This window comes from Papio anubis, chromosome 6 (assembly GCF_008728515.1).
Source record: "Papio anubis isolate 15944 chromosome 6, Panubis1.0, whole genome shotgun sequence".
In the NCBI taxonomy this organism is placed as follows: domain Eukaryota; kingdom Metazoa; phylum Chordata; class Mammalia; order Primates; family Cercopithecidae; genus Papio; species Papio anubis.
In genome coordinates this window covers 124,434,112-124,722,469 of record NC_044981.1, presented here as the reverse complement: position 1 = coordinate 124,722,469, position 288,358 = coordinate 124,434,112, and the positions used below count along the sequence as shown (strand labels likewise).

The 288,358-nt window shown below is 40.6% G+C and overlaps 3 protein-coding genes across 5 annotated transcripts; 1 reads left to right on the top strand and 2 right to left on the bottom strand.

Annotated features, from left to right (window-relative positions):
• Window positions 1–12,273: 12,273 nt before the first annotated feature.
• Window positions 12,274–29,131, bottom strand: PERP (p53 apoptosis effector related to PMP22). Its single transcript, XM_003898114.4, has 3 exons — window positions 28,732–29,131; window positions 17,918–18,058; window positions 12,274–13,762 (listed from the first exon to the last, which is right to left on the bottom strand). The coding sequence occupies exons 1-3, from the start codon at window positions 28,943–28,945 to the stop codon at window positions 13,536–13,538; spliced, it is 582 nt and encodes a 193-aa protein (XP_003898163.1). The 5' UTR covers window positions 28,946–29,131; the 3' UTR covers window positions 12,274–13,535.
• A 58,033-nt stretch (window positions 29,132–87,164) lies between these two features.
• Window positions 87,165–272,655, top strand: ARFGEF3 (ARFGEF family member 3). Of its 3 annotated transcripts, none has more exons than XM_009205990.2 (35): window positions 95,285–95,336; window positions 109,897–109,983; window positions 110,511–110,663; window positions 132,133–132,214; window positions 135,011–135,142; window positions 154,843–154,911; window positions 166,404–166,526; window positions 170,829–170,871; window positions 173,356–173,434; window positions 181,766–181,870; window positions 183,334–183,667; window positions 189,634–189,746; window positions 190,805–191,715; window positions 206,088–206,254; window positions 207,644–207,809; window positions 213,358–213,465; window positions 214,098–214,313; window positions 214,472–214,582; window positions 217,225–217,375; window positions 219,152–219,472; window positions 221,392–221,525; window positions 224,446–224,591; window positions 226,240–226,419; window positions 234,660–234,804; window positions 236,114–236,236; window positions 238,768–238,871; window positions 241,157–241,301; window positions 244,275–244,403; window positions 246,741–246,917; window positions 248,146–248,260; window positions 250,700–250,802; window positions 251,053–251,184; window positions 255,477–255,598; window positions 266,700–267,921; window positions 269,032–271,531. In XM_009205990.2, the coding sequence occupies exons 4-35, from the start codon at window positions 132,209–132,211 to the stop codon at window positions 269,221–269,223; spliced, it is 6,324 nt and encodes a 2,107-aa protein (XP_009204254.1). In that variant the 5' UTR covers window positions 95,285–95,336; window positions 109,897–109,983; window positions 110,511–110,663; window positions 132,133–132,208; the 3' UTR covers window positions 269,224–271,531. The 3 variants fall into 3 exon arrangements, with proteins under 3 accessions (XP_003898162.2, XP_009204254.1, XP_017813775.1); XM_017958286.2 differs by having other exon boundaries at window positions 109,897–110,009; XM_003898113.5 differs by lacking the exons at window positions 109,897–109,983; window positions 110,511–110,663 and adding an exon at window positions 87,165–87,266 and having other exon boundaries at window positions 269,032–272,655.
• PBOV1 (prostate and breast cancer overexpressed 1) lies at window positions 142,808–143,212 on the bottom strand. Its single transcript, XM_031667396.1, is given in 3 exon segments — window positions 142,808–142,867; window positions 142,869–143,128; window positions 143,131–143,212. Coding segments are annotated over 3 exon segments (402 nt in total).
• Window positions 272,656–288,358: the final 15,703 nt, after the last annotated feature.

Here is a 288,358-nt window from a genome sequence, read left to right as displayed (position 1 = left end):
CCCAGAATCACATACCCAGCCAAACTAAGCTTCATAAGCAAAGGTGAAATAAGATCTTTTTCAGCAAGCAAATGTCGATGAAATTCATCACCACCAGGACTGCCTTGCCAGAGCTCCTGGAGGAAGTGCTAAATATGGAAAGGAAAAACCATTATAAGCCACTACAGAAACACAGAGGTACACAGACCAGTGACACTATGAAGCAGCCACATGAACAAGTCTGCAAAATAACCAGTTAGCATCATGATGATAGGATCAAACTCACACATAACAATACTAACCTGAAATGTAAATAAGCTAAATGCCCAAATTAAAAGACACAGAATGGCAAGCTGGATAAAGAGCCAAAACCATCCATATGCCATCTTTACGAGACTCATCTCACGTACAAAGATACACATAGGCTCAAAATAAATGGATGGAGGAAAATTTACCAAGCAAATGGAAAACAGAAAAAAACAGAGGTTGCAATCCTACTTTCTGACAAAACAGACTTTAAACCAACAAAAAATCAACATAAAGAAGGACATTACATAATGGTAATGGGTTCAATTCAACAAGGGAAGCTAACTATGCTAAATATATATGCACTCAATACTGGAGCACCCAGATTCATAAAGCAAGTTCTTAGAGACCTACAAAGAAACTTAGACTCCCACACAATAATAGTGGGAGACAGATCATTGATGCAGAACATTTACAAAGATATTCAGGACCTGAACTCAGCTCTGGGTCAAGTAGACCTGATAGATATCTACAGAACTCTCTATCCAAAAACAAGAGAATATACATTCTTCTCATCGCCATATGGCACTTACTCTAAAAGTGATGACATACTCAAAAGTAAAACTCCTCAGCAAATGCAAAGGAATTGAAATCGTAACAGTCTCTCAGACCACAGCGCAATCAAATTAGAACTCAAGATTAAGAAATGCACTCAAAACCACACAACTGCATAGAAATTGAACATCCTGCTCCTGAATGACTTTTGGGTAAACAATGAAATTAAGGCAGAAATCAAGAAATTATTTAGAACTAATGAGAACAAAGAGACAACATACCAGAATCTCTGGGATGCAGCTAACACAGTGTTTAAGAGGGAAACTTATAGCACTAAATGCTCACATCAAAAAGTTAAAAAGATCTCCAGTTAACAACCTAATATCTCAACTAAAATAACTAGAGAACTAAGAGAAAATGAACACCAAAGCTAGCAGAAGACAAGAAATAATTGAGATCAGAGCTGAAATGAAGGAGACAGAGACACGAAAAACCCTTTTAAAAAAATCAATGAATCCAGGAGCTGGCTTTTTGAAAAAAAATAATAAATGAGATAGACCACTAACTAGACTAATAAAGAAGAAAAGAGAGAAGAATCAAATAGACACAGTCAGAAATGATAATGATGGGGTATCACCACTGACCCCACAGAAATACAAATAACCATCAGAGAATACCATTAACACCTCTATGCACATAAACTAGAAAATCTAGAATAAATGGATAAAGTCCTGGACACATACACCCTCCCAAGACTGAATCAGGAAGCAAATGAATCCCTGAATAGAGCCATAATGAATTCTGAAATTGAGGCCATAATAAATAGCCTACAAATCAAAAAAAAAAAAAAAAGCCCAGGACCAGATGGATTTATGGCTGAATTCTACCAGAGGTACAAAGAAGAGCTGGTACCATTTCTACTGGAACTATTCCTAACAATGGAAGTGGAAGGACTCCTCCCTAACTTATTCTATGGGGCCAGTATCATCCTGATACTAAAACCTAGCAGAGATACAACAACAACAAAAATTCAGGCCAATATCCTTGATGAATATCTATGCAAAAATCCTTAGTAAAATACTAGCAAACTAAATCCAGCAGCACATCAAAAAGCTTCTCCACCAAAATCAAGTTGGCTTTACCCCAGGATGCAAGGTTGGTAAATGCACATCAATAAATGTGATTCATCACATAAACAGAACTAAAGACAAAAACCACATGATTATCTCAATAGATGGTAGAAAAGGCCTCTGATAAAATTCAACATTCCTTCATGTTAAAAACTCTCAATAAACTAGGTATTGAAGGAACATACCTCAAAATAGTAAGAGCCATCTATGAAAAACCCATAGCCAATATCACATTGAATGGGCAAAAGCTGGAAGCATTCCCTTTAAAAATAAGCACAAGGCAAAGATGCCCTCTCTCACCACTCCTATTCAACATAGCATTGGAAGTTCTGACCAGGGCAATCAGGAAAGAGAAAGAAATAAAGCATATTCAGATAGGAAAGGAGGAAGTCAAATTACCTTTATTTGCAGATGACATGATCCTATACCTAGAAAACCCTATAGTCTCAGCCCAAAAGCTTCTTAAGCTAATAAACAACATCAGCAAAGTCTCAGGATACAAAAATCAAGTGCAAAAATCACTAGCATTCCTATACACCAACAACAGGCAAGCAGAGAGCCAAATCATGAATGAACTCCCATTCACAATTGCTACAAAAAGAATAAAATACCTAGGAATAGAACTAACAAGGGAAGTGAAGGATCTCTTCAAAGAGAACTACAAGTCACTGCTTGAAGAAATCAGAGAAGATACAAACAAATGAAAAAACATTCCATGCTCATGGATAGGAAAAATCAATATTGTGAAAATGGCCATACTGCCCAAAGTAATTTATAGATTCAATGCTGTTCCTATTAAACTACCATTGACATTCTTCACAGAATTAGATGACACTATTTTAAAATTCATATGGATGCAAAAAAGAGCCTGAATAGCCAAAACAATCCTAAGCAAAAAGAACAAAGCTGGAGACATCACGTAATCCAGCTTCAAACTATACCACAAGGTTACAGTAACCAAAACAGCATGGTACTGGTATAATAGACACATAGACCAATGGAACAGAAGAGAGATCTCAGAAATAAGACCACACACCTAAAACCATCTGATCTTTGATAAACCTGACAAAAACAAACAATGGGGAAAGGGATCCCTGCTTAATAAACAGTGCTGGGAGAACCAGCTACTCAGGAGTCTGAGGCAGGAGAATTGCTTGAATCCCAGAAATGGAGGTTGCAGTGAGCCAAGATCATGCCACTGCACTCCAGCCTGGGTGGCAGAGTGAGACTCCATCTCAAAAAAAAAAAAAAAAAAAAAAAAAAAGACCCCTAAAGGTCTAGAGGCAGAAATACAATTTGACTCAGTAATCCCATTATTGGAGATATACCCAAAGGGATATAAATCGTTATAAAGATACAAGCAAGTATATATTCATTGCAGCACTATTCACAATAGCAAAGACATGGAATCAACTGAAATAACCGTCAATGATAAACTAGATAAAGAAAATGTGGTACATATACATGACATGGAATTCTATGCAGCCATAAAAAGGAATGAGATCATATCCTTTGGAGGGACATGGACAGAGTTGGAAGCCATTATCCTCAGCAAACTAATGCAGGAACAGAAAACCAAACACTGCATGATCTCATTTATAAGTGGGAGTTGAATGATGACAACACATGAACAAATGGCAGGGAGCAACACACACTGGGGCCTGTCAGGGTCAGGGGAAGTGGGGTGGGAGAGCATCAGGAAGAATAGCTAATGGATGCTGGGCTTAATACCTAGGTGATGGGATGATCTGTGCAGCAAACTACCATGACACACATTTACCTATATAACAAACCTGCACATCCTGCACATGTGCCCCTGGACTTAAAAGTTGGAAAAAAACCAAACAAACCTGTTTCTTATACCATCATGGGAAAAAAATTATATTTAAAGATACATATAGAAATACAAAATAATTCTGGTTTAAATATTATTTTATTTTTAATGTTAAATGATTTAATATCTTTATTGTGGTAAAATATAAATAAGCTAAAATTTACCATTTTAACCACTTTAAGTGGTTATCTTGGGAGGCTGAGGCATGAGAATCGCTTGAACCCAGGAGGCGGAGGTTGCAATGAGCCAAGATTGTGCCACTGCACTCCAGCCTGGGCGACAGAGGGAGACTCTGTCCCATAAAAAACAAACAAAAAACAACCCAGCAACCGTTGCATAAAAAATCCAGTTTCCTTGGTTCTGTTTATATGCTGGATTATGTTTATTGATTTGCGAATGTTGAACCAGCCTTGCATCCCAGGGATGAAGCCCACTTGATCATGGTGGATAAGTTTTTTGATGTGTTGCTGAATCCGGTTTGCCAGTATTTTATTGAGGATTTTTGCATCGATGTTCATCAGGGATATTGGTCTAAAATTCTCTTTTTTTGTTGTATCTCTGCCAGGCTTTGGTATCAGGATGATGTTGGCCTCATAAAATGAGTTAGGGAGGATTCCCTCTTTTTCTATTGATTGGAATAGTTTCAGAAGGAATGGTACCAACTCCTCCTTGTACCTCTGGTAGAATTCAGCTGTGAATCCATCTGGTCCTGGACTTTTTTTGGTTGGTAGGCTATTAATTGTTGCCTCAATTTCAGAGCCTGCTATTGGTCTATTCAGGGATTCAATTTCTTCCTGGTTTAGTCTTGGAAGAGTGTAAGTGTCCAGGAAATTATCCATTTCTTCTAGATTTTCCAGTTTATTTGCGTAGAGGTGTTTATAGTATTCTCTGATGGTAGTTTGTATTTCTGTGGGTTCGGTGGTGATATCCCCTTTATCATTTTTAATTGCGTCAATTTGATACTTCTCTCTTTTCTTCTTTATTAGTCTTGCTAGTGGTCTGTCAATTTTGTTGATCTTTTCAAAAAACCAACTCCTGGATTCATTGATTTACAAGAACCACATGATTATTTCAATAGATGCAGAAAAGGCTTTTGACAAAATTCAACAGCCCTTCATGCTAAAAACGCTCAATAAATTCGGTATTGATGGAACGTACCTCAAAATAATAAGAGCTATTTATGACAAACCCACAGCCAATATCATACTGAATGGGCAAAAACTGGAAAAATTCCCTTTGAAAACTGGCACAAGACAGGGATGGCCTCTCTCACCACTCCTATTCAACATAGTGTTGGAAGTTCTGGCTAGGGCAATCAGGCAAGAGAAAGAAATCAAGGGTATTCAGTTAGGAAAAGAAGAAATCAAATTGTCCCTGTTTGCAGATGACATGATTGTATATTTAGAAAACCCCATTGTCTCGGCCCAAAATCTCCTTAAGCTGATAAGCAACTTCAGCAAAGTCTCAGGATACAAAATTAATGTGCAAAAATCACAAGCATTCTTATACACCAGTAACAGACAAACAGAGAGCCAAATCATGAATGAACTTCCATTCACAATTGCTTCAAAGAGAATAAAATACCTAGGAATCCAACTTACAAGGGATGTAAAGGACCTCTTCAAGGAGAACTACAAACCACTGCTCAGTGAAATAAACAAATGGAAGAACATACCATGCTCATGGATAGGAAGAATCAATATTGTGAAAATGGCCATACTGCCCAAGGTAATTTATAGATTCAATGCCATCCCCATCAAGCTACCAATGAGTTTCTTCACAGAATTGGAAAAAACTGCTTTAAAGTTCATATGGAACCAAAAAAGAGCCCGCATCTCCAAGACAATCCTAAGTCAAAAGAACAAAGCTGGAGGCATCACGCTACCTGACTTCAAACTATACTACAAGGCTACAGTAACCAAAACAGCATGGTACTGGTACCAAAACAGAGATATAGACCAATGGAACAGAACAGAGTCCTCAGAAATAATACCACACATCTACAGCCATCTGATCTTTGACAAACCTGAGAGAAACAAGAAATGGGGAAAGGATTCCCTATTTAATAAATGGTGCTGGGAAAATTGGCTAGCCATAAGTAGAAAGCTGAAACTGGATCCTTTCCTTACTCCTTATACGAAAATTAATTCAAGATGGATTAGAGACTTAAATGTTAGACCTAATACCATAAAAATCCTAGAGGAAAACCTAGGTAGTACCATTCAGGACATAGGCATGGGCAAAGACTTCATGTCTAAAACACCAAAAGCAACGGCAGCAAAAGCTAAAATTGACAAATGGGATCTAATTAAACTAAAGAGCTTCTGCACAGCAAAAGAAACTACCATCAGAGTGAACAGGCAACCTACAGAATGGGAAAAAATTTTTGCAATCTACTCATCTGACAAAGGGCTAATATCCAGAACCTACAAAGAACTCAAACAAATTTACAAGAAAAAAACAAACAACCCCATCAAAAAGTGGGCAAAGGATATGAATAGACATTTCTCAAAAGAAGACATTCATACAGCCAACAAACACATGAAAAAATGCTCATCATCACTGGCCATCAGAGAAATGCAAATCAAAACCACAATGAGATACCATCTCACACCAGTTAGAATGGCGATCATTAAAAAGTCAGGAAACAACAGGTGCTGGAGAGGATGTGGAGAAATAGGAACACTTTTACACTGTTGGTGGGATTGTAAACTAGTTCAACCATTGTGGAAAACAGTATGGCGATTCCTCAAGGATCTAGAACTAGATGTACCATATGACCCAGCCATCCCATTACTGGGTATATACCCAAAGGATTATAAATTATGCTGCTATAAAGACACATGCACACGTATGTTTATTGCAGCACTATTCACAATAGCAAAGACTTGGAATCAACCCAAATGTCCATCAGTGACAGATTGGATTAAGAAAATGTGGCACATATACACCATGGAATACAATGCAGCCATAAAAAAGGATGAGTTTGTGTCCTTTGTAGGGACATGGATGCAGCTGGAATCCATCATTCTTAGCAAACTATCACAAGAACAGAAAACCAAACACCACATGTTCTCACTCATAGGTGGGAACTGAACAATGAGATCACTTGGACTCAGGAAGGGGAACATCACACACCAGGGCCTATCATGGGGAGGGGGGAGGGGGGAGGGATTGCATTGGGAGTTATACCTGATGTAAATGACGAGTTGATGGGTGCAGCACACCAACAAGGCACAAGTATACATATGTAACAAACCTGCACATTATGCACATGTACCCTACAACTTACAGTATAATAATAAATAAATTAAAAAAAAAAAATCCAGTTTCCCTGTCTTCAAGCAGAACTATTTTGAGACACATTTTACAGAGCTCTTTAGAAGTCCCCAGGAGCCCATGGCAGTGATCTGATTATAAACACACACATTTGATTCTTTTTTCCCTTAAACTACCCTACTCTCCTCATTCCTTCATTTGTACATCCTGGAATCACCTCCTGTATAAATCACCTACTCCCAAGTCCCTGTTCAGGAATCCAAATTAAAGCAATGTACCATTAAAAAACAGGAAGGATTCTGCTTGATGATTATAATCCATTTCAACATATTAATGGTTCTGCAATTTGTATAGTAATAAAAAACAAAAAGCAAAAATAAAACAGAAACCTTTAAATCATGTCTACCTCTGTATTTTCCAAATGTATTTGCGTAGTGGTTAAGAGGATGGACTTTGTATTTAAACCAACCTAGCTTCAAATTATAACTTCATTATTTACTTTGAAAGTCAGTAGCCTCTCCAAGGCTCAGTACCCCTAACTCTAAAATCGGAATCATAATATATCTACAAAAAAAATACAGGAAAAAAAGTTGGGTGTGGTGGTGCGCACCTGTAGTCTCAGCTACTTGGGAGGCTGAGGTGGGAAGACCACCTGAGCCTGGGAAGTCAAAGCTGCAGTGAGCCTGATCATGCCACTGCACTCCAGCCTGAGTGACAGAGTGAGACCTTGTCTCAAAAAAAAAAAAAAAAAGTATGTATATATATAGAACATGGATTTTTTTTTGAATTATTGATATGCATTTCTCTAGGGAAAATCTAGATTATGATTCTAACGTGGCTTTTTTTTTTTTTTTTTTTTTTTAACGGAGATCTTAAAGACATTTGTAGAATTGAGAAAAAGAGGGTTCCTATCAGTTAACTCCTGCAAATAAGAATCTAAGTTAAAATCTCAGCTGGCACTGAATATAAGCTCACAAAGCTTCTTCGAAGATAATTAGTTTGCCTGTTTTTGAAACTTCTTCATTCCATGCAAATGGTTTTTCAGGAGAATGTATCTGTGTTTTAGAATGTTGAAGTTGTTTATACTTTGTCTGCTAGTCCTAACCCATGCTGTGATGACTCACTCACCCCCAGGTTGAGAGGAAAGATTGGACTGCTCTGTTACCAAAGTAAACGCTAGGGCGGAAGTAGTGCTTTTTCCATTGATCACTTGCTAAAGGACAGACTATGCAAACAGGCTCCCTTGGTGAGAACATGTAGAGCTGCCTTTATTTCCAAATGCATCCCTTGGATTACAGAGCTACATATTATGAAAATTCTTCTAACGTCTTTTGGAACAAAAAAACTGTTGAGTGAAAGAACATGAACAACCAGGCATGTTTGATACATAAGCTCCTTAGTACCAAACAAGCTGAAACTGGGATGACTCAGACAATGGCTTAGAAGCAGGTTCTCTTCTTGACATGGCTTTTCTTTAACAGCTCAGCTTTGCTACAGTCCAAGGATAGTACCACTCTATGCGAGAGTGAAAGAGACAATTTACTCAGAGATTCCCAGAGAGCCCCTCTAGGGCAATTAGGCTAATAATTAGCCAGTTCCAACTAGAAGCTTCCTGTTAGTCTTGGCAATCAGTAAGCATGGAGGTTGCATTCTGAACTGAGAAACTTCAACATAGTATTTCTTTCTTTAAAAAAAAAAAAAATCATAGTTTCATTTAAGGCATTGTGTGTTTGCTGCAGAAAAAGACAAACATCATTTGACTTAGATGTTTGTGATGTTTCTGAATGTTGAATTTAGCCTTCAAAGTCATAAACTGGAGAATGCAGGGAGAGGTCTATTCACCCTTTTACTTAAATCCCTGACGCTGATGGAAAAAGATGCCTCTGTGTTTCTGAGCCCAATAAAAGACAATTTGGGAGGTAAATGTGGGGATATATGGAGTGGGGGAAGAGGAACAAGACTTGCCTGACTTCTTTAAACAGTCCTGGCAGTAATTTTCATCCCTCTTGGGGTTTGTCTTTGGATTCCAGACTGTTCCACCATGGTGTCTGGATGCCCTAATCCCATAGCCAGTGCTACCTGGTAGGGTTGTGCAGCCTTGCCCTTTTGCACAAGGGCACCCAGCCCAGGGTGCTCTTGGTGGGAGGAGGCTGTGTCAGCCCAGAGGAAGGGTCGCCTCTCCCTAAATTACAGAAGCTCTGTTAGGAAGATCACTCCAGAGTGAGGGCCCCTAGGTGTCCTGCATAGCTAATGTACTGTTCTGAGACAAAGGCGGTTGTCTCTGTTTGGGATCTGCCAGGAATTCATGTAATCAGGTTGATGTCTCCAGTGGTGATGTGTCTCACTTCTTATCACATACACATCTTCAGAAGAGGGTATTATTCCAATGATAATTCTATCAACATGAAATCAATCATGCAGACGCCAGTGTCTTTTGTGTCCATTTCTCACAGTGTTCCACTGAAGTCAGTTTTTCTTTAGTGTTGTTGTTTTTTCATTGAGAAAGGATTAAGCATTGAGGTGTTGCTTGACTTTAGAAATTGGGTGGGCTGGCATTTGGAAATGCAAATTTTCACTGAAGCATTTCAACTCGAGTATCTACTGACTAGCCAGTATAGAAAGGATAGAATAGGGAAACAGGGCATCCTCGTGGAACTTGCTTTCAAAGTCTCACTTGGCAATTTACTTTTATTTATGAAATTCAGAGTTTATGTTTCAAATCTAAGTATTTCCTCTTGAAAGTAACTTAATCAAAAGCAGTTGATAATAGCAGGTTAATTACCTTGAGTCTTTGCACTGGAAAAACTGGCTGGGTCACCCCCTTATACAACCATCTATTATGATTATATGATGACTCATTATCACGAAGACAAGCTTGTGCCATTTAAACCAGCAGGATTCCATTTCTTCACCAGAGAACTATCTCTAAATACACACACACACACAGGCTCACACACTTCTGAGTTTCCCTTTGTTTATTTTTGCAGCTAACAAAGTATGTTTTTGAGGTTAACAACAAAGCACTGGATAGTACAAGTGGAAGATCATTAATATGACTGGATAGGAACCTCTTTTAATTTCCCTTTCTTGGCTTTTTCCACACCCTAGGTGGATTATACTCAGCACTGCCACACCTAGAAAATACACTCAGATACCAGAATTGCAAAATTCAGGAAGAATGCACTGCACGCTGTATCCAGGCAAGCCAAGCTCACCCAAAAATGGTCTCAAAAAGCAAAGGGCTCTGACCATCGACTGAGGGGGTTGCAAGCCCAGCCCGTCTGCAGAAATTTTTAAACCTGAAACCACACTACAGAAATTATTTTATATATTACACTTATTTTTAAAACTCAACTGTAAAAATAAGTGTTGCAGGAAGAGTGAGGAAAAGAAGAGGGAATATAAAAGAGGAAGTTAGGACTGAATCCATTCGTTCCAACTTCCCTAAGCAATCCACTTATTGATCAGTGTTTCCAACTCAAGGAATATTTAAAATTTTTTAATTAAAGAAAAAATTCTATCAATCAGAGAATCTTGAAGGAAAGGGGATCATTTACAATCATTTTACAGGTGAGGATATTGAGACCAGCAGGAAGATGACCTGCCCAAGCCTGCACAGATAGCAAGGACCAAAGTTGGGGATGAGTCTCAAATATTCCCTTTCAGATATGCTTAGAAAAACAAGTCAGTGTTCACATTTACTGTATTAATAGGAATGTCTTTCAGGGGGAGTTTACAGAAAAAAAATTAAACCGAATTAATTTAGGATGACTATATTTTCCATTGTTTTCATTTCCTTAAAAAAGGAAAGGCTATTGAACTTGATTATCAGTTCTGCAGTCTATGGTTTTGAAGCTAAGTTATTACACCCCACAGCTACCTGTGTGAACATGGAAAGACCTTGACATATTACTTCTTTGTTACATTCAGCAGTAAGTGGCACTTAGCATGTCTGGCTACTTACAGAGTGAAATAATTGCTTAGGAACCTAGAACTGCTTATTTAAAGGGTGGGAACTCAATATTTAATTACCGAACCAAAAAGCACCTCAGCTTTACCGTGGGAAATCTCATGCAATGCACTGTTAGCCTTCAGGTGTTTCTCAGCCCAATTCTTCATTACTCTCCAGAATCCTCTGGAACTTCCCTTCTGTTCATGACATAAAGGTATCTGTCTTGGTGAATCTGGACCAATAAGGAATGGCAGATCTCTATACTAGAACAAGGCTGAAGGAAGCAAAACATTTCTGCAAAGTATCAGACTTAGTTTATCTTTGTCATAAATACTTGAGGTTGACCTGGTTCTATTATATCAGGCTTGTTGGTCCCAGGAGGTTGCATTTTTCCTAAATGTGCACCGTTAAGGTGTTGTGTGATTGAGGAGGGGAAGGAGGTTGGATGGGAAATAATGCAAAGACAAGTTCATGGTTAAAAAAGCTTATAAACGGAGTAATTTTCATGTATAACAGGAGACCACATTTCTTTATCTCTAGATATCCATTATCTTCTTGAAGGAGCTGTGGTATTATTTTAAATGATGGGATTTTTAACATTTTTAATGACCACTTCAAATTCTCCACCAGTCACGGCATAGTTGTGTGGGTTTTTCTTTTCAATTTTGGTATAACCACCCAGATTACATTTCTCTAACATTCACCTTGCATTTTGAAAAGCATAGAAAAATTCACTGCCAAGGACTAGCTGGCCAACAGTAGCCCTAGGGAGAAATATTTCCATTCTCCCACCCAGCCTCTCTGCACCCATCCTCACAATGACATACACCATAGCAGAAGTAACCTATAACCTATGGTGGGAAAAGGAGTAACAAATGATAAAATGGGAAGGTGGGCAAGGGGAAAATAAATCGAGACTGCTACCCCACCACCTGAATGGAAGGGGACCCCAGCACGAGGAGGGGGCTTCAGCTACACTCCACAGATGTCCCCCGGGTGTCTGAACCTGCCAGAAATCTCTTAGTCCATTTTCCTCTGGTTGGTAGGACTGTAGAGAAATTGTTTAATGTGTGTCTAGGGTATTGTTCATTGAGGAAAAAGTTCAGGGAGTAGATGACTAGAATTCATTAATCTCCACTCAAAAATTGGTTTTGGACACCTAAAATGAGCAAGGCCTTTAAAACTTCAAACAAACAAACAACAAAAACAACTTTTCATTATAGACCATGTTCTTATTACCCATTGTTTTTTAAATTCCCTTACCCAGATTTGAAAAACGGAAAAACTACAAACTGGAAACAAGTTTAGAATACCTGGTTTATTGGGAAAACTTCATAATGAAAACTACAATTGGCTTTTTCCACAACTTACAAAATAATAATCTGATATTTAAAATGAATTGGTTTTCATTATGTAAGTAGAAATGGTAAAAAAAAAAAATAGCAACCCATTTGATGCATCATATATATGCTACTCAGAGAAACTCAAATCCCCGAATTCTCCTGTGGCATGTTTTACATCAGACATTTTACATCTGTTTACCAAGAAAGACCAGGATTTTAACTATATGTAGGTTTCTGCTTACAGTTGCAAACTATCAGAAGCCTGTCTATATGATAGAGCCCAGAAAAACCTGAGATTTAGAAAAGCGAGTCATTTATTCTCCTGAGGCTGTTTTAGTGGCACTTTTGTGACAGGAATGACCCTCCTGATGCTTTACTACACAACTTAACCAGATCTATCAGTCATGATAAATTAGACCCAGTCCATCTTTCAATCCAGTCTACTCTGGTTCTGAACATATAAACACAAAACACTACAGATTTATTAATATAGCATTTTCCCATATCCTAACCCTATAAAGAACTTTAAAGAGAAAATTTCGTCTAAATATTTCACACTTAAAGTAAAGCCTTACTAACTATGGCAACAGGTTTGGACCACGAAACAGTACCTTCCTAGATGACATACCGAGTCAACATGAAGCCTTAGCAAAAATGAATGATTCAGGATATTAATGAGAAATTCTCACAAACGATATGCATTTAGGAAATGATTTTGCTTTCCTTAAATAGTCTGAAGGCTTAAAAATAAACTTTTTGTGTGTTTATTTTAGAATATTTGGTCATTAATAATTTGTAACATTATCTTCCTCTTATCCTTAGCCCTTAACAGACCCAGTGCATTCTATTTGGAAATAACAAGAACTTGATCAGATTATTAAGTCTTGGAAACCGCATTTTTACCTTATAAAGTGTTAAGTTTCATATTCATATTCTCTTCTAAATGTGCTATAAATGCTACAGATAGATATAAGGAAATATTGGCATAGTATAGGTAATTAGTGAAAAGACACAACTTTCACAAAACATATTAAAAGATAAACATGAAACTATAACACTACTTAAAAAATATTTTCACCCAAATTATTTTAGCATTTTTGACTAGTTTAATAATATGAACACTGCCAAAAAATGGGTTCAAAGTCGCCTGGAGAAACAGTTTCTTCTTCTGGAGTCCATCTCAGCAGCGGCGATTTTCTCCCATACTCATTCTCAAGTTAGGCAGATGTGTAGAAGTACCTGGGCTTGGCATTACCCAGAAGGTCATCTTCGTAGTTGGGGAGGCAGCAGAAGAAGAAGGCACAGCCAATCAGGATAATCGTGGCTGCCCACCCAAAGCCGTAGGCCCAGTTATAGATGTAAGTGACAGCGGGGTTGGCATGAAGGGCGAAGGTCTGGGTGTACTTCACGGGGTAAATTACCAGGGAGATGATCTGGAACACAGCTAAAGGGAAGAAAAAAATCCCAGGGTATGAATGCATACATGCATGAAGGAATAAATACACAGTAACGACAGATTAACTCCTTCCACCAAGTTTCTGCCTCGAAATAAGTATAAAATCTACCTGGAGGCAGGAGGAATCTGGTTAGGCAGAGGCCAAAAAAGATTCTTGACTACTGTGTGTAAGAGATGCCTGGCACTGAGCAGTATCACACACATATGCCAAATATGTGAAAAACACACACACACAAAAATAATTGGAGAGCCATTCTATATTACATAAGCATTATATATACTATAACAAAAAAGTACAAAACTGGCATACAATACAAAGCAGCACAGTAAAGAACAACCTATCTTTTTCATCTTTGTGTTTCCTATACCAAACACATACTTCATATGTTCAGTGTTAGCAAAAATTACATACATATATATATATATGTATATATACACACAGGCATGCACATATATACACACAGCCATGCACACATGACTCAACATTGATATTCAATAACAAATCACTGGAATATTCATTCAATAAGTAAATGACTAAATGAAGCAATGAACTGATATTGAGAATGATCAAGGGGAGAATCCGCAGAGAAGCCTGCAGAGGACGTGGGAATCTGAAGAGGAAACAGACGTGGAGGGAGGGCAGGGGGAAGGGCATCGGGAGGTGCGGTGGGGACAGGAAAAATAAAAGCAGCAAATGATCACAGTGCTTAGGGAGGTGTGAGTGAGGATGTGGAAAGAAACACATGAAGATTTCTAAACTCTCTGGGATAATAGTCACATTATTACAATTATTAACCATTGTAATAGTATTTAAGTAATTTCAAACAAATTATAAATTTCAAACGAAAGTAGACTCGATAATGAACATTATGTTCATTATCGAGTCTACTTCCGTGGTCTTTTTCAATGAACATGCATGATTTTATAAAGCTACAATGAGTATATACATGTGTGTTCTGCATCATTTTAACTTAATATTTATATGTACATTGCCATGTCAAAGGGTCTGATTTTAGCTCTTTCACCGTAAGACACTACTCTCCACAAGGAGGGACCAAGTAGCTGTGCCCGCCAGGAAGGTATCAGGAAATCTGTAGTCCTCACCACCATTTTTCTACCATCTTAATTCTTTTCTACAGCTCCACAGATGTACCTTGAAGTAGTTTTCTTTTTCTTCTTCATTTTTTTTTCCACTGCTAGAAAGGCTATAGATGTTTCTGTATCTTCATTTGTTGCCTCTAATTCTTAACTAAACTAAAACATTCCTCTTGTAATTTACAAAGGACAATCTTAGGGCAAATCTTAAATATTTATCTACTTCTGGTATACTTTAAATAGCAAACTCTTACTATTTAAGTTTGTCATTTGCTACCACATACTGTGTAAGATACAAAAGCAATGCTTTTCTACGTTGACTTCTAATTTTCTTGGTAATAAATATTAAATATTGCTATTTATCAATTCTGGCTCATCATATACAAAGTCCTTATAATAGTTTGGATTAATTTCTGCCTAATTTAAATAGTATCAGTGTTCAATTTTTCTGATGTTTAATGTAAGAATATATCTAAAATTTAAAACAACTGTTTCTATGAAACATACCTTAAAAGTCAAATAGGCCTTATTCAACATTACCACTAAAAGTGTGTTGAGATTTCTAGGGTTTTTATTCTTCTAAATACATTTTCTGTTCTATTTTTCATACTCTTTAAAGGAAAGGATGAGTATTAAATTACAAAATGAAAATTCTAAGTTAAGCCAACTGTTAAGCTATAAATCTGTTGAAGCTCACTGAACTAATTTTCTTTACAACAATAACTCTGCTACCCTGTCACTGTGGATGCCCACTGCTAGATCTTTTTGTTTTAATGCTACAAGAAAGCAATGGATAAGAGTTTTACTAGGATTTTTTTTTTATTCTGGTAAAATATACATAACATTTATCATTTGCACTTTCAACTGTTCACTATAAGTGTACAATTTAGTGGCATTAAATAAATTCACAACGTTGTGTAACCATTACCACTGTCTATACCCAAAACTTTTTCATCCATACATAAACTCAGTATCTCTTTAAAAATAACTCCCCATTCTTCCCTCCCCGCAGGGAGTAACTTTTATTCTGCTCCCTGTCTCTGTAAATTTGCCTATTCCAGGTAGCTCATGTAAATGAAATAATATATTTGTTCTCAGTCTGTGACTGGCTTATTTCGCTTGGCATGTTTTCAAGGTCCATCATGTTGTAGCATATATCAAAATTTCATTCCTTTTTATGGCTGAGTAATATTCCACTGTATGTATACACACACTCTGTTTGTCCGTGCATCTGCTGATGGACACTGGTTGTTTCCACCTTTTGGCTGTTGTGAATAGTGTTGCTATGAACATGGGTTACAAGTATCTTCAAGTTCTTGTTTTTAATTCTTTTGGATATATACTTAGGAGCGGAATGCTGGGTCATATAGTATTTACTAGGATTTTTTCAACTAACATTAATGTCTTAGTGTGATATTTATTTATTTATTTATTTTTTTTTTTTGAGATGGAGTCTCACTCTGTCACCCAGGCTGGAGTGCAGCGATGCATCTCGGCTCACTGCAAGCTCCACCTCCCAGGTTCAAGTGATTCTCCTGCCTCAGCCTCCCATGTAGCTGGGATTATAGGTGCGCACCACCAAGCCCAGATAATTTTTGTATTGTTAGTAGAGATGAGGTTTCACCATGTTGGCCAGGCTGGTCTCGAACTCCTGACCTCAAGTAATCTGCCTGCCTCGACTTCCCAAAGTGCTGGGATTATAGGCATGAGCCACCACGCCTGGTCTTAGTGTGTTATTTCTAATGGTGATTTAAACTGGCATCTATGGAGTTTTCTAAGACACATGAAAGGAAGATACATCAAGTGTGTTTCCTTCCTAGGGTCTCATAAATTTGAACTACAAAAATAACCAAGTAGAAATGAAAGTGGACACCAACCAGGTTCTTTATATGTTTTGTGATTCCAAGTCACTTCTGATTTTAAAATAATATTCAAAAAGCAAACTTTGAAAATATGAAGATCAAGAACTTTATTTTTAATGAAGAGAAACTGTCAGATGTGCCGTGAAGAGAGCAGGGCTGTGTATGGACCAGCCGGTTTTCTGAGGCACTCCTCCTACCTCACCTGTGCTGCCCACAGCTCTATGAACTTAACTCTCCTAAGCTCAGGGAACCAGCACAAAATGGCCTTCCTCCTGGTTCATGCATGATCATACAGACCCCTTCGAGTCATAAGGCTTCCGACCTGTTTCCAAGACCATCTGCTCACTTTGTATTTGTACCTCGGGTCTGTAGCTTGAATGTCTGCTTTGGTCCCGTAAGCCTAAACTGGTAAGAAATGACTTGTGGCCTCGCTTTGCCGCTATCAACACCTTCTCTTTCTTCCCTGCTCGGGAAGTCCAGTTTTACTTCTGAATCTAACTCTGTGGCTAGGGTCCTGCCCTTGACAGATTTCCTTAGTGCCACATACCTGACTACAATTTCCAATAATTCTTCTCCTAAAATCCTAGTTCTTGTACTCCATCAGTAAGTGTTCACGCTGGGCCCTGCATACCCGAATAACTAAATTTCCTCACATCACCTGTGTCTGGACCACTATCTCCCCACACAGGCACTATGCTGCAGATTCCCGTTCCGGCCCCTCCCAGGGTCTTCCCTCCCACGGCAGAGCACCATTTCATGACCCATATCATAAGATCATGAGACTCTTTCAACAAGGGAAATAGTTCAGGGGCGTTCAGGTCCCCTCGGCAGGGGGCTCACAGCAGGCCTGGGCTGGGGACCACAATGGAGAGCACTGCTTTTCCAAGGCTGACATAGCCTAGTTTCTTGGGAGTCAGTGGATAGGGCCCCCTAAGAGAGAGAGGGGCATGTAGAGTGACAACCCTTGTCACTTGGATGGGGAGTACAGCACACTGCATGAGCCACAGGAGGAAAGGGACACAGATCTTAAAACACTTCTCTCCTCTGTTACTTCTACCCTAGTGATACATTTTCCAAGAACAGACTAGACACTGTAACAGTCATGGGTCTTCTTTGTGGAATTGACCGTTACTAAGTTGATGCCCACTGAAGGCATAAACGAAGAATTGCTGACACACAATCTTACCAGCCAAGGCAAGGAGACCTCCAATCACTCTTAGGAAGACAAGCATCTGGGGTCCACAGAGGGCGAAGAAGGAGAGGATGAAACAGATCACCAGGATGATGAAGCCACAGAAGAGCATGGCAGCCGCTGCTCTACCCCATGCTGCAAGAAAAAAAGAAACAGCAATTAACAAGACAGACATACCAAGTTTAAAAATTACTTATCGTAGTATCAATATAGTTTTTGGCTTTTTTCCCCTACTAGTTGTATTTGGATGGAAGGACAGTTTTTCTTTTGACAATACTTAAGCATCTCCATATTTTAAGGGAAGAACAGGCAATTCATATGTAGGACGTTAATATACTGAGACTCAGAAATGTCTTTTCCCCCTCAGTTTTTGGCAAAAGTTTACATCTCTGAAATTAAAGTCAAACTTCATTAATCTGTTTCTCGTGTGATAAGTTTGCCACATAATGGGTACAAGGGTCACCCAAGTTCTAACACAACATGATCATAATAAACAACATTTTTGGTACTGAATAATCCAGATTATAAACTCCAGGAAATGTTTTTGAATATCTTTAAGGGATCTTTGTTTCATATTAATGTTTGGTTCCATACAAAAATAATCATGAAAAAATATATTTATGACTAGGCAGAGGTGTTAAATAAAACAATTTAAGTGTGGAGAAGTAGCTCTGATCTTATAACAAGCTTGTAACTAGCTTATAACAAGATCTTATAACAAGCTTGGGAGCAAACCACTTTCCTAAATTTCTGCCTAAATTTTAATTTCTTAAGTATTCAAAATGTATTTTACAATAGATTTTAATGATTTATCTTTGCCCTAAAAAAGAATCAGGATTTGATGGCAATCAAGTTCTAGGTTTGAAGACCTACATGGGCACCTCCAGCCCTGGGTCATTCTATTCTGCACTGAGGAAATACAGAGATCCATGCTATCCACACGAATGATTCTAGTCAACAACGCCTATTGTTCAACCCACCCTCATTGTTAAAACCTCTTCATACACAACCTTGCCTCTAGTGGTAACACCTTAACATTCAGGACATGCATGAGCTTACTGCATCCTCACAACAACTTTTTTTTCCGTTTTATTTTTATTTATATATATTTTTTAATTTCAGTAGTTTTTGGGGTACAAGTGGTTTTCGGTTACAGGGATGAATTGTATGATGGTGGAGATTTTAGTGCCCCCGTTACCTGAGTAGTATAAATCTCATAATAACTTCTTAAAGTGCACACTGCTATTGTTTCTATTTTAGAAATGAAGGATATACTTAGAGGTCAAATAGCCTGACCATAGCCACACAGCTAGTAAATGGTTTAGACAGAGTTTGATTTCAGCCTGTTTGAATCTAAAACATGACTTTTAAAAAATAATTTACACACTATAAAGTTCGCCCTTTTAAACTGTATAATCCAGTGGTTTTTACTGTATTCACAGTGTTATGCAACCATCTCCACTAACAATCCAGAACATTTTCATCGCCCCAGAAAGAAACCCCGTGCCCATTAGCAGTCACCCTCCATCCCCTCTTCCTCCAGCTTCTCGCAACCACAAATCTACTTTCTGTGTCTATACATTTGCCGATTTGGGACCTTTCATATAAATGGAATATCATATACTACGTGGCCTTTTGTGACTGGCTTCTTTCACTGAGTGTGGTATGATGCAGTTCGTCACGTTATAGCATCAATCAATACTTCATTCTTTTCAATGGCTGATTAATATTCTGTGGTATGAATATACCACTTTAGTCTATGCGTTCATTTGCTGGTGGAAGATTGTGCACTCTTAACCTATTAGCCTTCACTGCATTTGAAAAGGAGAGTCATGAGTCACATGTCCTCCGCCTTGACATTACTCTTACTCTGTAACACAGCACAGCTGACAGTATTCGTCCTCCCTTAATTCTACGTCATTTGACTGGTCAAGGTGAAATGAAGATGGAGGCTGGCAGAAAGAGCAAGGGTGTTGGAGCTGCTGGACCTCATTTGGACCCTGCCTCTGCCCCGTTGGCCATACTTCAGTCTCTGCATCTGTTAACCACGGCTACAAACGCTTGTTCCAAGATGATGGCGAGGAAGCACACTCCTGTAGTATCAGTGACTAACTCCCCAGCCCTCACTACTCCAAACATTCCTCCTGTGTCCCTGGGACTTTTCTCCAGTACCTCATGTCTTTATTTTCTTCTACATTTGCGAGCTTCTGCACCATCCCATAAAGATTGTTCCTCAGTCATCTTTTGCATTTTTCTCTCTTCATCTGTTAGAGACAAACCTGAGCTAAGGCTCCACATGCCCTTCTCCAACTCCCATGCACCTTCCAGGTCTTCCTCTAGATTCATGAATGACTGGGGCACAATAGATTATTAAGGAGATAAAACATTTTTCTGTCCTAGAAACACTGTTTTCACACAAATTAGGTCAGGATGGGGCTGAGACTGTACCTGATTTGGCCTAGTTTTATATGGACAATTTTTATTACTTTCCTCCAAATCTTCTAGCTCTTCCTGTCAGACCACTGAGAGATTTGAGAGATCAGGTTAAAATGGGAACATTTTATTTTAAAATAGAAAGGAATAAAGCCCAAATGTTAAACTTAGTAAGCCTCTTTTCTCACTTTTGCCTCATTCTTCAAGATAACTTTTAAGAGAAGAGGGACCATGCTTTGGAAAGAATATTAATTAATCAGACCTCTCTAAGTACAGCCCATAGACCACAAAGGCAAAATAAGCAGTAGTGCTCCTTAAAATGATACTCATTCCTGTGCCTCCCTCCAGACCTACGGAATCAGAGCTTGAGTGGTAGTACCCAAGAACCTGCATTTTATTAGTGTTTCTTATATCCATAAAGTTTGAGAACAACTTAGATGATTAAAGTCCTTATTAAAACACATGCAGCACTATCAAAAAGGTTCGTATAACTTTAAGTATGTGACCCACTGTCAATTATAGTTTCATTTCTTTAGATTTTTTTAAATGGCCACTGGTACTCATTAAGTTCAATGAAGCCCAATAGTTAAATCAAATAAGCAAAAACATTATTTTAATTTTATGAGTTCACAAGTTTGAAACTGCAATGAAAGGAAACATATCTATATATGCATGTGAAATAATGCAAACATAATAAAAATCATTGCATGGCAGAATTTTCAATAAAAACAGGCAAAACCTCCTAACAAGGAACGTATTTCAATAACTAAACTTTTACAATCACAGATAAAGGTTTGAAAAATCTAGCCAAATAAATTATGTATGATATTTCTGTAAAGAGTAATATTAACAATTTTACTTATTTGAGGAAAATTAACATAAAAAGATTATTACTATTATACTTCCTCTAACATTACAGCTGAAGTATAATTTATGCTTAGTTTCCAGTGCTTGGAAGGAATTAAACCAAAGAAATGGCAAGCCAATTCACCTAACCTAAAGCCAAGATGTGAATGTAAATATAGGAATATTTTAAGAACTTTTCCCATGCTATCTTAAAACAATTCAGTTAATGTCTTGCTTATTTAAAGTGCTGAGTCTAAAGAAAATCAAAATGGAAAATTAAACAACATTTTGTCTTGAGAAAGACTGCCTTGGAAATAGAACGTGTAAAACCTGCTCCTTGCATCACGGAAACACCCACATTGAATCACTTAACTATCATTTAAGACAGAAATCTTGGCACAGTTCTAAAGATCCTGACTGATGAATAACAGACGTCTTCAAGTAAAGTAATCTGCCTTCTCATGTCAATGACCATTTAGACCATACCAGGTCTGAGCAGGGTCCTTCCAGCCCACCGTTCTGTCTGAGAAGAGGCTTTTCAGATGCAGACACTTAGAACCTGGGTATTCTCCATGACCTACATTTTGAAAAGTTAATCACTTTATGCCCTAGGTAGCTATGGTCTCACTTAGTTACCCAGAATGAGCCTACTATCTACAAACTGACCAAACCCTTTAGGAGCTGTTTATATTTTTATATTATATCATGGTCTAAATTCTATCCTATTTACCAACCCCACTGGAAAACATCAATTTTTAGAACTTGTCCTAAAGCTACATCTTTCATGATTCAATAGATGGTCCTCAGTTTTTCAAAGAGAGACTGTCCATCTTTATCTAATATGAACATAAGTTTGTCTTTCATTACTATTTTATATACCAAATTTGTGTGTGTGTGTGTGTGTGTGTGTGTGTGTGTGTGTGTGTAAGTGTATGGGAGAGAGTAGAAAGGATTCTCATTGTCAACTGTCATGCTTTGGATTAAGACCACAAAAGCATTCAGTACTCCAGGTAAATAGATGCTGCATTTCTGTGTAGGAAGGTTTTGTTTGTTTGTTTTATTTTCTTAAGGGAAGAGCAATTTGGTGTCCTAACTTTATTTTCTAAGTGCTACTTGGAAAAGTTCATGTAATCAAAGAAACCAACAGCATTAAAATTTAAGTGATATTCATTAGATGAACAATAGCTTATCAAAGTTTCCTAGCCCTTGCAAAGATTCAACATCAAATCAAGAACATGGAAACCAACGTGTTCTAACGTCACCAACAAAACTGAGTTTTTCCTAGGAAGGGTTTTTAAGTTTTTTATATGAGAAAGCATGCTATATTGTTTTCCAGAAATTACATACAAAAAACCCAAAATGTTACAAGGCTAGTAAGATCAACTAATAAGAGCAAAAAAGTAAAAATAAATAAATACCTTAAATGTCAAGCTAGAAATAGGCCAGCCGTGGTGGCTCATGCCTGTAAGCCCAGCACTTTAGAGGGCCGAGACAGGTCACGTGAGGTCGGGAGTTCGAGACCAGCCTGGCCAACATGGTGAAACCCCCATCTCTACTAAAAATACAAAAATTAACTGGGTGTGGCTGTGGTCCCAGCTACTCAGGAGGCTGAGGCATGAGAATCGCTTGCACCTGGGAGGCGGAGGTTGCAGTGAGCCGAGATCGCGCCACTGCACTCCAGCCTGAGCAATAGAGGGAGACTCTGTCTCAAAAAAAAGGTCAAGCTAGAAATGATAAACTGAAGCTTGAGAAAATAAAATAAACTTTTATTTTGAGACAAGAAGAACGTCATTAATATTTTTTAAATTGTTGGTAATACTTTGGAGACGATCACTAATTTTCCCCCTAAAGGTAGTCCTCCTCTTCATGAATCTGCTGCATTCTTCAGTCGTTTTAAACGTGGCCTACCCTCTTACTCGATGTCCTTATGACACTAATGTGGCACCCAGCCAGAGTCCAGTCCCTTTCCAGAATACAGGATTCATCTGTCAATAATACCAAAGATTCTGTATTTTATGACACTAATGTGGCACCCAACCAGAGTCCAGTCCCTTTCCAGAATACAGGATTCATCTGTCAATAATACTAAAGATTCTGTATCATCCAAGATTTTGTCAGATTCTTCATACTGTTTCTATAACGCTCTTTAAGCCAAACATAGGCGGAACTGAAAACTGGATAAAACCACAGTTCAAGAAATAAAAAAGATCCTGCCTACAACTAAATGTAAGCATGGGAGAATGATGTATTCAAAAATATAGTTTTGCATATTCAATGAGGAGGTAATCTGCAGTGATTTGGCCAGTGCTTCTGAAACTTAAAAGTGCTTACCTCCTCCGGGATAGTTAAAATGCAGATTCCGATTCCTAGGCCAGCACAAGACACTGGACGTCCAACAACCACCCAGATAATTCTGCTGCACTGGTTTGCGACACTTTGAGCAGCAAAACCCTAGAGGACAACTCATAATAGGCCCCCCAAAAAATACATAAATAGACACCATTCTGCAGAAGTTCAGGAAGGCAGTTAAATGGCTCAACAGAGAGATGGCAGGGAGAATACATGGGAGAGCATTCCACAGCTGGTGTGAGATTCTTTACATGCTCTGCATGGTCTCATGAACCTGACTACTCCATTGCTCTCTGTTACTTTAACCCTTAATAACCTTCTTTCAGACGATTTATCTAATCAACAAGAGGAGAAGTCATTCTATACAGGATGGGGTGAAAACAGGAAAAGTCAATCTAAAGACAGGATAACTAGCAGTGAACCTGGGATCTACCCTCAAATATTTGAACATCTGTCAATGAAAGAAGACTGGAAAGTAGGAATTACACAGCTCTGTCAGTTTAAGAGAAGTACTTGGAAACAAACTATCATCCAGGGAACAGAACTAAGTTGTTGAATAAGGGATAAAGCTTAGTCACGGGTGCTATGGATGGGTGCGGGCTTTGGTGAAAGCTTGAATCTGGTGTACTTTAATTCCCTTCTAATTATAACATCCCAGTAGTCTGCATCCCTTTACAGGACAAACACAAGTTAGGGGACACTGAGAAAAACTGAGGCTGTCTACGGTGGCTACTGCTGAGAGAGGCACATGTGGAATGAATGGCCTGGACTAGATTACTGGGTCCTAAACATTCTAGATTTTATAAATCATACGTACTTTTAAAAATTATTAAATCAATAGAGTAGCCAACTTTTTATTTTTTGCTGTGTAAGGACTTGAATGCATACATGCTCATGCAAAGAGTAATCTGTCTGCTAATGCCTAATTTCATAAATTAGGAACAGTTTTTTGTTTTGTTTTGTTTTTGAGACAGAGTCTCGCTCTGTTGCCGAGGCTGGAGTGTAGTGGCATGATCTGGGCTTACTGCAGCCTCCGCCTCTCGGGTTCAAGCAATTCTCCTGCCTCAGCCTCCCAAGTAGCTGGAATTACAGGCGCCCGCCACCATGCCCGGCTGATTTTTTTGAATTTTTTTTGTATATATTTTTTTGAGACGGAGTCTCACTCTGTGCCCCAGGCTGGAGTGCAGTGGCGCAAACTGGGCTCACTCCAAACTCCGCCTCCCAGGTTCATGCCATTCTCCTGCCTCAGCCTCCTGAGTAGCTGGACTACAGGCGCCCGCCACCACGCCCGGCTAATTTTTTGTATTTCTAGTAGAGACAGGGTTTCACCATGTTGGCCAGGCTGGTTTCTAACTCCTGACCTTAAGTGATCTGCCCGCCTCGGCCTCCCTGAGTGCTAGGATTACAGGCGTGAGCCACCGCACCCAGCCAGGAACAGTTTAATACCTTTCACTACCCAGTTCCCACTGAAAAAACCACAAGGGCATGATCTCAAAATGAAGTCCTTTCAATCGCAGTCTCCAACCTTTTTGGCACCAGGGACCAGTTTTATGGAAGAAAATTTTTCCACAGACTGGGGTTGGGGTGTGGTTTTGGGATGATTCAAGGGTATTACCTTTATTATACACTTTATTTCTAGTATTATTACACTGTATTATATATAATGAAATAATTACACAACTCACCATAATGTAGAATCAGTGGAAGTAACGGTCTGTGGTCTCAGGGTTGGGGACCCCTGCTTTAAGAGGAATTTAGACTAATGTAAACTATTGACTTGTACTTACTTTTCTTATTTATTGTGCATTTGAGAGCCCCAGGGCTAACTGACCTAAAACTATTTCATGTAATACTGATTCTTTGACTTGTCCAACAGTGATTTCATGTTAAAAACAAACAAAATATCGATGCGTTTGCAGTATGCAAAGGGTGGCTTTGGTTAAAAAACAACAACAACAACAACAACGGAGGCTTTGTACTTCCCAGTTTGGATTCAAGGCAAATACTCGTCAATCCTCACTGACTCCCTGTTTCACTCTGGTGCACAAACTTATCGCCATTATTCTCCACTTGAACAAGCTGGAGCTTGCCTGCGATTTGAAATCTACACAGCTGAGGCCGAAAATATCCTCCTGATGTATTCTTTCTTAAAAACTGGAAAAGAAGGTGCCAGCGGTGCAAAACTAGTGTGAGTGAACATACATTTAAATTTCACATTTTATTTATACGTGAAATTTGAATGATTTCAATCATTAATCCATAGATTTTCTTTTCCTGTTTTGACAAATATAAATCATGATTTTTAAAAAAATCAAATAATGTTTTAAGCTGGGTGTTAATTTAGCTGGTACTATCATGTCAAAGAAAGTATTCAGCAAATAATTTGGCTCATTCATAAGGAAAAATGAGGTGATTTGGTCATCTGAAATTCTTAAACTGTAACAGTGAAAAATATAACATTCTGCTTTTTATATAGTTCTAAGGATTTATCTTTATAAAAACATCCATACTCATTAGGATTATTGTCAATATTTGCCAGGAATAACCTGTGTCTTTACTACCAAAATGAATATATTGTTATGAACATCATCTAATAAGAGAGGTGCTGAAACAGTTCGTAATAAAAAGACTTTCTTAATAGTTACAACGGTAAATCAAAATATTTATTGCCTAGTACATATGAAGTTTTTCAAAGTGGATGTACACACTCAGTTCTCTATATGGAGATCTCATTTTAATCAGAGCCATCAACCTTATTCCTTGTTGCACAAGATACTGTGTGTTTGTGCATATGTGGGAGTGTGTGTAAACTGCTTACTTCATTTTAGATAAAGTACAAGCTCATGTAAATATATGGTTTTCAGTAAGGCCTTACTGAGGCTATCTGAAAATCTAGAGTTCATAGACTCCTAGATAATCACCTTACAGTGTCGTTATACACAGCTTCTACAATTGTGAGGCCAAACTAGCCAATGTGCATGTGGCGATGAGCACAGAAGTATAACGAACACTTAAACTCATCTTTGACTAAAACAGCCAGGGGTAGCTCCGTATCTGCTGTCTTCTTCCCACAGTCACCTCATGACAGCAGATCCCAGATTCATGATTTGATTCTAGATCTTCAGCAAGAGCCGTGTGTGTGTGTGTGTGTGTGTGTGTGTGTGTGTGTAATGCATTACTGGCACTTAATTACCTTTGCAAAGGTAGCAGGAATAATTAAATTGAGTTGTTAAAGCTACTACCATTTACGAAAATCAGTCATGCTGCATTATAAAGAGATTTTTCAAGACCCACTTAGAAAATCGAGCTTTTCTAAGGACCAATTTCTATGTCAAACTGAATTATAAACTATACACTGGTTAGTGTTTTCTTTACAATGAAAAAAATTAACATTTAGACTTCTAATTAAAAATTCAACCAAACTAAGAAAAAAAGACCTGCTTACTGCCTTCCATATACAAAGCAATGTATCAGTCTAAGGTGGAACAGCCACACCCTAAAAAGGTGAGCTCATCCTGCAAGCCAAGAAAAATAAAAATGGCATTGTGCATGTTTCACAACAGGGCTGTGGTCACAGCCAGAGCTTTGCAGGTGAAATCATGTCCCGGCAGTAGCACTGATCATAGTTCTGCCAATATCCGCCCCCCCAGTCGAAGGCACACTAACCTTACTTTATATGTGGAGGATTACTGCGTATACTTTGGGTCTGCATTAGTCTTTGGAGTAGGGTATAATTATCAAAGTATGTTTAAAAACACAAACGCAGATCTGTTAGGTCCCCTACAAGACTGAGTTCAGATGCATTTTAACTAGAAGATAGAGGTACATTATTTCAAAAAACAATGAATTCCCTTAAAAAACCTAAAAGACTGGAGATGATACAGACCTGAACTGGCGCAGTGTTTGTATGGGTTTTCAGAGAAGAAAACACACAAACTGCAAGGAAAGCTGGAATTTTCTGCAGTGTTTACATTTTATTACCCGGCTAATGGGGACCATGCTTGCTTCTGTGGGGGAAGTTCATCATGAGGACGTCCAAAGGATTACACAAAAGAAAGGGCACTAGGCTGCTGATATAGTACCCCAGAAACACAAATAAACAGGATTGGGTTGGAAGCCCTGGGCCACTTCAAAGAAAGAATCAAGTAAATGATAATAGTAAGAATTGAAAACAGGCAGGGTAGATTGCTTTCTCTGTTTAAAACTATTAAACCCAGTAGGTAAAGCCCATTTGGCTTTAAGGTTTTATTAGGCTCTCACAGCCCCCCATCTCTCCCACACACATTGCTAATCACAGTAGACCCCAGCTGTGATTCCCGTCCACCCCTAGGCAAGGAGAGGGGGCTTCCCACTGTGAAAGAAAATGCCATTTCAAACAAGAACCACGCTCCAATCCTGACTATCAGCAAGGCAAGCAGGGAGCTTCCTCCATGCTGGGAAAATGGCACACCCCAGGTACATTAAATTTGCCAACTCTGCTTCACTTCGCGAGTGTAGGGAATGTGTTTGCTTTTTAGATTTCAAATCAGATTAAAATAATTAAGTTTTCTAAACAGCAATGCCATGCTTAAGCCAAAGGACACTCCCTAGAACAAGAGCTAACAAGAACTAGCCAGACCGGTAAAAAAGACTGAAGTAGCTATTGAAATCGTTAACTGCTAAAACTGCCTGAAGGGGTTTTTTTTTAATGGGAACGTTTTTTTCAGCTATATCAAGTTGAACGAATCCACTGATATTAGGGGAGGCACGTTATTTCAATATTTATATTTTAATCATAAGAAGAAACAGGAGGAAGAGAAATTTCAGGTCTCCAAGAAACTTTGTTCATTAGATTTACTCATCTAAACTTGCAATGCTTGAAATAATCTTTCGTACGTAACTGATAAAACCCAGGAAAAAAAAAAACTATACAGTTTGAACTAGGGCCATTTCTTTCTTTTCTTTTCTTTTTTTTTTTTTTTTTTTTCCTGTTTCTGAGCTTGGTGTTAGCCACCCAAAGCTACCGCTGCTGCATTTGGTTCAGGTCGGATGCATGAGCCCCAGCTCGCTCTAAACAGGCATTCTGAAAGGCACCGGCTCCCCCTGACCCTGTGAGGGCCCACCACGCGCTGCGGCTTTTGCAGGCCGCAGCCCCGAGGGCTTCCTGGAGGCGGCGGCGGCGGCGGCGGGCTGGCACTCACCGTACTCCATGAGGCTCTGACAGCCCTCCTCGTAGGACCCGCTGCCGCCACCCTCTTGGGAACATTTCCACCACAGCGAGGACGTCTGGATGTGGTCGCTCGACTGCAACCAGCCGCGGCCGGCCAGCGCGATGATGTCGAAGGCGATGGCGCTGAGTAGGAGCAGGGGCAGGATCCAGCGGCAGCGCTCGCAGGCCAGGCCGCAGCGGATCATGTTGACGGACGGCGCGGGGCCGAGCGGAGTGGAGCGAGCGGAGTGGAGCGGGCGGAGGAGCGCGCGGGACGGGCGGCAGCGGAGAGTGGCCTGAGAGCGCGGGCGCCGCCACAAAAGTGAAGAGGCCGCAGGGAGGCGGCTCCCGAGGACGCCGCTCCGGGCGGCCCCACCTAGATTCCGGTGACTCAGAGCGCGCCCGCCCCGACCTGCCGGCCCGGCCGGGGCGGGCGGGGCCGCTGGTAAACAGGCGGGGCTGGGGTGACACCGGGCGGCGGCGGAAGGCGGCCCGAGGGTCCCACGCGTCCCCCGAGCCTCCAGTCCCGCTCGCCTGGTCCTCTCCAGGCGCGTGTTTTGTCTTCCTGGCGCACCAACATATACACCTGTTTATCTGCACAGCGCCAGCCTAATATCTGACCCCTGATGTCGCGTCGTGGCGCGGTGGTCAGCAATGCCATATTTGAGTTTTCAGCAGTGTGAGATGGGTGTTCTAATTGCACCTGTGGATAAAGGCTGCACTCCTTTGGACGCGTGCACCCAAACCCAGAAGCCCGTCCCAAACCCAGGAGCCCGTCCCTGACCCCTGCTGACACAGGTGATCCCTTTCTCCTAGGCTCCACCTTTGCACCTTGGACCTTGGCTCCCCGGGTACTCTTACCTCTTTGCATGCTGTTCTTTCCTGCTGGGTTGCCAGCTTTTGGAAAGCGGAGGCTATGCTGAATTTATCTGTGTATCCCTAGTGTCCAGCACTGTGTCTGGATCTCAAGGGAAGCTCAGTGAATTTGATGAATGAACATGTAATTTAACAAATGCTCGCTTCCTTTTGGAAAGGCTTCATCTGGCTTCCCCAGATAATTTCATGTCGCCTCTGCTGCAGTCCACTTCCTATCACGAATCTCTACCTGTTTAAACTGCACTCTTTCTAATCTTCATTTACTATTTTGAGGTTTTTCCAAATAAAAATCATACGTCAGCATGCAACCTGCATTTAGAATCCCCCCCTTGGTGTCCTGGGCTGGCTCCCCTCAACGTCCTGACTCTTCAGGTGTGGCAGGGAGGGTGGGGTGGCAGCCAGGTGTGCCGCTGAGGACAAAGGAGTTCTCAGTGTCAGGCATCTCGGTGGCCTTGGGAAAATCACTGAAACATCTTATGGGGGTCATGTACCTCCAAAGATTTCTTCTGAATCCCCTACGTTTTCTGTTAATTTAATATAAAAGTGGGAACTACTTAAAAAATATTTAAAATTATATTCCAATTTGATATTCTCAATAGAAACAGAATACTATTTTGACTTATACCATTTTCTGGCAATTCTTGAGGATAAATAAAAGCACGGATAAAGTATCTGAAAACACATGAAATAATTTCTCCAGCCTTCATTTTACATAATTCAAGTTTTACATAAACCACATCCTATATTTTTATTACAGGTAAATATTTTCACTTTCAAAGAACACGAGAGGGTGTTCTGCCAAAAATTAACTTTGTATCGTGGAAGTTGTGTGAAGAAAATTGTGATATTTATGTTCTCAGGGTTTTCAAAAGTAATGAAGATATTTGTTTAATTAGCTATGTATAATATATTTGTGAGAAAAAATTTTCTTATAAGTCAAATACTGACCAGAAGCAAAGTGGCTTCAGACAAAATGAGAGTTTCGCAGGCGTCTTAATATCTCTGAATAATTTTGGACTTGATATATATAATTTCTTTCTGTTATTCAATGAAACAATTTCCAATGGGCTTGAGAAAAAGAGCTCATCAGTGCTGAGGTGAACACAAGGAGATTAGCTCTTCACAATTTCTGGAAGAGACCACATTGACCCTGGTGGGTTTCCAACAATAACTTACCCAGCATGTGGTGTGGACTGTAGAACCGGATGGTTCAGGTTTAAATGCTTTCTCATATTCGCTGTGTGACACTGGGCAGGTTACTTCAGTTTTTTGTGCCCCCGTTTCCTCATCTGTAAGACAGACACTGCTAACTTCAGTGTTTTAATGAGTGTTAAAAGAGCAAATACATCTAAAGTGCTCAAGATAGTGCCTGTATATGGTAAGGATTGATGATGATGATTTTTCATACAGGTTTTCCACTTTAGAAGATTGAAAGAGGGGAATTTCCATGTTTCTAAAGGGCAAATTCTATAGGTGAATACCAACTGTAAGTGACTAAGTTATTTTAGACAATGCAATCATTCATCCTAGCCATATTCATAAAATGATGGCTCATAGAAAACAGTAGGCAGTTGGATAGTTCCCCCTGCTGGATAATGTAGGGATTACGCCTGAGCACTGAGCACTTGGCGAAAATGTAAATTGTACCTAAAGAAAGCTTTTTTTAAATTGAGGCTTGACTGACATACAAAAAAGTGTATATATTTAATATATACAACTTGACAAATTTGAAGATAAGTACATACCCATGAAACTATCACCATAAAGAAAAAGGTTTTATTTTTCTAACTTGGGGTTATCTGTTACCAACAAAAATACATAAATATATAATTTTAAAAATAAAAATTGGTAGAAAGTAATAGTAGTAATACTAATAGCAGCTGACAAACATCTGCTGGAGTTTACTATGTCCCAGTGGGTATTTCACATCCACCTTATGAGGTATGTACCAGCATCTCCTTCATTTACACAAGGGATTGAGGCACAAATAAGTGACTTGCCCAAGACCATGCAGTCACGGAGTGGCAAAGCCAGGCTTCAACCTAGGCAGCCGGACAGCAGAGACAGTGCTATTCATCACAGTAAGCACTCGTAAGAGTTTATGTATGTATTCAAATGTCTCCTTCTTTCTTCCCTTCTTTTGGTCCTTGTAAACACCCAAACTGCTCCTAGTCATCTCCCAAGCTGCAGTGACACGATCCCCCTGCCACTGTTCTGGGCATCTCTGTAGGACCTTTAGGCCTTTGACATGGTTCTCTTGTGGCTGTCCAGTTGAGTCCATGGATGAAGTACCCTCCAGTGGATATGGAGTGACTGAGTCTCCTCAGGATGTGGCAGATACTCCCACTGTCAACCATTTGGCAAAGATGCCGGGCCTTATTTTGTCACATTGAACATTGATGAGATCATGGGATAGCTGTGGACCACTGAGAGTCCCTAACAATAGCGTAGCCTGAGTTAGAACCATAGCCACGATCCAGAAAACCAAGAGTATCCTATGTAAATTAACTGTGACTATGAAGACACAGTAAACGTCAACCCAAGATTCTTCTACCTCACCCACCCAGTCCTGCTCCTCTGACCTGATGAACACCTACTGACCCCTTGACCTCAGCAAAATGTCACTTCCACAGAAAGCCCCCAAGTAGATTACGTTCCCGTTACACATCCTCAAAGTCCTGTATGTCTTTCCTTCCAAACTTTTCTCACAATTTTAATTATATATTTATTCTGAATAATTTTTATCCACTCCCACTGCAATGTAAATTCGATGTTGACAAAAGTGTCATATGTTACCTCTCACCACTGTGTGCACAGCACCGAGTGCCTGGAACATAATCAGATTCCAAGAAACACTTGTCAAATGAACATGAGAATCTGTGTAGACTCAAAATAACTCACAGGGTCTCTGAGCACTCTTCCTTTTAGAAGGTCTTATTGTTAAAATTGTCATCCTTATTCTATCTCAGCATAATATCCTATGATTTTTTCCCCTTGAAATCATTGACAAATAGTAAGTCTTCTAACATTAAGTGGAGACTCACCCTTCTTTCATTCCTCCATCACTCATGTCTGGCATTTCTTCTCTTTGGCTGGCTGAACATCTCTTGTTATTTTAATTTTTTCTGTTTCTTTGTCAATGTCTTGGCTCTTCTCTGAACAACTCCTAGATTTTAATTTCACTCATAATATGTGGTGCCCAGAATTAAACCTAGCACTCAGGGTGTGATTTCAGCAGTGGTGAAGAAAGAGACCTTTTGTCTCCCTCAGAGCAGATACGACACCTCTAGTAATAGAGTCCAGGTATGCACTTTTTTTTTTGTTGGTCTACACAGATATCCATCATAGTAAACTTGTGCTTAACTAAAACCTCGCGGATGTGATTACTTGTGTAGTTCATATTGTAGATTAGTGCTTTTCTTATGATAAAATTGTTTTTATCCCTGTCATATGTCATCATTAGAATGACCATGATGCTGGCCTGCCAGATCTCCATCAATCTTTGTTCCTTTGGGACATTTGCTCCTTATTGCTGCTGCTTATTTTGTGGACATGTCTTCCATATATACTCATGCAAGTCACTGATACCATTGTATTGCAAAAAGGACCAGGACTTCATAGTTCATTACTTGACACTTCATTGCACACAGACAACTCTCGCTGTTGGACAACACTCCTATTTTTGGGACATAAACACCTGTGAAACCAGAGTGAGCCACAGAAGGCAGTAGAAAGCTTCTCTAGGGAGGTGGGACTTCAGTCTTGCACAAGACAGAAAGGAAGGGGACTACTTTCCAGATTAAGTGGCCACCTTGGGTGAAGGCATGGGTTTGGGAATGGCTGTATTTTTTTTTTTCTTTGAGACGGAGTCTCGCTCTGTCACCCAGGCTGGAGTGCAGTGGCGCAATCTCGGCTCACTGCAAGCTCCGCCTCCTGGATTCACGCCATTCTCCTGCCTCAGCCTCCCGAGTAGCTGGGACTACAGGCGCCTGCCACCATGCCCGGCTAATTTTTTGTATTTTTAGTGGAGACGGGGTTTCACCGTGTTAGCCAAGATGGTCTCGATCTCCTGACCTTGTGATCCGCTCGCCTCGGCCTCCCAAAGTGCTGGGATTACAGGCGTGAGCCACCGCGCCCGGCGGGAATGGCTGTATTTTTTAAGGTGTTTTATTTTTCTTTTCAGATAATGACTTTACCAGTGAACATAACTAGCCTGTAATTCAGCATTCTAAATTATGGAGACTTTTAGAAATGCAAATCTAAGGAGGGTAATACCTTTAGCCAAATTGCAAACTGCTGGCAAATCAATTCAGTGCTCTGTAACACAATATATTGTCATGTTTTTGTTACCATCATTTGTCAATTCAGTGATAACTTACAATGCAAAAATATCATTGGAATACCAAATAAAAGCATCGCTTTTTTTTTTTATGGTAGAGCCAGTTATTGTATACAAATTAATATGACTTTTGAAGTTACACAGTTCCCTTCTTTTAGAGTGAGTTAGATCCTACAAACTGCTGGAGTTCCTTGCTTCAGGGCAATTGTGTGTGTGTAAAAGGTAGCTCTCCTTTATTCTGGGGTTCCTCTAAAGCAAGATAAAGACCCATGGATAAAAAGACTTAAAATTCTGCCTTGAGGAAATTCAACATGCTAATACCAGTTTCAGGTTAAAATCATTTTTAAAATATTAAGTCTTTCCATAAATAATGGGACTGACAGCGGACATGGTGACTCATGCCTGTAGTCCCAGTACTTTGAGAGGATTAGGCAGATAGATTACTTGAGCCCAGAAGTTTGAGACCAGCCTGGGCAACATGGCAAAACCCCATCTCTACAAAAAACACAAAAACTAGCCAGGCATGGTGGTGTATACTACTTGGGAGGCTGAGGTGGGAGGGTCGCTTGACCCCAGGAGGTTAAGGTTGCAGTGAGCTGAGATTTCACCACTACACTCCAACCTGGGCAACAGAGTGAGACCCTGTCTAAAAAAAAAACAACGACAACAAAAAACAAAACTGTCAATGTAAACATTAATTCTGTACAAACTGTCCTAGTAAACAAAGCAGTAGCATTCTTTCCTAACAAGACTACTTTAACACAACTTACAGGCATTTTGGTTTAGTTGTGTTTCTAAAACAGCTAAAGACACTCTGCAGGAAAACAGTTCACTTGAAGGCTGATCGTTTAAAGGGTCAATGATTCAAACAGCTGATTTCACAATAAATGGTCATAGTATCGTCCCAAGGGTTTCATTTCTCCATCTACTGCTGTGAGAGGTGGTTCTATAAGATGGACTAGGCCCTACTTGTAGCCACTCCACTGTCTCTCTTTCAACCTCCCCTACACAAGGGTGTACCTGTGCACAGATGTGTGTACACGTGCACCCCTGCATACACACACAGAGTAACTGACTTCATTTGGTGTCTGTCATTAAGAAGACGCGGTTTCCCTCCTAGCAGTGCACGATGCAGAACAAGCCGTGAGCAGAACATCAGGCAACCTGAGTTCTAGTTCCTGCTGACCTGTGTCTCCCTGCTTTTCCTTACCTGATCTCTCTTCTCCCCTGCTCGTGCAAACTTTTGCTTATCTCCACTCCGTCACCTCCTGTTCCTTCCTCAGCCTTCGGTAATCTCTCTTCTCTTCAGTGGACAGATGGAGAAAGTTTAACCCTCAGGCTGGGTTCGGTGGCTCACACCTGTAATCCCAGCACTTTGGGAGGCAGAGACAGGGGCGGGGGGATCACCTCAGGTCAGGAGCTCGAGACCAGCCTGGCCAATATGATGAAAACCCGTCTCTACTAAAAATTAAAAAATTAGCCAGGCATAGTGGCAGGTGCTTGTAATCTTAGCTACTCGGGAGGCTGAGGCAGAAGAATTGCTGGAACCCGGGAGGTGGAGGTTGCAGTGAGCTGAGATCATGCCACTGCACTCCAGCCTGGGTAACAAAGAGAGACTCTATCTCGGGAAAAAAAAAAAAAAAAGTTAACAACTTCCTGAAGAAAAGAGAAAAGCATTGATTACCAATTTCCGTGGTATAAATATTGTCATTGTGGCTGATTGCAAGCTATTAGGTTGGTGCAAAAGTTATTGAGGTTTTTGCCATTTAATGATAAAACCCACAACTAATTTTGCACCAACCTAATACCAATTTGGTGTCACTGAACAGAATTAGGAAGAAATATGCATAATGAGCTCTCTAAGCTACTAGGAGCACAGTGCTGAGGGTGCCAGGGCCCCAGACACTGAGCACTGAAGGCTGTCTCTCAATAGGATATATGGCAAGTGGATGCTGGCTCCTACTACAGGCTGGCAGCTTTTACACTGACCCTGTTGGGTGATAGAGGATCTGTCGGAGAGACCTGTGCTCCCTGTATTCTACTGAACCTGCTATCACAAAGGTCACTGGTGAGTTCAGATTTGCAAAACTCAATAGATATCATTTTTCTCTTTGTTGTACTAGACACTCTGATATCTTCCTCCACAAAACTCTGCTCTCTTGGATCCTATAAAACATAAATCCCACGGATCAAAGACCACCCAGAACACACCAATAGTCAAATAAAATTCAACTTATTAACTTGCTGCAGCAAGGGATGTTGCACACCATGGGGAACTCTGGGGATGTCTTGGTTAGGATGTCTCCTCACACAGGAGGGGTGAGATTGAGGCTGATGTTAGGTGATCTTCATGAGGGCTCAAGAGGTGGATGTTTTATTCTGAGTCATCTCATGCCTGGAAGAGGGGTATCTTGTTTTGTGGGTCCCTGGTGTTTTGTTTTTCCCACGTTGAGATCTGATTAGGGAATGATCTTGTTTTGGTCTTGCTCTATCACAATTACAGAGTGACCCTGTCTAATGCTGCTATTGTGTGAAACTATTTATGTTCAGCAGAGGATTATTATAGCCCAGCTGTGGTTTTCCAAGCCAACTAGTGCTGTCAGGGATTTTTTCTTTTTCCTTTCTCACTGGTTCTCCATCCATCCCTTCCCTTTCTCCTTAACACGCTAGTCTCTCTCTGTCTCGCCACCTGCCAGTATTATATTCTCTAGAATTCCTTCTAAACATTTTCAACACTCTGCTTGTCCTTCTAAATATTTTCTTTGTGTTACATCATCCACTTTTGTGATTTCAACCCCTGCTTATGTACTCATGGCTTGCAAATATATACCTTTAGATCACACCTTTCCTTTATGCTTCAAAATTTTATAACCAACTTCCAGCCAGATGGCACCACCTGGGTCCTCACTCAGTACAGAGTTCAAATTGCTCTTTCTTCTCCTAAACCAGCATCTTCTTTCTGTAGCCTCTGCAGCACCTCCATCATCTTGATCACCAACATTAAAACTCCAAGACCATCCTTGATGCTTTCTTTATCTCTCACTCTATATTTAGTAATTTAGAAATGAGCTGCCTACTCTACCTCCTAAATATTTCTGCCATCCAGGCTCTCTGCTCCATCCCAATGCTCCTCCCCTGGCTCATTGTTTTATTACTGCAGCTGCCCCCTAACTGAGCCCTCCCCCTCTCCTAAGCCCACCTCCTACAAGATCACTAAAAGGATCAGCTAAACGTGAATCTGCCCCTGACACTCCATGCGTCACTCACTGGTTCTCCATCATGTCTTTGATTAAGTCTGAGCTTCCTGAAAGTGACGTATGAAACCCACCCCTTCCCCATGATCTGGTGTCTGTTCGCCTCTCCAGCTGCACCTGTCACTTCTGCGTGCCTTACACTTCCCACTGTTTTCACTTCTCAGATACACGATGCTATTCCTGCTTTTCTCTTGATGCTGCTTATGGAATACCTTTCCTCCCAGTCCCCTCCCTATTTACTTCCTATTGATCTCTTAAGATCAGCTTCAGACCACATCCCCCAAGAAATCGTCCCTAAATCCTGGCCTATGCCTCTGCCACCTCCTCCAAACTAATGTAACTACGTGCTCCTCCCCAGTGCTTCCAAACCCTGGAAGCATGTGGACTAATCACATTGTTCTGAGTCATCTCTTTTATGTCCCTATTGGGCCGTGGGCTCCTTGAGGAAAGGGACCTCATCTTATTCTTCTTTATACCCCCAGCACCTGTCATAATGCAGGTGTTACATAATTGCTTGATGAATGTGTGAATAAATGATTGGTTGTGTCAACAACCACTCGTGAAACTTGGCTTCTCTGAACTTCAGCATAGTATCTATCTGTTGAGATAGTTAAAAAATGAACCATAAGGAAATGAATCGCTCTAAAATGCTGTGGAAGTAGAGATCAATGAAAAACTTCTCAGAATCAAAATTGAAAAGGAAGTATTTCTTTGGAACAGTAGATGGCAGTAGCACATCATATTTCAGCATAGCATTCACTATGCATTCGGCTGTCCTAACGTGGGGCCGTGTCTGCGGATTATGAGAGCAGAGACAAAGGCACGTCACTTTTGCGCCTGGAGCAGTCAGCATATTTTTTTTTTTTTTTTTCTTTTTTGAGACAAGGGTCTCTCACTTTCTTACCCAGGCTGGAGTGCAGTGGTGCAATCACGGCTGACTGCAGTGACTGCAGCCTTGACCTCCCAGGGCTCAGGTGATCCTCCCTTCTCAGCCTCCTGAGTAGCTGGGACTACAGGTGTGCACCATCATGTCCTGCTAATTTTTGTATTTTTTTGTAGAGACAGGGTTTTTCCGTTGGCTGAGCTGTTTTTGAACTCCTGAGCTCAAGGGAGCTTAGCCTCAGTCTCCCTGGGATTACAGGCGTGAGCCTCCACAACTGGCCAAATCAGCGTAATTATTAAGAGCCAGAAGTTAAGGGTGGTTTCAGACGCATTTCTTCTCTGTGACTTAATTCTAACGAAATTCCGGTTCTAACCTCCTCCCTGGAACCAGTTTGGCAGCGTTCCGAAAGGAACTGTTGACAGCCTTTCAGTGGGTGGGAGCAAAGAGCATTTGTTTAGCAAGAAGCATTTGTTTAAAACCATGTTCTCAGAACACCCTAAGCTACTGTACAAATAATATATTTTTGAATTCTCATAACTGTGAGTTAGATGCTGTCAGGCCTATTTTACAGAAGAAAACACTGAGACTAAGTAAATTAGCTTAGTAAATAGGGGGATTCAAACTCCAACCTGCTTGCCACAATGTATGCAACCTATCACGCTGATGTTATATTCTCTTAATTGAGCTAAAAGCTGTGACTTAAGCATAGCATTTGGAACAAACAAGTAAACGGAGTTAATGAGTTGTCAGTATAGACATATACTATCTCCTGGTAATAGTTAAATATCAACACCAGTCCCAAGCTTGAAAGTCACTGGGGTAAGTGGAGAGTGAAACACTGAGCTCAAACAATGTCATCTGGAGCCCAGAAATATAGTTAGAAATAACAAAGGCTAACATTAATTGAATGCTTCAAGGCACGTGGCACTATTCTAAGATACGTATTAATTTCTTTAATTTCAGATCCACCTGGTGAGGTAGGTACAATGATTATACCTACTTTGCAGATGAGGATACAGAGCCACAGATCATTGAAATTACTTGTTTAAGGCTACTCAACAGGTCAGTGTTAGAGCCCACACCAACTCTCTGGCTCTAAGGCCTCAGCACCTAGCCACCACACAATCAGTTATCGTAATAATAATAATGGCAACCAGCCCTTATATAGTGTGATGTGTCAGTCTCTGTGTTAATCACACATTAATTTCTCTTATCCTTACGGCATCTCTATGAGGTTTGTACAATTATTGCTTCTATGTTACAGATGAGGAAACTGAGGCATGGGGAAGCTAAATGAGTTTTCCTAGATAGCACAGCTGGTAAGTGGCAGAACCGGGACACATGCCCAGATCTTTACAGAGCTGCACAATTAACTCCTAAAACTTTCCATTTCAATGTGCATTTTCTTAAATTTATTGGAACACATTTGAAATTTGTAGAGCGTACCCAGTTGTCAGTATATATTTTAAGATTCTACTTATCTCTCCAAACCAATTCCAGACTACTCATTCTTTCTCACACATATGCACTCTCTCTCTCTCATTACAGTATAAAAATTATTATTATGCTCCTGGGTCTATCACAAAAATGCTGGTTGTACATCCCAGGGTTGTTTCAGCCTGGAAAATTTCCAATAAATATTCAGCTCAGGCCTAAATGATTCATGCCCTTAAAATATACTTTTTACAAATATCCTCACCGACAGGGGGAAGGGAATGAGAAAACACAGGCCCACATTGAGCTGAGCGGTGTTTAAAATTACCTGGACTTCTTTCTTGAACAAGTTGAAGGAGCCATCAATGTTTGTGGGGCTTTTTGTATTTAAAAGTCACACATTTCAGTCTGTTTCTGATATTGACGTTTTGTTTCATTTGGAGCTTTAGAAACATGTTTGCATCTCTCAGTGAGTCCCTTCCTGCAAAGGAGACCACCTCAGCCCAGCCCATAATAACCTTTCAGAGACTACTTGGCCTTGTCTCCTGCCTGTACACAGGTCTTTGTCTTATCCCCAAACAGATCTAAAACACCTCAAAGTAGACGTTTCCACTCCTCTGTATTCCTACAGTGTCCACTTCAACTGCCAGGCTCAATATTCCTTCAAGAAATAGAACTGATCTTAGCACTTTGGGAGGCTGAGGTAGGTGGATCATGAGGTCAGGAGTTCGAAACCAGCCCCAACATGGTGAAATGCCATCTGTACTAAAAATAAAATAAATAAATAAATAAATAATTAGCCAGGTGTGGTGGCGTGCACCTCTAGTCCCAGCTACTTGGGAGGCGGAGGCAGGAGAATCGCTTGAACCTGGGAAGCGGGGGTTGTAGTGAGAGAAAATTGTACCACTGCACTCCAGCCTGGGTAACAGCAAGACTCTGTCTCAAAAATTTTTAAAAGAAAATAGGCCGGGCACGGTGGCTCACGCCTGTAATCCCAGCACTTTGGGAGGCCAAGGTGAGTGGATCACAAGGTCAGGAGATCGAGACCATCCTGGTTAACACGGTGAAACCCTGTCTCTACTAAAAAATACAAAAAACTAGCAAGGTGTGGTGTCAGGCACCTGTAGTCCCAGCTACTCCAGCCTGGGCAACAGAGCAAGACTCCATCTCCCAAAAAAAAGAAGAAAAAAAGAAAATAAAAAAAGAAATAGAACTGCCAAATAATAAATAAGTTTGCCATGTGGATAGAGATGAGAATCAGAAAAATGTTCTCTTTTTTTTCTGGTTTTCTTTTTTTTAAAACTTTTATATTCAAGTTCCAGATACATGTGCAGGTTTGTTACATAGTTAAACATATGTCATGGGGGTTTGTTATGCAGATTATTTCATCACCCAGGTATTAAGCCTAGTACCCATTGGTGGTTTTTCCTGATCCTCTTCCTCCTCCCATGCTCCACCCTCTGATAGACCCCAGTGTGTATTGCTTCCCTCTGTGTGTCCGTGTGTTCTCATCACTTAGCTCCCACTTATAAGTGAGAACATACGGTATTTGGTTTTCTGTTCCTGCATTAGTTTGCTAAGGAAAACAGCCTCCAATTCCATCTGTGTTCTTGTAAAGGACATGATCTTGTTCCTTTTTATGGCTGCACAGTATTCCATGGTCTATATGAGCCATACTTTCTTTATCCAGTCTACCATTGATGGACATTTAGCTTCATTCCATGTTTTTGCTAGTGTGAATAGTGTTTCAATGAACATATGTGTGCATGTGTCTTTATGACAGAATGATTTATATTCCTTTGGGTATATACCAGTGATATGGTTTGGCGGTGTCCCTACCAAATCTCTTCTTGAGTTCCCACATGTTGGGGGAGGGACCTGGTGGGAGGTAATTGAATCATGGGAGTGAGTCTTTTCTGTGCTGTTCTTGTGCTAGTGAATTAGTCTCAGGAGATCTGATGGTTTTTAAAATGTGAGTTTCCCTGCACAAGCTCTCTCTTTGCCTGCCATGTAAGACGTGATTTGCTCCTCCTTGCCTTCCACCATGACCATGAGGCCTAACCAGCCATGTGGAACTGCAAGTCCATTAAATCTCTTTCTTTTGTAAATTGGCCAGTCTTGGGTATGTCTTCATCAGCAGCATGAAAACAAACTAATACACCCAGCAATGGGATTGCTGAGTCAAATGGTATTTCTTTCTTTAGGTCTTTAGGAATCGTCACAGTCTTCCACAATGGTTGAACTAATTTACATTCTTCCTAACAGAGTAAAAGCGTTCCTTTTTCTCCACAACCTAGTCAGCATGTTATTTTTTGACTTTTTCATAATAGCCATTCTGTCTGGTGTGAGATGATATTTCATTGTGGTTTTAATTTGCATTGCTCTAATGATCAGTGGTGTTGAGCTACTTTTCATATACTTATTGGCCACATGCATGTCATATCCCTTTGCCCACTTTTTAATGGGGTTGTTTGTTTTTTCTTGTAAATTTTTTTAAGTTCCTTACAGATGCTAGATATTAGACCTTTGTCAGATGCATAGTTTTCAAAATGAGAAAGAGGAAAATATTCTAAAATATATACATATCCTATAATATCTAACACCTCTGTTTAAAAAAAAAAAAAGTGGTTCCTAAACTCATTCAGGAAATCTGCATCTGCCAGTGAGACCTATCCCTCCATCAGTTGGGAGTCAGCTGACATTTTCATGCAGAGAGACAAAGTGGAGCAGCAGCCAGGAGGCTTATTAATTTATTAATGTTCAATTAGAAAATGTTGAAAGAGCTATGCTGACTCTTAGAACTCACATAGACTATTAAGTAGGATGCAAGGATACCCTCAAGTCTTTTGACAAATATCCTGCTTCATTTCCCTGGAGATGAACTTAGCAGATTATAACATTTCTTGTCTGTTATTGTAGTGCTGTCACCATTTTCATTAATTGGACTCAGATGAAGAGTCCTGTAAATGAAGCAAAAGCTCTAAGTCTTTTTCTCATTCTAGTGTTCTGTATACATGCATATGCACTGTGCATATACACATTCAATATGTGAAACCAAATGCTTTTGTTTCGGAAAGCAGCAATAAATTTCTGATCTGAGAAATCTAATAAATACATGAATCTCATTTATTACATTTATAGAAATTTACATTTACTACATATGATCTTGGTGTATAGTTAGCACCAGCGGGCCTAAGAGATGTTTTTTAAAAGTTGAAATTTCAAATGGCAAAACACACAAATTAAATATGGTTATTCTATTACAAGAGAATCAGCTTTTTACACTTTGAAAGATTTAAAGGAGTGTTTCTTTTAAAATTACATGAGTTAATCAAGCCCTTTATCAGTGGGGTTTGTGGCAACTAGAAAGGAATACAGACCCTCCCACCTCTGTTTCTTTTGAGTTTTCAGTCTAATTTGGAGGACAGTTCATAATGGAATATATATGAAAACAAATAGCATTAAAAAGTATATATTAAGTGCCCAGTGGAGACATACTGAGTGAACATTCAGAGGAGAGCTGAAAAAAGAATTATGGGGTAGGCTGGTGCTATGAACTGTTTGTGTCTCCCCAAAATTCATATGTTAACTCTGAACCCCTAATGTGATGGTATTAGGAGGCGGGGCTTTTGGAATGTATGAAAGTGGAATCTTCATGAATGGGATTGGTGCACTGAGAAGAGACATGGAGACAGCTTGCAGTAGCTGCAAGAAAAGAATTTCCTTAGGCTGTCAAGATGCAACAACTTGTTCTGGCAGATTACGACTCTTCTTCAGCTTCAAAGAAATAAAGGTTTAGAGCAAATACACTTAGTGTTTGTTGCATACTTTCCCTGAGGAACTACAAAATACAAGGAATTGGATATTTATTGACAGCTACTATTTATTAAGTGTTCACATGGGGTCAGTAATTGTGGCAAGCAATTCTCATGCATTGTCTGCAGTCTTTCCAAAAACCATGAGAGACAAATACTGTATCTCCCCTATTGCAGATAAGAGAAACCTGAGGATCAGAGAAGTTAAACAATGTGTCCAAGGTCTTGGTAGCCTTGGACCAAGGCTTGGTATTTCTCATCCAAAGAGTTGGTTTCCAGGAATCTGTGCTGGGTCCATTCAGCAAAATCTGTGTTCTTTAAATTAAACATCACTGTCTCTTGAGATCATGCTTTAAAAAGGATGAAATTTTTATTCTAATTTTTCAGGATGTTTAAAAACTTATGAAATAGCACATGCTCTATGTTAGTTGCCTTGATGGCTTGGTTTGAGGTTAATTTATTAATCAGAGCATAATGTAAGTAACTTTGAGTGAGAAGGACAATTCCAACTGCAAAGAATGTCAGAGAGAATGACGCTGAAGAAATTCAGGGCTGAAGACTATACTGTGTCTTGAAAAACCAGGAGCCAAGTGTTGGATCACGTATGCAATCTGGGATATAGTCCAATTGGGTTTCAGGCGCACTGGTCATCAAACAGTCCCAGCCAGAATATTTGGGAAGGTCTGGGACCTCAGCAATAGTTACCCATGGTGCGTCAGAACTAGAATGAGTACAGGCTTAACAACTTCTGAGAAAACTGCTCAGTGCTCAGCTTGTGTAATCACTGACATTCCGGGGCATCTCTCTGCATAGGAAAGAACTGGAAACCAAGGAATGACAGGGAGAAGAAAGAGAGGGAGACTAGACAGCAGAGATAAGCCAAGAGGAGAGAAGTAGATAAAGGAATCTCTCTCAGTATGTCAGGTAAGCAATGACAGAGTGGATTCAATTGCCCCTCTGAGAATCTAATGACACCAGCTGCCTTAAATGCAGAGTATGCACCATATTTAGCCCTGTCCCAGAATCTCAGAGCAATATCCCAGGTTCTCAAGTTATTTCTGAACCAACATTATGGAAAGGGAATCAGACTGGGAAACACTAGAGTTTTGGTCTTGACTTTGCAACTAATTATACAACTTTGGAAGGTACTAAGTCTCTCTGGAATTAATTTTCCTCATCTGTAAAATGCAGAAGTTGAACTAGCTAACAGAGAGCTATAAAAATGAAAAATGGAGTATAAAGTGAAATAAATTATCTATGTAATCTTAGCCTGAAAAACAGCTTCCCTCTGAGATATCAAGAAAATCAGGGCAAATATGGTGGAGATGATTCCTAAGACTTTTCTAGATAAATGCATACATTCTCTCTGGAATTAATTTTCCTTATCTGCAAAATGCAGAAGTTGAACTAGCTAACAGCTGTAAAAATGAAAATTGGAATATAAAGTGAAATCAATTATCCATGTAATCTTAACCTGAAAAACAGCTTCCCCCCAAGGTATCAAGAAAATCAGAGCAAACATGGCGGAGATGATTCCTAAGACTTTTCTAGATAAATGCATACATTCACCTCTTTATCTTACATGTTTATATTACAATCAATATACAGTAAAAATTTCATTGATGAAGAAAATATATGACACTAGACAGACCTGTCCCTGAACATTTGTGGAGCCTGGTCTGAGAATAGGAATGGAGGCCAAGTACCATATGTCTAAGTATTTAAAAGTTATAAGTCAAGACAGCAAACACAGAAATGAAATATGTTGCATCCTCTTACCTTGACAAAGCTACCTCCTAACAACCTGGAAGGTCAGGTTTGAATTGAGAAACCATGGAGCTTGCTGGATATTAGACCTTTGTCAGATGCAGAGTTTGCAAATATTTTTTCCCATTCTGTAGGTTGTCTGTTTACTCTGTTGATAGTTTCTTTTGCTGTGCAGAAGCTCCCCAACTCATTGAGGCCAGCATCATCCTGATACGAAAACCTGTCAGAGATACAGCAACAACAACAAAAACACTCCAGTGTTTCCCTCCCCCCGCTCCTTTCTGCACTGCCAGGATGTCATACACCCCAGGTGTACACACCCCAGTTCACACGCCATGCTCTGTCCAAATTCCCTAAATAGCCATCCCTTAGCTACCATGGAGGACTTGGGGTGCACATACCAGCAGAGCATTTGGACCATGAGAGGATGGACCAAGGTTGGGGCTGGTTAGGTAGGGAATTTATGGGTACTCAGTGTGGTCATGAGAGGACCAATGAGGGCATTGGGTGGTCATGTCCCCTTGGCCTAAGAACTTCTTGCCCTGTGGGGAGGGCACAGTCAGAGGAGGGCCAGGATAGCTCCCACTAAAGCCAGGCCAGGCCAGGGGCCTCCTGTGTCCTGGGCATGCAAAACTTTGCAACAGACAGCTGGCAGCACTACTCCAGAAGATTGACATCAGAGCACCTATTTCTCTTGTGGACACAATGGGAATCTCCAGACATGCTCTTTTGAGCCCCACTGAACTGAAGAGAAATGTCATCTGAGAGGCTCATGGTGTGCCCTGCCTGCTTGTGCTGTCCCCACCCCTCTCCATCATCTCTGCTCAATTCTGTGGGGAGCAATATTAACTTACCTGCCCCTTCCCTTATTTCAGGAAATCTGTTCTGCCACCATTACCTAATTGTATCATTCAGTTTTGTCTGGGGAAGTTTTGGTGTTTTGTTTATTTTTAATTCAAAACAAAGCATATATCTTTAGATGCATGAGACAAGACTGGAAAGATATAGGATATATGTTAACATGGTTATTTATGGGAGGTAAATTACAGGTAATTTTTATTTCCACTTTTGAATTCAGCTGTATTTTCTAGATATTCTATGACGAATGTATCAATTTTTTAAAAAACTTTTATTTTAGGTTCTGGGGTACATGTGAAGGTTTGTAAACTCATATCATGGAAGTTTGTTGTATGGATTATTTTATCACCCAGGTACTACACCCAAGACCCATTAGTTACCTTTTCTGCCCCTCTCCCTCTTCCCACTCCCACCCTCAAGTAGACCCCAGGGTCAGTTGTTTCCTTCTTCGTGCTCATGAGTTCTCATCATTTAGCTCCCACATATAAGTGAGAACATGTGGTATTTAGTTTTCTGTTCCTGAATTAGTCTGTTAAAGATAATAGCCTCCAGCTCCATCTATGTTCCCACAAAGACATAATCTCGTTCTTTTTTATGGCTAATACTATTCCATGGTATATATGTGCCACATTTTCTTTATCCAGTCTTTCATTGATGGGCATTTAGGCTGATTCCATGTCTTTGCTATTGTAAATAGTGCTGCACTGAACATTTGCATGCATGTATCTTTATGGCAGAATGATTTATATTCATCTGGGTATGTACCCAGTAATGGGATTGCTGAGTCAAATGGTAATTCTGCTTTTAGCTCATTGAGGAGTTGCCATACTGCTTTCCACAGTGGTTGAACTAATTTACACTCCCACCAACAGTGTGTAAAATGTTCCCTTTTCTCCACAACCTCACCAGCATCTGTTATTTTTTGACTTTTTAATAATAGCCATCCTGACTGGTATGAGATGGTGTCTTATTGTGGTTTTGATTTGCATTTCTCTATTGATCAGTGATATTGAGCTTTTTCTCATATGCTTGTTGGCCATATGTATGTTTTCTTTTGAAAAGTATCTGTTCATATCCTTTGCCCACTTTTTAATGGGGTTGTTTGTTTTTCTCTTGTAAATTTGTTTAAGTACCTTAAAGATGCTGAATATTAGACCTTTGTCCGATGCATAGTTTGCAAGTATTTTCTCCCATTCTGTAGGTTGTCTGTTTACTCTGTTGATAGTTTCTTTTGCTGTGCAGAAGCTCCCCAACTCATTGAGGCCAGCATCATCCTGATACCAAAACCTGGCAGAGATACAACAACAACAAAAAACTTCAGGCCAATATCCTTGATGAACATTGATGCCTAAATCCTCAACACAATACTTGCAAGCTGAATCCAGCAGCACATCAAAAAGCTAATCCACCACAATCAAACAGGCTTAATCTCTGGGATGCAAGTTTGGTTCAACATATGCAAATCAATAAATGCAATTCATCCCATAAACAGAACTAAAGACAAAAACCCCATGATTATCTCAATAGATGCAGAAAAGTCTTTCAATAACATTCAAATCCCCTTCATGTTAAAAACTCTCAATAAACTAGATATTGAAGGAACATAACTCAAAATAATAAGAGCTATTTATGATAAACCCACAGCCAAAGTTATACTGAATGGGCAAAAGCTGGAAGCATTCCTTTTGCAAACCAGCACAAGACAAGGATGCCCTCCCTTACCATTCCTATTCAGCATAGTATTGGAAGTCCTAGCCAGAGCAATCAGGCAAGAGAAAGAAACAAAGGGCATCCAAATGGGAAGAGAGGAAGTCAAACTATCTCTATTTGCAGACAATATGATTCTGTATCTAGAAACCCCCCTAGTCTTGGCCCAAAGCTCCTTCAGCTGATAAACAACTTCAGCCAAGTTTCAGGATACAAAATCAGTGTACAAAAATCACTAGTATTCCTATACAACAACAACAGCCAAGCCGAGAGCCAAATCAGAAGAGCAATCCCATTCACAATTGTCACAAAAGAATAAAATACCTAGAAATACAGTTAACTAGGGAGGTAAAAGATCTCTACGATGAGAATTACAAAACACTACTCAAAGAAATCACAAGAGATAGACACAAATGGAAAAACATCCCATGTTTATGGATATCAAGAATCAATACCATTAAAATGGCCATACTAACAAAAGCAATTTACAGATTTAATGCTATTCCTGTCAAACTACTAATGATATTCTTCACAGAACTAGAAAAAACTATTTTAAATTCATATGGAACCATAAAAAAGCCTGAATAGCCCAGGCAATCATAAGCAAAAAGAACAAAGCTAGAGGCATCACATTATCCAACTTCAAACTATATTACAAGGCTACAGTAATGAAAACAGCATGGTACTGTACAAAAATAGGCACACAGACCAATGGAACAGAATGGAGAGCCCAGAAATAAGGCCACAAACCTACAGCCATATGAACTTTGATAAAGCTGACAAAAACAAGCAATGGGGAAAAGACTCCGTATTCAATAAATGGTGCTGGGACAACTGGCTAGCCATATGCTGAAGAGTGAAGCTGGACCCTTTCCTTACACCGTATACAAAAATCAACTCAAGATGGATTAAAGACTTAAATGTAAAACCCAAAACTATAAAATTCCTGGAAGACAGCTTTGACTAAGTATTTACAATGTTCCTTTTACCTCAGCTTTTACAGGAATTTTATCATGCACACCTTGAGAACTTAGAAGGAAGTTATAAGACATAACACTTTAATAGAGCAAAATAGTCCTCTAAAGTCAAGTCCTTATTAGTATACAATTCCACACATTTTTTTCAAGCAATTTTAAATTTCATAATTATTTGACTTGGCATGAAAATTCTATCTAAATATGTCAGAAGTGTGAAAAATAATGTTAGCATTGTAAAGAATCTCACTTTATTGCAGAGCCTGCCTTTCTCAAATTATAGTAATAATTTTACTGTAATGTTTCCTGACACATTCATGAATTCCTTTAACTTACATTTCAGTAGCATCTTAATCTTTTGAACTTCTTGATGTGGAAATATATTTTTATCTAATGTCATAATTTCTTGCAACATATTCCAGCAGGGGAAAAAAATCCTTCAATACATGAAATGTCTCCAATTCAAAGATTTCTGCTTTTTGGGGAGGAGGAGGTGTTTTATGATTATATTACCTAATGCCTAACTTTTTGCCATCTGCCCTGGTCACTAATTTTAAATGACAGGTGAATGGCTCACAAACATTTAAGAGATAAAAATGATTTAAAATCCCTGTATATGCTTCTTTTATTTAAAAAATGCTGCTAAGAATTCATTATTATTTATGGTTCCTGTACCAATTACGAGGTGAACTGGTCATACACAACAGAATAATTTGTTTCCTGGGCTAAATATTTCCTGAAGCTGATATGATACTAAGAGATGACTCCATTGAAAAGTGCATGGCATCTTCAGCATTAAGGCACAACAGAAAGTGAATTAAGGGGTGATGGTTATGGCAGCGTTCATGACACAAAGGTAAATAGTTTCAACTGCATTCACTTTTTGGGAATCTGGGTTTTGAGATAAAAGGAATTGTCAGAAAGAAAGGGATTTATATCGACTCTGCAGATTTGCATAATCGGAATAATAACATATCCCACTGTAGTAGAATAAATCCTACTGTGAACAATGAATTTAACGAAAGACATAGTTTCATCATATTCACTCTGTTCCTGCTTAGGCAAGTGAAAATGCCCTTCCTTTGGACAATCATTGCTCTATGCTGGTAAGTCAAATACTGGTATAGTAGATTCTGTGCTGACGCTTTACTTTGCTAATAAGAATCATCTGGGTGCTTATTAAAACCACAACTTTCTAGACTCTGCACCTGCAGTGTGTGATGTGCTGCTGGTGGATAAAATTTATCTTCCAAATGGTGTGCTGGCATGACAGGAAATGTCCTGGTTCAACTAGGCTGTATGGGTCTAGGTGTGTATCTTACCAAGAACTCCACATGACTCTTGTGGAGAGGGAATGAGAATCCTCCTGAGGGAGTTAAGCTCCCCACTCCCTACCCAGGACCTACAGCACATCTAGGAGGAGTTTCTACTTGAAAGGAGTCATCTGCTGTGTAATAAGGAAGGGCCTTTCAGGTGTGTGTCCAAACATCCAGGTTTGCCTGGAACTTCAAGAATTCCCAGGACACAGGACTTTTAGTGCTAAAACTGGGACGAGTTAGTTGCCCTATCATTGGGAACCAGGCAAAGTGGCTTTTCTGGAGACTTGGGAATGGGAGAAGTCAATGAGAAGTTAGAAAGAAAGCTGGGAATTCTCACAGGAGTGGAATCATTTCTATCCGATAACACATACAAATTCCTTTCTAAATGAATATATTTGTTCCCTAGGGCTGCCATAACAAACTTTCATGCACTGGGTGCCTTAAAATAACAGAAATGTATTCCTCACAGTACTGAAGGCTGAAAGTCTGAAATCAAGGTGTTGGCAGAGCCATCTGCGGGCTATGGGGAGAATACTTCTTTGCATATTTCTGGCTTCTGGTAACTGCCAGGAATTTTAGACATTCTTTGGCTAGTGGCTGCATCGCTCCAATCTCTGCTCCATCATCACATGGACTTCTGCCCTGTGTGTGTCTGTGTGTCTCCAAATCTCTCCTTCTTTCTCTTATAAAGATAGCAGTCATTGGATTTAGGGTGGGCCTAACTTCATATTACTTCAGCTTAGCTAATTAGTCTGCAAAGACACATTTCCAAATAAGATCATATTCTGAGGTTCTGGTGGACATAAATTTGGGGTCGGGACACTGGGTATATAAACTACGTTAATGGGGAGAAAACTATCCTAAAAGATGGTTCATATCGTCCCCTTTGTTTACAAATCCCACTACATAATGTTCCTGTGTAGGAGATTAGTAAATCTCTAATTTACCCTGTGGTCCACATTTATTAATAGCATTCCTGTCCCACAAGCTCAAAATTCTGGAAAGACAAACATCACCACCCTCACCCCCACCCCACCACCTCTCCCCAGTTGCACTCAAAGACATGGGTACCTGGGAAACAGTGTCACCATCAGAAATGTTAAGTTAGGATTCTCAGCAACATTGTGCACTTACAGAGTTGTGCCTTTCAGGACCTTTTGAGTAGGTCCTCAAACATGAACAAAGACATGTATACAGAAGAAAAAATGCAGTTGGACTATCCATGCATGTTTTTTGAGTTTGAGAGGTAAAAATAAAATGTGACATGGTTTGGATATTTGTCTTTCCAAATCTCACATTGAAATGTGACACCCGAGAGAGGAGGTGGAGCAAGATGGCCACATAGAAGCCTTCACCAATCGTCCTCCCTGCAGAAACAACAAATTGAACAACTATCCACACAAAAAGCACCTTCATAAGAACCAAAACTCAGGTGACTGATCATAGTACCTGGTTTTAACTTCATATCAAGGAAAGAGGCACTGAAGAGGGTAGGAAAGTCAGTCTTGAATTGCCAGCACCACCCCTGCCGCATTCCCTGGCAGTGGCTACGTGGGGTGGACAGAGAATCTGTGTGCTTAGAGGAGGGAAAGCTCAGTAGTTTTGGGGCTCTGCAGTGGAACTCAGCACTGCCCTGTCACCGTGGAGAGCAACATCAGGAAGAAGTCAGCTGGCACCGATGGAGGGTGCTATTTAGACCAGCCCTAGCCAGAGGGCAGTCACCCATCCAAGCCGCCAGAACCTGAGTTCCAGCAAGCCTTGTCACCACAGGCTAATATGCTTTGGAGTCATAAATAAACCTGAAAGGAAGTCTAGGCCAAAAGGACTGTAATTCCTGGTCAAGTCTAAGTGCTAAGCTGGGCTTAGAGCCAGAGGACTTGGAGGTCATGCAACCTAGTGAGACACGAGCAAGGATTATTGAGGCAGTGCTTACACCACCCCTCCCCAACTCCAGGCAGTGTAGCTTGTAGCTCCGGGAGAGACTCCTTCCTTCCATTTGAGGTGAGGAGAGGGGAAAGTAAAGAGGACTTTGTCTTGCAACTTGGATACTGGCTCAGCTGCAGTAGGATAGGGTGCCAGGCTGACTCGAGGCCCACATATGACAGTTCTAGACAAAGCCTGGAACCTGCTGCCTTGAATGGAAGGAGCTAGCGTGGCAGAATTTCTCACCTGCTGAGTAAAGAGCCCTTGGCCCCTGAATAAGCAGCAGGGGTAGCCAGGCAGTACTTGCCATGGGCCTTGGGTGAGACTCAGAGCCATGTTGATTTCAGATGTGACCCAGCGCGTTCCCCGCTGTGGTGGCTATAGGGAGAGACTCCTTCTGCCTGAGAAAAGGAGATGGAAGACTAAAGGGGAATTTCTCTTGCATCTTGGATACCAGCTTGGCCACAGTGGGGTAGAGCACCAAGCAGGCTCCTGGGGGTCCCCAATTCCAGGCCACTTTGCTGCTTAGACATCTCTTCCACCAGATACCCTAAGTCATCACTCTCAAGTTCAGACTTCCACAGATCCCTAGGGCGTGGACATACAGCAGCCAAGTTCTTTGCCAAGACAACAAAAGTGACCTTTACTCCAGTTCCCAGTAAGTTCCTTGTTTCCATCTAAGACTTGGCAGCCTGGACTTCACTGGCCACATCCCTATCGGCATTTGGGTCACAACCATTCAACCAGTCTCTAGGAAGTTGGAAACTTTCCCTCATCTTCCTGTCTTCTTCTGAGCCCTCCAAACTCTTCCAATGTCTGCCAGTTACTTATTTCCAAAGCTGCTTCCATGTGTTCAGGTATCTTTATAGCAGTGCCCCACTCAGGGGTACCAATTTTCTGTATTAAGCCATCCATGCATTGCTACAAAGAAATACTTGAGACCGGGTAATTTATAAGAAAAGAAGTTTAATTAGCTCACAGTTCTGCAGGCTATATAGGAAGCATAAGACTAGCTTCTGCTTCTAGGGAGGCCTCTGCAAAGTTACAATCATGGCAGAAGGTAAAGTGGGAGCTTGCACATCACATGGTGAAAGCAGGTGCAAGAGAGAGATTGGGGAGGTGCCAAACACTTTTAAATGACCAGATCTCATGAGAACTCACTCACTGTCATGAGAACAGCACCAAGAAGATGGTGATAAACCATTCATGAGAAATCCACCCCCATGACCCAATCACCTTTCACCAGGCCCCACCCCCAACACTGAGGATTATGATTCAACAAGAGATTTGGTGGGAACACAGATCCAAACCATATCAGTGGACGTCCTTTGTTGTGTTCCAGATCTTACAGGAAAGCCTTTTGATTTCCCCCATTCAGTACAATACCAGCTGTGTGTCTGTGGTACATGGCTTTTATTGTACTGAGGTATGTTCATTCTATATCCAGTATTTTGAGAGTTTTTATCATGAAGGAAGGTTGAATTTTATCAAATGATTCTTCGGCATCAATTGAAATGATTACATGGTCTTTGTCCTTCCTTCTATCAATATCATATTGATTGATTTGTGAATGTTTAATCATCCTTGCATTCCTGGGATAAATCCTACTTGATCATGGTGAATGATCTTTTTAATATGTTATTGAATTTGGTGTGCTAATATTTTGTTGAGGATTTTTGCATCCATGTTCATCAGGGATATTGACCTGTAGTTTTCTTTTTTTGATATGTCCGTGTCTGGTTTTGGTATCAGGGTAATTCTGGCCTCTTGGAATGAGTTTGGAAGTATTCCCTCCTCCCTCCTCCTCTTTTTTTTTTTTTTTTTTTTTTTGAGACGGAGTCTTGCTCTGTCTCCCATGCTGGAGTGCAGTGTCAAGATCTCGGCTCACTGCAACCTCTGCCTCTCGGGTTCAAGCAGTTCTCCTACCTCAACCTCCCGAGTAGCTGGGATTACAGGTGTGACCCACCATACCCAGCTAATTTTTGTATTTTTTGGCCAGGCTGGTCTCCAACTCCTGACCTCAGGTGATCCGCCCACCTCAGCCTCCCAAAGTGCTGGGATTACAGGCATGAGTTACCATGCCCAGCCCACCATGTCTGGTCCTCCTCTATTTTTTTTGAAATTATTTGAGTAGGATTGGTATTAGTTCTTTAAATGTTTGGTAAAATTCAGCAGTAAAGCCACCAGGTCCTGGGCTTTTCTTTGCTGGAGACATTTTTTATTATGACTTTGATCTTATTACTTCTTATTGATCTGTTCAGGTTTTGGATTTCTTCATGTTTCAGTCTTGACAGGATGTATGTGTCTAGGAATTTGTCCACTTCTAGGTTTTCCAATTTACTGACCTTTAATTGCTCATAGTAGCCTCTAATGATCCTTTAAATTTCTGTAATATTGGTTGTAATGTTTCCTTTTTCATCTCTGATTTTATTTACATGGATTCTCTCTCCTTTTTTCTTAGTCTGGTTAAAGTTTTGTTGATTTTATTTATCTTAAAAAAAAACCTTTTGTTTTGTTGACTTTCTGTATTGTTTTCATTTCTATTTCGTTTATTTGTACTCTGATCTTTATTATTTTCTTTATTTTTCTACTTTTGGGTTTGGTTTGCTTTTGCTTTTCTAGTTCTTTAAGATGTAGCATTAGTTTGTTTATTTGAAGTTTTTCTACTTTTTTGATGTAGGTGCATATAGTTATAAACTTCCGTCTTAGTACTGCTTTCACTGTATCCCATAGGTTTTGGTATATTGTGTTTCCACTGTCTTTGGTTTCAATAATTTTAAATTTCCTTCTTAATTTCTTCATTGGCCCCCTGGTCGTTCAGGAGCATATTGTTTAATTTCCATGTGTTCGTTTAATTTCCAAAATTCCTCGTTATTGATTTCTAGTTTTATTCCACTGTGATCAGAGAAGATAGTTGACATAATTTCAATTTTTGTGAATTGTTTTATGGCCTAACATATGGTCTGTTCTTCAGAATGATCCATATGCTGAGGAGAAGAATGTGTATTCTGCAGCCATTGAATGAAATATTCCGTAAATATCTATTAGGTCCATTTTGTCTACAGTCCAAATTAAGTCTGATGTTTCTTTGTTGATTTTCTGTCGGGGTGATCTGTCCAATGATGAAAGTAGGGTGTTGAAATCTGTGGTTATTTTTGTATTGGGGGGGTCTATTTTTCTCTTTAATAGTTGCTTTATATATGTGGGTGCTCCAGTGTTGGGTGCACATATATTTAGAATTGCTATATCCTCTTGCTGAATCAACCCCGTTATCATTATATAATGACCATCTTTTGTCTTTTTAAATAGTTTTTGTCTTGAAATCTATTTTGTCTGATGTAAGTATAGCTACTACTCCTCTCTTTTGGGTTTCACTGGCATGGGATATCTTTTTCCATTCCTTTATTTTCAGTCTGTGTATGTATTAATAGGCAAAATGTGTTTCTTGTAGGTAATAGATTGTTGAGTCTTGGTTTTTTAAATCCATTCAACTGCTCTCTGTCTTTCGATTGGAGAGTTTTGTACATAAACATTCAATGTTATTATTGATAAATAAGAACTTTTTCTTCCCATTTTGTTATTTGTTTTTTGGTTGTTTTGTGGTCTTCCTCCTTCCTTCCTTCCTTCCTTCCTTCCTTCCTGTCTTCCTTTTACGGAAGGTTATTTTCTCTGGTGATATTTTTTAATTTCTTGCTTTGTGTGTATGTGTGCATCTGTTGTAATTTTTTATTTGATGTTACCATGAGGCTGCCAAATAATAACTTATAACCCATTATTTTAAACTGATGACAACTTACCACTGATAGCACAAACAAACACAGAGAAATCTAATAAAAGCTCTATACTTTAACTTTATCCTATGCTTTTTAACTTTATAGTGTATCTATTTATATCTTATTGTGCTGTCTATGTCTTGAAATGTTGTTGTAGTTATTATTTTTGATTGGTTCATCTTTAACCTTTCTACTCAATATATGAATAGTTTGCATACCACAATTACACTATTGTAACATTCTGTGTTTTTCTGTGTACTTACTATTACCAGTGAGTTTTATACCACTAGATAGTAACTGACTTCAAATTATACAACAAAGCAATACCAAAACAGCATGATACTGGCATTAAAACAGAAACATAGACCAATGACTGAATAGAGAACCCAGAAACAAACCCACACATCTACAGTGAATTCATTTTCAACAAAGATGCCAAAAACATATGTCAGAAAAGGGAGAGTCTCTTCAGTAAATGGTGCTGGGAAAACTCTATATCCATATGCAGAAGAATGAAACTAGACCATATACAAAAATCAAATCCGAATGGATTAAAGACAAATCTAAGATATCAAGCTATGAAACTACTACAAGAAAACATTGAGAAAACTCTCCAGGACATTGGTCTGGGCAAAGATTTTTTGAGTTATACCCCATACACACAGGAGGCAATGAAAGCAAAAATAGACAAATAGAATCATATCAAGTTTAAAAACTTCTGTACAGCAAATGAAAATATCAACAAAGTGAAGAGATGACCCATAGAATGGGAGAAAATGTTTGCCAACTACCCATCTGACAAGGATTAATAACTAGCATATATAAAGAGCTCAAACAACTGTATAGAAAAAAACCCTAAAAATCCAGTTTAAAATGGGCAAAAGATCTGAATAGACATTTCTTAAAAGAAGACATACACATGGCAAATAGGTGGTCAATATCATTAATCATCAGAGAAGTGCAAATCAAAATTACAATAAGATATTATCTCACCCTAGTTAAAATTTTTATCCAAAAGACAGGCAATAACAAATGTTGGCGAAAATGTGGAGAAAAGGGATTCCTTGTACACTATTGATGAAAATATGAATTAGAACAGTCACTATGGAGAACAGTTTGGAGGTTCCTGAAAAAACTAAAATAGAGCTATCATATGGTCCAGCAATTCCACAGCTAGGTATATACCCAAAAGAAAGGAAATCAATATATCAAAGAGATATCTGTGTTCTTATGTTTATTATAGCACTCTTCACAACAGCCAAGATTTGGAAGCAATCTAAGTATCCATCAACAGATGTATGGATAAAGAAAATGTATTACATAAACACAATAAGTGTTATTCAGCCATAAAAAAGAATAAGATCTTGTCATTTGCAACAACATGGATGGAACTGGAGGTCATTATGTTAAGTGGAATAAACCAGATACAGAAAGACAAACTTCACATGTTCTCACTTACTTGTGGGAGCTAAAAATTAACACAATCAACCTCATGGATGATCTTCTGCATATGGATATAGAGTTTTCCCAGCAGAGAACAGAAGGCTGGAATGGGTATTGGGGGTAGGAGGATGTAGAGATGGTTAATAAGTGCAAAAATGTAGTTAGATAGAATGAATAAGATTTAGCATTTGACAGCATGGCAGGGTGAGTACAGTCAACAATAATTTATTGTATATTTAAAAATGACTCCAGCTGGGCGCAGTGGCTCACGCCTGTAATCCCAACACTTTGGGAGGACGAGGTGGGCGGATCACAAGGTCAAGAGATCGAGACCATCCTGGCCAACACAGTGAAACCCCATCTCTACTAAAAAAAAAAAAAAAAAAAAAATACAAAAAATTAGTGGGGTGTGGCAGCAGGCACCTGTACTCCCAGCTACTCAGGAGGCTGAGGCAGAAGAATGGCATGAACCCGGGAGGCAGAGCTTGCAGTGAGCCGAGATTGTGCCACTGCACTCCAGCCTGGGCAACAGAGCAAGACCCCATCTCAAAAAAATAAATAAATAAAATTTAAAAAAAATGATTCCAAGAGTATAATTGGAGTGTTTCTAACAGAAAGAAAGGATAAATGCCTGAAGAGATGGACACACTCATTTACCCTAATCTGATTATTATGCATTTTATGCCTATATCAAAATATCTTATGTACCTCATAAATATATACACCTATTATGTACCTACAAAATTTTAAAAATATAAAGAAGTGTGGTACCCAGTGTTGGAGGTGGGGCCTGGTGGGAGGTGTTTGGGTCGTTGAGGTGGATCCCTCGTGAATGTCTTGGTGCATGCCTCACAGGAGTGAGTCAGTTCTCACTCTATTAGTTCATGCAAGAGCTAGTTGTTTAAAAGAGCCTGGCACTTCCTCCCCTCTCTTTTGCTCCCCATCTCACCGTATGACATGCATATTCCCCCTTTGCCTTCCATCATGATTGGAAACTTCCTGAGGCCTCACCAGGAGCAGGTGCTGGTGCCATGCTTGCACAGCCTGCAAAACCATGGGCCAAGTAAACCTCTTTTCTTTATGAATTACTCAGCCTCAGGTATTCCTTTGTGGGAACACAAAATGGACCAATACAGAATGGAAGTAACATTTATTACGGATTTAACTCTACTAAGTACTTCCCATGCACTACTTCATTTAATCATCACAATAACTCTGTGAAATAAGCATTATTAGGTCCAGTTTCTTATTGATCTCTCTTCTCCAGATTGTTTTCGCAGAAGAAGGGTCTCAATTCTCACGAACGCATTTACTCCCAAGACTCTCTCAGAGAGCAGAGATTGGTTACTATTAGCTCAAGTGCTTTATCTTACTCAGGAAGGCAAAGGTTGGTAAAAGCATAGGAATGGAGGTATTTGTTGGACTTGTTTCCTTGGCAGGTAACGTAGTGGTCTGTCTTTCTTTGTTCAAACCACCACATTCTCAGCACAAGCCTCAGTGAGACTGTCCATTCTCCTCCCAACCTGAGTCACCAAGAGTCTTTAAACAAACCCCCCCACCCCACCACTCCAACCCCCTCCCACCCCACAGTGGATACCTGCTCTCCTTTCCCCAGCTCCCAACCGACTCAAGCATAAACTGTTGGCTAAGGCCTCCCCTACACAGCTTGATAACAAAGCCCTCGCTGCCTAATACAGAGTAGCAGAGGAAGGGAGCCCAAGGTTTGGGGAACCTCATAAACATGGGAGTCCTATATTTTGGGAGGCAGGAACAAATAGCCCTTAACAGGGAGCCCCTGGAGGACAAGATCCGGGAATTTGCTAGGGGCATCCCCAGGCCATCTATGGGAATTCAGACAGAAATCGGAGGCACAGAGCCTATGACCAGAGACATGAGAAGATGAGGTGTAAGGGCCAAAAAGGGGAGAGGTCAGTGGAGAAAGAAGTGAGAGGCAAGTGCAGGAAGACACCCCTGCAAGCTTAGAGAGAGGCGACGCTCATCTCAACAGCACTGGGTCTGTGCAGACGTTGCGCTTTATGGTTTACGGAATGACCTAGGATAGTTTCTTTTAACCTATCAATCAGTACGTCGGCACTTTATTCAAGACTGCAAAAGATACTTTCTTTGATGTGTGGAATGAAAATGTTCACTAAATCACAGTTGATTTAACTTTATATAAGGACATTACAATAGCTCATTTTGACATATTTTTATATGACTCATGGGATAAACAGATCAAGTTTGAGGACTTTCTAATCATTTTTTGTAGATGTGAACTAAGTCATGTTTTTCAGAATTGAATTTGTAAAGACTTATGTTAAAATAATTTCAAACATACATGAGAAATATACATGTAACTTCATAAAGGCTTTTCTGTCTTTTCTATGTGGCTGTAACATTCCTTCCCCAAATATTTTTTTAAAGGAAGGACAGACACACAAAGGAGAATTTGTGTAAACTTTGGGCCTGTGTGTATTCAACTTCGGAGAGATGACAATAATGAAACTTGCCTGGGTAAAAACACTGATTCAGAAAGTGAGGATACCTGGGTTCTCACCCCAACTCTCAAGTAACTAATCAGGTAAACATAAAAACTTTTCAAATATCTTTGTGCCTTATGAGCCTTTTCTGTGAAATAAGTATATTCCACACAGTTCATCATTTTCTTTCTTTCTTTCTTTTCTTTTTTTTTGAAACAGAGTCTCACTCTGTCACCAGGCTGGAGTGCAGTGGCACGATCTCGGCTCACTGCAACCTCTGCCTCCTGGGTTCAAGCGATTCTCCTGCCTCAGCCTCCCGAGTAGCTCGGACTATAGGCACACGCCACCACATTCAGTTAATTTTTGTATTTTTAGTAGAGAAAGGGTTTCACAATGTTGCCCAGGATGGTCTCAATCTCTTGACCTCATGATCCACCCGCCTCGCCCTCCCAAAGTACTGGGATTACAGGCGTGAGCCACCGCCCTCAGCCAGTTCATCATTTTCAAAGTATGCTTCCTTGCTCCCAAATTCCAGCTGAACTTCCCTGTGGACTTTTCTCACTCATTCTCACTGGAATCCCTTTCTGAGTTTGGAAATAATTGAGCAATGGATGCTGGGGTCTGACAGATAGAGAGTGAAATATGGGCTTGATTACTGATGGTGATGGAAGCTGAGTTGGTGAAGGTAGCTCACATGAGCTGCAGCAGTGGGCCCCCTTGATATCTATCACCAGCTGGACACCTTGGACCTTCTCACAAGTTCTTAACATATGAAGGGACAGAGAATGGATGTGTCCTGCAGAGGGACTGACTCCAAAAGAAACAGAAGCCCATAAAAGGATGAGCCAAAACACCTAGTCCCTTTTTCTACATATACTAACCACTTAGGTCCTCCTCTTGCCACAGGGAGGAGGAGGAAGTAGAGAAGATGGGCGGGTTCCGCCCATGTTTCTCCCTTCTAGAAAGTGGGGTAAAAATTTCCTCTCCTTTCTGATAACACAAGGAGGTGAGAATAGATGTTTTTTGTCTCCTACAATGTATTCATTCAACAAATATTTATAAGACACCTCCTTTGTGCCAGGTGCTGGGATAGACAGTAGAGATATAGGAAGGCAAAACAAATACAAGCTCTTCTTGCAAGGAGCTTGCAATCTGCTGAAAGGGAAATGTAATTATGAAAAGAAATACTTAATTGCAAACTGTAATCCATACTAGGAAGGAAAAGCACAAGGTGGTCTGAGAGAGAATAACACAAGAACATGATTCTAAGGGTGTGTCGGGTAAACTTCATTAGAAAGTGATAGTTAATCTCAAATGGGAAGAGTGTGGGGAGTGTATGTGTATGAAAATCTTTGAGGCTAGGAAAAACTAGAGGGGGATAGTGCAGCCTAAGTAGAGAGAGTGGGGCGATGAGTGACCCAAGATGCAAAGAATTAGGCAGGAGCCAAATCAGCAGGACTTGTAGGTTATGTTTGGGAGTGAGGACTTCACCCTAAGTATAATGGAAAGCAACAGAAGGGTTGCTTTCCATTATAAGCAAGATATCAAGGGATAAGTGATAGACTCTGTGCTAATGAGAAGATCCTACAATGTAGTATCCAAACTAGCTCTGTTCCTCTCCATCAGCCTCCATCTCTGCTCCAATTTTGTCATATAAATGGAGCTGAATCCACAGGTTGAACTTAGGGGATACCAAGAAGCAGGAAAAATCATGAAGCCGGACTCATTATTATAGGGCCTAGTTTTCATTAGTTGCTTGGCCATTGTTTGACGTCAATCTGGAGGAACATGTTTATGACATGCCACAAAGCTTTGCCTTGTTAATATTTTATTCAGTAAAATCTATGGTTGATACAGAGCTTAGAAAGAACAAGTGTGTCAAATGACGAAATTTATTCAAAATTATGTCAAAATAAAGAAACTCTCAGTTAAATCCACTGGATATAATGCCAGAGAGAAATTAAAATCCATCTATTTATGATCCAAATGAGTTATAACACCCAAGGAAGTGATAGACGACCCACAGAATGGAAGAAAATATTTGAAACTCATATTAGATAACATACTTTTATCTAAAATATAAAAAGAATTCTTACAACTCAATAATAAGCGGGTAAATGTCTCCAAAGAAGACATACAAATGGCCAATAAGCACATGAAGAAATGCTCAACATCTTTAGTTATTAGGAAAATCAAGTCAAAACCACAATATGATACCATTCTATACCACTAGGATTACTATAATAAAAAGACAGGTAACAAATGCTGATGAGGATGTAGAGAAATTGGATCCCTCATATACTGCTGGTAGAAATGTGAAATGATGCACCACTCAGGAAAACAGTTTGGTAGTTCCTTAAAAGGGTAAACATAGTTACCATATGACCCAGCAATTCCATATCTAGATATATACCTAAGATATATAAAAACAAAAACTTGTATGCTTAACGTTTGTAGCAACATTATCCAAAGTAGCCAAAAAGTGGAAATAACTCAAATGTCTATCAACTGATAATAGATAAATAAAATGTAGTATATCCTGACAATGGAATATTATTTTGTCATAAAAAGGAATGAAGTGCTGAGGCATACTACAACATGAATGGACCTTTAAAACATTCTGCTAGATAAAGAAGTCTGTCACAAAAGACTACATATTGTATGATTCTTTTAGGAGAAATTTCCAGAAAAGGCAAATCTCTAAGGACAGAAAGACTGGTGGACCTGGGGGTTTGGGGAAATGTATGGTGATTGCTAAAGCATATGGGAAACTCCTAAAAAATTTTCCTTTTGAGGTGCTGAAAATATTATATTAATTGATTGTAGTGATGACTGCATAACTCTGTGGATATACTAAAAAACAATAGATTTTACTCTCTCTCTCTTTCTTTCTTTCTTTCTTTTTCTTTTTTTGTTTTTTTTTTGAGACAGAGTCTCACTCTGTTGCTCAGGCTGGAGTGCAGTAGAGCAATTACGGCTCACTGCAGCCTCGACCTTCCAGGCTCACATGATCCTCCCACCTTAGCCTCCTGAGTAGCTGGGGCTACAGGTATGCACGACAATACCTGGCTAATTTTTGTATTTTTTGTAGAGTCGGGGTCTTGCTGTGTTGCCCAGGCTGGTCTTGAACATATTTTACACTTTCAATAGATATATTATCTAGTATGTGAATCATATCTCAATTAAGTTGTTATAAAAATCAATTATATGAAGTGCTATAGAGTGACTTAGATAACATTTATTCAAAGACATGTTACCAAAGCTCACTCAAGGAGAAATAATCTGAATAGCACTCTATTTATTAGTGAAATTATATTTATAGTTTAAAACCTTTCCACAAAGAGTAGGCCTAGATGAATTCAATGGTAAATTTAATCAAACATCTGACAAAGAAGTAATACCAATTCTACACAGACTTTTCTAGAAAAGAGAAGAGAAAGAAGCACTTTTTAACTCATTTTATGAAGCCATTATTACCCTGACACCAAATCCAAAGAAGACGTTATAAGGGGAAATTAGAGATCAACATCCTTTAAGTATATAGACACAAAAATTCTCAAATTATTAGCAGATTGACTTGGACAATACAGAAAAAGGATAATAAATCATGACAAAGTGGGGTTTATCCCAAGAATGCAAGATTGGTTTAACATTTGAAAGTCAATCAGTGTAATTCTCCACATTAAAAGGGCCAAAGAAAAGAAATACATAAACATTCTAATAGATGTAGAAAAAGCATTGGAAAATTTTTAATGCCAATTTATGAGAAAACCCTAAGAATATTAGAAACAGAACTCAATAAAGGCCATCTACAAAAAACTTTCATTAACATCATATTTAATGGTGAAAGACAAAACAATAATTCCTTTTAAGATGAGGAAAAAGTCAAGGATGTCTGTTCTTGCCATTTCTATTCAACATTGCACTGGACGCTCAGCTAGTTCAGTTATGTAAAATAGATGAATAAATGGCATATATTTGGAAAGGAAGAAGTATGTTGCAATCTTTCATTGTAGGTGACATAAACATCTATATAGAAAACCATAAAAATCTACAAAAAAAAACCCAGTACAATTAATAAGTGACTACCTTAAGTCTATAAGATGTACAAAAATCAATTGTATTTCTACATGCTAGCAACACACAATTGGAAATTGAAGTTAAGAAACAATACAGTTTATAATAGCATCGAAAAATGAAATATAAACATATTTAATATATCATGTACAAGACTGAAAATAACAAAACATTGCTGACAGAAATTAAAGAGGACCAAAATGAATAGTGATATTTACCATGTTAATGGATCAGATGACTGAATATTGTTGCAATACTAACTTTTCAAAAGGTTGTCTGTAGATTCAGGGCCGGGCGCAGTGACTCAGGCCTGTAATCCCAGCACTTTGGGAGGCCAAGACAGGTGGATCACCTGAGGTCAGGAGTTCGAGATCAGCCTGACCAACATGGAAACACCCTGTCTCTACTAAAAATACACAATTAGCCAGGCGTGGTGGCACATGTCTATAATCCCAGCTACTCGGGAGGCTGAGGTAGGAAAATCACTTGAACCAGGGAGGCGGAGGTTGCGGTGAACCAAGATCACACCATTGCACTCCAGCCTGGGCAACAAGAGTGAAACTCCATCTGAAAAAAAAAAAAAAAGAAAAACACAAAAAAAGAAAGATTGCCTATAGATTCAACGCAACTCCAAAAAAAAAAAAAACCCCGGATGACTTTTTAATTGAAATTGACAAACCGATTCTAGAATTTATATGGAAATGTAAAGGGCCTAGAATACCTAAAACAACTCTTATGAAAGGACAAAGTTAAAGGATTTACACTATTTACCTGATTTTAATAAGTACTACAAAGCTACAGTAACCAAGACAGTACAGTACTGACATAAGTATAACTATAGAGATCAGTAAAACAGATTACAGAATCCAGAAATAGATTATATTAGGGTTCTCTAGAGAAACAGAACCGATATAGTTTATCTCTATCAAATCTCACTATAGGGAGATTTTATTATAGGAATTGGTTGACATGTTTGCGGAGACCAAGAAGTCCGTAACATGCTGTATGCAAGCTGAAGAACTAGAAAATCTAGTGGTATAATTTGGTCCAATTCTGAAGGCCTGAGAACCAGCAGAGCTGATTGATTGTGTAACTCCCAGTCCAATCCCAAAGGCCTGAGAATTGGGGATATGGGGGCATTGGTCCCAAAGTTCAAAGGCCCAAGAACGAGGAGCTCTGATGTCCAAGGACATGAGAAGATGGCTGTCCCAGCTTACAAAGAGGGAGACAATTCCCCCTTTCTCTGCCTTTTTGTTCTATTGGGCCTTCAGCAGATTGAATGATGCCTGTACACATTGACGTGGGCAGATCTTCTCTACCCCATCTACTGATTCAGACACTAATCTCTTCCGGAAACATCTGCACAGACACCCAAAAATAATGTTTTACCAGCTATCTGGGCATTCCTTAAGCCAGTCAGGTTGACATAGACCAAAACAAATATACTTCATTGATATTTGACAAAGGTATCAAGGCCATTCAGTGGAGAAAAAAGGCAGTCTTTTTAACAATGATTCAGGAATAAAGGAAAGGAAAAAGGATTGACTGCCTAGGGGCATGAGAGAACTTTTTCAGCAATTGATCTATTCCATATTTTGATTGTGGTCATGACTACTGACTATATATACTTGCCAGAACTCAATGTACAATTAAATCAGTGAATTTTATTATATGCAAATTTTACCTCAATAAAGTCAATTTAAAATTTTAAAAAATTAATTATATCAGGTCACAGTGGAGGAGATTTTACTTGGGAATAGTTTCTGTGGAAGAAGATTTCTGAATGAGTGTTAATTTACCATACTTAATATGGGCTTACAATATAGCATGCTTATTTTAAAAGGTGATAAAACTTTAGGCAGTATTAATTTTACAAACAGTATAATAGCCTGTCTTTTCTCTTACTAATCAACCCATGTCTAGAGTGCTATGGGTCTTTTAAAAAGAAGGACATTCATGACTAAAGAACATCAGAGTAGGAGAAACTGGATGTGTTTTGATCTTGAACCCCCACTGAATTAAGACAATTTAGGGAGCTGAGGGGATTTGTTGAATCATGAAATAAATCTGTAGGGTAAAATTTTAATTATCTTAAAGAACTCATAACTCATTAAGTATTTAAGTCCCTGCCATCCTGCAGGCATTATACTAAGCATTAATCTTATGATGAATAAACAGAAGAAATTTTCACTGTTGTATGGAGACAGATTTTGGTTCAATAAGAAAAAGAACATTCTAACAATTAGAGTTGCAAAAAAAAAAAAAAATGAGTCCTTTGCAAAAGAAGTAGGGCATCTCCATCTGTGTGACTAAAGACTGCATTCCCAGTTGCCAGGGATAAGGGTGCTTTCTTCTGTGTTGGGAGGCAGGTTACCTCTGAATTTCCTTTCCAAATTAGGTTCAGATGGAGTTGTGTGAAACGAAAAATATTTAATATAGATTTGAGGCCGGTCACAGTGGTTCACGTCTCTAATCCCAGCACTTTGGGAGGCCGAGGTGGGTGGATCACCTGAGGTCAGGAGTTTGAGACCAACCTAGCCAAAATGGTGAAACCCCATCTCTACTAAAAATACAAAAATTAACTGGGTGTGGTGGCACGTGCCTGTAGTCCCAGTTACTCGAGAGGCTGAGGCACGAGAATCACTTGAACCTGGGAGGCAGAGGTTGCAGTGAGCCAAGATTGTACTGCTGCACTCCAGCCTGGGCAACAGAGAGAGATTCTGCCTCAAAAAAAAAAAAAAAAAAAAAAGATAGATAGATAGATAGATTTGATAAAAAGGAAAGATTTGACATTTTTAGTCTTACTTTTGTATTAAAAAAAAGGTGCTTTTCTGATTATGAATATAAAGCATATGCATTATATTTCAGATGGTTAAGTTGCATAGAAGGAAGTAAAAAATAATTCATAATCTCACAACCCAGAGATGAGCATCATTAACATTTTGTTACTCTCCTTCCAGATTTTTCCTATGTATCTATACACCATAGAAAGTGGAGCACACACATATTTTTCCCAAAATGTCATCGTATTGTACAGACTATTTTTACATGACTTTCTCTCTCTTAAAATGTATTATGGGGATCTTTCTATATCAACCGAGAGAGATTGACATTACTCACATCGAATAACATGTTGTGTGAAGGTACTATGATTTGTTTAGTCAGTTTTCTATTAATGAACATTGAACATTTTTGGATGTTTCCAAAATTATTTGGTTTGGCTATATTCCTAAGAGAGAGAGAGAACATGCAAACTGCCTTCCAGAAAGAAAGATTGTTATTAATTTTGTTAATCTTTGACAATCTCAAAGGGGGAAAATTTGTTATAATTTGTATTTTTTTGATTACTAGAAGCTTACACTCTAGTGAGGGAGACAGACATCAAAGGTCACAGATAAATATAAATATAAATTTACAACTGTAATAAGTGTTATGACAGTGAGTCAATACAATGAGTATATAAGCAAGAGATTGACATGATAACTTAGTTGGGATCTTAAGAAGTCAAGGAAAGCTTCCCTGAAAGAATGATGACTGAGTGATGTAGTCATCAGCTAATCAGGGGAGCATAGATGAGAGCTAGAGCAGGCATAGAGAGAATTTCAGAAAGAGGAAATAGCATATGCAAAGGCCCTGTGTATGTTCTAGGAACAGAAAGAAAGCCAACATGGATGGTATGTGACAAGCCAGGGCCAGTACAGTGCTGTGATGGAGCCGGAGAGGGAGGAGTCACCACATCACTCAGGACCTTGTCATTCATGGTAAGTTCATATTCATATATTCCACTGGCCATATCTGTTGAAGGATTCTGATCTTTATCTGGAGAACAATGGAAGTCATTAAAATATTTTAAGCAAGAAAGTCACATAATAAAATCTACATTTTGAAAAAAATCACCTGGTTTCAGGTTGGAAAATGTTTAAGTTGGGGGCAGGGTGGATGTGGGTAGCCTCCTTTCAAGGCTACCACAGCATCTAGGAGAAAGATGGTGCTGGCTTAGATCAAGGTGGTGTCAGCAAAGCTAAAAAGAGAATGGATTTGTGAGTCCTATGGAGACAAGACTTGGAGAAGCGTTGGGTACCAGGGGCAAGGAAGACTTCGAGATTCCTGGCTGTAGGGCTTGTGGTGATACAATCCCAGGGTATTCTGGAAGAGGACCACTTTTAGGAGAATAATGTGTTCAGTTTTGATCATGAAACTTAAACACTTTTCATTATTGGCCATTTGTATTTCTTATATGTACCTCCTATTGTGCAATTTCCTTTGACATTGCTCTTTTTCCTCTCATATAATACCCCATTACTAGGGATAATACACCTTTTTCATATATGTTGCAAATGTTTTTCTCAATTTGTCATTTCCTTTTTCAGTTATTTGCTTTTAATTGTATTATTTTCTGTAGAAGAGTTGATATTTTATAAAATCTAAACATTATAAAATTGTGTATTACCTTTTAATTTTTGAAATTAAGCTATGGACATCACAGAAAATTTAATTGTAATTACCAATCAATCAGAATTTTCATCCCAAGATTCATATTTTAATCATCCTCTTTGTATAGATAGAAAAAAAGAGCTCACCTAAATGAAGATATGAATAACTTTGTATAAGAATGTCTAGAAATTGAATTTTTATGACAAATGTCAACATTGTCATTTCTTCATGTGGTATTTAATATCTATGGATCACTTCAGAATAAAAAATTTAGAACTCTTTTAGTCTTCCAAATCAGGCACTTACTTAAGTCTTCCAAGTCTTAGCATCTGCTCTACAACCCCTGTCAAACACTGATATTTGAGAGAAGTGGTGTATATTCCACAGGTGATTCTGAAGGTCACATATGCCTTTTCATCTTTGTATCTGTAAGGCTTCACACGGTACCTGTTGAATGAATTAACAAAGCATTTTCAATTAAAATACTTAGACGGATAGGTGCACTGGCTCACATCTGTAATCCCAGCACTTTGGTGGGAGGCTGAGGAACAAGGATTGCTTGAGCCCAAGAGTTCAAGACCAGCTTGGGCAACATAGTGAGATCTCATCTCTATAAAAAATATATAAAATTAGCCAGGAATGATGGCATGTGCCTGTAGCTCCGACTGCTTGGGAGGCTGAGGTAGGAGGATCACTTGAGCCTAGGAGGTTGAGGCTGAGTGAGCCAAGATCAGGCTACTACACTCCATCCTAGGTGAAAAAGTGAGACCCTGTCTCAAAATAAAATAATAAAATACTTAGAATAAAATGTTTAGAAATGGTTATATGTACAAACATCCCCTGACTAATAAGCTCTTGGCTTAATAATACTTACAAATGAATGACCATTACCACTTGCCCACAAAGTCCTCCCATAGCTATCACTGATGTCCTGTTCTCCAGGAACCTTCCTCTGTCGTTGACACCTGGATCCATGGAGCCCTTCCCTACCATTGCTGGGAGATCACCAGGATCCTCTGGGCGCTCTCCACCTCCTTTCTTGCTTTGCTTTCAGACCTCTCAGGCCAGTGGCACCTATACCCCATTCTACCCTATTGCCAAAAGCATCAGAAATCTAAGAGCCTCAGGACTCAAGAGTCTCAGGGCTTAGGACTCAGCATATAAGGTGGTGATGCTCTGGTCTTTCTTTCTGGAAATGCTACAAACTACACTCAGGAATATTTTAGCCCCATGATAAATTAAATGAGATTTTGTGAGTTTGCTTGAGAATATAGCCACCATTTATAATGCTCCTAAGCACAGACTTAATAAAATACCTTCTGAAATTGGTGATTACTTGTAGAGTGAACATTAATATTTATGGCAAATTAATTTTTCTTTTTATTTGACAAAATATTAAATTGGATGCATATTTTTCCCTTTAATATTAAAGCCTGGTCCAATTGTAAGGATGAAAAGGGAACTGTTCCTTTCTGGGAATCCCTGCAGCTGACTCAAGGGACCTACCAGCAATGAAGGCAAGCAGCATTTCTTTCTCCTTCAAACACATGGTGATATGATTTGGCTGTGTCCCCACCCACATCTCATTTTAAATTGTAGCTCCCATATTCCCATGTGTTGTGGGAGGGACCTGGTGGAAGATAACTGAATCATGGGGGCAGTTTCCCCCATACTGTTCTCATGGTGGTGAATAAGTCTCATGAGACCTGATGGTTTTATAAGGGGTTTCCCCTTTTGCTTGGCTCTCATTGTCTCTTGCCTGCCGCCATGTAAGATGTGCCTTTCACCTTCCACCATGATTGTGAGGCTTCCCCAGCCATGTGGAACTGTGAGTCCATTAAACCTCTTTTTCTTTATAAATTCCCCAGTCTCAGGTGTGTCTTTATCAGCAGCGTGAAGATGGAAAATACACATGGTTTGTCCAATCACTTCTATTTTGTTTGTGCATTAAACTCTTAAGCTTCTAAGGGGCATGGTCTGTACTTATAAAACAATACACCTATTTGTCCTCCCCAAATTAAAAAAAAATAACTGATCACAGGAGGAGAAACTCAGTCTTCCTCATCCTGAAGTTCTTTAAAAATGTCTTTAGTGTTGGTTAAGACAGAACATTTTTGCAGAATAAATTTCTGTGTGTGACAAAAGTGGATCAGAGCAGTTGAGAAGATGCCCAGATAGCTTTACTGACCAAGAGGAAATTTTCATTTCCTTCTACTCTTATGACCAAAAGTTTCTTCTCCGAAAAGCAGGCCCAGGATTAGAGTTCTTGACTTTCAGCACCCATCCTACCCCGTAGCCAGAGGAGCTCAGCCCACCATTTAGAGTGCACAGGTTATTACACCATGTGCAGGGACCCTAGAGTCTAAGCCCCACACATCAGAGTTTTAATCAGAGGAGTAGACATTACTTGTTTCAGTTTCACCCAAGTTCCTACAGGTCAGGTATGTGTGTTGATTCCAGTTCTCTTTCCCACCTCCCTCTGACTTTTATACCCAGCCACTGGTCAGAGCCATTTGAGATTGAGAGAGGTGAAGTCCGGTTCTGTTTGGTTCTTGAATCCACTACTTAGTTCCAAGAGAAAATCACGTTTCTTCCAACCACTAAATTATTGAATCTGTGGGTCTATCGGAATTTACTGTCAAACTGCATGCAATTCATCTAAAAGTATACCTACTTCAAAAAGATTAGAAATAGCTTATTTTTTTCCATAGTAAATGGAAAGTAAAGGTTAAAATATAAGAGAGAACATCTAATAGGAATAAATTATTGGGTCCATGGGTCTACTGGAATTTGCCAACAAAACACAATTCTTTATCTAAAAGTATAACTGCTTCCAAAAGTTAGAAACAGCTTTTTTTCATAGCAAATGGAAACTTAAGGTTTAATATAAGACAGAAGATCTAATAAGAATATAAATAGATGTTTCTAGACACCTGGAGTAATGTATGTATAATTGTTCACTCAGTCATTCATGAATATTTTAATTGAGCAACCACTATGTACCAGGCACCATGTTAGGTATTGCATATGTAGCAAAACAGACATGGTTCCTTCCTTCTTGGCTTTGAAACTACTTGCACCTGGAAGAGATACCTGACCTGGATCATGATCAGCATAGTGATAGCCTCAAAGGCTCTGAGAGTGGATTTGATCACTTATGGGGTGTTGGGGCAGTGATGGGGAGACAGAAGAAGAGGGCAGAGAGAGGGAAAGAGAAAGAGAGAGACTGTGAGAAAGGCAAAAAAGAGGGCTAGGACTGACTGGTGAGACTAATCTAATCTTTCGAGTTTGAGCAAATAGAGAGAGCCAGAAATGAAGCCTAATAAAGTACCGGACAAATAAAAAGAAAACAAAGCAAATGTGGCTTTGCAGAATCTAATAAAGGAGCATGGTTTCAAGGAAAGAGTGGTCCATTATAGCAAATGCTGCTAAGAGATAAAATAAAATGGAGGGCTTGTCTTAGGTATTTAAAGAAAAGAGGTATTTAATGCAGAGAAAGGGCTGGGACCTGGTGTAACTAGAACCACGTGGCAGGGGAGGCACTGGGGAGCCTGGAACCCTCATGCTCTTCTTCCAACACTGAGCTCTCTTCCACTCTTCATTCAGGTCAGGGCTTGTATGTTGCTACTTGTGGGGAGCCTCCCAAGTCACAAGTCTGGGCTAGGTGCCCCTCCTGTATGCTTCTGTAAGTACTGTTTACTTCCCTCCATTGCAATTATATTTTTTCTAGATTGTAAACAGCAGCAACCATCTCTGATAAAGAAGCAGAAAAGACAATTTTTTGGAAGGCCGTTTGGGAGTTTGCAGAATTTTAATGTAAGAACTAGGCTTAGAAAACAGGCCAAATCCAAAGAAGATCAAGCAATGGAAACACAGACCAGGTTACATCTCCAGGTGTGCTGGTGAGTTAACCAGGCAGCCTCACACCCAGCTCACACCTGGCCCCATCACCACTATTGCCACCAGATGCTGGGTGCTGCTGCCATAACACCAAGAGAATGAGTTCCAAACTGTCCCCTTCTTCTTCAGTTTACTAAGTTGTGGCAACAACAACAAAAAATTTTACATATAAAGGAGGGATTTGGCCAGGTACAGCGGCTCACACCTGTAATCCCAGCACTTTGGGAGGCCAAGGCAGGTTGATTGCTTGAGCTTAGGAGTTTGAGACCAGTCTGGGCAACATGGTGAAACCCCGTCGCTACTAAAACTACAAAAATTAGCCAGGCGTCGTGGCAGGCCCCTGTAGTCCCAGCTACTCGGGAGGCTGGGACAGGAGATTTGCTTGAACCTCCGAGGCAGAGGTTGCAGTGAGCTGAGATCGTGTGCCATTCCACTCCAGTCTGGGTGACAGCGTGAGACTCTGTCTCAAAAAAAAAAAAAAAATTAGCTGGACTGGGTGGCACACGTCTGTAATCCCAGCTACTTACTGAGGCAGGAGAATCACTTGAACCAAGGAGGTGAAGGTTGCAGTAAGCTGAGATTGAGACACTGCACTCCAGCCTGGGCAATAGAGTAAGACCCTGTCTCAAAAAATAAAATAAAATAAAAATAAATAACGAGGGGATTTAACATTTAGGTACAGTTTAAAGCATAATAAGTGAGCACTTCTGTAGCTACTGCTAAGCTATTCTTTTGAAGTCCTTTAGTATTCTTCTCATTATTTTCCCCTCATTGCCCTCATCTCATGGGTAACTAAGTTTTCTGGATTTGCTTTATTTTGTGTGTGTGTGTGTGTATGTGTGACAAGGTCTTGTTCTTGTCACCCAGGCTGGAGTACAATGGTGTGATCACGGCTCACAGCAGCCTCGACCGCCTCTTGGGCTCAAGCGATCCTCCCACCTCAGCCTTCCAAGTAACTGGGACCACAGGTACCTGCTGCCATGTATGGCTAATTTTTTTTTTTCCAGTAGCAATGAGGTCTCCCTATGTTGCCCCGGTTGGTCTTGAACTCCTGGGCTCAAGTGATCCTCCCACCTCAACCTCCCAAAGTGCTGAGATCACGGTCATGAGTCACTGTGGCCAATCCCTGGATTTGCTTTTCTTTATAGTTTTATCATAGATTTGTGTCCCTATACGAGATCTAGCATTGTTACTTTTGCCTGTTTTTGTGCTTTATATAAATAAAATCACACTGTATGTATTCCTTTGTAACATGCTTTCTGCTCACTATATATTTTCAATGTTGGTGTGAAATAGCTATCGTTTGTTCACGTCCACTGCTTTATGGTGTTAATATACCAGAACTACTTTATCCTGTCTACTGTTAAAGAAGTAAGGATTTTTTTCCCCCAGTCAACAATGCTGCTAATTATATACACACACCTCCTGGTGTACATATTAAATAATTCATTGAGGTCTATAGTGAAAGAAGAATTTCTTTCTTTCTTTCTTTCTTTCCTTTTTGAGATGGAGTCTTGCTCTATTGCCAGGCTGGAGGGCAATGGTGCGATGTCAGCTCAGTGCAACCTCCACCTCCTGGGTTCAAGTGATTCTCCTGCCTCAGCCTCCCAAGTAGCTGGGACTACAGGTGTGCACCACCATGCTCAGCTAATTTGTATTTTTAGTAGAGATGGGGTTTTACCACGTTGGCCAGGCTGGTCTCAAACTCCTGACCTTGTGATCCACCCGCCTCGGCCTCCCAAAGTGCTGGCATTACAGGCGTGAGCCACTGCACCTGGCCGAAAGTAGAATTTCTAAGTAATAAGGAATGTGAATATTTAACTTTACTAGGTGACAGCAAATTATTTTCCAAAATAACTGTAATAATTTTATACCCACCAGCAGTGACGACTTTTTTTCACTTTCCCACACCTCCGTCAACATCAGGTAGAACCCAACTTTATTATTTTTGTCAAGCTAGTGGGTGCAACAGAGTAGCTCAGTATAGTCTTAAGTTAGGTTTCCGTGATTACTACCAAGTTTGGGTATTTTCCTATGTTTATAAGCCATACACATTTGCTCTTCTATGAGATAACTGTTCATGTCTTTTACCTGTTTCTCTATTGAGCTGCATGTGTCTCTCCATATACTTGGGCCTCCTTAAAGTTCTTTAATAAAAACTTCAGTAATTCTGTACCAAGGACCTACACATTTTTCTTACATTTATTCTTGGGTGGTTTATATTATTTCATACTATTAAAACACTTTCTACTGTTGAATAGAAATGCACTTTTCTTTTTATATTGATATTACGTCTAGAAATCTTGAACTCACGGAATCTGGTAATTTACCTGTAGATTCCATTTATCCGTAGATTATTTTGATTTTTCCATGTTGAAATTATATCATTTGTAAATGACTGATTCATTTATTCCTTTCCTAATTCTTGTACCTTTTTCTTGTTTCATTGTGCTGTCTAAGAATTTTAGCCAATACACTGTCGAATAGAAGTGGTGATTCTTCTATTCTGGGAGCATTCTTATCTGGGACTTATGTCTCTGTCTCCTTTTTTTTTTCTTTTGGCATTTGGTACAGAATCAGAGTCCCAAATGGGCACATTTGCTTGGCCAAGTTTGAGTCACAGGACTTTCTAACTGCCAAAAGAAGAAGAAGGAGGAGGAGAAGGAGAAGGAGAAGAAGAAGAAAAAGAAAAACAAAACCTATGCCATAGTATGATATAGGGCTCTTTCTTGAACTTTTCTAGGAATTTCTCCAAAATTAGAAGGACGTTCAAATGCCGGAGAATGGAAAGCAACTTGTAATTGCCGGTATACTTGTCTTTATGCACAGTAAGAGTCTATGTAAGCAACCTAATCTCCATGAATAATGTTCCTATAGGAGAATTTATTCTTCATTTCAAATTGGAACTCTAAGAATACATCTCCCTTTACTGTGTACATAATATCAGAACTGGAGATTCTCCCTGTTCCAAATTATTTATGGAAGTTCCTATGGCCTACTGTGGAGCCTTCAAGAAGGGAAGACCTGGGGAATGAATGGGGATGAAGTATGGAGCATTCTAAAGAATGAGAATTTCTTGCCAGTATAAAACCTCAGAGGTGACTTTTCCAAGTCATATTCTCAGTTATTCTCTCCCTCTTCTTTCACAGGTTTATGTACTTCTGTTTTCAATGTTATCATCTATAGCCATATCCATGTTTTCTTCTGCCGAAGTTACTGCTAAGTAGATCACAGTCTCCCAGCTCTTCCTTTATTTTCATGTCTGTGAAGAAGTTAATGTTCTTTTATGGTTTTCTAGAGAATTACTGCTAGTAATAATAGAAAGCAATTTAATAAAGAGCATTCTGCCACAAAATTGAGATACACACACACACACACACACAGAATTGAACATTTCTATGTAGACAGTCATAACAAAGTTTTTAAAAAATGACAAAAAATTGCAACATTTATATGACAAGAGTTACTATCCATAATATACATATAGTTCTTATAAACTGGTAAAAGAGTTACCTGATTTTTTAATGGGCCAAGGACATACACAAAAGTCAGAGAATAAACAATAAAAATAAGATGTTCAACTTCACCTTTTAGGTTTAGTTATGAACTAAAACAAAAATTAAATATATATTTTTCAACAAATAAATTGGCCAAGGGGAAAAGGATCTTCAGTACATGGTGATGCTGAAGACAGAATACAGGCTGTCTGTGCTCTGTTGGTAGACGCAAACATTGATGTTCCTTGAGTAGAGTCTGACAATATGTTGCCAAACCCTTTAACCATGTAAACATTTTTTCTTATTTCGTGAGAGTTTATTCTATCAAAAACAAAACAAAATAAGCTTTAAGAACGTAAGCAGTCTTTCTATATTCAATTTTTAATAATTGATACTTCAACAAACCCAACATAGCATTGATCATAAGATGTATCATTATTCTGTGTACTACTATGGAAGAAAAAAATGTCAAACTATAGCACAATCCTTTTTATCACTTAGAATTCTCTTAAAATTTTCTAACTGACATGTAATAATTATACATATTTATGGGGTACAGAGTGATATTTTGATACACATATGCAATGTGTAATGATCAAAATCATGGTAACTTGCATATTCATTACCTCAAACATTTATCATTTCTTTGTGTTGGGAACATTTAAAATCCTCTCTTCTAGCTATGTGAAAATATAAAATAAATGACTGCTAACTATAGTCAGTCACCCCACAGTGCTATAGAATGCTGGAACTTATTCCTTCTATCTAGCTGTAATTTTGTAACCCTTAACCACACATTCCCTATCCCCCTGCCCCCCTTCTCTAGTATCACAATTCTACTCTATACTCCTATGAGCTCAACTTTTTTAGCTCCCACATATGTGTGAGAACATGCCGTGTTTATCTTTCTGTGCCTAACTTATTTCACTTAACATAATGTCCTGTAGTCTCATTTGTGCTGCCAAGAATGATAGGATTTCATTCTTGTTTATGGGTGAATCATATTTTGTTTTGTACATATATCACATTTTCTTTATTCATTCATCCATTGATGAACACTTACATTGATTCCATATCTTAGCTACAATAGTGCTGTGATAATCCTTTCCTTTCGGTAAATATCCAGTATTGGGAATGCTGGATCATATGGTAGTTCTAATTTTAGTTTTCTGAGGAACCTCTATGCTGTTTTCCATGATGGCTGTACTAATTTACAATACCACCAACAGTAGATGAGTTTCCATTTCTCTGTGTCCTCACAAGCATCTTTTGTCTTTTTGATAATAGCTATTCTAACTAGGGCAATATGATATCATATTTCCCTAATGATTACTAATATTGGGCTTTTTTTTTTTTACAGACTTGGTGGCCATTGTGTGTCTTCTTTTGAAAAATGTCTATTCAGTTTGTTTGCCCATTTTTTAAATCAGATCTTTTTCTGCTGTTGAGTTTCTCATATATTCTGAATATCTCTTGTCAGATGAATAGTTTGCAAATATCTTCTCCCATTCTGCAGGTTGTCTCTTCACTGTTAGTTGTTTCCTTTGCCATGCAGAAGGTTTTCAGTTTGATATAATCCCATTTGTATATTTTTGCATTTCTTGACTATGCTTTTGAAGTCTTATCCATAAAATCTTTGCCCAAATCAAGTGTTTTCTCTATGTTATCTTCTAATAGTTTTACAGTTTTGAGTTTTACATTTAAGTCTTTAATCCATTTTGAGTTGATTTATGTATGTGGTGAGAAATAGGGATCTAATTGCTTCTCAGCCTTTTGGCTAAGATCAAGTGAAGAAGCAGGACATAGTTTCATTCTTCTTTATATGGATATTCTGTTTTCCCAGCACCATTCATTAAAGAGGATGTGCTTTCCTGGTGTGTGTTCTTGTCACCTTTGTCAAAAATCAGTTGGCTATAAATATCTGGATTTATTTCTGGGTTCTCTATTTTGTTCCATTGGTCTATGTGTGTATTTTTATACCAGTGCCATGCTGTTTTGGTTACTATAGCTTTATAATACGTTTTGAATCAGGTAGCATGATGCTTCCAGCTTTGTTCTTTTTGGTCAGCATTGTTTTTGCTATTGTGAGTCTTTTGTGGTTCCATACAAATTTCAGAATTTTCTTCTATTTCTTCAAAGAATATCATTTGTATTTTGATAGAGATTGCTTTAAATCTGTAGCTTGTTCTGGGTGAGTAATATGGTCACTTTGACAATATTCATTCTTCCAATCTATGAACATTTGTTTGTGTCTTTCCATTTGTTTGTGTCTTCATCATTTTCTTTAATCAGTGTTTTATAGATTTTATTGTAAAGATCTTATGCCTCCTTGGTTAAATTTATTCCTAGGTATTTTAATATTTTTGGCAGCTATTGTAAAGGGAGTTGCTTTCTTGATTTCTTTTTCGACTAGTTTATTATTAGTGTACAGAAGTGCTATTGATTATTGTATGTTTGTTTTGTATCCTGCAAATTTGTTGAATTCATTTATCAGTTCTGAAAGTTTTTTTGTGAAGTCTTTAGGTATTTTTATATATAAAATCATGTTATCTGCAAATAGGGATAATCTGACGTCTTTTTCAATGGATGCCATTTCTTTCTTTTTCTGGCCTACTTGCTCTACCTAGGATTTCTAGTACTGTGTTGAATAAAAGTGGTGAAAATGGGCATCCTTGTCTTGTTCCAGTTCTTGAAGGAAAAGCTTTCAAGTTTTCCCCCATTAAATGTGATGTTAGCTGTGGGTTTGTAATTTATGACCCTTATTGTATTGAGGTGTGTTTCTTCTATACCTAATTCGTTGAGAGTTTTTATCATGAAGGAATGTTGAATTTTATCAAATGTTTTTTCTGCATCTATTGAAGTGATCATATGGATTTTGTTCTTCATTCTGTTAATGTGGTGTATCACACAATGATTTGCATATGTTGAACCATCCTTGCATCACTGGGATAAATCCCACTTGATCATGATGTATAATCTTTTTGATATGCTGTTGGATTTGGTTTGCTAGTATTACATGAAGGGTTTTTGCACCTGTGTTCATCAAGGATATTGGCCTGTAGTTTTCTTTTTTTGTTTTGTCCTTGTCTGGTTTCGGTAATGCTGGCCTCATACTGTATATCCTTTTTGACTCAGCACTTCCCCCTTCTAGGAGTTTACTCTAGGAATATATTCTAATAGGTAGGTAATACAATAACCACAGCAATGTTCACTGAAGTCTTGTTTATAATAGTAAAAGCTGGAATCCAACAATATAGATGGATTAAATGGTTTGCTAGAGTCATACAATGGAATAATAAGCAGCCATTAAAAAGGAAAAATTGTCGGTGACAAACCATACAGTGAAAGGAAGCAGAATGTATAAGAGCATTTACATCATTTATATAAAAGTTACCATATGTACAAATACATATATGTCTACATATACAGCTATGGCTATCAAAACATTTAAATTTTATTAACAAGCAGGTGGCAGGCATTGTGAGGTTGTCGTTTATAATGTTATGTATAATTTTATATAGCCTTACTACTGTTATGATTTCCTTTTCCCCATCACCTTGGTTCCTCAATTCAAATTCTCTTACTCCAATTTTTGTATTCCCAGATATCTCTAGAACACCATATTTAGCTTGACTTCTGTGCACTATGAGGCGAACTAGCGAATGCTTCAAAGAAAGAAGCAAATAACATCAGGCTCACTTCTGTACATTCTCCTTCTCTCTAAGATCTTGTTCCTTCAAGTCCTGGCTGTCCTGGTTGTTTAGATGCCTTCAAACAGCTCCTCTTAATTTTTTAATCCAGATTTATAACTGCTTTCAACAGTAAGTGGTTCTGATACAAGCTGTATCACAGCCAGAAGCAAAAGTCCAATTGTCTCATATTTAAGGGCATATTAATTATTGCTAAAATGGGAAATTATTTTGTAAGTAAATAGATCATTTTTAATCATTTAATTTTGTAAGTAAAGAGATCATTTTAATTGTAAGTAAAGTGAATAATTTTTAATGTTACCCGTTTTGTGGGTATTTAAATTTTTTCCTTGAAGAAAGGTATACAATATTTTATAGAAGTTACTTAAAAGTATTAAATACCTTTTTTTAAATGCTGAAGATCATAAATAATTTTATAAACAATATTCAAATTGAATACTTTTCACTCATCTAAATTTAATTCAAAATGGAATGTAATCCAAAAATATGCTTATTTTACTTTCTGATTATACTGCTGCATATTTGGGTATAATTCTATATTGTAAACAAGTTTCTTTACTACTGTATTCTGTGAATCAAGCATTAGAGTAAGTGAAAAGATCGATGATTTAAGTATCAGGTAAAACAAGCATAACAAAGATTTGAGCTGGAAGTATAGATTTAGCATCATGAACCTAGGTGGTCAAGATCTGAAGCAATGGCAAATTCAGTAGATATTGTCAGATATGAAAATTCTGTGGGATTGGGACTGCTTCCCAAGCATTCACAAAGAGGGAACTACTTGGGTCCTCCACACTTCATGAAGCCTTCTACACATCCTTAGTCAGCTCTCTTTCTTATTGTCGAATTTTGGGTCCTCCATCTATTCATTTCTCCTCTTACATTCAGCATATGTCTTCTTGTTTCATGGGAAAACCAGAAGTCACCAGGTGTAGCTCCCACAAATTCCTGTCTCTACATCAACAACTAAACAATATTAAAAAATCAGCTTTCTATCTTCACCCCCCACTCAGATCTGTAAATTGGCCTTCATCCCCTAACTGGGCAATGACTCTGTCTATACTCTGGGTACCATCTTTCCCATCTTCTTAGCATACTTGTTTCCCCCATTAGGCTGGCATCCTTCTGCCTTTTTTCAACCCTGTTTTTATGTCTTTTTTTCTTTCATTGTATAAATATACTCCCTACCATTAGGCTGTTTAATCACAAATTTTCCTCTGGTCTGGTGTTTTTCAAATTTCATGCTTCTTCCCATGAGTGGGTTGTGAAATTAATGAGTCTGTTTCATAAAAATATATTAAGAAATGAATTAGTATGGAGCCTACGATATCAGAATGCAACACATATATTCCTAGCAAGAGCGGTCCACATTGCCACAAATCCTGCAAACAACTGTGTTGAGTGACAGCTGGAGAATGGGAGGTAATGAATATATGCATTGGCTGGGAACTGCCAGCCAGTCACTCTTCTGCTCATTGGTGTCTCAGCTGATTTTCTGGAATTGATCATAATTGTATCAGGAGAGTTCATATTTTATAGTTTCATTTTATGTCAATGTAATTTATAGCTAATTATAAAGTGAGGTTTAGAAGAACTTCATCTAGTCTTGGCAAAGGCAGCAAGACTTTCCACCAAGGTTTGGCTGAGCTAGAACCTTTCAATGTGCTTTTTGAATTAGGCATAATTGTCAGGCATTTTTCAACTTTGTGATAATTGTACATTTTAATCAAAGTTATACCAACTATCCTTAACACAGTTTATTTTATTATTAGAAGAAATAAAAACAATCTTGTGAAAAACGCAGAGGCATGTTCTGGCAGAACTGCCAGATTTGGACATGTATATAGTGACAACATTAAGAAAAATGTCTTTTTAAATTAATAAATTCTATTATTTGAACTATAAGCCAAAGAAGTGCAAATCATTTTAATAATGATAAAGTGTAGCTTGTCAATTACTCAAAACTCACTGAGAATGTACTCTTTGTAATCACATTCTTGTAAATAAAAGCTTAAGATCTTCCAAAAAAGTTATTTGAAATATAGCAAGCCAAATTTGTTCATAAAGCCTTCAAATATTTTCAAAGAAAGAAAAAAATATGTAAATTTGTCAACATTATTTCACATTGGTTTTCACGAAAAAGCATTACTATCATAATTAGTTACATATATCCAGCAAAAGGAAAAAAATTAAACAGCTTCTAAAAAAGTTATTCTCAGCATACATGGTTATAGTGAATATGATTCTTGATAAATCAGCAGATAAATTTAATTATACTTCTAAGTTATAACATATTATAGTTCTAAAGAATATACAGAATAGAATTTATACTTATTAGGCACATACAGGCAGACACAGGTTGTTTAATTCCACTTAATGAGAACACTAATATTTCACATTACTTAGACTTTCAGTTTATGCCAAATATGTATGAAAACAGGACTTTTATAAAGGATTTATTGTGTTGTTTCCATTTAACCTAACACAAGACTACTTGAGAAACATAAATTCAACTGGAAAATTGTAATGGAATTGTGAGTGATTCAGAAGTAAATATGACCAGGAAACATAGAAAGATAATTTAAAATATTGTTAGAAGCTACTCTGTACATTATTTAAAATCTATGTTCTATACATTACAAAGATTTTGCATCCTAACAATTGTACTGAATCTCTTGGACTTGAAAGCAAAACTAGTGATAGTTGTTTAATTTTATTAAGGGAAGCTTCACTTTTTGATATGTTTTGTTCAGAAATTGGATCTGTGTTTGAGACTAATGATTCCCCTCCCTATGCCATAGGAACAGAGCTGTCATTACTCAGGTATATCTCTGCAACTCTGTCTTCACCAATGCAATATATGAGATTTGTGTAACTTCTGCCTCTGAGGCATGGACTCCTCTGCTCTCTTTTCTTCTTTCTATGGGCTAGAACACAATGTGCCTGGGACATATCTCTGAGACAGACAAATGAGAACAACCCACTACGGGATGAGGAAACAGTAACATTTAAGGTACATGGTCACTTGATCTCCTGGGACCTGCTGCACCAACCTAGACTACTGACTCAGAGTTTAATTTAAGAGAGAAGTAAATGTCTATGCTTTGTAAACCACTGCATTGTTGGATCTTTGTTAAAACAACTTAGCCTTTCCATCAAATAACATGTATATGTTGCATCGTACTGAAGTTACTGATTGTTACAAGGAAAGTACTAATTAAATTATATGAACTCAGGAATGGGATTCGTATTTTTCTATTTGAAAAGCAATCTCATTTGGCATTTTGAAAATGATATTTCACCAAAAGAATTTGCATATAGAACTCATTTTTTTGACATTTTAAACTAACTGAATTTGGATCAACAGGGAAAAAGTAACAATATATTTCAAGATGTTTAATATATCCAACACTAACAAATAAATTTTAAGTAATCACTGTGGTTACTATGTGTCCACAGTTTTGTAACACATAAAGAGAAAATTAATGAAGACATTTTGAATAGAAAAATGATATTAATTATATTACAAGTCTCTATTATAAACTTTAATAATTTCAAAAAGAGAAATTTGAAATATTGAGGAAAAAATTGATAAAAGATCTGCTTTCCAAAATCCTGAATCCATATTAAAACTGATACTCAAAAAAGAAAGTTAATCACTAATACTTTATTTTAATATATTGAAGAATGATTATAAGTTTATAACCATTTTAGATTAAGATTAAAGAAGACTTTCCATTGCTAAACAGAGTTCACTGTTGTTATTAATAGCATTCACAGCAACTTATTTGTGTGAGCCAGAATTTTTAAGCAACAAAATTAAAAACATTGGGAAGAAATAGGCATCACAGTACAAACCACTGTGGTTGTACAGGTAGCATTGTCCTCATGCCCGCGACCTAGAATGAATTTAGGAACAGGCAAGTATGCCTGCTGCAGTGAATGAAATCATACTTAATAGTAACTATTATAGTTAACAGTAAGTACTGTTTTATACCTAAAACTGTTGTTTCAGTTTTTTAACATATCTATACATGTATGTGTATACTAGATGACAATGCAAAGCATATTTTCTACTGTGAGTTATAGAAAGACAGTAGAAAAGTGTTTACTTTCCTTCATAGCCATCGACTGGGTTGTTGATCCGTGTGATTTCACCGGCTCTTAATCCGCTGCAACCAGGCTGCAGTCATCATTTCTCCCGGGTCTGGCTTCCACGGCATCCTAACTCTCTCACGTCCATTATATCATTTTCTGTGTTTATCTTTGTCCTTTCTCTGGATGTTGACCTAGTTGCCTGGATACTACTTTTATTTCATTTTTGTGCCACTTTTTAAAAAAAATAACACTTCTGATTATAAAAGTAAAAATATTTAATGAAAAACTCACCCATAAGCCCATCAAAGATAATCACTTAATAATTTGTGTGTACTTTTCATAGATGTGTATGTATATATGTATGCATTTTTGAACTTATATATGTCTATATCAAATATTTAATAAAATTGGAATCATGTAGTATACAGAAGTACATGGCATTTTACAATTTGCTTACTTAAGTATATAGTAAAAGCCACCTATTTTTTTCTTTTTTCTTTTCTTTTTTTTTTTGAGATAACGTCTTGCTCTGTCACCCAGGCTGGAGTGCAGTGGCGCGATCTCAGCTCACTGCAACCTCCGCCTCACTGTTCAAGCGCTTCTTGCGCCTCAGCCTCTCGAGTAGCTGGGATTACAGGCACGTGCCACCACATCCAGCTAATTTTTGTATTTCTACTGTAGGCGGGGGTTTTCACATGTTGGTCAGGCTGGTCTTGAACTCCTGACCTCAGGCGATCCACCTGCCTTGGCATCTCAAAGTGCTGGAATTACAGGTGTGAGCCACTGTCCCTGACACCACTTTTTATATTATTCAATATTTCTCTCCTATTCTTTTAAAATTAGAAACAATTTTTTTTTTCTTTTAGTAGAGATGAGGTCTTGCCATGTTGCCCAGGCTCCTCTCGAACTCCTCAGCTCAACCAATCTGTCTGCCTCAGCCTCCAAAAGTGCTGGGATTACAGGCATAAGCCAACATGCCTAGTCCCCCACATTATTCTTAAAGACTATATAATATGATGCTTTATGAATATATCATGGGTTATTTATCTATATCCTTGTTGCATATTTAGTTTTCTCTTTTTTTAGAACTGAAAGACACACTGAAATCCTTGTAGAAAGATCCTTATCCATTTCCATAATCACTTCCTTAGGATGAATTCCCAAAAGTGGAATTGTTAGTCAAAGCTATACCTATGCTACATACACATCCAGGCTCCCTCCCTCCAGGAATGTAGTATCAAGTTACACTCTGACCAGCACCCAAGACATGAGAGGACCTTGTTGCTCAGCTCCTTCAGTAACATTTTAAAAATCTCTTAGTCAATTTGATTAATAGAAAATAGCATCTTATTTAAAAGTTTGTGCTCTTTATTAGGCACTAGAACATTTTTCACAAGTTTATGGGGTTATATGTATTCCCTCCTCTGTACACTGAGTTTATATTTATTGGCTTTTTTAAAAAAGAAGGAGCATCTGTTTTTTAATTCTTTGTTAAAGCTTTTTTTTTTAACAAAGCTATTCAAACTTTATATATCTGACATTATTATAAATATTTTCCTAGTTTGCAGCTGAAGCTAAATTGTTTTTAATTATAAAATAGTAAATACTGTAAAATAGACTAAAAATTATAAATCCACATATAATTAAGAGTTAGAGTTATCATCTTTTCTTCCTTCAATCCACCCCTCAGAGTGTCATTTGCTTTTCAATTTTGTATGGAACTTTTGACATAAAGGTCTTCAATATTCAGATAGTCAAATCTATTGACCTTTTTTCCTTCAGTTTCTGCGTTAGTTTGTTAGAAATAACCTTAATGTATTAAGGTAAGTATATTCAGTTATACTTTCTTCTAAACTTTTCATCATTTAATTCTTAAATTTAATTCTTTAATACATTTGTAATTTATTTTGCTACATGATATAAAGTTGTGATCTATGTATTTTTCCAAATAGTTAACAATTTTCTTTAACCCAAGTACGCTATCGGCTGCAGTGTTTTGACTTTTTTTAACCTTTCTGTAAATGATGGCTTCGTTAGGCGTGAGGGTAGTGGTAGAAAGATCCTTGGGGCTGGACTTTGTAGGTTTTGCCTCCTCAGTACCAAGAGCCCCGAAGGAGAAGTCTAACATCCACATGTGCTGGACACCCTCCGATGGCACTCCCTCCCCTGGCTGACCCCCCACACCTCGGATTTCGGACTGCTCCTCTCAGCCCCCTCCCTGGGCCCTTGCTCCTGTACCCATCATTTGAGAATTAGGGGGGTCCTCACTCCCTCTCTTGTGCAACCTCTGTCAAACTCGAGGCATCAACAACTCCCTATATTTACCACCCTTCAAATACTGGCATCCCTCCCAGAGCCCTATCCTGAGTTCCTGTCTAAACAAACAAACAAACAAACAAAAAACAAAAAACACCTACAAGTATCTCATCATCATTTCAATCTGAACGTATTCAAAACTGAACTCATATATCCCCCCTAATCCAAACCCTTTTTATCTCCTCTTCTTTAACTTAGAGAATAGGGCCACCATCCTCCCAATTTCCTAAACAAGAAACCTACTCAGGAGGCTGAGGCAGGAGAATGGCGTAAACCTGGGAGGTGGAGCTTGCAGTGAGCTGAGATCCGGCCACTGCACTCCAGCCTGGGCGGCAGAGCAAGACTCCGTCTCAAAAAAAAAAAAAAAAAAAAAAAAGAAACCTGGAAGCCATCCCATCTACGCCGTCTCTCCCCTATTCTGTCATTAAATCCTATTGCTTCCACCCTTCAATATCTCTTGACATACTTTCCTTTATTCCCCTCCTACCCACCCTTGGCCTACTTGGTTTCTAGATTCCTGCAGAACCTTTGTTCTCCCAGCTGCCAGTGTGCCTCTCTGCAGTCCATCATCCTCACTTCCACCACAGAACATTTTCAAAGAAAAAGGAAACACGGGGTGCCCTGTCACATTGCCTTCCCCACCGCCCGCGTGAGCCTCCTGGGGCTCCCCGTTTTCATCCCAATGAGCGGCCCTCTGCTGTGGCTGCCCTTGTGCACACCATTTTTCAGAGGGCAGCAATTCAGCACAGGAGAGGACGGGAAGAGGAGGGGAGAGAGGTTTTTGGAAGCGGCTTTGGATTCAGGACGTGTTTGGGGACCCATTCTTGGTCTGGGAAGTAACTCAGCCTCTTTGGGCCTGGTTTCCTGGGGCGTATCAAGTTCTACCCCAGCCCCACCTCAGCCCACCGCCCCGCCGCGTGTTGAAAGCTTGACTGGAGGTTCTCTGCAGGCAGGGGCACAGTGTATGCAACGCTGCACAGGGAGTGGCCCAAAAAAGCTGTTCGTGACTGAACGCAAGAATTTTCTGGTTAGCAGACGACGGGATGCAGCGGGCGCGGCGCCTGCACCACGCTGGGGGTCCGGGTGTCAGGGCTGGGCTGCTCCAACTCCGCCCGCGGCCACCGTCGGCGCAGGGGGTGCGAAGACCGCGGGGAGGCCCCTCCCCGCCTGCTTCCCGCCGCCCGCTGCCGAGCAGGCGCTCCCTCCCGGCGGCTGGCGCGCCAGCTCCGGACATCCGTCCCCACCTTTCCGCGAAGCACTGCGCCCGCGGGGCCTGCCTCGGCGGTCAGGTCAGCGGCCTCCAGCCTCGCTCTCCAGTCCCAGCCCGCAGCCGCCGCCGAGCGGAGCGCACCTGACCCAGGCGGGCGGGGCGGCGGGCGGGGCGCGGGGCTGACGTGGCCCGCGGCATGGAGCGGGCGTGATTCATCAGCAGCCGTGCCGGGGCGGCATGGGGGCGCGCGCGGCGGCCGCCTAGGCGCCCAGGGCCAGGCAGCGGCGGCGTCCCCGGCCCGGCTCGCCCGCGCTTCTCTCCCTGTGGGCGGCGGCCCGGCGCCTGGAAGGTCAAGATGGAAGAGATCCTGAGGAAGCTGCAGAAGGAGGCGTCCGGGAGCAAGTACAAAGCCATCAAGGAGAGCTGCACCTGGGCCCTGGGTAAGCGCCTGGTACCTGCTTGCCGCGGAGGGAGGGCCGCGCGGCCGGGGCTGAACCCGCGCCTCCGCGCGTGGGGCTTTCGCGGAGCGTCGGTCATGGGTGCCCTTCGCGCGATTGCGAGAGTCGCCTCGGGAAATTGATGTGGGATTTGAGAGTCTTGGCTCGGGCGTGGACATCAGCCGTCGCCTCTCCGGTCTCTTTCACTCTCCAAAACCTTCCCCGGGAACCGCTGTCTTCCCCTCCTGGTGGCCCCCTTCTCCCGGTACCGGCGCTGGGGACGATGCTTCCCCATCGCCGAGTTAGGCAGGACCCGGAGCCGGTGCGAAACCTGGGGCCTGATAGCGAAGCGCCTCTGGGGAAGAGGGAAGTTAAACCAACAACCCTGATGTCGAATCCTTGGCGAGTGGAACCAGGAAGGAAAGGCTTGTTTAGTTTGATTTTCCTGATAGAGGTCGGCTTGCTAAGTGTTAGCTTTCAGGGTTATTGCACTTGAAAAATAACATGCGGGCGGGGATCATGTTACCTCTGCAATTCTGTTGTGGTCTGCCGGTCAGACAGGTGGGATTTTAGGTTTGTGAGCTGTGCTAGCATTGAAATAAGTTCCAGGGAGCAAATTTGTGTTTCTCTTCAGACTCAGGTTGCAGAACTCAGCAGCGGAAAAAAACAGAAAGACATTTCAATTAGGCTGGGTTTGGGCAATCAAAATGGTCAGAATGGTAATGCAAATAGATCAGAAGCATACTTCGGGTGATGGTGCTGCTTTTTAGAAAGGAAAGGCCAAGAAGAAGCCAGCGCAGCTAGCTCTGCGGGCTCCTCGCTTTGCCTTGCCGGAGCCTGATGTGATGTCTCAGTTGCCACTCAATTGAAAAATGAAATTGACTCCTTTTCCCTTGCAACCAAGAACCATCACTGTCTGTCATGACACTGTGTGTGCGTTGATGCAGCCTGAGATAGAGAAGAGCCTTTAGCAGGCTTTCCACTAAATGTAAAATTTTGAGAGTGGTTTAGGTGACTCTTAATATGTAGATGGTCTTAATTCACATGTTTGGGTGTGTGTACAGACAATTATAGCAGCATCTTTTTTTTTTTAAACCTGTGCCTATCGTCACAAAATTGTCTAGAATATTGTCTAGGAAGTTTGTCTTGTAGGTAGAACCAGCACTTGACCATTTTAGCTTACTGTTAGAGAAAAATGGACCAGAAATCTGAGAGAGCATCAAGGCTCTTAAAGCCACAGTACTATTTTTGCGTTGCCATTGTCATTCAGCAGAGTGGTTCAAAGCTAGATTCCAAAATGCCTCTAATGAAGGGTCACAGATGGCTGGGTAACATGATAAAGCAGGGCCCAATTGTGCTTTAAACATGCCATTCCTAGTATTCGTTATTATTTTGCTGCAAATTAGGCAGAGTTAGGTAAACAGGGAGGAGGAGATTAATCTAGTATTTTAATAAGTTTGAATACTGACATCAACGTCTTATTAAGTTAAACCACAACGTTGCTGAGTTTAGGTCCTTTAAAGCCATTGGGGAGGCTGAGCATTGAGGCAGGTAGATTATTCGAGTCAAGTCTGAAAAAAACCAGCCTGAGTGGATGTGCTTCCTTTCCCAGTGATTGTTCTGTAATTAGCAAGACAAGACGGAAGTGCATGAAATAGTTAAATAATAGTGCAGGGCATTCATTATGCAGTTGGATTGAGCAAACCAGGAAAACAAGTCAAAGAAGGGAGGATAAATGTGGGGCCCATGGATTGGGGGAGAATTGGTGTGAGCTGGTGGGGCTTTTGAAGCAGATTTCACTTGAACAATGGGGAAGCTATGAGTTCCTTCTTTCCTTTGCTTCTTTATTTAGCAAACATTTATTAAGACCTCCCTGGTACTGAGCAGTGGGATATATGGATGAATAAAATGTCCCCTATAAGGAATTTGTTGGAAGAGCATGCTGGAGACATGAACAAAGGCATAGAGATAGGTTTTCCTGTTGTCTTTCCCACTCCAGTCCATTTCCACTACCCATCACTGTTTAGATTACAAAACACCTGTCACTCTTCAACCCCCATAATTTATTTCTAGATTAATGTGTAAATTCCTCAGAATGCTCTTCAGAATCTAGCCCCAGCCTCTGTTCTTGTCACTCCCCAACCAAGATTCAACGATCTAGTGGCAGTCAACTGCAGCACTTTGTTGAACATGCTGTGTGGCACACTTCTCTCTTTGCCTTTGCTCATGCTAGTCCTTCTGTCGGGATTCCCTTTTCAGAATCTGCAAGGTCCAACTTGTTTAGGAAACATTCCCTGAGCTCCTCAGTAGGATCAGTTGCTTGTCTGGGTTCAGATCCTTGCCTTCATGACTCTCTTAGGGTACCTACTATTTTGGATAATAGTTGATTGTGTGCACAGGTAGGCTCTTATGGGCAGTATAATTGGCAAATATGTTGGGTGCAAGAGATAAAAAAAACTAGTTTAAGCTGACTTACACGAAACAGGATTTATTTACTCCTTTAACTAAAATACCCCTTGCAAGAATAGCTGTGACTTGGGAATTAGACACTGTTTCAGGGATCTTGTCCTGCTCTTTGTGGGTTGACTGACATGCTCTGCATGGGTCTCCACGGTTTTGGGCTCATGAATCAACACACTTAGACCATCTCATAAAAAGAGGCAACAATAAACTTAGACCATCCCAGGAAAACAGGGCTCATCCCCCACTTAGACCATCATTAAAGGGGTCATCTCTCACTTAGACCCTCATGAGAGAGAGGGGTCATTCTCCACTGAGACCCTTGTGGAGAGAGGGGTCATCCCCCACTTAGACCTTCATAGGAGCAGAGGGGTCATCTCCCTACTGAGACCCTCATGGGAAAGAGATCATCCTTTACTTAGACCCTCATGGGAGAGAGGGAGTCATCTCCCTCTGAGACCCTCATGGGAGAGGGATTGTCCCTTACTTAGACCCTCAGGAGAGAGGGGGTCATTCCCCACTGAGACACTCATGAGAGAGAGGGGTCATCCCTCACTGAGACTGAGACCCCCATGGGAGAGAGGGATCATCCCACTCTGAGACCCTCAGGGGAGAGAGGTGTCATTCCTCACTGAGACCATTTTGAGATAGATGATCGTCACCATATTTAGATCATATCAAGAGAGCTAGACTTTTCCAGTCACTCCTGCTCGATCCTTGGTTTCCCTTGTTCTCTTTGTCCTGATGGTTCATGTGAGTATCCTTGAACCAGTCCTCTAGTCAAAGAATGGAAGGGAATAACTGCTTTAGGCCTAGGGTACAAGTTCCACTGAAATTCAGAGCTGGGGAAGATGGTTTCCTGGAAGTATAATTAGGATGCTTCTTCAGAAGCCAGGGGAACGGATACTGGTCAATCAAAACAATACGTGTCAACAGTGTAGTGAGCTCTTTAGTACAGGGACTGCCGTTTATGCTTCTTTGGTTGCTTCTGTACCTATAGTGGAAGGCAGACGTTCAATAAGTTAAATCAATACTTTAACTGCTTGCTTGAGTTTTAAATAATATTCATCTTTTTCTATTTATAAGAGTTATATATGTTCACTTTAGAATGTTGCAAATAATGGAACCACATAAAGAAAAAATTAAAATAATCTGCAGTCTCCCTATCCAGAGATAACACTGTTGACATTTTGGAGTCTTTCCCTTTGCAAAAGGTCATACCACATATGGCATATTGTCATGTGTTTTTTAACTTTAGCATCTTCTTCTACTTTGTCTACTTTGTCATGACATGTCTCTGAAAATCAGTGTTAATGGTTGTAGAATAACTAACAAGGCATATGTATGTATCTTCTCTTTATTTAGTGTTACCTGGTTGGTTGTTTTTTTTGGTGAGGAATGGCCTGGCCAGGGAGTAGAAAGGAATGAATTGGATAGAGGGTTGGCTTGGGGAAAGGCAGAAAGAACTTCAGGAACCGGCAGTCCTGGGGGCTTGTGAGCTAGGCTGTGATGGGATGAAATAGAATTGCAGAACAGGAAAGCTGGAAGCAACCAAGTCCTACTTTTAGTATTTTATGTCTATCAGGGGTCTTATGCAGACTAGATGTGGAAAATGGAGTAGCGAGGAAAGAAACTAGAGGCACGAAGGCCAAGTAGGAGAAGAGGGAACATCTATCCAACCAGCAGCCTTCTGTCTATCTACCCACTTGCTTTTTCTTCCAGCCACAGGTTATTACTTCACAACCAAACTCCCTAAAAAGTGTAGAAATTGTATCTGTGTTCTCACGTTCTACTCCGTCTTCATGTTGCTGTCATATGCCTTTCACCTCCATTATCCCACCAACTCACAGTTACTGAGGAACAGTAACATACAGCCATCCAGCTGGCAGACCATTCTCACTCCCATCTCACAGGTCCTCCTGGTGATACTAGACACACCTGGGCATCTGCTTTACCTTGACTTCTATGACCACATCCATCTTGGTTCTTGAGTCACTCTGTCTCCTTTGACAGCTCCAGATTCTCTCCCCAGCTGTAAATATTTGAGTTTCTCAAGGGATAACTTTGAGCCCTCATCTCTTACTCCCAGCTCTTCTGGAGTTGAACACACACATACCCATGGCTTCAGCTGTGTTTCTGTGAATGTGATGCCCACGTTTATATCACTAGTCGACACCAGTGCTCTGAAACCCACACCCTGCAACATAGCTACCTACTGAACATCTCCACTTGAATGGCTCACAGGCACTCAGCTCAACAAGGCTCGAAGTGACCATGTGCTCTTCCCCACCTCTACCTCACTGCCAAACCTCACTCACCTCTGGTGTTTCTAAATGATCAGTTGATGTCATCACCTGTCCAGTTGCATTAACCTGAAATCTAGAGTCATCCTTGATACATTTCTGTAATTTGCCCTTTTACCTAGTCCTTCACCCAAGCTCTACTCATTTTTACCTCCTAAGTATATGTTAAGGCTGTCCACTTCTTTCTACCTCTGTTGCCAGCTCTCCAGAATAAGCTGCCTTCTCTTTTGATCTGGACTTCTGCAACAGCCTCCTAACTGCTCCTTCCTTGTCTGCTCAAGTTCTTTTTCCCAATTAGTGTCACCTTGGAAAACCCCAATCTTTTCATGACATGCCATGTTAAAACACTGAATAGCATCCCATTAGGATAAAAACGAAAGTCCCTAGTGTGTTCTGTCCAGCCCTACATAGCCTGGCTCCTACCTGCCCCACAGCCTTGTCCTATACCACCCTCATGAAAGAGAGGAGCATCCCACATGGAGACCCTCATGAGAGAGAGGGGTCATCCCCCTCTGAGACCCTTATGGGAGAGAAGGGTCATTCCCCACTGAAACCCTCATGACAGAGAGGGGTCCTTGCTCTCTGAATTTCAGCCACACTGATCTTTCAGTTACTCAGCTACACTGTGCTCCCTCTTACTTCATTAATTCAGCAAATATTTAGTGAGTACCTACTGCATGCCTGGTACTGTTCCAAGTATTAGGGATAACATGGTGAGCAAAACAGGCAAAAAGATCCAAGAGTTTACAGACTCTTGGAGAGATGACAGCCAATAATCAAGATAAGTAAATAAAATACACATGACAGCAAAGAGAGTGATAAGAGCTAAGAAAGGGAAAACATAAAATGGTGAAGAAGATAGGAGGTGCTTGGAGTAAAGGGGGAATTGCCATTTAAATAGGGTATTCATGGAAAACTTTACTAAAAGGGAGGCTCCTAGTTGGGAAAACATCTATCTGATGGCTTCAGGAAAGAGCAAGGAGTCAGGGGGCTGGAGCAAGGGGAGAGAAGTAGGAATTGAGGACCAGATCATGAAAGTCCTTGTTGGGCTCTCTAAGGATGAGATGGGGAGTCATTTGGGGTGGAGGAAATGCTCTCATTTGGGTCCTGACAGGGTCTCTCAGGCTACTGTGTTAAGCAGAGACTGCATCTTCAGGGGCAAGCCCAAAAGCTGAAAGGTCAGGACAGAGGCTGGTACCGTCATCCAGGTGATAGAAGGTGGCAGCTTGGACTGAAGTGGCAGGACAGAGTCAGGGAAGATGTTGGGATTCTCCATGCATTTCAAACTTATTATTCACTCCACTCACCCCTCCTTATCTACTTTAAGTAAATCATTTGTGGTCTCATTACCCCCAGCAGGAAGCCCTGACGTCGCAGTCCAAAGTAGGACCTCCTTTTCTACTTTTGCCTGATTCCCTGTCTTTTCCTTCCTGGCATTTATCATGCTTTGAAATGAGAACGTGCACTCCATGAATTCACATATCATGTCTGTTCTCACCACTGGGTCCCTAGCCCAGGACCTGGTCCAGTATTTAGGGAGAGAATCAAAGAAGGGAGACAGGAATTGGCACTGGCAACTAAGAACTGTGTCAGGCCCTTTATGATCATGATCCTATCAGTTCCTCACAAGCATCCCAGAAGGAAGGTGTCATTGTCTTCTTTCTAAAGATGAGGGAACTAAAACTTACAGAGGATAAGTGACCTGTCCCGATCCCACAGCGTCACAAGCTGGAGCGGAGCTGGACTGGAACCTGGTTAACTTTGCTTTCGTTCTTGATGCTTCCATGGTGCCCTCTCCCCAGCTACCATTCTGTCATGGGTGCTTACTGCAAAGCTGCAGGCCATTTTCTCCTTGACCTTGACCTTGGATGCTCTTTGCCTTGGGTTCCACACTTATCCCATGTGCCTGGGAGTCTCACTGCACTTAGAGGTGTAGTTTCACAGTGGCTGCTGCGTGACTGCCTTTTCTCTTTTCCTTTTCTTCTAGCTTGCTCTTAGCCTTATAGAGCTGGGCACTGTTACCCAGCCTTAGTTGACTATATATCCCTCTGTCCTGTGGGAAAACCATGCTGATCTGGTTGTTCACTGTCACTGCCTCTCCTTGGGCAGCAGCATCAGCTTGTCCTGAGTGCCAGTCCCTGCTGTGCTAAGTGGTAAAGTGCGCTGGCCTGTGTGGCCTTTGAGCTGCTTCCTGTACCTGCATCTCAGGGCTTCCCTTTCTTGTCATCCTGTCTTATCTTAGGCATTGACTTCGGTCCTTCATTTTCCTCCATTGGCCTTGTCTTCATGATACCAAGAACCCTGCTGAACTCATCTTTCTGTTCTGCTGATTAATTGTCTTTCTGAAATCCACTCTTTTGCTCCACTGGCCACATCAAGCCCAGATCCTATCAGGCCTGTTCTTAGCCTTGAGTCTCTGATATATATATTTCATGTTTGTTATTCTCTCTGATCTCTGAGCAAGGTGGGAAGAGACGTTTCTCCTTCCCCAGTGAAAATAATTCAGATAGACAGGGCTTGCTGACTCTAAGGAGTGAAGAAAGGGGTTAACACAATTTGAGCTACAAGACTGGAGACAAGTTGGAAGGATTGAAATAGTACAGTTTTTTTGGGGAAGAGACTGGTGAGCTTTTCATTATCTCTAAAATTGGAGGCAGCAATAGTGTGAAAAATCCACAAACAGTGGTAAAGTATTGAACATCCAGGTTGGATTAACGAGATTTGGATGTGAGCCTTCCAATTGATATCCTAACTATACTGTAATTAAAAAAAAAAATTTAATCTAACATGTCACAAATGTGTGTGAGAATAATGAGATGTTATGTAAGTGCTTTGTGAATTTAAAAGTCTTTCACAAGTATGAATTATTGTGTAAGGATATTGAAACAGTATTTTCAAGGACACAGCTTTTCTTTCTCTATTTTTATTGCAAGAATATAGTATCTTAGTCAGTTGTAACTAGATTCAGTGGTTCAGATTAGGAATTTAACTATTTGTTCTTTATCTGTATGGGGAAATGTGCCCTAATTTTTAACTTTCCCCTCCCCAGTAGTTTGCAAGGTCCAGGGAAATCTCTGGGGCTCTCAAGGGAAAAGGATTTTAAAATATGAAAGACTTGCATGCAGATAATTGAAAATTGGCTAGTTTATAATTAGAAGAATTCCTGGGGAAAAGAGAAACTAACAGAGAAATTCATGTACAGTGTATATTCTCAGTGTTTAAATATTTATTTTTAACTTTGTAATTTTTCTTTTGCAGAAACTCTGGGTGGTTTGGATACCATTGTCAAGATCCCTCCACATGTACTGAGGTAGGAGATGGACATTGTATAATATTACAGAAGTCAATATTGCCCATTGAAGGCCCAGATAACCACATTGATTTACAGTGTGTCTTAGTTTGTTTTGTGCTGCTATAATGGAATACTACAGACTGGGTGATTTATAATGAACAGAAATTTATTGGTTCATGGTTCTGGAGGCTGAGAAGTCCAAGATCAAGGGGCCACATCTAGCGGGGGCCTTCTTGCTGCATCATCCCAAAGGTAGAAGGACAAAAAGAGGGTGGAACAGAGAAGAGAGAAGGGGACTGAATGCACCCTTTTCTAACAAAGCCCCACTCCTGTCATAACTGCATTCATCCATTCATGGGGCAGAGCCCTCATGGCCAGATTACCTCTCATTAAGCCTGATGTCCCAATACTGTTGCATTGGGGATTACGTTTCCAACACTTACTTTTGGTGGGGACACATTCAAACCATAGCATAGCATTTTACTTGCTGACTAAAGGCTTTCTTGCACCCATGAGCTGGGATATTTCATGAGGTTAGCATGATGTGAACCTAATTGCATTCACGCCACCTGTCTGTGGAGGGAATGAAATCAGTGACCTAAAGGAACCAGCCATGGAAGTCCATGGTAAAAGGATCAAATTGGTCAAGGAGAGACATGATCAAAACTTATGTGAAGGAGTAGAAAGAAAATTGCACTCCCTCTGATGGGGATGCACCCCTACACCAGGTAGTGTGGATTTAAACTCTGATTGGCAACCCTGGATGGACATCATCTTACTGGTTGTGAAGTCCACAGCCAGATGCAGCAGCCCAGAGATAGGGAGCCTATTTCCCCACCTTCTTCACCTCCCCCTATGCCTTCCCCCAACCCTCACTGGGAGAGAAATGCCTGCCCTCTGTAGAAAAATTGGAAACAACAATAGAATAAAAAAGAAAGTTGTTCATAACTTTATCACCTAAGGATGATCACTGAAAACAGTTTAATAGATTTTTCTTAAATGTCTTTTTCTATACACATATATTTTTATAAATTAATACAAAACTTTATTCACGACTTTGTTGCCTGCTTGGTTTTTTTTACTCAATACCATATAGAATATTTTCTAATGCCAGTACATGTTCTTCAAATTAAAATGTTACATATACATCCATTATATGGCTGTAGCATAATTCATTTAGCAGTTTTCCTGTTGTTTAATAACATTTGGGCTGTTTCCAGGGTTTTCTTTGAGATTATAAAATATATTGGACTATAACCCTTTGTTGAGTATGGTTTCTATGTTCTCAGGATACTGTGATTAGATATTTTCTCTCTTTTTAAGTAGATTGAACAAAATTTAGTTTCTATCTTTTTAAAATATTCATTACTTTTCCTCTAGTAGCTGCATAAACCTGTAGATTTACATATTGTAAGGGAATCCATGTGTTAAACTAAGTACATTTTTGTGTGTACAAAGCTTATACATGAACAGAATGTTTGGCAACAACATGTTTGTCTAGTGGAGAGGTGGTACAGCTGAAGTGTGCAGCGCATAGGAGGATGCGAGGACTTTCTATGAGCTGTGAAGGCATGGATAGTTTAAAGAAGGCAATTTCCTGGCTCCCAACTTCTATAAGTTCCCTTTCTTAAAACTGATTTGCTTCAAAACTGACGTTGCCATGTCTCCTTTTCCACCTCATCTTTTACGGTCACTCTGCTCTTGCTTGACAGAGAAAACCACACCTGTTACCCACCTGTGTCTTACAGTAGTGTGTCGCCCTGGGGTACAGAGATCTTGTCCCACCCACAAAGAACTATGAACATACTAGTGTCCATACAGGTAAAGGAAGTGATTATAAGGACCAGGAAACACATCATTTTTCAAGTTAGGTAGTTTTAACTTCTTGGCTTTCAGCAATGTTGAAGGAACTATAAGATGAAAGACGAAAAGATTTTTTTTTGATGATGTCTCCTTCATTCCCTTATTATTTCTGTAAACAAGGTTTCTTACTGCTTACAACTATAAAGGTAAAGAATTGATATGTAATTTGTGCTAAATTCTACCTTATTGTATAGCAATAGAAAATACTTCTCCATAGGCATATGAACTAGCTGGGGGAGATATAAACAAACTCCATTTCTTTAGCAATGTATTTTTAATAAAAGTATATTTTCTATGCTAACCATATTGACATTTGATAAATAATTATTAATGTTCTTTGGACCAATTTTGTGCATTAGTAGTGATTACTTATAATTGAACATTTTAAAGCCTTATGGTTACAGGAAATATTTTAAAAATTACTTTATACATACTTTTTCTTAAGAGAGAAGCACAGTATGGAGAGTAATAAAAGGCTTTCTAGCATTAAAATATATTGGAGAAAATTATTTGGGGAAAATGGAATGGAAATATAAGTTCAAGGAGAAAAATAACAATACAGCATTTTTTACTGTTAAAGAAGAGTTTGTTCACCTTTTTTGATGGAAGAAGGTGTTTTTCAAATTGCTGTCATATTCATGAGATAAATTTCAAGAGTGATATGTTTTAATTAAAAATTTTAATAATTCCAGTATTCCAGAATTACAGCCTTCACAATTAAAATTGTGATGAAAAAATTTGAATGCTAACTTAAAACACGTGAAAAACAGAATCTTAACCTTTTCTTAGTGACTGTTTGTAAAAGAGTTTCCTTTAGAAACAACCTTTTCTTTTAAACGATCCAAAGTGTTGTTTAACCCAGCGGTGAGGTTTTCTGTGGTTCCGGGTTTGTGATAAAAGGTCGGTCTTCAGTGTGAGGAGCAACAGAAGAGGCTTCTGCTCCACTGGCTGGGAATGTTTAATTGTTGGGCACATACATATATTTAGAATTGTTATAGTCTCTTGCTTAATTGATCCCTTTATCATTATATAATGACCTTCTTTGTCTAGTGTTCATGTGTATGTGTGTGGCCAGAAGAGCTGGAGAGAATATGGTTTCAGTGTCTCCAAGGACATATTTTTGGTTCTCCTTTTACTTATGTGGCTTTATTTTATTCAATGATCTTTTGCTTTACCCCAGAGCCAGCCACCTATCTTGTGCACCTACAGGAGCTGTTGACAAAATTGGTGGGAGGGGTGCCAGATGAGAGACTATGGATGAATATATGCATATGTACATTTCTTTACATATTTTCACCATTATCAGAAATTCAACTCAGAGTATTTCCCCTAATGATGAAGATTATCCTAATGTACAAAGATAGATCATCTTACTATTCAAAAGAATGGACATTATTATGTTTAGATGCACAATGAGATCATCAAGCATTCTTGTACAGAGAATTGAACCATATGAATGAGACACAGCAGATATGAGCCTTGCAAAGTTTTTTTGTTTGTTTGTTTGTTTGTTTTTGAGATGGAGTCTCGCTCTGTCTCCCAGGCTGGAGTGCAATGGCATGATCTTGGCTCACTGCAAGCTCCGCCTCCCAGGTTCACGCCATTCCCCTGCCTCAGCCTCCTGAGAAGCTGGGACTACAGGTGCCCGCCACCAGGCTCGGCTAATTTTTTGTATTTTTAGTGGAGACGGGGTTTCACTGTGTGAGCGAGGATGGTCTCGATCTCCTGACATCGTGATCCGCCCACCTTGGCCTCCCAAAGTGCTGGGATTACAGGCGTGAGCCACCGCGCCCGGCCTCAAAGCTGTTTTTTTAAAAACAAATTTGAAGGAGGAGAATGAAGATACACAAAATGGAAAACATTGTGATGTGGTAGCAAATGTAAATGTATTAGAGACTTTTATACATATAAGGAGGTTTCAGTTTGTGATTCACAATAGTGGGGAACCTCTCAAAGCCTCTTCTAAGATACAAGAAGAAGCCGTAATTAGAGCAGAAAAGAGACTGAATCAATACTAGTCTGATTTACTATTCCAGGTTATCATTAGGGAAATGATATAAAGAGGAGACATATAGTAATGGGCTTTTCTGCCTGTGTTGTAAATCAGTCCTTCTTTAATCCTTTGATTCCTCTTAGAGACACTTTAAACCAAGAGAGCATTTACTCTGTTAAATCATTATGTGTAACATGGCATCCTTCTATTTGAGCATCTGCTAAAAAAAAAAAAAAAAATCCAGGCACTGTAAATATTTGCTCATTGAGGAGAATTTGGATATGTTATTTTTTCTTTCATTATGCTTACATCTAATATATGGGAAAGAAGCCAAGTTTATAAAGTATGTCTTACATTTTTCTGATTTTCAATTCAGATTTAGTTTTCATTTCTGTTACATAATCACCTTGAGGTGATTATTTGCAGATTTTAAAAATTGTTTGTTTTGGAAAGGGCTAAGGGATCATTCATAATCTTGAATACCTTTGCTATGCTTTTTCCTATTTTTTTCCTTTTGATTTGTTTATTTCATGTTCAGTGTAGTCCCATTCTCATAATTACTAATATTGTTTTTGGTCAGTTGTGTGTGTTAGTAGTGGTAGCTTAAATCAGAAGAACCCTTGAAGAGCCTGTGTTGAAATTGAATCCTTGAAAGACCTATGTTGTGTTATCTTTCCTTTTGCCATTGATTGCTCTAATGACTTTTGAATGATTTAAGTGACTGGTGACTGGATTCAGTTATGCATAGAGCATTCTAAGGGAGATATTGATGATAAAACATTTTAGATGTAATTAGGAGGTCAAGAGACACTGCTTATTTATGCCCAAGGCTCTGTCACTGATCAAATGCTCACTCTCATTGTTGATGTGGTGAGCAACAAGGGTAGGAATTAATGCAGAGCCCATTGATATTCAGTGTCATGGAGGGAGGAAGGTCCAGGGAATATGTGTTATGGAATATTTCCTGACTGTATTAGTGGCTAGTCATGTGAAAATCTTTCCACCTTGCTACCCTTAGTCTTGCTTTTGATTTGGGGGTGGGTTTTAAGGGTCCTTATCTTTCTCCATGAGGAGACTGCACCCTTGCTATCTTTGCTTCTCTTTTCCCTTTTCTTAAACTTCAAGGTCTTCTTACATGCATCTATGCAGGGTTGAATAAATCTATGAATTAGTGGGCTACTGTGGTATCCCTACACTGAAGAAGCCATCGACAGCTCAGGCTACGTCTTAGATTAGAATCATCCTCCCCATGTCCTTTTTGTTTCATAAGCAAAAGCCAACTCAGGATGCTCCCTAATAGTGATGGATTTGGTGAAAAATATGACCAAGTACAGTTGCCACTGGTAGTCACTGATTCCATCATGACTATCCACTGATTTTTCAACCAAGTAATAACATAAGACTTGGAGGCTACCGATCGAGAACAATTAGAATATTCTGCAGTTGTTGAGTAGAATATTCTGTAAATGTCTGTTAGGTCCATTTGGCTTAAAGTCTAACTTAAGTCCAATGTGTCTTTGTTGATTTTCTGTCCCGACAACCTCTCTAATGCTGTGAGTGGGATGTTGAAGTCCCCTACTATTATTGTATTGGTGTTTAGCTCTTTCTTTAGGTCTTGTAATATTTGTTTTATGAATCTAGGTTCTCCAGTGTTGGGTACATATATATTAAAATTGTTATAGTCTCTTGTTGAGTTGATCCCTTTATCATTATATAATGACTTTGTCTTTACTGTTTTTGATTTAAAGTCTGTTTTATCTGATAGAAGTATAGTGATTCCTGCTCACTTTTGATTTCCATTTGTATGGAATATCTTTTCCAACCTCTGTACTTTCAGTCTACACATGTCTCTACAAGTAAAGTGAGTTTCTTATAAGCAGTGTATAGTTGGATTTTTTTTTTTTTTTTTTTTTTTTTTTTTTGAGATGGAGTCTCACTGTGTCACTCAGGCTGGAATACAGTGGTACAATCTCAACTCACTGTAACCTCCACCTCCAGGGTTCAAGTGATTCTCCTGCCTCAGCCTCCCAAGTAGCTGAGACTACAGGCACGTGCCACCACGGCTGGCCAATTTTTGTATTTTTAGTAGAGATGGAGTTTCACCATATTGGCCAGGCTGGTCTCAAACTCCTGACCTTGTGATCCACCCACCTCAGCCTCCCAAAGTGCTGGGATTACAGGTGTGAGCCTCTGCACCCGGCCTAGTTGGATCTTTTTTAAATCCTTTATGACAATCGATATATTTTAAGTGGAGCATTTAATGCATTTACATTCAAGATTAATATTGGTATGTGAAGTTTTGTTCCTGTCATGTTGTCATTTTCTAGATTCTTTGTTTTTTTCTTTTTCTCTGTCTTTGTGGTTTGATGGAATTCTCTCTTGTTGCCATTCATTCCTTTCTCTTCTCTTAATCCTTTGTTTGATTGCTTTATAAGACCTGTGAGTTTTATACTTTTGTGTTTTCATAATGGTGAATATCAGCCTTTTATTTCCATGTTTAAGACTCCTTTGAGCATTGCTAGTAGGGCCAGACTAGGGATGATAAATTCTCTCAGCATTTGCTTGTCTGGGAAAAATTTATTTCTCATTCATTTATGAAGCTTATTCTTGCTGGATATAAAAATCTTCGTCAACATTTTCTTTTCTTTGTGATTCAGCACTTTGAAAATGTCATTCAATTATCTTCTGTCTAAGAGCTTTCTGCTGAGAAATCCACTGTTAGTCTGATGGAGTTTTCTTTATAGGTGACTAGATGCTTTTCTGTTGCTGATTTTAAAATTCTTTCTCTTTTATTTTATTTATTTATTTATTTATTTATTTATTTATTTATTTATTTATTTATTTTTGAGACAGGGTCATGCTCTGTCACCCAGCCTGGAGTGCAGTGGAGCGATCTCAGCTCACTGCAACCTCTGCCTCCCAGATTCAAGCAATCCTCTCACCTCAGCCTCCCTGTAGCTAGGACTACAGGCATGTGTCACCACACTCAGCTAATTTTCTGTATTGTTTGTTTGTTTGTTTGTTTTGGTAGAGACTGGGTTTCATCATGTTGCCCAGGCTGGTCTCAAACTCCTTGACTCAAGTGATTCCCCTGCCTCAGCTTCCCAAAGTGCTGGGATTACAGGCATGAGCTACCGCACCTGGCTCACTTTTACTTTAGACAGTCTAATTATAATATGCTGCAGTGAAGTCCTCTTTGCAATGCATTTTTCTGGAAATTGTTGGGCCTCCTGTATCTGGAGGATCTGTCCAAATTTCTTGCCCGACTTGGGAAATTTTCATCAATTATTTCCTTAAAGAGATCTTTGGTCTTTCTTTTCCCTCAGGAATACTGATAATTTGTAAGTTTGATTGCTTTATATAGTCCCAAATATCTCAAAGGCTTTGTTCATTCTTTTTTCCTTATATTTTGCCTGACTGTATTGTTTCAAAAGACCTGCCTTCAAGTTCTGAGATTCCTTCTTCTGCTTAGTCTAGTCTATTACTGAAGCTTTTGAATATATTTTGTAATTCCTTCAATGAATTTTTCAGTTCCAGAATTTTTTTAAGATGTCTACCTCCTTGGTAAATTTTTCATTCATATCATGAATTGATTTTCTGATTTCCTTATATTCATTTTCAGATTTGTCTTGCATCTCATTGAGCATGTTTAAAATCAATATTTTGAATTTTTATCTGACATTTCAAGGATTTCTTTTTGGTTAGAATTTATTGGTGAAGAATTATTGTGTTCTTTTGAGGGTGTCACATTACCTTACTTTTTTATGCTTCCTGTATCTTTGTGTTGATTTAAATGCATTTGGAACAAGGGTAGCTTCCTATTTTTGAATTTGTTTTTGTTGGACAGGGGGACTTTTTCTATAGAATATGTGACTATGATGTTGGTTGGCTAGGGTTTTACTGAAGGTATTCCCTAATCCTCACCATTCTTATGTCTTAGGCCATCTCATAAGATGAAATATAGCATACTTGTCATGGCTTCTCTTCCTTCCACATGCCAAAGCCAAGATCAAAACCACAGGTCTGGAGATGTTTGAATAAGTAGCCCAATAGCTCCCCTGCATATTAAGCACTAAAATGTTAGGGGGACATGTTCTGAGCTGCTGTCTTCATCAAAATTGCCCAGTGTGTGTCTTATAACATGCAACCTTTCTCAATTCCTTATCCTACTTATCCTTGAAGACTGTGCTGAGGTGTCCTGAAGTCCTTCCTCTATTTCCTAGGTAAAAATGATATTCCTCTCCTTTGTGCCCTCACCATTCTCCTTACATAATCCTGTTGTGAAGCTCATAAACCACGTTGGCAGTTGTTTGCAGGTTCTGTTATCAGACCCTAGCCTCAAGGAGCTCATCTAGATAAATTACTCATCTTTGTATCTCTTAGCTCAGTGCCTTGTAAATGTCACACGTCCCAGAAAGCCACTGCCTTCATCTCCTAGATTCTTAGAAAATGCAGTATTCGAAAGAATCTGTGCCAAAATGGAATCTCAGCTTTGGCAGTAGGACTTCTAATATCTTACTCACCGAGAGGGTTGGTCTTAAAGAGTATACTCAGAAACCCAACAATTATTGACCTCAGTTAGTATAGACTTAAATCCTGTGCCCTCTACTCGACTAAAACCCTAATGTGTATTAGATAAGGGGTGGAGGATGGTGGTGGTCAGGACTCTGACCAATATTCTATGCCGAAGGATGCTAAAGATACAGAGGTTTCAGTTCTCAGTAGATTTCCATGAAAAGTCCTTGGCCATCCTGGAAGAGGCATGCTGCCTGTCCTACCCCCACTTCCAACATGAATTTGACTTGGAGTATTTCTGTTCTAAAGGACTAAAGAACCTCCACTCCCATCCTGCCCCAATCCAGGATTGTCTCTTTCTTCCTTCCAGGTCACTTGCAACAGTTCTTGTCCAGATGAGATAAAACTGTCAAGGGAATCCTGGAGCTATTTTGTCAAAAGGCAGCCATTGGCAGCAAACCTCTTGTTGGCATTACTCAGTGCCCCTTTGGGAACAATCCCAGTGATTACCCTAGCCATAACCCAGCCATTTTGCTTACCTGCTTCATGATTTTTCAGAGCCAACCTCAGCCTAATTGCTTTCTCTTGCCAGGTGTACTTTCCAGAAAGACTCTAACAGCTTTTTTTCCCATTTGTCTGTGTATGTGTCCCACCACCTCTCCTCCCTGGCTGACCCTCTGCCTGGCCCTTTGCTTCATTTTGCCTGCCTGGTCCAGACACTTCATTCAGTCCAGATAATGACATATTCCTCCTCGTCTTGATGTGGGGACCTACTGATTTTTCATGCAGGGTGTGAGCACATTCATCAGTGTTTATACTTGGAGAGAACCATCCATAACAGCTTCCCATTCCTCATGTGGTTTTAATTGCCTTTATGCCGCATTGATCTATTTTAGTGCTTTAGTTCTGTGTTATGAACCCTGGAGCGACTTCTGCAAGATATGCAAGTTTTTTTTTGTTACTTTGTTTTCTTTTTAGAGACAGAGTCTCACTCTGTTGCTCAGGCTGGAGTGCAGGGGCACAATCATAGCTCACTGCAAACTCGAACTCCTGAATTCAAGCAACCCTCCTGCCTCAACCTTCCAAGTAGCTAGGACTACAGATGTATGGCACCAGGCCCAGTTAATTTAAAAAAAAAAAATTTGTAAAGATGGAGTTTTGCTACGTTGCCCATGCTGATCTCAAATTACTGGCTTCAAGCAATCCTCCCACCTTAGCCTCCCAAAGTGCTGGAGTTACAAGTGTGAACCACCATGCCTATCAGTTTTTTGGTTTTAATTTGAAGAAAGAAACATACCTGCATCAACTAGGAAGAACTTTGTATGATTTAAAATGATGAGGACAGCAAATACCCTAATAGCTGTTTTTGGCACACAGTTTGATTCTCATCAGTATTGTACCTGCCTTTCTTATGTCATGGAGAAGTGTTGGACTCACCTTGCTACCTCCCACTGTCATGGAGGAAACAAAGGATGCTGGTGTAGAATTTGTAATTCATGTTTTCAGCTTGTGCTAATGAATGGAGGGTCTGAGCATACATGCTGGACAGGTGCTTCACATTATTCTAGATGGATTATAAACATGTGTGCTTCTCTTGGATGTAAACTCATCTTAAGTACCCTTTTCTTGCCTTCTTCCTTTTCTCCCTACTATAGCTGACTTCTTTTTGCAGAGTCACACAAATGTAAATGAGTCTTGGCTGTGTTGAGTCAAACTCTGTTGAGTTTTGCTGGTTCTGGACCATAAAAAAAGGGGTAGGGGAGCTTTAAGACACTTTGGTTAGTCCATGCCTGGCTCATTTTCAGATTTAGCGAATTCTTTATCTCAGCAAGTTGTGAAAGGCAATGTGAGGACATTGTCAGCCTTTCTGGGCTCAGTGGGAACCTCGTAAGTGAGCAAGGGCTCGTTCTAGAGGAGACCTGAACTTTTCTAGCTTCCCGAGATCAGGCTTGCCATAAACAGGTGACCAGAAAAATGTATTTGCAAGGAGAAAGTGGCACATGGACTAGCATTTAGCAGTGGAGGTTGCTGAAATCTGTGTTAGAAATCAAGGTGCTCTGAAGATCTAGTTTCTCTTTTTCCTTTCCCTGCTGCTGTGGAAGACAAAGAATATTCTTTTCTCCTTTTAACATAGTGTAAGTGATAATACCATTCTATTTCCTAGCTTACAGACAGCTGTTTCTGTGGGGCTATCTGCCCGTTGTAAGCCAGTCCTAATGGTTTCCACATTCTACTCACGTTGATAAGGAAGACCGACAATTAGCTCTCCATTACAAAGCCTCTCCTTGTTAATAGCTCTGACCTAAAAGCACTTTTTAAGTGATGCAGTCATCACTTAAAGAAGTCACCACTTAAAAAATGAGTGCATAAGTCACCCAAGTTAGTATGTAGGGGATATTGGCTTGAGTAGTATTTTAGGATGTGCACAAATTATTAATGTTCAGAAACAAGCTGTGACCACTCATCCTTTCTTTATGACCAATAGTTGATGACTTTATAACACTTGACTTTAAACATAAAATAAATCCGCTGAAAAAAATATAACAATCCAATCATGAATTTTTGTTTTTTAGGCCTCTTCATTCCTTTTTTTTGGTTTTGTTTTGTTTTGTTTTGTTTTTGAGATGGAGTCTCTCTTACTCTGTCACAAAGTTTGGAGTACAGTGGCGTGATTTGGGCTCACTGCAACCTCCGTCTCCTGGGTTCAAGCAATTCTCCTGCCTCAGCCTCCAGAGTAACTGGAATTACAGGCCTCTACTGCCATGCCCAGCTAATTTTTTTTGTGTTTTTAATAGAGACAGAGTTTTGCCATGTTGGCCAGGCTGGTTTCGAACTCCTGGCCTCAAGTGATCCTCCCGTCTCGGCCTCCCAAAGTGCTGGGATTATAGGTGTGAGCCACTGCATCCAGCCTCTTCATCCCTTTTGAATAGAATGAAGGCAGGATTTTTGCAGTGTGCATTAGTCTATGAATTGTTTTCACCATTAAACTGTGCCTTTAAGGCAATTTAGTCCCAAATTTTCTGCTTTCATTTCAAACTGTGCCTCTGAGAAATTGTTTATATTGATGGATTATAAAAATGGATCCCAAGAGATGGATAGGGACCTGAGCCCATCAATTTAGTGATGTCAGTAGCTCCACAGAGGTATTTACATCTTTCTTTTTCACCCTCTAGGACTTTTCTTCTGAGAGAAGGGTGGGTGCAGACTAGAATCATATTTTGTTTTCTTGGAAACCTTTATTATTAAGTATTTTATATTTTTGTATATTTTTAATTTTACTGTGTATTTATGTATAGTTGAATTGTATATAAATCAATAGGATTATGTAATTACATAATTCCCTGCTGTATCTTTTTCAACTTAAGTCTGATACATTTGATACAGGAGATCTCCCTTTACCTATTTTATAGTCCACTACTCCGTTAATACAATGCTTCTTAATATGTTTAATAGCCTTATAATTCACATTTCCCATCTAAATTTGGGACACATGAGAATACAAGTTAACATTTTCAAACCTTTACCAAGTGCCAGAGACTTTCCTGGGTACTATATGTATGCTGTTCCCATTTAATCTTGACAGCACTCCTGTGTGAGACAGTGGACACACTCTGATTGGAGGGGCTATGTAGCTGGCTGAGCTCCTTGAGCCAGTCCAGAGCAGAACCAGGGCTGCTGGACTCCAAAAATCACCTTCCTAACTCACTATGGGGTATTAGCTCTCCAATTATTTGACTTAATACAGAAGATTTTTTTTTTCTTTTTTCTTTTTTTTTTTTTGCGATTTGTGGGAAGAGCTGAGATATATACAATTACATTTCATGCAGTAAATCACTTGATGAAGCACCATTGTTGAAAAAACCTCCTAGAAAACCTGCTATATTGCCCACTCACAAGTGCAACTTACCAATAAAGGATTATGGATTAGACCACCTTGTATTGAAACAGCTTCAAATGCAATTTCCAAGGAGCCAGTGCTTTTATAAGAGGGTTGTCCTATATTCAGACTGAGGGGAGTGTCACGAATTATTAGAGCTATTAAGATTAGTGTGTATACCCAGCTTTGCCAGGAAATGACTTAAATTGACTTTACCTCTCTGTAAGGAAGAAGGAAACTTTAAGACAAAAGAGACTGTAGTCTGAACTGATGTGAATACCCACTGGGGAGACCTGAGTAATTATGCAATTAAATAACTAACTCTTACCTCTCCACCTTCTGCTAACTTGACCAAAGGAAGAGGCCAGGTAACAATTAATATGGTTTTTTTAATGAGGGTTAAGGTGAGCAAAACTGAAGAATTACTGAGAGAAGATTTAGGATAGGGCTCATTTTTAGGCCTAAAGGAATCCTTCTAGAATATTTTAAGTGAGAGCAGACCTACACTAATTTTCAATTTAATGAAGTCCAGAGAGAATTGTTCTATGTAAAATAATGGTTTTTATTTTCCTGAAACTATAACTGCCTATGGTGTGCTTTATTTTATAAATCCTATTTTGTTTTTCTGTATTTACCAGCTGGGAGAAAAACCTTCAAAAACAAAAGGGGTTTTGTATGCTTATTTCAGAGGCTGTTGGTAGGACAGAAGCCAGTAAACTGGGCCCAGCCGTGCTTGGGGGTTGGGAGAAGGAGGGATCCCATGACTGGGAAGGGCAGAGGGAGAGGGCTGAACACAGAGGACACCCAGGACTGAGCAGGTGGGAGGGCTGCTGGGTTTACCCCTAACTCTGAAATAAAGCTGAGTGTGGAAGACAAGGTCAGCAACACGACCTTTGCTGAAAATGGGGAGGGTAGCATTCATGCATTTCAGAGGTAGTAAAAATAAAGATGTAATTTAAAGTCAACAGGAGGGTTTGATTAAGAAAGAAAACAATTGTTAAAGGTGTGCATGCCCAGGCATTCAGTACAGAGGATGTTTTTACGAATGTTTGCTCTAGATGATTGCCTCACTGAGCTCAGTTCTGCGTGTTGGCGTCTCTATCGGAGGGGTCTGGAGAGAGTGATGCAGAGTGGGAAGACAGGGTGGGGACTGGGCTCATGTGGATCAGGCAGTTGGCAAGGGGGAGCAGGTGGCCTTGGTTTGGAGTCAGCCAAACACACAGCATGGTTTATGCCAGAAATGCAGTGAGGAACAGGAGGCATGCTCTCTTCTCTCAAAGAGCTCGTCATTTGCTGAAGGGAAAGCAAATAGGTCATCATAATACATGTGCAAGTCCTAGTTCAACATATGCCTGTTGGGACCTCGAGCTGATCATTTTGCCCGTCAGTTTCCATAAATGGAGATGGAAATGGGAAGGTGGGGAGGTGCCTCTGTTTCCCCAGTGTGACAGGTCTGAAGAGATCCCATTGCAGGCCACAGAGGTGGCCTCACCCTCCCCTGTGAGTGCTCAGCATGTGTCCATGCTGGGTCTGTCCAAAGGAGGGCCTTGCCCCTTTGTATCTCCCCTGTGTCGGGGCAGGAGGGCAGCTTCCACCCACAGGGCGCTCTCTCAGAACCCTCTGTATGTTACTGATGTGGACTGAGGCAGCACTTCTCAAACTCTTTGGTGTTAAGACCTTGTACGTTTTTAAAAATTATTTATCTCACATAGCTTCTATTTAAAATTTGGATTATATCTATTTACCATATTGGAAACTAAAACAAAATGTTTAAAATCATTAAAAATAATAGCAAACCCATTCCATGTTAATATAAATGACATACTTTTAATGAAAAATAACTACTTTTATCATACTTCTACCATCCTCATAGCTATGGAATTAATATCCCCCCAAACAGTGTAGTCCTTACTGGGTTCTTATGAAGATTACATAAGATATAAAGGAAGACGGCAGTTTGCAGAATGTACAAAAAATCGTGAATGAAATATCACTCTAGTAAACAGGCTTGCAGTTTTCTGGAAGTTTTCGGTGTAATTAAGGTTTCCCCCCTCCTGTGCTGGGTTTCAAAGTGTGATTTTAGATAGGAAAACAAGGGTACCAGGAAGAAAGGGCAGATTCAACTATGGATTTAAGAAGCATTATTTCCTCATCCTGTGAATATAAAGGGGCCCAACTGGTCCTTGGGAATTATAAACAAATCTGCCTGAACAGGCAAGACTTGGAAAACTTGACTATGGCAGTCTTAAGTGTTCTTTAACATAAATTCTGGTGTCTGAAATAAAAGAATTGGAATCTCATGTTGCTTTATCATTGTGTTCTCTTTCCAGTTTTACTTGTAGACTCAAAGACATTTCTTTGAGCTGGCCTCTCTCCTGGCAGTCCGTGGATGAGGATGGCTGTTGATGGAGCTATGGGTAGGACGGAGGACATCACATTTCCAGTAGGAACACATACCTTCCTGAAGATGATGCTTTGGTTTTGGTTTTAGCCAGAAAATACACAGGGGCGTTCTTAGTTTAGGGAGTAATTATTTGCATTTGTAAATTCTCTAGGCCTTCCATTATTTTCCAATGGAGAAACCATTGTTTGCCCACCCACCATCCAACTGCTCCCTACCCCCAATGAACCTGACTAGGTATAGGATCTGTCCTCTTTATCAGCCCTGTGCTTCCAAGGAGGCTGGCCACAGGCTTGCCCTGCATCAGAATATGAGAGGGGTACCCTCTCAGTCTTGTGAAAGTGAAGTTCTTTCTTCCTCCGAAATGTCTCACGTTCAAATGATGCTTGGAGCAGCTATAGCTGTTTGCAGCTAGTGAGAGGAGCCAACCAGGGAATGAAGCTGACATATGGTGGATCCGAAGAAAGATAGAAAGGGCCTCCTAGCTGTGTTAAGGGGCCACTGAATCACCTGAACCTGGAACTAATCTGCCTCCTTGTTTAGGCCACCGAGGGAATTGGACTTTCTGTTGCTTGCAGCTGAACACACCCTAACTGATCACCCTCCCTAAAGGAATGATCGTGACCCGTAGGGATCCAGAGAAGGGAGGATAGCCCAGGCATGTGCAACTGCCATAGCCAGTCTGAAGATCTGCTGGTAGGATTCGTTTCTTTATGTCTGGCTGTCTTTTGACCATTTTGTTGTCCTGTTGTTTTGTGTATGAGATAAAGAGTTGAAGTTTTAAATTAAATGGTTGGTAACTTTGATAAAATATGGAGGAGAGCTGAGATATCTGTGGTGTTTACAAGATATGGGACCTTGGAGGTGGGGCTTTGGGTTTCTTTCCACCCCTTGAGCATGCAGATGCATATTAGAGCCTCAATCTTTCTCCATAAATTACTGATTTACTTGTAGGATCTCCCATCCAGATCTTGAACTCCATCATCCTTATACCCACGGCCTCTGGTGCAACATGAGTGACCCCCCAGTAATGAGAGTTACCAAGGAGTATTGATCTATGCCAGGAATTATACCAATGGCTTGGCATGCATTGTCTTATTGTTTACAACAAGTACAATAGGTAGTAACATAATCTGCATTTTCATGATAAGGGCATTGAGGCTTGAGTGATAAAATCACTTGCTTGGGGTCCCACAGCTAACAGATGATAGAGGTTCAAATATAGATGTGACCCGAAAATTGTTCTTTTAACTATTCTGTTTCTTCAGTGTATATTGGTTGAATATCTGTCATTTAGATGTGTTAGAATCGGAATTGTCGTTCCTGTTGATTTCACCTTTCACCCTTCGGAAATGTACTGGGACAGAAGGCACATATGCCACTACCTGAATATTGGCTCTTCTCTGGAAACAGGCCTTAGTGAAGTTATGTGACTTACAAATACATTCAGTGGTAAGGGAAAGCCTAACTAGCAGTGGTTTAAATGAGATGGGGCTATTTTCCTCACGTAACAGGCTGTCTGGAGGTCGGCTTTCAGCACTGGTATCTCCAGGATTCTCTTGGCCTTCCATTCTATCTGACTCTTCATGCACAAAATGGCTGTTGCAGCTTCAGATATCACATCCCCATCTAGAAAGAAGTCAAAAAGACAAAAGGCAGAAGGGCAGAGCCGACTAAGCAGGTCTGGTCCTTTTTGTTGGTAAAGCAAAAGTTTTCCAGGGTTACAAGGGAGGCAGGAAAAGTGGAAAACAGGATTTTTGGGAAAGGCTCACACCAATACTGATCTACCACTTGGAGCTGACCATGCTGTTGGGCAAAATAAAGTTGGACTCTTGTCACTGAGGAGAAGGCTGCTAACACTGTCAGCCGCACTTCTGAAAGTGGAGGCTGTTAGAATTTGAAGAGGCAGTGGAGATATCCCCATCCTGCAAGCAAAACAACTGAGACTTGTAGGGAACACAAGTGTCTGAGCCAGGATAAAAGAAAAGGGCCTGTTTCCTTAGACTCTGCTGCTCTTCTCACTGCAGTGTCCCTTTCAAAGCTTTTACATATCTCCTCCGCGAGTTATTCCTCTCATCCCTTTCATTTATTTGTTTGTTTGTTTGTTTATTTATTTATTTGAGACAGACTTTCACTCTTGTTGCCCAGGCTGGAGTGCAATGGTGCAACGTCAGCTCACTGCAACCTCCACCTCCTGAGTTCAAGAGATTCTCCTGCCTCAGCCTCCCGAGTAGCTGGGATTACAGGCGTGCACCACCACACCTGGCTAATTTTGTATTTTTCGTAGAGATAGGGTTTCTCCATGTTGATCAGGCTGGTCTCGAATTCCTGACCTCAGGTGATCTGCTCGCCTCGGCCTCCCAAAGTGCTGGGATTACAGGCATGACCCACAGCAGCTGGCCCTCTCATCCTTTTGAAGGAGGCCGGGAAAGTCAGAAACTTCCTAGAGCATTTTGGGTAGAAACAAAGCTTTGGAGAGAGCCAAGTAGCATGCCCAGGATTATCCCCTCTGTTCAGAGCTAAATAATGGGAGGGAGTTGGACCAGAGTCCTTTTCACAGACCCCATTGTCCTTCATGATACTGTGACCTCCGTTTATGGTCTTTCTCCTTAGCCTGGAGTAGTGAGGCTCCTTGCTCAGGCACCTGGGCTTTCAGGTGGGTAGTCACAGCTGCCTTGACACCCCAGCGAGGAAGGCTCTGGCTCTCAGGGGACGATTGGGTATCACCCAGCCTGTGTAAGAATATTGGGCCCCTGTGTGTGCCTGGGGAGGGGAGAATGCCACCTGGTATGGCCATGAAGAGTGGTGATGCCCCATAAACTTGAGTCCGAATGTTTCTCTCCCAGGTTGGTCTGACCCTGTCTTTCAGTGCAGTTCCTGGATCAGTCCTCTGTGGCGTGTTTCCGCCTCCTCAGGCTGGGACAGAGAGTGTCTTGGTGCTTTCCGACATACTGGGAGAAACACTGTAGCCCACCTCAGCATCCACCTGATGTGAACGGTGTGTCAAGTCACCCTACCAAAAAGGCATCGAGTGGAGCCAGCAGTATGTGTAGGTGGGGAGTCAGGTACTCCTAGTTTTCCTCAACTTAGGAACCTCTCCCAGTTCTACTAGGATGGGAAATGAGTGTGTGTGGGGATTTAATCTAGGGAAAGGAAAAACACCTGAGCTAAAGGCAACTACATAATAGGATTTTGCTATAAAATAATGGAGTAGAACAATTATAGTGTTTGTAATACTTAAGTATTTGTTTATTGACAGATTCCTTTTTCCTCCATATGAACATCTTTATCAGCCTCCAGGATCTTAGCTGGCTTTTGCTGATTTTTGTGGGCACCCATATGTGTACTTTCGCAAGCTTACTAAGTCTCTGTTTGGATGCAGGACATTTACAACCACTCCTGCTGCAAATGATGGTGCTGCATTTGCTGTTTGTGGTCTCTGATAGATATGAATGGCGAGAATAATAATGTCAGGCAGACTTAGGATTCCCCCTCCCACCGCCTGGTAAGGAGGATCTGTCCTGTCCTCCACAGTCACTTTGTCATGCCCTCAGCTGGGATAGTTCTCAGGCAGCTTTTACTGTCTTAGTTTGACTGTCTTTTGCTCTTGAATCATTGCACTAAGAGAACAATCTGCTACTGTTTTCTGTCTTCTGTGCGTTAAAAAAAAAAAAAAAAGATACTGGGCATATTTGTTTTTCTTCCAGCACATGTCTCGTTTGGAAAGGTCATGCATTTATATAGTAGACTTGCTATTACCCTGAGTGCAGTAAAGCAGCCCATTGCCAACGTATTGCTATACATACAGCTGCCTTCAGGGTGACTAGGCTATAAGGCAGTTACAGGCTGAAGGGCACCTGTTGTGCCCACACAGAAACCCAACCTTTAACACGACATTTATCCTGAGAAACAGTCTTGTCCTCACATCACATAGTGCCAGACCTGAGGCTACTTGTTGGACAGGTTAATGTAGATCTTAGTCAGCTGACCTGCAGGCTGGTAGAGGGAGGTATAGGGTCTGTGATATGTTTAAAGCAGGTGGCTAGTAAGGAACCCACCCGACCTTTTTGGCTTCTGCCCAAGGCCTATTTTTAAAGAGTGCTTGCAGTACAGGATCGATGGGGATGTTCAGTAGTTGAAATACCACAAACGTATTACTGCTGGGAGAAGTTGCTGTTTATGGGAAAATAAAATTTTACCTCATTGTTCTCTGCCTGATGCTTGCTGCCAAAATGAATTACTTAAGGGGAGTTATCTCATACATGGATGCATGAAAGTGATGTTCGATGCCTATGGAGAAGGTACTGCAAAGCTTTTAGCAGAGGACAGGAGCTATAACTTCCGCAGGTAAAAAGGTTTCAGGCTGACCTATGGAAACACCTGTTTTAAATGATTTAGAAAGTAAGAGAATACACAGTTGACACACTTGTAAAAAAAGGTCATGTCAGGGTGTGAACTGAGTAGGTTCTCAGTGTAGAAAATTCAAAAGCCTAGGAAACATAAGTATTGACACATCATGTCACTGGAACCATGCAGAAGGTTTTATGACATCCCTACTTTATAGAGAGGAGATTCAGGCTTTGTGAGGATAACTTGCCCAGGATTACCCAGTAACATCTGTTAAAATCTAAACTCTAACCTGTGACTGCTGGGTGCAAAAGTCATATGACCTAAAGATGAATCTTAATATTTGGTTTATTTTCTTCTGAGAGTATACAATGAAATTAGGATATATGGTATGTAATATTTTGAAGCTTGCTATTTTCACTTAATATATCAAACACGTTTTTCCAATGTCATTAAGTGTTCTTTAAAAACATTTTAAGGCCATTAAAATTCCATCAAATTGATGTGCCATGGCAGGAAGGAAGGTCATTTTACTGTCTCCTTTATTATAGGAATGATTTTAACAATTAGTTGAAAATTAACATAAAATACTAGAAATCTTCTTTTTGAAGCTATGGTCTCAGTTTTTAAAATGTATGTGGCCGGGAATGGTGACTCATGCCTGTAATCTCAGCACTTCAGGAGGCCGAGGAGGGAAGATCACTTGAGCCCAGGGGTTCGAGACCAGCGGGCAACATGGCAAAAATCTTGTCTCTTGTAACAACTTTTTAAAAAATTAGCCAGCCATGGTGGCACATCCCTCTAGTCTCAGGTACCTGGGAGACTGAGGTGGGAGGATCACTTGAGCCTGGGAGGTTGAAGCTGCAGTGAACCATGTTTGAGTCACTGCACTCTAGCCTGGGCAACAGGACAATCCTGTCTCAAAACAAACAAACAAACAAACAAAGTAAAAAGTGTAGTATGCCATCATGATACTAGAAAGGCAGTTTGCTTGCTTGGTAGAGGATTTCGCAAGGATGTTCGTTGCTGGTTGATTGTGACCAAGCAGGATAAACGTGTTCCCCCACAGTTATTTAATGATATTAATAAAACCACCTATATGTAACCAGCTACCATATCCTGTGTCATGGGGGTGGAGGAAGCACTAACCTTGCCAGGAGGGGCTCTGGGAATGCTCAGAGGGCAAGCAGAAGTGTGGAGCAGGGTGGCATTTGGAAGGATGGATGGATGTGTCAAGTGGACATGAGGCTTAACAGTGCCAAGCGTGTGTTTGATGAGCGTGTGATTCTGAGCCTTCAATGGTACGGTTGATCTCGGCACCAGAGATGAAGCTTTGAGGTAATGTCCTTGGCCTTTCCATGTATTTAAACTAGTCTGATGCTTAGCTTTTACTATATCTGAGGCTAAATTTAATGGTGTAATGCTGAAAGTTTTATCACTGTAGATAAAGTGTCAATAAAAGAGTAAAGGGTACAGATTTTTCTATCTTCTGGAGCCCACGTGCCTGCCCATTTTATAGCTGAGTATGCGATTTGAACAGAAACAGTTCTCAGTGCTGTGTTTCCTGGGAGAAGTGGGGATTATTGCGTTGGTGTCACGTGCTGGGTGGTTTGTGGGAAGAACATAGGAAAACTGGAAGATTAAACCTTTTCAATACTTTCGTTAATCTGCAGGGATGCTGGTGCTTGTTTCCATGTTGTGGGGTCCTTTCTTTTTCCCCTTTAGCCTTTGCTCCCTGTGGTGGAGAGAGAACACATTGCTGTGGAAATGGTGTAGGCTTTTGTGTCCTATAATCCTTATATTTGAGTCTGGACTCATCCATTTACCAACGCTGTCCATGGATCCATGACTCCAGGAGCTTCGTGTCTTGGACTGTGAAATGGACAGGATAATGGCCACTGCCCCAATTCCTGTGAGGATTAAATGAGCTAAGTCACTGAGAAAGTTCCCAGCTCACATCACTTCTCATCCTTTCCACGCCACCTCCTCTTGAGCCGTGACCAAAGTGTGCCTAGTTTTTTCTAACTTTCACAGTAGAGTTAGGTTTCTAGTGGGAACTGATAATTCACAGTAGTTAGGTGACATGGGACAAGTTACTTACCATCTCTGAGCCTATCTGCTCATTGATAACATGGAAATAAGTATATATCACATAGTGTGTTAATGATCAGATTAAATGAGATAATGTACACCAAGTCAGAATGCCTGGCACAGAGTGGGCAGTCAATGACTAGAGGGTACTGGTACTAAATGGGCATATCTTAGAAGGACAACCTTCCTTCTGGCATCTTTCTGAGCATCACAGCCTCTTCTGACTACTACTTCTTTGCCAGCATCATTAATTCTCTCTACTCACTGGCTGGGGGGATTTCTCAGAGCTCTATCCTTCTGTTCTGCACCTTGTACATTTCCTTGGAAGTTTCATCCACTTCCAAGTTTTCAGCTACTACTTATAGATCGATAACTTCTAAATTTTTCCTTAGCTCCAGGCTAGTACATCCAATTTGCTATATATTGGCATTTAGATGCCCAAAGGCACTTTGAACTCTAAATATACAAAAATATAGCTGCTATCTTTCCCACTTACTTCCTCAAAACTGTTCTTTCAGGCAGGCTTCTCTACTTCATTTCCATGCTGTCTGTAGGTTCTTTTTCCTTTTTTCCGTTCCTGAGTGCAGACACCTAAATGCACTTTCAGCGCGAGTCCTTCTATTAGAGTGGAGCCCTTCCTCCAGGCTCTCCTGCCTCTGGTTAATAATAATGACAACAATGAAGTTATCATAAGGCAACTGTGATAATCAGAAAGAGCACCATAATCACAAGCATGTGTTGAGCGTGTACAATGTGCTAGATACTGTCAGTGCTACCCTGAGACCTAGGTGAGGCGGGACCCTGCCTTGGACCTATGTTGTACAGGCTTTATTTTCAGTCTCCTCAGGACAATGGAATTGTTCCCACCCAAAGCCTGCCCTTTTCTCTCTGTTACTGAAGACTTCAGAATTTCCCTGCTCCATCTGTGTTGAGCTTCCTTACAGAAATCAGCTGTCGGGGCCAGGCAAGGTGGTTCACGTCTGTAATTCTAGCACTTTGGGAGGCCAAGGCAGGTGGATCACCTGAAGTCAGGAGTTCAAGACCAGCCTGGCTAACATGACAAAACCTCGTCTCTACTAAAAATGCAAAAATTTGCCAAGTGTGGTGGCAGGCGCCTGTAATCCCAGCTACTTGGGAGGCTGAGGCAGGAGAATAGCTTGAACCCGGGAGGTGGAGGTTGCAGTGAGCCCAGATCACACCATTGCACTCCAGCCTGGGCAACAAAGCAAAAACTCCGTCTCAAAAAAAAAAAAAAAAAAAAAAAACCAGACAAACAAAAACTCAGCTATGAGGTCTGTTCCCTGGCTCTATCTTTCAGGAGGCAAATGGTGCTACAAGTTTGTGCATCCCTAGGCCTAAGGACTGGCCATGAAGCAGTTACCTGCAGTGATTGTGGGTTGGGATTGGTCTGCAGGTTGAGGTGTCTGTGTTGCTGTCTGCGACTACTTGTGGGACAAGACAGAGCTGGGGCCCTCCAGAGCACTATAAATGTTAGGCTAGCCCTGGGCAGTCAGGACTTTGACTAACATAGCTTCTTATCAGATCATTCTAACACTGCTTGAGGTAGGTAATATTAGTTACATGTTTTTAGATTAAGAAAGTAAGGGTTGAAGAGGTGAAATGCTTAGCACACAGGTTGCCATTGTCAGGGCCTGAATTTGACCAAGAGTACTTTGACTCCAAACTTTTTTTTTTTTTAATGATAGTCTGTTTTCTATTCATTTTCTACATTGTAACCAGAGTTCCATTTGGTAGAAAATGTCTGAGATTACATTATTCCTTTGATTAAAAATCTTTCATTAGCTCCTCATTTTCAACTGGCTGAAGGTCAGTTTCTCCGAATGGTATTCAAGACCCTTCAAAGCTGACTCAAAGCTCCCTTGTGAAATCATTTCACACCAGTCTTCTCACCGTGACCTCCTCATCAGGTCACGGTGGGACTTTGGCTGCTCCACGAACCCACTCTCTATCTTTGCATTTACAATCTCAGCTGGGAATGTCCTTTTCCTCTTCTTCACTGGGCTGACCAAGTTCCATTCTGTCTCCTGCAGTTCAAGGCCTAATGAGTATCACCTTTTTATGGAGACACTTGCATTTTTCTAGACAAAATCTCTCCCACTCTCATTATACTTCTATAGTTGGTTGTGTATACCTTCATACAAGTGTTTATTGCCTTGTACCTATGTTTCCATATTATCACATGTCTGTTGCCTCCTCTAGACTATGGGTTCCATGTAGGCAAGAACCACGTGTCTCATTCATCGTTATGTGTCTAACATTTCTCACAGTGCCTAGACATGTAGTAGGCTAAATAAATATTTATTAAATAAATGCTCTATTTGTTACTAAAACTCTTATGTACTTCTCACAAATGGATTATTAGTCATTTAGAAATGCCAATTTTAGTTCTGACTGTTGTGTTAACTGGTAATGGACTGGTTTCATAAGGCATTTTGACACCATACCTGGAAATTTTTATTTCCTGGAAAACTGTTACTTTAGTTGACCATTTTGCAGTCATGGCACTTAATTTATAAGAGATTATAATACATCTATTTATGCATTATTTGTGAGCTTTAATAGGCCAGTGAGTCTCAAAGAGAATATGAAGTCAGTCTTTTTTTCTCAAAATTATTAGTTTTGTTTTGCTTTTAAGTTACCTGTCTTTTGTTGCATAGACGTTTCTGGAAGATATTTGTGCCATAGAGTTGTCATTTTTTTAAGAGGTAGCTCTACAGTTGCAAAGGTTATCAGCATATTAAAAAAACGATGGGGCTGGATGTGGTGGCTCACACCTGTAATCCCAGCATTTTGGGAAGTGGGTGGATCACCTAAGGTCAGGAATTCAAGACCAGCCTGGACAACATGATGAAACCCTGTCTCTACTAAAAGTACAAAAATTAGCCAGGCATGGTGGTGGGCACCTGTAATCCCAGCTACTCAGGAGGCTGAGGCAGGAGAATCTCTTGAACTCGGGAGGCAGAGGTTGCAGTGAGCCAAGATCACGCCACTGCACTCCAGCTTGGGTGACAGAGCAAGACTCTGCCAAGAAAAAAAAAAAAAGACGATGATGGTGTTTTCCCACTACTTCTCTCTTGTTCCATAAAATTCAAGTGTTTGTGTTAGGAACCTGCTGCTGCTGTTGTTTGCATTTGCCACTCCTTGGCGGAAGGGTGCTTCTCCTGCTGGAGATTCCGGGCAGAGTGCTAACTCCAAATTGCCAGCTGGAGCATTTTCATCATGAAAAAAATCATTAAGTAACAAAGTGCATGTGTTCTGTGATCCAGGGCAGGGCAGAGCAATTTCCATAGGCATGTTTCATGCTGTCAGTATATCCACACTCTAAGGCTGAAAGCTTGATTGTAGGAAAACATGTCACAGAAAGGAAGAAGCAAGGTTAAGTAGACTGATTTTAAATGACATATTTGGCTAAGGTAACTGTATTTTAGGATCACTTCAGTCAAGAAGGCTTTAGGGAGAGGAAACAATTCAGGAAATGTTTGAAAGATGGTATGGACATTTCTTTAGGGGGAAGAAAAAGAGAAGCTATTCCAGGAATATGGCTCAGTTATTGATAAATTGGAAAGGGTGGTGACTGGATAGAGATGAAGTTAGCACAGAGGAATTCGGGAAGGATGACTTTGAGGCCATTAAGGGAAACAGGCATTCAGTGTTCAGGCCATAAAGCTTTGAAGGAAAGGGAGAGCATGTGTATGTACTTGTAAGCTCAGGCTAACTTCACCTTTTCCCTAATTCTTTTTTTTTTTTTTTAAGATGGAGTCTCGCTCTGTCTCCCAGGCTGGAGTGTAGTGGCGCGATCTCAGCTCACTGCAACCTCTGCCTCCCAGGTTCAAGCAATGCTCCTGCCTCAGCCTCCTGAGTAGCTGGGACTGCAGGTGTGTGCCACCACACCCAGCTAATTTTTGTATTTTTAGTAGAGATGGGGGGGGGTCTCACCATGTTGACCAGGCTGGTCTTGAACTCCTGACCTCAGATGATCTGCCCTCCTCGACCTCCCAAAGTGCTGGGATTGCAGGTGTGAGCCACCGCACCTGGCCACCTTTTCCCTAATTCTAAAGGTAACATGTTTTATTCTTGAAGATCTTTAAAATGTAGAAACATGTAAATAATAAAACCAAAATCATCCACATTCCCAAAAGGCAAAGTGTTGGGGGGCAAGTTCTTTCCAATCTCTCCCTCCCTCCTCTGCCTGCGCTGTATGTGTGTGCAAGTTTTTATTCAAGAGGACAACCATGTATGGTATATAATCTGCATGATAGTCTCATATTTTTGCATAACATTTTCAAAGTATTTTCCTGTGTCAAAAAAATCTTTAGAATACTTTTAGTGATTATGTATTATTCCATTCTATAGATGTACCATGATTTCTTTAACCTCAGTTACATTATACATAAAGATACAGTAAACATCTTTACATAGAAAACTTTGCTACATCTATGGTTATTTTCTTAGAAAAGGCTCCTAGCAGAAGAAACCCTAGTGAAAGGCATACCAATATTTTAATTTCTTTATATATATTGACAAAGTGCTTCTTATGAAAACCTTAAAGAGCAGACATTTTCCACAGTGCCATAAGAAGTGGCCCTGTGAGGAATTAAGTGTGTCTATGGGGGTGAGGAGCAGCTTATAGCATTTCACAGCGGGAAGTTGTAAAATTGACATGTAGGAGATAATGTGAGGAAATATTAAAATGGATTGACAATGGACAGAAAGAAAGGAGTGTCTTGGTAAAAAAAAATCTTCACTGGCTTACTGTATGTAAAATGCTTAACCTCGTTCTTGGAATGTAGTTTGAGATTGACAAATGGTAACCATTAAGGTCTCATGTGCCAAGGCATGAGCTCAGGGGCCAGTGCCTGCCCTACCTCTTGTCCAGGAGTGATTTTTTTCTCTTCCCCTCCATCCCTCATCAGTAAATGCCAATAATACAGTCATGCATGGCTTAATGATGGGGATAGGTCCTAAGAAATGTGTCATTAGGCAAGTTCATTATTATACAAACCCCATAGAGTGTTCGTACAGAAACCTAGATGTACAGTCTACCATACACCTGGGCTATAGGCCTGTTGCTCCCAGGCAGGCTGTGCAGCATGTTACTGCGTGAATACTGTAGGCAGTTGTAACACACTGGAAAGTGTTTGTGTAACTAAACATAGAAAAGGTGCAGTAAAAATGAGATAGGGAAGATAAAAAATGGTGCACCTGTGTAGGGCACTTACCATGAATGGAGTTTGCAGGACTGGACGTTGCTCTGAGTGAGTCAGTGAGAGAGAGCGTGGTGAGTGAATTGGAATGCCGAGGACATTATTGTACACTGCTGTAGCCTTTATAAACACTGTACACTTAGGCTACGCTAAATTTATTTTTTAAATGTTCTTTCTTCAATAATAAGTTAACTTTGGCTTACTGTGACTTTTTTATCTTATAAACTTTTTAATTTTTTAACTTTTTGATTCTTTGAAGTAACACTTTGCTTAAGACACAGATTGTCAGTTGTATAAAAATACTTTATATCCTTATTCTATAAGCTTTATTTTACTTTTATTTTTATTTTTTTATTTTTTTGAGATGGAGTTTTCCTCTTGTTGCCCAAGCTGGAGTGCAGTGGTGTGATCTCGGCTCACTGCAACCTCTGCCTCCCGGGTTCAAATGATTCTCCTGCCTCAGCCTCCCAAGTAGCTGGGATTACTGGCATGCACCACCACGCCTGGCTAATTTTGTATTTTTAGTAGAGATAGGGTTTCTCCATGTTGGTCAGGCTGGTCTCGAACTCCTGACCTCAGGTGATGCACTTGCCTCAGCTTCCCAAAGTGCTGGGATTACAGGCATGAGCCACCACGCCCAGCCTTTAAGCTTTAATTTATTTTTAAATTTTTAAACTTTTTGTTAAGAACTAAGACACAAACCCACATTAGCCTAGACCTACACAGGGTCAGGATCATCAATGTCACTGTCTTCCACCTCCACATCTTGTCCCACTGGAAGGTCTTCAGGGTCAGGAGCTGTCATCTCCTATGATACCAATGCTTTCTTCTGGAATACCTCCGGAAGGACCTGCCTGAGACCATTTTACGCTTAACTTTTTTATTTGTAAGTGGAAGGAGTATGCTCTAAAATAATGATAAAAATATAGAAAATATATAAACGAGTAACATGGTTGTTTATTATTATCAAGTGTGATGTAGTGTACCTAATTGTATGTGCTATGCTTTTGTACAACTGGTGGCCCAGTTGATTTGCTTACACTGGCATCATCACAAACATGTGAGTATAGTGTTGCATGATGTTAGGACAGCTATGATAGGAAACTTCCCAGGTGATTATGGGACCACCGTGGTCTGTCATTGATGGAAACACCATCGTGCGGCACATGACTGTATTTGTCCCTCCTTATTGAGTGGTTGTGAGAGTTATTGGGATCAAGTGCCTGAGCTCTTAGCACGGTGACTGGCATGCTGGAAGTTTTAATAATGGCACTTCCATGACTCAACGGCCACTCTCCTTACATCAGTCAAGCTTAAAGAGTATTTTCTTTAGATTATGCAAGTATACTCTAGAGTTGTTATATTAAATTCGTACAAATGGAAAGTATAAAAAAAGAAAAAATTCTCCCATGCCACTATCTGGAAATACCCACTGCCAACATTCAGCTGAGCTCTTTATTAAATAATGCTCTAATTGATTTGCATTGCTATATATTAATGTTTGTTTTTTATTCTGCTTGTTTGGATTTTTCTCATATACATGTGTGCTTTTTATAAGAAAATCATGGACAATAAAAGTTGATATCTTGAGGTAAAGTATAGGCATAACCATTTTATGTTATTTAGAATTATTTCTACTAGATTGAATCATATGAAATTGCCAATATTCAACCTCTTCTGACCTATATAAATGCCAGTTTCATATGCTCAACTTAATAATTGCGATAGGCTTGCTAAAAATCTTGAAAGCCTGCAGGAGAAAAGGGATTTTATGTTCACAGCTATATTCCTAGGGCCTGAAACAGTGCCTGATGGGTGAATCCAAACTTTGTTTTGAAATAGAAAAGGATTGCTACTGATAAAAATAATTTCATTAAAATAGAAATGAAATGGAAATATATTTGAACTGCACTGTAGAGAAAATCAATTAAGGAACCAATTTAGTTCCAGTTGGGCCAATGAAATTGGCCCTGGCAAAAGCTTAATCAATGAAAATCAATCAATGTTGGTGTAAACTGTTTAAATGTAAAGGACGCATATTCATTAACATGAATAATAACAACCCGAATGTCACAACAGTGAGGGTAGAAGCCTTTCGTATGCAAATTAGGAAATGGCATGACTACCAGGAAAGGTGCTGGCTGTGTGGCTTGAACTCAGCAGCTAGTTCCAAAGCCAAATTTTTTCCACATATCCAGACTGCCTACACCTTCTCCTAATTACATACTAACTGTCAACATAATGCATTGCTTCATGAATTACCACTCGAAATAAGAGAGTTCACGTTATTTCTTTGATGTCTGTCCCCATTCTTAACATAGTGGACCTTTGAATTACCACTTTAAAGCAGTGTGCCTTACACATAGTTGGTGGGAGCTGGCTATCTGCATAGACGTTATGGCGTAGGTTTGAGGACATAGATTTTCAAAACAAGTGGTCTAGCCTAGGCACGACAGCCCATGCCTGTAATCCCAGCACTTTGGAAGGCTGAGGTGGGAGGATCATTTGAGGCCAGGAGTTTGAGACCAGCCTGGGCAACATAGTGAAACCCTGTGTCTGTTTAATATTTTTAAAAAAGAAAAGAGATGGTCTAAGTCTGAATCTCGCTCTGTCATTTGCAAACATATGACCTTGGACAAGTAACCTAATCTCTCTTAGTTTCAGTTTGGTTGACAATTAGATATCTACCTTCAAAAGTTATAATTAAGTAGTAAATAGGAACATGTGTAGCATGTTACTTTGTAAGCCACATCTAAGCCATTTCAACCAGAGCTATGATTATGATGTGAAGAAATTCAGACAGTTATTTGATAAATGGCTTAGATCACAGAATCCTAGAATTTTAGAGTATAAGCAGACCTCAGAAATGTAAGATATCTTCATGCCTCTTCTCACCCAGAGCATCAAAGAGGAATCAGCCTAACATTCAGGAATGTATTTGGGGTTACTTAAAGTTCACGTTTTCCCTTTATTGATTCTACCCATCCATGAGCATGGGATGTGTTTCCATTTGTTTGTGTCATCTATGATTTCTTTCAGCAGTGTTTTGTAGTTTTCCTTGTAGAGATCTTTCAACTCCTTTGTTGGGTATATTCCTAAGTGTTTTATTTTTTGCAGCTATTTTAAAAAGGATTGAGTTCTTGATTTGATTCTCCACTTGGTCGCTGTTGGTGTATAGAAGAGCTACTGATTTGTGTACATTAATCTTGTATTCGGAAACCTTGCTGAATTCTTTTATTAGTTCTAGGAGTTTTCTGGAGGAGTCCTTAGGGTTTTCAAGGTAAACGATCATACCGTCAGCACATAAGGACAGTTTGACTTCCTTTTTACTGATTTGGATGCCCTTTATTTCTTTCTCTTGTCTGATAGCTCTAGCTAGGATTTTCAGTACTATGTTGAAGAGGAGTGGTGAGAGTGGGCATCCTTGTCTTGTTCCTGTTCTCAGAGGGAATGCTTTCAACTTTTCCCCATTCAGTATTATGTTGGCTGTGGGTTTGTCATAGATGGCTTTTATTATATTAAGGTGTGTCCCCTGTATGCCAATTTTGCTGAGGGTTTTAATCATAAAGGGATGCTGGATTTTGTCGAATGCTTTTTCTGCTCTATTGAGATGATCGTGTGATTTTTGTTTTTAATTCTGTTTATGTGGTGTATCACATTTATTGATTTGCATATGTTAAACGATCCCTGCATCCCTGGTATGAAACCCACTTGATCATGACCATACTACCAAAAACAATCTATAAATTCAACACAATCCCCAAAGAAACACCACCATCATTCTTCACAGAGTTACAAGAAACAATTCTAAAGTTCATATGGAACCAAAAAAGAGCCTGCATAGCCAAAGCAAGACTAAGCAAAAAGAACAAATCTGGAGGCATCACACTACCTGATTTCAAACTATACTATAAGGCCATAGTCACCAAAACAGTGTGGTACTGCTATAAAAATAGGCACATAGACCAATGGAACAGAATAGAGAACCCAGAAATAAACCCAAGTACTTACAGCCAACTGATCTTCAACAAAGCAAACAAAAACATAGTGGGGAAAGGACACCCTTTTCAACAAATGATGCTGGGATAATTGGCTAGCCACATATAGGAGAATGAAACTAGATCCTCATCTCTCACCTTATACAAAAATCAGCTCAAGATGGATTAAGGACTTAAATGTAAGACCTGAAACTGTAAAAATTCTAGAATATAACATTGGAAAACCCCTTCTAGACATTGGCTTAGGCAAGGATTTCATGACCAAAAACCCAAAAGCAAATGCAATAAAAACAAAGATAAATAGCTGAGACCTAATTAAACTAAAGTGCTTTTGCATGGCGAAAGGAACTGTCAGCAGAGTAAACAGACAACCCACAGAGTGGGAGAAAATCTTCACAATCTATACATCTGACAAAGGACTAATATCCAGAATCTACAGTGAACTCAAATCAGTAAGAAAAAAGCAATCCCATGAAAAAGTGAGCTAAGGACTTGAGTAGACAGTTCTCAAAAGAAGCTATACAAATGGCCAACAAACGTACGAAAAAAATGCTCACCATCACTAATGATCAAGGAAATGCAAATCAAAACCACATTGCAACACCACCTTACTCCTGCAAGAATGGCCATAATCAAAAAATAAAAAAAAACAGTAGATGTTTTTTGTGGATGTGGTGATCAGGGAACACTTCTACGCTGCTGGTGGGAATGTAAACTCATACAGCCACTATGGAAAACAGTGTGGAGATTCCTTGAGGAACTAAAAGTAGAACTATCATTTGATCATGCAATCCCACTACTGAGTATCTACTCAGAGGAAAAGAAGTCATTATTTGAAAAAGATATTTGCACACACGTTTATAGCAGCACAATTCACAATTGCAAAATGGTGGAACCAACCCAAATGCCCACTCATCAGTGAGTGGATAAAGAAAATGTGGTATGTATATATATACATACATACAATGGAATACTACTCAACCATAAAAGGAATGAATTAACAGCATTTGCAATGACCTGGATGAGACTGGAGACTATTATTCTAAGTGATGTAACTCAGGAATGGAAAACCAAACGTCGTATGTTCTCACTGATATGTGGGAGCTAAGCTATGACGATGCAAAAGCATAAGAATGATACAATGGACTTTGGGGACTTGCAGGGAAGAGTGGAAGGGGGTCGAGGGATAAAAGACAACAAATATGGTGCAGTGTATACTGCTTGGGTGTTGGGTGCACCAGGATCTCACAAATCACCCCTAAAGAACTTGCTCTTGTAACCAAATACCACCTGTACCCCAATAACTTACAAACAATTTTTTTAAAGTTCACGCTTGTGGTTGTATTGAAAGATAATTATTGGTAAATCCTAACTCTTCCTTTGTTCACCTATTTTAATTTCCCTTTGTCCATTGTTACCTGTCAGCCTAATAAAGCTGGTCTGTTAACCACGACAATGCAGTTAAGGAAATAGGTTCAGTCTCTTCTTCATGACCAGATGCAGCATCACAGTGTGGATGATGCCTTCCTCATGCATATGCAGCACTGCTAATTATTCTTCTTTAAGAAATAATGGCATGTCAGGACATGAAACCTGGGGCCACTGCCTTTATTTAATTAGGCAAGAATAAATTTGCACGTGCCTCTGCATTAAAAATAATCGCTTAATGTAATCGAATGTTGGTTTTTGCCATGCCCTTTTCCCAATGAGGCAGCATCTAGAAAGATCAAAAGATGATTTATTCCAGTACAGTGTGTGCAAAGGGGATTGAGTGTGTGCCATGTTGCATTTTCATTATAAATTTCATCCTGAGACCCAATTAACAGGCCTGTTTTCTCTTTCATTAAAATCACTTGTAGAAGAAAATGAAGGTAGGAGGGTTTTTATTATATCACAGAGCAAGCAGCAAAATTAGTTATGCCCCATGAATTTCCTTCTTTTGCACATGGGTTCATTTCCAATTGAAGTCAGGATCTGAGGCTTGTGGTACTACTCTAGGGGCTGCTGGGTCTGAGGGGATGAGAGGCCTTGGATACAGATTATTATGGCCCTGTTACCAACCGTGTTACTACTACAGTAAATTGTTCCTCATTCATGTTGATTTTTGTTAGCTGTTTAAAAGCATTAGACTGGTGGGTACACTTTTGTTCTTACTAGTATTTACTAGCAAAAAACCCTGTTTTTAAGCATTTCATTTTAAGTAAATATCTATTTTGTTGTTGAAGATAGGGTCAGAAGCAACTACTTTGCAATAAATAGCACTATTAACATTGTAGACATTTTCTTAAAATATTGGTCCTCAATTTCAACAATAGAATTTTATTTACTATAAAATGTTTATAGTAACCTACACATACACCTACACACACACACACACACATACACACAAACACAGCTACCCAGGGCTCAGTGTAGCATCTCTTCAAAGGCCATCCTAGCAGAACCCCAGCCAGGTTATACTACCCTCTTCTCTGATACAGACCTTGAATGTTGAGCAGAGTTCTTTACCATAAAGGACAGAGACTCCTAACTTGGGATCCATGTAGAATTGAGGTTTGGGGACCTGAGGATTATGGAATGATAGGCACCCTCCTCTAGGAAGAGGGTCCTTTGCCAGATTTTGTGTGAGAGTGTGTGTGTGTGTGTGTGTGTGTGTGTGTTTAAGAACTAAAACAGGTTAAGAAGCACATCTATTCTAGTTTTGCTCTGATCTTATGAGACCAAAGAGGTTGAAAGGAACTTGGTCTTGGGAGTCAGATGAATTTGGGTTTGAGTTGTCTGCAACACATTTTAACTGTGTGGCCTTGGGCAGGCTACAAAACCTTTCCAAACCTCAATTTTCTCAAATTTAGAATAAGGGCAAGAAGGTTGTAGTGACAGTTAAGATGAGATAAATAGTAAGTGCTAATTTTCTTTTTTCTTTCTTTGTCCCATGAATACTAATGGAAGCAGGTACCTGTTGTGACCCGTTCCTTGCTGGCCCTTCCCTAGCTCTCAGCATGCTGCCTGGCACACAGGAGGCACTCAAATGTTTGAATGGATGATGATTGGATAAATGGTTGAATGATGGAGTGCTTTGGTTTAATATCCAGATGAAATTTTTGTCTATGGTGATATTTCCCCAATGCATTTCTTTTCTTTTCTTTTAGATGGAGTCTCATTCTGCTGCCAGGCTGGAGTACAGTGGCGTGATCTTGGCTCACTGCAACTGCTGCCTCCCACATTCAAGTGATTCTCCTGCCTCAGCCTCCTGTGTAGCTGGGACTACAGGCACATGCCACCACGCCCGGCTGATTTTTTTGTATTTTTAGTAGAGACGAGGTTTCACCATGTTGGCCAGGATGGTCTCTATCGCTTGACCTCGTGATCCGCCCACCTTGGACTCCCAAAGTGCTGGGATTACAGGCATGAGCCACGGTGTCCAGGCAATGCATTCATTTTCTAAGGGAGATCTTGATGCTATGCTTGCCTCTGCTATGACCTTCCCAGGACAGTTAGCCCCTGTCCTGTGCAAAATCTTTCTGGGTACATAAAAAGATTTGAGGCCAGGCGTGGTGTCTCACGCCTGTAATCCCAGCACTTTGGGAGGCCAAGGTGGGTGGATCACCTGAGGTCAGGAGTTCAAGACCAGCCTGGCCAACATGGGGAAACCCCATCTCTACTAAAAATACAAAAAATTAGTTGGGCGTGGTGGTGGGCACCTGTAATCCCAGCTACTTGGGAGGCTGAAGCAGGAGAATCGCTTGAACCCAGGAGGCAGAGATTGCAGCAAGCTGAGGTCACGCCATTGCACTGCAACCTGGGCAATAGGAACAAAACTCCGTCTCAAAAAAAAAAAAAAAAGAAAAATTGTTTTTGATCTGCATGCGGAAGATCATGATCTGTGTTGGGCACTTTGTCTATATTAGTGCTGAACAGACTACAGCCTGTAAGCCAACTCTGGCTTTTTGCCTGTTTTTGTAAATAAAGTTTTATTGGAACATAGTCATACTCATTGATTTACTAATTGTCTGTGATTGCTTTTGTGCTTTAGCAGAGTTGAATAGTTACGACAGAGACCATTTGGAGTGCATGGTCTAAAATATTTATTATGGGGCTCTTTACCAAAAAAGTTTGACAACCTCTGATACATATGTTATACTACATATTATCTATATATTGTACTCCAACTCTGCAGGATTGGTCTTAAAATGCCCTTTTTATGGATAAGGGAGTTAAGACCCACAGATTTTAGTATTTCGATTGAGACTACAAAACTTATCAGTGCTTAGCATTTGAATTCACGTGTATGTGATTCCACAGCCCATGTTCTTTCTACTAACCACTCATATTTTTCAACTCAGCCAAAACCTAGTTGAACCACCTTCATCTACCAGTCCTGCTTGGTGACCATGGCTTGCATGGTGGTGATGGCCCCTGGTAGTGGTGCAACCTGGAAATCCTAGCATTTGTCAGCAACCTGGCTCAGGTCAACAGTATCAGTCATGTGAATGTATAAGCAGGTGAGAGAGTGGAATAAGGATTTCAAGGGCTAATACTGCAGATGGCAGAGTAATATAGATAGGTGAACATATTGCTGCTTTCCAAGAGTCAACAGGTTGAGGATTTCCAAAAGGGTCCTTGTTGCTGCTGGACATGGCATCCAATCTTGTTGGGTGCCCTTGGTGAGTAATGTGTAAATACTTGTACATTTTCAGCCCATAGCTACAGGATATATTTCCTCTTCCCTGGACTATTAGGCTGTAAGACTTTTGGACCCCCATGCTTGTTCCCTGCTATTATGCTCTTTCATTGGCCAATCTGACTCCAAATTCAAGTGGAAAGTTCTTTCACAGTGGATTAATCCTGGTGGAAATTTGATTGTTTCAAGGGTTTACAGATGAAGTTCTGTGCTGCTTCTGTTAGCATACCATTTGCCCTTGGTTGCTACTTCTCACTCTATCTTCATGCTTCCGTTTAATTTTTCTAAGCTCTTAAACTGGTTAACATTGAATAAAAGAAACAAAATTGGAAAAAAAAAAATCAGCTATTCCTGCACTAATTGACTGCACCACAGTGTTTGTCTTGTAATTGTGACAAGCTGACAATAAAATAACAGTGACAAAGTTATAGCCACCCAACTGGATGTAACACAGTTGGGTAATTTATCCATCTGTCAAAGGATGAATCTAATGAAAAATGGCTGTAGTGTTAATTGTCATATAAAAATGGATATTGTAACATTGGGTTGTTGAGGGGCAAGGTGAGGATTAGGTAGGCAAACATTTTTCCTGATTGTTTTTGTAGTCTGTGTGGCTGGCATTATATTAGAGGAGTGTGTGACTCTCACTTCATCGGTTGTGAAGCTGCTGATGGAAGGATTCCATGGAAAAGCAGCAGAGCTGCAGAGTGGACAGGGAGAAATCAGAGCTATAATGAACTTTGTATTTCATTGTGTTCTACAACAGGAACCCTTATTCCTCCAACGATGAAATCCTATAGTCTAATGTGGTAGCTTTCACACTCTAAAAATCAATGTATCTTTCAGTTTATGCTGAAAATATAAAACAGATAAGAGTGGGGCTGCTCTGGTTTAAGTAGGGGTAGAGAAACCTGGTAAAATGAAGTCACATTTCACTTTTGTGCTAGTGTAACTCCATAGGGAAATAATGGGTTGATTAAAATTCTTGGTCTGTTGTTTAATTATTTAAAGTAGATGCTTCTAACAGATATTTTTGTCTTTTGGTTTATTCCTAAAATATTTTAATCTCCTTTTTTTTCTAAGCTTTAAAATATCCAAATAGCTCTCCTTTTTTTTTTTTTTTTTTTTTTTTTTGTCTCTCCCCTGACTCTAGATAATGTTGCATCTAGGCACCTCTTATCGGCCAATGCTATTGATGGTTAATTTGTATTTCTGTCTTGGAAACATGTTCATTAAGAACCTGTCACAAGACTCAGATCTACTACTTGATGGAGATTATAGAGCAAATGTTAAATTTATAAATTATTGTTGAATCCTTTGAGTTGGGGAGGAATTGACAAACTAATAGAATTTTGGTATATATTGATGAGACAGAGTGCTGATGGTGATGCATATAATCTCCAGGTAAGGAAGAGGTAGAAGCAAGGCGTAGAATCTACTTAATGATGCCTCCTAGAGGTGTTCACCCCCAGGTGTGCTGGGTGTGAGCAGTGAGTGGTGCTAATTTGGGAAAGAACAAAGCATGTTCACAGACTGGCTGGGATCCCATTGTGTACTAATGAGTGTACCAGGTAATAATTAGTAAAAGTCCTTGTGTTTGCTCTTCCTGTAGCCATACCAAGAAGGCAAGGGGTTGATGGGCTATCATTTCTGCACAGCTTCTTTGCTGTGTTTTCTCTTGAGCCCATGTGCATTTTTATTATTGGTTATAGTTTTTGTGTATGTGTGTAGTGGTATTTGGGGGTGGGTGTACATAAGGCTTACATCACTTGATTGCCAGCTTTACTGAGCTCACATGTTGTCCTTATTTTTGCGTTTGCCAGGGAGAAATGCCTGCTGCCTCTCCAGTTGGCTTTGGAATCCAAGAATGTGAAGCTGGCCCAACACGCATTGGCAGGGATGCAGGTATGGCTTTGACTGAATGCAATGGGATGATAGAAATTGACAGGCCACTTTGGCATTGAAAGGGCAAATAGTTAACATTTTAAATACTGGCTGTTTAAAGACTCAGACAGAAATGTGATTGAACTAGGAAATAACCATAGAAAATAGCAGGATTTTCTTATATTCATCAGAATTTCTCTGTACACAGCATTATTTCATTGAACCTTTGTGATCAGACACTGATTCATGTGGACGTAGCTAAGCCCACAAAAATAGGGATTTTTTTGTGTGTGTGTGTGACATCTTTCAGGAGAGTAAGGGATCCCAAAAAAGAGACCACAAGTTCATACCAATTCAAATCTTATACATTCAACATCTATGGTTCTATATAATAAAAACTGATGGTAAACTGGAAAGATTTTGTTTTGTTTTTTTATTCCACAGTTAGATTGAGGAGTGGATTATTATCTTTTATTTCCAGAGCAAGATTGGGAAGAAAAAGGAAATTTGGTTTAACAAGAAGTCAGATTTGCTTGAATACATTTTTTTGGTTTGTGTTTTACACCAAACATAATGGATCTAATTCTGATAGTAAAAAGGTGCTAACTATGTAAATACATATACTTTTTAAAGTGATTGGCCTCTAAGAGACAAGCGCTGTGAAGTTGAAGCCTGCAGGAGTTTGTTCAGTGTGGCCATGGATAAACCACGGTGGCATTTGTCAGATGTCTTTTTATGTCAGTGCAAACTGCTTCATAGTTAGCTTTTTTAGTTCAGAGAAGTTCCCAATATCTTTTAAGGTATTGGGAAACTTATGAAATAATGAGAAAACAGCTCTTTTTCCCCCAGCAGATCGGAATTAGATAATGTGTATTTTTATACACAGCAGTATTTGAATCTTTTAAACATTATCAATAATGTTATTAAAAACCTTTTGCTTTTCTCCAACGTAATTGGGCCAACCATAAAAATAGTTGAGAATTTGTTTTCATCTGCCACTTTTGTTCCTTTTCCTCTAATGTTATGTAGATTTTGCATTTAGCTTCTCTCCCTTTTTTCTTTAACCCTGGAATATTCTAAATTGCAGTGCCATGTTTTCAAGGGCTTACTGAATCGTGTTAACTGAAGCAACTTGGTAGGCTGTGAGCCGTCCTTTTACCATCCCCCGCTACCTCCTGTTAACTTTAGGCATATTTTTAGAGCTTCTCAGTTTTTATCACTTTAAATAAAAATAAATTGTATGTAAACTCTAATTCTGGGCTTTCTTGAGTATACCACATGATTCTGGGAAAAAAAAGTCCTTTTGAAAGAATATAGGCAAAATTTCAGGGAGTCTTAAGTAGAAAGGTTTGAAATATTATTTTCAAGATCTTCAGTGGTGTGAAGGTAAAAGAGGGAGTTATTACACTGGATGGATCAGAATTCTCAAAGTTCTTCACAGGCTGCAACTCGAAGTCCCTTTGGAGAAGAACAAATTGAATAGGGACAAATATAAAGGGCTATACTGGGGTCTCAAAAATCAATTGCACCAAGACAGCATGGAGGAAAGTAGCTTAATTGCAGTCCTTGTGAACAAGAATTAGGGGTTTGAGGGTGAAATTCTATGCCTCATTCACAGGCATAGAATGTACTGTGACAACCAACTAAGCTCATTTGACCTGAGAATGTGATCCAAATTATGTATCACTAGTTAGTATCAGACCACTCTTGAGGCCACATTCTAAGCACAAGTGAAACCTTATCTGGCAGAGAACTTTTGGAGGAGCCTGAGGAGGTTTAGTGTGGAGAAGACAAGACTTGGGTGGACCTGATAGCTGGTTTCAGATCTTTTAGAAGCTTAATCTGTGTGTCTCTGGAGGAAGATGAAGGAGTAGAAGTTGTGGGCAGGGGGGTTTTGGTACAATCTGGAAAAAAATTTTATGAAAATGAGAAAGAGATAGAGAAAGCCTATCCTGCGAGGTGGACTCCTGGGAGTCCTCATAACAATGAATGTCTTCTGGTTGAGGTTTGGGGGGATGCATTTTCTGATGGGGAAATACATTAAGATTTCTGGATTCCTAAATAATTCCTGGATAAATGACAGGTCACATTAGGAAGTAAAAAGATAAAAACCTGAGAAATGATCTTGTCTACAAGACCTTCTTTCCTGTGATGAAACCACATTTAGAAAGTGTGTGTGTGTGTGAGACTAGTGGGTAGGGCTAGATTCCTCTTAGCATGATCATTCTCCATCCCCACCACCTAAATACCTTATATGGCCGGCACATCAGAGTTTCACTTGATGGCATTTAGAATGAATAGTCCAGTAGCAGGAAAAGGTCTTTGCCAAAAACCGTTTACTCAGGGTTGCGTGCATTTTTCTTTTCTTTAGAGACAGAGTCTTGCTCTGTCGCCCAGGCTGGAGTACAGTGGTGCGATCTTGGCTCACCGCAACCTCTGCCTCCCGGGTTCAAGCAATTCTCCTGCCTCAGCCTCCTGAGTAGCTGAGATTACAGGCACTCACCACCACACCTGGCTAATTTTTGTGTTTTTAGTAGAGACAGGGTTTCACCATGTTGGCCAGGCTGATCTCGAACCCCTGGCCTCGTGACCCACCCGCCTCAGCCTCCCAAAGTGCTGGGACTGCAGGCATGAGCCACCACCCTTGGCCACATTTTTCTTTTTATTGGCACATAGCATACATAAGTCCTTTCCTAATGGCCTCCAGCTACATGCCTCCCCGGTAAGAAAACTGATCATCAATCCATAATAAGATACAACCAAATAAGGCAACAGGGGAGAGCCTATCTGTGATCACTGCCTTGTGCCTCTTTACAGAAGCTTCTGTCGGAAGAGAGGTTTGTATCCATGGAAACAGACTCTGATGAGAAGCAGCTGCTCAATCAGATCCTGAATGCCGTGAAAGTGACGCCTTCGCTCAATGAGGACCTGCAGGTGGAAGTGATGAAGGTTGGTTTGACGTGGCCACCAGTGTGCGTCATTGGGACAGGAACACATTCGGATCCCCTGCACTTGTTATCTGAAAATGCGTCTGCGTTGCGGTCATGCTAGCTCGTCTTTCATTCGGAATGGATGCTTGTTATTCTTGCTCATGGACCCCCTAAATTACCCTGATGGTTTAACATCAAAAAGGGACAATTTCAATAAATCCGTGAGATTTTTGGCCTCGTTCTGCATTAAAGGCCATTAGAAAGTATATTTGTAACCTTTTAAGAGAATGTATGTGAGTAGTTCCAGCATAGGGTAGATCTGATTATTCCGGGTAGTCTGCCTGCTTTCATATGTTAAAACAAAGCAAGAATAATAATAATAATAATGTTTTGATATATACTGAGATTTCAGAATGGTCAGTTTAGGGGGAGAAAGACCACAGTTGGGAGGCATATCAGAATCACATCTTTTTTTTTTTTCTCCTTCAAGTTACATGAAACTTACCTCCCTCATTCCAATTACCACCTTCCTTTTAGGAATAGCATCTCTCCCTCCTGCTTTCCCTTTCTTTTAAGAATCACCATGATTGGGGGTCCCTTATGCTGAACAGAGTGTGTCATATTCTCTGAGTGAATGGTGAGTTGGGCAGAAAGGATAGAAACTCTGCCCCATAACAGCACCTTGGTCATGGTAACACAGCAGGAACCAACAAGAAAGCTTTCAATAATGCATTCCGTCCTTTTCCTCTCTCGAGGAGCATATGTTGAGGAATATTCAGGAATAGTTGGTGTCATCCACTGGTGGATTTCTCCCTGGAAATGCACTGAAGGATTTTTGTCTTGGATTAGAGACTGCACTTCTCCTGGTTTCATTTTCTCATTCAGAAAAGATTGACTGCAGTCATGACATTCTCTTGATGTCCTGGGCCTCACCCTAACCCTGTTGGTGGGTAGTTCAGGGTGATGATTAAGAGCTCAAACTCTGAAGCCAGCCTGTCTGGGTTTCAACTCTTATTCTTCCACTTCCTAGCAGAATGTCCTTGGACAGATGTCTCAGTCACTCTACCTTGATTTCCTTTTCTGTGAAATGGGGGCAATAGTAGTACCCACCCAATAGGATTGTTTTGAGAATTAAATAAGGTGATATTTATAAAGAACATAGCACAGTATTTGGCACAAAGCAAGTGCTTTAGAAATGTTATGTATCACTACTGGTACCACGGCTGCCTCCTGCTGCTGAATCAGAATCTCAGTGGATCGGACTAGGAATGTGCAGCTTTCACTAGCATCCCAACTGATTCTTAAACACAATGAACATTGATGATGCCTGAGCTAGCTGATCTTTAGGATCTCATTCATCTTTAACTCTCTTTGATTCTAGAATGTACAGTTTTGTCTTATCCTTTAAGTTTGGCAGCCGTGCATTCTTAGGAACCACAGAGTGACCCCTTCCAGCTTTGTTTTACTTCTCCACTACCTCTGGGCCACTCTTGAAACAGAGGCAAAGCCAACTGCCATGCTAACCGCTTTTGTAACTTCGAAGTGCAACCTGTGAATCTTTTTTCTGCTATTAGGTCTCCAAATACTGGAGAGTCAGCTTTGGTGTCATACTAAGATATGCAAGTCAGATTACATATTATTCTGGAAATTCTCCCAGGAATGGTTTTTTGTGGAATACAGAAACTTGTATTAAAAATTAAAATGAGGAAGTACCCATTCTTCTAGGAGCTATGCACAAGCAGAATGTTTAATGCATATTATGTCAACAGTAGCACCTGTTTTGAAAACTTGTACTTGCTTTCTGATTCCATCCAGCCCAGCAATGCCTTCTGCTAGCCTTGCTGAAGATAGGAGTTGACACAGGTTAACTCTACCAGAAATCATGGAGAGCCTCTCTTAATGAACTCTCCAATGACACCATTATAAACCTTAATGCTTTTAGTTAATGTCTGGGAGGAAAGTCAGACACTGTCAGAAAAACAATAAATCTGTCAGTCTTTACAATGAGATTTCCAAAATGCTTAAACAGATAAGGGCCTTTGTTACATGCTATTTTTTTAGTTGACAGATAACACAGTATGCTTTATCATGTACAACATGATTTTGAAGTCTATATACATTGTGGAATGCTTAAATCTAGCTAATTAACAATTGCATTACCTCACATAGTTATCACTTTTGTGGTGACAGCACATAACAGCCACTGTTTACATTTTTCAAGAATATGTTATCAGCTGGGCATTTGACTCATGCCTATAATCCCGGCACTTTGGGAGGCCAAGTCAGGGGGATGGCTTGAGCCCAGAAGTTTGAGACCAGCCTGGGCAACATGGCGAAACCACATCTCTACAAAAAAATACAAAAATTAATGTAGAGAAATAGGAACACTTCTACACTGTTGGTAGGAGTGTAAATTAGTTCAACCATTGTGGAAGACAGTGTGGCAATTCCTCAAGCACCTAGAACTAGAAATACCATTTGACCTAGCTATCCCATTATCCCATTACTGGGTATATACCCAAAGGATTATAAATCATGGTACTATAAGGACACATGCACACGTATGTTTATTGTGGCACTATTCACAATAGCAAAGACTTGGAACCAACCCAAATGCCCATCAATGATAGACTGGATTAGGAAAATGTGGCACATATACACCATGGAATACTATGCAGCCATAAAAAAGGATGAGTTCATGTCCTTTCCAGGGACATGGATAAAGCTGAAAACCATCATTCTCAGCAAACCATCACAAGGACAGAAAACCAAATACGGCATGTTCTCACTCATAGGTGGGAATTGAACAATGAGATCACTTGGACACAGGGCAGGGAACATCACACATCAGGGCCTGTTGTGGGGAGGGATAGCATTAGGAGAAATACCTAATGTAAATGACGAGTTGATGGGTGCAGCAAACCAACATGGCACATGTATACCTATGTAACAAACCTGCACGTTGTGCACATGTACCCTAGAACTTAAAGTATAATTTAAAAAAAATACAAAAATTAGCAGGGCATGGTGGTGTGTGCTTATAATGCCAGCTGCTTGGGTTGCTGAGGCTGGAGAATTGCTTGAGCCTAGGAGGTAAATGTTGCAGTGAGCCGAGATCGTACCACTGCTCTGTAGCCGGCAGGGTAAGACCCTGTCTCAAAATTAAAAAAAAATTATTGTCACTAAATATAATCATCTTGCTATACAATAGAGCTCCTGAAATTTACTCCTCCAACTTAACTATAACTGTGGATGAACCCACAAGATATTATGTTAAATAAACCAGGGACAGAAAGACAAATACCATGATTACACTCACATGTGGAATCGAAAAAAGTTGATCTCACGGAAGTAGAGAGTAAGATGATGATTGCTGGAGACTGGGGTGCTTAGAAAGGAGGGGTGATGGGGAGATGATAGGAAACATACCATTATTTTTAACTATTTAAATATTAGGATTGGGGAAAAATATTTCAGTTCACAACAAACCTAGCCTGAAGTTAATTTTTTGTAGTATACTTTTTGATAAACATTTTGGTCAAGCTGCTAGAAAATTAATGACAAGATAACTATACTTTGGGTAATGTTATTATTAACATCAAATAAAACTTGATGGTAACCTGACTTTGATAGGTCACAAGTGAGGGCTCTATGATCATTTCCCATTTCTGAGATTTAAAATACTTATTTCGATATAGAGCTTAGTTCACAGTGTAGACTTTCTGGCTTAGAATAATAAGTTTTATCCCCCTTCTCTCTGAATGAGGAATTTCTATATCAACTTTTTAGTAATCTCCAGAAGCCCACACCCTTTATCTTGTAATTCTATAATACTTGTAATGACCCAAGTAAAGCCTCTTAAATAAGTCCTTGTTTTGCTAATACCATTACTGTATTAAATGCTTTTACTGTATTCTCCAAAAAATTATAGAAGAGAGAATTAGATGAGTCCCCAGAGAAAAGATGGGATTTCCATTACATCTGAAGGGGATGTTAATTTAGTCTTGGTGCTTCTACATGACTCATTCTGATGATAAATTATTTAAGAAATTTCCTATAAAAATCTTCCAGTCATTTTATGTAAGTATTTTGTACGCACAGAAAACATTTTAAAACAAGATATAGTGGACATCTTCAAATGTTGGTCTGGATATACCATTCAGGAGGGATAAGGCCACACCATGTAGTGCTGGACAAATAAAAATTTGTCTGTCCAGCCACAGCATAGCACATTGTTATAACATATCCTGGGTGTTATTTTTTAGAAGTTGCATCATGCATTTTATTCACATATTAGTATCTGTTAGTGCTTATAAACATGAGAAATTGAACCATGTCAAACTCTTAAGAGTATGGAACAATTGTATTAAATTCCTGGAAAGAAAATAATATAGTTTCCTTTTGTAGAGATTTCTCCAAGATTAAACAGAAACTAGCCAATAATGAAATCCAACATTCCAAGGATAGTATTCTCATTTAGAAAGAAGACTTTCAATCAGAGTGTTAAAAAAAAAAATCAGTGCAGCCTGCTTCTGACAAATAGGAATGAGGTTAAATCACTTAGTCTAGGAACTATTCTACATGGTTTTACTATTTAACAGGAAGGGGAGAAAAGGCAAGTTTGATTTATTGAAATGGCTATGGAACCCAAAGAAAAATTTTACAGCTTGAGCAAATAAATGGTTAGAACTGTAGAGAATCAGAAAGATTCTCTGAAGATAGATTACCTTTGAAATTGATTGGTAGGCTATTTAATAAAGGTAATTTAATATTTAGATTAAATACTTGTGTGCTTTGGTAACATTTTCCTATGGTGTATGCTATTTCCATGAATGCCAGGCAGACTGTATAGGAGCCATGTATGGATTTAATGACTTCTCTCACTAGAGTAGTTAGGACTTGTTTCCCTTCTTTCTGATGGATAACCTTTAGTGAGGTTATTAACTGATACAGCTGGCTGAGTCTTCAAAGGCTGCTGAGTGGAGGAATTATGGCTGGCCGTCTGCCTCTGTAAGCATGTGGGAGATGTGAGTATCCTATCTGGGGAGGGCAGGCTGGCTTTGGCGATAAGGAAGGAGATGATGCTGGGCCCTGAAAGACCATTTGATGAATATTCTATTACTAGGTATCTTTTTATGTGCATTTTTAGATAATAGAAGTGAATATTGGTAGAGTGGTTTATAATTTTTAAAGGAGAAATGACAGGGGCTGATCATGTAACATTTTTTATGCATCAGACACATTGATACTAAGGTCACACGGCTAATGAAATGACCAGAGCAGTATTTAGCCTGAGGTTAAATCTGTGCTCTGAAGTGGTGGGTTACCTTGCCTGCTAAGTCTATCCTGAGAGGCCTGTGGGTGCTAGTCACTGCTATTCTTCTTGTATAGATGATGGATCAGAAAAGGCAAGTCACAGGCTAAGGAGGGGTAAAACTAGGAGTGGCTCAGAGTCCTGTATGTTTTCTGTGTCCTCCCATGATAATGATATTCCCTCACTAGTCCTATGAGCTAAATTCACATATGAAGACAGCATCTAGGTGTCTTTTCCACTAAGTTAGCTAATCGGTCTGGTGGTGTGGTGTGTGTGTGTGTGTGTGTGTGTGTGTGTGTGTGTGTGTGTGAAAGAGAGGGGGAGAGAGAGAGTTGGGAAAAAGGAAGGAGAGTGGAATTTACCACTGGTGTTTTTTGGTTTTTTTTTTTTTTTTGAGGCGGAGTTTTGTTCTTGTTGCCCAGGCTGGAGTGCAATGGTGCAATCTCAGCTCACTGCAACCTCCGCCTTCCGGGTTCAAGTAATTCTCCTGCCTCAGCCTCCCGAGTAGCTGGGATTACAGGCATGCACTACCACGCCCAGCTAATTTTTTGTATTTTCAGTAGAGATGGGGTTCCACCATGCTGGTCAGGCTGGTCTCAAACTCCCGACCTCAGGTGATCCACCCACTTCTCAAAGTGTTGGGATTACAGGCGTGAGCCACCGCACCTGACTGGGGTATTTTTATATAATAAAAGCCTAGTAAACATCTACAGAAAATACACAGGTGAGTGAATCGTGGACAAAGAGTTTACTATTTGTATGGCTAGTAGTCCTAAGCTTCAGGGTGTCCAATTAGAGTTCTGGTATTACAAAGTGGAAGGGAGTGTGCTTTTAAATTATGTATCAGTACTGCCATCAGTGCTTGGTTTGGGAGCTAGAAACATGACAAAGGAATAAAGGCTATGTTTGAGTCCCCTCTCAGTAATGTTTTAATGGCAGAGTCTTACACTTGGGAAGTTTCTTCAGCTGGTTAGTTTTGATGTTCTTAACTCGGGGCATTTGGTCTTCTAGAGTTCCTTTTGGAAAGAATGTGATCATTAGTGCAGTTTGAGAGTGAAATGGCTAATTTGTCTTGCTTCTTATAACAGGGAGAAATCTCTTCTTAGCCTGAAGCCATTGAGACACTTCAGAAGATTTGTAGCAATCTCTGGAGTTAAGGAAAAATCCAATGTTTGATGAAAAATGTTTAACTCCTGAATAGGTCGTTGTTGGAGGTTGATCTAAGAAGTCTGCAAACATGTTGTTTGTGCAGTGAATTCAGGGAAGTGTTTAAAATATGTGATTCTGTTAAGTAAATGGTTCTCAAACAGCCTTCCCTCTTCCTGCTCATAAGGTTGAGTGATGAGAATCTTTTTCTACTTTGCAAACAGATTAATATAATTCTTACTAAGTTTTCCTCCTATCTTTCTTTACCCTTTGATATGACTGCCTTTGGCAGATGGTAAAAATATATGAAAAAGTAATGAACAAACATTGAAAGCCTAGAGATGTGATTTTCCTTTAAATAGTTTATGCATTATTTTTGAGATGGAGATTTTCATATTATCTATTAATATCTTTTTAAAGCACCACCATTTCCAAGTGTTAACTATATTTGATAATCACTATACTAAGTGTCTTTAAACTTTTCTCACATAATCTTATTTAAGCAAGTATAAATGCAGAGGCCCTCATCACTTTGGATGTTCTATAGTTCCAAAGAGAGTGGGAAGGTTCTCTGATTTTTTAATCATTTATTTAGCAAATATTTGATTGTATTCTATCTGTCAGGTGCTGTACTGGGCACAGAAGATCCTGTGGTGAAGAAAACAAAACCAAAGAAAAACACAATCTGTGTTTGGAGGCTACTGATAGCGTCAGAAATCAATTAAATACATAAATACACTAGTCCCCCCTTATCCACAGTTTCACTTTCCTTGGTTTCCATTATACATTGTAATGTCTCCTAAACTCTTGACTCAGGCATGACTTGAAAATTTCACTAGTTACTAAGTGAAAATTGGTGATATACTTATCCCTCTGGTGCCTAGCAGAGCATCTGGCACATAGCTCACTAATTGCTCGTTAGTTTAGTTATTGACTAATGGAGAGACAGAAACACATGTGGTAGTTTTAATGGCCCACAAGGATAAACAACAAACAAACTAAATTGAGATAATAGATAATCTGTGAGTTCAAGAATGAGAAAGATCAACATGGGTTTGTATTTTAGAATTGAAATAACCTCCTACATCATCAAATTCTTTTCATGAGTAAATTGAAGTTGGAATGGTTCAGTTACTTGGCTGGGCTTAAACAGTCATTGGTAGCAGAATATCCTTTTCAAACATTTATATTTTTCTGGAAAAGCTTTGCAGCAGGGCTGAGCGTTTATATGGTTTGTGGATGTATAGTTTTTGGTAGGTAGAGAAGACAGCATTCCAGACCTAGGGGTTTGAGTTAACTGCAAGGTCAATGTGAGAAATATGGATTCTGAAGATAATGAGGAACCTTTCATTGAGGAACCTTTCATGGTCAAATGTGTCTGCAAGGGTGTGAGAATGGCATGGTGTGACTGTTCAATGGAATAATCAATGAACTCTGTTGCCTTTTGACTTCTTTTCACTTTTTCTTTTTTTCAAAATATCTTGTAGCAGAATAGTAAGAGTGCAGCTTTTGGAGCTAGAATGCCTGGTAGCCTTGGAAAGTTTATCTGTGCCTCAATTTTCTGACCTGTAAAATGTGAATAATATTGTGCATATCCTCATATTTCTGATCCCTTAAGAAGGTCCTCATATTTACTACTGTGAATTGTAGCTCTGTAGCCTAAAAGAATAATTTTGTAAATTATTATACATCAATTATCCACCTCGATATATTTCAGGTCCTGACCCTCAGCCATGATTCCACGGTCTAAGGAAAACACCCACTCTTTAGCTGAGCCAATGTTTCTGTTCCATCCGGCTGGGTAGAGTTCATATGATTTGATTATTCCAGAAGAGCTCTGTAATTAAGTGTTTCAGATGTAGAGAATCAAGTTGGCTCTAGCCCTTTAACAACCCTATCTTGAGGGCCTTGCGTGGTCAGGTCTATAAGTATTAACAATAAAACTGTCAAAAGTTCTGTGTTTATACGGGCAGAGACAAGTTGAGATGAGGCTCTCACTCTGCAGAGAGTCTGAGAGGGAAAGAGAAGAGGAAGGAGTGGGGGTGTTATCTGGAGCGTACCAATGAAATTTGACTTCTTAAAAACCCAGCTGTGAGATTGTCAAAATATGATTGTTAGAGGTTATACTCGAAAAAATAAGTCATTGAACTTTTAAATTTGTTGCTTTTTTAGACCTTATTTTTTATTGGCTTATTAAGCAAATATATTTTTGTTACCAACACTGCATAAAACTATATAGGATTAAAAACAAAACATTCAAAGGCAAGGGTTTATAATTTAGTAGGAAAGCAATAAAGAGGCAGCCAATTACCACAATTCAAGGTAGCTGTGTATGTTTAATCAGAAGAAAAGTTCAGGAGGCGCATTCAGGAGGAAGAAGCATGTTTAGCAGGGCAGAATATCCTTTCAAGGAGAGGATACTATATGAGTTGGACTTTGAAAGGTAGGTGGGATTCAGATAATTATGTTGGGAGAGAGGGCATTCTTGGTAGAGAAAAAAAGTCCTGGAGATGGAAACTGGGATTAGTGAGGGATAGTGGACAATGAGCCTGAAAGGGAGGTTGAAGAGGTTCTGGAGGGCTTGCTCTCTGTAAGCAGGCAAGTGATCCAGCCAGAGCTGGACGTTAAACATGGAAGGTGAGGAGAGGGAGTATGTGTTTGCAGGATGATTCGGGAATCAGCAGAACCAAGTCATTTCATCGTGAAGTATCTTATTGGAAGAGGCTGAGCCAGAGGTACCAGGACTTAATCCAGGTAGGTGGCAGTAGGAAGGGGCCACCTGGGCCGAATGCAGAAGGTGTGGTTGAGTGCACTGACCTGATTTGCAGAGAGAATGAGGAGCAGCTGGTGACTGGCAGTGACATGCGCAGTGAGTAGGTGGGAAAGGGAAAGCCCAAGCTGCCGGCAGGACTTACAGCCAGAGTTTCTGGTTGAGTGATGGTCTTAAGGGGCTAATTTAAGAGAGAGACTGAGTTCATATTGTACAGGTCTCAATATTTATATTTAAATTTTGACTTGTGTGTGCGCGTGTGTGTGTATAATATTTTAAAAGACAAATTTAAAGAAATGCTAGTAGTTTAACATTATGGGCATTCCAAAAGAGAAAAAGTTAATTGTAAATCCCATCATGTTGACTGATTTTTGTATACTGATTTCTCATCGTATCTACTTAGGTGTTTATAGTTATATTCATTGTGTGTATAGGATTTTTTTTCTTTTCTCTTCTCTTTTCCTTTTCTTTTCTTTTTTTCTGCAGGGTTTCACTGTCACCCAGGCTGGAGTGCAGTGATACAATCACAGCTCACTGCAGCCTTGACCTTCAGGTCTCAGGTTATCCTCCCACCACAGCCTCCTGGGTGCACCACTATGCTCAACTAATTTTTGTATTTTTTTGTAGAGACAGGGTTTTGCCATGTTTCCCAGGCTGGTCTCGAACTCCTGTGTTCAAACAATCTATCTGCTTTGGCCTCCTGAAGTGCTAGGATTATAGGTGTGAGCCGCCACAGCCAACCTGTTTCTTGCTTTATACTTTAAATCATAAGCATTTTCTACATGGCTATATATATGTGTGTGTGTGTGTATATATTCCTTTAAGTACAGTTTTAATGTTAGCATAATTAAGAATTGTATTTTTTATTTTTATTTTTCTATTATTTCCATTTTTTTATTGTCAATACAGAATACTTCATGTATGTTCTGGATTAAAGAAATCTGTAGGCTACCCTGAGCTACTATCTGTAATTTATATCTTTATTTCTATGAGAAAATGCATCCTGCATTCTACTGAAATTTTAGGCTAGAGTTTATTTCTAAAACATGAACTACTTGTACAATGGAACGAAAAAATAACTCTTTTCCACTCAACCTTTGGGTGCAGGTTCTAATACACTTGCTTGTCTTCATGTCTAATATACTTGCTGGAAGGGCATCAACTCAGCCCTTCCACAGTAATTTCCTTTTCTTTTTCCTGTCTTAATCACATGTTATCTATCATCCAGCAGTAATCAACACGTTACTGACCAATCCAGTTTGTTCTTCATAAGGGTTGGAATTGGTAGATCTCATCTTGACCAACTAAATTGCCTTGCCATATAAACACAGCTGAATCTTCTAGAATTCATTTGAAATAGTAAAGCAAGTTCATATTCTAAAATAAATATGGTTGGGACTATGCCTTATGTATTGGAAACCACCCCAAAATGCGGTAGGCAGTTCAGGCTGGGCTCAGCTGTCCTGTTCTTTTGCTGATCCCAGCTGTGCTTGCTCATACATCTTTGGTCAGTTGGTGGCTTGACTGGGGCTGGCAGACTTACAATTGCTGCATCAGGTCTTTCATTTTCTAGTGTGGCAGGTTATCTACGTGGTGGCAGTGGCAGGGAAAATTGAGGAACTCAGAGGCCCAAGTGTTTTGGGGGTTTGTTTGCTTGCTTGCTGATGTCCCATTGGTCATTTCAAGCTAATGGTCACTCCATACCTCATATTTCAAAGATAGAGAAATAGATTCTATTTCTTGATGGGGATATCTACAAGGGTAATTAAGAATTTTAGAACAAGAAATGTTTAGCCGTTTACCATATTAGAGCCTTATTGAGGCTGATGTGATTTTCATGGAATTGCACAAAAGAATTATTTGGTCTAATATGTCAATATTTATTTGTGATGTTTAGAAACTGAAATTAAGGATTACAACCTGGGGAAAGCGACTCTAGAAAGAGATTTGTGAGGCCTCTCGTTAGACATGACAGTTATAAGACTTGGCCAGGGGAGAAAGTTTAGAAGGGAGAAGAAAATATAAATAATGAACAGATTATTTGTTCAAGTGAATTAGCTAAATTAATTATAACTAATATTTACATATTTTTTATGAATATCACTGGTACAGTATTTCCTAGAATTCGGTGCTAAGGGCATATCTGATGAGTATCAGTAACTTATTTCTAGTGGCAATCAATAAAGTCCAGAAAAGAACCCGTGACATGACCATAAACCAATGAGGAATTGGAAAGATTTTCCACCTTGAGTATTTAGGAGCTCTAGCAAAATCTGTTGACTAAAAAGTCTCTCGGAATAGCTGTTTGCCAGAAATTTGGCAAGTTGAGCCAGAAAGTGATTTGGTTGATAACCTGCTAATAGTGGTAGATGTTTTATGAAATAAAATAACTTGATGCATTTTCTTAGGGTCAAAAATAAAGATCGAGGTTGTAGCCCAGCTACTTGTTGTGACCTGCAATCCACAGTCTCTGAAGCAAAGCGAAGGATCAGTGGCTCATCCTAGTTCTTCTCTGGAAGTCCTAGATTCTAGCTCTCAACCTTTTGAAATTGGAACAATGTTGTAGAGCAGGGGCTTCCAATCTTTTAGCTTCCCTGAACCATATCTGAAGAAGAATTGTCTCAGGCCACACATAAAATACACTAACACGACCCATAGCTGATGAGCTTAAAAAAAAATTGCAAAACAATCTCATAATGTTTTGAGAAAGTTTATGAATTTGTGTTGGGCCACATTCAAAACTGTCCTGGGCCACATGTGCCCCATGGGCCACAGGGCTGGACAAGCTTGTTGGTAGAAGTTCTGAGTTATGTCTACAAGGCATGTGGGATAGAAATGAACGAAACAGTAGTTCTCAGGTGGGGGCAATTTTGTCCTCGGGACATTTAGCAATGCCTGGAGACATCTTCACTTGTCACAACTGGCATTGGGAAGGAGGAGCTGGGGGAATGGGGGTATTGCCACTGCCATCTATTGGGTAGAAGCCAAGGATGCTGCTAAATATCCTACAATGAGCAGGACAGTCCCCCCGAAAAAAGGAATTATTTTGTCTAACATGCGAATAGTGCCAAGATTGAAAAACCTTGATCAAAGTAAGAAAAAAGGTTTGTCTTTGTCATTAACATTTTATTTTTTTAAAAAATTTTAATAGCTTTAGGGGTACAAGTGGCTGTTGGTTGCATGGACAAATTGTGTAGTGGTAAAGTGTGAGATTTTAGTGAACATGTCACTTGGGTGCTGTACCTTGTACCTGATATGTAGTTTTTTATCCCTCATCCTCCTCCCTCCCCCATTCTGTCTCCAGTGTCTATTATACCACTCTGTGACATCCATAATTTAAACCGAAGTAAGGAAATGTCCTCTGAAAATTCTTTGTTTACTCTGTGACTCCATCCCTCCCTCACTCCGAAGATAAACATTCTGCCATTTTGCGAACTTCAGAAGACTAAGTCTGCTTTGTTGTTTGTGCCTGAACCATGAGGGGAAAAAAATCTCTGTTGACATTTCATGGTCAGGGTACACTTCCAGCAATGAACACTCCATTTGGATGCACGTGCGGAAGGCGGCACACTCTTCACCCCGTAGCAGGGCGTTTGGTGTCTCAATATTCCTGTGCTTGTCACTGAATTTTCTGTTCTTGCTGCCGAATTTGACAGAGTAAAAAAAGAACTGGAATGTTTCTAAAGAGAATGAATTATGCAATGATTTTTAACTTTATGAAGTTTAAAGCCAATCTACATGAGAGGCCAGAAGGAAATGTGTGTTAAGTAACAAAGCTAAATTCACAGCCAGAGCCAGAGTCGGGCTTTGAAATGCGCCTGGCATTAAGGTTTTCTTCATACACCAAGAGAGAAAAAAATGCAAGGCCTTCTGTGGGCTGTACTTTTTGGAGCCCTAACTAGCTTATTTTGTTTGGTTTGATTTATAAATAACATCTGATATTTTGAAAAATGAAACCACAGTTCCCCCCAAGAAGGAGTTGTGTGTTAATTAAGATAATTTTTAACAGTTTAAGAAAAAGGAAAAATACTTTCTTGTTCATTCAGTATGCCCTCATGCCCACCATATGGCATACAGGTAGATTGACTCACCAAAATCAGCTCCCATTTTGGTGGTACCCTTTTCTTTTCCCCTAGGTTTGATTTATATGTGTTATAACATGTGAAATTTAGAGTTCCATGAGGGGATGAATACAGCATTACACCTTGTGTATTATGTGTTAGACCCTGACATGCCTTCCCAGAGGACACTGCATTTTCCCATTCAGAATGTTCATTACAGCTTATTGTAATTTTTTATTTTATGACCACCTTCGTACCAGATGTTAGCTCTGCAAGATAAGAGATTATCTTATTTGTTCACTGCTGTGTGTCCAATACCTACACTGGATGTGGCCTCTAGCAACACCTCAGCAGATATTTGTTGAGTGAATGAATGAGAGCCTGAATAATCCAGCACACAGGTAGATGTAGTGTGGCCATGGAGCTGTTCTCTCATCACTTCAGGAATCACTTCTTCACCCCTGAATCCCCTGGAAATGGTCCTGCAGAGGGCTCTGTTGAAACCTTGACAGAAATGAGCTCTTCAACTCATAAATCCTGTACAAGTTACCATTTATGATGGTGAGTGCAGAAGATAGGTTCTCAGCAGAGCATAATGGGAAATATCAGAAATGGCTCATGGGAGATGCTTTCTGCTTATACTGGAGATGATTTTCTCCCCATCCAAGCGAGGTCCTGCCAGATTAGTGTAATTTGGTAATCCTGAATGAGGGATTACAAAATTATAATTTCCCTAACTAGATCACCTGAAACTTCAATATTACCTTACTTGGTTACAAAAACTGCCTTTCACCAGTCAGGCCACCTGGATCTGACATTCAGATGCCCAGAACAGTTTTCTGCCATACCACCAGGGCTGTTTTACTACATTGTCTACACATTTTACAATCATGAATAGGCACATAGATGCACAGTTCCACTGAAACTGTGAGGATGACCATTCATCTGGACATTTTATAGAAGGTATTGAGCATGGGCCAAGGCCCAGCTGCTCCTGGCACCTCCCAGGGCCCAGCAAGGTGCTATAAACATAGCAGGCATCAACAAAGGTAGACCTTATTGCTAAGAAGCTGAGAAATCCAATGATGTGTGCGTGTGTGTGCGTATGTGTGTAAGTATACAGATTTAAGTAGTGTATCTAAACTGTTCCAAATAAGTGCTATAGGAATAAGCGTTTTGAGTTGTCTGCCCATTCTGTAGCATTAAGTATTTTATATTATGCAATTTGAACGAATTATATTTCTGTTCTCCAAAGCATGTTACTTCATTAATATATAATATAAAGCTTTGTAAAATATGTGGGAATGGTGGGGTATGAGAGATGTCAGCTAGGTGGACTAGGACAGTAGGGGTTGGTGGGAGGGCAATGGTAGGATGGTACCCAGGTTTCAAACACGGGTGACCATTGCCTTCCACTCTCCCTGCATCTTTTTTCCAAATGTGCAACAGTCAGTTCATTGCCACTGGAACAACTAGGATCTGTCTTCGACATCGTCTGTATTTTATTAAGTGCCTGTTTTATCTCTCTGACTTTCAATTTGCCCTAGTTTATCTCCTTTTAGTTATAATTTATTGGCCTGACCAGTCCTAATATGTATGAAGTATTTAACATAAGGCATTTAAATTGACATCCAGTAAAGTTCCAGCTGATCTTTCTAGCATCATCCCTGGCCTCTGCTTTCACACTTCTATGCCTTGCTCATGACACTTCCTTCGCTGGGTGCGTCTTTCCCTCCCTTTTCTCTCCAGTATTGGTGGTTTGTTCACATGTCCTCTCATCTGCAAAGTCTGTCTTCTCCAAAGTTATTGTGTCTTCTAGCCTTCCAACTTATTATATACCTCCCAATTGCGAAAGCACTTATCACAGCCAGCCTTGAAGAACAGTTGCAGGCATTCATTTCTCCAGTAGATGGTGAGGGTTTTTTTGATGTCAAAGACTGTGCTTCCTTTATATTGTAATCCCACAGCAATTAGAACCTTAGTGAATAATGACTGGAATTGAATAGTAGCCTAAAAGGGAGGACAGAAGGAAGAAAGTGGAGCTGGATCAGAAAAATGAGAACTTGTGGCATTGATAAGACATGGAGTGAAAATCAAAGGTTTTTTGCTTTTCAATGTGGATTATCTGATATTTCTAATTTTTTTTTTTACTTGAAATAAGCCTAATCATCTATGTCGGAGTAGCTACCATGAACTACATCAAATGAGACTTGTGTAGCTTCTGTGAGAAGACAGTCTTAAAGATCTGTCTCATCTGCACTATTTCTTTAAACATTCATTTAATTTATTTGTTCCTGTAAATATCCTTGGAAGGTGGGATGGGAATTTTAAAGTTAAAGGGCTAGGGGACATAGACAAAGTCACACAGCAATTAAACACCAAGTCACATGCATGATCATGTCTCATTTGTGGCCCTAACATCATAGCCTCTGCTCTGCCCTGATCATGGCCACTGCGCAGGGAAACTCCCGATCATGACCAGGACATGTCCTTGGGAGAAGATTAATTCAGGATATTCTTAAAAGAGCACATCTGCGATTCTGTACTCGTCATCATTATCTGTCCACATCCATCTCTCTCTCATCTTAACGTGACCACATTTTCTAGATTCTTTTTCTTTTTCTCTTTTTTTTTTTTTATTATACTTTAAGTTCTAGGGTACGTGTGCACAACGTGCAGGTTTGTTACATATGTATACTTGTGCCATGTTGGTGTGTTGCACCCTGCACCCATTAACTCGTCATTTACATTAGGTATATCTCCTAATTAGGTATATCTCCATTTACATTAGCTATCCCTCCCCCCTCCCCCCTCCCCCCTCCCCACCATAGTACCCGGTGTGTGATGCTCCCCTATTTTCTAGATTCTTATCACTTGTGCCCAATTCTTGCAATAAATCAGCTTTGCTTTCTCCTTTCAAGTCTAATTCTAGTTTTTTTTCCTAAACCCAGGGTTTCTGTACACATTTTAAATTGAGGGATTGCTTCTTGCACATAGTAGCTATTCGGTTATCAAGTTTTTAAATAAAGTGATCTGGGACTTTCATTAGCCATTGAATGATTTTTCCGTTTTCATGGAAAGCTTTGCCCCTGTTTTCCCTATTTTCCTTGTGGCTCATTTATGGAGGCAGTTTCTGCAAGCTGGTATAGATTGCAAGACGCTACCCATCACTCAAGTTCCTGCTGTTCCATGGTAATTTAGTCAGTATGCTTTAATGACCCTGTGAAGGATATATTTTTAATAAAATTGCCCTCAATATTTAGCTGCTTCTGTTTTCCATGGGGCCAGCATGCTCAGAATGTTAATCTAAACTTGTTGCCCTCTCATTATGCAATGGAAGTCAGATGATTTCAATTTGTTATTGCCCTAAATTTTCTACCCCTAGTCCGTGTTTTAATCTAGCGAATTAACACATGCTAAGCATTGGGAGCATCAACAGTTTTGATAAGTCATTTTCATCTGCTGCATCATCATGGCTAGACACTCTGCCCTTACTATATCTTGTGAGTCCCAGGAGGGTGTGGATACCATCAGCCCTGTAATTAAAATCTGCTGTGCTTTTCATGCAACAAACTGCATGAGCTTAAGGAACTGGCTCCATTAATGTGCTTTACCTTCCTTTCATTATTTCCTATTTTCAGTTTCCCTCCCCCTCCCCCTGCATTTGGCTCAGTGAGTCTTTGACTATTGCTAGCCAGACATTAGGTGTGGAAAGCCTTCTTTCCAACATCCTGTGAACATGGTCAGCATTGGCTGGGGGCCTGGGTGCAGGTATCCTCAGCTTCTGTGGACTGTTGCAGGGAGGCCTCCCTCTACATATGCTGGGTTTCCCTGAAACACAGGAAGTCAAGCTTCCTGCATTCCCCTGAGAATCTTTATTACCGATACTGCTAACTCAACACCCTCACGAAGACCTCACCATGGGAACTGCTCCTGCTTCCAGCCACTGCTGCCGAAAAGCAGCTCTTGCTCACAGAAAACTGGGTCAAGTTTTGAACGCTTCTTCCTAAACCTACCTTTGTGTACCTTGTATGAACGCATAGAGCCGCAGAAGGCAGAAAGTCAATCGTCAGTCCTATAAGCAATGTTAATAATTAACCAGTGCGGACAAATGTTTGCCATCATTATTTTCATATTGTAAAGTGGTACCAGTCTTTATTGTCAATACTTAAAAAATCAAGAGCCCAGCTGGACCAAATGGCCTCTGCTGGCCACCACCACCTCAGACTCCCCACCACCCACCATGAAACATGGCACTAAACATAAAAAACCTCAAAGTAAGAAAGCATCATGTGACAGTGTCCTGAGGGCCTTTCAGAGGCTCCACGGATGGTATAGTCTAATGAGAAGATTGCAAATAAGCAAACAAGTCATTTGTGAGACTGATGTCTGCTCTGAAGTAAATGAAACAAGGAGATGTGACAGCAAGTACTTTAGAGAGGGGCATCTGGGAACGTCTCTCTGAGGGGGCGACATCTAAGTTGAGACTGGAAAGAAGCCAATCAAGCCACGTGGTAAAACAAGTAGAGGAGGAGCCAAGAACAGGGCTTTTCAGCCATGGGACCACCACTATGTACTTATAGGGGCCTGGAAGATGTAGCCTCCCTCCAAGCCCAGGGTAGGTCCTGGTGACCCTGCTGTCCTCAGCTTCATCACTTCCTGCCTACCAAATCCCAACTCCCAAAGATTGTCATGAAACAAAAGAAAGCCATTTCCCATGAGGCCAAGGGGCAGTTGCTCCCCAGTCCCTTTTTCTCAATCGCCTTGGCACTGAGATGATTTTTTTTTTTTTTTTTTTTTTTTTTTTTTGAGATGGAGTCTCACTCTGTCGCCCAGGCTGGAGTGCAACAGTGTGATCTCGGCCCACTGCAACATCTGCCTCCCGGGTTCAAGTGATTCTCATGCCTCAGTCTCCCGAATAGCTGGAATTACAGGTGCCCACCACCACGCCTGGCTAATCTTTGTGTGTGTGTGTGTGTGTGTGTGTGTGTGTGTGTATTTTCAGTAGAGATGGGGTTTTGCCACGTTGCTCAGGCTGGTCTGGAACTCCTGACCTCAAGTGATCTGCCCACCTCAGTTTTGCAAAGTGCTGGGATTACAGGTGTGAGCCACTGTGCCCAGGCGACTGAGCCAATTTTTATCTGGTGTTGATTCTTGGATTAAGTCCCTTTAAGAATCAAAAGACTGAGGAGCACCCCTGCAATTAATACCCACCCGTGTGACTAAATATGGCAAAAAAAAAAAAAATCTTTCCCTCCCCCTTTAATTGCATACACACTTGCTTTCTGTGAAGGAGCAACTGTTCCTAGGACTGGCCTAGCTGACAGCTAAGACTGAGAGATGGGCAGAGATTTCTTGTCACATCTGACAATTGCAGTTTCCTGTATTAAGTAAATTTGCTAGGCTTCCATGCTCCTTCATGAATTGAACAGATGAGAAAAATGTTCAGAAGACTGCCCCTGGCAGGCCAAGCTGCAGGCAGGGCATGGCTGTGGGGTTTGAGATAAAGGAGCAGACATCAGCACTCTTGTGTCTGTCTTCTGCAGCAAGAAAAGTCAGAGCTAAGTGAAGAGGGAGAGAGTAGCCTCTTACCCACAAATTGAGAAGCAATTCTTAAAATGCCACAGGCTTTTATTGATCTGTTCCCTAAAGGCTCTACAAGTAGAAAGTGAAGTTTTTAGTGGTCCTGAAAGATCTTGCAAATGTCATCGACCCATTGTCTATGTATCTTGGAAAATAAGGGGAGTAAGTAAACCGCATGCAGTATTCTGGAAGAAATTGCAAGAGGGAAGAGGACAATGCCATAAAAGAATTTCTAATTCCATGTGGATTTGGGAAGGGGATAGGAATAGAAAATGACACTGACCTTTGAGTCCCAGAAGAGGTGGAGATGGCTTTGCCTAGTGAGTGGGCACATGAAGGCAGATTACTTGCGTTCAACAACTTGCTACCTGTGTGACCTTAGGTAACATATTTAATCATGGAATTTTGGTTTTCTCACCCGTAAAACAGGGGCAATAATAATAATAACACTTATTTAGAAGATAAACCTAGATAATTCATGTGAAGTGTCTAGCATTAAGCCTGGCATTTTTAAAATGACTGCTACTAAACAACTCTTTTGTGGTTTTTGCTGTTACTGGACACACCTCCTGGAGCTGTTAAAAGACGCTGTTTCTGGCCAGTCTTGCAAGTCCTTTCCACAGGGAGAGATTAGCAGCCTTTATTTTTTAAAGGATGGTCTCTACTTTATTAGGCAATGTGCGGCCACTAATGAGAAAGCAGTGGGTGGGATATAAAGAAACATTAGATAAAGCAAATAGCAAAGGAATCATAAAAACAGGACTACACAAATGGCATGTGAAACAACAGTGAATTTTCATACTGTTAACCCCTTGTCTCTTCTTTCATCTCTCACCTTGTTAAAGGTTTTATTGTGCATCACCTACACACCCACATTTGATCTGAATGGGAGTGCCGTGCTGAAGATCGCAGAGGTGAGTACTGCTTGTGTCTGTGCCTCCTGTTCACAGCTGCTTTATCTCTAACTGGGATAAATACTGGGGTGGAACTAAGCCCCAGCACTGGAGTGAACCCTTCTCTGATTACTACCAGGGGAATTTCCGCTAAGGAATTGATCTGTGGGAAGCATGCTGTGTGGTGCGCCATCCTTAGTTGTAGTGCCCTGTGTCTCAGAGCCCTGCATGCTTACGTTTGTTTCACTTGAGGCCTTAACCATGTAAATAACAGTACTGGTTCCCCTTACCCTGCTCTACCCAGGGGTATTGCTTTCTTGGTCTAATTTGCCTATGATTAATTGAAAAGCATTTGATTAAAAAAACTAGTTTTTAAGAAACCATGTAGGAGATTTAGAGAGATGTTTATAGATGAAATCCCCTCCGCATCTTCAAAACCCTGAAGAATGCCTTTTGTAATGATCATTGAAAAGCCTTCTCTTTTCGATCTGTATTGCAGCCCGGAGTAATGTGTGCCTTCCAGCACTCCCAAAAATATGTCCAACAGAAAACTTGGCTTCTTGAATGCCTGGCATATGCCTTTGGCTTTTGGAAACATTATCATTTCAAAGCTGAACTTTAATATGCTTAGAATAATTTCCCTTCCATTTCTTGAAAAGAATATCTACAGGATTTGTATGTTCTGATAAGAGTATACATTCAAACCACAAAGAGGAATGATTTTCTGAGTTCTCAAATGATGGAGAAAAAGGCTAATTATCAGCACTCATGGAGAGTACTTATATTAGCAGATACATGTGTTTTTTATGGTATCATGTGGCATTAAAGAATGAAAATTAAGAGAAAATTATTTTTGAGCATGTAGAAAATTTTTATGTGACTGTCAGAAAGCAGCAGCCGATCAGCTGACCTCTCATTACAATACAAGTCACTTTAAAAATATGTATTAATATAGATGGAAAGAATACTTTCCTTTACACATTTATATGGATACTCTGTGTTTGTTTTATCGGTATTTGTTTTTAATTGAATTTTAAGAGAGCCCTGTGAGCTCTTTCATTATTTGCAGGTTCACTTTCCAAAAGACAGTGTTGTTTCTGAAAGTAGCAAGAAGCAGGATTGGTGTGTAAGAGGCTTGTTAGCCCTTTGCCATGTGAAGGAAGAGAGGGGAGGTGTCAAGCCACTACCCCTGCTGATGGAACTAGGGGAAAGGGGAGACAAGGAGCAGAGGGTCTTGAGGAAGAGAGGGCTGCCAGGGATTGAGGTTGTTGATACTAACAACCTCACAAGAACCAGTTTTTGAATGAGAGTCAGAATGAGTGAAAATGTAATTCCTGAATAATAGGCATACACCACCAAGTTCGACACGAGTGAAGGGTGTTCACTGAGAGTATCTGGAAGCCAAAATAAAAAGACACAGCAGGCCTGTCCAGATAGGATGCAACATGGAAACACTGTGGCCCCTTCCAAAACCAGGAAAGGAAAAACAACAACAACAAATCGTAGCCAAAGAACAATATAATGACAAAGGCATTTGAGCTTGGTGGGAGAGAAAAATGGGCTCCGAAGTCGTACTGCTTAGATGTGAACCCGGCTCTACTCTGCCCAGTGGTGTTGCCTCGGATGCCTGTCCCGGCCTCTTGTTTGCTCTCTGTAAATGAAATGATAAGTGATACCGAGCTCATAGTGTAGTTGTGCTAATTAGAGAATAAAAATACAATCCATATAAAAAGCTTTTAGTGCAAGTCCAGCCGCATGGTAAATGTGAAATGTTTGCCATTGCCATGTTTGAAATAGGGAAGCAATTTATAAAAGCATCTTAAACCATTTAAATCTCCTGTGGAAATGTTAAGAAGGAATCTAGATATTCTCTTCCTGCTTACTTTTGTGTATATTGACTGTTATTCATGAATAGTGTTTACCCTGAAACCTGCTGATCAGGAAGTGGGATGTGTACTTAAGTATGAAAAATGAGGCTATTTCCCCAAGGTTCTGAAGCTATAAAAGGATCATTAAGCTCTCAAAATGTAAATAAGAGGGCAGCCTTCATTTGTGTATCTAAATTTAACTTGCTTAATTAAACTGCAATAATGAAAGGTTTTTAGAACAGCATCCTCTGTGACAGAGGATGCATAAGAAAGATTACCAAATATAAAAATGGACAATTATGAAATATCCAACAAGTGCTTTCTGTTCAATTTTATGAAATCATTACTAAAACTCCATATGGATGCATAGCCCTTCTCTTCATTTATTGAAAGCTGAGCCCAAGATTTCTGCTAATATTATGCCCAGAGTAGCAGATATGTTGAGTTTTCCAAGGAAAGTTACCTTCATATAGGAAAAAGCTGTAAGAGCAGAAACTGCCAAGGTCTTGGAGTAAAAGAAAAGGTGGGGCTGGGCGCAGTGGCTCACGCCTGTAATCCCAGCACTTTGGGAGGCCGAGGCGGGCAGATCACCTGAGGTTGGGAGTTCGAGACCAGCCCAACCAACATGGAGAAACCCCATCTCTACTAAAAATACAAATTAGCCAGACGTGGTGGCACATGTCTGTAATCCCAGCTACTTGGGAGGCTGAGGCAGGAGAATTGGTTAAACCTGGGAGGTGGAGGCTGCGGTGAGCCTGTTCCATTGGAGAGATTTTTATACCTGCTAAAGGCTTCTCTGTGGGATTTCTCAAAAACAGAAAACCTAGTTCATAAATGTGTGTTTGCTGGTTTGATCTTATTGACTCATGGAAACTTCCAGTCTTTGATTCTGTATCATGCTGTCAGGGTCAGCAAAATCTGTCTCAAAGGCCATTTTTTTTTCCTCTAAGATTCATATTTTCAGGGTATGAAAAACACCTTTTTTATTGTTATTCCTTCCATCCACCCAGCCCTCCATTCTAATATACCGGTTAATTTTTTATTACTATTATACTTTAAGTTCTAGGGTACATGTGCACAACGTGCAGGTTTACATATGTATACATGTGCCATGTTGGTGTGCTGCACCCATTAACTCGTCATTTACGTTAGGTATATCTCCTAATGCTATCCCTCCCCCCTCCCCCCACCCCACAACAGGCCCCGGTGTGTGATGTTCCCCTTCCTGAGTCCAAGTGTTCTCATTGTTCAATTCCCACCTATGAGTGAGAACATGTGGTGTTTGGTTTTCTGTTCTCGTGATAGTTTGCTGAGAATGATGGTTTCCAACTGCATCCATGTCCCTACAAAGGACATGAACTCGTCCTTTTTTATGGCTGCATAGTGTTCCATGGTGTATATGTGCCACATTTTCTTAATCCAGTCTGTCACTGATGGACATTTGGGTTGGTTCCAAATCTTTGCTATTTTGAATAATGCCACAATAAACATACGTGTGCATGTGTCTTTATGGCAGCATGATTTATAATCCTTTGGGATATACCCAGTAATGGGATGGCTGGGTCAAATGGTATTTCTAGTTCTAGATCCTTGAGGAATCGACATACTGTCTTCCACAATGGTTGAACTAGTTTACAGTTCCATCAACAGTGTAAAAGTGTTCCTTGGGCAGTATGGCCATTTTCATGATATTGATTCTTCCTACCCATGAGCATGGTATGTTCTTCCATTTGTTTGCTCACTGAGCAGTAGTTCGTAGTTCTCCTTGAAGAGGTCCTTCACATCCCTTGTAAGTTGGATTCCTAGGTATTTTATTCTCTTTGAAGCAATTGTGAATGGGAGTTCACTGCTGATTTGACTCTCTGTTATTGGTGTAAAAGAATGTTTGTGATTTTTGCACATTGATTTTGTATCCTGAGACTTTGCTGAAGTTGCTTATCAGCTTAAGAAGATTTTTGGGCTGAGACGATGGGGTTTTCTAGATATACAATCATGTCATCTGCAAACAGGGACAATTTGGCTTCCTCTTTTCCTAATTGAATACCCTTTATTTCTTTCTCCTGCCTGATTGCCCCGGCCAGAACTTCCAACACTATGTTGAATAGGAGTGGTGAGAGAGGGCATCCCTGTCTTGTGCCAGTTTTCAAAGGGAATGCTTCCAGTTTTTGCCTATTCAGTATGATATTGGCTGTGGGTTTGTCATAATAGCTCTTATTATTTTGAGATACGTTCCATCAATACCGAATTTATTGAGAGTTTTTAGCATGAAGGGCTGTTGAATTTTGTCAAAGGCCTTTTTTACATCTATTGAGATAATCACGTGGTTTTTTTCTTTGGTTCTGTTTATATGCTGGATTACGTTTATTGATTTGTGTAGAACCAGCCTTGCATCCCAGGGATGAAGCCCACTTGATCATGGTAGGTAAGCTTTTTGATGTGCTGCTGGATTCGGTTTGCCAGTATTTTATTGAGAATTTTTATATCGATGTTCATCAGGGATATTGGTCTAAAATTCTGTTTTTTTGGTTGTGTTTCTGCCAGGCTTTGGTATCAGGATAATGTTGGCTTCATAAAATGAGTTGGGGAGGATTCCTTCTTTTTCTATTGATTGGAATAGTTTCAGAAGGAATGGTACCAGCTCCTCTTTGTACCTCTGGTAGAAATCGGCTGTGAATCCGTCTGGCCCTGGACTTTTTTTGGTTGGTAGGCTATTAATTATTGCCTCAATTTCAGAGTCTGTTATTGGTCTATTCAGGGATTCAGCTTCTTCCTGGTTTAGTCTTGGGAGAGTATATGTGTTCAGGAATTTATCCATTTCTTCTAGATTTTCTAGTTTATTTGCATAGATGTGTTTATAGTATTCTCTGATGGTAGTTTGTATTTCTGTGGGGTCGGTGGTGATATCCCCTTTATCATTTTTTATTACGTCTATTTGATTCTCCTCTCTTTTCTTCTTTATTAATCTTGCTAGCGGTCTATCAATTTTGTTGATCTTTTCAAAAAACCAGCTCCTGGATTCATTGATTTTTTTAAGGGTTTTTTGTGTCTCTATCTCCTTCAGTTCTGCTCTGATCTTAGTTGTTTCTTGCCTTCTGCTAGCTTTTGAATGTGTTTGCTCTTGCTTCTCTAGTTTTTTTAATTGTGAAGTTAGAGTGTCAGTTTCTTTCGTGATTTCTCTTGTGGGCATTTAGTGCTATAAGTTTCCCTCTACACACTGCTTTAAATGTGTCCCAGAGATTCTGGTATGTTGTAATATACTGGTTAATAATAATAGCTACCGGTCACTGAGTCCCTAAAGCATGGCAATAAGTGGCATTTTACATGTATTCTCCTTTAATTTCTGCCACAACTTGATAAAGAACCCAAGCAAAGTGAAGTTTGCTTGCTCAAGTTTCTACAGCTAGATACTCAAATCCAGACTTTTAATATTGCAAACACGTACTGTTAATCAGTCTGCTGCATTGCTTCCTGGCTCCCCCTCAGTCTTAGAGAATGTTAGCAGAATCTTGCCATAATAATATTGGCAACCAACTGAAGTTCTTAGGAGTCTTATACCATTGGACCTTTACCAAGGCATTTCATTAGATACTTGTTCTATGGTGTTTTTATATATAAAGCTCAAGTGTTGATTCATTTCATTTTTTTGTGACCATAGATTCACGTGGCCGTAGGGAATATGCCACTTTTTCCAGTATCTTTCCATATGGATAGTGTATCTTTTCTGAGCATTATATATAACACATCAGAGGATCGGAGGTTAGTAATAGTTTCACTTGTTGCCCTGGGGAGCTTGAAAAAACATTGACGCTCAACACCTGCCACCAGCGGTTCTAATTTAACAGTTCCCGTTGTCACTAAACTGTTTTTTAGATTGAGCTGGTTTATAGCTCTTGAAATGTTCAGTGATACTTTTTTTGAGGGGGGGAGCGCGGAGGACAGAGTCTCCCTCTTTTGCCCAGGCTGGAGTGCAGTGGCGCAATCTCGGCTCACTGCAACCCCCACTTCCTGGGTTCAAGTGATTCTCCTGCCTCAGCCTCTCGAGTAGCTGGGACTACAGGTGCACGCCACCATGCCTGGCTAATTTTTTTGTATTTTTAGTAGAGATGGGATTTCGCCATATTGGCCAGGCTGGTCTCTAACTCCTGACCTCGTGATCCACCTGCCTCGGCCTCCGAAAGTGCTGGGATTACAAACATGAGCCACCATACCCGGCCAATACTTCTTTTACTCTGATATGGTAGCATTATTTCTGAGACATACCTGAAATAAAATGTTCTGCAATTAAGAAACAGATAGTCTCAGATATAATCCCACAGAAAAGTACACAGATGCCATGATCTATTTATCTTGGAAGCATCTTGTTATGTTACGTTCTCTGTAAGACTGGAAGGAGTAATCCCATCTCCTGGCAAGAAAACTAGCTAAGGAAGCAGGACCACGACCTCAAACCAGTTGAGACCACTAAAGTGGGGAAATCGCATTTCAAGGAGCTTCACTTTTCCTTCCTGAAACCCTTTCTTTCCTGTGTGCCAGTCTCTATTGATCCTGGTTTGACTCCTCCGAGGAGTCTGTTTTTTATCTAGTTACTGCTAGATGGGCTTTAAGTAAGTTATTGTTTCTTTGGCAAGGAATTTCCACACCTCCCTTAAACCTCTTACTTGCGTGGCTTGTGAAGAAGTTGTTTGGAGTTAGAAGACACACAGACCAGTGTCTCTGCTTCAGTTTGGACTGGTTCTCAGCCAATCTTCTGTAGACCTGGAAAGGTGCATGAATTGATGGGTTAAGGTGTCTTAAGCCATTTTAATATGCCAACTTAAGCCAAGAAGACCATGGAGGAGGAAGAGGCAAGTCACAATCAGATTTCTCCGGGTATGCCTGGCACTTTTAGAATTTACTTTTGAGCTGACATCCAAAAGGAAAACTAGCCAACTTCCCTACCTAACGTGGTGATCGGACTTACTTATACAGCTGTTTCCTAGAAATAATAAAACAACTTCAGTTCATGCCGTGTGTGTGTGTGTGTGTGTGTGTGTGTTGGCATCAGCAGAACCCATTTGATGACATGCCTCTTGCCACATACCTACCTGTTGACCTGTCTTAGGAAAGAGAGAATAAGGAATAGCCTGGCAGCTGAGTTGTCAGCATGATTAATCATGAAACTTAGACTTATAGTGATAGCCAAGATTTTCTCTGGTACTAATGTGTTCAAGAAGCATTTATAGTCTTCCCGACATAGAGGACATTCCTTCTGCTTTTTTATAGCTTAATCTCTGATCCTTTCTACTTTTAATCACCATAAATTATTTTTCATCCCTATAAAAGTTTTCCAGTTAAACAGTATGGTGATTCCTCAAGGATCTAGAACTAGATGTACCATATGACCCAGCCATCCCATTACTGGGTATATACCCAAAGGATTATAAATTATGCTGCTATAAAGACACATGCACACGTATGTTTATTGCAGCACTATTCACAATAGCAAAGACTTGGAATCAACCCAAATGTCCATCAGTGACAGATTGGATTAAGAAAATGTGGCACATATACACCATGGAATACTATGCAGCCATAAAAAAGGATGAGTTTGTGTCCTTTGTAGGGACATGGATGCAGCTGGAAACCATCATTCTCAGCAAACTATCACAAGAACAGAAAACCAAACACCGCATGTTCTCACTCATAGGTGGGAACTGAACAATGAGATCACTTGGACTCAGGAAGGGGAACATCACACACTGGGGCCTGTTGGGGGGTGGGGGGAGGGGGGAGGGATTGCATTGGGAGTTATACCTGATGTAAATGACGAGTTGATGGGTGCAGCACACCAACATGGCACAAGTATATATATGTAACAAACCCACACGTTATGCACATGTACCCTACAACTTAAAGTATAATAATAAAAAAAAAAAGTTTTCCAGTTGACAATATGCTAGCTCTTCTCTTTATGGAATTTATTAGTATTATGCATGATTTTAACAAAGCAGTGCCAATAACCCCATTCAGGTGGGAAAGAGAAGGTAATTGCACAGTTCAACAAAGTGAAGATCATACGTATTTTATAAAGCTAAGCACCTTTTTATTGTGGCATCTTCTTTAATATTTGTGATCCCTTTGGCATATATATATATATATTTATATGATGCTGTGTTCCACTGTGCTGCTTCATATTAAGTGCTTTAGTGATTTCTCCCTGGGTTTAACCTAGTACTATTATCTATCAGTCTACTTACTCAGTGATGTAAAGCTTTTATTGCTTATGTATGGCCTGCAGACTTGTGTTTTCTTGTTCTTTTTCCTTCTACCTTTGGGGTTTATTTTGTATCATTAACCATTTGTGTTTGCTCTCAGTTCTGTTTAGCATGTTATAAAGCTGGATGTTTACAAATCAGTGAAATGATCACAAAGTGTCCCTTATAACCTCCTCACTGCCCTGCATCTTTGTGTGTTCCCTGTGATCAGGTCCCTATAGGGCTTTTCACAAGGTATTTGACTTGGCCCTTTAAGCCTCTGGCAAAGGTGCAGGACTTAGGCTTTCCCAGTGTTGATTCTGCTTTATGAAAGTGAAGAGCATGGGCAGGTAGAACCAATAATGGGCAGAATAAAAGAAGAAACTGATGAGCTCTGTCCCAGAAACTCAGCCTGCTTTTGGACATGGTATTCTTTTAGCTGCTTTGATTCAATGTGCTCATTTAGTACTGCCCTGAGGTAGAGGAAGAAAAACATTAAAAATAGTTGGTCTTGAATACAATGAATAGGTTTAAAAATGGAAGCTCTAGTTCTATGAATCTTAGTAGTTTGCCAATATATTATTACAGGAAGTGTAAGAAACTTTCCTTTAGAAGCTGCCAAGATAGCTGAGAAAGCATTTCTTTTTGGGTACCTAAAGATAACCATAGCATCAAATACATGGTAAATTTTATATTTAATGGGATACCTTTTGTCATATTCAGTCTTTGTACTCCCAACTTTAGCCAAATGGGCTTCTTAAATTAATACTTTTTTTTTTAGCTGAGTAAACATGCTTACCTTTTCCCTGAATAAAATGCCTCCTGCAATAAGTCATGTCCAAGTGTTATATGTATAGTATTAGCAACTAAACACTAAAAACAGTGCTGGCGTTAAAACTAAAAAAAAAAAAAAAAAAAAAAAAATACATTAGCTATTTGGAAAGTTCTTGTCTATTTACAGCACTGCGTTATATAAAATCCAATTCCTCATGCGTGCACTTTCTTTCATGAGTCTAAAGTGAATGATGTAATTTTTTAACAGAGATTGTGTAGTGATTTGTTTCTCAGTATTCAAGAGAGTTTATATTAAGTGTGTAGTTCAGCTCTCAAAATAGCTCCTCTTTCATCTGTAATGCTTTTAAGGCTTACAATTCCCCCATAAATTTAAAATGGCAGAGTTTAGAGATCTTAAAGATCAACAGTTACAAAGATTTCTGGGGAAAATGTAAGATTTAAAGAAAACTGTTAAATTATGAAGTACAAATGATACACGATGGAGAGTTTGGCTTCATCAGAGTGATTCAGTGCGGCCTCTAGATGTATTTTCAAAGTTTTAAAACCACTTCATCACATGCAAAAGTAGAAGCATTTCAGGATTAAAACACCTTTCAGGGGGTAGTTAGGGTCTCTGTCACCCAGGCTGGAGAGGCACGATATCACAGCTCATTGCAGCCTCTACCTTCCCAGGCCCAGGTGATCCTCCCATGCTTGGAGCTGGGACTATAGGTGTGCACCACCATGCCCAGCTAATTTGTGTATTTTTTGTAGAGATGCAGGTTTTGCCACGTTGCGCCCAGGCAGATCTCAAACTCTTGGGCTCAAACAATCCAGCCACCTCAGCCTCCCAAAGTGCTGGGATTACAGGTGTGAGTCACCGTATCTGGCCTAAAACACCTTTTTTTTCTAAGCATGCATAAATTATTGTGTCTTCAAATCCACTATATCCATGATTATTTGAGAAAATGAATTAAAAGTCATGTGCCCTAAGTACTTTTATGAAAAATAAATACTTTATAACTTGCTTTTGCTCTTTAACTCTGAAATGAATTAATCTAGGCCAACTTTCAAATGTAGGTTTGGGAGTTGTTGGGTTTTGCCCAGGTCGAGAAGACTGCCTTTTTTTGTTTTTTCAAATACTGTTTTCAGTTTCAAATGCTCCTTTGAAATATTAACATTCAGTAGGAGATAAATTAAACTTAAAAAAAAAATTTACGTTCACCTAGTTAATTCTGCTAGGTAAACAGTGAGGCATGTCAGAAAGAAAAAGATAACATGAGGCCTGGCAGAAAATTCCCCAGCTTAAGCAGAAGCAGCAACAAAGATTAAAATGTAGTCTCTTGCCCGTCTCAGTTGTCAATCATCAAATTAAATTTGCCATGTAGGTGAGAACCCTGGATTTTCATTGTGGATAATCTTGGAGCTATTCCTAGAGAAATAACTGAGGAAATTAAATACCTCTTTTTGTTTTTGTGTCTCTAAATATGCTTTGTAAAATTGAATACCTTATGGAGAGAAAAAAAGTAGGCAAATTTAAAGCATGCATTTTCATGCCCATCCCTGTGGCTTCCAGAAGAATTAGAGGCCGTAAAATCTGAAAAGTCGTGACTTTTAGCAGCATATTATCAAATGAGGGATTTTTTTTTTTTCTATTTGAGATTCCTCCATGTAGTAGCCACCACCGGGTCTTTTTAGGCTCAACTAGACATGGAGACTTGCAAGATCCAAATAGGCCACCCTTGGTGTTATATTCACTTTGCAGGACACAGGACAGGAAACAGAAGCAGGACAGTGTTAGGCATTGTTACTCCCAGGGATCCTCACAGCAGCCTAGAGAAGAACCTCTGGCTCTCAAATGACAGCATAGATGCAAGGAGATGAGAGCCATCTCGGTGAGTGCAGTCACCTTGGTCTAGAAGCCCTGTGTCCCAAATAGGACCAATATTTCTGAAACAACTCTATTAGCAGAGTTTGCATAGTTCCTGCAGAGGATGTGTCAATTCGAAGAGTCAGTACACCTAGGGAAGCCCAAACCTGTGGCTACCCACCAGATATTTACAGTTGATTCACAGTTCTCCCAATTCAGATGTAGCATAGGAATTTGGAAACATTTTTGCCATAAGCCATGCTACCTAGTAACACAGCTGATGTCCTGCCTTTATGAAATTTCCAGAAGAACACAGCTAGAGGGTTGACCCAAGGTCAGACTCATTCATAGAGCAGGAGAAAGGGTTTTGCTAACCCTTTTCCCACACTGCACAACCTGGGAGTTAATAAATTCTGTTATATTTCATCACCAAGTGAACTTTTTCTGATTAATTTCCAGCCACCTGAGTTGATTCTAGATAGAATTATTTGGCACATCTAAAAATCACCAATTTGCATTCTCCTATGATGCTCAGAGGAACGGGTGGTAAGAGTGGTTCCTTAGGGAAATACCATTTTTCCTATATGCTTAAAAACAAATTTCCAGGGATTTAAAATATATTTAGTTATATTTAGTAATAACCAGTCCTAAATCAGGCTGACTTTCTGTCTAAGAGGGATTTGGTATCCTCTCTGGTTAATCCCAAAGAATGTTGGTAATAAGCTGGTACCTGCAGACATGTGTGTTGCTGTCTTATTTCTTTAACAGGTATGCATTGAGACATACATAAGCAGCTGTCACCAGCGTAGCATAAACACTGCTGTGCGGGCAACTCTCAGTCAAATGCTGAGTGACTTGACTTTACAGTTACGACAGAGGCAGGAGAATACGGTGAGTCTGTGACACCCCCACGTTCATCACCTTCCTGGTGGTGTCTGTGTATCCCACACCCGGGGGCCCCTCCTGCCAGGGCTGCCTGCCTCCTGAAAACAGTAGGAAGGTCCTGCTTGTTTTAAAAGAACATTTATTTGTATACATTAAGCTCTTTAGATGTTTGCCTGTTTCACCCCAAAGCTTTGAGAATTGCTTTTCCTCATAGTTTCTGTAATTTTTTGAGTTATTGTTTTAAAACTTATTTTTTAATCATTGTTTTAAAACTTCTCATACTGAAAATTTGTATTAGAAATATTGTGATACATTAACAAATATTGGAAGTAAATTTGAAATTAAGAAAAATGAGTATAATTTATTACATGCTTTGAGGTTGGGTATGTTTCCCTTTGTTAACTAAAAGATGGTGGCAGGAGGCCTCCCTCACCTGCTGGGGCCTTCAGGGTGAAACTGAACTAACTTGTCTTCTCTCTGCCATCAAAGCCCATTAGAGCTTTTTGCTCTGAACTTGAACAGATTGTCTAAAATGAGCATTCCAGGGGAAAATGTAAATGTAATTGGCTCCTTGTATGTATTATCTTATGGGAATGTTAATGAGAGAGTGATTCCTCTTCAAAATTGGTGTTTTGTGTTGTTTTAAAATCTGCCTCTGTAATAATTTATATTAAAATCCTTTTGAAATCTACAAGGAGTGTTCTGAAATGACATTCGTTATTTGTTCAAATAGAAAATCTCAGTTACAGCTGGGTGTGGTGGCTCACGCCTGTAATCCCAGCACTTTGGGAGGCTGAGGCAGGCAGATCACCTGAGGTCAGGAGTTTGAGACCATCCTGGCCAACATAGTGAAACCCCATCTCTACTAAAAATACAAAAAATTAGCCGGGTGTGGTGGTGCACACCTGTAATCCCAGCTACTTGGGAGGCTGAGGCAGGAGAATTGCTTGAACTCAGGAGGTGGAGGTTGCAGTGAGCTGAGATCACACCACTGCACTCTAGCCTGGGCAACTGAGTGAAACTCTGTCTCAGGAAAAAAAAAAAAAGAAGAAAAGAAAATCTCAGTTACAGTCCCAGATATCTCCAAAATTAATTTTGTAAAAATTAGGATTTCTTATTTAACTTCAACTATTTGTAATTTTTAATTTCAATATTTTCTAATTTTTAGAAAATCACGGAGTTGAGGGGAACCTTAGAGATGATCTAGTCAAATTCTTTTTTCCTTATTTTACAGATGAGAAGGTGAAGCCCAGAAAGATGAAATTGAAATCTAAAATGAATGAGCTTATCAATGAAGGAGCCCGAAGTAAACCCCTGGTCTCCTAGCTGACTGCCAGTACAAGTTCTCACTTAATATGTGCTCTGGCAGCCAGTGTTGAAAACAACACTAATCTGAAAAAAGCAAATATTGATTTTTTTTCTTTTCTGTTTGCTGTATCCAATTCCCAGTTTCTATTAAAAATTGTTTTAACTTGAGATATTTTTGTTACTTTAGCTTACCTCTTGCTAAAAACAATTTCATTTAAAGTAGGATTTTGGATATAGGTAGTATGGGAGTATTTAGTTTAAAAGAAATTAAAATACATAAATAGAAAACATATTAAGAGAAAAAGTTTTTAATTGACGTAAATCTAAGATGTTGAGAAATCTTATAATATACACTCATATTTCATCCTTGCTAAATGGCAATATGACCAAACACTATATTAATAATATCTTAATATTTTAAATGAAACATTTAAATCAAACTTTGTAATTTCAAAGTGCTTTCAATTATATGAGTTCATTTAATCTTATTTTAAAATTTTTAAGTAGGAGAGTATTAGGTTTCAAGTCAAATATCCCAATCTTTTAGTTCATACTGCTCTTCTATAAGAATGGCAAAGGTATGGCTGTGGAGGTGCAGTTGATACTGTAGAGGCTGTCTGTCTCCATCCTGGGTATTATGTGGCTAATAAGGCCTTCTGGTCCTGCTCATCGTGGACCATCTGGACTCACCCCAACCGGAGGCAAGATCTCAAATTAAGTGGAAAATTGGTGTTTCCTGTTATTTCCTTTCTATTATTCATGTGGTCCCTGGAGATGCAATTCCATGTCCCAGAAAACATCGTTCTCAGGATGCTGGTATTTGAAGCGTTTGTGATATCTAATGGAGGGAGACATAAGTTTTGTCACATAAGAATTTAGGTATTTTTTTAAAGCTCTTAAAGTGGAATCATCTGTAGGAATGGAGAGGTTTGCTCTGAAGAGGTCACGTATTCCCCTGGGGAACACTGAGCATTTCCTTGGGAAGTTGTGCATATTTTCTAGCTCGGCCTATCACTGTGTAAAAGAAAATTTTTAAAAATCTCAGAACCCCCCAATTTTTTATGCCAACGGGAAGGTTAAGCCCGGAGGCTGAGTCATGTAACACCCTCTTCCAAATAAGTTGCTCCTACTAGCGTTATGCATTAGCCAGACCACCTCAGAAGGGTAAGAGGCCTCAGGCATATCCAAATGACTGCCCCCACAGATCACTCTTAAGTCAAACTTTGCTGGCCTCCCATAGACAAGGACGTGCCTATTGTAACTTTAGATCCGCAATCTAAGTCTAGCTCCTAAAACTAAAATCTGTTTGATTCCACACTGATAATGTTGATTACAAGCCCATCTTTAAAGACAAGATCCATCATTCTTCTGTTTACCCAGAGATATCTGCATAATTGATTCTTCTGTTACTCCCATTTTTTTCTTCAAACATTCACCTTATGTAAATTTAGATTTACTGGGCACTAAGTAAAATCTCACAAGCATGTAACGATTTGCGTTACTGCCTACCTGTCCTTCTTCCTACATGCCTTCCTCCTTCCTCTAAGGAAATGTAGAAACCTCCTGAGATGTAAAACCTCCTGAAAGCCTCTTCAGGAAAAACAGCCACAGGTGCAGACAGTCACAGCTCGCATTTTTCCCAGGTGTGCCCAAAAGCGGTCTTAATAAACTTCGATTGATTGAGATACTTGCCTCAGTCACTCATTTCAGTTATCAACTGGAAAGACATCATGGGCCACCTCAAAATTAGGAAGGCTAAATGCAGTGGAAAGAAAATAAATAATGTAGAACGCCAAAATCACTAGCAGGATGTGTATCTTCAACCTAATGTTTATCCCCAGTTGCACCCCAGGACAGATGATAATTTTGATTTTTTGTCATCACAAATCCTCCATATTATCCAGCTTTATTATTGAATTATTTTAGGTAACCTAAGCTATTGTTAAGTTGTAAATTACTAATTTCAAAAAGTAAAGTTGCTACATTTAAATATTTGGGGCTGAAGGATGGAGGGATTCTCCTACCCTTAAATATGACTCAACTGTGTTTCCTCCAGAAAGTGTTGTTCTCAACTTGGCTTTAGCCATTCTGAGCTGTAGATACTGACATAACATTTCACAAAAGTTGCTGTGGAAGCAGCTGAGCTTGCAAATTAATGAACAGAGAATGGTAGAAATATGTGCCTGTAACAAGTTTAAAAATTAAATCAGCACCATGGGATGAGTTACATGTCCGGTAATTAGTTGGCATGAAAATACCTCCTTATCATTGCTTGGTGCAAAGAGGTAGGGAGAGTAAGGTGCCACCTTCTTAGTCTCTGCTCAGTAGTCGCTGAGTTATCCCTGCAATGGGAAGTAAGTCTGATTATTTGTAAATGTCTTTTCCTTCCTATTTTCCCTTCCCTCACGGCTCAGTCTCTGCCCTCATAGTTCTGGATGTACCTAGCCAAGAGCAGCTGGCTCGGTATGGTTAAAATGCTCCCCATCAAATACAAAGATGGAGATTCTGACCAGTTATTTTGAAGTCCAGGAACCTAATCCTGCTTATGGCCAAGAGTCTGTATTTATTAGGGGCCATGCACGGTGTCAGCTGTAGCCTTGGAATAGGTTGTTCTCTGTGTGAAATTAACCCACCTCTTTAGGCAGGCATTGCCCCAGGTCACAGCCCAGCATCCTGGAATCCTGGGAGTTTAAGTGCACCAAAGGGTTTAAACTTCCAGGAAGTGTCCACGAGGCGTGTCCACACGTTTGCGTGGACACTCTTGAATGAATTATTTTGGGAACTGATAAGCTCAGTTCCAGAGATAATAATTTTTCTCATAAACACCATGAATAATGAAATGCTCTCAAGAGCTGGTGGGTGGGGGGTGTGCTCAGGCAAGGTAGCTGAGCCCAGGACACTCCAGAAGCCATTTTGTGTCCTAGAATTTTCCCAGCGTCAAAGAGTCAGGATTTTTCTTGCCTGAATCTCCTAATTGTGTGTGTGTGTCTCCCTTACTAGATAATTGAAAACCCAGATGTCCCACAGGAATTCGGGAATCAAGGTATTGCATTTGATTTGTACTAGTTCAGTTTTTAAAGCAGCTGTGAGAATGCCTACTGAGTGTTTGGAGTGAGGGGTACAAAGATGTCTAGGAGCTCCCAGGGTTGTTTTACCATTCTCTTGGAGGTTGTGCTTGGCTTTGCCTTAGGTGGCATTATTTAATCAGCTGCTGTCTTTCTTCTGTTCCTACATTCACTTATGCCAACCACACCTGTTCCTGATCCAACTCTGTGAGGGAAATTAACACTTCACATAGCTCTCATTTGGAGGCTGGCTTTGTTAGTTACTTCATTCTCCATGAAGTCAGGTTTAATTGCTAAAATGAGAATAACTGGATAGAAGATTGTAGAAACCTGATTGGCATACAGTGTTACTGCACCAGAATTGTGTTTGTCAAATACCAATTTTTTGACAAGAATGTTGAGTCATCTCATAGGGCCACTTGCAGACAACCCAATTTAAAGATCAGCTGAAATCAAGTTAAGGAACCTTCATTCTGACCCACAGGAAAAGAAAAAATTATAGAAGTCCACATATATAATTAACCAGCAATTTAATTTTTAAAAACAGATTTGATACTAGTTTCTGAAAGTATGCAAAAATAATATCTGATTAAAAAATTGAAATTCAGACTGAGTAATTTTTTTAAATATTGGAAAAATCTGCTTTTCTATTATATTTGCCAGTTAATAATAGTGAGAAGGAGATGGAGGTGAGGAGGAGGGGAAAAAAGGGGAGAGAATGAAAAGGAGAGAAACAGCTTACCAGCCACAACTAGGAGAGGAAGAGTATTTGAAAGAAATGAGAAAGAGACACGCCTTAAGTCACATTCTAAAGCATCACTAGAGTGTATTGTTTCAGTCCCATGATGCTACATTCTTGGGCCATGGACTGGAAGGTGCCCTTTTCAGTTGGATGCTCTCAGTGACATGTGCTAAGATGTTCCATCTTCCTTGCTTCTTTTTGGCTATGGTGTTCTCATAAAGGCTTCACTTTAATGTGGGATGATTTTATAAACTAAAAAGGGGGTCTGCATCTTCTTGGTCAAGAATATAGCTCTAAAAAATATAATAGTAAAAAATTGACAGAGGGATTCATTTAACGTTTATCTAAAATTGAGCTTAAGGACTACTTGTGTGGGTTTTATTAATCTTAAACTATGTTTTATCATTTCTTTTCTTTATTGCTGCATTTAAGATCTTAATTCTGAGGAACAGCCATTTATTTCTCTTTCCCTGCCTTCCTCCAACTTTAGTTTCTCTCTTACACACTTGCCATTTTCTCTCCATCTTCCCTGACGTCACCGTCATCATTCATTTATACATTCATCAGATACTTAGAGCCACATTTGTAAAGACCTTTACAGGTTTTTATTTTAGGGAACAAATGCTTCCACTTGCTGTTTCACATAGCCTGACAATTCTGTGAAATTAGTATTATTTATCCCATTTTTGACAGAAGAAAACTGAAGTTTGCCCAAACTCACACAATCAGCAGTTTTTGACATGTAGTTGAACAGATTCCAAATTTCCCACTATGCTTCTGTGGGAGTTTTGGTTCTAGTTTCTGGAAACTAGAGCACATTTAGAGGGAAATTTTATTTTTCTGACATCGACTATTGCTTCAGTATCAACAAAGACCATGTGCCCTGCAGATGCTCAACAAATAAAGTAGGTAAAGATCTGGCTAAATTATTTCGCCCCATTTTTCTCTGATTTCTTAGTTCTAAAGCCCATCTTTTCGCATGCTGCCTTATTTTCTCTCTCTGGGATACTATTCTAATCAGCTCAGAAGACCCAGAAATTCAAGGGTCAGAATAAGGAATACACACATAGACCACTGGCCTAAATAGTAAGAAAATTGTTGTCTATCATGATGTTTTTGAAATTACTAATTTCCCTTTGGTAAGTGTGAGTGAATTTTATTGATAATAAGAAACAATCTATTATTTTCTTTCGGGACTATCTTTTTGAGTGTCTTGCTTTAGAAAGAATAATTATAGGCCATGCGCGGTGGCTCATGCCTGTAATCCCAACATTTTGGGAGGCTGAGGGGGTGAATCACCTGAGGTCAGGAGTTCAAGACTAGTCTGGCCAACATGGTGAAACCCATCTCGACTAAAAGTACAAAAAATTAGCTGGGTGTGGTGGCAGGTGCCTGTAATCCCAGCTACTTGGGAGGCTGAGGCAGGAGAATTGCTTGAACTTGGGAGGCGGAGGTTGTAGTGAGCCAAGATGGTGCCACTGCACTCCAGCCTGGGTGACAGAGTGAGACTCTGCCTCCAAAAAACAAAAAAAGGAATAATTACACTTAATTCTTATCATTTCTGTGATCATCACTTTGGTGGCCTAAGGGCTTCTCCACATCTGAAAATCATCTTTTCAGTCTCAAAAACCATCTAAAGTGGAGGATGGGAAGGACGGTTCAGGGAACTTGTCATGCCCCCTGTTGATGTCTCATGCCTGTAACCTCCTCTGTTTTGAAGGGTCAACAGTAGAGTCCCTCTGTGATGATGTTGTCTCTGTACTCACCGTCCTGTGTGAGAAGCTGCAAGCCGCCATAAAGTAAGTGCCCTAACCATTGCCGCTTTTCTTTACTGGTGGTCTCCTTCTGAAATAGCCTTTGTCTACAACATCGCTTCAAATTATGGATTATAAGATTATAGGGACTCAACACTGGCATTTACTAAGGAATATATTCTGAAATTTGGTGCAATTCAAATAACCAAATACCATTACTAGAGTATATAACTTTCTGCCGTGACAATGGGAACACAATACCTTACAGAGAGCAATTGCTTCCTGGAGCATGAAGCTGAGTGGGAAGAATCTTGGGCTGAGTGCTAGTTGGTGTAAGAGCCGGTCCTGTCTCGGCCAGATCTCAGCTGTGTCCCGGTACGTGACTCTTCTCATCAAACCGTGCTGCCCTTTCTTCCTCTATCAAATGACAGCGTTGGACTGTGTAATTTATCTCTATTTCTTCTAACACTCTAGAGCCTATGAGCTCACACAACTGACTTTAAAAAGAGCATGTTACTCTGACTTTTACTTTTTGTTTTTGCATATCAATTAATATCTGAGTTCACTTAGGTGATGCCTGCTGCTCCATCTTTCCGTGCAGTCGTTAACAAGACAACCTGTGCACCTGTAGTAAAGCCAAATCATAAAACCCCAGACTTTCAACATGGGATGAAAAGTCTCTACCAGCTACATATGTCATGAATTGCAAAATTCTTCAACACATTACAATTCTGAAGGGCCCTTTGAATTGTGAAAGACATTAAACTATCATTCATTTGTAACTAGGACATCTGATGATGCAGAAAACTTACCTGCTGAATTTTAAATGCAGGAATGAGTTGGGAGAAATAGTCTAGTTGTAGGCAAGAATGAGGTGTCTCACTTTGCTGGAAATATTGCAGAAACTCATCTTTTAATTTGTTTGGCTTTTGGTTTCTCAGAAATTTAGGATTATTTTTTAAGCTAAGCTTAGAATTACTCTTAGAAGTTGTTGCCAGATGGTTTCTTCATCAGTTCTTCTGTTGTTCCTGTAAGTCACCTCTATATTTTGACCAAAGTAAGCTCTCTTTATTGAGGCACTTCAAGGTCAAATAGAAAATAAAATAGTGATACCAGGGTTGGGGTCGGGGAGAGGAAATAGGGAGATATAAGCCAAAGAATTCAAAGTAGCAAATGTGTAGGTTGAATAAGTCTAAAGATCAAATGTACAACATGGGGACTATAGTTATTAATAATGTATTGTATTCAGGATCTTTGCTAAATGAGTAGCTTACAGCTGCTCTTGCCACTGGGCTGTGGATGGGTGGTGGGAGGGAATGAGTAACTATGTGAGATGATGGATATGTTAATTTGTTTCACTATAGTAACCATTTTAGAATATATATAAATCCTATAACATCATGTTGTAAACCTTAAATATGCAAATAAAATTTATTTTTAAAAATGAAAAGGCCTATTTAATACATGGATAGTATAAACCAAAAAGAAATAGCACTTTTTCTCTACCCCTCACCCTCAAATTTCTCCCATCCCTGGACCCTGGCAGGCTAGGCAGGCAGCAGGTGTGGGCTTCCCCCTGCTTAGGCGGGCTGAGTCCCACAGCAGATGGATGTAAATAGCTCCTGCTGTACCCTGCGTAGGTCCGCATCTTTCCTGACCATGGAGTGTTGGAACAGTGGAGCTGGCACTCAGATTACCATCCTAACTGAGGGCTCTAGCACCAACTGCAGCGACCCCATCTTTAAGGCCCCCATGCCACCTGCTTTGCTTGGGACAGTCCCAGATTATACCTGTTGTGTAATAATTATAATTACCCTCCTTCACTCTCAAAGGTGTTCTGGTTTAGGTCATGTGTTCACTCTACCCATCAGTGACCAGAGGTCTGATCTCTTCTAGTGCTAAGTCCTCCCCCTCCCCATCCAGTTCCCTCCATCATAACACAGACAGCTGGTATAGCAGAGTTGGAATATGTTTCTATTGGCATATTTTCTCCTAAGACACAATCAAGAGTGATGTTTAATCACTATTGGCTCAACTACATTATCTTTGTTGGATTACCTGGGTTAAAACCCACACGTTGCCCCTTACTGGCGTGTGACTTTGGACAAAGATCTGAACCACCTTAAGTGTGTATATCCTATAAAATAATTAATATACTATTTCTTATGGTAATTACTATAATATTGTATAGAATATCAGTAATACAAAACACATTGATGTTTTTGTAAGATTGAATGAGAAAATACTCTTAAAAGACTGCCAATGCCCATCAGCCACAGAGCTCCAGGAACACCTGAAGTTAACAGGATTCATTTTAGTAACTTCTTATATGAGGGAGCCTGTCCACCATGGGAAACCACAGGACAGTAAAAGGGTATTAGGAGGGGTTGTTATAGGATTTTAGCATGAGTTAGGTGACTTAGAATGGGTTAAAAATTGAGCGTTCTGTTCAAAGATTGAGTGCTATCAGAAAGTAGGCACAATTCTAGCACTGGGCATCTTAATTTTTTCTAGCAGGCAGGACCAACAGATGGGAGCTAGAGTTGTCATAGAAGAAGAAGTGGGAGTCAGTCATAGGGGAGAGGGACATTTGTTCATTTTTGTGGTCATACGGAGCCCTTTTAAAAAAGAAGACCTCTGTTCAGGCGTGGCCGTTGATTGGCTTTCATCCTGTTCCAGCGCATTCATGGTGAGTCCTCATCTGATGTTAACAGGTGAACTTGTTTGTGTTCACCAGGGGACACCGCAGCCTCGCTGGTGGCAACCAGGTACTGCCAGCTGTCGGGGGTGCTTCTCCCTGACCCCTGCTCCACCCCCAGGTGCTAGCATTGGCAGAGAATAGCACGAAGACCACCAGAACCACAAAAACTATGAAGACTGTATTTGTTACTTCATAAGCAAGGGAAAACTAATTAGCTAAACTTTTTTCTGAGTAGTTTTCTAAGGGAAAAATCTGGAGTTTTTAAATGCCAGAAACGTGGGAGAGGCTCATGGTAGTTATGCCAGTTAGTAATTAAAACCTAACTAGAGGTCAGGAGTTTGAGACCAGCCTGGCCAACATGGTGAAACCCCATCTCTACTAAAAATACAAAAAATTAACCAGGCGTGGTGGCGGGTGCCTGTAATCCCAGCTACTAGAGAGGCTGAGGCAGGAGAATCGCTTGAACCAGGGAGGCAAAGGTTGCAGTGAGCTGAGACCGTGCCGTTGCACTCCAGCCTAGGCAACAAGAGCAAAACTCCGAAATAAATAAATAAATACATAAATAAGTCCCTAGTCAGCAGGATAAGGCAAAATGAGTCTGTAGGCCCAACATGGATAGGCTTAAAACATACCATTGTTCATTAGTCAGAAAAGTCTTAGGCTAGGTTCAGTGAGTGCCTGGCATTCTGGGGTTCAAGTTCACGGTTCTTTAAACCTGGATGGCTCCAGCCACCCAGAAATCCCCATCAGCTCCAGGAATCCCTCTCATCTGTAGGGCAACCATATGACCTGGTTTACCTGTGGGTATTTAAGGTTATGCCTATAATGTAATTATTATAAACACTCAGTTTTGAAATCTAGGAAGTACTGCTGTAAGTAGAATTATTTTTGATTGTGCAGTGTCTAGCATGTAGTAAATATTTGACATACATTTGCTTTAAACTGCTTTGTTTGCTTTTAGAATAGTTGCTGCTAATTCTAGTCATCATACAGTTAAGAACACTGGGCTGTGTACATCAGAAATTTGACTGTAGATTGTTAGGAAAATGCATTGCACAAACACACACTGAAAGTGCTCACACATACATATTAGAAAATAAAGGTTGTAGATTTCAATCAGTCACTGAAAAACAAAGCATTTCTTAACCACATGACTTAAGAATAGGTATTTTGTTTTTGTTTTTTTGAGACAGTCTTACCCTGTCGCCCAGGCTGGAGTGCAGAGGCGTCATCTGGGCTCACTGCAACTTCTGCCTCCCGGGTTCAAACAATTCTCCTGCCTCAGCCTCTTGAGTAGCTGGGACTGCAGGCATGCGTCACCACACCCAGATAATTTTTTATATTTTTGGTAGAGATGGGGTTTCACCATGTTGGCTAGGCTGGTCTCTTGGTGGCTCACACCTGTAATCCCAGCACTTTGGGAGGCCCAGGCAGATGGATCACTTGATGTCAGGAATTTGAGAATAGGTTTTAAATGGAGAAAATAATTCACGTGCACATTTTTCTAGGATTTCTCATTGTACATTGGATCGAAGATGGCTTTAGGCATGTTATTTTAGAGCTTAATGATTTTATAGGATTCTCAGTCTTGCTTGATTTTCCAGTACAATTCCCCTGGTCATAGTTCTGCCTCTGGAAATTGATTGCTTTGTTTGATTTCAGTATTTGCCATCATGACTCCATTACCCTCAGATGGGGGCCTTTTGCTAAAGATGCTGGGGGCACAGGATGCTTAGCGTAGCTGTAAGGGAAGACCTTTATGTCCACCTGGTAAGATAGTCCTGTGCCCCGGCTACTCTCACTCTGGTGCTTCTGTTCATTCTCCTTGCTAAGTTTTCACTTGTGTACCATAGCTTCTGATTTTACTAACTTAATTCCTTTATTTCTATTAGCTAAACTTGATGCCTCTTCTACCCTCTGAATAGGTTATTCCTCTGAAATTACACTAGAATCAGTATTTACTAACCTCAACAGCCATTTCCAAAATCAGTGCCTCTTAGGGCTTTAGCTCTGTAGGGGTGTGTGTTCATGATATGCTTGGTCTCTTGGGAGGATTCAGAAAATGTATTCGGGAATGTAGAACACTCCCTCGCATGCCTTGGCAATGTGGTATTAATAGAATCCTATGTTAGGCAAGTTGAGTTACATGATGCTTTTTAAATCCAAGAATTTCAGGAAGGATAATTGGGCTTAGAAAGATACTTATTCTCTGCCTGTTTCCCATCACTCTTTCCCTGCTTCTCTCTCCTCCTAGAACAGAATGTTAGAGTGAAACCTATACCAATGCAGGCTTGGAATCGATGGGGCCTACCAAAGCATTCCCACTGTCTGTGTTAATTCCATTTCTCTCCTTACACAATTATTAAATTTCTTCTCTCCTTTAACTAAATTCAAATCTATTTCTAAGGGAAGTGAAGTCAAAATGGTTCAAAACAAAACCCTAAGAACTCCAGAGATACAAAACGTGCTAGGTTGCCCTCCCAGTAGCCTTGCCAGGAGATGTGGCTGCTTCGCCTTCACGGCCCGTGGGTCCACGCCTGAGCGCTGTTCTCCACAGATCGTGCACCTGGGAAGAAGTTCAGTGATGAGCAGAGAACGAAACCAGCAGATACTCAGCCTGTCAACCATGAAATGCTCAGACAAAAGACCAAGGAAAGTGACTTACAGCCCTCCTAAGTGGACAGGTTTTTCCCTGTGTGTTTTGAAGGAGTTGGCTGGTTTCTAGGCTACTTTTTGCCTTGTGCATTCTACTTGTTTGTGTAGGGCCGGCTGTTATATGCATACACACTGTGTGCGTGCGCGTGTGTATCTAGTGGAAGGTGCTTACGTTTTAAACAGCTCCTTTAATGGTGTGACTCATGCACGGCCACGATCACCTGTTTTCCAGACTGCTGCAACCCACGCAAAAGCTGCTGCGTTCAGTCTCCAAGGAGACTCTCAGGCCAGTTACCTTGGCAATGCGTTCCCTGCCAGTGAGTCTGATAATCTCGGGGTTGAAGAATTCACCGTGGCACACTTTGCCAATAGCTTAATGACTCATAGCTTTTCTATGGACTTATTTCCAATGATTTCAGAAATTGAGAGTCTTTCCTGTCTAGAGTTGTTTTCGTTTTGTGATGCTAGACTGACAGTTTGAAAGAAAAAGAGAAATTTCTGAATTGGAGCATTTAATAATTCTTCTTCTTAATAACAGGTCAAGTGATTGGTCAGAATGATTAACCGAGACTACAGTGAAGGCCATCCTTCCAGAAGTGATTTTTTAAATATGGCTTACAATTGATACCATGGCCCTCTAATTTGTCCTGTCCACTCTCTTCCTCGTAAAGCAAACAAATTGAACATTCTGAAATACAGATCTGGTCATGTCACTGTTTTACCTCCAAATAAAGTCCAGACATCTTAGCGTGGCCTACAGGGCCCTTCCTGATCGGGCCTCTGTCCACCTCTCAGGCTGATACCATCCTCACACCCTGTGCTTTAGCCACAACCTCTCAGCCCAGATCCCTTCCTCCTCCACCCCCACATTTTGTGACACCTCTTCCTGTGCCTCACCATGCCACAGTCTCCTACTTGAACTTGAGAATCTACTAAGACAGCATGTCCTGTGGACATTCTTTCTAAGAAGGTACTCCTGCCATATGGTCTCACAGAACCTTGTGTTAAGGTATTCGTTCACAGCCCTTCCCACCCGTGCTTTATCTACTGGCTTATATGTCTGTCCAGTCCCATAAGAGTGAAGAAACCTCCTGTTTCACGTCAAGAGCTACGTCGTGGTCAAAAGCGTAGGGAAGCTTGTAGGACTAGAAGCCTAGAAATGTGAGGTCCTTACCTGGCCCAAGAATGGCTCATGATTTCTTACTCTTCCTCCATCCATCACCTTCCTCTTGGCAAATAGGAATAATTTTTGTGGAGACTCAGCCTTTCCCCATTTCTTCTTCTACTCTCAAAGGGTGTGGTAGACAGAGTATATCCAAATATAAGTGACTTTCCCTTCTACAGAATAATAACATTATTTAATCATTATACAGCTCTCTTAAGACAAGGGAGATTTTAGAATATGGGTCGGGAATCTTTTTCTATAAAGGGCTACAAACTATCTCTGTCTCTTGTCTTTGTTTTTGTTTAGTTCTATAAACCTTAAAAGAAAATAAAAACAGTATTTTTAGTGAAGAGGCCACAAAAGGCTTTAGGGCATAATATCAATGTTGGGGTATTTAATGGCACATAAATAAAGGACTCCATCCCTCTTACTATCCTGTGTCTTACAATTGCACGGTCTTTCTCAATTTGGCAGTTGTGTGGATGTAACCTCTGGCCCTGGCACTGTCTACTGTTAACTTTTCTTTGCTTCCTTCCTCTCTCTTCAAGTTTCTAGTTGGCCTGTCATGAGCCTTTCTGTTCCTTCCACCCCCTTCTCCTGGGACTACTTTGAACTGTTAAAGACACTAGACTTCCTGACTTCCTTTGGACATTTATTTATTTTAAATTAGGTGAAAGAGACACAACCAAAAATTATTTTTATAAGCAAGTTTTTCCTTTTTCTGAGTATTCCCATTCCACATTACTGAGTGAACTCTCTAAGAAAGGATTTATTATGTGTTTGCAATAAACATGTCCCTGAAAATTAAATTCTTCCTTAGCCCTATCTGTCACTCTTGTCACCTACCTGGATTTTAATACTTTCTGGTAGGCTGGGCAGAGAAGTTAATCTGGATATTAGGAGTCTGTTCCCCATAAAGTTGTCTGTTTTCTTCATCTGGCTCTGTTCCTCTATGAGGAACCCCATAATAATAACTTGGACACAAAATAATTTCTCCACAGAAAAATCACGTTTCCTCAATAAGGAAGAAAAGTCTAATGCAAGTTCATAAAGTGTTCACCAATGAAAAGATTATGTGGTAAACGGTCTCTTGAAAGGTTTAGATAATATAAAAATTAGCATTTCTGCCATAAACTACGGACTTTAGTTAATATATCAATTTTTTATTAATTGTGGCAAATGTACTATACCAATGTAAGGTTTAATAATAGTTCAATATGGTAACTCTGTTTCATGGTCAGTTTTTTGTAAATCTCCAAGTGCTCTAAAAAGTAAAGTTTATTAGTAAAAAAAAAAAAAAAATTTCACCCAACTGTATTATTTTGCTGAGGTTGCTGTAACAAAGTGCCATAAACTGAGTACCTTAAACAGTAATTTGTTGTATTACGGTTCTGGAGCCTGTAAGTTCAAGATCAAGGCTTCAGTGGGGTTGGTTCCTCCTGAGAACGGAGAGAGAAGGATCTCCTCAGGCTTCTCTCCTCACCTTGTAGATGGCTGTCTTTTCCCTGTGTCTCTTCACACTGTCTTCCCTCAATGAATGTCTCTGTGTCCAAATTTCCATTTCTTTAAGGACAGAGTCATGTTGGATTAGCATCCCCCCAGTGAACTGAGTCTAACTTGATCACCTCTGTAAGGACCTATCTCCAGATAAAGTCACATTCAGAGGTGCTGGAGATTAGGACTCCAACCTGTGAATTTGGGGAGAGAGACAGAGTTCAACCCATAATGCTAACCTTCCCCCAAAAACTAGCACTTTGGTAACGCCTACCATTTTTCCGAGCATGTTTCCACACATTACCTCTTTAATTTTGTCTTGTCTTTTGTCTGCATTTGTGTCGGTTCTGCTCTTCCACAGTGACAGCCAGCAGCTGCAGCTTCTCTACCTGGAGTGCATCCTGTCTGTGCTCAGCAGCTCCTCCTCCTCCATGCACCTGCACAGGCGCTTCACGGACCTGATCTGGTGAGCACCCACTCCTGACGCCCCCATGCTGACACTAACCCAAGGGCTTCTGCTGGCTGTGTCTCTGGGTCCCTCTCCATGAAGTCCATGACCCACCAGTAGTAGTTTCATCTGTGCATAAATGTCGTAGAGAGAAAGCAGGGAAATTGTGGCCAGGTACAGTTGCTCATACCTGTAATCTCAGCACTTTGGGAGGCCGAGGCGGGCAGATTGCTTGAGGCCAGGAGTTCGAGACCAGCCTTGGCAACATGATGAAACTTAGTCTCTACTAAAAGTATAAAAATAACTGGGCATGGTGGTTGTGGGCACCTGTAATCCCAGCTTCTTGGAAGGCAGAGGCATGAGAATTGCTTGAACCCAGGAGGTGGAGGTTGCAGCGAGTGGAGATCAAGCCACTGCACTCCAGCCTGGGAGACAGAGTAAGACTCTCAGAAAATAATAATAATAATAATAATAATAATAGGCCAGGTGCAGTGACTCACACTCCCAGCACTTTGGGAAACCTAGGTGGGCGGATCACAAGGTCAGGAGTTCGAGGCCAACACAGTGAAACCCTGTCTCTACTAAAAATACAAAAATTAGCTGAGTGTGATGGTGGGCGCCTGTAATCCCAGCTACTTGGGAGGCTGAGGCAGGAGAATCACTTGAACCTGGGAGGTGGAGGTTGCGGTGAGCTGAGATCGCGCCACTGCACTCCAGTCTGGGCGACAAAGCTAGACTCTGTCTCAAAAAAATATATAATAATAATAATAATAATAATAATAAAGCAGATAAATTGTTTTGTTGACATCCATCAGACCAAAATCCGCAGAAAAACCGATGCTGATTATGGCAGAATATGCTTCCAAGGCCCTCTTTGGTTTATATCATAGGATCATGAGATACCAGAACCAGAAAATTTTTCTGTGTTTTCAGCTCGTTCAAAAAGCAGATAACTTATGCAGGGAGCAAGAGATACTGAGCTTTACTCCTAGCCCTAGCTCCATCTCAACCCGAATACCAGTCTCTTAATCATAGTCAGAGATTCCCAGAAGTGACAGGCCCTGCAGGCAGGCAGCTGGTTTTCGGGATCCCTGGGCTTATCGACAGGAAGGAAGCCAAATGGCAGGTGTCAGTGTGGAATTTGCAATTAACTTCTCAAATGGTAAATAATTTTGTTATTTATAGTAATATGAAACTTTATAACAGCCATTTAGCATTTTGAGTCCATTTCTTCACTTATGATGGTTTCTTAATGCTTCTCTTATATATTATTTCATTCATGCTAGCTCAATTTATGAGTAAAAGTATTGTTGAAATACCCAGAAATGTTAGAGAGACTTAGAAAACGGGCAAAATGTAGCCAAAAGAAGAAGCAGTAAAGAGCCCCACTCTTGTCATTTCTGCAGCATCTGTTTACTCGCAGAGTAAATGTTATCATTTGTCTTGTGGGGAAACTTACTTTTCTCACCATCTCTTCCCAGGAAGAACCTCTGCCCTGCTCTCATCGTCATCCTGGGGAATCCAATTCATGACAAAACCATCACCTCTGCTCACAGCAGCAGCACCAGTACCAGCCTGGAGTCGGACTCTGCGTCTCCGGGAGTGTCTGATCATGGCCGGGGATCAGGCTGCTCCTGCACTGCTCCAGCCCTGAGCGGGCCCGTGGCTCGGACTATCTATTACATTGCAGCCGAGCTGGTCCGGCTGGTGGGGTCCGTGGACTCCATGAAGCCCGTGCTGCAGTCCCTCTACCACCGAGTGCTGCTGTACCCCCCACCCCAGCACCGTGTGGAAGCCATCAAAATAATGAAAGAGGTGAGGAGGCACTGGAGATCGCCACCAGGTTTACACGGTTTACAGGTTACAAGTTTCGCATACAAGAAACGCTCAGAAAAGGCTTGTCAATCACTTGCCAGAACTTCATTGCTGCCTCATGGTGTCCACTAACGAATGCTGTGTCTAGAGTCTGTGCGTGTGAACGTGTATTGCGAACCTGGGTGAGAGGGGTCAGTGATGTTCAGTGATGCAAAACCATTTGAGAATCGAGCTAGTGCTTGGTAAGACTCTGTTAGATGTGCACCTGACCAGGCCCATGCTGAGATTTCATTCTTCTACCTTAGGTGCTGTTTGTGCAGATATATGTGTTTATTCGCCTTTGCCAACATTAGATTTCAAAATGATTTTATACTCAGGTGGCACATTATCCCAGAAAAAAGAGCTTTGCCAGTCTCTGCTAAGAGGAATCCTTTGTTCCATTCTTTTGCCTCATTTCTCCCAAATGTCACGACCCCAGCGAGAACATAAAGGTTGTCCAGATTGCAGTAGCCATCCCAGTGTGCTGCTTCATAGTTTTGAGGCAGAATTAGGCTTATTTTTGAAGGTGCTTCAAACAAAGATTCCTCTGCCTTCTCTCAGAAAACCAAAAGGAAAAGTCATCAGTGTTTTTGTATTTGTGAATCTGATCATAAAGGTCCAATTGCAACATTGCATTTCCTTTTGGTATCTCACCCCTGCAAAAACCAGAGTAGCAAAATTCCCTTGTCGATGATTAATTTATTTTAAGCGATCATTGCCGCCAACCAATATCTGAGAAGTTAAATTTGAATTCTTTCTTGGTGTTTTAATGAGATTTTATTGTTATGACTATTGGAAAGTTCTGACCCACTATTTCTAGAAATTAAGGAGTGGCCCAGATTTAATGGCTGTTAAGAAAATCTATGAGCCCATGATAATATTTACCATTCTTTTTCTTGCCTATTATATGCCAGGCACTTCACATATATTATTTTTATTATTCATAATACATTTGTGAGGTTGTATATCAACTTTTATTTATTTATTTATTTCGAGACAGGGTCTCACTCTGTTGCCCAGGCTGGAGTGCAGTGGCACAATCACGGCTCAATGCAGCATGGACCTCCTGAGTTCAAGTGATCCTCCTACCTCAGTCTCCTGAGTAGCTGGGACCACAGGTGCATGACACCACGCCTGGCTAATTTTTGTATTTTTTGTAGAGACATGTTGCCCAGGCTGGTCTCAAACTCCTGAGCTCAAGCAATCCGCCCGCCTCAGTCTTCCAAAGTGCTAGGGTTACAGGTATGAGCCACTGTGCCCGGCCATCGACTTTATTTTTACCAATTAAGAATGTTACTTCTTTTCCCCACCAGACCTTCAGGCAATGGAGATCAAAAAGCCAGCTTTAAGAACTGATCTTCACTAGATGGGCAGATATAATACAACTTTGGAGGCCGGTGAGACTAGACCACTCTTCACCACTCAGACAGCAGTGGCCCTTCCCCAGGGTCCTCCCCTATACCTGTTCAACTTGCATCCTGGAGGGGCAAGCATGGGCTTCCTCTGATTAGCAGATCCCCAGGAAGATGGGAGAGAAAGGGGCTAGCAAGGCATGCTCAGCTCCTTACCCTAAATTCACCGGTCTGATCAGGGGCTCTTCCTATACCTGGAAGAAATGAGAGGAAAGGAGAAGAGAGGCCTAGAATTTTACTGCACTGGATGTTCCTCCTCATAGAAATGTGATGCCAGAGGAAAAGGAAATTCCCTCCCACAAAGAAACTTAGGCTTGAGGAGGTCAAATGGATTGCCCAAAGTCCCAAAGAAAAAGAAGGTGCAAACCCTGGACCCACTGACCCTAATCCCATGGTCTTTTGCTGTATCATTCTTATCACTGGACTTGACTCTCACATTGCAGTGCAGATGACCCCCAGCAGCCCGTTTCTTGGTGTTGGTTCTGCTGCCCATTTCAGGAGCCTGAGTTTAAGAGTCAGGGTTCGACAATGAGATCACTTGGACTCGGGAAGGGGAACATCACACACTGGGGCCTATTATGGAGAAGGGGGAGCGGGGAGGGATTGCATTGGGAGTTATACCTGATGTAAATGACGAGTTGATGGGTGCTGATGAGTTGGTGGGTGTAGCACACCAACATGGCACAAGTATACATATGTAACAAGCCTGCACGTTATGCACATGTACCGTAGAACTTAAAGTATAATAATATAAAAAAAAAAAATCAGGATTCGAATCCTCTTTCTGCCAGTCACTGACTATGTGATATAGGTAAATCATTTAACTCTGAACTTAAAAGTTTTCTCATGGGTACCTTGTTATAATATTCCAAAGGTTGCAAATTCAAAATGCACTAAAGTTTGCCTAAGTACTTTGTAAGTATCAAGTACTAAACAAATATGTGGTGCACTTATTGCTCTTGTAAGGAAGAGAAAAAACATATGGAGGCTGAAAATAGTTGGTTCAATTCTAGCTGGCCTCCCTCTCCTGCCTGTTTTATTCCTTTTGTCTTACTGGATTTATGTCCATAAATCACCACTGTTAACAATTTTCCCATTGCCCGGGGCACTCTAATGGCTCTTCATTGACTCTCCCATCAAGGCTGAGTTACTGTGCCCAACTTCTAGAGCCTTCTTCCATCATTTGCATTTTCCATCACTTCCCAGGATGCACCTTCATCCCATTGACTGCTTTGTTCAATTCCCACCTCCCCGCCTCTTCAGGGTTTCCTGTCCCTTAGTCCTGTGGGCCACTCCCCCCTCACAGAATTGAGTGGTTAATTGCAACAGGCTAGACAACACTGCTTCTTCCCATTAGCTTATGTACAAACTCCCTTAGGAGATAATATTATGCCTATTTTCCAGATGGGAAAGCTGAGGCTCTGGGGGGATAAGTCACTTGCCCAAAGTCCTTCACGTTGTGAGTCGTAAAGCTAAGATGGTGAAGCCTGATGTTTTAAGTATGGCTGCTTCTTTACTATCAAAATCCTTGTCCTTCATGGCTGGGCTTCCTCAGACCACTGATCGTGTTCTTCTTTAAATTCCATCCCGCCATTTAGCAATTGATTATACGCCCCATCACACTGATTGTTTCACAATAGAATGGGGAACAAGCTTCTTGTCTCCTCAACTAGACTTTTCTGTGTAGATTGCTTCTGTATGTTTTCCCCTAGTATTTAACACTATAATGCTTGAATCAGAATAAGTGTTTAGCAACTTTTGACTGACTGACATGTGGACCTGAAGACAAAATGTCTACAAAGAGGCTATTTTATAAGCAGCGGCAACCTTTCTTTTCCCCTCAGAAATGACAGGCACTAGAGCAGTCACTGCCCACAGTAGAGCCGCTTGATACCTGGATGCTAAGTACATACTTTGCGTATGGCATACGTAAGTCTCTAAATGTGTTTTAAATGATTTGCTTTGTACTGCAAAAGGAAGTTAGTTATGTTTTTCTGTTCATCATACATGTTCTATCTTCCCAAGGTCATTTTGCAGAGGTGATGCTAGAATTTGATGGTAGTACCCAAGTAGCACGTCCAGTCAGTGCTGCCCCAAGGAGCCCAGCAGACTAATTGGGGCCAAGATGTTCTAAAAAGCAGCACCTCCACTTTATACGACAAAATCAATCATTTGGGAAAGTTGGTAACCTAGATACCAAAATGTGCAGGGCTTGTGCACACAAAGAAAACCACTGGGTTCCCAGGATGTTTGTTTAGCCTTTTGGAGTTTGTACGCTTGGTGTGTTATTTCCCTGTTCTAGTTTTAGTTTGTCACTCTGCCATATGCAGTGTGTGCCTATTGATCAAGGACATACAGGACATCTTTGGTTTTCAAAGCACAGCCCCTTTTTTGTTTCTGATTTCCCCTTAAAATGAGCAGTAATGAAAAAGTACAGCTTGCTTCCTTTTCTCTCCTATGGCTCAGCTTTAGAAGTTCCCTAGTCTTTATCAGACCTCTGGCACCCCAGCCACAGATCCCACAACTCTCATTCCCACCTGAAGAAGCTGAGATTAAAACATCTTTCCTTTTAGTATTTGTCAAGGGTTCTCCAGAAACCTTATCAATCCATCCCTTTCCCTCCAGATTCTGAAGCAATTGAGAAATAAGCACAAGATTAATGTGGGAATTAAAATAGATTATCTCGGGAGGCCAAGATGGGCGGATCACCTGAGGTCAGATGTTCAAGATAGGCTGGCCAACATGGTGAAACCCCGTCTCTACTAAAAATACAAAAAAATTAGCCTGGCGTGGTAGCACATACCTGTGGTCCCAGCTTCTTGGGAGACTGAGGCAGGAGAGTCTGTTGAACCCAGTAGGCAGAGGTTGCAGTGAGCCGAGATTGTGCTGCTGTACTCCAGTCTGGGTGACAGAGCGATATTCCATCTTTAAAAAAAATTAGTGAATTTATTAACAGTGAATATCTAATTTATTACCGGTGAAGCTGAATTTTAAATTGTGGTAGAATCCCAGGAGACAGTGAGGTTTTCCACTCCATCTTTTGGAAATGCACTTATCCTTCCAGCAAGAGATGGAGCATCCTGAGGCTCAGAGGGTCCAGCCACAGGGCTGCAGGCCTGTAGAGGGGGGGTGAGAGAGAGAGAGGGAAAGAGAGAGCCTGCCAGACTTTAGCCCCAGCATTGTCACTCTTTTTTTGATGTCAACAAAAAGTGGAAGCTTCATTTCTATTCCTCCCGGAGAGCAGAAATGTTCAATTTCTGTGGTAAGAAAGAAATATGGAGAGAGGGAAAGAGAAGAGTCACTTAAAATACAGCTTCTTCTGTGTAATGGACCTTTTCCTGCTTTGCTTGGAGTATCAATCACTTTGAAGATGAATGGACATACAATGGGATGTCTGCTGCAGACACACTGCATTAACCATCTTTCCTTGAATCAATTTAGCCTTGAGTTGACATCTTCTATAGACTTCTACCGTATGTATATAAAAATGTGTTAGAAATGAACAATTATGAACAGTCTACATATGAAAACTTGTGAGAAGCAGTAAATGGGAAGATATGTATAGCTTTAACTCCTTATATTGAAAAACAGAAAACCTTAATGTCCTAATTCTCCAGCTTAGTTAGAAAAAAAAGAATAGAATAAATTCAAAGAAAGTAGAAAGGAGGAAAAATAAGGATAAAAGAAGAAAGTAATGTGACAAGGAAATATAGGGGATTTTAAAAAGCAGAAAATGTTAGGACTGAAAAGATCAAGAAAGTTGAAAAACTTTTCTCAAGAGCAATAAAAAAATTTCAAAACAGGTACAAATGAACAGAAATAAAAATGAAAAAATACCTAACTATAGATGTTACACACATTAAAGAAATAAAAGAGGGTATTAGAAAACCAGGTAAAATGGAAAAGTCCTTAGGAAATAATACAACTTTTAAAAAGTTGGTTCAAGAAGAAATTGAGGACCTGAATAGTCCTATAATCTTTAAAGAAATGGAGGAAGTAGTTGAAGGATTCCTATTAAAATTCTGACCCCATGTAGCTTTAGAAACAAGTTATACAAGCATTCAAGGAACAGGTAATTCCAATCTTCCATGAACTTTTTCGGTGATGAGAAAGAGGGCATACTTCTCCACCCAGTTTATGAAGCTAGCCGACCTGGTACCAAAAGTAGACAAAAAGAGTCCAGGAAGGTTATATTAAAGGCCAATCTTACTAAAGAACAGAGATCCAAGTGTTTTCTGGTTCTGTGCTAGAAAAGATTTTTCAACAATCCCTCTGAGAATTTTCTTTGTCTAAGCCAGCGCTGAGCTGAGGAGCCAGGAGCCTGATACACACCATATGTCAAGAAGAAAACCTAAATCAGTCTTACTAAGATTGGAAGTTCCAAATAGTTGCGTTTCTTCTTATACTATATCACTCAGTAGGGAAAGTACATGTTTATTTGATCTCACAATTTAACAACCTTGTGCTTTTTTGTGATACTTACTTTTCTGTTACTCTTTTACCTTTTTCTTTAAGATACTCGGGAGCCCACAGCGTCTCTGTGACTTGGCAGGACCCAGCTCCATTGAATCAGAGTCCAGAAAAAGATCAATTTCAAAAAGAAAGTCTCATCTGGATCTCCTCAAACTGTATGATATTTATCCTTTTAGGTCTTTATTGAGGCTGCTTTTCTGAAGACTTTTAACTTTGCTTGCAAATCCCTGAGATTTTAAAAAATTCTACATTATATGAAATGTGTCTATTTAATAATTCACCCACAAGCTACATGAGAAGACGTACCTCAATTTATTATAATCATGGAACTTTGTATATTTTCATATTGACTTAAAACCAAATGTACCAAGTGAAATGTATAATAATTATTCATTGGGATTTTTTTAGAGAAGAACTTTTGACTTACAATACTGTAGCTATAGGATTTCTTCACATGTAGCCCCCCTAGAAAACTGAATATTATAGGCTCGTAATAGTTGTATTCACATACATCTGTTCAGGAATATGTTTACTTTATAGGGGAAGGTCCACATTATCATATAACCATTATCACTATTTTCTATTTGAAATACCGAGCATAATACAAAAGTGAGATTGTTCGGGAAGGTCATAAATGCTCATCGGGAGCTTCTATTTGTACCCAGATAAACCAGCAAGCCAAGAGGGAGGGTGATTCAATGCAGACCTCCCTTTTTTTTTTTGACAGAGTCTTGCTCTGTCGCCCAGGCTGGAGTGCGGTGGCGGGATCTCGGCTCACTGCAACCTCTGCCTTCCAGGTTCAAACGATTCTCCTGTTTCAGCCTCCCCAGTAGCTGGGATTACAGGCACACACCAACCACACCTGGCTAATTCTTTGTATTTTTAGTAGAGATGTGGTTTCATCTTGTTAGCCAGGCTAGTCTCAAACTCCTGACCTAAAGTGATCCACCTGCCTCAGCCTCCCAAAGTGCTGGGATTGCAGACATGAGCCACCATGCCTGGCCAATGCAGGCCACTTTATCTGAAGATTTTTCTCTGCCCACCTAAGCATGTTTGTTTCCTTTATTTATTGCCCAGACCATTTTGCTTTATGCAAATCAGACTATCCGTTTTGAATACTATGCTGTTAGTCAGTCTAACACTCTTGTTCCTTTCAGAGATATTTTCTATATTTTATGCATTTGTTCCGTTTTCTCTTTTGAACACTGTTTAGCATCATGGATGGCATGACTGAAGCGTGCATCAAGGGTGGCATCGAAGCTTGCTATGCAGCCGTGTCCTGTGTCTGCACCTTGCTGGGTGCCCTGGATGAGCTCAGCCAGGGGAAGGGCTTGAGCGAAGGTCAGGTGCAACTGCTGCTTCTGCGCCTTGAGGAGCTGAAGGATGGGGCTGAGTGGAGCCGAGATTCCATGGAGATCAATGAGGCTGACTTCCGCTGGCAGCGGCGAGTGCTGTCCTCGGAACACACGCCGTGGGAGTCAGGGAACGAGAGGAACCTTGACATCAGCATCAGTGTCACCACAGACACAGGCCAGACCACTCTCGAGGGAGAGTTGGGTCAGACTACACCTGAGGACCACTCGGGAAACCACAAGAACAGTCTCAAGTCGCCAGCCATCCCGGAGGGCAAGGAGACGCTGAGCAAAGTATTGGAAACAGAGGCGGTAGACCAGCCAGATGTCGTGCAGAGAAGCCACACAGTCCCTTACCCTGACATAACTAACTTCCTGTCAGTAGACTGCAGGACAAGGTCCTATGGATCTAGGTATAGTGAGAGCAATTTTAGTGTTGATGACCAAGACCTTTCTAGGACAGAATTTGATTCCTGTGATCAGTACTCAATGGCAGCAGAAAAGGACTCGGGCAGGTCCGACGTGTCAGACATTGGGTCGGACAACTGTTCTCTAGCCGATGAAGAGCAGACCCCCCGGGACTGCCTAGGCCACCGGTCCCTGCGAGCTGCCGCCCTGTCTCTCAAACTGCTGAAGAACCAGGAGGCGGATCAGCACAGCGCCAGGCTGTTCATACAGTCCCTGGAAGGCCTCCTCCCTCGGCTCCTGGCTCTCTCCAGCGTGGAGGAGGTGGACACTGCTCTGCAGAACTTTGCCTCTACTTTCTGCTCAGGTCTGTAAACAATTCTCTGCTGTATAGTCAACAAGATTATTCAGAGCAGTTTGCCTTAATGGGCAATTACTATCATGCTTATGGTTTGAAGTGCTCAAAGCATATTAATGAATCTTTGGGTTTCCCCAGTTTAAAAAGGGCAAAGACATCTAAGACCTATTCGTGGTGGTTTATTTGAATTCTACAGCAGTCAATGGCTGGAATATGTAGAGGATGAGACTGATAAATGTACTATGAGACTGATAAATGTATAGGATGTAAAGTAAAGAATGAGAAGTAGCTGCATTCTAGAAAGGTACTACTGATAGAAACAACCTGACAGTCTGTAGTTCTTAAAACACTGAATTACCAGTATGCTTCTATGTCTTGGTGTCTAAAATTCATAGAGCAATGTACTTTTGGCGTATCAAAAAGTAAACTATTTTGAATGCTGTCTTGGATCAGTTGCTCTCCAAGTCCTCCCAATATCTTCTGAATTCTACTGAACATTCGAACAATGTGTGATAGTCCAGTATAGCTTGGTAACATTGCATTCCCCCATCTCAGACCCTTCCGTATGTTGAATTGTGAATCAGACCATAAACAGTGGTGCTGGGAGAATAGTGGCCAAATTACGTCAGAGAATCATGCTGGTATTATTGAAGGGAAGGAGAGAATCACTTAGAGTTTTGGTGGAGGAAGCAGACAAAGAATACAGGGAAGTAGTAGCATTTCACATAGTAAATAATTATTTTTAAGGTAGTTTCCTTGAAAGATAATACAGAAAGAAAGCAATTAATGGGTACATAAAATGCATGGTAGGAATAAATGTTTGTGTGATACCAGGGAGGTCATCTGTGCCTTTCCCTCAAATACAAGTGTCTCTTGACCACAGAATACTGAGGTGAATGAATCTCCCTAAGCCTGTGCTCAGATCCAAAGGGCTGACCCTGAGAACTGACACAGAACTGCTAAAAAGCCATGATCACTTGCTCGTCTACCACCTAACCTTGAACTTGTGTTTGTCATTGCGCTTGCTGCATTTATCATAGTCATTTGTTAATGCATCCACCATCCCTTCCACCCTCCCCTCTCTATACTCCGTGCTCTTTGAGGGCTGAGATCTTGTCTCACTTTTTATTTTCTAACAAAGAAAACTTCACACACATACATGAAAAAATTGTAGCCCAGTTACTGGAACTTGGTTAGAAGCTGACAGATGTGTAGCTTAATAAGTATCTTTAAGAAGCTGACAAATTGTCCTTTTTCAAGAGGACAAGTAAAAGACACTTAAATCTCCGTATATATAAGGAGGAACTTTTTGTTTTGTTTTGTTTTGTTTTTTTTGAAACGGAGTCTCACTCTGTCACCCAGGCTGGAGTGCAGTGGTGCAATCTCGGCTCACTGCAAGCTCCGCCTCCGAGGTTCATGCCATTCTCCTGGCTCAGCCTCTCAAGTAGCTGGGACTACAGGCGCCCATCACCAAGCCCGGATAATTTTTTGTATTTTTAGTAGAGATGGGTTTTCACTGTGTTAGCCAGGATGGTTTCGATCTCCTGACCTTGCGATCTGCCTGCCTTGGCCTCCCAAAGTGCTGGAATTACGGGCGTGAGCCACTGCCCGGCCGGAACATTTTTAAATATGAGAATGATCCAAAGTTGTAGCAAGCACCAAAGGAGACACAAAATTTTTACTCCAGAAATTTTCACATGACCTAGAAAAAGATGTAAAGAGAAACGATTTCTCTACTTTCCTAATTTTTTTTTTTGGAGGCAGAGTCTCGCTCTGTCGCCCAGGCTGGAGTGCAGTGGCCCGTCTCCACTCACTGCCCTAATTCTTATTTCCTAAGAATTTCACCCCCTATTTGCTAATTTCACACCAATTTTTAAGGCTTCCTAACATAACTTTTTTCCTCAATATTTTTTCTTTTGGAGGTAAGTATAACAAATGTTGGATTTTTTTATTTGTGTGTGAAACAAAATTCATGTTTCATTGGAAGACTAGGAAAATGTATACTCTTCTTAAAAAATTATATTTTTCCCTAATATCTTTTTTATACCACTGTCATTAAATTTGACATTCTCTTATTGAACATTCTAGGGGTATGTTTTGTGCATGTTTGTGTCTGTCTCTCTGTCTTTTTGTCCATCTCTCTCTCCCTTTCTCTCTCTCTCTGTCAGACACACCCATGCAAATCCTCCTTCAACCAGCATTTATAGAGAAGCTGAATTGTGCTATATGCTAAGGTCCCAGGATATGTACAGCTTATTCTCAATCAATATTTATTGATTGTAAATTGATGAAGTTGTTCTTTGGTCTGTCTTTCTTTTTTTTTGTAACACGGTCTGACTCTGTTACCCAGGCCGAAGTGCAGTGGCTCAGCCTCCCAAGTAGCCGAGACTGTAGGCACCACCACACCCAGCAATTTTTTTTTTCTTTTGTAGATATGGGGTATTGGCCAGGCATGGTGGCTCATACCTGCAATCCCAGCACTTTAAGAGGCTGAGACGGGTAGATTGCTTGGGCTCAGGAGTTTGAGACCAGCCTAGGCAACATGGTGAGAACCTTTCTCTACAAAAAAATACAAAAATTAGCCAAGCATGGTGGTACACCTGTTGTCCCAGCCCCTCGGGAGGCTGAGGTGGGGGGATCACTTGGGCCTGGGAGGTTGAGGCTCCAGTTAGCCATGTTTGCACCACTGCCCTTCAGACTCTGTCAAAGAAAGAGAAAGAGAGAAAGAAAGAGAAAGAGAAAGGGAGGGAGGGAAGGGAGGAAGGGAGGGAGGGAGGGAAGGGAGGAAGGGAAGGAGGGAGGGAGGAAGGGAGGGAGGGAAGGAAAGGAGAAGAGGAGGGAGAAGGGAAAGGGTCTCACTATGTTGGAAAGAAGGAAATAAAAAGAAGAAAAGAGATGAGGTCTCACTATGTTGTTCTGGCTGGTCTCGAACTCCTGGGCTCAAACGATCCTCCTGCCTTGGTCTCCCAAAGTGCTAGGATTACAGGAATGAGCCACTGCACCAAGCCTTTAGGTCTCTTAAGATGTGCAGTAGTTCATGAGCTGAAGGAGTTGTACATAAAGCCTCTCAGGTTGTTCTTTGGAAGTGGTTGGTGGATCCTTTGAGTCTCTGCCTCTTCCCAGCTGGGAATACTCATATGGAGAGGTTTGGCAGCCTTGGCTACTCCGACCAGCTAGGTGTCCCTTGTACCAAGGCAGAGAGCCCACCAAACATGGTTAGTCCCCAGAATAGCTGTGTATCAGAGCTCAGCATGGCCACTGGTTGCAGTAATAATTATGGCCTTGAGCCATCAAGAAATGGTAAAATTCTGGTTAGGGTCTCCTATTTAAAATTAACATTATCCAGGAGGCTGAGGCGGGCGGATCACTTGAGGCCAGGAGTTTGAGACCAGCTGGGTCAACATGGCAAAACTCCGTCTCTACTAAAAATATAAAAAATTAGCCAGGCATGGTGGCGCATGCCTGTAATCCCAGCTACTCAGGAGGCTGAGGCAGGAGAATCACTTGAACCCAGGAGGCAGAGGTTGCAGTGAGCCGAGATTGTACCACTGCAGTCCAGCCTGGGCAGCAGAGCTACTCCACCTCAAAGAAAAAAAAAATTCAAATTATCCATACAAAATAACTCCACTGCCAAAGTTTCAGCACAATATATAAAATTTAGCTCTCAGATAACTTCTTTGTCAACACATCCCCAGAAATTCCAGATGAATGAATTGTCACAGGGGTGAGGACTGACTTCCAAGGGACCACCCTCATTTCTTATGAGAATCAAGAAACATAATCCTAGCAAAGTCTTTTTAAAATTTGAGGCCAAAGCAGGTCTTCAGTTTTGTGTTTTTGTACCTTTCAAATCAATACTTATTTATAGTATATGCAAAACAGGGCTTTTGTGAATTTTTTATGTGGCCAGAATATGGCCCTATAAATGTTGCAGACTGCCCAAATTTTAGAGTTCCATAAATTTTCCATCAGACCAAATATGTTTTATGAAATTATTTTTTAAATGTAGAAATCAATACATTGAAAAGAGACTTCACAAATGTTTGGTTGTTTTCGAATATCATTTTTATTGACTGTAATTTAGTTGTAGGTCTATTTAATTCTAGTGACATCACAATATTTTCCTATTCAGGAGTTGGACTCTCTTTCCAAATTACAGACCCATCACTCTGTGGTCCTGTTACCAACAGCTGGCTGTCTTCCATCACTGCTGTGGTTCAACTGGCGGCACTCATCGTTGCTTTGGCTACCCTCCAGCCACGGGGTGCTGGCCCACGTCCATCTCTGGACTGAGGCATGTCCTCTTGCCCCCTTGCAAGTGCCACTTCCATGATTAAAAATCAACAAAAGAGAAACGTAGATGCTCCACTGAGACAGGGAGATGGCAGATTTCCTTTGTTCTTCTGAGAGAATGTTATGAAAGTAAAAATAGAAGAGAGGGAGAAGGGAAAGAAACTCTCCGAGGTTCTCATTATTTATTTTGATGTCAGAAGCTTCAAACCTCACTTTGTCATAAACATCCATCGAGCCTTCATCCCTACCCTGTTATCAGGGAGCTGCTTTCTCGGCTGAATCACAGTCACTCAGTGTTTCTCAGTGACTCCTATCTTCAGACAGCTAACATGCCATTGAAATGAGCCTTCTTAATTCTACAGGATTCAAGAGAGCCTTTCTTTTCAAAGCAATTAAAGTTTCATATGGTAGGGGAGTTTGAAAATGTTCAGGCAAATAAAGTACATTTTTTATAAAGACAGTGCTTGACATGAGCTGTGATCGCTGCAGAAATGCCTCTTTGATCCTGGATAGAACAAAGTGACATCTGTGTAAGGTGGCTCCTCAGCACTAAAGGAAGGTCCCAGCCTTGTACAGCAATTGATCAAGGGTCATAGGCACTGACTTTGGATTGCTGTCCCTTAGATTACTGGTTTTCAGTTGCAGTCTTGTGACTTACTGTAACCAAATGTAAGGCTATCATAATGCTGCAAGCAATATGATATTTATAAAGTACTAGATTTCCTGAAAGATAGTATAGCAAGTATCAATCTCAGTTATATAAGATATATCTATTTCTTTACATTAAAACAAAGCTGACTCTAGCCCCCCGGCCTGCCTAGCAGGGAGAACATTTGGTCTCTGCCCTCCCTTTAGTTCTAAACCCAGGGTCAAACCGGAAGCTGGAGTTTGTGTGGTATCCGTAAGGCCCCTCACCTCTTATAGCACCAGGGAGCCTCCATTATCTCCAATCATTGGCTCCCTAAGCGTCCTGTGATTTTGCTGCTGTTGTCTGGCCTCCCCGGGGGTCCTACCAACCCTGCAGGTACTGCCAGGTGGTGGGCAGCCCCAGACCTGCAACCTCTGCCCAGCCTGGGCTCTCCCTTCTCTGCCTCACTGCTTCTTCCCCTGTCTCTTTACCCTCTAAGGAGAGGGCCAAAGTCTCTGGAAGGAGCTCTGGCTTTGTGACTATACAACCAGGAAGGCATTTATGCTGTTACCAAGCCTCAGTTTTTTTCTCTGTGGTTTAAACACTTTAAAAGATGGCAAATACAAGTTTACCTTGCTATCTTTGTATAATGCAGAAGGTAAAATTACAGGAAGAAAACCTCAAATAAGTAAATGAGTATGTTATGCTGCCTCTGTCAGTTAGGATTAGGTTTGTTTGCATATATAGAAAATGCAGATGATGGCCTGGTGCGGTGGCTCACGCCTGTAATCCCAGCACTTGGTCGGGGGAGTTCAAGACCAGCCTGACCAACATGGAGAAACCCCGTCTGTACTAAAAATACAAAATTAGCCGGGCATGGTGGCACATGCCTGTAGTCCCAGCTACTCGGGAGACTGAGGCAGGAGAATCTCTTGAACCCAGGAGGCAGAGGTTGTGGTGAGTTGAGATCACGCCACTGCACTCCAGCCTGGGCAACAAGAGTGAAACTCTGTCTCAAAAAAAAAGGCAGATATTACTACAAAAGGAAAGAGATTCATTTCCTTTCCCCTAAATTGAGTCTGAGGTCTGATCTCCAGAGCTCCACAATGATCAGGGACCCAGGTGCTCCTGTCTTTCTGCTCTACTCTTGTTAATAGGTGACTGTCATCCTCAGGTTTCCTCATGAACCGAGACAGCTGGTGCTGGCAGAGCTGCTGGCTTCTCATCCATAGTCTGAGCAAGAAGGAAGGGGGCAAGGCTAGCAAAGGAGCCACCTAAGAGCTAAATACAGCTGCTTTCAGGAGCTGTCTGGAAGAGCCACACAACAACCTCAAGTTCACTGACCCCTCCTAGGAGACAGGGCACATTGCAAGCCCAAGTAAAGTCATGATTCTATTACCAAGTAAGAAGACAATGGTTTTGTATAGTAACAAGCAGTTTCTAATACAGCACCACATTTTGTTTTAAAAACCAACTATGGATTCAGAGTTATCCTTATTGTAATGTCGTTGGTGACTTCCATTCTTGAATGTTGTCTCAGACAGAAAGGGGGAGAATGAAACCAATGTTCAGAAAGTTTATATAGACATAAATATGTCTGAGCTCTAACTTCAGGAATTTTTTAAAATTTTATTTATTTATTTATTTATTTATTTTTGAGACAGAGTCTCACTCTGTCACCGAGGCTGGAGTGCAGTGGCGCAATCTCGGCTCACTGCAAGCTCCGCCGCCCGGGTTCACGCCATTCTCCTGCCTCAGCCTCCGGAGTAGCAGGGACTACAGGCGCCTGCCACCACACCCGACTAATTTTTTGTATTTTTAATAGAGACGAGGTTTCACTGTGTTAGCCAGAATGGTCTCGATCTCCTGACCTCGTGATCCACCCGCCTCAGCCTCCCAACTTCAGGAATTTTACATAGGCACACATGTATACGTATCTGGGCTCTAGCCGTTTCTCGCCAATAGCTGTGACCATGGGCAAGTTACTGAGCCTCTCCCTGCCTCACATTGCCTGCCTGTAATGTAAGTATGATAAATGGCAGTACTTACTTTATCTATTCTGCAGATTAAATGCAATAGTACATGCAGGTGAGGATTCCTCCAACATCTACTGTAGTGTGAGTGGGTGAGCCAACAGAAAGATTCCATTCAGAGTGGGCCATCTAAAATCTAAATCAGTGATGTTGCAGGAAGAACCCTGGAGTGGGGTGAATTGATTCTGAGTGTTACTGTAGGAGCCCATGCGTGGGAAGGGGTGGAGTAGCGGGAATGATGGATGGCATGGTTGTCAAGACTCTAAAAGGACCTGGTGTTGGATGAGTTGGCCATCTAGAGGCTGAAGTCGTGCAGGATAATGGCAGGAAGGGCAGGAGGCGTTGGGGTGAAGAGGAGGCCACAGACTGCATGCCAGGGTGGTCAGTGAATGTGGCTGTGTCTGGCGTATCACGGAGGAGAGTTTCAAGGATGGGTGGAAGATCTGGCCAGATGATAGGAGCCTCAAAGGCTGAGAGTTTGCTTGCTTGTTTTAATAAATGGAGGAAGAGAAGTATTCTAGAAGCAGGGATGGAGAATAAGTAGTCTAACAAAATCCTCTACCAACACCTGGCATTGTAGACTATAAAACTTAGAGAATGCAACAATATAAAAACCACACAAAATCTCACCCCTGTAGTCTCAGCACTTTGGGAGGCCAAGGTGGGAGGACATAGTGGGCAACATAGTGAGACCTTGTCTCTACAAAAAAAGACAACACAAAATAACTAATCATACCACCTAGAAGCTGACTCTGAAATATCGTGGCATCTTTCTTTGCGGTCATTTTTCATCATATGAATGTGCTTATTTACATGTATGTGCAATAATAATAATAGCTAATCTAGCATGGAACTTCCTGCATGCTGTGTATTATCTAAGGGTTTTATAGATATTAACTCATTTAATACTCATAACAACGCCATAAAGTAGATGGTATTGTTATCCTCATTTTACAGATGAGAAAACTGAGACACAGGTTAAGTAATAAGTCATCCAAGGTATGTACATAGCTAGGAAGCAGTGATACCAGGATATGAGCCTGGCTCCAGACAGCACACTCATTACACTGCACAGTACCAGGATGGGGGGAATGAATGTCATATGTGTAATTTTGTAACTTACTTTCTACTTAATATTTTGTTGCCATGTTCCTTGTGTCTTTAAGTATTCTTTGCAAATATGACTTAGGATGCCTCTATAATACCCATTTCCTGCTAACTTACCACAATATACTCAATTTCTTCTTTTGGTGGATCTTTAAACTGTTCTTCACATGCTTCTCTTAGAGGATTTTCAATTATTTAGGAGATGCTGTTCAAGAACACAAAAACCTCCGGAGTTGATTAGCTCTGGAGAAAAAAAAAAAAAAAAACCATGGTGGCTGAAAAGCTGTAGCCCAGCAAATGTATGAGTTTTTTAAGTCCTGACAGACTTAAAAATACCAGTGGATACCTGGTGTCTCATTGGCTCCTGGGAACCTACATTGAAGAAACAGAAACTCAGGCCGAGATTTATAGCATACTAGCAGATGCCATTTATTTATTTATTTATTTACTTATGAGACAGTCTTGCTCTGTCACCCAAACTGGTGTGCAGTGGCACGATCTGGCTCACTGCAACCTACACCTCCTGGGTTCAAATGATTCTCCTGCCTCAGCCTCCTGAGTAGCTGGGATTACAGGCATCCACCACCATGTCTGGCTAATTTTTGTATTTTTAGTAGAGACGTGGTTTCACCATGTTGGCCAGGCTGGTCTTGAACTCCTGACATCAGGTAATCCACTTGCCTTGGCCTCCTAAAGTGCTGGGATTACAGGCATGAACCACTGCACCCGGCCTATATAGCCATTTACAATGATGTTTTCCAGTAATATTTAATGATGTGAAAAATTATCATAATGTAATTTTAAAAAGAAGGATTTAAAATTCACATTAAAATGTTAATACTGCTTATCTCAGCCTGATGTTATTACAGATTATTTTCTTCTTTGGGCCTTTTTCCAAATCTCTAAAAGAATTTCTTGCAACCTCTATCAGAAGATAAAGCAGTATTGTTATGTAAAAATTAGAGCCCTAGGGTTAAACAAATCTCTGACTAAGCAAAGTTGTGTAATCTTATCACGAAGGTTTAGAAAGCTCATACTGCCCCGCGTTGCTGAGAGCCGGTGTAAGAGTGTTCTTGTGCACAGTGGGTGGGTGGGAAAATTCGTATAAATCTTTTCAGAAAATAGTTTGGATGTATCTATTAAACTTAATATACTTATTCTGCTTTTAGTACACTTGCAGAAGTACTAACATTCATTTCATTGTTTCAGTTTTTTTCATAATTGAAACAACATAAATGTCCACCAATAGAGCATTAAGATCAAATAAACCACAATGTAACTATGCAATGGTATATGCACAGTCATTAAAAAAGAAAGAAACAGACCCAGAAGTGTCGATATCAAGACACATCTATCACATATTTTTAGAAAACATCAAGTTACAGTTCGACATATGTAGTGTGATCTCGCTTTGTGGTATTTTCATACACACAAGGAAGTCCATCTTTCTGGTAGAGGTATCATTGGGCCTTGGAAGAAGCGGGGACTACTGTTCTTATTTTTTATACTCTTCAGTACTATTAAATGTTCTAAATTAATGTTTATCTAAAGAAGAAGTACCAAATTCTCTCAGACACAGAAGAGACTTTTAGGGGTCTCTTGTGCTAATCTTGGATCTAATATTTCACTGGTAAGCAGTCAAGTAGGTGACCCATCCTCCTGTTTCCACAGTCAAGCACATCTTAATTATAGAGGGAGAGAATTAACTTTAGTTACTGAACACTGGGCAATGCAAAGAGTGAGAATACGTTAAAGGTCATAGTTCCTATAGTTTATTACTGTAAATTGGATAACACATCAGTGAGGCCAATCAGAGGGAAGAATGGAAAATAGAGTATCTATTAGAGAGATACTGGATATGCCAGAATCTTTTCATGACATTCAAAGCAAGTAGAGCATGGCTAGTGCAAAAACCTGAAGTGTGGGCCCAAAAGACCTTTGCTGATTTTGAGCTGTGTAACTTTGGGCAAATTACTGTCTCTGGGACACTTTCCTTACTGGTAAACAATTTGGCAGGATTAGAAAGTGATGTATGAGGAGAGATTGGTTCTAGGCAATAGAAAGCATTTAATGAATTATCATGTTTCCATTATTATCAATATCACCAGTAAGCTATATCTGACATAGCAAGAAAATGGCTGTTTAAGTTGACAAAATAGACCTTATTTTGTTTTATTTACAAATTTGCCAGCTCTTTGTAATTTAAGAAATCAATCTGTATGCGGATGTAGGCTGGTACCAACAGATTACCTGTAACCAGGGTAACCTGACGAAGTCTTTCCTGTTGGGTGTCTCCACTGGCAGTACGTGCCAGGGCTTCATCACTTCGCTGCTGATTTTGGTCTCCATGTCAACACTCCATTAGCGGCCTTTTTCACTTTCAGCATCTGAGCAAGTGTTCAGTTTTCCAAAACATCCCGAGGTAAACATTTCAACATTTTGAAAGGAATTATTACTGATGTCTAAAATGAAAGTCATTTACAGATTCATTTTTTCTTGTTGATAGACTCAATTGTACCTTTCATCTATGATCTAAGATGGTTAAACACCCAACCCTGAATGCTACTTTCTGTTTTACTGTGGAAGGAGACTGGTCTTGTGCCCAATGTCTCCTCCAGATAACTGAAATCAGCCCCACTAGCACCTTGAGAGTGCCGGGGGTTCCCATGGACCATCAGGGCTGAGATACACTGCTCATGTGCTAACCAGAGATGTAGTTTTCAGATCTCACTTGCAGTCTGATCTTCATTTTAAAATGCACCTCAGCCTTGCCAGGCGCGGTGGCTCACACCTGTAATCCCAGCACTTTGAGGGGCTGAGGTGGGCAGATCACCTGAGGTCGGGAGTTCTAGACCAGCCTGACCAACATGGAGAAACCCCGTCTCTACTAAAAATACAAAATTAGCCGGGCATGGTGGCGTGTGCCTGTAATTCCAGCTACTTGGGAGGCTGAGGCAGGAGAATCACTTGAACCCGGGAGGCAGAGGTTGCAGTGAGCCAAGATTGTGCCATTGCACTCCAGCCTGGGAAACAAGAGCGAGACTCCACATCAAATAAATAAATAAAATAAAATAAATAAAAACATAGTAATAATAATAAAATGCACCTCAGCCCATGATCACAAAGTGCTCTTGGTAGACAACGTCTTCAGGCAACTTCAAAATTTTTGCAGTTTTGAATTTCTCCCGCCTTGTTGTATAAGGCAGAGGTAATGCCCAACCTTTGATTGTCTAAGGTGGTTTTATGGGAATAATATATATGCTTACTCCCACCAAAAAATGTTTATACTGCCCTCAAATATGGCAAATTCTTGAATTATTTTCAACTTGGAAAGCTTTCTCTGGTCCACATCTTCTTACTTACCTATTTATTAAAATTCACAGGGATGGCTGGGCATGGTGGCTCACGCCTGTAATCCCAGCACTTTGGGAGGCTGAGACAGGCGGGTCACAAGGACTTCAAGATCAGCCTGGCCAACATGGTGAAACTCTGTCTTTACTAAAAATACAAAAATTAGCTGGGCGTGGTGACGCACGCCTGTGATCCCAGCTACTTTGGAGGCTGAGGCAGGAGAATTGCTTGAACCCGGGAGGCGGAGGTTGCAGTGAGCCAAGATCACACCGCTGCATTCCAGCCTGGGCGACAGAACAAGACTCTGTCTCAGGAAAAAAAAAAAAAATTCATAGGGACGACATCACTGGATAAACATTCTGGTTGTAAATTTGTATCTCTCATTTCTTTGTTAATTCTAGAAAACTCTTACATTACATATGAGCCATATTTTTGATTAAAGAATAATTTTAGACCTGATTTGCAGAGTATATGGACATGTGTAATTTGCATGCACAAATGTAGAGATGGACTGTTTCCCCCACATCGCTAAATTCAGCCTCCGAGTATTTGCAGGAACAAATGGAACATTCATTGAAAATCTCTTAAGGTGCTCTGAGAGGAATGGCTCGGTGTGTTTTGTCCACACTTGTCTGGGCTGATAATGCCTGTGGGGCTTTGGAGGGTAAGAGGAGATGACAGTGTAAGGACACAGATGTGCAGTTGTCTTTGGGCTGCAGAGCTGTGAGCTGACCACCAGGCTCCAGATAGTGAGGAACCCTGAGGGCCTAGAAATGGCTGTCTACAGATGGCCTTAGGACCAGCATACTAGCAGATGCAGAGAAGCCGACTTCCATAATTTTGTCACCCCAAGCTCCCTGTGAAAGTTTGAGCCAAGATACCAACAACTCTGACTGAATGAACCCATCTTAGGAGCATGAGATATAGTTGTTTGTTTTTTCAGTTTATTTATATAAAGCTCAAAGGGATCTTCAAAATGAAAACTTTAGTAAGTGTAAAATATCTTAAAAAAAAAAGATAGTGGGGAGAAAGTCAATAGCTATTATTTAATGGTTTTTTTAAAACCTCTTTATTTCCTCATTTATTTTTTAACAGTTTTATTGTGAGATAACTCACATACCATACAGTTTAACCCACCTAAAGTGCACATTTAACATGGGTTTTTATGTTTTTGTTTTTTTTGTTTCTTGGGAGTTTTTTTGAAGCAGAGTCTCATTCTGTTGCCCAGGCTGGAGTGCAGTGGTGCGATCTCTGCTAACTGCAGCTTCCGCCTCCTGGGTTCCAGTAATTCTCTTTCCTCAGCCTCCCAAGTAGCTGGGACTACAGGCACACACCACCACGCTGGGCTAATTTTTGTATTTTTAGTAGAGATGGGATTTCACCCTCTTGGGCACGATGGTCTCAAACTCCCGGACTCAAGTGATCCACCTGCCTTAGCCTCCCAAAGTGCTCTGGGATTACAGGTGTGAGCCACTGCGCCTGGCCTAACGTGTTTTGATGTATTACATTATTATTTGTTTTCATCATGGTAATAATATATGTAACAAAATTTGCTATTTTAATAAATTTTAAGTATACAATTCAGTGGTACTAATTATATTCACAGTGTTGTGCGAGTATTTCCAGAGCTTTTTTAACATTCCAAATAGAAGGTACTCTGCCCCCGGTTCCTGGTCCCTGGTAACCTCCAGTCTATTTTCTATTTCTTCAAATCTATTCTAGGTACTTCATAGAGTGCACCATATATATTTGTGCCTGACACTTAGCATGTTTTCAAGGCTCCTCTATGTTGTGGCATATATCAGAACGCCATTCCTTTTCATGGCTGAGTAATGCCCACTTTATGTATATGCCACATTTTGCTTATCCATTCATCTGTGGATGGGCACTTCAGCTGTTTCCACCTTTTGGCTATTGCGAGTAATGCTGCCGTGAACACTGATGTACAAGTGTCTGTTCAAATCCCTGCTTTCAGTCCTTGTTGTTATATGGGAGTAGAATCGCTGGGTCATATAGTGATTCTATGTTTAGCTTTTGGAGGAACATTATTCCTTTTGAAAAGTTGTATTTACCAGTAACTTTTCTAAACATCTTACATGCATTATTGCATCTAATTCTCATGCTGGCATGTCCATTAATTCTTATTCATTCAGCAAACGTTTTTAAGGGTCTACTAGGTACCAAACACTGTTCTAGGCACTGGGGATTCTATAGTGAACAAAATGAATAAAGTATCACCTTCTTATTGATTTTATAGTAGTGATGGCAGATGATAAACAAGTATATATTAATATAAAGCTGGGTAGAATAAATGCCATTGAGGCCATATTTTAAAAGCCAGGTAAGGAAGCGGCATATTGGTGGGCAGGAGTGGATTTGCTATTTAATAATGGAATTAAAAGGGAAGGTGTCTCTGTCACTTGAGCAGAGACTTGGCAGAATCGAGGGAGTGCAGCATCCAGAGATCCTGGGATCAGTCTAAGGAGTGGCAAAAACAAATGCAAAGGCCCTGTGGCAGGTCCAGGCCTGGTGTGGCTAAGGGACAGCAGGCAGTCAGGGTGGCTGCGGGGAGTGAGAGGGAGAGAATAGGGTGAGGTTGGAGTTTTATTATATTGTGATGGGGAGCCACCGGAGGGCTCAAGCTAGGGATAGAATGCAGTCAGTTCTTCTCCCTATTATAGGAAAAGAAGGTGAGACTTAGAGGGTTTACATGATTTTATCAAAGTTGTAGCTGCTAAGTAAGAGATCAGGATCCAGGCCCAGGCAGATCCACTGCTGAGCTCACGCTCTTTGCCACCAGGCTGGCGTGTGTATCAGGCCCTAAGGGTATTCCTGGCTAGCTGTCAGTGCTATACATAAATGTCCTATATGATGCAGCATCTATCACAATGGGTTTGCAGCTCTTTGGAAGCCAGCCTTGCCAGGCACACTGTTCACAGCCCCAAAAGTCCCTTCATTTTCTCCCTTAGGCATGATGCACTCTCCTGGCTTTGATGGGAATAGCAGCCTCAGCTTCCAGATGCTGATGAACGCAGACAGCCTCTACACAGCTGCACACTGCGCCCTGCTCCTCAACCTGAAGCTCTCCCACGGTGACTACTACAGGAAGCGGCCGACCCTGGCGCCAGGCGTGATGGTGAGTGTGCCATCCCTCGTTGGACTGGCAGAGGGCAGGCTGTGGCCTCCTGGTGTACAGTCAAGTGTCAGTGCCCTGAGTGGGATGGCACAGCATGTTTTGTCCCACACTGCTCTAGATTGGTAATGCCAGTGGGACTTTGGGGGGTGGAAGGAGATGACATATATATAAGGGCACAGATATACAGTTGCCCAGCACCATGATCACAGAGCTGCCCACTGGGCTCCAGTGAAGAGTGTATGGATGTGAGGCCCTGGAAATGGCTGCCCAGGGATAACCCGTTAGTTTCATCCCATGCCATTGTTAAACACATGGATAAAACCTGTTCAAAACCACATCATTGATGTGTTAAGGGAGATCAGAAGATATGCAGGAAAGTTGCTGAAAATGAGTTGTGTTTTTCTTTGTTTTGAGACAGAGTCCCGCTTTGTTGTCCAGGCTAGAGTGCAGTGGTGTGATCATGGCATGGCTCACTGCAGCCTCAAACTCCTGGGCTCAAGCAATCCTGCCACCTCAACTCCCAAGTAGCTGGGACTACAGGTGTGCACCACCATGCCTGGCTAATTTTTTTATTATTTTTTGTAAAGACAGGGTCTTGCTGTGTTGCCCAGGCCGGCCTTGAACTCCTGGGCTCAAGCAATCCTCCCAACTTGCCCTCCCAAAGTGCTGGTGTTACAGGCATGAGCCACCATGCCTGGCTGAAGGTGTGCACTTAGAAAAACTCTTCACCGTATTCCAACATGTTCCCAGACCGACTGTTGACCCAGAACGAAGCTCACTGGCTGTTGCTCATAAGCACCTCCTGTAAGGGATGCAATGAGAATGTTGATTGTCCTGTGGTTAGCTCCTGTGATGGAGCAAGCCACTCCATGGTGTACCCTATTATCAGTTCCTGAGCCTAAATCCATGGATCTACATGAAGGAAATCAACAACCATTTGTTTGCTTGATAAATTGTAAATTCCCAAAGGTAAGTGGTTACTTCATGAGCATAAGTGAAGCATCTCTGGAAATGTGCACATTCCTGCAGGAACAGGAACGCGTTCCATCTCTGCTGCTGTTGGTGCTCTTAGAAAAGGAAGCTCTGTTACTCTATTAAAGACATCTGTGCAGTTGCAAACGTTTCCACACATCCAGGAGTAAGAATGAAAAGTGCAGTCTCTGTAATCCTTCTGCAAGGGATCTGTCAAAAGGTGTCATCAGTGAAGGAGACCTCAGCACATTTGGGAATTCTCCATCTCTGCTTCTCCCCACTTGCCGCCCCGTTACCCAATACACAAGCCTTGGTTTAGTTCAGGGCTCTGTGTCGTGAAGAGGCAGCAGAGGCACTTAGGAGCCTGTTAGTGAGTGGGGTGTTACGTGGTCACCTTCTCATGCGATCTCTCTGTAGAAGGACTTCATGAAGCAGGTGCAGACCAGCGGCGTGCTGATGGTCTTCTCCCAGGCCTGGATTGAGGAGCTCTACCATCAGGTGCTCGACAGGAACATGCTTGGAGAAGCTGGCTATTGGGGCAGCCCGGAAGATAACAGCCTTCCCCTCATCACAATGCTGACTGGTCAGTGGTTTGTCGCAAGGCCTTGGGGCACATGGTAGGGTGGGATGGCTCACGCTTTAAAGCCTCTTTCAGAGAAGTGTTGGTGCTTGGAGCAGACTTTGAAACAGCACCCACAGAGCTTCCCTGGCATTGGTGACAGTTCCAGGGAAGTGTCATGAGTTCACTTCACAGGAGTTTTCTGTACCTTTTCCATGTGGGAGTCTGTAGGGCTCACTGTGCCCCATTAGATGAGGACTAACTTAGCACCTTTGTCTGTTGGTGTAAAACTGTAGGCCATGTCTGTAGGATGTGTAGGCCCAGGATTATTCCTGGAAGTTCTCACATGCTAATAGTCACCCATAGCATTTCATTCAGTGTTCTTGGGATTTACCAATAAATGTAAAATGACTGATTTTAAAGTTGGCTTCCTGGCCAAGCGCCGTGGCTCATGCCTGTAATCCTAGCACTTTGGGAGGCCAAAGTGGGCAGATCACCTGAGGTCAGGAGTTCGAGACCAGCCTGGCCAACATGGCAAAACCCTGTCTCTACTAAAAATACAAAAATTAGCTGGGTGTGGTGGCAGGTGACTGTAATCCTAGCTACTTGGGTGGCTAAGGCAGAAGAATCACTTGAACCCGGGAGGCAGAGGTTGCAGTGAACCGAGATCATACTACTGTACTCCAGCCTGGGCAACAGGAGCAAGACCCTTTCTCAAAACAAAAAAAGTTGGTTTCCTTCTGTTTTCTATCTATATCAGAGGCCCTCCCTTCCCTTCCCAGCTGTACCAGAATTAAGAATAATGCCAAATACTTACCAGCATCTTTGTCTTCAGTGTCCAGAGCCTTTTTTTTTTTTTTTTTAAAGAAAATATTTATTCAGGAATAGATGTTGCAATGGGAATATGCCCGCCATAATAAACTACGTGCTTATACAGGGAGGTAAAGGATGGTAAAGGTGTTTAAAGGAAAAATGAGGAGGATTTCATCATTGTTTTGAGATAATGATCTTTAAGTAAAGGATCAGTAACAGGGGCGGTGCCAGTTTAACTTGGACAGGCAAGCAGGTGCCAGGCAGATGTCCTCACAGGAGTATTATTTTGTGTAAGGTTGCAATGGCTTGTGAATTGCAATGGTTTGTGAGCAAGTTGGTGCTTTTTGCAGAGTCTCAGGTGATAGTTCTCTCTCTATATATATATAATTTCAACTATTACTTTAGACTAAAGGGGTACATGTGCAGGTTTGTTACCTGGGCATATTGCATGATGCTGAGGTTTGGGGTCAACTGATCCCATCACCTGGGTACCGAGTATAGTAGCCAACAGTTTTCAACTCTTTCCCCTCCCTCCCTCTCCTGCCTTGCAGTCCCCAGTGTCTATTGTTAACATCTTGATGTCCATGGGTACCCAGTGTTTAGTTCCCACTTATAAGTGAGAACATACGGCATTTGGTTTTCTGTTCCTCCATTAACTCGCTTGGGATAATGGCCTTCAGGTGTGTCCATGTTGCAACAAAGGACATGATTTTGTTCTTTTTTATGGTTATGTAGTGTTCCTTGGTGTATATAAACCACAATAACTTTTAAAATCCTATTTGACAATTAGAAATTTCACATGAGAGTGTAGAGAGCAGTATGCCATATTGTCGTGGGGCAGTGTTTTTTGGCAAAAGCAGCTTTTCATGGCTTCTTGTGGCTTGGCCATAATGCCAAAGATGTGCAAAAGTTTAGTCGGGTCATCGCTTGCCTTAGTAAGTTAGAGTTCCAGGCTTGTCCTGGATTGTCTCTGAGTCCCCAAACTGGGTTTTTTGTTTGTTTGGTTGGTTGGTTAGTTGGTTTGGTTTTTTTGTTTTGTTTTGTTTTGTTTTTTTGAGACAGAGTCTAGCTCTGTTGCCCAGGCTGGAGTACAGTGGCATGATCTCAGCTCACTGCAACCTCCACCTCCCAGGTTCGAACGATTCTCCTGCCTCAGCCTCCCGAGTAGCTGGGATTACAGGTGCCCACCACCGCGCCCAGCTAATTTCTGTATTTTGAGTAGAGACAAGGTTTCACCATGTTGGTCAGGCTGGCCTTGAACTCCTGACCTCAAGTGATCTGCCTGCCTTGGCCTCTCAAAGTGCTGGGATAACAGGTGTGAGCCACTGCACCCACCCTCCCCACACTGGTTTCTGATGCAGTTATCCTCTCGTGCCTCCAGCAGAAGGAGGTGCAGAGCAAGGCCCTGACCTCTCTGGAGTATCTGTATCCTCACACAGCTCAGCATGGCTCTGTGCCCAGCAGGAACAGCACAGGACTGGGCAGAACAGTCCAGCTGGGGCACAGGATCTGTTGTCCAAAGGGTGTGTTATGTTGCCTATGGTTGGCACTGGGGGCTCTTACAAGGTGTCAGAATAAACTACTGGCAGGTGGAACCCAGCCATGTAGAATTTGAGGTGAGGCACTATTTAGGAATCAGGCAGAAGATCAGAACATACAGTGAGGTCTGTCCACGGGTGGCAGAGTCCTCGTCATTGATGGGCATTTGGAGTCTTGTTTCAAGAACTAGGATGGAACTGGGGGAAGTAAGATTGGGTCTCGAACCTTGCGGATCAGGATCACTGGAGAGGTGATCAATTTGTGTTTTGTTAATCATGATAGCATTTACATCCATTTGAAAAATAAGCATTCAGGCCAAGGACGGTGGCTCACACCGATAATCCTAGCACTTTGGGAGGCCGAGGCGAGTGGATCACTTGAGGTCAGAAGTTCAAGACCAGCCTGGCCAACATGGTGAAACCCCATCTCTACAAAAAAAAAAAAAAAAAAAAAAAAAAAAACACACAAATTAGCCGAGCATGGTGGCAAGTGCCTGCAGTCCCAGCTACCTGGGAGGCTGAGGTGAGAGAATCCCTTGAACTTGGGAGGCAGGGGCTGTAGTGAGCTGAGATCGCGTCACTGCACTTCAGCCTGAGTGACAGAGTGAGACTCTGTCTAAAAGAAAAAACAAAAAAGAAGAAACAGAAAAAAAGAAAAGAGAAGTAGTCAGTCAAATGTATGAGAGCCATTTATTTAGTTTACCTATAAGCAATGCTTGATTTCTATCTGTTTTCACAAACTCCTTTCAGTAGGGATGGAAGGTACTGCCCAGAACCTGTAAGTCTGAGAATTTGGATGAGGATCCTAAACATTCCAGCTTTAATTTGCAAATACCATAGTTTCTGCCAAAAGTAATCTCTGTGACTCTCTTGCCCAGGCCTTAATAAAAGGAGTCATTCAGTAGATGTAAAATGAATAAGTAACAGACTATTCATAGTTCCCATATTCATCAATCATCACTGTTAATTAGCCATTGCTGTTATTAATGGAACAGTAAGCTCAATTGCTATGTCCATAGGAAAGTTATTTAACTTTAAAGATGAAAAGGGCTTTTCATAAGAATTCAACAAAATAAGGGTCTATGATTCTTTATGATTGTAAATTCCAGGTATGAAGTGACAAATGAATCAGAGCAGCAGTTAGCCTAGAGTTTGGAGACTTCTATCTGATCTTTTCGTTATGTATGAGGAGAAGCAATGCCAGCAATCTGATGATGAACCCTGTACTAACTGTGGCCATTCCTGGTGTCATGTCAGAGTATTGTATAGAACTGTGGAATTTTAGCACAGAAATAAACTTTGCATTACTTGAATTCATCAGACCTTTACCTAGCACATAGAAAACATCCATTATACTTTGATAAATGAAAATTTCTGGCAAATGTCATTTGACCAGACATCAAATTAATTTCAGAGAAACCAGTCTGTTTCCACCTTAGCAGCCATATAAATTTCGTCCCTGTTTTGGTCCTGATAGTTGCCGAGAAGTCTCCAGGCTTTTTGTAATTTCTGTAAGAATACAATGGAACACCATGCAAAGAAGTCTCATCCTCTTGGGGTGAGGGTGAAGTCCTAAACTCAGGGAATAAATACTAATAATTACAGGCAGTGGCTCACGCCTGTAATCCCAGCACTTTGGAAGGCAGAGGCGGGAGGATCACTTAAGGTCAGGAGTTAGAGGCCAGCTTGACCATCGTGATGAAACCCCGTCTCTATTAAAAATACAAAAATTAGCTGGGTGTGGTGGCACACACCTGTAATCCCACCTATTCAGGAGCCTGAGGCATGAGAATTGCTTGAACCCAGGAGGTGGAAGTTACAGTGAGCTGAGATTGTGCCACTGTACTCCAGCCTGAGTGACAGAGTGAGACTCTGTCTCAAAAAAAAACAAAAACAAACAAAAAACCCACAACTACCCTCCTTTCCCATCCCCTCCCTGTGTTGCATTCAGCTATATTAGTTGCATCCAAGTATGTATATTTCAACTCCATAGTCACTTTTCCAATGGTTACTTCCTTTATACTGAGGAACTTGGGGCCTTGGCGAGCCTGGCCCAGGGCTACAAGGCTACTTAATTCAGAGCCAAGACTAAAGCTGAGCCTTCTTGACCCCACTCCAGTCCTTTCCTCACCATAATGTTAAAGAGTGGTTTGTTGAGCTAATTCTGTAGAAGAGAATTTGTTTCAGCAAAAACTTAAACAGGATAACTGAGGATCTAGTATGGAGCTGGAATGGTGTAGAGAGGCCTGGATGGGAGTCAGAAGACATGAATACTAATTATTTCCGTCATCAGCCTCATGGCCTTGAACCACTTACATACTTTAAACATGGTCATGCATCCTTTAGCAAGGACAGGAACATGTTCTGAGAAATGCATTGTTAGGCAATTTTGTCATCATGTGACCATCATAGAGTGTACTTACACACCTAGGCTAGATGGTATAGTCTATTGCTTCAGAGCCACAAACTTGCGCCACATGTATTGAATACTGTAAGCAGCTGTAAAAACATTGTAGTATGTATTTGTGTATCTAAACATAGAAAAGGTGCAATAAAAATAATGCTACTATAATCTTAGGGGGCCACTGTCTTATATGCAGTTGGTGGTTGACGAAAATGTCATTTTGTGGTGCAGGACTCTGTTTCTTCCTCTGTGAAATAAAAATAATACTGACCTGCTTACCTAATTTGAGCTGTTTCAATGATCAAGTCAAAAAATTTTATGTGAAAACACTTTGAAAATTATAAGATATTATTTATTGTACTTTGCAATTTGACTATGTGATGATCTGACCAAAGAGGCTTATTCTCCTCTTAATTCATGTAAGGAAGCTCTGAAAGAAAAGTTCACATCTGGGTAACCTGTACCAGGTTTGGGAATATATAATTCGGGAATAATCAATGATTCTGAATAAAAAGAGTATTTAAGATCAAAATATTCTAAATCAATAGATTTTCTAACATAAATAATTTATAGTTTACATCTATTTTTAAATAAAGATAGGCAGCAATGTAACAGAAGAATAAATATTCCAATATGAAATAAAACTAGACTGAGGGAATAAAACAAAATTTATGATAGTCTCATAAAAGGTTGCTACATGCTTGAAACATAAAAGATACAAGGAATATTTGTTAAAAATGAATATTGTGGTGGCCATGTCCTTGTTTTTGACTGGAGTGTTTTATTTAGGGAAAACTTCACTCTTTTTCCTTGACAGATATTGATGGCTTAGAGAGTAGTGCCATTGGTGGCCAGCTGATGGCCTCAGCTGCTACAGAGTCTCCGTTTGCCCAGAGCAGGAGAATCGATGACTCCACAGTGGCAGGTAATGACTTGGATCTTGAGTTTATGAACACTGCATGTGTTACCAGCAATTACATTATTATGTGGTGACTTGAATCAAGATTTTGTCATGGTTAGAAAAAAACTAATTGGGCTGGGCACGGTGACTCACACCTGTAATCCCAGCACTTTGGGAGCCAAGGCGGGCAGATCACGAGGTCAGTAGATTGAGACCATCCTGGCTAACACAGTGAAACCCTGTCTCTACTAAAAATACAAAAAATTAGCTGGGCGTGGTGGTGGACACTTGTAGTCCCAGCTTCTCAGGAGGCTGAGGCAGGAGAATGGCGTGAACCTGGGAGGCAGAGCTTGCAGTGAGCCGAGATCACACCACTGCACTCCAGCCTGGGCGACAGAGCAAGACCCTGTCAAAAAAAAAAAAAAAAGAAAAAGTAATTGATGGAAGTCACTTAGCATCATTCAGCTGATAATGCAACATTTATTTTTAAAAGAACAAAGTGAAACATGATCCCATATAATCCATTAAGTTATATTTCCTTTTGTAGAATTGCATGCAACTCTGTACTGCTCATTTGATGGCAAGAGAACACCATGTCATTCATTGTCAGGTCATTTTTGTCTCTAGAAAATGACGCACACTCCTCCATGTTCCAGGTGTGGCATTTGCTCGCTATATTCTGGTGGGCTGCTGGAAGAACTTGATCGATACTTTATCAACCCCACTGACTGGTCGAATGGCAGGGAGCTCCAAAGGGCTGGCCTTCATTCTGGGAGCTGAAGGCATCAAAGAGCAGAACCAGAAGGAACGGGACGCCATCTGCATGAGCCTCGATGGGCTGCGGAAAGCCGCACGGCTGAGCTGCGCTCTAGGTACCAGCGGAAGTAGTGTTCCCTGGCTGTGTTCCTACAGAACTTACTGGGAATGATCCGGCAGGGTAGGGTGGGGGGGACCTTTTCGAAGGGGTTCTGCTAGGTGAATGGTTAGAGGATATACTCAGTCAAGAAGTCATTGTCTGTCTCCTCTGAAGGGGTTGCTGCTAACTGCGCCTCGGCTCTTGCCCAGATGGCAGCTGCCTCCTGTGTCCAAGAAGAAAAAGAAGAGAGGGAGGCCCAAGAACCCAGTGATGCCATCACACAAGGTAACGACTGGAGGGCCAGAACCCACCTGGTGCCTTGGGTGCAGTATGCACACACCTGCACAGGCTAACACACGCCAGCCAATACTCGTGCCTGTTCTGTGTGCGCTGCCCAGTATGTATACACCACTGATCTCGAGATCCCATTGAGCCACAGGTGACCTACAGAAGATCCCTCTGGAGAATGAGAGACATACTGACCCCTGGTGGCAAGGAAAGTGCAGCAGGCCCAGGAGTCCCGCGGGCCCACCTGGCCTAACTGTTCGTATCTGTCATCTAGTCACTGGCTTTGGCACTTCACACAAGTGCACACTTGAAGAGCCTTCGGGTTATAGTGGGGAAGGCAGATTGGCCAGTTTTCTAAAGGGGAGAAAACAGATGGATAAAATTAATGAGGGGAGGCTCAGGAAGAAGAGGCTCTCATCAGAGAAAAATCTGAGCTTTGTGAACTCAGGAAATGGCTGATTTTTAACCTGTTGAAATCAGTGAGTCAATGAAGCTGATGGTTATCTGGATCAAAGGGAAGAGAATGACCATCCTGATAGCAACAGAAGATACAAGGCAGGCAGCAAACAAAAGGAAAAATGCAAGCGTGGTCCAAATTATGTAACTACTATCAGATATGTACAGTAGCAAGTCACTGAGTCAGCTGTACATTTTTAGCCGAGAAACACAGTTTAGGTCTGTGTTTCTCAGATTTGAATCAAATTTAGAGACCCATTTGAAAACAAAATAGCTCTCACAGATCCCCAGGGTTAACTTAAAATGGAGTCTCACAATTTTACTTAAGTATTTTACAACCATGAGCTACATAAAAATCCTTACATTCACAGTTCTTTAAAAAACCACAAAATCAAGACCACAATATTCTGATTAAATACAAATAAAAAATAAGATTAAGGCTGGGCACAGTGGCTTACGCCTGTAATCCCAGTACTTTGAGAGGTCAAAGAAAGTGGATCACTTGAGCCCATGAGTTCAAGACCAGCCTGGGCAACATAGCAAAACCCTGTCTCTACTAAAAACACAAAACTAAGCCAGGCATGGTGGCATGTGCCTATAGTCCCAGCTACTTGAGGGGCTGAGGTGGGAGGATCACCTGAGCCTGGGGAGGTCCAGGCTGCAGTGAGCCATAATCATTCTATTGTACTCTAGCCTGGGTGACAAAGTAAGATCCTATCTCAAAAAAAAATAGATAAAATGGCCAGGTGCAGTGGCTCACACTTGTAATCCCAGCACTTTGGGAGGCTAAGGTGGGCGGATCATTTGAAGTCAGGAGTTTGAGACCAGCCTAGCCAACATGGTGAAAGAAACCCCATCTCTACTAAAAAATACAAAAATTAGCTGGGTGTGGTGGCGGGTGCCTGTAATCCTAGCTACTTCAGAGGCTGAGGCAGGAGAATTGGTTGAACCTGGGAAGTGGAGGTTGCAGTGAACCAAGATGGTGTCACTGCACTCCAGCCTAGGTAACAGAGAGAGACACCAACTCAAATAAATAAATAATAAATAAAATTAGTATCACATTTATGAGACAAACGATGTTTTGCTAAAAATCGCTTTGCTTCTTATGTTAGGAGATGGTTTGGATTCCTTTGAGGTTGGCTTGCTATATTTCTGGGTTCTGGACCATCACTTAGTTATCCTACCACATGCAGTGACTTGAAACCTTTTTTCAAGGAGGACACTGTGGTTTGGCCTTGCCTTAGCATTTTGCATTACTGACATCTGAAGTCACTTTCTGCATTCTTTCTCATTAATCATCTACAGTTTTTTTTTTTTTTTTTTGAGACTGAGTTTCACTGTTGTTGCCCAGGCGGGAGTACAGTGGCATGATCTCAGCTCACTGCAACCTCTGCCTCCCAGGTTCAAGTGATTGTCCTGCCCCAGCCTCCTGAGTAGCTGGGATTACAGGCATGTGCCACCACACCCGGCTAATTTTGTATCTTCAGTAGACACAGGGTTTCTCCGTGTTGTTCAGGCTGGTTTCGAACTCCCAACCTCAGGTGATCCGCCTGCCTCGGCCTCCCATTGTTGCTGGGATTACAGATGTGAGCCACCACGCCCGGTCTACAATTTTTTAAAGTGTTATTTGGAGCTCACAAATACAAACTCAAGGGATGAAATGAAATCGGTCTTTTTCAGTGATAGAGCAGTCATTCGGGTGCTCAAAATATACATAAATAAGTTGTTTTAGAGATGATGATCATAATGAGAACCTAACATTACAATAATCTCAGAGAAAACTTGCAGAAAGCCAGGAATTCTTCCATTTGACCAATTTTTGGGAAGGGTGAAAGGTCTGGGCCCAGATGGTTTTACCTGGAATTGGCTCATGAAACCCATCCGCACTGCTGTGCCTGACCCAGAGCCCATGAAAGGGCCTGGAAGGAATGGCACCTGCCAGCTCGGGATCCATCCCACTTCTGGAGCCGGAGAGCTGGGGCCACCGGCGCATGGGACCTGCCGGCTGAGTGGTTTGCATGAGGGTCCGCAAGGACCTGCTGTGGAGGCGCTTGCTGCCGCTGACGTCTGTCCTTTCCCTTTTGCCCTTGCATGACACACATTCTTTCATTTTCATTCTTTCTCTCTCCCTTTCTGTCTCCCTTACTCAACCTGTTATTTTAATAAATGTCTTTCTGGCACAGTGAAACTAAAAGTGGAGCAGAAACTGGAGCAGATTGGGAAGGTGCAGGGGGTGTGGCTGCACACTGCCCACGTCTTGTGCATGGAGGCCATCCTCAGCGTAGGCCTGGAGATGGGAAGCCACAACCCGGACTGCTGGCCACACGTGTTCAGGTGCATGATGGGCTCCCACCCCCAGATGGCACTGACCCTGCCTCAGGAAGCCTGGAGTGGGCTCTGGGGGGTGGAGAGGGGTAGCCTCAAGAGCCTGCCAGCATGTAAATCAATTATAACAATTCACAGAGTTTGATTAAACTTCAAATAAGACATGAAAAGAAAAGACGCAATAAGGGCCCAACTAAATGTATGTTTTGAAGAACAAGGGACAGAACTGGGTCTCAGGAACTGTGACTTTTCTATTGACATTTTTACTAGAGAAGGAAGGAAGAAAAACCAATTAAATAATTGATTGAGATGACTATGTAAGTTAAGTGAATACAGTGCCAATCTAAAACTGGTCATGTCTCTGCAATATTACATTGCTAAATGTTTACCAATGTCCTCTTTACTTAAAGAAGGATTTCAGATAGCCTATTTGGATACATAAAATACAAGATACCTACTTTTAATGTAGCTAGACCGAAACAAAACAAAACAAAATAGTACACCTCTGCCAAAGACAGACCAAAAATTTGGCTCTAAGCATTGTAGCATCAAAGTGAAAAGAAGCTCCCAGTGAGTTACACAGTGCACAGTGCCTGTAAGATGAAAACCAGCAATAGCTCCAGAGTCCAGGTCTTCTTACAACTAAGACTGAAAGCACGTCTCCCCAAGCGCTGCATCAGGGCAGACCCAGTACCGTGGAAGGAGCACTGCCCATGGAACAGGACAAGGGCTGGCCACACTGTGCCTTCTCCTTCTCTGCATCACACACCTCACACTCACTCCAAACCCAGGTCTAGGCAGAGCAGGCATGGGGCAAGAGTGGCCAGGGTGATGGCCGATGGCCCAGGGCACCAGCCAGAGATGGGTTCAGTTTCACGTCTTCAAAGCAAATATAGCCGTGAGTGTTTGTTGAGCAAAATGGTTCTATTATGAAGGCTGCTAACCTGCTGCTCTTTATTGCTCTAACAAGAAAAAAAAAAAAAAAAAAAAAAGGAAAAAAGAAAAAGGCTATCCTGGTACACAAGCAGCGGGTAAGGGATTGAAAAATTCCCTGATTCTAGAACATCAGAGTGGATTATCCACGACGCTCTTTACCGGTAAACGGACTTACTCTGAGATGAAGGACCCTGCGAACCATCCTTGTCCCAGGTTCTGTTGGGAACAAACCATTTAGAAGTTGGCAGTTGTAGCACATGTGGTGACTCTTCTCTGTGTTTGCCATGATTCAGTGACTGCCCTTCCACCCGGCCGCCACCCACTGCACCCAGACTTGAGTTATGTGGCGCCATCAGGACCAGGCAGGAGGTGGCTGGGCAGAACTCACTGTGGCTGGATGGCCTGTCCGTCATAGCTCTGGCCATTCTGGAATCCCATCGTAAGGAAATGCTTCCCAACTCCTAATCAGAGCACTATATAGAGGGAAAGAGGGTGCCTGGGGAAAAGTGGCTCAAACAGCAGGAGGGGGGATAAGCCAGTAAGCTGGACTAGGCAGGGGGATTGGATGAACGGGGCCTCTTTACCTGTCCTTCTCCCAGCCTGGGGTGGAAGAACCCAAATAATCCTTTACTCATTTCAAGGCTGTCTGGTCTAACTCAAATACTACTACTAATAATGCTGTGTGACATGAGAACACAGGAGGGGAAGGACTGACTGTGCTCACAGGAAAGACGAAAGCTGGGGAGCTGGCAGAGCTGGCTGCATTTCCTTTGTCTGGCACTGTGGGGTTGATGGAGCTGCCGGGATGAGCTGCAGAGTCTAACAGCTGCTTGTCTGTGCTCTTTCTAGGGTGTGTGAGTACGTGGGCACCCTGGAGCACAACCACTTCAGCGATGGCGCCTTGCAGCCCCCTCTGACCATCAGCCAGCCCCAGAAGGCCACTGGGAGCGGTGGCCTCCTTGGGGACCCCGAGTGTGAGGTCTCGCCCGCGGAGCAGAGCCCGGAGCAGGGGCGCTCCCTGAGCACGGCCCCCATCGTCCAGCCCCTGTCTATCCAGGACCTCGTCCGGGAAGGCAGCCGGGGCCGGGCCTCGGACTTCCGCGGCGGGAGCCTCATGAGCGGAAGCAGCGCCGCCAAGGTGGTGCTCACCCTCTCCACGCAGGCCGACAGGTGCGCGGCGCCAGCCTCCCACGGGCCGGGAGCCTGCTCACCAGGCGACACCCACGTCCATCTGGTCTCAGTCATGGCAGGGACGACCCATGTGTTAGCCAATCCCTTAAATTTCCTCCATCTTTTTCAAGCTTTGTTCTCTCTACCATTACATCCATACTCGGAATGAAACGTTTTCTACTGACACTGGAGGGTCTGAGGCAGGCCACCTGGGGTCAAAACACTGCACTTACTCTGGGATCTCAGGCAATCTCACCTCCCTGGGCCCTGCCTGGCCTTCTCCATTGGTAAAATAGGGTCATTTTTTAAAAGTAATTCTGTCACCGAGTAGTTGTGAGGGTAAATTAATTAGTAACTTGATGCACCTGGAGCGGAGCTTGGCAAATGGTAAAAATCCACTATTTTTATGATTATGGCTGTTTTCAAAAATCCCACATGCATGTGTTACTTACTGATGCCCAACAACCATGTGAAGGTGAAGAGGGAAAATCACCAATCGTCTCAACTCTTTGGTGGTACTTCCTGATGTAGAAAGTGCTTTTGGTCACCAGTCACACACAGCTCCACCTCACTTACCTCTTCAGCATTTGGTCACTGTGTCCCAGACCCCCTGCACGGGCACAGGGAGGACCGTCAGGAAGGGGATGGGAGTGGGAGGAGCACTCCCTGGGCCGGGACTCAGATTGACCTGAGTTCCTGTCCTGGCTTTGCACTCCCCAGCTGCCGGGTCATGTCTGTAGACATAGCTGCACTGAGACTCAGTTTCTCCATCTACTATCCCACTACCATAATTGCTTTGTCCTGCTTATCCAAGTTGGCTGTGAAAATGTTTTAGAATCTGGAAAGCAATAAACAGGTGTCAGGTGGAACATAGTATTCATCACTATTTTCTTACTAGGAATGAGGGAGGAGAAATGGTTAGTGGGACCCAGAAACCAAATGGTATCAAAATAGCAAGAAAAATATGTTTGTTTCGATAATTTATAAACGTTTGATCCACTAATTCCCATCTTAACTTGCATGTCTCATTTTCCTCCTTCAAAAAGGACTCATGATTCCATTTCTATTAGCGACGCTCTCCCTGAAGCAGCCCATGGTGCCCCTACAGCACTGATCGCCCTGTGGTGTTGTGAGGCTTGGAAGGCAGATACCAGGGTGACCCAAGAGCCATGGAAGGCTCACCTGGCACATTCCTCATTGTGGCCTCATAAAACAGATACTTGATCTTTACCATTCTTCATTCCAGTGACCTTCAAATCCTCCCCTAAATTCTGCTACTGTGCTCCCCACCTTCCTAAATCTTTCTGCTGGCAAGGTCTGTGCCCAGCTGAGCAGAAAAGAAAAAGAACTTGCAAGACCCATCATATTAGGGAACATTCTTTCTTCCAAATAGATACTTGAGTTCCCATCACATCCAGGCGTTTGGGTGTGTATGAGGCCAGTCCCTGCCCTGAGGGGGGCTTACAGGATCCACTCTTAGCTGTTTTTGTATCCCTTCCAGCATTATGCTCATAAATTATAGACAGACAAAATGTATTCATCAATTTACTGGGGTTTTTTGACATCATTTATGAAATTGAAGCTAATTCTGAAGATTCCATTCCCATTTACTCAGTTTCTGGGAACAATGCCTTGCCATCTTTCAGCTTCTTGCCAAGCATTTTATGAGAGCCTACCATGGCTGAGCTAGACCATGAGGGCACAAAGATATTTTTAAATATATTCTTTGTGCCTTTGAATTAAAATGTCACAGAGCAGACTTGTACACAGTTAAAATAGATATAATAATACCATACATTTGTCTACAGTGTTTACACACATTTCCACTGATCACATCAACAAAATTGCCATAATCATTCTGCCATAAAGACCTTGCTGAAGTGTTTCCAAAGAACACATCTCTTTCTGTTTGCATCCAGGCTCTTTGAAGATGCTACGGATAAGTTGAACCTCATGGCCCTGGGAGGCTTTCTTTACCAGCTGAAGAAAGCATCGCAGTCTCAGCTTTTTCATTCCGTCACGGATACAGTTGATTACTCTCTGGCAATGCCAGGTAATTGTTTCCCGGAAGAAACCATATACCAGGAGGTTAGCAGGAAACAGCCCAGGCCTCTGTCACCAGCAGCGTGCCTGAAGATTTGACTCCATATTCCTTTTGCTTACACTCACACAAGCTACCCCCAAGTATAGATTTGTCTCCGGATTTTGAGGCACCCTGTGTGAGGGGTGGTGTAACTCTTTGTGAATGGAAACGTTGCTGCTACCACATCTATAAGAATTCCCACTGGAGCTGGACTAGGTTGTTCTGCTAAGTTTTGTGCTTGTGGTAGAAATCGTGTGGCTCCTTAGGGTGCAGATAGCTTCCTTCACATGAAGGTGGAACTTTTCTGCATATCAAAAACCACACCACACATCTCTGTCCAGTTGGCTGGACAGAGGTGATTTGTGATATGCAGAAACAACCACTGATCCCAGAAGGGGTGGTGAAAAAGGAAACTGCATACCACTCTTGCAAAACTGATCTCAGAGGCATATCCCATTAATGATGGGTCAGTGTCCACGTCGTCTCCAGTGAGGCCAGGTGAATAAATGAGGCCCTCTTGAAGGCCAGTGTTGTGGAAGACAAAGTAGAGTTGTACTGAATTGTCCAAGGGGCCCAGAGGGTTGGCAGGTTGCTCACAGATGGAATTGTTCATCCACAGCACCAGTGGTTGTCCTGAAACAGTGAGCACCTTGTCCCGAATGAGTTCAGGCAGAGACAGGGAGCCATGTGCTGGGGACGCGCCGTAGTGACATGTTGGACTGCACAACCTCTGAGGTCCCTTCCATCCTTAGGAATCTAAAGTTCTAAAAGCAGTATATTTGATTTTTTCATCCTTGCTGCAGATTTGGATTTGAGAGCCACCGTTGTTGCCCCACTCGTTTTTAATAGACTTTAAAACCTGAGCAATATAAAGCCAACCTCCCAGGCCCATCAGACTTTCAGAGAATCTCTGAGCCCAGGGGTAACCTTCAAAGTCTTTCTCATTGGAGAAAACGGTAGACTCTGAGCTTACAAAGCACACAGTGAGCAGGGGCCAGGAAGTGGCGGTAAATCTAGGAAGAGGGAGACTTGCTTCGGAATCAGTCAGGTAGGAATATAAAATGCGGCTTCCAACACTTACCAGCCACAGCATCTGAGGCAAGTCATATCACCTTTCAGACATTCAATTTTCTACTCTGTAAAATAGCAATAATTATATTTTCTTCTTAAAAGAAAATATAGGCTGCGTGCTGCAGCTCACGCCTATAATCCCAGCACTTTGGGAGGCCGAGGCGGGCAGATCACCTGAGGCCAGGAGTTCGAGACCAGCCTGACCAATATGGTGAAACCCTGTCTCTACTAAAAATACAAAAAAATTAGCTGGGCATCATGACGTGTGCCTGTAGCCCCAGCTACTCAGGAGGCTGAGACAGGAGAATTGCTTGAACCCGGGAGGCGGAGGTTGCAGTGAGCCGAGATTGCACCACTGCACTCCAGCCCAGGCAACAGAGTGAGACTCCATCAAAAAAGAAAAAAAAAAAAAAAAAAAGGAAATATAATTGCTTTAAAAATTAAAGTTATTAAAGACTTATAGAACCAACACAGTGTCTGATGCAGGGTAAATATCCATGATGATTATTATAGGTTGAGTATCCCTAATCCAAAAATCCAAAATGCTCAAAATTCAAAACTTTTTAAGCACTGGCATAAGGCCACAAGTGGAAAGTTCCACACCTGACCTCATGTGACGGGCCACGCTCAAAATGCAGGCACACAACACACAGTTTATTAAGGGTCCCCAAGGGATACAAAAATTGCCTTCAGGCTGTGCGTAAGGTATATATGAAACAGAAATGAATTTTGTGTTTAGACCTGGGTCCCATCCCCAGTAGGAAGTAGAGGAGAGGCAACAGAACATGAGCAAGAAGGGAGCGGGGAAGATGAAGGCGACAGTGGCAAAGAAGTAGCCCAAGATCAGGGTAGACAAGGATGTACTGAAACAAGACAGAGCAGGCCAGACAGCATGTTACTGAGCAGCAGAGGGACCAGGTCTGCTTGGCAAAGGCTGCAGAGGTTTATTAAGGATTGTCAAAGTAGATGATGAAGTGAAAGGTGACAGGAACAAGAGTAATAATAATAGCTAATAATGTTGTTCAGTTAGTATGTGCTGGGCCCATGCTGACCACTTCATGTGTATTCTCACGTTTAATCTTTAAAGCAATTTTAGGAGTGGGCAGTATTATCCCCAGATTTACAGATGAGATCATTAAAGAGGAAAATCTTTTTTTTATTATTTTTATTTTTTGGAGACAGAGTCTTGCTCTGCCACCCAGGCTGGAGTGCAGTGGCGCGATCTCGGCCCACTGCAAGCTCCACCTCCCGGGTTCACCCCATTCTCCTGCCTCAGCCTCCCAAGTAGCTGGGACTACAGGTGCCCGCCACCACGCCCAGCGAATTTTTTATATTTTTAGTAGAGACGGGGTTTCACCGTGTTAGCCAGGATGGTCTTGATCTCCTGACCTCGTGATACACCCGCTTCGGCCTCCCAAAGTGCTGGGATTACAGGCGTGAGCCACCGTGCCCAGCCTAAAGAGGAAAATCTTTGGCCAAATATAACACAACTACTAAATGGTGCCAGGATTTGAACCCAGACAGTCGGACTTCTCGGCCCTCCTACCGAACCGCTACCTCATTCCCTCTAATCAATTCCTGATCACACCTGTCACATCTCAGCTACCGGGGCTACAGTGCTGAGTGAGAGGGCGATGCAGGCCTTGCTCAGTGAACCACCACATCCTTCTTGAATCCAGGGCTCCCTCCTCCCTTGGTTAGCCAATATCGAATTACCCTGCTGGTCCTACCTAGATTTTCAACCTCTCTCTTTGCTTGAATAGGTCAGACTGTGTCTGAGTTTGGGCTTTCTGGCATTTATGTTCTTGCCTTCCTGTAGGAGAAGTTAAATCCACTCAAGACCGAAAAAGCGCCCTCCACCTCTTCCGCCTGGGGGATGCCATGCTGAGGATTGTGCGGAGCAAAGCACGGCCCCTGCTGCACGTGATGCGCTGCTGGAGCCTAGTGGCCCCACACCTGGTAGAGGTGAGCACTGGAAAGGTGGGAAGAGCCTGGAACTGCTAAGTCAATGACCAGCAGAGCCAGCACGGGGGCCTGTAGTCATGTATGGGGACAAAGCACTGTGGCCACTGGGCAGTTGGAACTTGCCCATCACCTGGTCACAAACATCACTGTTTTCTAGTTATACTTCATGGCATCTAAAGAATCACCCCAAAGGGCAGTACTACCCTAGTCTCACTCTGACCCTCTTTCTTTGCAATTGTACAACTCAGCTAGTTTTTCATTTTTTTGATCTGGTATCAACCTGAGCCTGGAACACAAAGACTGTGGATGGTTCCTAATAGCTTTATTTGTATACATAAATATAACAATGTCTTTGGTTCCTACCAGTCCCTGTTTTCTAATAGCTAAATATACTCAGGACAGTGTCCTTTCAGTCAGGGAACACTATGTCTTAGTTTTCTTAACAAAATGAATACTAAGACCCTTTCACTCTCCAAAGGAAAGCAGTTCATGTGATCAGTTTTATGGCAGCTCTACCTCTAAGCATCTCAGTACATGAGGACTGGCCACTTCCAAGTTGACAGGGAAAACTGTTGCCCTGTTTTGCAGTGATAGCTATTCTTAATAGCCCTTTTGCTCTTACCTGGTAGAGATAAATCATAAAACACTTCTTGGAACTTATTAACCTGAGAACATTCTAGTAAGCAAAATGGGTAGAAAATAGCAATGTAGACATAGGGAAAAAGTCTGTCCGTTATCTTTTACTCTACAATAAGGCCTCCCCAACATCTAGTGGCTTAAAACAACTACCATTTATTTAGCTCATGATTCCATGAGTCAGATATTTGAGGTAGGCTTCTCTGGGTAGTTCTGGGGTTGGCCAGGCATGGCGGATCTCACTGGCTTTAATTGTGTATCTGTGGTCAGCTGGTGCAAAGTCTGGGGCCAGATGGTTCACGATGGCCTTAACAGGGATGGCTAGACAAATAGGTCTCTCTTTTCATGGTCTCTCATGTAGACTAGCCTCCAGCAGACCAGCGCCAACTTGTTCACATGGCATTCTTAGGGTTCCAAAGAGCAACAACAGGGCTAACCCCAAATCACAGGTACTTTTTAATTCTGTTCTTACATGATGTTTGCTTGTGTTCCACTGGCCAAAGCAACTCACACGTCCAAGCCCAGGGCCAGTACGGGAAAAGACTACTCAAGAGCATGGATACCAGGAGGTTTGTAAACCAATTAGAGCTACTGTGGCAATCTGTCCCTCACCTCACTGAGGAACAGATGACTCATCTTATCTTCCTACGTGTGGGGCACAGCTAAGATGAAACCATAAGCCATTCCTAGTCTGGGTTCTGGTGTCTTTATAGTGAGCATGTTCTGTACCATTTAAGAAAACTGTCATGTTACAGAAAAATAAATTACAAGAAACTTTTCTTTTTCTAGAAACATTAACATGAAATTGAAGTTGTGCCTGATAAGCTCGTTAAATTGTTTAAAATGCAATTTAGTGTGCAGTTTGCTTAGACTTATCCCTTAGAGTGTTTTGATTTTAACAGAATTGCTGTTTCTCCCTCCTTGTAATGAGGTGGGGTAGGAAGGCCTTCAGAAACCACATTCTCACTGTCTGCTGTCCTGATGGTATGCCACTCTCTGATGAATTTTGCAGGCTGCTTGCCATAAGGAAAGACATGTGTCTCAGAAGGCTGTTTCCTTCATCCATGACATACTGACAGAGGTCCTCACTGACTGGAATGAGCCACCTCATTTTCACTTCAATGAAGCACTCTTCCGACCTTTCGAGCGCATTATGCAGCTGGAGTTGTGTGATGAGGACGTCCAAGACCAGGTCAGTGTGACATGGTCATCAGCGTCATAGCTGGCTCTTACTGAGTGCAGTGGCAGGCACGGTTCTATGAGCTTTGCACTCTTACTCTTTCCAATAATCCTATGTGGAATCTGTAACAGAGAAATTAAGCAGGGCCGGGCATGGTGGCTCACACCTGTAATCCCAGCACTTTGGGAGGCCAAGGCAGACAGATTATGAGGTCAGGAGTTCAAGGCCAGCCTGACCAACATGGTGAAAGCTCATCTCTACTAAAAATACAAAAATTAGCCGAGTGTGGTGGCACATGCCTGTAATCCCAGCTACTCAGGAGGCTGAGGCAGGAGAATCGCTTGAACCCGGGAGGCAGAGGTTGCAGTGAGCCCAAATCACTCCACTGCACTCCAGCCTGAGTGACAGAGCGAGACTCCGTCAGGAAAAAAAAAAAAAAAAAAAAAAACAGGTAATTTGACTAAGGATACATAATCAGTGATTGGTGGAGCTGCGATTTGAACCTAGGCAATCTGCTGGCCTATCTCTTTACACCTGGCCTATATTCCTAACTGCTGCCATACTGTCCACTGAAGGCAAGGTAAAGAAACTAACTGGAGACTTCGTATTTCACATGATGGTGGGCTAGAAATACAGGATCTCTCTCTCTCTCTGAAATCCACCAAAAATATTGAATAGAGGTTTAAACATTTCTTTCAAATACCTTGACACACTGACAAGAAAGTAAGGAGGCCCCAAAACTGAGTGCCAGTGGGAAGCCAGAGAAGTAAGCAGAGCCCTTAGGCTGGTTTTACCATGAGGGAATTTGCTATTAAGTGGAGCAGAAGTTCTGGTCATCCCAGACGAGAGTGCACAAAAACAGAAAACAAATCTCAACGCAAACTTTGCAAAGCTGATGTTCATTCAGGCCAAGGTTGAATTAAAACAAACTTGATGTTCACTCAGGCCAAGGTTGAATTAAAACAAACTTCCTGAGGATACTATCAGCTTGTTTCTAACACTGGCTCTTAATGGAAAGTTTTTTAAAAAGAGCGCTCCAGGATTTATTATTACAACTTAGCCCTTTTATGTGATCTGTGTATGAAATTGCACCACCTCAGGGTCTGAGAAACTATACAGGCACCATACAGAAGCAACAAAATTCCCCCTAGAGCAACTCATGTCAATTCAGGCCACAAAATAATCCCACAAACAAAGTTTCAAGGTATGTGAGCTCTCGGTATTTTTTTAAAATTCACAAAACACACAAGAAAACAAGGCAATGGAGAGAACTGATAAAACAACCAATGGTACAACTAGACCTGTAAAGAATTGGATTGAAATATTGGTATCTTCCATGCAAAATATTAAATCAAAATGCCTAGTAAGTTTATGGAAATAAAGGAATGAAAATACAAGTTAACACCTAAAGACTAGATTGTTAACACTTAAGGTAAGTTAATACCTATAGTTAGCGCCTAGATAGTTAACACCTACAAGTTAACACCTAAAGGTTAGATCATTAACATCTAAGATAAGTTAACCTAGATGGGTTAACACCTAAGACTTTATACCCATAAGAGTGAACTAGGTGATTCAGATCAACTTTCCCACAGGGAACAACTAAAAAAAGCTGGATAAAAAAAATTTAATCACTCAAAGACACTGACATAACTATAGGGCAATGAAGAACTACAGGGCCAAGATGGGGGAGAAAAAGAATACCCAGAGTAGTCTTCCTGGTATTTGAGGCTGTTTTTCCTAAAATGGAATCTACTATTTTAAAAAAAGGAAGATATTGGGTTGGTGCAAAAGTAATTGTGGTTTTTGCCATCACAGCAAAAACCACAATTACTTTTGCACCAGGATAATAAAAGATGGAGAAGCTCAGCAAAGTTGCAGTCTGGGACCTCCCAAGTCTGGTAACTTCCTGACATCTTGAGTCAGGATCTTGAAGTGAAAGGGACATCTTAGAAAGAGATGTCCCTTTAAATAGATTAGTCATAAGAGAAAATAAATCCAACTTCAAATAATCCCAATCCCTGACATGAGATTAAGGTAATCTGAGATTTCTAGTGCCTTTCTGACAGAAGGCACCATTAATAATAAGCTTCAAATTATTTCTTGATTTGCAGGTGCAATGTTTGCATTCAATAAAAAATAACCAGGCTCATGAGGAAATAACATGTCATTGAAAACAAAAGTTTAAAAAACGAACAATAAACACACACAGGAACCCAGACATCAGAGTTATCAGAGACGTATTTTAAAATAACAATGCTTAAATGTGTTTAGGAAGATTAAGGACAGGAGCAGCTTTGGCTATGGTGACTTGAAGAAGTTAGGTTAACCTTCCCCACAAAAATCAAGCATAAAACAGGACAGGACAGAATTGTCCAAAGCAACCATCTGAGGGGTCTGGAAATTGACCAAAAGCAGACAACAAATTGAGTAGCATTTATTCTTAAAAACAATGTTTGCTAAAACTTTGGTGAAGAATAGTGGGAGTCTGACTTTCTTGCCAAAGACTGAAGCAATCACCTTTACTCCCAAGCTCTATTGGCAAGAAGAGTAGTTTGACCCGTGTGAGGTTGACTGAGAAAATCATTAGCTTTTCTACAATCAGGGACAGACTTGGCATGGAGAAGAGTGGGGAGAAGATCATTGACTTGTCAATTAAAAGTGATGAATTCATGGAGAAATGAACAGGGGAATCCAACCTTGCTGGCCTAAGGTTTGCAGTCAGTAGTGTACTAGCAAGAAATCTAAGATCCTGGATATCAGAGATTCATAGGATAGAGGGACCAAATAGTCTGTTCACACATCCCTGGGGCATGTACAGGGGAGACTGTAAAGATTTCATCAAAAAGTAAAAGAAAAAGGAGATAAAAACTTTGAATATTCTGAGCAACCTTCTCACACAGATTGATTGCCAGAGGGTAGGAACCTTAAAGACTCAAGGTGTTTGAGCACAGTTTCCACCCACATGATCAGTTAACTACTCAGCTATGCAGACATGGGGATGAACACTAGGGAGTCAGGATAAAAAATAAAAATGAAGAACAAAAACTGAGCAGACACATGAGCGCCATGGGAAGAGACAGATTCTACAGACTAAGTCCAAGCACCTTAGTCTGGTGGGGGGAAACCCTCAAAAATAAATTAGCATCCAGCATCGCTACAATATATTTTCTAAAATGTCTAATTCTCAAAAATATGAGCGATGCAAAGAAACAGGAAAGAGTAAAACATACTCAGAGGGAAAAATAGTGAATAGAAACTGACTTAGAGTGAGCCCAGATATATTTGGGAGCCAGAGCCTTCAAAGTACCTTTTAAATATGTTTCAAAAAATTAAGGGAAAATACGACAATGACTCAAAAATAGGGATTCTAAATACAGAAATGGGAACTATAAAAATGCAAATTTTAGAGTTGAAAAGGGCAATAACTGAAATGAAAAATTAGCTATATGGGCTTACCAGAAAGATTTGAGATGGCAGAAGAAAGCATCAGTGAACATGGAAATAGATTAATATAAATTATCTATTGTGAAAATCAGACAAAACTAAGTTTGAACAAAAATAAACAAAGCCTCAGAGATTTGTAGAACAATGTCAAGCATACCAACATACCTGTAATGAGAGTCCCAGGTGGAGAGGAGAAAGACAAACAGATGGGAAAATATATTTAAAGAAATAGTGGAACCCCAATTAGGATCAACACAAAGATATCTACAATAGACACATTGTAGTCAAAATGCTCGATGACAATGACAAAACCTTAAAAGCAGCAAGAGAAAGACTATATTACTACCGAGGAACTAATGCTAGGATTAATGCTCGGATTAACTAATGCTGACTTCTTCAGAAAGAATGAAGGCTAGAAGACAATGTAATGACATAAAGTGCTGAAAGAAAAACTGTCAATGAAAGAGAAATTACTCTTCAAAAATGAAGATGATGTAAAAACATTCTCAGATAAACAAAAATTGGGAGAATATCTTGCCAGTAGACCTGTTCTACAAGAAATACTAAATTCCTTTTAGCTGAAAGAAGTAACACAAACTGGTAAATCTATTGCATAAGAAGAAATGGTACATATGTGGGCAAATATAAAACAGTATGTACATTTTTCTCTTTCTCCTAATTTATTTCAAAAACCTAACGTTTAACACAATAACTCTAACACTGTATTGTTGGATTTATTAAACATGAAGATGTAATATAAATAACATTAGCAGAAAGGAAGGATGGGAAATGGAGCTATGTAGAAGCAAAGTTGCTGTATTTTGCCAGAATTTGCTCAGTATTAACTTGAGGTACAAATGTGATCAATTGAAGATTCATATTATAATCCCTAGGGCAGCAACCAAGAGAGTAACGCAAAAAGATGAAAAAATAAACATGAATGAAAGTGATCACAAAAAAATGTATTTAACATAAAAGAAGGTAGTAAAAGAGGAACAGAGGAACAAAAAGGACGTGATATGTAAATACGCAGAAAACAAATAGCAAATGACAGATGTAAAAAGAACCATGTCAATAATGGCATTAAATATGCACTAATGAAAGGATGATCAGCATCATTAGTCATTAGGAAAATATAAATCAAAACCACATGAGATAATATTTCACATCTACTAGGATAAAAAAGATAGATAATAGCGGCCGGGCACGGTGGCTCACTCCTGTAATCCCAGCACTTTGGGAGGCTGAGGCGGGCGGATCACGAGGTCAAGAGATCGAGACCATCCTGGCTAACACAGTGAAACCCTGTCTCTACTAAAAATACAAAAATTAGCTGGGTGTGGTGGCGCACACTTTAGTCCCAGCTACTCGCGAAGCTGAGGTGGGAGAATCACTTGAACCCGGGAGGCGGAGGTTGCAGTGAGCCAAGATCGTGCAACTGCATGCCAGCCTAGGCGACAGAGTGAGACTCGGTCTCAAAAGAGAGATAATAGCAAGTGTTGGTGAGGGAGGAGGTGGAGACCTTGGAACCTTCATGCCCTGCTGGTGAGAGGGTAAAATGTGTGGCTGCTTTGCAGTCTGGCAGTTCCTCAAGAGGTATGTACCCAAGAGAAATGAAAACATCCATACAAATCCTGTACACAAATGTTCATAGTAACATTATTCATAATAGCCAAAAAGTTAGAAACAACTCAAATTCCAACAGCTGATGAATAGATACATTAAATTAGGTTATGTCCACACAACGAAATCTTATTCAGCGGTAAAAATGAAGTACTGATATATGTACAACATGGATGAATCTTGAAAACATTACATTAAATGAGAAAAGCCAGTCACCAAAGACCATATGTTATATGACTGCATTTATATGAAATGTCAGAATAGGAAAATCTATAGTGACAAAAAGTACATTAGTGGTTGAGGGTGGGGTGGTGGAGTAGGCAATTACTGCAAATGGGTACTGAGGTTTTTGAGGGGGTAAGTAAAATTGTTTTTAAATTAGATTGTGGTGATGTTTGTACATTAAAGGTCTGTTAACCTCATAAACTTGTCATTAGTCTTTGAAGAAAAAATATGTAAAAGAAAAATGTATGTATACATAATGTAAGAATTTGTGTCTAAAGCAGGGTTTAAAATTCTTTGGAAAAGTTTGACAAGGTATATCATGTGAATTCAGATTCATCTTCAAGAATTATGCTTAGATAGGAAAAAGGAAACTTATTTTGGTCTCAAGTAGAAAAATATATTGCTTTGAGTTTTATGTACATTTAGACTTTTAAAATGTTAGAATTGATTCTTACTAAAAGTGATTTGTAAAATTACACCCTTGGTTTGATCACCGGTGATTACAGTGTTATTCTCATACCTTTGTGTATTGAACTATTTCCAGAACCAAGTTTATGTAGATCCTGAACAGTAATATGAGAATGTGATTGGTATTTGTCACCTTTATTTTAAAACTAGCATCTGAACACTTCAAAGCTGTCAATGTGGATTGGTTAGACCAATAACCTCTGCTTGATCCTTACAATTAAATTTTGTAACTAATGGTATTGTTCTTTCAAACAAGTGACATATTTTCCATGACTATTATGGGGAGGGGGGAAATAATTTAATCAGTTCTTGTTTAACAAATTGAATAAAGCAAAGGTTCATACATTTTTAAAAAAAACCTCCCCACAGTACCCCAAGCCCGTTGGTTTCACTGGTGAATCTATAAACTAAGGATGAAATAATAGCAACCCTACTCAAGCTCTACCAGAAAATAAAGCAGGAAGGAATACTTCCAAACCCATTTTATGAGTTCTCGTTTCTGTGATACCAAAGCCACAAGAAGGAAAACTATAGACCAACATTCTTTATGAAATTAGACAAAAAATTCCTTTAAAAATTATTGGCCAGGCACAGTGGCTCACACCTGTAATCCCTGCATTTTGGGAGGCCACAGCAGAAGGTTTGCTTGAGTCTAGGAGTTTGAGACCATGCTGGGCAACATAGTGAGACCCCCATCTCTACAAAAAAAAAAAAAAAATACATATAGCTGGGTATGGTGATGCATGCCTGTAGTCCCAGCTGCTCAGGAGGCTGAGGTGGGAAGATTCCTTGAACCCAGTAAGTTGAGACTGCAGTGAGCCATGATCACATGCCACTACATTCTAGCCTGGGCAACAGAGTGAGACCCTGTCTCAAAAAAAAAAAAAAAAAAAAAAAAGGCAAAATAAATGCTGTAATATATAAAGAAAGAAGATTAAACATTGTGGCATATGGAATTCATCCCAGCAATGTCAGATTGGTTTAACAGCTCAAAGTCAATTAGTAGACTAAAAGATTAAAACCACACGATCATCTTGATATAGACAAAACATTTAACAAAATTCATCACCCATTTTTGACAAAACCTTTTAAGAAAAGAGGAATTAGAGGTATTTCCTCCATGAAATAAGGGGCATCTTTGAGAATCCCACATCTAACATCAACTTAATAATGAAAGACTGAGTGTTTTTCTCTTGTAATCAGTAATAAGACAAGGATTTCTGTCTTCTCTATTTCTGCTCAACTTTAACTTTTACTCATTGTATAAAGAAATTAAAGACATCAAGGTTTGAAACGAAAAGTAAAGCTATTTTAGTTCACAGACAACATGCGGTTATATATAGAACATTATATGGGATTTACAAAAAAATTCTAGTCGAGCAAGGTCACTGCATACAAGATCAACATACTAAAATTGATTGAATTTATATATATGAGAAATAAATTATCCAAAGATAAGTCCATTCAAAACATCAAATATGATAAAATATTTATGAATAAATTTAGCAAAAGAAGCTCAAGACCTGTACACAAAAGCTACAAAACATTGCTGAGAGAAATTAAAGATTCAAATAAATATGAGATATACCATATTCATGGATTGAAAGACTCAATATTTTTAAAACAGCAAATTTCCCCAAATTGATGTATAGATTCAATGAAATTCTGATTAAAATCCCAGTAGACCTTTTTGAAGACATTGTCAAAGTAATTCTCAAATTTATATGAAACTGCAAAGAATATAATAGAGAAAACAAACTTGAAAAAGAAGACAAATTTTGAAAATTTACACTACCTGATTTCAAAATTTCAGTAATCAACACAATGTGGTATTGGTTTGAAGACAGACCTATAGTTCTGAAGAGTAAAGAAATAAATTCTCATGTTTATAATCAATTGATTTTTGACAAAGATACTGTTGCAATTCAATCATGAGAGGGGATATTTTCAGCAAATTGTGCTTGAATGTATGTGATAAAAATAAACTTACACCTTTACTTCTCACCATATTTAAAAAAGTTCAAAATGGGTCATGATGTGATCCATTAAAAGAAAAATGGATGAATTGGACTTCACCAAAATTAAGAACTTTTAATTTTCAAAAGACACCATTAAAAAACAAAACTTTTAAAAAGCCCAAAGTTGTGGAAAAATATTTGCAAATTGTATCTTGGGAATATATAAGGAACTCTAAATACAAGCAAACAAAAAAGAAAATAAGAAGACATGAACCCAATTTTTTAAAACAACAAAATATTTGACTAATAAGATGTGAAAAGTTGCTTAGTAGCATTAGTCATTAGCGAAATGCAAATTAATACAATAAAGCAGATTATTCAGAATATTTTTGAGTGAGTTGTCTATTCTGGTTTTTCCTTTTCACTAAAATTAACTCCAAAATAGGGGACAGAGAACTATATCACCCTTCCCAGAAATTATGCTCCTTTTAAGGAGAGGACTTTAAGTGCCCCTTGCTTTGCATCTGCCAGGTTGTGACATCCATTGGTGAGCTGGTTGAAGTGTGTTCCACGCAGATCCAGTCCGGATGGAGACCCTTGTTCAGCGCTCTGGAAACAGTGCACGGCGGGAACAAGTCGGAGGTGAAGGAGTACCTGGTTGGTGACTACTCCATGGGTAAGAATGTTTGGATGATTCTTGCTATTCAGCATTAACTCTCTGTGCCAAGTTTCATGCTATGAAAAAAAAAAAACCAGTTGAACAATAGGGAAGACAGATTGTCAGCCATGTTTTATCAGCAGGAAAGAATGTGGTGTAGCAGGAACATGAGTTCTGAGTTCTGCCAGCAGGCTGAGAGCCCTGAGCATTGTCAGGCCCTGTTCTTGCTGACAATTGGGCAATAAGGCTGAGAGATTTCTGTTGTTTCACTTATGCATTGCTGTGTTGAGTTCATTTCTAAAGCCAAAAAGAAAAATGTTATCCATTTGCTGGTAAGAAGCAGAAAAGTATCATAACACAGAGTAACCAGAATTAGGGAGATTCAGTCTGCTGGAAATGGATGGGTACCCACAAAGCATGCCCAGGGCCCAGGAGTGTTGTCTCAGAGGTTCCCAAAACCACCCCTAAACTCAGAAACCCACGAGAAGGATTCATGGGACCCAGCATATTATGTTGAGATTTATTACACAGTTCATGACTAAGTTTTAGCAATGGAGGAAGGACACAGACAGAGTCTGGAGGAATCTACGCACCAGCCTCCCTGTGCTCTCACCCTCCCAGGAGGGATCACGCACAACACATTCTTCCGCCAGCAGTGAAAACACAGCAACATGTTTGCAATGTTTCTGCCCGTGGAAGCCCATTAGAGATCTAGCTGGGGACTGACCACTTATGTACCCCTTGCCTAGCACATACCAAAATCCCAGACTCCCAACAGGAAAGCAGGTGTTCAGCATAAACCATATGGTTTGCATGAACAGTCTAGGCACGGTGAACTACTCTTATCAGTTAACTGTGGCCTGGGAGTACTCTGAGAGCTGAGTTCCCAGACACGAGCTGAAGGCAGTTTTGCAAGCAAGCTTTCTAAAAGGAGAGTGGTCTCAGGCCTTCTGTGCTGTCTTTCTGCATAGATATGAAGAAACTCAGATATGCCACCAAAGGTCTGTCTAAACCTGCCCTGCCATGTCCTGTAGATAATCTACAAATACCTGTGCAGGAGCATTCCAGAGGCCACGTGGTTCCCTGCTCTTTAGACCAGCACATTGCCTCAGCTCAGCACTCACCTCTCTGCTGAGCTGCTCCCCTGCCAGCAGAGCTGAGCACCGCCCTGGAGTCAAGCCAATGATCCAATAAAAAACCCAGGCATCTCCCCAGTAGATCTTTCTCAAGATCTGTCTCAGTGGAAGGTGCTGGGAATATGGGCAACCCTGGCAACCCCGAGGGCAGAAACTTACTTTCTTACAATTCTATAATCTTCCTCCCTTAGGAAAAGGCCAAGCTCCAGTGTTTGATGTATTTGAAGCTTTTCTCAATACCGACAACATCCAGGTCTTTGCTAATGCAGCCACTAGCTACATCATGTGCCTTATGAAGTTTGTCAAAGGACTGGGTAAGCAGAACCCTCTTCTCATGCCTTGTAACTGCCGAGGACCCTTTCCAGGGTGGCTCTGTGGCTGGAGAAAGGGCCCACTGACTGCCTGGAACAAGCACGCATCCTGGGATACAAGCAGATGGTGATGTTGTGTACTCAAAAGCAAAAACTTACTGTGAAAGCAGCTTGAATTTTGTCCAAGGTTGATACTTTTCATTGTGTTCATGGAATATCTTATAGCATATTTTTAATCTATTTATTATTTTATACTAACTATTGTCAAATAATATCAACCTTATATTTTTCCTTTGTAAAAGGTTCTCAGGCTCCAGGTCTAATCACACTCTATGCAAACTCTCAAAATGTTAAGTTTTTTTATAAACCTTTTGGTTTAACTAAGTGTCCCTCCCTTTCATTTCACCCCGGATAAACCTGTGCTATATAAAAATCTCCTATCGCAGGTCATGTTGTATAGTGAGAATCTATTTTGTTAAGGTGTTTCTAAATTAAGTAGAAAATCATCTGGGTAGTTTCTGAAATACACGAGGCTTTCAAGAAGGGGGACTTCTATACTTAGAAAATATATTTTATAATTAAAGCCTGGTGTAGGAGGAATTCTTAACTTTCGCTAAAAAGTTGGGAAATCAAACTCAAGCTGCTAATCATATGACACTGAGAATAGGTTTCTGCGTAAGGCCAATTATTTAATATAATATTGACTAATCTAAGGTTGGAAATCTTAGAGCATTCATACAATTATGGAGGCTGAGAAGTCCCACGATAGACCATCTGCAAGCTGGAAACCAGGAAGCTGATAACATGGCTCAGTTCAAGTTCAAAGGCCCCAGAACGAAGGGCACTGATGGTGTAACTCTTAGTCCAAAGCAAGAGGCCTGAGAACCTGTAGTTCTAAGACAGGAGAAGAAGGGTATCCCAGCTCCAGAGACAGAAACACAGAGAATTCTCTTTTGCTCTGCCTTTTGTTCTCCCTGGGCCTTGGCTGATTAGATGGTGTCTGCCTGCATTGGGTGAGGGTGGAGCTCCCTTATTCAGTCTGATTCAAATGCCAACCTCTTCCAGAACCAACCTCACAGACACACCCAGAAATCATGTTCTACCAGTGATCTGGGTCTCCCCTAATCCAGTCAAGTTGACATCTAAAACCATCATACAGAGGACATCGAAAACAGCCTGTTTTCTTCTGTGAATTATAAGGTGGAGTTATTTGTATGGGGCCTGGGGTCAGTGGAAAAAGCAGAGTCCCCTGTATAGTCATGGTGCCTGTGTCCTGCCTGGCTCCAGGGAGTGCCATCCACATAGACTTGGATGCTTTCAAATACACAGCAGCCACGGTCTAAACCTTTGGGACGCCTGCTGTAATCATGGGTAGGAAATGAATTTATGGTTAATCCCCACCTGCTTGTTTCCACATGAATTTGACCTGGTCTGTTTCTGTATTATAAAATGTGTTCATCTAAGCCAGGAGTTGGCAAGCTGTGGCCCACAGTTTTTATAAGTACAGTTGTATTAAAACATAGCCATGTTCATTCATCGATGGCTGCTTCCATACTACCGTGCAGAGTTGAGCGGTTGCAATAAAGACAGCATGACCTGCAAAGCCTGAAGTAGTTACTCTCCGGCCTTTTGCCAAAAACGTTTGCTAACCCTTGATCGAAAACATAAGAAGTGTTTTCTGTTTTTTTTTAAGGAGAAACATGCCTCTTTCCTTCTGAATTTTAGCTAATGCCTAGTAATTATGTCTGTTTACTCACAGGGGAGGGTTCTAGCTCTTACAATTGTAGACAATTAGAAACAATTACAACACATGAAATGATTTTATTAAATGTATAGAAATAGATTCAAGAAGAAAAATAATAATTCACAATTACCATTCTTATAGAAAACCCCAGATAACCCTCTACAGACATGTCAAATCTCTAGATATGTACAAAAAATAGAAAAATCATGTAAATGCAATTAAGTAGTCTCTGTCCCCAAACCCCAGATGTTTAGACTCTTCCGAGAGACCTCATTTATCATCACCATTTAGTGCCACGCACTGGCAGAGAAAGAAATCCTTTCCCAAATGGAGAGAGGGAAGTGCTTCATTCCAACCCAATCCAGGACTTGTCTCTGGGATTGTCCTCTGTCATCAAAAGTCACTCCATCCAATAGCAGGTCCCAGAAATGTGATTTACCATGTGCCCGTGTACAAAGGAACACCGTCCAGCCGCTAGAAGTACTGTGGTAGAATAGAGAGGAGATGGTGATTGTTTAGTGGAAGGGGGAGTTACTAAACCATATAATCTCAACAAAATGATAGGTAGAGTATGGTCCCAACTGTATTTAACATGTGCACATGCAGCCGGGAGAATGGCCGAAAGGATTTTCCTCAGGGTTGTGCAATTTGGAGTCATTCTTCTCCTTTTCTCCCACTCTCTTTTAGTAGATATTTGGTGCACTAGTGCTATGTGAGTAAACAGGTCTCCTGTTAGAAGAGGGCCTGCAAGGGTAACAGTGTTGGTCTCTGTCCCCCATGCTGGCCCTAGGGGAAGTGGACTGTAAAGAGATTGGAGACTGTGCCCCGGCACCTGGAGCCCCGTCCACAGACCTGTGCCTCCCGGCCCTGGATTACCTCAGGCGCTGCTCTCAGGTAGGGGAATGGTCCAGCTGGGCTCTGAGCCTGGAAACCTGCCTTGGAAGATGCTCCCAAAACACGCGTGGGGGTCTTTTGCTGAAGCCCAAGAGAGACACTTTGCCAGCTGAGGAGCCTGGGGCACAGTTGTGGAGTATACGTTTTTGTCCCTCCTTTTTCCGTGAAGGAAAGAAAATAATGAAAACATACTAGAACACGCAATTGGATGCTGAGGTCTCTGAAACTTCTCCCTCACACTCAGAGGCCCAAACTACCAGAATTTTTATATTTGCATGAGGTTTTAGGGGAAAGGGTCACGAAGTCACAGGAAGTCTTCCTGAGGACACCAAAAAGTGGAGAGCAGGGGTGCAAGCAGTGAAGAGGGACATTAATAAAAGAAAGACATGTTCAGTCAAGATCATCTAGTAGAGGTGGGCAGATCACCTGAGGTCAGGAGTTCAAGAACAGCCTGGACAACATGGTGAAATCCCGTCTCTACTAAAAATACAAAAATCAGCCGGGCGTGGTGGCATGCGCCTGTAATCCCAGCTACTGGGGAGGCTGAGGCAGGAGAATTGCTTCAACCCGGGAGGTGGAGGTTGCGGTGAACTGAGATCATGCCATTGCACTCCGGCCTGGGTGACAAAGCAAGACTCCCTCTCAAAAAAAATTTTTTTAAACTTAGTAAAGAGACAGAATAAAACAGCACTGTCATAGTGAGCAGTGACCATCATTGTGTCCATCCTTCTCTGCCTGACACCATGCCCCCTCCCTGAAGCCGTTTCTCTCTAAGCTTTAGTGACACCCCTCTGTCAATACTTTCTCACCTGTCTTCTCCGGTGGTGTCCCTGGGCCTCTTTGGGGATCTATGTACAACCTCTTCCTGGGTGATAGCATTGAGCCCATGGCTTTAGAAGGGACACACAGCCCTGGCTTCTACATCCAGCTGCCTCCCCCAGGCCCCGTATAATATGACCCCTGCCCGGCTCTTTCCACCCTCACATCTTCCCCTCTCCCTCACAGTGCTACAGCCACGCTGAGCTTCTGCCCTCCCCCAAATACACCTGCTCACTGCTGCGCAGGGCCACCTCTGCTTCCTCCACTGGGACTCTCCCCGGATTCTAAGTGCCACTCTTTATCTCCCAGATCTCATCTGACATGTCACCTCCTCAGAGTGCAGAGCTAGAGGATCTGCCAATTCCTGCCAAGATTCCCCCTATGTGGTCACTTTTTTTTTCTTGGCAGAGTCTTGCTCTGTCGCCCAGGCTGGAGTGCAATGGCGCAATCTCGGCTCACTACAACCTCTGCCTCACAGGCACAAGTGATTCTCCTGCCTCAGCCTCCCAAGTAGCTGGGATTACAGCCATGCAACACCACACCCAGCTAATTTTTGTATCTTTAGTAGAGATGGGGTTTCGCCATGTTGTCCAGGCTGGTCTCGAACTCCAGATCAAAAGTGATCTGCCGGCCTCAGCCTCCCAAAGTGCTGGGATTACAGGAGTGAGCCACCATGCCTGGCCTTCACTATTTCCAGTACCACCTGTTTAGTTTTCCCTGTAGCATTTATGTCTAAAATTTAATTACTTGTGAAAGGACTGTAGTTGGTGAGACCCACCAGGACAGGAGTTTTGTCTGTTTGCTCATAGCCCTGGTTCCTTGAACAATGTGGACAGGGCAGGATTCTAATTCATGAAGACATAAGGGGTCTTTGGAAGTCTGTCCCAGTAACAGAGAGCTCAGGGGTGCCTGGGCGCTAGTCCCAAGACGGGAATACAGAGCCCAGGCCACTCTGCTGGCTCTGCTTCTGAGAGCTTCCTGTCCCCTCCTGGCCCCAGCCTCCTTCATTTCTCCAACTGCTCTTGCCCCTGTGTTTCCTCAGAGGTTGAGTCAAGGGAAGGAGAAATCTGAGTCTGGTATCTCATTTGCCTGTGGACTGTCTTCTCAGTGATCCCCAAAGAACACTTTTTCCCATAGGCAAAAATTCTTGACATGTTTCATGGTTCCCTCCGTAGGTTTATAAACATCTATAAAACTCATATGTAATTAAAATGCTGAATAATTATTCCTAGGATCCTTTTTCCCTCTACTTTTTTGTTGCCGTTGAATGCTATTTCATCTGCTTCATGGGATAAACGCCTCTTTTTAAGCTACCTTTATAAATCCAAATCACGAACAATCAAATTTTCAATGACCCGTTTCCCATCTCCCTTTAGTACTAGTGTATAATTTCATTATTCTTTAAAACCCACAATGCAGCTTTTTCCAACATATAATTGCAGGGTTTTTTTTCTTTTTAAATTTAGTTATTGGCCAAAATCTACAAAATGCCCTTGAAGCCAATATTCCTTAGTGGGAGACTTGCCAGCTTGCCTCGAAGGCTTCAGGAACAGTCAGCCAGCAGTGAGGATGGAATTGAATCAGTCCTGTCTGATTTTGATGATGACACCGGTAAGTTAATTGATTGGACTAAACTAGGTTATTTGCCGTGTTCATATTCCCAGAAGCTTAAGTCATAAATGAAGTACCTTAAGCTTCTGGGAATTGTCTTAGTCCATTTTGCGCTTCTGTAAGAGAATACTTGAGAGTAATAAATAACGGATTTATTTCTTACAGTTCTGGGACTGAGAAGCCAAAAGTTGAGGGGCTTGCCTCTGATGAGGGCCCTCTTACTGTGTCATCCCACAGAGGAAGGGCAAGAGAGCACTCAAGGAGTTCAGGGTGGTGGGGAGAGGAAGGGGGGCCAAACTCATGCTTTGATCAGGAACCCACTCCCAAGATATTAACTCACGTTCATAACAATATTAATCCATTCATGAGGACAGAGCCCTCATGACCTAACCACCTAATTGCCATAATCACTGTTGCATTATGGATAAAGTTTCCAACACATGAATTTTGAGGGATACATTCAAACCATAGCATCCCACTCTGGCCCCCAAAATTCAGGTTCTTCTCACATGCAGAATACATTAATTCCATCCCAATAGTCCCAAAGCCTTAACTTGTTTCAGCAGCACCTCAAGAGTCTCATCTAAATCAGGTACAGTTGAGGCTAAAGACATGATTCATTCCAAAGCAAATTCCTCTCCAGCTGTGGGCCTGTGAAATTAACAAATTGCATGCTTCCAAAATACAATGGTAGGAAGGCATAGGATAGACATTCACATTCTGAAGGGGGAGAAATCGGCAAGACAGGAGTAACATGCCCCAGGTGAGTCCAAAAACACAACAGAGCAGACATTAAATCGTAAGACTCCAGAATACTCTTTTACTGCACTTTCCATGAACATGTGAACTTTGGGGGAAATATTCAAACCATAGCGTAGATCATAAGAATGATCATCTACTTTTGTGGTTATTTTTTGAAATTCTGTCACAATAAGTCTGCTTAAAGTTTCCATGGACTTTCCAAAAACATCACTTTACAATGGATGCCTCTATACCCATCCTTTTAAAATGGATTCCTCTGTCTAAAACTAGTGCAGATTTGCAGATTCCACTTAAGTAGTTTCTCTCAATTCTCTTGACTTTAGCAAATTGGAATGAAGTTCCATTGGTGCCTGGGTATTTAAATTGACTGGTAATTGTCTTTTAGTATCTTTTAGAAAACAAATCATTATATAATTACTTCCTTCAGGACTATTTGGCTAGAGACTGGGGAAATGAAGCCATTACTAAAGAGAGAATCTATTTGTGACTGTTGAAGCTGAAGGTTCATGAAAGGAATGATTTTAAAGAATTTGTTTCAGATTAGGTCCCATGTGATCTCCTGTGAATCAGAGTTCAAACTAGTAACTGTGGATCATTTTCAGATGAATTAACTCATGCTCATGCCTTCTGTCTTCTGTCTCAGAAGACCCTGTCCTGTTCTACATCTAGAATTGGGTATCATACCCTCACATGGGTCTAATTTCTGGGTACAGGTTATTTCAAACTTTTTATAAAAGGACTTTTGAGGGGAAGGTTTTTTGTTTTGTTTTATTTTGGTGTTACAAATTTTGTGGGGGTGGCCAAGAGATTTAAGAATTTTGATGGAGATTATAAACAACAAAATCTCACAAGTTCAGATTAGTTGTGAGGAGTAATTATAGGAAAGAATATCTAATATAGAGAACAATTAAAGTATTGGAAGTTGGCTAGATATTGCCTAATAGAGGTTTTAGTTTAATGATTAGATAAGAACAATTTTTAGCATTTAAACCTCAAACCCAGATAATTATAAGCAGAAGCTTATGTTGTTTATCTATAATACATTCTTTAAAACATTTTTAAATGGTTGTGTCTGTAACGGCGAGCATTCTCTTTCCCATTTGTGCAAATCTTTGATTTTTTTTCTAGGAACCCCATCTTCTAAGGGATACAGTTCAGTCCAGCACTTAAGTTTTCTACATAATCAATGTATCAAGGACTTTAAAGTTATCATTATGTAGACATGGTAAATCAGAACAAACATCAGTAACAGCTTTAAATTCGTTTTATAAAATTAAACAATCCTCAACATTGATACATTCTCAGATATTATTCCTCTGGTTTTCAAAGGCAAATAATTAAATTTTTCCCCTTATGGAAATGTCAAACATATGCAAAACTTGTATATTTTGAATATACAAAATACATATACAGATATACATATGTAGAATATACAGAACTAAACAGAATAATATAATGGACTTATCACGCAGCTTCAACTACTATTAATTTATGGCTAATCTTGGATCATGTATATCTTTACTCTCTCTTCCTCTTTCTCCATATTTTAAGGCAAATCCTCAACATAGCATTTCATCTGTAGATGTTTCAGTGTGTTCTTTAAAGATAACAAACATAAGCACGACACCACTATCACACCTCAAAATCAACCATAATTTATAGTACATTAGAGGTACCAGGGACTGGAGTGAGGAAGAAAGGACAGTAACTGTTTATAGCTCCGGAGTTTCTGTTTGAGATGACAACGTTTTGGAAACAGTGATAGTTGCACAACATTGTTGTCATGAATGCCACTGAATTATACTCATAGAAATGGCTAAAATGGCTTTTTCTGCTCTACATATTTACCACAATAAAATCATTTTTTAAAAAAAGATAGATGAAGGTGATAGAACTGGATGGATATCTTATTTGTTACCGTCAGCTCCCAAGAAACCTGACAGCCATTTCAACGTAGTAGAATTTCCTTACCCTATCACCTTTTTATTAAAGGGGAAGAAGGAGGAAATGTGAGTATTTTCCCCCTTGACTTTGTTAGAACACATAAATTATCATCTGTTCATGTCTATGGCCACTGAAGGCTAACACGCTGGGTGATGGCTCACAGCTGTATAGCACTTGGCAGTTTACATACAATGTTTAATTGGATCTTAGGATGATTATTCATTGTGTCTAACTAGATTTCATACAGGTCTGCTTTTTGGTTTCCAGGTCTGATAGAAGTCTGGATAATCCTGCTGGAGCAGCTGACAGCGGCTGTGTCCAATTGTCCACGGCAGCACCAACCACCGACTTTGGATTTACTCTTTGAGCTGTTGAGAGATGTGACCAAAACACCAGGTAAATATTTCTATGTCCGTCTTTTGGAGGAGTGGTTATACGTATAACTCTTTTCACGAGGGTGTTTCTGCAGGTGTCTGCCTGTTTTCACTGTTTCCTAGAATTAGTACAAAGCTTCACACGTAAGAGATGCTCAATAAATGTTTGTTGAATGGTAGTGATGTTTAAGATATGGCCTGTGTATTGTTTACCTGTCTTCCTAGAAGTCTGGTTACAAGGATTGTGTGGTGGCCAGTTAGTTGGATGTGCAGGAGCTCCACGTTAATCAGATCAAGGCTATAGTATCAGTGTCTCCATGAGCTATTTGGCTTTGCTGTGTTCCATGGTCACAGCCTTCCTTTGAGGCAGGATCTCACAGTCACATACTCTTGGGCCCTGGGCTGTTGGTTGGGCTTACTGGGTCTTGCAGTAATATAAACAAACCACTTGCAACTATATGCAGTATTAAGGTAGCAACACCCCGTTTGTGTAAAGGTCATAGGTGATTAGATTTGGAAAAAGACATTTAGTGCTCGCCTAGTACAAGGCCCCTGAGAGTATAAGAACAGCATGACTTTTAGGAATTTATTTCTTGTTGTGAATTAATCAGTTTTAGTATATACATTTATTCATCCCAATTTCTCAAGATAAAAAAAACTTTTTTATAGAAATTTAAGTATTTTACTAACAATCAGACCCTAAATGAAGCCACTTTCATACTAAGAGGTCTGTACTCACTATAATGAAGACTTGATAATTGATACTGTTTCAAAATCTATAGCAAAGTTTATATTATTTAACAAAAAAACCATACATACTCCCACATGTTAAAAAGTCAAAAGCCTTCCATCAAAGAGTAAGTAGGTATTTTATAGAATTGCAAACTACTATTTCTAAATCTGTTTTACTCATCAGTACCATTTTCTGCTTTCACATTGATTGCCACTAAATGTGTGTGAAGAGCATTTAATCCACTTCTGTTCCTAGGAGCCTGTCATCTAAGGAAATTATCAATAATAAAGACAAAATTGTATATATAAGATGTTTGCTGAAACATCTTGAATGCCAAAAAAATTATGAACACCCTAATTGGGAAGCGGTTAATTGTGGTAAATATTCTGCAGGCATTAAAATTAATATTTGTGAATAATATTTAATGATGTGAATAATTACTTACAAAGCATTATATTAAAATGCACATACTATGGAGTGCAGTCTCAACTATATGAAATTTTATGCAATTATAAATACAAACACACATGCTTTCAAAAAGTCCTGAAAGGAAATACATCAAAATGTGATTATCTCTAGATGAGTTTTTTCTTTTGTATTCTCATGTAATTTCCATATTTATTATAAAATGGATGCTTTGCTTTTGTCATCATAACTTCAAAAACTCATCAACATTTCCATGATGTTGAACAAAGAAGCACAGTGATTTTCATTATAGCGTAGTCTATAAAACAAAAAATTAGAAATACCTTAAATGTTCATCAGTAAAGAAATGGATAAGTAAACTGCTGTATGTAAATACAACAGAAATAGTATGTGGCAATAAAAGTGAGGAATATCCAAATTTGCTGACAAAGAATAATCTCTAACACTTTTGGGGTTTTCTTTGAAATGGAGGTCTTGCCCAGGCTGGAGGAGGTAGTGTGATCATAGCTCACTGCAGTCTCAAATTCCTGGGCTCAAGCGATCCTTCCATCTCAGCCTCCCAAGTTGCCGAGGCTACCAGCACTCTACAATGCCCAGCTAATTTTTTTTTTTTTTTTTTTTTTAGGAGAAGGGATTTCACAATGTTACCCAAGCTAGTCTTAAACTACTGGGCTTAATTAAGCAATCCTCATGACTCAGCCTGCAGAGTAGGTGAGATTACAGGCATGCACTACTGTGGCCAGCTATAACACTATTGTTAAGTAAAAAAAAAAATGAGTATGCAGACCAAAGTTTACATTATCTTATTTATATAAAATAAAAATAAACTCTGTATTTCCCCATGTAGTTAGATTTCATAAATATATGATTTCAAAGGGTATTTTCTTATACACACATGTGTATTTGTGTGTTTACATTTGGGTCCTAGGAGTTGAGCAGGTGATATTTTAGCTTTACCAGCAATATTTTTGAATGTTTTAGGAGTATATTCACATATTGCTCACATAACTAAAACCCTGCAGAAACAAAAAGGAAAAATGCCACTGAAGACCATATATTCCCCCATCAGCAGTAAATTCTTTTTCCCTGCACTTTCTCAGCAAATGTAGGGATCCTTCAAAAGAGAGCAACAATGCCAGGTGGAGGCAAAGAGCTTCCCTTTTATTACAGGTTGTTGCTATGCTGACTTTTCTTTTTCAGGACCAGGGTTTGGCATCTATGCAGTGGTTCACCTCCTGCTTCCTGTGATGTCCCTTTGGCTCCGCCGTAGCCATAAAGACCATTCCTACTGGGATGTGGCCTCTGCCAATTTCAAGCATGCTATTGGTCTGTCCTGTGAGCTGGTGGTGGAGCACATTCAAAGCTTTCTACATTCAGGTATCTGAAGTGCCAGAGCAGTTCATTCTGGGTATTTCTTTGGTAGACAGCACCGTCAGCTAAAACGGCATAGTAAATACCTTATGCAAATACTAATGCAGGGTTTTTGCCCTGGGAATTATTAAAATAGAACAATATGGTCAGTGTCAGCCTTCTAATAGATTTTCAAAGAGAAAATTCATACCCATGTGTCTTCTACAAAATTTTCAAACCAAATGCTCAAAATATATGTGTGGTGGAAAACAAAGTGCCAAATAAGAGGTCTGGGGTACCTGTGCATTAGGAGAAGGGAGGCAAATTCAAGTATATAATAAATAAAAAAGAAGCAATATCCCTGTAGCCTGTGGGGGGTTAGGGGGTATATCCTGTCACCCTGCTTCATCTGGGGAGGCTAAATGGAGGAGGCAGGGTTTTAGAAAAGGCTTCCACTGTGAGCAAGAAGTAGCTTAACAGGCTAGGGATGAAGAGAAATTTCTTAATATTGATGGCACTTTGTAAAGGCTGTGAAAGTGTAGGATGGACAGTATGCTGAAGTCAGCAGATGGAGAGGGACCTAAAGGCAGGAAATGTGTTCACTGTGGTCCCAGTGGAGCCACATGTGTGAAGATCTGGGTGTCCGGGAGCAGAAGAAACATTGCTGCTACCCGCAGAGCTTATAACTCGAAGGACTGGCATATCATGGTGTAAGGGAGGAGGTCCCCTTGCTGGAGAGGACAGAGAAACTAAGGAGGATGTTGACCCCAGGGGAGAGTAACAAAGCTAATAAAAGAAACTGTGTCTCTATTAAGTTTAGCAAGGACAATTTACCCTGCAAAAAAAGAACACAAATTGCAAAAGAAAACAAGTGAGTTTTTCTACATGTAGGTGGTAACTGGTAACCATATCCCTAAGGGTAGCCACATGTCCCTGGCCAGGTCATTGCTTTGCACAGTGTGAGACTCTGATATAGCAACACATAAAAGTGGACTGCATATTTCGTTTTTATTTCTCTAGAAGTGGATGAAACATGCTGAAATTGGGTAAAAATCTAAGAAAATTATTGTTTTACTGGGTTTTCTTGGGGGGTGGGAGGTTGGAGGAGGATATGGCCATTTTTCTCATTGTTCTATTTCTTTCTCCCAGATATTTGCTTATCATTCAGACTTTCCTCTGTTGCTGTAGATGGCCATTTCAATCTATCCCTTTACACTAGACCTGTATGAAACTGTGATTTTGCCGTTTCCCATAGACATCAGGTACGAGAGCATGATCAATACCATGCTGAAAGACCTCTTCGAGCTGCTGGTCGCCTGTGTGGCCAAGCCCACTGAAACCATCTCCAGAGTGGGCTGCTCCTGTATTAGGTGAGAAAAAGCTTTCCTGACTCTCCACAAAGCTGGAGTTATTTAAAAATCTAAGGAAATTAAATTGTCTTTGTGGTAGGAATCAGCTTTTTTGGATTGCTTTCTGTAAGTAGACTTTTGTAATTAAAAATGACTGTGTGCTAATAATTCTTCATTTCAGTGTTCAGTCAGCACATGTGTATTGTGTAAGACATTATACAAAGTATTCTGATTCAGTTTTTCAAAAGAAGACATACAAAAGGCAAACAGGTATATGGAAAGGTGCTCAGCATCAGTGATCATAAGAGAAATGCAAATTGAATGTACAATGAGATGTCATCTCATGCCAGCTAAAATAGCTTATCCAAAAGACAGGTGATAACAAATACTGGAGAGGAAGTGGAGAAAAGGGAACCCTCGTACACTATTGGTGGGAATGTAAATTAGTACAACCACTATGGAGAACAGTTTGGAGGCTCCTCAAACTAAAAATAGAGCTATCACATGATCAGCAATCCCACTGCTGGGTATATACTCAAAATAAAGGAAATAATTATATCAAAGAGATAGCTGCACTCCCATGTTCACAATAGTCAAAATTTGGAAGCAACCTAAGTGTCAGTATTAGTCCATTTTCATGTGCTGCTGATAAAGACACACCCAAGACTGGGAAGAAAAACGGGTTTAATGGACTTACAGTTCCACGTGACTGGGTAGGCCTCACAATCATGGTGGAAGGCAAGGAGGAGCAAGTCACATCTTACATGGATAGTGGCAAGCAAAGAGAGAGCTTGCTCAGGGCCACAGGGTACCCAGACATTTGGCCAAACATTATTGTGGGTGTGTTTCCGGATGAGAAGAACATTTGAATTGGTGGAGACAGCAAAGCAGATGGCCCACCGTAATGTGGCTGGGCCTTGTCCAATCAGTTGAAGACCTGAATAGAACAAAAAGGCCGAGTAAGAGGGTACTTTGCTTGCCTGACTGTTTGAGGTGGAACATCAGTATTCTCCTGCCCCTGGACTGTACTTACATCTCCCACTTCTCAGGCTTTCAGACTTGGACTGGAACTATACCCCTGGCTCAGAGAAAACTCATTATAACCATCAGATCTCATGAGACTTACTCCCTGTAACAGCATGGGGAGGTAACCATGATTCAGTTACCTCTCACTGGGTCCCTCCCACAACACATGGGAATTCAAGATGAGATTTGGTGGGGACACAGCCAAACCATATCTGTGTCCATCAGTAGATGAATGCATAAAGGAAATGTGGTACATACACACAACGGAGTACTATTCAGCCATAAAAAAGAATGGGATTCTCAGCACTTTGGGAGGCCAAGGCGGGCAGATCACAAGGTCAGGAGTTCGAGACTAGCCTGGCCAATATGGTGAAACCCTGTCTCTACTAAAAAGACAAAAATTAGCTGGGCGTGGTGGTGGGCACCTGTAATCCCAGCTACTCAGGAGACTGAGGCAGGAGAATTGCTTGAACCAGGGAGGCAGAGGTTGCAGTAAGACAAGATGGCACCACTGCACTCCAGCCTGGGCGACAGAGCAAGATTCCATCTCAAAAAAAAAAAAGTTGGGGGGGATTCTGTCATTTACAACAACATAGAGGGAACTAGAGGTTATTATGCTAAGTGAAATAAGCCAGGCACATGGGAGAGTGAGTCACATGAAAAATGGTGACAGTGAAGCAAAGACCTCGTTGTAGCAGTGACACTGGTCACTTCCTCTAAGGTGGACAGGCATGGGGGAGGTGGGGACTTTCCAAGCAGAAGAACAAAATAGTATTGAGATTAGAGTTGTAAGTGACAATAAGAGTTTGGGGTTTGGTTTTGCTTGTTAGTTGTAGAGGAGTGATGGAAAATGGAACTAGAATCCAAAAATCACTACAGAATATATACAGTCTTGCATACAAGTCTACGCTTAATGATTGGCCTATTTGTAGAGGGGATCCATTGATATTTCTATATTAAAATGGTTTAGGAAGTAGTATTTTGACAATGGAATACCGGACGGTTGAGACAGGGAGACTTGGCAGGGAGCTGCAGAATAAACCTATGCATGAGTCCATATGGCCTAAATTTTGTGGCAACAAAATGGAATTCAAGACTCCTATGTGGCCGGGTGCGGTGGCCCACACCTGTAATCCCAACACTTTGGGAGGCCAAGGTGGGTGGATCACCTGAGGTTGGGAGTTCAAGACCAGCCTGACCAACATGGAGAAACCCCGTCTCTACTACAAATATAAAATTAGCCAGGCATGGAGGCACATGCCTGTAATCCCAGCTACTCAGGAGGCTGAGACAGGAGAATTGCTTGTACCCAGGAGGTGGAGGTTGCAGTGAGCCAAGATCATGCCATTGCACTCCAGCCTGGGCAACAAGAGCAATGTTGTTTTGAAACTCCGTCTCAAAAAAAAAACAACAACAACTTGTTTCTTTTGGCAGATACGTCCTTGTGACAGCAGGCCCTGTGTTCACTGAGGAGATGTGGAGGCTTGCCTGCTGTGCCCTGCAAGATGCATTCTCTGCCACACTCAAGCCAGTGAAGGTACATCACTGGGAGGAAGCCCTCCCTGGAGCAGTTCTAACCGTCTTTAGCTCCTGGTCCCTTATCATGTTGGGCACATGGGTTCTGCCTCCTCTGAGCAGGCAGCCTCACTTTAGATCTTGCAGAGGGTGAGAAAGAAGTTGCTGGGTCAGTACTTTTATCTTAGACACAGTAACGATCTCAGATCCAAGACTGGGCCTGGCCCAATGAACCAGGATGCACTCAGTAAGCATCTGCTATTTCTCCCCAGGACCTACTGGGCTGCTTCCACAGCGGCACAGAGAGCTTCAGCGGGGAAGGCTGCCAGGTGCGGGTGGCGGCCCCATCCTCCTCCCCAAGTGCCGAGGCCGAGTACTGGCGCATCCGAGCCATGGCCCAGCAGGTAAGGGCAGGGGCTTTTGATCTCAGGGCCTCTAGAAACTTGAAATGCATGTTGGGAGACCTTCCTTCAAGGTCTTGCATCACCAAATTGCCTTTCATTCCCTGAGGGACATACACTTTGTTGCTCCCAACTCTTGCCAGTACCATTCTTTGCCAGGAATGACATTAACCCAATCAACAGCATTACCTCCTGTCCATCATCTCTTGCTTGTTGCATCCTCCAGTGCCCAGATCAAATAGAATCACTGTCCTTTGTACGTAACTTGCTTGAGCTATCTGTAAGTATTTGCTTAACTATTACTGTTAACTGCTAGACTATGAGTGCCTAACAATGGCAAACTTATTTGGGCTTTTTTCTTATATCTTTCATTCACAACACAGAACTTAACATTTAAAAGTTGCTTACTACATTTGAGTTGAATGTAGCATTAAAATTCAAGTGTATTCACTCATGCAGGAATCATCATATACCAATGGCTTTTTCTTCTTGAGACACGTGTAAGAAGTCACAAAATTTGATTGTCAGCTCCTGAGGAGCAGAGAACACATTCTGTATATTTACCTTGGTATTTTTAGAGCAAGGCCTAGAGAAAATGTTTAGTAGGTCTTTGTTGAATCAATAGGTTACTGAGTCACAGAAATATCAGAAGAATATAGTAGTATCACAAACTACAGATATGCCCTAAGCTCCTAAGTGACATGGCAGTCTGCCTCTAGGAAACCCTGGATGTGACTCTCAGCAGCAGTCCAGCTAAATGCCATCCCCAAATTCATATATAATCATAACCATGCTATTCATAGTAGTGAAAAATGGAAATGGACTAAACTCCCAACAACCATTGACTGGCTAAATATTCCATCATTTAATAGCAACAGACATGTCTAAATTGGGTCTTCATATGAAGAAACTATTTTGCATATGCATGTGTATGCATGGTATGTATTTAAAATATTAAAGTTTTACAAATGTAATTGAACTGTCACATTTGAGTTAAATTTGAAGAAATGAATTGGAGGTTATACTCAAAAGGCAAGGCCCCTTTTCTCTACCAGATCTGTTTAAATTCTTAATAAAATTTTCTCTTAGCACACTGATAATCTGGGATCCCCTGATTACCCATGTAAAGAACTCAGTCAGTTGAGAAGTTTCTTAGCCAGGTCTGGCTTCTTTGGGGCTTTTCTCAGCTATCCTGAGGTAGTGGGACAAGAACCTTCTACCTTCGGTTTCTCACACATCTCTGCTGAGCACATGCCCTAACATCTGGGACTTGATGATTCTGCTGGTTCTGAAGGAAGGCAGCATGTCCCACTGAAGCCTCCATGGCCAGTCTGCAGAAGTTGGGAAAGAAAGGTTGTAAGGCTGCAACGAAGAGCCACTGCTAGCAGCATGGCAATTGTGGCTGCTACAGCAATGGTGTAGCTAGAAGTGAGAACAGAGAAACCAAGAAGGTGGCCCTCCAAAGGGATAGCTTCTCTAAATACGCAGTTATTACATCTGGCTAAAGCATTTACACGCGTGCCTGCAGTGGTCTCTGCAACCCTGTCCAATCATACAGCAAGAGAATCTTCTGAAATAGATCATTAATGGAGAAGAACAGCAAGAACTGTTTAGTGAATTGTTCACTTCTTTTTCTGTTTTGTTGTTTTGTTTTTTGTTTTTGCTGTTGTTATTGTTATTGTTGTTTTTAAGACTTGCTCTGTTGCCCAGGCTGGAGTGCAGGGTGTGATCTCAGCTCACAGCAACCTCTACCTCCAGGTTCAAGTGATTCTTCTACCTCAGCCTCCAGAGTAGCTGGGATTACAGGTGTGCACCACCACACCCAGCTAATTTTTGCATTTTTAGCAGAGATGGGGTTTCACCTTGTTGGCCAGGCTGGTTCTCAAACTCCTGACCTCAAGTGATCCATCTGCCTCAACCTCCCAAAGTGCTGGGATTATAGGCATGAGCCACCACAACTGGACAATCTTTCACTTCTTAATACTTAATACTTCTCTATTTCTTCCTCAATCCCAAATTTTCCTTATGTATTCACTCTTAAAATAACTCATTATTTGAAAATCTGATAATTGTTACAAGATTTTGCAAGAAAATATTTTAAAAGTATTCTAACCTTGCCGGGCATGGTGGCTCACACCTATAATCCCAGCACCTTGGGCAGCCAAGGCGGGAGGACTGCTTGAGCCCAGGAGTGCAAGACCAGCCTAGGCAATACCGTAAGACTCCATCTCTATGAAATCGACAAGGAACTTAAACAAATTTACAAGGAAAAAACAACTCCATTAAAAAGTGGGCAAAGGACTTGAACAGACTCTTCTCAAAAGAAGACATACATGTGGCCAATAAACATATGAAAAAAGCTCAACATCACTGATCATTAGAGAAATGCAAATCAAAACCACCATGAGATACCATCTCACACCACTCAGATTGGCTATTAGTAAAAGTCAAAAAACAGATGCTGGTGAGGTTGTAGAGAAAAAGTAACACTTTTACACTGTTGGCGGGAGTGTAAATTAGTTCAACTATTGTGGAAGACAGTGTGGTGATTCCTCAAAGACCTAGAGGCAGAAATACCATTTGACCCAGAAATCCCATTAGTAGGCATATACCCAAAGGAATATAAATCATTCTGTTATAAAGATGCATGCACATACATGTTCATTGCAGCACTATTCACAATAACAAATACATGGAATCAACCTAAATGCCCATAAGTGATAGACTGGCTAAAGAAAATGTGGTACCTGGAATACTATGCAGTCATAAAAAGGAATGAGATCATGTGCTTTGCAGGAACATGGATGGAGCTGGAGGCCATTATCCTCAGTAAACTAACACAGGGACAGAAAACCAAACACTGCATGTTCTCACTTATAAGTGGGAGCTGATTGATGAGAATGCATGGACACATGGCAAAGAACAACACACACTGGGAACCTCTGGGGGATGGGGGAGGGAGGGCATCAGGAAGAATAGCTAATGGTTGCTGGGCTTAATGCCTGGATGATGGGATGATCTGTGCAGCAAACCACCATGGCACACGTTTACCTATGTAAGAAATCTGCACATACTGCACGTGGACCCCAAACTTAAAACTTGAAAAAAAACGAAAAAATGTTTAAAAAATAGATGGGCATAGTGGTGCACACCTGGGTCCCAGCTACTCGAGGGACTAAGGTGGGAGGATCACTTGACCTAGGACGTCAAGACTGCAGTGAGCCATGATCACACCACTGCACTCCAGCCTGGACAACAGAGTGAGATCCTCTCTCTATATATATATATAATATATATTTAATATATTATATATCATATATAATAATCTTATTTATATATAAGATTATATGATATATATAATATATATTATATATAATAATATATATTATATATTATTATAATATACAATAATATATATTTACATATTACATATATATTATTATAATATATATTTATTACATTACATATATTATATAATATATAATAATATATAGTTATATATTATATAATATATAAATAATAGTTATATAGTATATATTATATAATATATAAATAATAGTTATATATTATATAATATATATAAATAATAGTTATATATTATATATTATATAATATATAAATATGAATTATATATTATATATAATATATAAAATAATAGTTATATATTTATATAATATATAAATAATAGTTATATATTATATATTATATAATATATAAATAATATATATAATATAATATATAATATATTATATATATAAAATCTTTCCAGAGGAAAGTAGTGAGAGTATTTTAAGTCATGTAAAAGAAAATCATTTGGGTCAGAGAGCCAATAAGTGCTCAGTATTTTCTTAGTCACATCTGCCATGCCTAGTAGAGCACTGTGGCCCTATCAGTAACCACCAGTAATCCTGACAGAAGTCCCTATGTTGAATATGATACCAAAGACTCAAAAATCAGAGAGAATCTTTTACAAAGCCCCTCTTTATTTACTTGTAGTTAATATTAAGTGCCAATACCTGTTATTTGGGGTATAATGAATTGTCACATAGTAGAACTAGTAGTGTTGCTACTATTAGTGTCAGCAGCTAACCCTGATTATTTACTCCTCTGTTCTAATGCTTTGCATATGTAATATACACATATCAATTAAGTCTCTCAACAAACATATCAAATAGGAAACCATTATCCTCATTTTATAGATGAGGCTTAACTTGCCCAGGGTCATCCAGCTGATCCCTGACAGGTCAAGCAGAGGACACTGGAGTTCTGAAATGTACCTTTGCACACCCATACAGGTGTTTATGCTGGACACCCAGTGCTCACCAAAGACACCAAACAACTTTGACCATGCTCAGTCCTGCCAGCTCATTATTGAGCTGCCTCCTGATGAAAAACCAAATGGACACACCAAGAAAAGGTAAGTACCTAAATCTCAACTCATAGAGTGCTTATGAATAAGAACGTTCATTCACTTCCAGTTCTCACGCATTGTAATCCAAGCTTTGGCCAGGAATACTGAAAACATCTGTGGAGTCATTTAGCCAAGGTTTTCATAAAAACGGTTAGCCTTGTAACCAAATTCCCCACATTTCATATGTATTAGGTTGCCCAGGTTGCCACAGAAAGTACCACAGACCGGGTGACTCAAACAGCAGAACCGTATATCCCACAGTTCTGGCACCTAGAAGTCAGATATGAAGGTTTCCTCCGAAGTCTGTCTCCTTGACCTGTAGATGACCATTTTCTTCCTGTGTCTTAACATGGACTTCCTCTGTACGGGTCTATATCTGAATTTCCTCTTCTTATAAAGACACCAGTCATTTTTGAATTAAAATTAACCCTCATGACCTTATTTTGAATTAATTACCTCTTAAAAGACCTCTTCTCCAAACATAGTCACATTCTGAGGTTAGGACTTCAACATATGAATTGGGGGGAACACAGCCCAACCCATAATGTCATACACTTACTATCTTAAACAAAAATAGGGGCCGGGCGCGGTGGCTCACAACTCTAATCCCAGAACTGCAGGAGGATCACTTAAGCTCAGAATTCAAGCCCAGCCTGAGTAATGTAGTGAGAGCCATCTCTACAAAAAAGTAAAAAAATAAAAATTTAGCCAAGCGTGATGGCATGCGCCTGTAGTCCCAGCTGCTCAGGAGGCTGAGATGGGAGGGTCACTTGAGCCCAGGAGGTCAAGGCTGTAGTGGGCATGATTGTGCCACCGCACTCCAGCCTGGGCAACAGAACAAAACCTTGTCTCATTAAAAAATAAGAAGTAAATTGAGGCATGGTTCTGATTGTTTCAGTGAGAAGCGCATAAACCTCCCCAGGAACAATAATGGCTATTGGAAGACAAAAAGGTCTATGCTCTGCCCCAGGAAACTTGCCCTTTCTAAACACTATCATCCTCCCTTAAAAATATCGTTCTAGACTTGAGGATGAAGGCAATGACCAAGATTTCCCACTTTTAAACTTCTGACACATTAATAGTAATGCTAAGTATTTGAGCACTCCATGTGAAACACAGTGAGGGCACATACAGAGAGGCTTGGGTCCCTTGCCCAAGGACACACAACTGCAAAGAGGTGGAGTCAGAATCAAAACTGGCTCTGGGCTGGGCGCAGTGCCTCACACCTGTAATCCAAGCACCTTGGGACCCAAGGCAGGCGGATCACCTGAGGTCAGGAGTTTGAGACCAGCCTGGCCAACATGGTGAAACCCTGTCTCTATTAAAAATACAAAAATTAGCCGGGCATAGTGGTGTGCACCTGTAATCCCAGCTACTCAGGAGGCTGAGGCAGGAGAATCCCTTGAACCCGGGAGGCGGAGGTTGCAGTGATCATACCACTGTACTACAGCCTGGGTGACAGAGCGAGACCCCTGTCTTAAAAGAAAAAAAAAAAAAAACTAGGTCTGGTTGGGCATAAGGCCTCTGCCGTTTCCCATTGCAAGGAGAGAGTTGCTGCAGTAGACTGAATGTGTCCCCCAATATTGATGTATTTTACTCCTAACCCCCAATGTGATGATGTTAGATGGGCCTTTCAGGAGGAAATTCGGTCTTGAGGGTGGAGCCCTCATGAAAGGGATTCGTGTCCTTAAAAGAAGAGGCAGATCCCTTGCCCTCTTTCTGCCATGTGAGGATACATGGAGAAGATGGTCATCTGTAGTCTGGAAGACGGCCTTCACCAGAAGCCACCCATGCTGGCACTCTGATCTCAGACATCCAGCCTCTAGAACTACAGGAAACCAATTTCTGTTGTTTGTAAGCCACCCAGTCTATGGTATTTGTTACGGCAGCCCAAATAAAGATAGTTGGTATCATTTCACAAGCTCTGGGTGATTTGTCCAAAAGTTAGCTGGGTCAGGCATGCTGGCTTATGCCTGTAGTCCCAGCTACTCAAGAGGCTGAGGCAGGAGAATCGTTTGAACCCAGGAGGCGGAGGTTGCAGTGAGCTGAGATCGCTCTGCACTCCAGCCTGGGTGGCAGAACAAGACTTCATCTCAAAACAAACAAACAGGTAGCTGGGTTAGCAGGGCAGTTTGATTAATATAACAATTATTTGGGTGAAATTTCTAGGTAATAATTTTTTGGTCAATTATTGGTACATACAAAAAAAATGTAGAATGTTCAAAAGTTATGAAGCATGAATAAAAAATAAATGTGAACCAGTCACCCAACTTCAAAAATAAAACTCTACCAATTCTAGTCTGTTTCCCTCAACCACCAGTCACTGATTTTTAAGTGTTGGTCATTTTTTTATCTACCAAAGATTGTTCAATCCTTTGGCATCTTTAAGCATTGATTTACTTCAGAATTTCAGTTCTTTTCTTCCTTTTTTCCTATTTCTAATTCACATTCAGCCAGTTATTCTTGCTGAAATATTTTTGATGTAAAAGTAGGAAAAAGGAATAGGTTGCATTCAAATTATAAATAAAACATAGGAGGAATAGCCTAATATCCTAATATTATTGGTTTTAAAAGGTTACAGTTTGAAAATATAGCAACATGGCTCATAAATTTTCCTAGCACGTTTAATAGGCAATTGCCCACTCATTGTAGTTAGGCAAAACAAAATAAGCATATTAAATTCTTTCACCAATCCCACTGGTCACTGAGGCAAAAGACATTCCTTAACATTCTTTAGGAGCTCTCAGCCAAACTCTCTATGCTTTGCATTCTTAGATTTGACTCTTATTTGCAGGGGCAATTCTTAGTTCAGTATAGGATGTAGTGGAAGATGAGTTAGACCTATGGAAAACTATATGCTGGCCAGTTGCATACTTTAGATGTAATCCTAAAACCAGATTACAGCATTTAAGTAGAGAAACCTGTGTTAGTTGGTTTGGGTTTGTTTTAATAGCCTTGACATTGATAGCCCCAAGCTTTACTTAATCCACATAATCTTAATTAGTACTTTAAGATATATATATATTAGCGATTCCCAGAGCAAGATGGCCGAATAGGAGCAGCTCCAGCCTCCAGCTCCCAGCGCGAGTGACACAGAGGACGAGTGATTTCTGCATTTTCAACTGAGGTACCGGGTTCATCTCACTGGGGAGTGCCAGACAATCGGTGCTGGTCAGCTGGTGCAGCCCAACCAGCGAGAGCTGAAGCAGGGCAAGCCATCGCCTCACCTGGGAAGTGCAAGGGGGAAGGGAATCCCTTTTCCTAGCCAAGGGAAACTGAGACACACAACACCTGGAAAATCGGGTAACTCCCACCGTAATTCTGCGCTTTACCAAGCGTCTTAGCAAACGGCACACCAGGAGATTATATCCCACACCTGGATGGGAGGGTCCCATGCCCATGGAGCCTCCCTCATTGATAGCACAGCAGTCTGAGATCTGACTGCAAGGCAGCAGCAAGGCTTGGGGAGGGGCGTCTGCCATTGCTGAGGCTTAATTAGGTAAACAAAGCAACCAGGAAGCTCGAACTGGGTGGCCCCACTGCAGCTCAAGAGGGCCTGCCTGTCTCTGTAGACTCCACCTCTGGGGACAGGGCATAGCTAAACAAAAAGCAGCAGAAACCTCTGCAGATGTAAATGACCCTGTCTGACAGCTTTGAAGAGAGCAGTGGTTCTCCCAGCATGGAGGTTTAGATCTGAGAACAGCCAGACTGCCTGCTCAAGTGGGTCCCTGACCCCTGAGTAGCCTAACTGGGAGACATCCCCCACTAGGTGTGGACCGACACCTCACACCTCACATGGCTGGGTACACCCCTGAGACAAAGCTTCCAGAGCAAGAATCAGACAGCAACACTCGCTGTTCAGCAATATTCTATCTTCTGCAGCCTCCACTGCTGATACCCAGGCAAACAGGGTCTGGAGTGGACCTCAAGCAATCTCCAACAGACCTACAGCTGAGAGTCCTGACTGTTAGAAGGAAAACTAACAAACAGGATGGACACCCACACCAAAACCCCATCAGTTCGTCACTGTCATCAAAGACCAAAGACTGATAAAACCACAAAGATGGGGAAAAAGCAGGGGAGAAAAACTGGAAATTCAAAAAATCAGAGCGCATCTCCCCCTCCAAAGGAACGCAGCTTATCACCAGCAACGGATCAAAGCTGGACGGAGAATGACTTTGACAAGTTGAGAGAAGAAGGCTTCAGTCGATCAAACTTCTCAGAGCTAAAGGAGGAACTACGTACCCAGTGCAAAGAAACTAAAAATCTTGAAAAAAGAATAGAAGAATGGATAACTAGAATAATAAATGCAGAGAAGGCCATAAACGAACTGACAGATATAAAAACCATGACACGAGAAATACGTGACAAATGCACAAGCTTCAGTAACCGACTCGATCAACTGGAAGAAAGAGTATCAATGATTGAAGATCAAATGAATGAAACAAAGCGAGAAGAGAAGTCTAGAGAAAAAAGAGTAAAAAGAAATGAACAAAGCCTCCAAGAAATATGGGATTATGTGAAAAGACCAAATCTGTGTCTGATTGGTGTGCCTGAAAGTCAGGGGGAAAATGGAACCAAGTTGGAAAATACTCTTCAGGATATCATCCAGGAGAACTTCCCCAACCTAGTAAGGCAGGCCAACATTCAAATTCAGGAAATACAGAGAACGCCACAAAGATACTCCTTGAGAAGCGCAACTCCAAGACACATATTTGTCAGATTCACCAAAGTTGAAATGAAGGAAAAAATGTTAAGGGCAGCCAGAGAGAAAGGTCGAGTTACCCACAAAGGGAAGCCCATCAGACTAACAGCAGATCTCTCAGCAGAAACTCTACAAGCCAGAAGAGAGTGGGGGCCAATATTCAGCATTCTTAAAGAAAAAATTTTCAACCCAGAATTTCATATCCAGCCAAACTAAGTTTCATAAGTGAAGGAGAAATAAAATCCTTTACAGACAAGCAAATGCTGAGAGATTTTGTCACCACCAGGCCTGCCCTACAAGAGACCCTGAAGGAAGCACTAAACATGGAAAGGAACAACCGGTACCAGCCATTGCAAAAACATGCCAAAATGTAAAGACCATTGATGCTAGGAAAAAACTGCATCAACTAACGAGCAAAATAACCAGCTAATATCACAATGACAGCATCAAGTTCACACATAACAATATTAACCTTAAATATAAATGGACTAAATGGTCCAATTAAAAGACACAGACTGGCAAACTGGATAAAGAGTCAAGACCCATCAGTTTGCTGTATTCAGGAGACCCATCTCACATGCAGAGACAAACATAGGCTCAAAATAAAGAGATAGAGGAAGATCTGCCAAGCAAATGGAGAACAAAAAAAAGCAAGGGTTGCAATCCTAGTCTCTGATAAAACTGACCTTAAACCATCAAAGATCAAAAGAGACAAAGAAGGCCATTACATAATGGTAAAGGGATCAATTCAACAGGAAGAGCTAACTATCCTAAATATATATGCACCCAATACAGGAGCACCCAGATTCATAAAGCAAGTCCTTAGAGACTTTAGACTCCCATACAATAATAATGGGAGACTTCAACACCCCACTGTCAACACTAGACAGATCAACAAGATAGAAAGTTAACAAAGATATCCAGGAATTGAACTCAACTTTGCACCAAGCGGACCTAGTAGACATCTACAGAACTCTCCACCCCAAATCAACAGAATATACATTCTTCTCAGCACCACATCGCATTTATTCCAAAATTGACCACATGGTTAAGGTAAAGCACTCCTCAGCAAATGTAAAAAGAACAGAAATTATAACAAACTGTCTCTCAGACCACAGTGCAATCAAACTAGAACTCAGGACTAACAAATTCAATCAAAACCACTCAAAAGACCAGAAACTGAATAACCTGCTCCCTGTGACTACTGGGTACATAAAAGGAAATGAAAGGCAGAAATAAAGATGTTCTTGAAACCAATGAGAACAAGATACAACATACCAGAATCTCTGGGACACATTTAAAGCAGTGTGTAGAGGAAATTTATAGCATAAATGCCCACAAAGAGAAAGCTGGAAAGATCTAAAATTGACACTCTAACATCACAATTAAAGAACTAGAAGAAGAGCAAACACATTCAAAAGCTAGCAGAGGCAAGAAATAACTAAGATCAGAACAGAACTGGAAAGGAGACAGAGAACTAAAAAAACCCTCAAAAATCAATGAATCCAGGAGCTGGTTTTTTTTGGAAAGATCAACAAAATTAGTTGACTGCTAGCAAGATTAATAAAGAAGAAAGAGAGAAAGAATCACATAGGCATAATAAAAATGATAAAGGGATATACCACCAACCCACAGAAATACAAACTACCATCAGAGAGTACTATAAACACCTCTATGCAAATAAACTAGAAACCTAGAAGAAATGGATAATTTCTGGACACTTACACTCAAGACTAAACCAGGAAGAAGTTGAATCCCTGAATATAGACCAATAGCAGGCTTTGAGAGTGGGGCAATAATTAATAATAGCCTGAACCAAAAATGTCCAGGACAGACAGATTCACATCAAATTCTACCAGAGAGGTACAAAGGAGGAGCGCTGGTACCATTCCTTCTGAAACTATTCCAATCAATAGAAAAGGGAATCCTCCTAACTCATTTATGGGGGCCAACATCATCCTGATACAAGCCTGACAGACACACAACAAAAACAGGGAATTGCCAGACCAATATCCCTGATGAACATGCGATACAAAAATCCTCAATAAAATATTGGCAAAACCGAATCAACCCAGCACATCAAAAAGCTTATCCCACCATGATCAAATTGGGCTTCATCCCTGGGATGCAAGGCTGGTTCAACATATGCAAATCAATAAAGCGTAATCCAGCATATAAAGAAACTGAGACCAAAGGCAAAAAACCACATGATTTAACTCAATAGATGCAGAAAAGGGCGCGACAAAATTCAACAGTCCTTCATGCTAAAAACTCTCAAACAAATTCGGTATTGATGGAACGTATCTCAAAATAATACAAGAGCTATTTATGACAAACCCACAGCCATTTATCATACTGAATGGGCAAAAACTGGGAAGCATTCCCTTTGAAAACTGGCACAGACAGGGATGCCCTCTCCCACTCCTATTCAACATAGTGCTGGAAGTTCTGGCTAGGGCAATCAGGCAAGAGAAATAAAGCATATTCAGTTAGGAAAAAGAAGAACCAAATTGTCCCTGATTGCAGATGACATGATTGTATATTTGAAAACCCCATTGTCTCAGCCCAAAATCTCCTTAAGCTGATAAGCAACTTCAGCTGAGTCTCAGGATACACAATTAATGTGCAAAATCACAAGCATTCTTATACACCAGTAACAACCAAACAGAGCCAAATCATGAATGAACTTCCATTCTGGTGCTTCAAAGGAAAATAAAATACCTAGGAATCCAACTTACAGGGATATAAAGGACCTCTTAAAGGAGAACTACAAACCACTGGTCAGTGAAATAAAGAGGACACACAAACAAATGGAAGAACATACCATGCTCATGGATGGGAAGAATCAATAATATCATGAAAATGGCCATATTGCCCAAGGTAATTTCTAGATTCAATGCAATTCCCATCAAGCTACACGACTTTCTTCACAGGGTGGAAAAACTGCTTTAAAGTTCATGGAACAAGAGCCCGCATTGCCAAGACAATCCTAAGTCAAAGAACAAAGCTAGAGGCATCATGCTACCTGACTTAGCATACTACAAGGCTACAGTAACCAAAACAGCATGGTACTGGTACCAAAACAGAGATATAAGACCAATGGAGACAAGAACAGACCCTCAGAAATAATACACACATCTACAGCCATCTGATCTTGCGGTACGAAGAGCGTGGGGAAAAGGATTCCCTATTTAATTAATGGTGCTGGGAAGAATTGGCTAGCCATAAATTAAGAAGCTGAAACTGGATCCTTTCCTTACTCCTTATACGAAAAGTGAATTTAAAGATGGATTAGAGACTTAAATGTTAGACCCTAATACCATATAAACCCTAGAAGAAAACCTAGGTAATACCATTCAGGACATAGGCATGGGAAGGACTTCATGTCTAAAACACAAAAGCAACAGCAACAAAAGCCAAAATAGACAAATGGGATCTAGTGCAGCTAAGAGCTTCTGCACATGAAAGAAACCACCATCAGAGTGAACAGGCAGCTACAAAGGGAATGGGAAAATTTTTTGCAATCTACTCATCGACAAGGGCTAATATCCAGAACCTACAAAGAACTCAAACAAATTTACAGAAAAATAACCCACATCAAAAATTGGAGCCAAAGGATATGAACAGACATTTCTCAAAGAGACATTCATGCAGCCAGCAGACACTTGAAAAATGTAATCACTTTGGCTATCGGAAATGCAAATCAAAACCACAATGAGGATACATCTCACACCAGTTAGAATGGCAATCATTAAAAAAGTCAGGAAACAACAGGTGCTGGAGAGGATGTGGAGAAATAGAAACACTTTTACACTGTTGGTGGGATTGTAAAACTAGTTCAGCCATTGTAGGGAAAACAGTCGCGGCGGTCCTCAGGTTCTAGAACTAGAAATACCATATGACCCAGCCATGCATTACTGGGTATATACCAAAAGGATTATAAATCATGCTGCTATAAAGACACACATGCACACATATGTTTATTAGGCACTATTCTAATATAGCAAAGACTTGGAGATCAACCCAAATGTCCATCAGTGACAGACTGGATTAAGAAAATAATGGCACATATACACCATGGAATACTATGCAGCCATAAAAAAGTAGTGAGTTCATTACCCTTTGTAGGGACATGGATGCAGCTGAAACCATCATTCTCAACAAACTGTCACTTGAGAACAGAAAACCAAATACCACATGTTCTCACTCATAGGGGTGGGAATTGAATATGAGATCACTTGGACATGGGAAGGGAACGCTATCACACACTGGGGCCTATCATGGGGAGGAGGGAGGGAGGATTGCATTGGGAGTTATAACTGATGTAAATGACGAGTTGATGGGTGCAGCACACCAACATGGCACATGTATACATATGTAACAAACCTTCATGTTGTGCACATGTACCCTAGAACTTAAAGTATAATAATTTTTAAAAGATATATATATTAGCATGTTTTAAGTCAACCACTTGTTATGCAAATAATTCTCAATTATCCAATCTGGAGGATGGCAGACTTCTTAAAGGTGTGCTGAGAAAAAGCTTGAAACCCTTGGGTACGCTGAATTAGAAAGTTATTTGTTGATTTTGTTTGAGATCTTTGTCTCCTATCAGCATAGATGATTAAGAACTGCATATCTATAAAATTGTTTCACTTATCTTTGTGAAACCTTGATCTCTTCAGTATTATTTCCTTCCCATTCTGTTTTCTTGTCACTGCATCCTTTAACCCAAACCTAAGGTAAAGGGGATTTGCTGTCTTTTTTTACATGCGTAGTTAGGAGCTGTATCTCTTAAAGCATCCAAGAAATGATCTCGGTGGATGAAGATATTCCACAATTCAGACATGGCTTTGCATTGGCCTCACTTTAGGTGTTGGCTGGAAAATGGCTTTTCATTTCTTAGGGAAGGTAATAAAAAACAATGTTGTGAGCGAAGGGTTTCACGCCTTCACCAGGCTGATTAAACTCACCCCTCTGGTGGTGCTTCCTGCGTCAGGGATCCAGGATCCTAGGGGAGTGGGGTTCAAATGTCAGAGCAATTTCTCAGGGGGAGCATTTCCTTCAGGCAGCCTGTGCCCAGAGCCAGCCTGCTTTCCTTCTTTGACTTGGAGACTTACTGAATGCTACTCTCACCATTTTCCCGGTTACTGGGGACAAGAAGATGAATAAGGTAGTGTCCCGTCCCTTGAGGATGTTATAGGTGTCATGGGGACAGACTTGTCTGATGACTAAAAAATTTCCCTTTTTAGTTCACATCCTTATAGTATGGACAGAAAACATTAGAACAAACTGATAGCTTTTGGACCAAGTTGGTATAAGCTTTTGGAGCCCTCTTTTTCAGAAGAACGCGTGTTCGGGTTTACTGGTAGCTTAAGTAGGAGCTGAGGCTGGGGAAATGGAGAGTTGTTTAATGGGTACAAAGTTTCTGTTAGAAATGATGAAAAAGTTTTAGCAATAGATAGCAGTAATGGTTACACAACATTATGAATATACTTAATATCACTGAATTGTATACACAAAAAATTAAAATAGTAACTTTTTTGTATTATTTTACCACAAAAAAGTGAACGTGATTTATTTTAAAAGGTTGCTGTTTTTGAGAGTAATGTGTTTTCCCTCAGTGAGGACTAGACAAAGGGCAAAGTTGACATTGAGATTTATGCAGGATTTGTCATTTTCTGCTGTTAGAAAAGCACTTTTCCTACTTATACAAATTTTTACATTCAAAGTCATAGTGAGACATAAAGCAAAATGTTATTAACATGATGGCTAGACCTTTGAAATTAATAACAGTTGTCATAATTTTATAATTATCCAGTTTGGGGCATTAATTGGCCATATAATGGCCTCAACTATTTTCATAAAATTCTAAGAGCAGTGAAAAGAAATGAAACTGGAAACCAAAACCACACTGAACCACACTGGTGAATTTAAAAATTTGGCAAACATAGGACAGGTTGAGCATCCCCAACCCCAACTTTTTGAGTGCCAGCGAGACATCACAAATGGAAAATTCCACACCTGACCTCATGCGATGGGTTATAGGAAAACCCAAAATGTATTCTGTGTTCCCAAGGGCAAAAAGACCCCCTAGCCTCCTTCAACTGTGATATCTTTTCACAAATATATCTTGATGTTAACTGTTAATTTGGCATCATAACTTGTATTCTATAGCTTTGGGAATTTTTTAAAGTGTCAAGAATTCCACTAGTTGTGATTAAAATGGTTATCATGTAATGCCCAAAAAGTATGACTTTTTTCACGGAAGACATTTGAGTAGAGGTAGTTTAGTTTGTAAATTTGCATATATCATTCTGAAATGGGTAACGTCTATATTGCTTTGAAATACCTGATGTAGGACAGAAAACCATTAATCGATCCCTCTCTTTTCACTTGAAGCGTGTCTTTCAGGGAAATTGTGGTGAGCCTGCTGTCCCATCAGGTGTTACTCCAGAACTTATATGACATCTTGTTAGAAGAGTTTGTCAAAGGCCCCTCTCCTGGAGAGGAAAAGACGATCCAAGTGCCAGAAGCCAAGCTGGCTGGCTTCCTCAGATACATCTCCATGCAGAACTTGGCAGTCATATTCGACCTGCTGCTGGACTCTTACAGGACTGCCAGGGAGTTTGACACCAGCCCCGGGCTGAAGTGCCTGCTGAAGAAAGTGTCTGGCATCGGGGGCGCCGCCAACCTCTACCGTCAGTCTGCGATGAGCTTTAACATTTATTTCCACGCCCTGGTGTGTGCTGTTCTCACCAATCAAGAAACCATCACGGCCGAGCAAGTGAAGAAGGTCCTTTTTGAGGACGACGAGAGAAGCACAGATTCTTCCCAGCAGTGTTCATCTGAAGATGAAGACATCTTTGAGGAAACCGCCCAGGTCAGCCCCCCGAGAGGCAAGGAGAAGAGACAGTGGCGGGCACGGATGCCCTTGCTCAGCGTCCAGCCTGTCAGCAACGCAGATTGGGTGTGGCTGGTCAAGAGGCTGCACAAGCTGTGCATGGAACTGTGCAACAACTACATCCAGATGCACTTGGACCTAGAGAACTGTTTGGAGGAGCCTCCCATCTTCAAGGGCGACCCATTCTTCATCCTGCCCTCCTTCCAGTCCGAGTCATCCACCCCATCCACGGGGGGCTTCTCTGGGAAAGAAACCCCTTCCGAGGACGACAGAAGCCAGTGCCGGGAGCACACGGGCGAGTCCCTGAGCCTGAAGACCGCTGGTGGGGACCTGCTGCTGCTGCCCCCCAGCCCCAAAGTAGAGAAGAAGGATCCCAGCCGGAAGAAGGAGTGGTGGGAGAATGCAGGCAACAAAATCTACACCATGGCGGCCGACAAGACCATTTCAAAGTTGATGACCGAATACAAAAAGAGGAAACAGCAGCACAACCTGGCCGCGTTCCCCAAAGAGGTCAAAGTGGAGAAGAAAGGAGAGCCACTGGGTCCCAGGGGCCAGGACTCCCCACTGCTTCAGCGTCCCCAGCACTTGATGGACCAAGGGCAAATGCGGCATTCCTTCAGCGCAGGCCCCGAGCTGCTGCGACAGGAAAAGAGGCCCCGCTCAGGCTCCACCGGCAGCTCCCTTAGTGTCTCGGTGAGAGACGCAGAAGCACAGATCCAGGTACACCCCTGTGGCCAGAGGAGGTGGGCGGGAAGCTGGGTTTCCAGTACTGGATGGGCCCCCCTTGCAGAGCGGGCGCACACAGGCTAAGATTTATGGAAACAGGTAGGGAGTAGGAACCAATTTCCCTCCAAAGTCAGAGGACTGCCCGAGCCTAAGTGCAGGATTTCCCAGTATCAGTATATCATTATGAAGCTGGAATTTTACTCTCAGGTAATTTCAGGAACTGTTTTTCTCCATTGTAATGTGTATTATTGAAAATTAGGAACTTAGCTGTATAAATAAGATGAGGCTAAAGCTTATAAAATGTAAGCTTTTTCAAGACCAGCCTGGACAACAAGGCAAAACCCATCTCTACAAAAAAAGAAATACAAAAATTAGCTGGGAAAGGTGGCACATGCCCGTAATCCCAGCTACTTGGGAGGCTGAGCCAGGAGGATTGCGTGATCCCAGGAGGCAGAGGTTGCAGTGAGCTGAGATGGTGCCACTGCACACCAGTTTGGATGACATAGGGAAACCCGGTCTTAAAAAAAGTAAGCTTTAACTGGCATCGAGTTCTTAGTGTGTCATTCAAAAATGGCACTGAAGAAATTCTGTAGTTACGAAGCATTATACAAACGAAAAAAGCAAATATTGTGTGGTTATGCCAATTAATTTTTTTCAAATTATTTTCATCTCAACTTTTGCTAGCCCATCCTGTGCACATAAAAATTCTCAATCTTCAGGGGGGCTTAGAGTGTAATTCTATGGTGCATCAAAAAATGAGTTTGAGATGAATGGCCTATGGAGATCTCATTGTGAGAAGGCAAGGGAGGTTTTTTATTTTTGCTTTTGTTTTTTCTCATCTAAGGAGTAAGAGTTTAGTAGTTTGTGAAAGCTGAAAATAAGGCGAATCTCTGCCCATCTTTATGGATGTGAAATTATGATGTAGGCATAATAAATTAATATGCCTACAATTTATTATAGGCATATTAAATGAACAAAAACTAATTTATTGCAGCTACAGCCTGAAAAAAAAAAAAACCATTTCCACATTGGCAGGGCTGCTCTCAAGTGTTCAAATAAAACCAGGGGGGAAAGCCACTAATTTTCTTAAATCCTTTCTCTTAGGCATGGACCAACATGGTGCTAACAGTTCTCAATCAGATTCAGATTCTCCCAGACCAGACCTTTACGGCCCTCCAGCCCGCAGTGTTCCCGTGCATCAGTCAGCTGACCTGTCACGTGACTGACATCAGAGTTCGCCAGGCTGTGAGGGAGTGGCTGGGCAGGGTGGGCCGTGTCTATGACATCATTGTGTAGACATCATTGTGTAGCAGACTCCTATTCCACTCCGCCACCAAACAGCAGTAGTGAGGGTTAGAGTCTGCCTGCCAATCCAACTGTTGCGTTTTCCCCACCACCAGCCCCACTTAAACTAGTGTCTCAGAGAACAATGTTTCCTAATGTAAAAAGCCTTTCCAACCACTGATCAGCATTGGGGCCATGCTAAGGTTTGTATCTAGATGACACAAACGATATTCTGATTTTGCACATTATTATAGAAGAATCTATAATCCTTGATATGTTTCTAACTCTTGAAGTATATTTCCCAGTGCTTTTGCTTACAGCATTGTCCCCAAATGGGTCATTTTCAAGGGTTACTCATTTGAAAACACTATATTGATCTATCATCTTAAAAATAAATATAATTCCTAAGGCAATATCTGCTGGTAAATCAAGCTGATATGTAAACACTCAGACATCTAGTACCAGGGATTATTAACTGGAGGAAGATTTATGATTATGGGTTTGGCTGGGAAGAAGACAACTATAAAAACATATTCTTGGGTGTCATAATCAAGAAAGAGGTGACTTCTGTTGTAAAATAATCCAGAACACTTCAAAATTATTCCTAAATAAGATTTTCAGCTATTCACCAATTTCCCCATATAAGGTACTGTTGTGCCTTTATTTCTGTCTGATTTCTGTATGTCTAAAAGAAGAAAGTTCTTTCCTAGCAGGGTTTGAAGTCTGTGGCTTGTCAGCCTGTGACACAGAGTACCCAGTGAAAGTGGCTGATACATAGATCGTCGAGAGACATGAGACCGACTAGCCACCCTGGCTGTTCTCGTGGTGTTTGCTTCCGTCCCCAAGGCAAACAAGGAAAGGAAAGAAAAAATGGTGCCTTAGTCTTTTGTTGCACTTACATTTCCATGCCCCACAATTATCTGAACGTAAGGTATAACGTTTGGTTTTTAAGACAACAAAACAGTAAAACACAACTCATTTTATATCAACACGCTTGGAGGAAAGGGACTCAGGAAGGGAGCAGGGAGTGTGGGGTAGGGATGGATTATGATGAAATCATTTTCAATCTTAAAATATAACACAACAATCTTGCAAAATTATGGTGTCAGTTACACAAGCGCAAGTCTCATAAAATGAAGGCAATGGAGAAAGACACTGAAATTTAGAAAATTTTGTCTATTTAAAATATTTCTCCTATCTAGCAAGTAAAGTTACCCTACGTTTGATGTCTTTTCATTCAGACCAATATTTCAGGTGGATATTTCTAAGTACTGAAAGCTTTATCTTATTATTTACAGTATTTTTACATTATCCTAATGATTGAAAACTCCTCAATCAAGCTTACTTACACACATTCTACAGAGCAGAGTTAGTTGTTAAGGCATACATTATAATTTCTCAGCTCTATTCGTAATGAATAAGTCACCCTTTAAATAAAAGACAAATTCTGCAGTCTTGAAACACGGATTTAAAAGGGTATTTGCAAACTTTGCCCTTCTTGAGAAACATGGAACTAACTTAGAGGTTAAGAGGAAGGCAGTGTTGTGACTTCTTCAGGTGATCTGAAAGAAAGACCCTTATCATTCTGTGTGCCATCTAGAGATCACCACAGAATCCATTTTTTTCCCAGTTCCACAGAACACTCTGCTTGCCTTCATTTTTTACTCACTAGACAATAATTCAAGTTTAGAAACAGGTAATCAGCTATTTGATCTTAAAAGGCAATGAATTGTTGGGATATCAGTGAACTATGTTGTATACTTTTGAATTTTTATACTTTATAAATGGAATTGAAAGTTGGATAACTGCTTTTTTTTTTTTATTTTCCAACAGAAGTAACAGCACAGTTGTTTTGTTTCTTTTTATAGCTTACCTGAGGTTCAGTTCTTCTTTTGTGAACCTGTGAGTACTCCACAGTTTACTGGGGGAAAAGGCCTCAGTAAAGCAGAGGCCAGAATTACAGTATTTATACATAGCAACTTTTCATAAAGTAGAAAAATTCAAAGGAAGCTGCCTCAATTTGTGAATACCGGCTGGGCGCAGTGGCTCACGCCTGTAATCCCAACACTCTGGGAGGCCGAGGTGGGCGGATCACATGCGGTCAGGAGTTTGAGACCAGCCTGGACAACATGGTGAAACCCCGTCTCTACCAAATATGCAAAAATTAGCTAGGTGTGGTAGCATGCACCTGTAATCCCAGCTACTCAGGAGGCTGAGACAGGAGAATCGCTTGAACCCAGGAGGCGGAGGTTGCAGTGAGCCGAGATTGTGCCATTGCACTCCAGCCTGGGCGACAAGAGTGAAACTCCATCTAAAAAAATGATAATTGTGAATACTGTGTCCCAAAGTATGTTAGTTATTTGGAAATCAGCATTCTCCCTGATGCTCTATTATGGGATCCAAAATTCTTGAACATAAGTTTACCCTATACTGTGTCCGAACACTGTTCTAGTTCTAGCCTGAATATGGGTCCCAAGAATAAAAGGATGAGACGGTGTACAGAGCTCTTGACCTATAATTTTTAAGAGTGTTTTGGTACCTTCCCATTGTCTTCTCTATAACCCAGTCCTGACATACTCTGCACTCGAGTTACCGGACATCCACACTGACATCAGATTTCAACCAGAAACATCACTGAGTGACAGCAGTACTTCTCAGAGGTATTTGCAGCTTGATGCAAAGTAGTCTCTAATAAGTAGGCCTTCAGGTGATTCTTCCCAGCAGGTGGAGAAGCAAGGGAGGAGATGAAGAACACTGAGAGGGGAGTGGCACTTTCCCAGACTGCCCAGCTCAGTCTCTTGCCCTGTTCCTGTGACTCAGCTGCCCACCCCCAAACTTGTTTCACTCCCTCCCAGTCTCTGAAAGTGTCAGGTGTTTCTCTCCTCACAGTCTCTTTTGCAGCAACAGTAAGACAAAATTCAAAGCAGCCTTTTAAAGTGAAGAACAGTTATTAGCATGTATTTACAGACCTAAGCAGAATGAAAGTTTATACATTGTTTTTAGTTGCCTGTATTTATAGCCAAAACTTTATTACCCTAAAGTTGAGATGTTTCTCTTCTTTTCCTAAATTTTGGTAAAGTGTGCTTCATGAAACAAACATCTGGAAAACTCCAAGTATAAGAGACCCGGGACTGATGATGGCCCAGCCAAGTGTATGGAGGGACAGAGTTCTCTCTGTCATTAATGAGGACATCGGTTTTCACAATTGAACCTCATGCACTGTCCATAGCATCTCACCTAGCTCTTGTGTCTCCTGATCATATTTTAAAAATAGACTGCCTTTTTACACCATCTTCTCTCCTCTTATGATAATTTTCCAGCCCTTACCATAGATATAAAACTAGAACACCTTTATTATTTGGGGTCTATGTAATGACTGACCAATAAGAACCCAGACAGATGCTAACATACTTAACAGCTCTCATTAAAATACTTTAAATCAGGCATGGTGGCTCATGCCTGTAATTCCAGCACTTTGGGAGGCTGAGGCAGGTAGATCTCTTGAGGTCAGGAGTTTGAGACCTGGCCAACATGGTGAAACCCTGTCTCTACTAAAAATACAAAATTAGCCGGGCATGGTGGCAGCCACCTGTAATCCCAGCTACTTGGGAGGCTGAGGCAGGAGAATTGCTTGAACCTGGGAGGTGGGGGTTGCAGTGAACCAAGACTGCACTCCAGCCTGGGTGACAAAGTGAGACTTCTTCTCAAAAAAGTAAATAAAAATAAAAATTTTAAATCAAACATGACAAAAATGTTGATATAATTCAAAAGTTCCTTGAAATTGAAACATATTGGTACAATGATCATTAGGCTTTTCGTCCTTGTTGTTTTAAAATAGCCTTGGCTGTGAGAAGGTAATGCAGTTACGTAATAGATATCCTTGATTTTACCAGATTCATCACAATACTGCTTATACAGGAAAGTTTTCTTTCTCAGAAAGGAAAATCCATCAGTATCAGTCCCATCAAACTAAACAGAATGAAGACCTTTGTGTAGAGCTGATAGTAATAACAAGAGGTTACAAATAGCAGGGAGGAAGAGAGTGGTGAATGTCACTGTGATTGCAAACCTTTACCTGTATTATCACACGTAGTCCTCACAACAACCTTGTGAGACAATTATTGTGTTCCTCATTTTTTCAGATGAGAACACAGACCCAGAGAGGTTCAGAAACTTGCCCAAGATAACAAGCAAAAGGCAAAGTTGGTTGCAAAAGAGGTGTTTCTGAATTCAAAGGCCATACTCTCTCTGACAACATGCTGTAAGTCCACGGAGTAAGCACTCTAGTATGAGAAAAAGTTTCAAGGAATGAGGCCATTAAAATGAGACTATTTGACATCTCAGATCTGTCTGGGATGTTACGGAGGTTTTTAAAAAAAAAGTTGAAAAAAGAAAATGAATCGTGTTTATACATTAAAAAATCATATGTAACACATTTCAAGTGTTTGAAAATAAAGCCAAAATCTAAACTTTAATCTTCAAGCAGACATTCAGTGTTACTTTAGAAAACTCACTGAATTAGGCAGAAATGATGGAATAATACTGTTCATGGCCAGCTGTTAACACAGAAGTACATGGCAGCCTGTGTCTAGAATGGCATGCACGATTTGTAAACCTTTTTCAAATATCATTTAATCAACTCAGAATAAAGTGCCCTGTAGCCAACAGTGCCTCTTTACTTGCTTCTCTGGGAAATACATGGTACTAAATTTGTAGCACAAAGTTTGGGAATATGCAAAATAATGGATAACCATTTTTCAAAATGTACATTCTCTGAAGAGGAAGCAGCTGGTTGGACAAGATTGCTTGAAGAACCAGGTGCTAAGGGCATCAGGTCGACATCCTTAGTAACCATGTGCCATAACATCTACACATTTCCACTTGTTTTACAGACAAAGAAACAGGCAGAAGGAAAATCCAGAGTCTTGCAGTAAGCAGATGACAAGACTTCAATATGCTTGGGCACCACTTAGGTGACCCCAGGGAGATTTAGTGTGGCCTTAGGAAAGCAAAAGAGCACTTTTTATTGGAAATATGAGCTTGTTACTGGGAAAGATTTGTAAAATTGGTCAAGAACTTGATTTATAATTACGCCTCCTCCAAAAAAAGTTCTCATTTAGTAGTGGAGCAATCTAGAAAACATACCTTTTTTGTTTGTTTGGAAGATCCTTTTTCTCTGGCTATATTGTAGTGTTTGCTATTTGATGTGGAAATAATAACTTAAGATTTTGGAACAGAACACCCTTTAGATTTCCAAAACACAATTCTTATTTCAGGGAAGACAGACCAAAAATATCTCCTGAGATCATCAGTTTCTTTATAAATTGTGGTACCATTCCATCATTGAAGAGAAACCACTACCACACCACGAGCACCATACAAAACCTTTTCTCTGTATCTTTGTACAATACTACAAAGGGGTACCAGGGAGGAGAGAGTGGCTGACCACTTTGGTGACAAAATGGCACTCCACTGCTGGTGAATTCCATCTAATTATGGTCCTTCCACCCTTTTCAACCACCAAAAACTGTTTCTACTGTTAATTCCTATCCTGAAGGTTTAACCAGTGGTTGTCCCATATCTTTTGTCTTTAGAACAGTGGTTCTCAAACTTTAGTACACATCAGTATCACCTGGAGGGCCTGTTAAGACACAGATTGCGGCCGGGCGCGGTGGCTCAAGCCTGTAATCCCAGCACTTTGGGAGGCCGAGACGGGCGGATCACGAGGTCAGGAGATCGAGACCATCCTGGCTAACACGGTGAAACCCCGTCTCTACTAAAAAATACAAAAAACTAGCCGGGCAAAGTGGCGGTTGCCTGTAGTCCCAGCTACTCGGGAGGCTGAGGCAGGAGAATGGCGTGAACCTGAGAGGAGGAGCTTGCAGTGAGCTGAGATCCGGCCACTGCACTCCAGCCTGGGTGACAGAGCGAGACTCCGTCTCAAAAAAAAAAAAAGACACAGATTGCTGGGCTCATGCTCAGAGTTTCCAGTTAAGTAAATCAGGAAATTTGCATTTCTAACAAGTTTATAGGTGAGGCCAATACTGCTGTTTTGGGAACTATGCTTTGAGAACCACTGCCTTGAAAAAGTTTCCAACTACTACCTTTAAGATCAACCTGACTTATCAAATGCTAGAGAAAAACTGAATCTATCCTTGGGCAGACAACTTGGGATTGGATTCTATACAGCAGTCTTGCTCAATCTTCCCAGTTTCCAGTTTTATTATACCAACAATTGGTTTTTACAAGCTAGAAGACAATGAATGTATAAGTTCTATGGAACAGTGAGATAAATCTAAGCTTCTCGTCTTTGTATTTAGAAACATTGATTCTATGGATGATCATTTGTATCATGTTGACCCTTTGACTTGTATTGAAGGTGATTTTAAATTTAAGTGTGTAGTGTTTGAATTTCTTCCATCCATATCGTTTTAATGAGATGTTTCCATGTAGGCTCCTTTACAGCCTTGGCTCCTGGCTTACAGATTTTTTAATAGTTGCTTGCTTGCCAGTTGTTTTACATCTCTCATTGGCCACCAAAATATTAGCCCTTTGAGATGAGATGAGACTACTTGTTGTACCTTCATCTTTCATTTAACTGTCTGGCATAAATTAGCATTTCAATTTCATATATATCTGTAAAGAGTCTACCCAAAGGCTTCATGGAAATTTGCAAAATGAACCAATTCCCTTTTAAGCAGTAGGTGTGCCTGTTTTGACTTTTCAGTAAATATGTTGTGTTTGTGCACATACCTACATGGTGGAGACCATATTCATTATTTCATCTTCCAAATAATGGGAAAAATATAAAAATAGTCAGTGTGCTTTGGGAATTCAGTGAAATCATGTTAACTCATATAGAGGGGGCCTTAGTTTATCTCTTCTTTATTTAATTAATTAGCTTTGGAAATTCTTTTACCATTAAAAAAAAAATTAAGGACCATAGGGAGAATGATTTAAGAAAAAAACAAGTAACTTAACAATCATCACCTATTTATAAACTGTATTAATTACACATAATGCTTATTGATTCAATGAGGTTTCTCTAAAGACTTCTGCTTAATATACTGACTTCATTTAAATTAATTTAGACTATTGTAGGAATGGAAGGAAATTATTATATTTACTAGAATTAGTGAGATCAGAAAGCATATCAGAATGTTAATGACATCAAGGAGACAATCCACAGAGTTTTTGGCTCTGTGGATGGTAATAATTGAAGAGTTCTTTTTTTTTTTCCCCCACAAGTTTTGGAAAGTATTTGTGCATTTAGTTCTTTTAGTAACACTAATTTTAAAATTAAATTTCAAAAGTCAATCTCTAAGAATAACTTATTTTTGTTTTACCAACCGGTGCCAAAAAGGAGAGGAGGGAATCTGAAAGCCAATCTGTTGAACTAATATATAAAAGATTATGTTTTTTCCTAAAGTTAGGGAGACTCGGGCCCTGACACTGCCAGCCCCAGTGAGCATCCCTGGCTACCTCGGGATTATGTGCAAGCTGCTTTGTCCTGCATTTCTTTCATCTGGTTCTTATTGGGAGTGTTTCTCTCTAATAAAAATTGATTTCCCATAAAATAGGCAAAGCTGAACAAGATGAATGCTTTTGATAAGCTGGGTTTCACTCCAGTTGAAACAATGTGATAGAATATCCAGGTGTGGCATGATGGGACAGGAGGAGGTGCCTAGAGGGAAAGGTTATTTTTGTTTCTTAGTTTGTGTTGGGGGGATGGGGGAGATAGGAATAAGATGTTTATTGCCCTAATCATGCTAAGAGACTATTATTCAAGATGCTTTTCCCGCTTTTCTAAGAGGAATAAACTTAGACAAATTACATTATAAACAGTTCCCCTACTACTATCTCTCACTCTAGATAAAGCCAGTGGGTGGTATGGGTCCTTTTATTCCTTATAGTATTATGCCAAAGAATCAACTTATTTTCATTGAAGATTATAAATAAATGAAGCTTGGTATAGCCATAATGATTTGAGTCAGTGTACCATTTTACCTATAAAATGCAAAATTCATCCTTGCAACCCTATTCACCAGGAGCCTTGAAGCGTTTTGTTTACTCCAAAGGCCTTGTCAAGGAAGCATAATTTTTTGTTTTGCCTTCTTATTTAGTCAGTTTGGTCACATTTACTTAAAAAAAAAACTGAAAATCACACTCCTTTATATGTTGATATAACTGTTTGATTTTATAGAATCTGTCTGTTCCTTGTTTAACAGGTCTCTGTAAGCAAGCTTGCAAGTGTATTTTGTGTACATTTTATCTGAGGTGGAAATGAAAATTCTAAAGAGAAAATATTTTAAAAGATATTGTATTATGTTGCTTGTGTTGTAGAATAAAGATTCAAATGCATTAAAAATCTGGTACATGAAACAATTGTCTTTACTGAATAAATATATAAAAATATCCTGTGTTTACAGAATTCTGTCAAAAGAATTAGGCCCCTTTTCATGGCATTTCATAAGTCTGAATGTAAAGGCCCATTTTAAATCTTATAACATGGAGATAGTCATTATTGACAATTTGGTATATGCCTAAAAAACAAATTTGTAGAACTAATGTATCATTATTTCCTTTTTTAAGAAAAGGGCTTATTCTATGGTATCTTTTACTTGTAAGAACTTATATCAAATTCCTACTGTCAGTAGATATTGATGTAGATCATTCATTTAAAAAATTAAAGTATTACCTTTTGTTCATAAACAACCAAAAATCCCTCAATTAATAAGAATATTCATATTTAAAAGTAATATTTAAAAATACAGCCACTTTTAACTTCCTGATCTTACTAGATTATAGTTTTAAATACACCTATATCAAAATGTCACACCATACCCCATAAATATGTACAATTAATGTAATTAATGATGTCAATTTAAAAATTTTTTTTGCACAGTGGCTCATGCCTATAATCCCGTCACTTTGGGAGGCCGAGACGGGTGGGTCACGAGGTCAGGAGATTAAGACCATCCTGGCTAACATGGTGAAACATCATCTCTACTAAAAAAATACAAAAAATTAGCCAGGTGTTGTGGCAGGCACCTGTAGTCCCAGCTAGTTGGCAGGCTGAGGCAGGAGAATGGCATGAACCCGGGAGGTGGAGCTTGCAGTGAGCTGAGATCGCACCACTGCACTCCAGCCTGGGTGACAGAGTGAGACTCCATATCAAAAAAAAAAAAAAAAATTAAAAAAACTTTTTTTAAAAACATTGTTTTGTAAGTCTATAATATATCAGCCTAGGTATCACCCTGCCCAAAATCATAGAAAACTGCTGTTTAGCCAAGCGTGGATAAAAGACATTCAGAATGCTGTGGAAATTGAATTTTTGCTTATGAGCTTAAGTCATGATTCTATCATGCATACACACTAGGAGTCTCAGTTACACCACCAAGACTCAATCACTTCCATCATAAGGATGAAATAAAACTAAGATAGGCATCAACATACTTTGCATAAGAACATCACAAATACAGGGGCCAACCATGTTTATGGATGGAGAAAGCTGAGAGTGAAGCCTCAGCCAAAAAAGCAGAGTTCACATCCCACGCTTTGTCCCTTCTGGGAGTGGGAAACCTGGACAACACTTGACTACTTAGAGCTCAAGTGTCGTGCTCTGTAAAATGAAAATACACTCTTACCTCAAAGGGCTGTCTTAAGGTAATATGAAAGCTCAATCTTGCAGTGTTTTGCAAACATTAGTGCCTAATCAACAGTAAGTACTATGTGTAGGAGAATAGCTATTTATAAATACCATGCTGTTTTGCGAGTTAATTTACATTTGAGGATATGTACATATCCTTGATATTCATATTCATAAATGTTCTCCAACAGATAAAGCTTAACACTTTACACCAATCTAATATAAAGTTAGCTCAGGAGCAGAGCTCTTTAATCAAATATTTTGGAAATGAATTCTAGGTTCATGGCCAATTCTTCAGTTATTAATATCTAGCGATGAATATACTATGTGCACAAATCTATATGTATTTCTTTAAAACAGAGACATGATATATCGGGGGAAACCAGCCCCCGATAATTCAATGTTATTTCACATAGTTTATTTTCTATTTCCCTAAGTGTCAACCGGTCTGAGAAATAAAGGGAAAGAGTACAAAAGAGAGAAATTTTAAAACTGGGTATCTGGGGGAGACATCACATGATGGCAGGTTCCCTGATGCCCCCTGAGCCGCAAAACCAGCAAGTTTTTATTAGTGATTTTCAAAAGGGGATGGAGTGTACGAATAGGGTGTGGGTCACAGAGATCACATGCTTCACAAGGTACACAAGGCAAATGGAGGCAGGGCGAGATCACAGGATCGGGGCAAAATTAAAATTGCTAATGAAGTTTCGGGCACACATTGTCATTGATAACATCTTATCAGGAGACAGGGTTTGAGAGCAGACAACCAGTCTAAACAAAATTTATTGGACAGGAATTTCCTCGTCCTAATAAGCCTGGGAGTGCTACACGAGACTGGGGCTTATTTCATCCCTTATTTACAACTGTAAAAGACAGACATTCCCAAAGTGGCCATTTTAGAGACCTCCCCTTGGGAACGCATTCTCTTTCTCAGGGATGTTCCTTGCTGAGAAAAAGAATTCAGCAATATTTCTCCTATTTGCTTTTGAAGGAAGAGAAATATGGCTCTGTTCCACCTGGCTCTCAGGCAGCCAGACCTAATGGTTATCTCCCTTGTTCCCTGAACATTGCTGTTACCCTGTTCTTTTTTCAAGGTGCCCAGATTTCATATTGTTTAAACAATTTGTGCAGTTAATGCAATCATCACAGGGTCCTGAGGCGACATACATCCTCAGCTTATGAAGATGACGGGATTGAGAGATTAAAGACAGGCATAGGAAATCACAAGAGTATTGACTGGGGAAGTGATAAGTGTCCATGAAATCTTCACAGTTTATGTTCAGAGATTGCAGTAAAGATAGGCGTAAGAAATTATAAAAGTATTAATTTAGGGAACTAATAAATGTCCATGAAGTCTTCACAATTTATGTTCATCTGCCATGGCTTCAGCCGGTCCCTCCATTTGGGGTCCCTGACTTCCCACAACAGTGATACACTTCAACTATTTGGCTTATGATCAAAATTTGTATTATAATGTAGCTTTGATGTATATTTCATATCACTCATTAGAAAAAATTCACTTTCCCGTACAACTTACAGCTAGATTCAATATACAAGTGAAAATAAAATCAAAGCATAATGCAACATTGCGGTTTTCACATATTGACCAGCATTCCTCTTATCTCAAGCCTTTGAAGGAGCATGGTAAGCATCTCTTTGGTCTTCTCCTTGTTTCTTTTTATTTATAGATTCCTAGTTACAGCATGAAGCCATTAGTGCCCCGAGTCTGCCTTGCTAACTTAATCTGCTTGCGCAAAATATTGTGTTGTCAGAGAAACAAACTATCCAGTTTAATCTCATTCAAACTCAAAGATTATAAAGGCATAGTTAAATCACACAGGCATTTATAAGTAGATTGTAAATCACTTATTTTTTAAAAGCTAGATTATTTCTATTTGAACATGAAGAGATGAAATGCACAACAGTTTAGAGCTGAAAACTCAAATATTGAAATGGTATTCTCTTTGATATTGTTACCTAGTCTTCTTATATTGGCATATAAGGAAGCTACATTGAGCTATTGTTCTAACCAGTACAAATGATGTAAGGAAGTAAAACAACATTCTCTAGCACTATCTCTAGTAGAGAAAGAATTCAAAACAACATTCTCTAGTGGTGTCTCTAGCCAAGAATGATTTACCTTCAAGAAAATGAATGTTAGATGTTGTGAAGTAGAAGTCTCCATTTATAGCAACTTGAAAAACTGAGTATTGAAGCTAATTTACCTATTATAAAGGAAAGATATGCTGCCTGTATTATAGATAAAAGTTTGATATTCCAAGGTTCATTTTAATCTGCTCCAATAATGGCCATGGACTATAAATATTTTACGGCTCTTTTAAAATGTAACAATGGGTTGCAAAAATAATATTCTTCTAAAGTCTAGAATAGATTTCTTTTTCAAGCAGAAGGAGAATATATTATTATAGACCTCTCAGGTCAAAACAATTTATAAATGGACATTTTGGAAAATTAACTGAGCATAGTTGATGTTTTATTCTAAGGACAATGAACTAAAGACACAGCCAGTTACACATTAGTATACTTTTGGACAGTTAAATTTCAGATTATTAAATTGGTAAATTTATTAGGTTGGTGCAAAAGTAACTGAGGTTTTTGCCATTACCGTTTTTTTTTTTCTTTTGGAGACAGAGTCTTTCTCTGTCACCCAGGCTGGAGTACAATGGCACAATCTTGGCTCACTGCAACCTCCGCCTCCCGGGTTCAAGCAATTCATCTGCCTCAGCCTCCCGAGTAGCTGGGATTACAGGCACCCACCATGACACTTGTACTTTTAGTAGAGACAGGGTTTCACCATGTTGGTCAGACAGGTCTTGAACCTGACCTCAGGTGATCCACCCGCCTCGGCCTCCCAAAGTGCTGGGATTACAGGTGTGAGCCTCCACACCCGGCCAGTCTTTGCCATTACTTTTAATGCAAAAACCACAATTATTTTTGCACCAACCTAATAGCTTTTATTCCTATGGAAACAACCAACCAACCAACCCTGTAAGCCTTTGGTGATTTTGGGGGGGATTAGAGCATGGCCTGGCATGAGATAGAAACAACTCCTCCTCCCCAGGTCTCTCTCTCAGCCCTCTGCTCTGCCTGGCCAGAAGCAGCAGCCTCCCTGTCCCTGCACACTCAGCTGAGCACAGCATACATTGTCTGCGACCTGACCATGCTGCTCCTACACATCAACCAGAAATAGATTGACATGATAACAGAGTTGTTTCAAAGGCTGCTCTTGAAAGGATGCACAGGATTCAGCAATTATCAGAACAACCTGGGTTGTGCCTTTCATAAAATTGTAGACTATCCAAAATTCAAAAATGGGCACAGATACGGATTTAAGGGACCAGATCCTTGATCCAAAAATTGTAGATGAATGCTAGCAGACCACCTTTCTTCAACACAAGTTTTTCCTCAAAAGCATTAAGTACCTCAAAAGCATTAAGGCTGAAAAGTATTCTTGAGATATTAATCTATTTTTTGTCTCTCAATATTTTCCCCCATTCCTTTCTCCCTAGTCAAGTAAATAGTTGGCTCAGGGGTTCATTATTTCAGAGGAGGGACATGATGCGATCGAATGCCAAAACTTGCCTGTGAGTCTCCAGCTCTTGTATTCTAAAAGCCTAAGCCCTTTACAGATATGTTAAGTTTGTGCTATCCTGGCAGAATAGAGGCGCAGAACACTTTTTAGTTAGAGAAAAATAAATAAAATGAAAAGTTAATATGTCAAGTTGTGGGCTAAGCTTTATACCTGCTTTTGTAGTGAATAATCTAAAAATCACTGTAAAACCTTATGCCTCGTTTTGTAAGGCAATTAGGATGGCAAAAAAACAAATCCACCCAGCTGTCCTTACAAACGCAAAGTTATTCCCTAAGGAAGTACCAACAGAGTTGGCAATCAACAAGACCTCCTAAGTTCAAAGCCAGTGGCTCTCGGCCTGAGAAAGCTAGCCATCTGCTCTCTTTGGGAACAAGGCTGCCTTATCCAGTCATCTTCTACTGGGGTCCCAAACTCTCTCCCCTTGAATATGTGAACCAGTTTAACAGACTAGAGTTTGATTCAACCCACTGGGCAGGGACCCATTAGGGGCAGATAACCAAATGTGTTCCCCCACCCCATTTTATAACCTCCATTCTGCTTATTTCTGGGTAGACACCCCATGTGCACTTCTGCTGGGGCTACAATAGCCCAACTTCATAGTTAGGTCATCAGCAAAAGAAACTTCCCACCCCATGTGGATTACAGCCAAATTCAGCCTTAGAAATTCAAATCGTTTCTCTATGTAATCTTAAGGAAAATGGCAGGACAATGTAACCAGCTTATTGAGTGACTCAACCCCTATCAAAACCATCCTTCCCCTCTACTGACAACAGCCTCCTCCCCCAGCTCACTTAGGTACCCGAACTAGCTCAGCCACCTTAGACAATCTCAAATTCTAATGTCCCCAAGAATCAAATATTGTTGAATGTTGAACTTGCCGGTGTCCAGGCCTTGGATACCTGCAAGTGTTCTTGCAGAACTTCTGATCCATTGAGATAGTAAGAATGTGGATGTGGGGGCTTGTTTTGATTCCTTACACTCTGATGCTCCATTCAGAGAGGAAATCAGTTAGTATGGTGCAGGGCTCAGGAATCTGCATTTTGGCAAGGTTTCAAAATGCAGAAATAGGTGGAGGTTGTTCAAGCATTCTATTCCCCAGGTAGCTTCACTTTAGAACAGAAGTTTGTAACTTGGAGTAGGCAAAGGATTAAGGGATCTCGGTAATCAAAGCACTTTGGGAGGCCAAGGCAGGTGGATCACCTGGGGTCAGGAGTTTGAGACCAGCCTGACCAATATGGTGAAACCTCATCTCTACTAAAAACACAAAAATTAGCCCAGCATAGTGGCGCATGCCTGTAATCCCAGCTACTTGGGAGGCTGAGGCAGGAGGATTGATTGAACCCAGGAGGCGGAGGTTGTAGCGAGCTGAAATCATGCCACTCAGCCTGGGTGACAGAACGAGACTCTGCCTCAAAAAAATAAAAAATAAAAAAATGAAAGAAAGAAAGAGAATAATTAAGGGATCCACAAACAAGAAAGGGAAAAAATTATAGCTCTATTTTCACTGACACATAACTGAAATTTAACATGCCCTTTAATTTGGAATGCATGCAACTAATCACAGCGATGTTGGCAGGACCTGCAGCTTATTACCCAGAAAAGTCCCTCCCTATTGCAGATCTCTAAAAATTCCCAGACTTGGAACACATGGTGGTTGTTACTAGAAACCACTACTAGATCTTGTTATTTAATGTATTCATGGGGAAGAATATATATTACTCTATCACAAGTTAAGGATTTTGATAAGTACATTGGCTTCCTTTATAACCAATTGTATTTTATCTTAAGCATTTAGAAACATTATTTAGAAAAGAAATTCTATAGACCTCCCCAGACTGCAAAGAAGTCCATGGTACAATTGTCAGTTAAAGAAACTCTGTCCTAGAGTTACCATAAGGAAGGGGATGGCTGTCAATCTGGGACAAACTCATCAGATTATATTTGGAACAAGTACACTTTTCTCTCGTGTCACCTTATGGTCTGTTAGGATCACCTGGGAATTAGGAGCCTTAACTCCCTGTCCTAGATCAACACAGTGTGTTCGTGAGCAAATTACTTCTCAAGTCTCATTCCCTTATCGGCCATGTGACAGGGCTGGTGAAGTGATTGCCAAGGTCCCTTAAAACATACCATTCCCTTTTCCTGACCAGAGTTCTGACAGCAAAGTGGCTCCACTAAGCTCACACGAAGGCTCCTGCTTTAGAGGCATTCAAAAGAGGGGCAATACATAGATTTTCTCCTACTCAGAAGAAATGTCTCCCGGCTATAGAGTAAAGCTTACTAAAAAGGCAGCTCTGTATGTATTCATGCAGTTCACTCACTTAAAATTCCAGTTTGGTTGGGTTTTTAAAGCATTGTCAAAACAAAATAACAATAATAGAATGGCCTAAAATTTCCCCTCACCCCCATTTCTTAAAAATGAAAAAATAAAATCAGTGTTTTAATATCAGGATTGATCTCTTAAAATTTTTTTTTAAATGACTTGTTTCATGTAAATTTTAAAAATTGCTTCAAATTAGGAATATCTCAAAAATAAAAATATACCTAACAGTATTTAAAGATGAGATGGATAAATTATTAGTCAAATATATTAAGTTTCTATCCAGATTTAGGCCCCTGTTAATGAATATACCAACCCTTTAGATGCCTGGAACCAGTCTGACTGCTAATTACTAAGCTAATGTTTATTCTAAAATATTCAACAACTAATATTAGAAATGATTTTACCAAATAACTCTAATATGCAAATGGCCAAACTCATTTATCATCATTATCTTATATTATTAGCCATCAGATTATGGAATAAATCTAGGAAAATTTTACATATGACACCAACAGGTAAACTGATATTAACTAATAATTATTTCTTCATTATCTTCATTTTAATGATACATTTTTAAACCACTGAAGCAATCATTTCCTTAAGAAAAGTGAGACTGAGTAGACCACTTTCAAAAGGAACAGGGGTCTCTGCTACTCAGTGTTTACTCTGTCATAGAAAGAGGGCCGGGCATGGTGGCTCACACCTATAATCCCAGCACTTTGGGAGGCCGAGGTGGGCAGATCATTTGAGGTCAGGAGTTCTGGATCAGCCTGGCCAACAGGCTTTACTAAAAATACAAAAATTAGCTGGGTGTGGTGGCGTGTGCCTGTAGTCCCAGCTACTATGGAGGCTGAGGCAGGAGAATCACCTGAACCCAGGAGGTGGAGGTTGCAGTGAGCCGAAATGGCACCACTGCACTCCAGCCTGGGCAACAGAGTGAGATCTGAAGAAAAGAGAAGAAAAAAGAAAAGAAAAGAGAAGAGAAGAGAAGACAAGACAAGACCTTGTGCTCATATTTCCTCTCTGAATGGAGCATCAGATTATAAGGAATCAAAACAAGCCCCCAAGTCCACATTCTCACTATCTCAATACTCAGAACTATGTTGGACAATTTATTTTAAATATGTCCTTTATTCTCACCAACAGTCGGCAAGGTAAGTTTTCCAGACCACATTTTACAGATGGAGAGAGTAATGGCTCAGAGAAGTGAACAGAAATAACTTACTGATGGTCACATGGCTGGAAATTGGCAGAGCCAGAATTCAAACACAGTTCAGCCTGACTGCAAAGCCACACCTTAAGCACTAGGACATGATAGCTTGAGGTAACAATGAAAGTGAAATTAACAGCCCGGCTGGAGTCTTTCCCAGTGCACCATCTCTAACCTTAATTGAGTGAACATCACCCACAAACTTAAATTCAGACATTTTTTTCTTAATCAGTCCTCACAAAATAATTGTGTATACTAGTCCTCACCGTGATAAGCTGAGTCTGGTCTCATAACCATAGAAAACCATAGAAAATAAATTCATATTCTATAGGAATAAGCAACACACAAGACGATGATCATATTCAACCTGACAATTTAGCATTTACCAAATGATAGCTTGAGAGCATTAATACTTGAGGCAAAAGTAAAGGTCATTTTGAGTAGTCACAATTTTTAGAATTTCTCATGTTATTCCTGCATTATGCTATGCTGCTGAGAAGCAATGGTTTCAGGCCCAATTATCTCAGCTTCCTTTAGAAATGCCTGCACTAAATTAAAATTTAATGTTACATCTCAGCTTTCAAAAAGGGTCGATATAAAAAATCACCGAATTTGTGTTCCATAATCCATATTAACAGTAGGTGCCCATTACATCACTTGATTTCTTATATAAGGAAACATGAGACTATTTCAAGAATTCAAAGGGCTTTGATAACAACTATTTGATCTTGTAAATAGATACTAACTTTAAAAGGGAGGGAGGGGGAGATAACCTGTTTGTTTTTGTATTTGTATTTTGCCTTCGCTGCCAGTAAACTCAGAGCCAAATTTAGTTTCCAGTAAAGCAGAGTGTTTAGGAACGAGGGAAAAATGAAACACATGCCCCTTGCAACTTATTGCACCTCACTGTATTCCTCTTCCTAAGAATTAGACAAGGTGGTTTCAAGTTATTTTCTCTCATGACAAGGAAAACGTCCTGAGATCCCAAGGCTGCCCAGCTAGGAAACGGTCTGAATTCAAGCCCAGGTCTGAACCAAAAAATTCAACTTCTCCAAACATGTTGAAAAAATTATTTCATCCTAACTCCCTGGTAGCACCCATTTGGTTATTAGGCTCGTATTGTTTTTACTTATAAACGACCATAAAGCCTTTTTGTAAGTAACATATAAATCACATGTAATTAAAACAGTCCCTTCAAGAGAAATGTTGTTTAGCAAACTCCAAAATGTAAGTAGCATACATTGCCCACAAATACTCTTAACAATACAAGGGCTGCACCAGATACCCCAGGGTTTCAGGTCCATTCCACTCAAATGGTTCAGAGGCAAAAATTGGTGGCATGACCCAGAGTGTCTGAAGCAGGTGTCCCTCAATCCCACATGAGTCCCTCAGTACATGTGGGAAGAGGAAAGGATATAAGGTGACCAGTCCCTCTTTAGAATACATCCTTATCTAAAGAGCTGAGACTAAGAAGAGGCTTGTGACTCAAGAGTTCCCAGAGTTAATTTCTGTTAAGTGTACCAATTCTCCTTTAATAATAGACACAGCATTTCCTACTATCACACTAGTTAATAGTTAACATCAAGCACTTAGTAAGTATAAAACATTTTGCAAGAATTATTTCATATAACCTTCAGAACAGTTTTGAACTGGACATTATCCCTATTTTACAGAAGGAGAACCTCAGGTTGAAAGAAATCACCTAATTTATCCCAAATCATTCATGTTTAGATGGCAGAAGTAGAATCCAAACCAAATCATCTGACTTTAGAACCTGTATCTTTGTCTAATAACCTATAGGTCTGTCTATAAACCCATCAGAACAAAATCACCTTAAAAACTATAAAGCTTGTTAAACGACTGCACTCAAGTAGCTTCTATGTTTAATTTTTTTAACGTTTATATTAATAGGGAATAGGTAACATTCAGTAGAACATACTAATCAAAAATTTAGCTCTCATAATGGCACTAGACAGTCTAAATATTTATCAGAGGCCGGGCTTGGTGACTCACGCCTGTTATCCCAGCACTTTGGGAGGCAGAGGCGGGCAGATTACTAGGTCAGGAGTTTGAGACCAGCCTGGCCAACATGGTGAAACCCCGTCTCTATTAAAACTACAAAACAAAAACAAACAAAAAAAATAGCTGAGTGTGGTGGTGGGTGCCTGTAATCCTAGCTACTTGGGAGGCTGAGGCAGGAGAATCATTTGAACCTGGGAGGGGGAGGTTGCAGTGAGCCGAGGTCATGCCATTGCACTCCAGCCTGGGCAACAGGGTGAGACTCCGTCTCAAAATGAATAAATAAATACATATCAGAATAGCAGCAAATTTGAGTTTTCTATTAAATAGTCT

Coding starts and splice junctions, on each gene's coding strand:
- ARFGEF3 (XM_003898113.5), top strand. CDS start 87,182: ATGGAAGAGATCCTGAGGAAGCTGCAGAAGGAGGCGTCCGGGAGCAAG. Junction 217,376..219,151: donor TGCTGGCCACACGTGTTCAG/GTGCATGATGGG, acceptor TGCTCTTTCTAG/GGTGTGTGAGTACGTGGGCA. Junction 226,420..234,659: donor ATGAGGACGTCCAAGACCAG/GTCAGTGTGACA, acceptor TGCATCTGCCAG/GTTGTGACATCCATTGGTGA.
- PERP (XM_003898114.4), bottom strand. CDS start 28,945: ATGATCCGCTGCGGCCTGGCCTGCGAGCGCTGCCGCTGGATCCTGCCC. Junction 18,059..28,731: donor TCAGAGCCTCATGGAGTACG/GTGAGTGCCAGC, acceptor TTTTTCTTGCAG/CATGGGGTAGAGCAGCGGCT. Junction 13,763..17,917: donor AGGTCTCCTTGCCTTGGCTG/GTAAGATTGTGT, acceptor TCTTCCCTTTAG/CTGTGTTCCAGATCATCTCC.